This window comes from Pelecanus crispus, chromosome Z, assembly GCF_030463565.1.
Source record: "Pelecanus crispus isolate bPelCri1 chromosome Z, bPelCri1.pri, whole genome shotgun sequence".
NCBI lineage: Eukaryota > Metazoa > Chordata > Aves > Pelecaniformes > Pelecanidae > Pelecanus > Pelecanus crispus.
In genome coordinates, this window is record NC_134676.1 from 43997201 (window position 1) to 44266696 (window position 269496).

At 39.0% G+C, this 269496-nt stretch overlaps 3 protein-coding genes across 6 annotated transcripts; 1 reads left to right on the plus strand and 2 right to left on the minus strand.

Annotated features, from left to right (window-relative positions):
* Positions 1-67946: 67946 nt before the first annotated feature.
* Positions 67947-210160, minus strand: FRMD3 (FERM domain containing 3). The gene is made up of 14 exons (XM_075726209.1): positions 210062-210160; positions 144938-145042; positions 132210-132252; positions 122961-123039; positions 110782-110879; positions 110216-110339; positions 97364-97451; positions 95509-95597; positions 93793-93856; positions 92684-92772; positions 89263-89337; positions 88613-88681; positions 85301-85422; positions 67947-68542 (listed from the first exon to the last, which is right to left on the minus strand). The coding sequence occupies exons 1-14, from the start codon at positions 210158-210160 to the stop codon at positions 67947-67949; spliced, it is 1740 nt and encodes a 579-aa protein (XP_075582324.1).
* Positions 210161-225790: 15630 nt separating this feature from the next.
* IDNK (IDNK gluconokinase) lies at positions 225791-230680 on the plus strand. The gene is made up of 5 exons (XM_075726974.1): positions 225791-225831; positions 226023-226053; positions 226423-226509; positions 228103-228146; positions 230320-230680. The coding sequence occupies exons 1-5, from the start codon at positions 225791-225793 to the stop codon at positions 230678-230680; spliced, it is 564 nt and encodes a 187-aa protein (XP_075583089.1).
* Positions 230681-236870: 6190 nt separating this feature from the next.
* UBQLN1 (ubiquilin 1) lies at positions 236871-264944 on the minus strand. Of its 4 annotated transcripts, none has more exons than XM_075726208.1 (11): positions 264771-264944; positions 252573-252724; positions 248018-248133; positions 246564-246826; positions 245598-245756; positions 244695-244938; positions 244067-244209; positions 243029-243112; positions 240330-240445; positions 239838-240006; positions 236871-238066 (listed from the first exon to the last, which is right to left on the minus strand). In XM_075726208.1, the coding sequence occupies exons 1-11, from the start codon at positions 264927-264929 to the stop codon at positions 237911-237913; spliced, it is 1761 nt and encodes a 586-aa protein (XP_075582323.1). In that variant the 5' UTR covers positions 264930-264944; the 3' UTR covers positions 236871-237910. The 4 variants fall into 4 exon arrangements, with proteins under 4 accessions (XP_075582323.1, XP_075582320.1, XP_075582321.1 ...); XM_075726205.1 differs by having other exon boundaries at positions 236871-238063; positions 264771-264935; XM_075726206.1 differs by having other exon boundaries at positions 238002-238085; positions 264771-264935.
* Positions 264945-269496: the final 4552 nt, after the last annotated feature.

Consider the following 269496-nt stretch of genomic DNA (forward strand, 5'->3'; position numbering starts at 1 on the left):
GGCATGGAAGGAACACTTCCTCAGAAACAAAGGGGCAAATGAGACTGTTTGACATGGAAAGATCCACAAGCATCCTCAGAAAACAGAGGCTTCTCTTCCCTTGCCTTTTCAGTCCCACTAGGCTCAAACAAAACGAAACTGCTAGATCCATTCTGTCATTACTTTCTTGCGGTAAAGCTGGATTGCTACAACAAGCAGTAATTACATTGCTCTGTGGAGAGAAAACCTGACCACTGCTTAATTTCTTTCTCCATAGCTGTAAAAGAAATGAATCTAAAGCATAATCCCGAGTCCATTCATGAAAAGAACAACAGTTATTCTGCGCACAGAGAAATAACATGTCAATGGAAAACTCATTTATTACATTAGATTATTACATGCTGCTCATTCTCAAGAGTTCAAATTTCACTGTGGACTAAATATTCCTTTGTGCACGGTCACAGATGGAGAAATCTTGAAATACTGATCAGCCTCCTAAGTTTCCTACAGAAGCCATGAAGAGAGTCACTGGTAGTGCTCTAATGGACAGAATAGTCTAAAGAGATAAGCAAAATAAGTTTTCTAGGTTAAGATAGTATCTTTTTTTAACTGAAAGATATACAAGCTCTCAGGTGTATAAGCCTTCCTTGTGTTTGAAAGTCTACATACCTTTTTCAACTCTAATAGTCAAAAACCAAATTACATCTACTGATGAACCTTTTCTGTTCTTGGAGAAAGTGGCATCTCAAAATGCAATTCCCCATGTGCAAATCTAGTTAACAATGAGCAATGCTGACAGCAGAAGATAGATATGTCCTTTTCAGGACAGAGATGAACAACGTTAGATGAAACAGACATACCTCCTTCCAGTTAGGATTAGCTTTGACCTTTTCCTGCAGAATGGTGTCAAAGCTCTTTCAAAAACACAGCAAGGTCCAGGTTTTCCTTGCAAACAGAAAGGTCACTCTTTCACCCTCTTCCTACCTCCCTTTTTTGCTCAACATGTTGGAACATTTCCCCAGAAGCAGAGGAACCAAGTTTAACTCACTGCCCTGCCTGAAGCAAATTAAAATTACCTTTCTTCTTCCTCAGTCATGTGTCCTAACCACAAAGCTATTGGGGACAGTGATGGAATTGAGAAGCATCCAGCTGCTCAAAGCCAATGCTCCAAGTATCTGTGTTTTACAGAGCCTTGTAACTAGATAAAAAAGTCATTGGAGCAGATGCTGGACGCCAGTTTTCCCTATGCCAGTGGATCACCGATCCATCCTTCACTTCTCTCTATCTGGCCAAAAAAAATCTTACATTATTTTCACATATTCTGGCTCATGGTACATATTCAATCACTTGAACAACTATAAGACAGCCTAAAGGACAGGGCTTCTTACATGGAGCAAGAAATACCTGAATCTTTTCAGACGGAGAGGAAGACTGAATCCATCTCCCAAGTTTGTGTGTAATGCTCTTACCTTCAGGCTGCTCTGTAAAGAAGATACATACAATCAGTACTTCTTTCTACTTTATCTACTTTATTTATGTGTATTGGTATCAGAGCAGACCCTTAAAGAATGAGGGAAGAATGTCCCATTTCTGGATCCCAAGAGGATTTTGGCTGTTGAGCTGCTCAGTGCCCACAGGGCTATTGGGCACCTCCACACCTTCAGGCTTCTGGTCAGTTTTCCTGGGGAAAACAGAACTGGTCAATACCCCATTGAAAGCAGTTTTGGATGGTGTCTCTCAGTCCCCTTGACTGCAACTAATAATTTCAAAAGTGTCAGATGTCAGGCAAAGGCACTGAAACTCAACAACTTACACTGTTAAATTGTTTAGAACAGTCCGCTGGCATTGGATGCAGGACAACTAGCATCTCCCAAATGTTTTCTTTGTCCTAATGAACACTGTTTGGGAGATAGGATAAGCCAGTTTTAATGTGGCCACCCTATTTTGGAAAGTCTAGTTTAATAATAATGAAGTGGACACTGCCATGCCCACTGGCCTCAGTGCCAGAGAACAGTTCTGATGTTTTTAATTTACTAGGGTAGAAAAATAGCTCGTGTAGGCCTTTTTATTTATAAAAGGTCAGAATAACATTTGAGATGATAATCCTATTATAATTTACTTCCTGAATATATAGTACTTTGAAAATAGTTCAAATTTAAGTGCTGAATATATGTGAACACAACCAATTTGACTTTTCTCCACCTAAGCAAGGTTAATTCTGTATCATGTGAGAAATAAAATAAGTACATTCAAAAACATTAAACAATTATTTATTACAATGTATGACCAAACAATATTTCAAGAAAAGAATGGAGGGCTGGACAAGAAGAAAGGTGTAGTAAAGCATCCTTCAAGGATGTTCTAAACAGGATAGTGTTAAAGGAAATTCATGGAGGTTTTAAAGGAAAGGAGATTAAAGGTTACATGACTCAGAGCTGAAAAGTAAAGCAAACAATAAAAGAATCACAAAGTTGTAAAGCAACACTAATTCATCTGGAATGTAAGAGAAAATACTGTGCTTGTTAATCTTGGAGTGAAACTTTATCTTAGCCTTAGACAAAAGACTTGAAAAAACATCTGCCAGAGTCTCTACCAATTTAACAGATCCTCTTTTCTCATTGTACAAATTACAGAAAAGACAATGCATCTCAGCTGAATAGTATAAGATCAGAAAGGAAAAAAAATAATTCTATTGCAATGTTTCCTCCTCTAAAAGGTCACTAAAACTAGGTTCCTTCTCATCTGCCTCCAAAGCATGAAGAAAAAACATTATATTCTTATGAGCCCAGATCCATTAAGAGACTTAATATACCCTCTAGACTCGTGTATGATCTTGCAGACCTCCAAGATTTACAGAACTCAAGAAGACTACAAAAATAACTGGTTCCAATGTGTTATTTTTCTACAGGTGAAACTTCTTCCACAAACTGTATTGTATCAACCTTTGCTCACAAATCTTTTACAAAGGGAGTATGCTGATGTTCATGGATTAGTAAACTTAAAGTAAATACTCAAGAACATCTATGGAAAGTTAATTCTGTGTACGTAAAATAAGTGCTTTCAGTGTCAGGCTGATCCTCTTCCTAAAGCACCTGACTTCTGAAACACAAAGGTAACAACTGCCGCTCACTCTGCTGCATTGTTAAGCTTTAGCTGTGATGAGGTCTAAGTGCTTTAGCTGACTACACCACAGCGCTAAAAGCTGCTGGTTGTATTCATATTGTATTTCACACCACTTTATAGCTATGTGACAGTTAACATAATGTGCTCTGCTGACTGCCGGGGGCGGGGCGGGGGGTGGTTAGCACAAATGGGCCATCACGTTCACCCATCTGATCGGGGAGGAAAAGCATATCATGTGACTTTGTCTTCAGCAGAAATGAGGACAGCTCTAGTTTCAACTAGTCATGATAAACATAACTTTCAGGCTAAAACTAAGGATGATCCAGTGGGTAATTTTGAACGCGTGGATTTGAGGAAAAAAAAAAAAAAAAAAAAAGAGAAATTGTTCACAGGCAATCCACAGCAAAATTTTGCTGTTAATTAACAAACTATTTGTTAAATAATTCCTTGCAACAGTGTCAAAGATGTGTATAATCATTCATACTTTCATTATAAACTTTTAAAAAAATATAGCATTTAAATAAAATACAATCTTTTGTAAACAATTTAACTCTTCATGAATTTCTGTACTGTTCAGTATTAAAGATACCACTTAAAATAGCTGCATCATAATGCTGTAAAATACTCTGTCCTTGAGAGCTGTAATTTTGAAAAAGTGATGTACAACCTATAAAAGTAAATACTTTAACAACAGACAGTATGAATTACTATAACATGATTATAATACACTATAGTGCAGACAAATTCCTGTAAGGGTAACATAAACTGGTTGCATTTTAAAAGTCAGCTGTGAATGGCTTTAAAAATATATTTTGCATTTAATGAGAATCATAATGCTTTCATATTTGCATTAAATTATCAGGATCTGACAGGAAATGCTGCAGCTGTAGCCAAAGACTGAAGGATATTTTTTCTCTGGAAAGCCAGACACTTACCTTTTGCAGTTAATATGGAGTTTTTAATTGCATTCAAAGTGGCATTTCTGCAGAAATTGAGCCTCACACATTCCACACTGACCTAGCAAAAACTGGCTGACAGGTACACCCTGAGACCTACAAACAAAACCCAAGTTAACCCTACATTCTTCCAGATATCTTTAAGAATACCTTCATGGGTTCTATAGGCACAGAGGCCTACACATCACATCATTGAAAGGGCTGAGTCAGATTTACTTTTGGAAAACCATAAATAAGTATTAAATGCAAAATCCTAGAAATGTTGATGAAGTTTGAATTTCATTTTCCATGCTTTAGAAAAATGGAAGAAAAGAAAGGGAAATGATGTGTAAGCTGCGAAGTGAAAAACCTCTGGAAATAATAGCAAGATTTTGTAAAAACTTTTAACTAAAGGTGCGTTTCAATGTATAACTTTCAAGGTTAGGAAGAGGCGCTTTGTCCACATGTCCAATTTAAATAGCCAGATCTCTTCTTCGGTGTGTCACTGCTACTTCCTAGACATTATAATTCAGCTGCCTCTGCTAGTAAGCTATTAGACCATTTATTGCCACAAATCAGTTCTAGCTAGCACTCTCTGAACAATTTCCAGGCAGCTAGAATGGTTCAGCAACTGTTCCCAAAATGGGGTGTGCATGCAAGTGAGACTGCACAGACACACACCGTGCCACATGGATTGGTTTCAGTACCCAGGAATACTCCCAGGCACACTCATTTATTTACTAGTACAGATTTAAGAGCTATTGCTTTTCTCACAGGACACTGGCGTGCCAATTAATTCTGAAGAAGATTGTCAAGTGGCATATTTCTGGAATGCGATCTCAAAATATATAAATATATCAATGACTAGGATAAAGAAAGGAAGTCCCTCTTTCTTTACAGTTCCCATTTCCTATAATGGCAAGCAGTGGTAAGTGTTTCTAACTGCTCTGTGGCAATTGTATGGGTTTGGTAACTGAACTTGAACCCATCCATATAAATGCAAGATGATTCAGAGGTCCAGCAAAAATCTTGCCGCTACTTCAGCAGGGCCAGGTTTCTGTCCAGACAGTTTAAGCAGCAAGAAATAAAAAACCCACACAGACCAAAATGAATTGATATAGAGAGGCATGTGTGATAATTCACTGGACTAGCTATTCTTCCAGATTTTATTTCAAACTGATGAAATGCAAAATGAACCAGCTATATCTGGTAAATTTAACAGTGAAATTTATTCCATTATATTTAAAGACAGAAATGGAACTGTAACATGATTTTGGTTTTTGAAAAAATTTGGATCTTACACAGTAATTAAAAAAGTAAGAGCAGTTACTGTAATTCAAAACATAGCATCTAAGAACTTAGGAAACACAACTGGCAACAACGAATTTACCAGTCTGTCTCAGGTGTAACCTGCAGCTGGGAATACAGTTATCGTTCTCATATGTGGGGAGGGGTGGTAATGGTGTAACTTTAATTGCTATTTTAACATGAATCTATACTATATTACAAAGCCTATGCGTCATGCAGTAAGCTGTAGGAGCTTGTTTTCAATTAAGATTTTTATAATTAGTGCAGATTTTCAAAATACATAATTATGTCTAAGTACTCAATTTTGTTCACTTATTGCAACTCAAGGAATAAGATTAGAAAGTGACAATATGTCAGTTAATAACACAATTATAAGAAAGCTTGTCTGTTTTTTAATAAAAATGGTATTGGAAAGTAATACTGTAAAGAATTCCATGGAAAACATAAATGTAAAATTGTAACAAATAACAACTGTGAAATTAAAAACAATCCTGATGGCTACAGTCATTTGAATTCTTTCAATTGACAGAATGTGACTACTAATTGGGTGAACTCTGATGTAAATATTCGTGTGAGTAAATTATGTCTGACAAAGGGTTAGTGACAGCAGCAGCACTTGATGAAGAAAAAATTATGGTTTCCAGATAAATAAGGACACCTATATGCTACATTTTCAAAATCCACTACTCTTACTTACTGACAAAATCCAAACAAGGTGGTTTGATTGGCTGATGAAGAAAGCAGCATGGGTAATATTTGGCTCTGGCTACAGGTTAGTTGCTGATAGCTCAAGGCTACATGTTCCTATTTGCACTTTCATTTGTGGAAAATAGGAAGATTTAAAAGTATATGTTTTTCAAAGAGACTGTGTGTATTCTTCTGTTGAGGGACATAAATCTTTGACTGTATTGGTTAGGCTGCAGAGAACTGGGGTACCTTCTACATCCTGCTATTTCATAAAAAAAGGGCAGAAAATTTGTTTGTTCTTTGTAGTCGCTGTTCTTTATGCCTAAAAATCTAAAATGAAAGAGGAAGCATGCAAAAGCATAAGGCAGTCCTTTGTGGTCAAAAAGCTACACATTTTCAAGTCTGCAGGGTTTCCACTTTTGTTATAACAGCACCGTAATTCAAGAGAATCATCCATGAAAATTAATACTAACAGGGGAAAATGCATGTCTCTGCCTTGTGGTTCCACTGTAGCTTTAAGAAAAAAAAAGCATGTATTCTATAGAGTTCACCATTATAAATGCTAACATCAGAACAAACTGTAACCATACAACTGGCAAGATGTAGCACTTAGTATTCCTTAGTGATTTGTTCTTTACATTCAGAGAGAATAAGAGTAATTTTCTAAATACTGACAGAAATCTTACCAAAAAGTGCAATGTATCTAAGAATCTGATTTACAGAAACAAATTCCAGCTACTTGTTCACAGCAATACTGAATGTACAACTGAGAACAAGAACAAATGACAGCAGACAGTGAGATACAGGTAAAATCTACAAACACAGAAACTAAGGTGAGGCCATGGAAAAAAAAAAAACAAAACCTTATAGTGCATGTGCTGAATAAGCTGGGCAACATAAAGCAGTTATAAAAAATGTAATTGAAAGATATTAAGGATAACCCCCAGGAACAATCCTAGGCCCAGCTGCAATAAAAACATTTTTAAATGTCTAAGTACTTGTCTAAGCAGTTTAAAGCTGAGAACTTCTGCTTTAGTGACTTCCACAGGAGACTAAGAGGGGTCTGGGGAAGGAGAAGGTGGAAGGGAAGGCCCGCTCCTCCACATGGATAAAGAAGAGAGTCGGCTTTCTCCAGTACCTGATGAAGTGATGGCACAAAAAGCTGAAACAGAGAGGAAAGCAAGGAGAAAGCTACAGCTTTCCAGTAGTTGAGCCCTTGTCAAACGCAATGCAGGTAGATTTCACCTTCCATTCTAGACATGTGGTTGTATCAAAATCCAGCTCCCAAAATTCTATTCTATCTGCATGAGAATATCACAGCTAAGCATCTCTTTTTTTTGAAATCTCTTCAATTATTATTGCTTATTAGAATTATTGCTTGATAAAATATAGGGAAATCACTTTTCTCCTATATTTAAAATAAATAATGAAATTTTCTTTCCTTTTCTTTAAATGTCAAATTAGAGCAGTCTATCCTTGCAAAACAAATTGGTGTAATTATTTTAGAGTTAGAGCATTCATGCAATCTAGCTAATTAATAAGTGATACAGCATAAACAGAAACACCTTTGGTCTGATTCTTTCAAATACATAAAGCCTTCTTTGGAGTGCAAAGTAGAAGGCAGTCACAGGCATGAAGGTCCTTTAAAATGATCCCAATAATTTATTATGCACAGCAAGCTAAGTATAATTACCAAAAAAAAAAAAAAAAAAACAAACCCCAAAACCACAACCAACCATGTAGTCAACACAAATCCACTTTAATTCGTTTTCATAACAGAAAAAAAAAAAAAAAACCAACTAGGTTCAGGATCAACTGAAAAGTTGATTACATTAAGTAAATATTGAAGTAAACAATTAAGTAAACATTAAGTAAACAATTGAAACATTAAGTTGCATATAACTAGACAACAACAAACATAAACAGAATGGCTATTCTTATAACACTGAACTGTATTAAAGAAACATAAAAGGTAACAAAAATGGATGTTACTATAGCTACCTATGAAACACAGTCTGGAATCTTAATACATTGTGATTCAGGATAGGAAACTGAAAATGTACTGAAAAGCACTTCGGTTCTTTTACCTATTTTGCTCTCTGTATTTTAATTAGCACGTGCTTAGCCTCTTAAAAGATGGAATAATGATGAAAACAGAGTATATTAATTATACCTGCCAGTAACTATTGTCTCAACATGAAGCTCTGAAACCTCTGACACACACCAACTCCATCAGAAAAGATGATCCTTTAAAAGGTAAATAATTCACTCATCAAAAATAGATTCAATTTGTTACAATCAGAATACTAAGATCCACAACTGTAAACAAGTGTATGGATAATAAGTGTATGGTACTCCCTTTTTCTCTTCAAATCTATAAACAAACAGAGTGGCTTTTTACTACTGCAAAACAGAAATCTAAAGTCCAGTATGAGGTACATGTTTTCAATTGTTAAAAAAAATAGAACTGCCTTGATAGTATAAAAAAATATATGCAAACAATTCTTTTTCTAGACTTTCTAAATCAGAATACAGTCGCAAGAAATTTAATCATAAGTCATGTGGGGAAAGACATTTGCGTCTTAATGACTGAGGGAGCTAGCTGTGGACCAGCCTGTGATGAAGTAATAGATAACATGAAACTACTGTTATGTAGGTGAAAAAAAATCCCTTGAAAAGCCATACCTGGAAAGTATTTTCCTAGGGTTCAAAGTCAAATTCGAGATCCAACATAGGTACATAACTATTGAGATTTTCACTAATAACCCTGCTGGAGTTAGGAATATTTCTATTAAACTTGTAGCTGAAACCTAGCTGAGAAGAGATACAAGCAAGTGAAATAGAATCATAGAATCATAAAATCGTAGAACCGTTTAGGTTGGAAGAGACCTTGAAGATCATCCAGTCCAACTATTAACCTAACACTACCAAGTCCACCACTAAACCAATTAAGGGTAGAGTAGCAATTTCATGTTTCCTGGCTTGGTGGCTGCATTATTTATAATGAAAGTAAAAACTAGGAATCATTAATATTGGAAAAGATCTCTAAGATCATCTGTCCAATCATCAACCCAACACCACCATGCCCACTAAACCATGTCCCAAAGTGCCACATCTACCCGTTTTTTGAACACTTCCAGGGATGGTGACTCCACCACCTCTCTGGGCAGCCTGTTCCAATGCTTGACCACCCTTTCCATGAAGAAATTTTTCCTAATATCCAAACTAAATCTCCCCTGGCACAGCTTGAGCGCATTCCTCTTGTCCCATCGCTAACTACTTGGGAGAAGAGACCAACACCCACCTCGCTACAACCTCCTTTCAGGCAGTTGTAGAGAGCGATAAGGTCTCCCCTCAGCCTCCTCTTCTCCAGGCTAAACAATCCCAGTTCCCTCAGCCGCTCCTCATAAGGCCTGTGCTCCAGACCCTTCACCAGCTTCGTTGCCCGCCTCTGAACACGCTCCAGCACCTCAATGTCTTTCTTGTATTGAGGGGCCCAAAACTGGACACAGTATTCCAGGTGTGGCCTCACCAGCGCCGAGTACAAGGGAACAATCACCTCCCTGCTCCTGCTGGCCACACTATTCCTGATAGAAGCCAGGATGCTGTTGGCCTTCTTGGCCACCTGGGCACACTGCTGGCTCATGTCCAGCTGGCTGTCTACCAACACCCCCAGGTCCTTTTTGGCCAGGCAATAGGCAAATAGTAGGCTTAGAGTTAAAAAACAGTTGGGCAAATTGCAGAAGAAACAGGATACAAATTAGCAAGGACAAAATCTTCATTAATTAGATAGCGCACTTAGGCAGGTATGATTAACTGCACCAACTGGTTGAGAAATAACTGGCTAGATAGTATTTTTCAGGAAAGCGTCTGGAGGTGTGTGAGTCATCATCTGGGCATCAATCAGCAAAAGAACAGACATCATATTGGGATCTATACAGAGGAGCACAGCCTCAGAGACACCTGATGTAAACTTCCACTGTGTTCAGCACTAATAAGGTCTCAGTGGGAGAATGATGCCCAGTTTTTGCTACGTGGGTTAGTTGGAGAGAATCCTGAGGACAATAACAAGGATCATAGCCTGGGAAACATGACTGTATTCCAAAGGTCTGAAAAACCTAAGGCTGTCAAGGAGAAGCAACACTGAGAAAAGATGTAACAATATTCAGTATAAGAGGCTATTGTAAGGATGTAGGGAATAACCTGTTGATCACAAGGAAAATCTTTCTTCCAGTAAGGAATATATTGCTGCTGGACATTAGACCATAACACAAGAAATTTGGAAGGGCTAGGTCAGGACCATCTACCCCAACATCCTACTCTGAGTGGCCAACAGCAGATGAGCAGGGAAGAGTGTAAGAACAGGTCATACACAGATGATGTTTCCCCCTTAATACTCTCCCAGTCTGCAAGCACTTTGAGCCCTAAGCATGCTTAGATGCCACCACTGAGCAGTTTTAAGAAGGGATTAAAAGACACATCCCTAAAGAATAATCTAGGTATGGTATTCTGCCTGGGGCAGAGGCCCTTTCAATACCTATTTTCTGTGATGCTACAAAAGGGAAAAAGAAAAGTACCAGCAACATGAAATCACAGAGAGGGGGGGTTTAAGTGGCTAAAGAATACCTGAAGTGGAAGGACATTACATACAGCATTTCAGGATAGAGCCCTATCTCTAAGTGCCTCAGGAAAAAAAGAAGGAAATAGTGCTTACAGGTTCATCTGGCATTGTGAGACCAAACTAAAGCATGCCTCTCAGACCCCAGCTCTAAAACCAGCAATTATAATCAGGATTTAAATTATGCTTAAACAGAGCTGTGTTGCAACTCTAGTATCTGTTCTGGAGCATGTCACAAAATTTTGCTTGTGTGCCTTCTCTGCAGAGGCTGAGCCAAAAATTAAATGGTGCTGCTAATCTGAAGAGATCTCATAAACAGAGCCATGTCAATGCTAGTGTGTTACAGCTCACACATGCTAGTCATCTAGAGCATGTAGATCTCCTTGGGTTTGCAGTCACCTGAATCTTCACATATATACAGACACAGACACAAACACATGCTGAAGATGGTATTTGTCCTAATTATAAATACTTCTGGTCAATCATGAAGTACAGCAACCACAATTAACATTTTTTTTTTCTGACAAATCTTTAAAATAACCATCTAGAGGGGTTTTTTTAATATAAAACCTGAAAAAAAAATCTCACATGAATTGTAAGATTCAAACCCAGCTCTGACAAAAAACTTCAAAAAGATTTCTGGTCCAGGAATTGATCCAATAAAATTTACCTTACTGTGTTTTGAGGCAGCCATCATCCAAAAGAGAAACTGAAGCAAGTAATCATCAAATAGTCTGTACCAAACACACTACAAGAATTCCCTGAAACCCATCTGTATTGGAACCACTTATTTTCATTCATTTCTATGTCAAACTTTGTGTATATGTGGCATTCATGTACACATACATACCCGCATATATACACATACATATACACATACATAAACATACAGAAAGGGCTCAGATGAGATCAGAGAAATTGCAACTCAGAATGAGAAAACACCTGCCTATATACTTTCCATAAAACTCTATCTTAATATTCATTGAAATTTGAACTAATGCGGTTCCAGTCATCACAGGTATGTGTAAATAATAAATTCTGAATGAAATCTGTGAACGTTGTACTTGAATGAGAATGCAGATTATGCTCCCATATCTGACTATTTGAAACGCCACCTACATTGAGGTAACACAAAACCAACATGTGCCTAGACTGTTGTTCTGAAACACAATTTTTAAAGGAAAATGATTACATGTGTTATGTGGATCATATGCTGGCTATTGTCTTCTGGTTTCGTATTCACTAGACAACTAAGATTCATCATTTTGTTCAAGAAGAAAATGCTAAGATGTTTGCTCTTTCAACACCTTTGAATATTTCTCTGAAATGAAAATTTGATTTAGAATGTCACTATTTAAAAAAAAAAAAAAATTCTTAATAGTTTTAATATGAAAATTAAAAAAGCACAAAATGCTTTTCAGATTTCCAGGAAGTACTTCAAAGAGACAAAAACATCTGTTTTCCTGTTAGTATACATACAGATCAGAGCAATAAGAAAAAGCATACTGGAATCATTGCCTGCAACCATTGGAAAAGAAATGACGTGGTTGCTGCATGTGTATAATGTTTGTTATTGATTCATACGTAAAGAAAAAAATCTACTCAATCAATGACCAGAGATTTCTGTGTGCTCTGCTTGAGTCCTCCAGGTAATCCAGTGGCCAGCCAGGGTTCATCCTTTCCTGTGAGCAAATGATTAGCAAGGACAAAACATTTCCTCTGTAATCATCTGTATTCTTAATAAGAAATTACTATCAGTCATTTTAACCAAAAGTAACAGTTTGTTTACACTGTAAGAAGTATTTCTCCCCCTTATAAGTAAAGTTTATTAGCCTCTGCTTTCATTTCTGGGATGAGATATTTGCACCTTATCACAGGCTATCAAAAATAAGTCACGGACATTTGCTAACACTCTTTACAAATACAGAAAACTTTTATATATCTAGATATATATGTTAAAATATATAACTAAGAATGATTATTGACATTTTTCCTATTTTTTGTTCTCTAACATGCATACATAAATATTAAAGCAATTTTCCTAAGAGGGATTACATACCTAGAGAAATGTTCCAAAATTACATTTGTGTTAAATTTCTACATAAAATAGTTAATCTGTCTTACAAAAAAAGCATAAAACATACAGATGAATAATAATGTATTTTGATTCAACTCCATACATTATAAACTAAGAAACATTTCATATATATGAAGATTTTACCAAGACAATATATGGCAGGTGGAGCATTAATTTTGATTTTTAAGTAGGATATAAATTAATGCAGTAATAACCATAAGGATAGTAATTGTAATAAACTTCAAACCATAAAACATATAAAATGTTTCTTCTTCAGTTGTACATCTTTACTAGAAGCAAGAAGATTTTTGTCAGGGGTGTGCATGCAGGACTTTCAAATTGAGAAGAATCTAGGTCACATGTAGGGAAGAAGTTAATGGTTACCCATAGGATAGCACAATGGGGACCCCCACATTACATCCAAGGATGGTGTGAGGGCGTGCCAGCTGGGACTGCGTAGGCAGGGGAGGATAGGAGGAAGAAGGCCACAAGAAAATCTGACTCACTGACAATTTTTCATTCAAAGAATGAGTCTGTGCATTTGAGGAATAAGGAATCTAATTCCTAAGGCAAAACCCCATGCATGCGTAGAGTTTTGCTATGCCAATGGTTTGTTCCAAAGTAATGTAGTGAGGAGAACGAAGCATTCAAATATCTGCAGATCCCTGTCCAGCAAGTGCCATTCCAACCTTCGTTATTTGCAACACTGTGATATAGTATTTGTCTTAGCAAAGGATTTCTGGCATAATTCTTACTTAGAGGAGGGTGCCAATCAGAGTGTGTGATTAGCATATATCTATTCTTTAGTGAAGCCAACTCTGTATAGTCTTTACTCTGAAGGTTATGCCACATAGGCCATGTTTGAATGTCCATAATTAGCAAGGAAAATTCTGTGAAAGAAACAAAATTGTAAAATATTTCTTACAGCAAAAATGATAGAAAATGAAAAAGAACACTAGTTACTTTCAGCATATTAAGCCTCAGACAAGTGCCCTACCCTCTTTTGCTTGTTGCTGTGGAGCTCAGAGCAAGATATTGAAGTCGGCGACTGCTGCCTGCCAAAGCCTGAATTCCTGTATCAGTCACCTTTCACAGCCACAAATATCAAGCTACCTATAGATATCGAAACAACTGATTACTTCCAAAGTATGTCTGTTGTGAGTACAATGTCATGAAATTAATAAACAGTCATGTTGTCAGGGTGATCTATAGCAATTTACCGTATGTTTTAAATAAATATACTAATAAGGCAATGACAGAAGTAGTTTAAGTTGATTACAATGTAAACACTCTACTAATATATATTAATTCTCACTTCTCCTGCTTATATTATGGCTTTAGTTTAAAAGAAATTTGTACAAAAAATGTTAATGAGAAGGATTTTCACTAGATCAACAAGATAATCTCTGTAGAAAATGAAGTTTCTTAATACTAAGACACCTCCTCCACCTTGTCCTCAGGCTTTTATATATACATGCTCACTTTTGACAAGGGTGTAATGATTCCCAGAATATAAATGAATTATATGCAACCAAGAGTTACAGTTAATGTTCTATAAACAAGTTGTTTCATTTGAATTCTAAATGTGAGATCCACTAGCTTTGCTTGCAGTTCTCACACCTAAGCAGGTCATGAACATCAATCTTATGGTATAAGACAAAAGCCCAGTGGTGTGTGTTCATTCATGAATTATCTCACCAAAGACGGGTAATAAACTTGGGAAGCTTACAACTATGTCAAAACAGTGCAGGATTTTAGAGTACTAATTGACCAATTAAGAGCTAAAACGGCAGAATAGCTACTAAGGTATGTCTTGCGTAAAAAAAAAAAATAAATCATATGCTAGAATAAATTTTATGCCAAATCACCATATCAAATAACACCATGAAATCCTATTATTCTGAAGAGACTGCAAGAACTTACTGCTGGAGTCTGCTATCCTGTTACCACTTGGAGGCTATAAACCTGAGCAGCATTTGTTTGCCCAAGAATTTCATGAGTGTGAGCATGCTAGAGGGCTGTTAGGAAAGTAATGCTGTTTTCTCCCTTTGACATCGATTTTCATGAGGAACTAGCAGGCTCAGCTAAAACATTGAACAACATGGTTAATGAGCATGAGGAAGGAGCACTTCAATTATTATCATCAGGCACCATCAAAATACACAAGAGAGGTGGACAGAAGCAGTCTCTGCTACCTCATCATTTTCTGTGATTCCAATTACATAGAACCACATAGAAGATTAGAAGGAATTACGAGAAGATACAGCTTCAATGAACTCAGGATTTTATAGTAGAAAAGGAAGGCTTAACTGAAGTAGATGCTGTCACAGTATCTCACTCCTTAAATAAATACTGTAACTGTTTTTTTCATTTACATACATTTAAAAGGTGAGAAAAAATAATATTCTAAGCAGTTAACTCCTTGTCAGTATTTATAGAGAAAATAATTAATTACTTCTCCAGCGATTTTGTAATTCAAAATGTTGTAGTCTTGCATAAAGTATCATGATTTCATCATGGAAATATCTTTACAGAGTAATAACATAACATTTTGATTGTTCATAGCAAGATAAATATTTCTACAGAGAATCATTATCTTAACCTACTGAGATACACTCTGAAGGAAAATTGATGTCTCCATCTTCCTCTAAATCAAAATTCATGAAAAAATTGGACATTTGCAGAAACGAAACCGGCTTCTGCCAAATAGGACATCATTCAAAACATCCTTGCTTTCAGGTACGAGAACCAGGAAGACTGACTATTGATTCAGGACTCGCATACCACTACAGTGACATCTCCAGTAAAGAAAACACAGTCTCTGCTTTTGGAATACCAGCAAGATCCACATGATTTTTTGAATGGTTGAAATATTCAAATTTAGAAGACTCACAAATGGACAAACATTTTCCTTTCATCATTCAAATTTGTACCTGATCATTTGTAAATAGGTGCTGAAGTCCACTGGCTTTTATCTGTCACTTGTGAAGAGGATCTGAAAACTAAATAATCCAGTTTAGAACACTGAGTCACAATAAAGTAGACAACATCTCTCACCCAAAATGCAGCACAAGAAAATATGAACATATTCTTTAGGTATGTGCCTAAACATACCTGCCTTAAATGTCCCTGCCAGAACATTGAATGGCAGCTGAAAACAATAAAACCCAATGGCCATTCATGCTTCCAGAACTTGTCTGTAGATAAACAGTAGACAGTTATCATTATACCCAACTTTATCATCAAAACATGCTTGGCACTGCAGCCCCTTAGGGTTACATGGTCCTTGCTCCTAGAAAAATTTGCATTTTTTCAAAAAACAGATGAGATGATAACAAAGTAAAATACATAGTAGTAACGGTTAGGATTGAAGTTTACAACACGTATTGATTCCATTAACACACATACATAACATGGCTGGATCCTCCCCTCACAAGCTTTGCCTGCTACAGTGTGGTCACCATCCTGACTCAAAGGGCAGATCTTCCCAAACCATGACATCCTCATTGACCAAAGACCTCTAACAACACATTCTATATTGCTAAATCAAGAGCCATCATTATTTCCTCACTAATTAGGCAAAATGCAGAACTATACCTTGATTTAAGCTACCAAAATAAATAAAGGAACCGATAGTTATTTACAAGAGACCTTATAGCAACAGTTAACAACTTAACAGCAAAAGTTCTTCCAATTACAATTTATTTTATTTTCTTTGTGTCTGTGTTTTGTTCATTATCACAGGAAGCATTCACATCCTCTCACTGAGAATAACTCTCCATGTTCTACCCCAATCATGTTTTTTTTAAAGCTGTATGTAAATGACTCTCACTGACATTCAATGAGACCTTGTAACTTCTGTCTTTTCTATACATGAAATTCAGTCTGCAGAAAACATTCTGCAACAAAGTGTAGTTTTTAGCACATGAATGTGGGACACCATCAAAAAATTTTTAGGGTTCTCTGTGTTGTAAAATATGTAGCAGACATTCTCATGCACTATATTATGCCATTTGTATAATACCATGCCCACAGGCCTACAGAGAAGTGCAGGCACTACTGTGAATCCTATGGATTACACAGAATGCTGCAAATGCATAGCAAATATCAACACATAACAGTACAAATATCAGCATGTGCATATCATGCAAATAATGTAGATGTAAATCAGACTGCATCTAGTTGTTTTAATACTAATTGAGGCAAGAGCAAGGAATCAAAACTTCCTTACCACATCGAGCCCAGTTACACTGAGTGCAGTTAGTTTTCTCAGATATTTCAAAATAGGTGATGAACATGCATGGATAATGTTCAGGACTCTGCCAATGTTCAGTATCTGCAGATCTGGACAGCCAGCAGCCATGGAGCTTATGCATTTGGCAGTTAGAGAATGACAGCCAAATAATTCTAGTTTTCTGATTCTGGGGAGAAAAGGATGAAATTACAGAAACATCAAATCCAAACATCATTAATGCAAAAAAGCAAAAAAATCCAAAACTTGTTTTAAATTGTTTCAATTTTCTTTTTCCTAACTAGACTGGACTTGACACATCAAAAAGTTTGCAAACACTGATAGAGAAGAACTGCTGACTTCCTATCATCCAGTTCTAGTATAATGTGGGAAGAAAAAAACAAAACAGAAACTTCTAGAACAACTGCAGGAAAAGAAGCAGGTAGTCAAATATTAGTCCCTGTATCTGAATTTCCTTCTCTGGGGATCAGGCTGACTGAAAACTCCTCAGGATATCTAATCATATACATTTCTCATCCCGATAGACCATAATACTAGACATATAAACTGAAGATTCTGGTGGATGAAAATGTGAATGTAAATCTCTCAGGATATCATGTTATTTCTTACATATCAATGCTCCCCCTCACTCTCTCTTGAACAGGACCTTTAGCCACAGTGTCCAGCACAACATAACTCAGAACCTGGAAAGACTCAGCCCCTCTTCCAGGACTTATGTTACAGCAACACACAATTCATTAGAAAAAAGGAATGAAGTAGGAGAAATGAAAAAGATATTAAAGAAAGTTACATGGTTAGCCTTGAAAGCAGTAACAGATGTTGACATATATGGTCATTTAAGGACTACATCATAGTCCATTAGCATACTAATACCACGTAAACATAAATCTATTTAATCAAATCTACTCAGTTTCCAAAATTAAACTTACAGAAGCTTTAAAATTTTAGACTTGAGCAGATGTGCAATTTTAATTCACCATCTTTCCTCAATGCCTTATAAGGTGCCTTTAGTGGTATGATAATATAGACATTAATCAGGGTTCAACACAGCTCAGAGTCAGAGAATGAGGAAACCTTCCTTCTCTGTCTCTGCATGATACTATTATAAAATAGCATTGCACTGAGCACTTTTCCCCTCCCTCCCCTTAGAGCCTTTGGAGCATCACATCAATAAAATATGTGAATCCTTTGAAATGCAACTTAAACTCTCTTTACAATTCCTCTGAAAGATAAGTAAATAATATCATCTTATAGTAGTTTACTTTTACTTAAGAAAAGGTGACTTGCCAAAGGTCAAAACAGAAGACAAAACACATTGCTTCAGTCTCAACTCTACTTACTTCTCTAGTGTTTTACTCTTAAAGCTATTGCTGTGCAACAGCAGCCACCAAAGACCTCACTTGCAGCTGAACTTGCAACTCAAGACTTGCAGGGATCAAACTGCCTTGAAAATATGGAGTATGGCTAGTGACTAACTAGAATTATTCACTGGACACCTTCTGTATTCTGCAACAAACCAGACTGCAGCTTAAAACTATTCTTCATGCATCCCAAAGGAGCTCCACAGGACAAGGTGGTAGATTTTATAGCTGCTTTCACATGGCAAATATATACTCAGACAAGAAAGTCCTGGTTTAAATTTCTCATCATAAGTTTGAACCTGCAATGTGCTGGAAACTTTATGATGTGCTCTTTTCTTGAATCTAGTAGGATACAAAAGTGAAGAGCATTCCTCCTGAGCAGAACTATATCTTACTTACACTTCTTATAGTATTTTAAAGTTTATTCTTTGTTCTTATTTTTTCCTTTGACATATTTCCTTCTCTCTGATATGTTAAAATCTGTTTTTAGAAACCCCTTTGTCCCATATGATCATGATTACTTTTTTTGCCTCTTCCAAATCTTTTCGTTCCATCTTAGGAAGAGAAGAGACAAAATCACTTATCTTGTATTCTCTGCCTCTGATGCCATTTCTACTATTTCTAAGCACAAGAGGAATTCCCCTCTCCATGTCCTGCATAACCTGTTCCATCTGTTTTCCCATTTTGCAGATCATTATGGTCACTCTTATCTTACAAAATGTGAGGGACACAGGTAAGAGGATATTAATATTTAATACAAGACCTAAATATAAGCAGAGGAACAGGTGTTCTTTTGAGAATGGTGAAAGAGAAGTTGGAGAATTATCAGGAACAGCGGTGAAACTTTAATTACAGGGTATGGATCCTGTCTGGCTTGTTTATAACTACACTTTTTGTTGCACTTGGCAACCACCTGTTGTCACTCTGTCATGCAGCCATACGTAGACATATAGGAAATGGAAGCAGAATTCAATAGTCAAGTATTCAGCATATGTCTGCCGGTGCTGCTGTGATGACAGCTTTTGCACCATGCCTCAACTAGTGCTGAATGAACCCTAGTGCATCACTGCAACACCATGGAGCATAACAGCGGTCACTATAAGCACCCACAGCAGCTAAATATATATTTGTGCAGTTAGTCTGAGCTGCATTTCTCTGTATGGTGACCCCAGTGCTTAGCCAAGCTAGTTTAAACCAGTACAGATATGCCTAAAGGACATGCTACCAGTCGTGATGAAGAGGTAACTGAGACTGAGTTATCCAGACCAGAAGAAGCAAGAGCTTCCCATGTGCCAGGCAGGCAGAGCTCTGCTCTGCAATGCTGCCTGCAGGGCCCCTGCTCTCACATTTCGAGCTAGCTGTAGGACTTCTACATGCACCTGCCAACACCAATGCAGAGATCTCCGAAACCAATTGTTTTGTTTTTTTTTTTTTAAACTGTGAAATCCAATTTGCCCTGTGAGATGTACAGTAGCTACACAGATTGTGTTCACCAGCTGTGAAAATCAGGCTAATGTTAAAGTGGTTCTGTAAATACTTAATTTTAGGTGTCTAACCTTGAAAGAGGAAACACAGACTAAAGACTGTGTCAAAATTACTACAGCAGATACTGTTGCCAGTATGTGAGTTAGAAAGGTCTTATTTTTAAAATAGCATTATTTCACAAATAACTGTGTTTCCTACTTTTGCAGCTATACTGAAGAGCTTGCTTTTGCTCCTGGATTGCATTTCTCTCTGACTTTTATAACAAAGAACATCCTTCCTCTGCCTGCCACAGAAGAAATGTAAAATCATACACAAAACCCAACCAGATCAACTCCTGAGAGGTGGTCTGGAGGGTTAGATGCTCCTGTAACATTAGTTAGTACCCTAGTGATTTCCCTCTACTCTAGCCAGGGATCTAGCCAATCACATACAATTCCAATTCACTGTGAGGAGCAGAGTCCTGTCCTAAGCTTTGATATACATTAATTTATGATAGTAGATGGTATTGCATGATATGAAATAGGAAGGACAGATGAGGGGTCAGCAGTTCATCATATAAAGACATTTTTATGTCATTCTAAATAAAAAATTCAGGCAGATGCTAAACTAACAGAAAACATTTAAGCATCCTCAGAGATTTGAAACATACATGATTTATTTGCTGAAGAAAATCAGACAGATGGGCAAGGTTTTGTTTCCACCATCCCAATTCTTTGCACAGAATGTTAAAGAACTGCTTTGAAGACAGTACAGCTGACTACTACTACTTTCCTTTCTTCTTGATAATGTAATTTTTTTGAATGAATGCACCATGCAACAAAATTCTTGAATTGTGGGGAAAAAAAAAATAATTTCTGGAAAAAGCAGCACAAGTGGTAATAGTTTTCGCTGAATGATATTACTACAATATCTGAAGTATGTCACCCTGACCAATTAATGATGCATAAGCTGAATTCTCAAGTATCAACAATTAATAATGTGTTTCAGACAGATGAAAAGTGACTCAAGAGTGCTCAACTTCTGACAATTTGTTTAACTGAAGACAACTGATATTACCATGAAAATTTCCATAATTTTTTTCAAAAAGCAACCTTCAGGAACTATGAAATTCCCCTAGGAAAGATCAGATATTTTCCCCTTTTTACACAGATACATGCTTTTCAAATTTATAAGACATATAAGACACCACCAAACTGTGTGTTTCAAAACATCAAGTCTTAAAATGGAGAAGGACATGATGTACTGCATAGGAGGGGACTACCACATGTAATCCACATGCACCATCTTCCCCCAACAGATCTTGTCTTCTCAGAAACTCTGCACAAATTGAAAAATAATTTGGTCATTTGTACAGGATTGCCACATTCATGGCAGCTTGATCAAAGCTACTGCTCTATATGGCTACCAGACATCTGGACATCTTAGGCTTCTGCAAATGTAGAGATGGCACACGTGGGGAGCCAGCACATCTTACACGCGCTGCACCCTTTGCATGTGTCATACTCCATCGGTACAGCTCACACAGTAGGTCCAAGCCTTTTTGCACTTACTACCCATGTGCTGACCACTATGGAATATCTATGCACACATATCTAGTATTTCTCAACTGAAATACAAGTGACTTACAATCTCACTCTATTAATTAACATACCTGAGTGAGTAAAATGTACTACTTATTGGCATTAGTTTAAAATAATTTTATGATGTGCTACCTTTTGCACTTAAGATAATGCAGATCTTTTAATGTGTATTAATTTATATGTGTATGTATATACTATCTATTTGTATATATTGAATACAAAAAATGTAATTTTACAGCTAAGCTTGACAGCAGTGGAACCATTCACAGAAATAGGCTGGCTTTCTCCTTCAGCTGGAAGAGTCAGTCTAAAGATGGAAGACTGATATACCCCATGCTCCTATACAGATCCCAAGCATGCAAAAGAAGCAGAAATGATCAGTTTAGACCATGCTCTGTTCAAAGGCTGCATTCAGGCAACTCACGAGACTGACTCTTGCCAGTATTTTCACCCATTGCCCAAACACTATCAGAGAACTTTCCTGTCCCCTGATGCTGAGTGGGTGCTGGAGTCAAGTCGGGATTTTGTGACCAAATTTTAGTTCATCCAAGCACCTCCTTGTACACCGAGGATGCTCTAAGGTAGCTGAACAAACTCCTTATTAGGAAGAAGGTTGGAGAGCAGCATTTCTGAAGTTCCTCCCAACAAATCATGGTAAGAAATTTGCTGCTGGACAAAAGTGATGAAGTGACTGTCTGAGTTATTAGATCATCTGCCTCCTCTCCAGACAAACAAGCTTTCTGCCTAAAAGTCAGCTCCACTACATTTCAGAAGAAACCTACATCAACATCGACATAACCCTTGACTTCATTCACAATTTTCTTTTTATCCCACGCCAACCCCAGCAAACATCTGAGGAAAAAACTGGCCACTGACCATAAACAAAAGAAAAATAGGTCTCATCTGGCTGAGGTTCTCCATCCCCTGCATCACACTTGTTAGCAATAACAAATGGAATGTCAGAAACACACACACACACAAAAACCCCTCTAACAGATTTACATGTTTTCTTATTCCATGTATTAGAAGGAAGTTCAATGACAAGCCAGTGAGACCATTTCAGAGTACTCCTTTGTCTGGGTAGTTAAAAAATGTCACAATTAATGCCCTTGATTTTTCTGTTTGTTTTTTTAGCTACCATACAGCCAAGATTTCCTTTTATCACAGGGTGATGCATGCATTCTTATACCTTACTGCCAAAATACCTTATGTAAAAAGTGTATTTTGTGTTTTAATTAGCAATATATGTATAACACACAGATGCACAGTATACTCTTTCTGTTTCCTAGACTTGTGTATTATAAATATATGTAAAGACCAAATTATTGCAAAAAATAACTAATCTCTCATTCTCGTGAATCTTGTTGCTTTATTTCCCCAAATAACATGTTAACATAGCTCTTACTGTTAACAAACTCTTTATGTTCCACAGGGTTTGACTTTTTTTCCAGCTAATCATTCAATTCTAATGCCTGTTATATACTCCCAAACACAAAATTCAGTTAGGTTGATACTGAAGTTTTTACACAGCATAGGAACCAATTGAAATTGTATAAAACCAGGAAACAAACTGCTCATAGATTCATTTCTACTCTTCCAGTTTTTATTAGGTCTGTTACAGCACACAATCCTCTTAGACAAAAATGTGTGCAGTCTTAAATCTGAACAGCTTGATGATGACATATCCAAGCAGAACTGATTCATGTTATGACTATGTTTGTGTAGTTTGAATGTGTAACTCATAAACATGGCTGGAACGAAACCTGGTTTCTCAGAAGTGGACATACGGACAGTGCAAGGAAGGTAAATGGACTACCAGAAACACCAGAGAGTAGGGAAATTAATGGATTTTTGCCTTATCTCTTGACTTATCTCAAATTCTAGGCCAAGTCATTTAGTCATAATCTCAAGGCTCGATCTACACTTAAAAGTTCTGGCATAGCTGTTGGTCTCTGGAGTGTGAAAAACACACCTCCAAACAGCTACAATGATTAATGCCTTCAGGTAGACACAACACTCCTGTCAAAACCACTAGGTTATAACGAGGTGTTACTCTGCATAGGATACTGCTTTATTGTTCTGCTAAGCAAGCACAGTGTTGCAGAAGCTCCCTCCCCATTTGGCGAACAGTTATGAAAACTTTTCCTTGGAAGGTATATTAATACCCACCTTCCAATGTGAACACAGTCTACATGTGCACCTTTATTGAGAGAGATCAACACAGATGATAAAACTTAGCTGCCATTAAGCCAAAAGAACCGCACTGTCACAATAAACTGACAGTAGCACTGTACAAGGTCGTTTGAATGTTCAAGTGAATTTACCATGGTTTTTCAACCAGGATATTTACAGCATCATCTGTAATCCAGCATCCATTAACAGAAATGTCCTGAAAACTGAAATGCAAAAAGTAATGACTGTTTCTCCAGTCTTGGAAGAAAAAAACAAAAACAAACAAAAAAACCTGCCACAAAACCCAAAGCTGGCAATTTCACTGGCTTCAGGGGACAGGACTAATTTACTCTAATTCCTTCCCACTACTTAGGAGGTATATAGGCCATGGGAACTGGACACAACCAACCAGAAAAGGCATTGAAAACTTTCAAATGGAGCAAATATTTGTGCTTCTTGCTTCCAGTCCTCTAAGCAGAAAGCCTGTAGTGGCACTATGCAAAAAGGACCTACAGAAGGGAGCTGCACCCCTGAAGTGAGAGCTACTCACAGAAAGCTCCTACCTTCAAGGGTGTACATGGTTTTTAAAGCTGGAAAATTAAGAGTGAAGATTTGTCCTCTCCCATCAAACTCTGCTTCCATGCACAATGAGCAGAGCTCTGGTACCGCTGAGAACAGAGAAGCAAGTGAATACAGCAGACTTTGGAAAACTTATGTTAGTGAACAAAACAAGTAAGATGTACATGTGGACTTCAATAGTGCATGATGGCATGACTTGATTTTCACTTTTTCCTAAAACATTTGACCTTAAAGAAGCTTCTGCTAAAGAAATTATTCCTAAATCAGTAGATCCTGCCCAGCTACTTGTCCACAGAGGTAAGCTGTTTACAAAAGACGCTTGCATGCAGCAGGATGGTGTCCCCTCTCAGCACGGGACTACTACAGCTTGTTACATTCAGTATCTAAAAGAACAAGCAGCCTTGTTGCTGAACAGTAATGAATGATTCTAAAGTAAGGCCTTGGCAAAGTTTACTTCACTAAACATGGACGTGGAAGAATTCTCAAAGTACAATTTTTATCCTGCTGCTATTCTTTAAGTACAACTTTTCACCCTCATTTTTATATCCACACAACTAAAAAATTATTTTATGACACTGAAGATTCTTATTTTTAATGGGATTCTAGTAGCATATTTTCAAAACATATATACACATATAAGCCTATGTACTTAGTGTACTACTTATTTTCCACATATAAAGTATACGCTTAGATGTGAAAAAATATCTGTGTTTGCACTACCTTATGTATGTTTAGGTACATGTTTTTATATGCTGCAAAACTAAATAAGTATTTTTGTAGGTGTGAATAGGGTGCACCTTAGCAAAACTTTAGCTGTTTATTGATGTGGTTAACTGTAGCTGAGTTTCACTTCCGTAGAAGTTGAAGTTGTTATACCTCAGTGTAATATTATAGCAATGTCTTTGTGTCTGCATTCAAGGTCAGAATAACTTGTTCATTAATTAAAGTCAACATAAATTGCTAACAAGAAGATAACGGACAGTAAAGATCACTTTGTTGTTGTTGTTGGTCTACTGTTACAAATAAAATGATAACTGAAGGAAGCTTGTGGATTCATATTTGGTTCTATCAATTTTAAGAGTTCAAAAATCTGGACGTAAGCTTAAAGCAGTTTTAATTCAACTTAAAATAAATTAATTTTAATTAATTCTATATTCCTTTTATTTGCCTCTCCTGAGCCTGCAGAGGTGCTCTTCTCAGGGGTGAAGGGTAGGTATTACGGTAGCTACAGGACATCGGTTTACAGACTGTAAATTGAACTGTGCAGCTTCCACACTGCTATCTCCTGATACCCAGGAGTTATCAGGTGTGAGCAGTGGGCTAACAACTGTGAGCAATTACTCTCTCAGTCCACTGGCAGTTTAACTTCTGTTAGTTCTTGCTGTGACAGCCCTCACCACACTCACTCTTTTGTACCAGTGTGTATCAACAGTGTGTGAAGATAGCCAGCACCTGGGTTTGAGTCCTCATTTGCCCCCCAGTCAGCCTGTTAAACCCCCCATCCCAACCGCCTTTGGTGCAGCGAAGCCTTTGGGACCTGAGCTCAGCTGTGTGCTCTGAACAGAAGGCAGGCTTGCAGCGGATAATCATATTACAAAGCTGCCCCTAATAGCTCCTCACAAAGCAATCTTAAGCCCTTTGTAGGTCCATTTTTTTTCACCTGGTTACAGCCCACTGAATGCCAGCATCTGAGAACTGCAGCCAGGTATTATGTGGCTGTCCCACTCAGATATCCCCTGTGGTTTTTCTCTACTTGACATTCTGTCCCCTTGGCAACTGATTTACCTCTATCCCCTCTCTGAAGACTATTCACTCCCATAGCACAAAAGCAATTGTAAATGCCAAGAACTTTATCATGTAGCCATAAATCATTCCTCTATAAGACAGAATATGAATATGAATTTCCAAAGAGAAGAAGAAAACATTTATTTTGGCAGAAAACTCCCATTGTGCTAATCAATAAAAGATTTATTGCTATTCTCCTATGGAAGAAGGCACTGAAATAGATTTCTATTGCATTTTGTATAATTTTAAAATCAATTACCAATTAATGGTTCACCTATGCAATCTTCAAATCACTAGGTACTACAATTGAAATATTTCTATTGAATTGGAACATTGAACACTAGTTAAATATTTTAGGCATCTTTCTCTTGCTTTCACATTTCAGGTGATAGATATATTAACAAGATCTAAAATTATATATAATTTTTAACTAACATTCTTCCTCTACCCATCTACCAAGATAATTCTGTATTTCTATGACCATGTTATCAGAACACCTGATGGGTAAGGAACATACTTCCCAGCAACCTCTGAGGGCAAAAGTGTCATTATCAGCCCCATTATCAGTTAATAAATAAAATCTGAACTGAGGAGATGAATATGGGAATTATTGATTCTTCACTTCTCCTTGAGAAGTTTCATGAAGATAGCACATGGAGTCTCTGATAGACGCAGGAGTTCCCGTATCACAGTTTCAGTGCCTTCACTGAAAAGTCCTGCCTTATGGCATTTCCTGTCATCTCCTGGTTAGTTTTAGCTGCAGTTCCTCTCCTCCCTTGGTAGTTTTGCCACTGAAAACAGACTAAAGGCATGCACAGTGGACTGAGTGTTGCTGATCAATACTTTCCTTATTCTTCCCTATATATTCTTGTTCTCTTTTCTTATTACTGCCCTCTAAGAAAATGAGAAGCCATTGAATACACAATGTTGAAAGAGCAATGTTGAAAGAAAGAGATCCAAATAGACCAGGCCTGGAGTCAGTCCAAAAGGGACCTCACAGCCAGGTCACTGTTTCTGCTGCACATGCAGGAACAAATTGCTACATGGATGTGCAACCAGTCAGATTTTTTCAGGTTTGCTGTAAAACGCTGGGAAGAAGACCACATATAAACTTAAGATGAACCTCAAAGTCCACGAATGAAGAGGAAAGGAGGAACCTGTCTCCCACAGAAACCACTAGGATCCTTTCTGTTGCTGGTAATGGAAGCTGTGTTTGGTCTGAAATACAGTTACACTAAATAGGCAATGAGGAGAAAAACCTGAAAGAGTATGTAGTCCAGATTTCATAAACCATCAATTTTCCAGCACTAGAGTTAAGCATTAATATTGCTACTGAATAAAAACCTACTAAATACTAGTAAATATATCCCATAACTGCTTTAGCAGAATAGATTTTTTTCAATTCACTGATCTGAAACTTACAGAAAAGGGCATATAATGAAATGGTTGTTGCACAAAAGATGAACTGCTACAGAAATTAATTGAATTATTCCTTCTAATCCTACATGTCTTAAACCAGTTTTACTATTCAACCCAATGTTCTCATTAGGGATTATTCAGCCACAGCTAATGTTATGAAGAAAACTAGTTAATTTATGTAACTGACAATCTATTTACAAGATACTTGCTTTTATCAGACAGTTTGTGTTGCTGCTAAAGGATGCGTTCACTTTACTTGGCTACCTAGGTATCTAGACTACCTATTTTGGGTATAATACATATACAAAGCATGTTAAATCATTTATCTTTACATGTGTATGCACACTGCGTATTTACACATTTGCATATGAAGTATCAAGTCTATAACACTACTTTTTGTCCTGTTTTTTGATACATCTTCAGCCACAATGATAAGCAGTAGCAGCTCTGAGATTTCAACAGTCAAGATGTCAGAAGCTATCTGGTTTCTTCACTCTTCACCTTTTGTGCAGCAGCATGACGCTGCTGATAACAAATCTGAGTACGTATCTAATCCTGACTGGCAAAGCCCTGGCACAGCCCCTCAGTTTGGTGTCAGCTGCAAATGTTAGGGAGCAAACTGCCTACAGCAGCACAAGGATTGAATCATCACTGAAAACTCCCAACAGCAGAGGGCAAAGAACAAAGACTGCAAAGAGCTCAAAACATTCTCTCTGTACTGAAAACAAATCACTTGCACCTACTCTTGAAACAGATTCCAGACATTTTTTCATTCATTTGCAGATACATGCACCTAGCATGTTTCCCTTGATCGCTTGTGAGAACAACACAGAGAGCAGTGCCCAAAGCCTATTTGTTACCTACTGTTCTTACTCTCTCTGTAAGGCTTGTTAGCGTATTGCAGAAAGGGTTTCGATTGTTTGGAAAAGGGTAGCTATTACCTTTTTCTTTTTATTCTTCACAATGAATAATGAAACTTGATTATTTATCTGAAAGTTTCTCCAGGAAGGGACATTATTCTTAGCACACTTTAATTCCTGGCTTCCTTCTTTTTCCTCCTTTCAAAGATAAGCACTTCTTAAGGGCTTTTAGAGTCTTCCAGTACTTCTTCCACCACAATGATAAATGCTTACGCATATGGCTCAGGTTTCATCTTCCTTCTTGTTAAGAGCAGTAGCCCAGGAGGAAGCACAGAAAGCCCATCAACTGCAAACATCCAAGTTACCCAAGTGTTATCTAACCTGCTTCTTCCCTACAAGATGCTGAGCACTTACCCATTTATAGCTGTTATCAATTATTTTATCCAATTGACTGTAGTTACTTTATGCAAAAATTGGTGTAAATTTCTCCCACATTGTCTGTCAATCACTTTTCTGGTCCACCTAATATAACATTTTTCCTTAATCTTCCTCTTATTACTGCTTATGTAGATTGACTTCTTGTAACTGTTGATAAAACTCTCTAGCTACATCTCCTCTGGAAATATGTGGCTATCTTGTTAATAAATACAGTGAAATTGCACAAAATATCTCCTGATAATATAAGTTTCAAAACACCAAATTCTCTGACATCTTCTAGTTCTGAGACAGTTCTTTGGGAAGCCATTAAAGATCTAAGCCCTCCCAGTTTTACATTAGCCTCACATTTATTTAATTTATTTCAATAAAGCAGCCACTGAAATGTATTTTCTTAGTAATATGGAGCTTTGGCAATGGTTTTCTTTACTTTTCTATATTTTTCTGTTGAAAAATCTTGACATACTGATGAGCACTGTATCAATTTCATCACAGTACTATGGACTTCAAGGAGTTTTTGTAATCAGTGATTGGTCAAAGCTATATGGTAGCTATGACCACCATGTTAATCTATGCTAATCCTTGAAAATTCTTAAATAATTAAAAAAAAAATCACCTGAAACGAAGGATTTTGTAGGTTCATGTGTGTTATCCTTAAGAGGCTGAGGATGAAATTCTGATCCTATTAAAGGTGATAGGAAAACTTGTGAATTCAGTAGAGACTGAGTCAAATGAGTTTCAGTACCTTCTTTGGCTCTGTTTCTATCCAAAATAAGAATCTTACCTGTTTAATCCTTCCCCAATATAAAGGTAACATTCAGAAACATACTGCATCAGATAACTTTGCACTAGGTCCTGTTGAACAGAAGTCCGAACACCTTTAACTAGTAAAGAAAAATGCTCATGTTTAACTCTTTGAACAATACAGGATCACCTGCCGAGTACATTAAAAAAGCCCGGGGTGACATGGGCTCCCCCTCGTGGTTATTTGTTATGAAATATTTTCATTTTCCACACAAAACCCTTAAATTTGCTAGGACTAATAACAGACAGAAATCCAAGCAAGGCAATGTTTTGAAAAGAAATGTGTTCTGTGTAAAAGCATGCCACCAGGTACACTAAGTCCTCAAACAAAGGACAAACTCAAACAACTTTATTTCACAAAACAGCCAAAACCCCACAACAGAAACCAATGAGGAACAGGGGTAAACCAAAATTAATTAACCCTCTGATAACATTTAACACGGAACAGGTTTGAGGTGTCAGTCGGGGCATTGTTACTACATGTCAATACACACAGAGGAACGATGACCTAAAGCACACACGCATGTCACTCACAAGGCGAAACTCTCTCACTCATGGGTACCCAGAAGATGTAATCGGGGGGGGCAAGAGGGAGGCAAGGGGGGGATGGACTGGGGACTGGAGTGTGCCTGTCACACAACATTTTTCTCAGTCATCTGTAAAAGATCAAAATCAAAGAGTTCTTGAATCATCATTTAATGCTGAGCAGAAGCAACCCAGAATCAAGTAATTCCACCTATAAATTTTGTACCTTGTAAGAATTTTATGCCAATATAGTTTGTGTACGCTGAATAAAAGTTGAAGGCAGCTTTGGAAAGGAACAGGTATAGTTTTAACTGTTGTTATGGTAAAGGAGTTTCTAATAAGATGTCAGAAGTGTGTGTTTGTGGAAATCTAATTCAAGTGCCTTGTATTATTACTAATAACTAATAAAATTGTATTATATTACTATCTTTTTCAACAGAAATTGCTTCACTTGGCATGGCAGTGTTTACCTCATGGGTAGCTGCAGAACAGTTTGTTTCATCTGAGCTGTTTAATTCCCAGTTCCACGTACCACCTACTGCCCACTATTCAAAGCCAGGTCTAACACCAGACCTTCACTACAGCAACGGAACATCTCACAAAGAGAAATTGTCCTCAACATACAGGACAGGTAACAGTTGATATTATTCCTATTTTATATATGAGAAACAGAGGCACAGAGAGGGTAAGAATTTATAGTCCGCAATTACAGCGTCACGCTGTTGAGTGACTTACTGAGTGAAGGTACTTTAGCAATCTAGTGCACTGCAAAGTTTCCTTGTAGGTGCAAATTTTCCTTGTCTCTATAGCTATGCCGTACGCACTCAAGCACACCACAAGTGTGTTCAAAGTTGTTCAACCAAGGCTGAAATCATGCACAAGGGCATCAGTTAAGGCAGCTAACTTACAGTGTGGATGCAAGGTCTCCTGCAGTTCACTCTCCATGTCCAGTATTCTGTTAATAACAGCAACAACCTCTGCATAGTAACCTGTCTTGCATCATCTCTTAGGTACAGACATATTTCTTTTAAAACATATGTGGATCTTCATATGTTTATATGGAGGGCTATAGTGTATTCATTCATTAGGCCTACATAAATTAGCAAGTGTAGTTACTGACAAAATAAAACTACAATGAGAAAGTGTGTATATTTTAATATGCCATTTTTAACCATGTAAGTTAAAAGGCATCATATATTGGCAAAATATTTAGATGCAAAGTACAAGACATTAACAGAAAAAATGTGTAATATAAGTCTTTACTTTTACTCACATATGCCTGACAAAGCTAGAGCTTCTTTACTTCAGTTTTCTCATTTTCTGTAAAATAGGGGTAGCAGTAATTGATTGCCATTAGGACACTACTTTGAAAAGGTAAACCTCTAGAGTTGTTCATTATCACTATACAACATACTTAAAATGAAATACATCCTTTTTCTATCCGAGTAACATTTATAACTATCATCAAGCATTTCATTGCATTGCAATGTCTATCAGTAATTCCTAGGATTTAACCATCAGTTTTTCAGATAATACACAAAATACAAAAGAACATGGCCACCACAAACAGCATAAATTTAAATACTGAGATGTAAGGCAACAATTAAATACAATAAATGGAGGAGTACAAGGAAACAAAGAGACAATTCTCACCACATACTATAGATGTATTTTTTAAACATATTAAAAATTTGGGTTAAAAAAAGAAGCAGACCTTTATGTGGAATAAATCTTTCCTGGAATGTACTTGTAGTAGAAAAATGGTACACTTTTAAAATCAAAAATATATCAGTGCATAAGCCATACTACACTTCTGAAAAAAAGGAGACTCTTGTCTCACAAAACTTTGCATTACCTCAAGAGACTCTTTGCAATGATGGAAGAACTAACCCCTTATGAGTAAGCTGCTGGTTTTCATCATGGCAAAGGTAAAGAGTGAAACTGAGGATGACAGAGCCCTAAACTGATTGGCCACTTGTTGTTCAAGTAATGGTAATCTGCAATCTGAATCTGCCTTCCTGCAAAAAGACACTCATGTTACCATGATACACAAAGAAGTACAAACACATATTTCTGTTCCATTGTTTGGATGACATAATAGGTTAAAAATAATTTATTCAAATACTTAATTTAAAGAATTAGAGCCAGAGTATATGTGCACAGTGTGTTTTTCTAATAAATCCATCATTAGAATACAGTATGAACTAAAGTTGAACTTTGATTACTTCATAAGCAAAGGCCAGTGCTGCCCAAACAAACAAGAAAATTCAGTCACATACATTTCCTGTGTGTCTTCTAGCAAAAATCCTTTAAAAGTTTTATTGCTATTTGGTATGGTATTATCACTTGACAAAAAACATTACTCCATAGTTATACAGTTCCATTAGGAAATAACCTTTATAAACTATTATTGATGAAAGAACATTGTTTGCCTCTGCATATTTATTCCATTATGATGTTCACTTTTCCCTATGACAACTCAAATAATTTATTTAGACCAGACATAATACTGCTATTGTCATACCCAAAAGTTTCAGACACTCATTCAAGCCAAAGTATAAACATTGTTTTACCTTAAAAATGTCACAACCCATTCACTGTGAATAAAAAAAGAAGAGCAGTTTCTGAGGACACCGATAGGTTTTACCTGCAGTTGAGAATGAAAATCAGAACATGTGAGTCAAAAGAGAACCCCAGTCTCCAGTCAGCTGTTTTTGGCATTGAAGACTTCACTCATTAGTGGTTGGACTGGATGATCTTAAAGGTCTTTTCCAACCTAAACGATTCTATTATTCTATGATTCTATCTCACAAGGTATAGGAACTGTGGTGACTTAGGTCAAGAAATACCCGATAGTTAGTGAAGATCAATAGTTCTGATCTAATTGTTGGCATACAACTGCAAGATCTATGCCTGCTGATTCCTCTAGCAGGACTGTTCATTTTCTTGTCTGACTGCATATGTAAATTGCTTTAATTTAGTCTAGGTTCTCAGTCTTTATTTCACTCCACTTAAAATGAAAGAATTTCTGATATGCCAAAACTAGCAACACAGGATATTAATACCAGCAAGCAATGCAAATCCTATTCAAATTCAGTATTAAATGTGCAGTGTTCTCCATATTGTCCTTTACAGAACTAATAATATGCATTATTTGGGGGGGAAAAAAAAAATCGTGTTAGTTCCAGATCAAACTGGACAACAAAATAACTCATTCTTCAAAAACTTTGTAATAGGTAAAAATTAAATTTGAGGACTTTGAGTAGATTTCAAATTAGGTCATCTACAGGACCTTTCGTACAATAAGCATCAACTCATCACATTTGTTAATATTATAGAAATTAATTGACTAAGGCAAAGGTGTTGCACAAAACAGTAAATACCTCTACTTTTTATCTCACTATAATGAATAAAAAAAAATTAATTTCTAGACTGGAAACTAGTGGTTGCTTAAAAAACAGTTGTTGTGACACACTTATATTCAATACGGGAATACAGAACACAGTCCCAACAATTAATTATACATAATTTGTTATTCATAAGGGCTAAATTTCCCAATGCAAAAAGTCATAAGAAAAATTACCGGGAAGAAAAATGCTCAGAGAAAACTATATAAATAAAACTAGAAGTTATAACGAGTTTTGCACTTGGCGGACTCCTTAATTCCAGTCATCTTTATCTAAAAAATGGAGAACTCCATTTAGAAACAACAATTAGAAATAACAAAAAAAAATTATTTAGTATTAAAAGGAAGAAATAGATGGTAATGAAATTGAAATTACAAAGTGTAGGAAAAGGATAAGGGAAGCTAAAGACTGCTGAAATAAATCTGTACTGTCAGACATAAGGCCAGCAAGACGAACATGTTTGACATAAATTAGCAACTAAAGAAATAATGCCAATGGTGTAGTCCCACTTTCAGACAGAGATGATAAACTATTAATATTGCATGAAAGGAAAAATTGCTCAATGCATATTTCTGTTCTGTATTTGAAAAGCATCCAGATGGTTTACTTGTACAACAGAAGATTTCTAGGTCATTAAGAACTGAGGATTAAATTTTAAAACATTCATTAGATATAACCCTTTTAAAATTACAACAATTACTACCTGGTACAACAGGTAGCCAGATACCAGTCCTAGTCAAAATAAAGGCAAATGTACCATGTTACTAAGTTAATAAAAGCTATAAAACTTGAAATCAAATCAGTATTGTTTTGTAGGAAGCACTGTGGATTTCATCTTGGGTTTTGCCACATAATTCCTGATTTACAGCACTACACTACACAGTGTACGCCAAACAAGTGGTATCATTTGAGTATATTTAGAGGTGATCCTTCCTCTCTACTCAGCACTGGTGAGACACACCTGGAGAGCTGGGTCCAGCTCTGGGCTCCCCGGTACGAGAGAGACACGGTCATACTGGATCAACTCTAGCAAGCAGCCAAGAAGGAGACTGATGTCCCATGATTAAGGGACTCAAGCATCTGGCACAGAAGAAAAGTCTGAGAGAGCTGGGAGAAGAGACTGTTCGGGAGATCGACAGAGCCAGACTTCCCTCAGTGGTATCCAGTGACAGGACAAGAGGCAATGGGCACAAATTGAAATGCAAGAAATTATGTTTAAGCATAGAAAAAACTTCTTGACTCTAAGGATTATCAAACACTGGAACATGTTGCCCATGTAGGCTGTGGAGTCTCCATCCTTTGGGATATTCAACATCTACCTGGAGACAGGCCTAAGCAACCTGCTCTAGCTGACCCACTTTGAGCTGGGGCATTGAACTAGCTAATTTCCAGAGGTCCCTCCTACCTCAGCCATTCTGTGACTCTGTGAAACAAAGAAACCCAAAGCTGTTGACAGGCTGTGTCTATTATGGCATCCCTTTCTAAAAACTCTCTCCTCTCTTCCTTTAAAGTTTAGTCTCAATGAATATGACTATAGTCTTTTACAAATCTATCTGTTTAGTGCAAGTCTTACTAATGCAGGATTGAAGAACAGCTGCAGCAAAAGCAACTTGGTTTACCTTAAGTGTCCAAGTGTTTCCAGCCTCATGTTAATGCTTATGGAAAATATTCAGAAATTATCCATTGTGCTAAGTCCTTTTGAGCACTTCTACACTAGGGAATGCAATACCATGCTAGGGAAACAGATGATCTAACTATTAATGAACTGGAACATCACATTACCATGCAACAATATTAGCTTAGGTTCCAGAAAGCTGTATAATTGCATCAGCACAATGCTGCATCCAGGTTAATTAGCTCTGCCAATCAGCCTAATTAGCACAGGGCAAAGCCATGCTGAGGTGGCTACACTGATTCTAGCTCCTGAACTACTAATCACAGCACTACACTACACAGTGTACACCAAACGAGCGGTATCATTTGAGTATATTTAGAGGTGAAAACTCCTGTAATTCTTTCCATTCTATAAGTATGTGCAAAACTTTTAGAAAAACATTTTTTCTTGCTTTTCAAAACAGGTGTTTTTAGTATGAGGCACATTTGAGGCTATACAAAAAATATTTCAAGGATTTTAAAAACGTGCATCTGCTGAATACTGGCTATTCTGCAAGATGATTAGCTGCTACAGCAAATTTTAACATCCTTTGGATTCTTGTCAGGTTATTTCTCTTACAAGGAAAATCTATGAAAAAAGAGAGTAATTTCACTGATGCAGTTTTGTTTCTTCACATAGGGTGTTCACAAAGCTCTGTTTCCTTTAGCACCATTGGAATAAAACCACCAGATACTTTTCTTGCTCAGCTGGTTTTATACTATCACTTTCTCAAAAGTGTTACTCCTAATTTTTAGCTGCATGAGAAAAAAAAAAATACTTTCTGCTGTTTGGTAAATTCCTTTATTTGTTTCAAAATGTTATGATAATCTTAGACTACCTTGTGCTTGCTAAAAACTGAAGGTACATTAGCAATTTCCTCTAGGATATATGTCAGGCTTTGCATAAAGAACAGCTCAACCTCAGTCATGCTCTGCTTACTTTCCAGAAAACGATCGTGTTGCTCAGGTAGTTCATGTCGACTTCATCCACTTCCAAATAAGCAAAGTCTTTGATGTCAGCTAATTAGTTCTGCACTGCTCGAGCCTGTTTAACAAGGCCCTGTGTATCTGGGCTAACGCAAAAAGAATAATAAAAGCTTTCAAGTAAACTCATGATCTAAAGCATGCTTCTCAGGTCATAGTTGAGAACGTATTCCAAATTCCAATTTTGTATTCTGAATTAGCCCCTCAACATGGTCTTAATCTGTCAAAGATTTTCATCTAGGCAGGGCCTTTCTTGGCTTGAAAAATCTTTTTTAAATCTTGGTCTTGAAAGGATCTTAACTCCCAGAGTTTTACTTTATTCCTTTCCAGCTGTGATTCTTTGCTTCAAGCTGCTCACTGTGTGAAAGCACACTACCCCAGCTGACTCCGCAGCTGACTGACTTACGACAAACGCATGGAACATCACCAAGGCAAAATCTGAGCAGAAAGGAACCTGAGTTAGTTCTAGTGTATATCTAAATAAAGTAACCAAAAGACTTGTAATACATGCTCAAATGCTAATGGTTTGTTATAGCAAGGGTTAGTTTGACTGTTGCACTGAAAAAAATCAGTCTTAAAGGTTCAACATTGCCCAAGTAACTGAAACTTACCTCTACAAAAGGGCCCCTGGAAAGTTCAGTCCTTGTCAGTGTTTGCAACACATTGTATACCAGTGCCCATAGCAACCTCATAATGAAACACTGCTCCAGGGCAAACTTTCACACAGCCCTCACTCAAAGCAGTGGGTGTGGCAAGACACTAATAAAGGTCACCCCAATTACCTCCCCTTCTTCTCTGTTGTAAATGTTATTACTTTGGTTGATCCAACAGCAGGATGTCCTCTATATAAATACCTGAAATATCCTATGAATTGGCTGCTTAATATCAAGAGATATGTACAATGCATAGCAAGAAGGAAAAGAGAACCAAATCTCCTGGACAGATAAATGAAGGATTAAATGATTGCACTTTGCCAGGCTCAGTGCAGAAGAGGATGCAGAAGAAACCCAATCCAGGATGCCAAGAAGAAGTCAATTTCAGTTGTGAAAGGGAAATTCTAATTGTAACTGCTCAGCAGTGGTAATTTGTGACAGAGGAATGATCTGGCAAGGAGGGCAAGAAGGCCCAACTGCAAGAAGGGGTTAAACTGGCTGGAAGCAGGAATGCCAGAGACCTAAGGACTCCTTGCAAGGGAGTGAAGTTTCCCTTGCTGATGAGATAAGAAACAGCCTCAGCATTGTCCTGTAGACCATCCTGGAATGGGAGCATTCAGAGGCCCAAGCTCAGGGGACACATTTGGGCTGGGGGATGGACCCACAGCCAGGCTAAGGTGACCCATGCAACTGCTCAAGCGAGTGGTGCTGGTGCAAGTGTATACAAGGAATCTGCTTGTGATGCATCTTCGCAGACTCCATGTAGAACCGTGTATTGCAGTGGGATTCTGCCCAATGCATTGTTCGTGAAATTTTTCTTTTATATTTTAAGCACAAATGTGTGTTTAATTCATCTCGAGGGGTACCACAAAAATTTCCTAACAGTTGAAAAATTATTTTAAAGAGGTTATGTAAATCTTCAATATACAATGGCTTCAGCTGGTGGGACTGCTCAGCTAATGTACACCAATCTATGTTCTGCATCCAAACTGAAGCAACACAGGATAATAGCTGTTAGGGTATTTCATAGGGCTTTTCATATCCTCATTATTGCATAGATCTCCAACATACAGCAGCCTGAGTTTACACTGTCATTCAAAAGTGTTCTACAGTCTGTTCTACCAATGGGAAATGTTTGAGGGCTCTGTTGAAACAGCTGGTTGCAGCCATTTATAAGTCCTCCATTTTCCCTTTTTTAAGCACCTACAGCTCAGGATTTCATAATGTCACTAAACTATATTATCAGTTTAATCTAAAACAAAGCTAAAATACTTTGCTTCCTTGTCCAAAGGGTACCGTGTGCACGTCAGGTGCTGTATAAATAGCTATGATCACAACAGCAATAACAAAATTAATTGACAAAAGATCTAGAATCTGCTGTTTCTCACCACGTGTGCTATCTTACTCTAAGTTAATCACCTTAGCATCTTTTTCTGTGTGCCAAAAGTCATGATAGGATTTGATAATAAAACAAAGCAATCACAGTACTTACCTCCGTTAACTTAAATTGCAGTTCCAAAATGAAGAAAGGAAAGTACAAAACAGATTCTGTGTTAAGTGACTTGACAAACCTTAGCTGTTTCAATACACGGATTTAATCTTTCTTCTCCTTTGTACACAATACACATCAGTTTGAACTGTACCTATAAAAGACCTAGTCATATATAGTACATTGTCAAGCTGGGGCTTCATTTGGAGATGATGGTAAACACTTCCAGGATGCATTCATTTCTACAGAAACTGATGGTACTCCAAGACAGGGCCTAGAGCACTTCAAAATGCAAGAAGAAAAAGGAATAATAATTAAATATTTACAAATGTAATGTTAATGATGAAAGATATCTTTATAGACAGAAAAATATGGATTGGTCTTTCTAAGCTTGTGGTGCGTATAACTTACTGTGGTAGACATGCTAACATCTACTGAAAGACTTAATTAACTGTGAGTTAATAAACTTAGGAAACACACAGCCCCTTTTATGTAAATAGTGTATACATTAAAAAGCACTTTATTCTCCAGAACTTGGAAATCAAAGATTTGTTTCTTTTAAAATCAATGCCTCTATGTCAGCTATATATAAAAATATATATATACGTATACACATCCCTCTATGGTTTGTATTCAGGAGAACTTCGTGTAAAACTTAAGAAACAATCTGTAACTTTGGTTAAGACCCATTTTCAGCTGTTTCCTCAAAGACAAGACAAGGAACAATATAGATGAGCCAAACAAGCCTCCTGTTTTAAACAGCCAAATATAATTCAGTTGCTCAGAGTAACACCATTTCCCAAAGAGAACTGCCTTATTACATAAGATTGCCCCATGCTCAGTCCCCAAATGCTTGCCTGACAATCACTCTGGAAAATTACATTCGCCATTACTACAGACCAATAAAAAAATTATCTAAATAACTGGTTGAGAACAGAAATTAAGAGTGTGAACTAAGCATTAGAAGCAGAACAAGAGTTGATTTTCAGGGACATAGACTCTAAACACCAAAAAGCAGAAATTACGGGGAGATGCCTCCCACTCCACTCTTGCTGTGTGACTATTGCACAACCGGCTGAGAGACTATCAATGAACCCAAAGTAGCTATCTGCACTTACAACTACAGTGGAGATAAATTATTTAATTATTTCTAATTGAGCCTGATGAGATAGTATAGTTGTCTGCTTATAGAATACACAGGATAAGCTGATATAGATCTGTATTTTTTCTTAAAAGTAAGATATTCTTAAATATAAAATACATGTTAGTAACCCTAATGGCTGGAATAACCTACAGCAGCTGGTTACAGGAGAAGCCCAGGATCTTCATACTTTAGTGTGTTCAGAATATGAGCTTTCCCATCCTGCCGTACTTTCTGTTCCAGCAACTGGAGGGCAGTTTTGTTAAGGTCACTGTTTATACCACTATGAATCTTTCTGTCAATACCAGCTGGGCACTAGCAGGCGGATTTTTAAAAAACTGCCTTTGAGTTGGCTTCACACTCGTATTTCCCTACTCTTAATTATACCAGTTAAGAAACTGGAATGGTTAAAGTGGAAAGTAGCTACAGTTATTGAACATACGAATACAGGAATTTATGAACATTTTGAAAGTACACATATGAAGTACATGATATTGACACAATTATGGGCTGAACATGACACTACGTTAGTCTGAAATATTAGGGCAAGTAAAGACAGACTAATCCTTAAAAAAGTGCCTTCAGCTCAGAAAAAAGCTAGGTTCAGTTGTTAGAGGCTTCATAACAGGCTAACGAAGACCAGCATTACCTTCATATTTGCAAACTTTGTGTGTTATTAGTAGCAGAATACTGATAGCATAGAAGTATATGTACAGAAGTATCTACTGTCAATCATAATAGTATGCCTTAATCAATCATGGAAAATTAATATATATGCTGCCTTTGGAAGTGCTACATGCCTATCCTCACTACGCAGAAGTTAACAGCCTTTGTCTTATTTAACTGACCATGTACAACTGAAAAAACCTCACTGAGTTTTGAAACTTTGGTGCTTCACAACATGCACAACAACCAAAGCAGAATAAAACAAAAACACCAAAGGAAAAATCCCAGACTCTGACTTGGGGTTTTTCCATCCCTACCTGATGAGTTTTGTTTACCTCATACATGATAGACTATGACACAGTGCAAAGATCCTGCACGGAGGCCTGCTGGCTTCCTCTGTCGCAAGCTCCTTAAAGGATACACCTGGGCTGAGCCAGGACTTGCGTGCCTGCCCACAGGGCTCCCTCCTGCCTGCTGCTGCTGCTGCTATGGCTGCTGCCACCGCCTCTGCGAAGGAACAGTACGCTTGGTTGCTAGAACATTTGTTCAGCACCATTGAAATGCAGCACCTGACGTTTGTTTGGGCAAGGTGTAAGTATTTGCTCAGGAATTCACTGTGAGAACGTGACATAAGCCATGACAGAGCTACCTACAGCAGGTGACCTATGGGTTTGTTTGCTTCCTTAGTCACAGCCTTGAGTTTCTTCTTTTTTTAGAAGCCACCTCCCTTGTTAACCATTCAGGTCATTCAGTGTACATATGTTTTCTTTTGCCTTGTTTCTGAACTGTTCCTCTTCAGCCTTTGGATAAAAGTTTGATGGTGCTTTTATTCGATTATATTTCAATTTAAATTCCTGAGAACAATGAAACAGAAATACTGTTTGACAATGGAGAATCTTCAATTTTCTTTTTATTTCTCTGTGGTAAGTTAAATTTTCCTGTGGGTGGAAGATTCTGGAAAACTGTACGAACAAACTGAAGAAACTTGGGTTCAGTGATTTACCCGTCATGAACAAAAATTTGTGGCAAAGATCTGAATCCAGGTGCCACTGATCACAAACCTACAACTTCCCTACCTACATATGCATGTGAGCCTCAGCAGTCAAAATCTCTGCTGGAGGAGGGGAGCAGTAAGACTTTTTCATTACAGAAAACTTGTTCAAGTAAAATCTGTCAAATTTAGTATTTGGATCAGACTTAACGAGATGACACATATTTATGTGTTCTTTTGTAACAATAAAAGCAATTTTTTTTTTTCATTCTTGGTTTACACTCAAGTATACATTTAGTTAGGTATTGAATGTAGGAGTACTTAGAGGACCTGGAGAAAATCCATGGCTACCGTGTCAAGGGAGAGGGCACCTTGAGAGGAAATAACTTACAAGAGATAAGTACACGAGAATTTTCCCTAATGGAAACACTTCATTTACTGAAGAAAGCCAGTTGAAGTAATTTATAAACCACATTTTATCAAGGATTATTAACTAGGATTTGCAATAGTCCCAAATTTATAATGGCCATGATTTTATGTAAGAATATTTAAAGAACTTAAATATAAATATGTTCAGGAAATTTTTATTTTTTTCTTTTTTTTTAATACATTACATGGAACAAAACAAGTATAGTAATATTTGTGGCTGTTCAATATAATGCAGTTACTTAACCATTACGTGTTATCATTGTCTTGATTTACAATATACGATAAAAATAAAACATTTCACAAGGCCTTTTCATAGTGCGAGTGGTTTAGTAAATTAAAACAGTCTTTCCATGTTCTGGGAAAAATGGAACAACATGGAACATTATCCTCCTTAATGCAGAAGCTGAACATATGAGCAAGCTTAGACTGAATTAAATTTCCAATAATATTGAGATTCACATACAAAGAAAAACAGGGCATATCTAAAAGATGGCATATCTATAAAGACTTAAATAACATACTGAAACAAAAGGGTGTACATTATATGTCACAATGCACATGACAAATTTCTGGTAAGACCATGAAACTTAAGTTCTTTTCCATCTCTCCTCCAGACAGACGTACATTTTTTTGTAACCATGATCTGCATAGATTATCAATACAGAGAAATTTGTTCCAAACATCATCTTTCCACCACATAACAATTTATGACTTCAGAAATGGGTTTAATAGCTTATAAAAGATTACATTTATTTGCTCCAAAACTGAGCAGATTCTTCCTCTTCAAAAATGTCCTAAAAATGAAAGTATTCACACCAGTTCTCAACAGTAACCTGTTATTTACAACAATGATCGCATAACATTAGAAGTAGTTATTGTTTAAGCAAATACAATATTCACAGATGTTTATTCTACAAAAATTTATAACTCAGTTAGAATTGGGCCTGTACTGCCAAGTTAAAATCTAGGTCTGAACATTTGTGAACACTAAGCTATTTAGATTCTAAAAATAACTACCTGATTGAAATATAAAAATGTTATTAGAAGTTTTCCATATTTATCAGTGGTTGCTAGGGTGTTTCTTAGAGTTTTCATTTGTTATTTCCCACCAGATGGGACTTCTTCCCCCTCTGCTTACTGATCTTAATCCAAATATTGAAAGGTACTTACAAAACAATTCATCCCTTGCAAGCCGGTGGAATCAGTGGCAGTCTTAAGCAACCTGCAAAAGTTGCTTATGGGACAGCAGTGTGAAGATGCATAGCAACATCTCATCAGGCAGAAGAAGCCACACTGAGAAGTCACTGTTTCCTCTATTAGTCTTAAAGTAGATTAAAGCTACATATAATTGCAAGGGATGACAAACAAGTACAGTACGGTTTCTGACAATCAATTCTTGTCCAAGCAAATAAGCATGCAAAGTCAGATACTGAAGAGAAGAGCATTTTCTTTTGTTCTTCAGGTTTATTTTAATGCTATCTGAATTTCCTGAATAAGAAACACGGCTAAAGCATGAAACAGAGACTCTTGGAAGTAAGATCACTAGTTCCTACTTTAACTGCTTACCACACCCTGGAAGACAGTTATTTTTTAAAAATAAGCTAGAAAACAGCTTTGCAAATAAGACCATGCTGTTATCATTTTCAAGTCAACTTTGATACTCACACCTGTGCAATCCCAAAGCAAGAATCTTTAGGATAGACACCCCCCCCCCAAAAAAAAAAATAAAATCTAAAGGGTGATTTGTGGCTTTGCAAAAATTAAGGACAAATGTAGTATTTTGAACACATAGCTAAGCATAGATGTACATATTTACCCAATACATTGTTTTCTCTGTAGTCTGAACTGTATTTTTGAAAGTCTGATTGTATTTAGAGTCAGATACTAGAAGAAAGAGAGATTAGTTCAAAATCCCAGAGTTAGGAAAAATTTTGGGTTTTTTTAATAAGGAAAGATACATAAAAAGCCAAAGTAATAAATACATAAGCAGTGGTCAAGCTGCATTGTCGTACCCTACCAGAACTTTAAATATATACATTGTCACCGCATGGCAAACAGGATCAATGTGAAATTTCTAAATTTTCCATGAGGAATTCAGCATTTCCATTTTAACCATTATACAACTGGTCAGACTGTAATTTCTAAGAACTTCCAATGCAAAATTCAAAAAGCCCTACAATGTTAGAGGATCTATTCTACATTTTAGTTCAGACTTTCAAAAGTCTATTGGGCCTCCAAATTACTGGCAGAGGCAACTGGAGGCAAAATTTTGTGCCAGGATCATTTGTGTTCATACTGACCTGGGCACAATTGCTGTCTTATAGATGTCTGAGCATGCAGAGGAACATTTTCTACAAAACCAGCCCTAACGACCTCTAAGACACTATGTTGTAGGGAATCATCCTAGAGTAAGATGCAAACAGATTACATTATTTTAAAATGTCTTTCCCATTTCTAAGAAATCAGACCTTACCAAATGAACCACATATTTGCCAGTCTTTCATTCAATTAGTATTTTATCTCAGTCACTAGTATTATGTGATTACACATTAATTTCTGTCACTGCAGTTGCTACCTGGTCAACAGTTAATAGCCAATGAATTACTCTAGCATGAAGCAAATTAGGTTTCTATACACTATTGTGAAATACTGACACTGCTTTCTAGACTGAACTCAACACTGCTCAAGTTCAGCAGCACCATGGACTGGAGAAGAACACTGGCTTACCATAGGTCTGACAAGTTCCATTCCATTGCTCCACTTATACATGAAGCTAAATAGCTGGGCAGAGTAGCGAATTGAGGGTCCAGTAATTTTGGACATAGTAAACTGGTACATAAAAGGCTGTGAACACAGCAAATGAGAACATGGAGGGCCATACTATCTGTCCTTCACTTCAACTTTTGTGGTTCAGCTGACAGCTGATGTGCTAACAGGATTACTATGCATGAAAATCATCCTACTACTTCTGTTGACGTGATTCTTTGCAGAATACCAGAAGTGCATTTCCAATAAAAACTCAATGACTCACAAACTTTAAAAAAAGAAAAAAATTCTGTTTAATGTGCTCAGTCTAAAGCACCTTTGATTATAGGGCAACCGTATTTTATCCAGATAGCTTTTGCACTAATGCAAAGCCACATGTGATCCTATGTGCATTCACAGAGTCTTTTCTGGGAAGCAAAATAGTTAGCATGCTGAGCTATCCATGCTAACATTATCATGTGACTACTGAATTAGAGTCACTGACTATCTTTGTGGATGGATGCAAACAATCATAAACTCAGATGGACTGTAATTGCTAGTATTCATTGCAAAACAATAGTAAAAGTGCAAAAGTCTACACTATTTCCAATCATAGACACAAGCTGTATAAGTAATTACAATTAACCAATACAGTAACAGATATATGTCTACACTATATAGACATATATCACTTTCATGCAGTTTGCAGATGCTAAAACTTAATACACTACTTATTGTCTGCACTACTTCATGTAAGATTCTAAGATAGAAAAGCTAGAGATTACTTGATTATCTCTTCAAAGAACTAGGCATATCGGTAATACCCCATTCAAATCTTAACAGTCCTGTTAATATCACTTCAGCCACTAATCCAAGAATAGCTTCAAACAGTCTTTAAGAGAGATTATTTGATGATACTTTTATGCCATCTCCTGTAAACTTCTTAAACTTGACTGTAAATGATGGAACAGCTTCAACTGCTCAATGTTCAACTGCTCAGCACATCACTGAATGAATTCGACACCAGATCTGAGCAAAAGTTAAAACAAGCAAGGGGACGCAGTGGATGTAGCAAGCACAGAGATTAGGTGATACTTATATAAAGATTTTTATTTATGTGCATTTACAGTCTTCTGAAGAGCTACTACTCCGTCTTCAGCAGGCAGTTTCTATTGTACTTTCTCAGACTCAGAAAATTTCCAGGAAGGAAGTGTTTTCTCTTGTCTGGAATTGACACAACTTATTGAAGAAAAGTATTCAAAACATAATAAAAGAAGATAATGACTCAATCAACAAATCATGATTTTTTTACTATTCTCACTTTCTCAGGATATGATAAGTAATGGAACATAGAACAAAATTATTTCAAAGGTTGGAAAGAATCCATGCCACAACTCAACTCAGTCTTTTTGCATAACCTATCTGTAGTAATCCAGTAGTTCTGTGGTGCTGAACTGTAATGATTCAGTCTTCACACCAGACCTCTTCACTCAGTCTTGAATTTACGTGGAAGATATTTTTTGGACCAAACATTCTATCCTAATGCTTTGGTTCCTAAGTTTTTGAACCTCTTTAAACACTGCAAACCCTATGTTAAGAATTTTAATCGTTTTAAACACGTCTCAGAAGTCATGGGCTGCTTCTCATAATATGTGGCTTGGGATCCATCAGCTTGATAAACTCAGAGATATAAACCAATAGGAAAAGAACAGAAGGGAAAAAAAAAGCAGCCAGCTATTTTTGTCTTCTTGCCTGAAGTTTTCAGTTATGCAGTCTTTGAATGTGTAACTAGATTAATGGCAAAAGAATAATTTGGATTCTAGTTGCATTGCTAGTGAACAAGGTTTGCTTTGTGTAACCATAATTGTTGAGTCATACAGTCAGAGTTAAATAAAATCATCTGTCACATGATTGCCGGTTTGGGGCCTTTTATCTTGGAATGACCCCTCATTATTTCCAGTAACAATGCATCTAGTATAAGCACACAAGTGTATTCAGCAATGGGATGTTAAGGTCTTTCCAGGATCTCTTGCAGTGTTCTGACACAGTGAACATGAGATCTGAAAGACTGAAATGCAATTTCTTCATTTATTATAAGAGTATATTTTCTGTATACTGTGGAATTGTTCATGCATGAAATTATTTACTGGAACTTGTCTGTTAGAAATTAGCTGACTTGTAGGACAAAAGACATACAAAAAAAAAGGACAAAAGCCAGTTCTGTAACCTCTAAAACTGAGAATTATTTGCCACTGAAAGATTTCATCTAATTGATCACACAGGAGATATAAACCAGCATGTCTTAGAATGCATGTAAAACTCTTTAAGACTGCTATACTATTTAAGAATTGTCAAAGAAGTAGCTATTGGCACAGTATGATAAAAATTCAGTTAAATAAATATTTTCCTGTTATAGAAAGTGTCTATAATATTGTCATTGTATGACTTGTGCAGAACACTAATGTAAAAGGGAAATGGAAGAAACACAGTAAACAGAAGAGTAAGCATGAACCAGAAGCTGAAAATACAGAACACAAAACCAAATCTGAATATTTTATATAAGAGTAATAGCTGCTTGCTTAGGCAGGCAATTCAGCACCGGCTCAGTAAAAATCAGTTACTCATCCTGTATGAAATATCAACAAAACTTTTTCTGGGACAGTGTTACACTGCATTTTACACAGCATACGTAATTAAATTATATACCACAACACTACACAAATAATCCTGATCTATCTGTTTGATAGTCCAGTTGGTTGTGCTGTCTTAGAAGGCTGGAGAAATGGGTAAATGGGAATCTCATGGAGTTCAACAAAGGGGAAGGCAAAGTCCTGCACCGGGGGACTAATAACCACATGCACGAGAACAAGCTGGGACCCAACCAGCTGGGACCCAACCAGCTGGGAAGTAGCTTGGCAGAAAAAGATTTGAGGGTCCTATGGACAACAAGTTCAACATGAACCAGCAGAAAGAAGGCCAGCAACCACCTGGGCTGCATTAGGAGGACCATTACTAACAGTCTGAGGGAGGTGATCCTTCCTCTCTACTGAGCACTGGTGAGACACACCTAAAAAACTGGGTCCAGCTCTGGGCTCCCCACTATAAGAGAGACATGGTCATACTGGACCAAATCTAGTAAACAGCCATGAAGGAGACTGACTGTGGAGTCTCTATCCTCGGATATATTCAATACCCAGCTGGAGATGGCCTTGAGCAATCTGCTCTAGCTGACCCTTCTTTGAGCAAGGACACTGCATGAGACAGTCTCCATATATCCTCCTACTTCAATGACTCCATGATTCTACATTCAGCCAGGGGACTATTTACTCTCCCAGTTTTTCAAAAAAATGGCTCTGATTTTCACTATTTATTAAGGCTTATCTCAGCAACATGTACAATAAAATGCTTACTCTAAGTAATCTTGTGATGGATGGAATGACACTACTTTGCATGTTTAAACTAAAAAGCAAAGCGCAACTCTTTGTGAAAGCCCTTCAGCAAGGGTATGTAGGTAGTAGAAGAATGCTTCTCCAAAAGGATGGAGAGTTAAAAAGTGGGAATGTGTGTAAGGAAAGAAGAAAACAAACTCATAGATGACATGTAGAAATCATGTACGTTTGAATTAATAACCTTCTGAATTACTTTTCAAAGGTGAGTCTCCTGCAATTGATGGTTCAGAGTCAAGCTTTCAGTAACTTTGTCTACCAGATGGCAGAGGTAATTTGTGATAAGGGAAGGGTAGTAAACAACACAGACCCTCAGGCTCCAGGTTCTGTGTGGCAGGAAAGAAACACAATGTGATTACCACCAAACTGTGGGATGTTACACGGGTCTTGTTGTGTATTCCTAGGCATATATGCAATCCAGTTCCACTTTCTGGGCTGATGAGAAGACAATGCTATGCTTCCTTTTCCCTGCTTCATAATATTTTTTTTTACTTGGAAGTGAGATTGCAGCTTTCAGAACATCACATTTAATGACAACAAAGTAAAACAGAAAGAAATAAACTGAAGAATATTGAGAGATTCCAGTACCTGATTTCCCCTCTCACCAAAAAGCCATGCTTTATTGCTGGTTTTAATTAAAATATGAAAAAATTTGAAAGCTATTTTCCTCCTTCTTAACAGTTACATGGCCATTTTAGACCATATGAAAATGCAGATTCTGAAACCTTGAGATTTATCTCACACTGATCAGCAGGCATTACAGGCTACCTAGGTGTTGATTGGAATTTGTATTTTATCTACAAATATGCAACAGCATATACATTTACTCTGGCACATTGCGAACAGGTATGCCCCATTGTCTTAGCCACACATTTAGCCTAAGGACTCTTGACATTTTAATGGATATTGATTCACGTACCTGAAGATTGACCATTTTGATATGTACCATTAAACATCATCTTGTTTGTAGCAGCTGAAACTAGTCTTTGGACATTGTGTGATCTGTATCAGGCAATGAAAAGATTCTCATTAAATTAGTTCTTTATTTTAATTTGCTCTTCATCAGGAGCTATTAGTATGCTAATTAGCATATTATGGATCATTAGCTATTATGGACTGCCAAATACAGTACTAAAATACACCAAAGACAAAAACATAACTGAAATCATACCAGTAGTATATTACTACATGTTCTAAGTATATTACATGCCTTAATAAATAGTTCCCTCTTTGCAGATACAGCATAATTTAGTAAGTTGCAGATCCATGTTAGGAATGTGGAACCACCCTTATAGCCATATGAAGAATTTCAGGAATTCATTATCATATTTATGAGCTTATTACCTCTTCAAAGAAAGTAATTAAAATTCTATTATGTAGCTTTCATGGGTTAACTATTTTGAAAAGTTGCGTACAGATTCCTCCCATTGAAACATAAATAAGTATCAGAAGATCCAAACTTTGGTACATTGCTTATGCTAATTTCATAATCAGACATTCATACGAACAGTCATCTATTAGATAACTGATATTAAGAGCGTCTTTGTGTTCATTTTATCATCATGCAACAAATGAAATCAAATGTTAATGCAAGTGTACCTGTCACCTAGGGATATGATCTCTGACAACAGTAGTTCTCATTATTTCTTCTTAATGAGGCACTCCAGAAAAAATGAATACATGGATAAGGATTTACACTGCAAGGGTTAAAGAAGCTTTAGCCTTGTATGGTTTTGTCGTTAATATGAATTATATCTGCTTGCCCTTACGAATGAACAAGAAAAAATGAGAGGCAAAGTACAGAGTAATTTCTAAGCAGTAAAGTTCATTCAAAAATCTTCTAGAAAATTACTGGGGTTTTGTACAGTATTTGCTACACTTTTTCATGCAACATTACACACAAATCTCATTCAAATTTGTTTGGGTTACATGCAAAAAAACCCTGACAGAATGAAGAAAAACAAGCAGCAAGTTAGCAGCAATTAGGACACTTTTAGAGGAATAATCCAAAGTCCTAACATTTTGTTTTATCACATTTAAATTCTTTGCTACTGATGCAAAGGAGTTGGCAGCAGAACCTAGGAGTGAAGGAGACTGCCCAGGTTGCTTAGTTCATTGCACCACATGACTAATACCACATCAAATATTCCTAGCCATGACTAAAATTCATTGCTGTTGAATCGTAAGAAGTTATACATTAATCAACACAAAAGAATAACAGGAAAGTGTTGAAAAGCATTAATAATGTGGGAGGAAGATCATCCAAAAACATCCAGCTTGGAGAGTTTCAGTTTGTAGTAAGGTCACACTATAACCAGAAATATGTGCTGTCAAAGAGAAAGAGAAGCAGAAAATAGTGTCAGCACACTGAAGAACCTTTCTTTTTCCTTCTTCTCTCTTCATGAAAGTCTCCAAGACAGTAGTTGAAAAAGATGCATGCATGCATATGTTTTAGCAACATATGCACATAATAGTTTGAGAACAATCTGAGTGCAGACACTGCAGAGATGATCTAAGTTCAGAAGAAGTAGCTAAAGTATTTTGGTGAAGGAGTTTTCCACTGGAAGCTGTTATTTAACCGCAAACATAAGCTTTTGCAGAAATACACAATTTTGACAAAACTTTCAATGTAAAAATTCTAAGTGTCTCAAAAATAAAATACATTTTATATAAAACTTATTTTTACATCACTTTTTTATTATAATTTTACTATATAATTTTACATTGAAACTTTTATTTTCAAAATATAATATTGTCATAAGGTTCTGACAATGACATGGAATTCTTCACTTCTATTTTGTGCAAAACAAGTTTTCAGCTAAATCTCAAGTAAAACTAGAATAAAAGATGTGATAAGATTCTGAAGAAAAATAAAGGTGGCATGTCTTGCCCATGGCAAGAAACTGGGACAGTAGCCCCTGCAAATCAGTGAATGGGACAGATTTCCCACTAAGATCAAATACTGCTTGAGAATAAAAAGGACTATTTGCAGTACTTCAGTCATCCACCGCGTTGATATTCCCAGTTTCAGGCTGGAGATTTACCAAGTATGCAGATGAACAACTGGAATGGGAGAGTACAGGGAAACCCACTACGTCCGGAGTTCTGCTGCCTTTGTGGGACTCCATGGGCAATATTTTGGCAAGGATGCTGACAAGCACATCACAATGACAGGACAGGAAAAGACCTACTCAGACAATTCCTGTGCACTCTGAAAACAGGAACATTCAAAACACACAAGCCCAGAAGGGCTCACCTAGTTTACCGGCACTCACAGAACTTCCTGGTGCTGTAAGTGACCTTAGAAGAAGGTGTATAATGAAGGCGGAAATAGAAAAATATGTACTTGTTATGTAAATGGCTTTTCAATGCCCTTTTCCTCACCTATTTTCCAAGTACTTTTTTTTTCCCACTGCTTTCCTCCAGGGGGCCTGATTTTCATTCATCACTAGATCAGCTACTTCAAATTTTTTCTCATTTTAAACTCATTTTTACACTAGATATTAAATGCTAATCTGATCCATGCTAAACAATCTCTTCTATTTAAGGATACAAGCTTTCTATTTTGAATAGTTATTTTTTTCTATTCCCTGTCTTAAATATTCAGCTATCTACCAAACAAAAGTAATGACGTTCTAGGACCTTCAAATAAAAATTTATAACAGACATTATGGAGGCCTTACAGGATATTAACAACACAGGACCTATCTTCTCTTATTTATGGATGTGCTTCAAACAGATAGAAACACTGACTAAAAGAATGTATTCATTGTAGTCTACCACCTCACTGGAGAGTGTATTAAAACAAAGCTCTGACAACTGTAATTTGATTTCTTTGAGTTACATTAAATCACTCTCTGGACAATTATAACCTTAAGGCAATACACTAAAAATTGAGAAAAATATTAAAGCTGACAATAGGGATTAAGGACACTGCAGTGTTAAAAATCAGTATTAAAGCCCTCACTGGAATATTCACTAAAGATAAGAAATATAAACTAAAAAAAAGTAAGCAAACCTTGGCTTCAACTGCCCATGTATGTAAGATGACTATGCAAGGCTGGACTTCTCCCAGTGCTTCTTTGGACCAGGCACTTCCGTTGTAAGGATTTCTGTTCCAGACACACTCTTATCTAAATTATGTGACAACAGTAAATGTTACCAGACACATTTATTTAACACAAAACATGATGGGTGTTGCTTTTAATAAGGAGAGAGCAAAACTCCTCCTCCACTGTAAGACAGCTGTGTTGTTCAAGCACAGTTTCATGGTTCTCCACTATATTGCGTTGCATTAAAACAAGTTTTTGGCGTCATCTCTTGTGAACACCCAAGAACAGCTTTATTTGGGATGTTTTATGTACAACCAGGCTATGGAAAAGTGCTAACATTAGCAGTTAATTATACAAGCAACTTTTGGTTGTTATGTGACAACATTTTTCTAATGCAGAAATTGACCATGCTGGAATAGATCAATCTCTTATGTATTTCAATGAGTAAGGGTACTACTTTTCAGCGTAATACAATTATTCCTACTACTATATTAAAGACAGTACAAAGTGTATTTATAACAAAATTAATTACAGTCATATCAAAATGTGACTTGTATTTAACAGTCATTAACAATTATTATTTACACAATTAAAATCAATAGCTAAACATATGTTAGAAATTCTTTACCTATCTGAACTTGACATTTGTTCTGCTTTATTTTATTACTTGACTCAGGACTATCCAAAAGCTTTGAAAAAACACATTCTACAGAAGATTCTGCTTAAGAGGTCTCATCTTCAAGAGGTATGGTCTTTTGTTCCACATCAGCAATCTTTCAATTACTAATCAAAATGAGTCTGGATGATCTATAAGCACTGCTAGTTTCTTCCAGCTTGTCTTGTTCAACCACTTTTTTTCAAGATGTCTGGCAAATGTATTCTCTTCAGAGAATACATTTTCTCTTTGGAGAAAAGATGGTTCATTTCTTTCTTTGGGCTGAAGACTTCTCATCTTAACATTCTCAAAGAGAAATAATATTTACTCAAAGCACTCATTTTGTGATCTATGCTTAAGGGTTCATCATCCCAACACAACACTTTTCTTACTTTGGGAGCCTCGTCTAAGTTGCTTTTCAAAACTTATGTAGATGTGCTTATCTGATTGGATGCACTCTCTGCTCATCAGTATGCTGTTCCACATGATATATCCCAGAGTTTATTGATATACTGAACAGAGTATAGCCACATTCATTGCATGAATTTGTGTTAGGAGAGTTAAGACTTTTATAATTGGAAAAAACTTTAAAGGACAGGCAGCTTCCTTAAGGACTGTCTCCTGAGTTCAGCATCAAACCACTTCTTTCCAAGGCAGAACCTGCTGCAGGTGACTGTAGCACTATTTTACTACCAAAAATTTTGTCAGTACTTGATTCAGTAAGGGCACTATCCATTTGTTTTGTGCTAATCTGCTTTCTTACTTCTGACATTTTGTCTTCCTCTTCTGTATCTTCAAACCTTTCTTTGTTTTTATCACCTGTCTGTACTTTCAAAACTTCAAAATTTAAGATCAAATCCTCCAGATCATCCACTTTTTCCTTTGCCTCAGGAAAGAAAGCCTGCCCCTTGATGCTATCTGTAATATTTTTGCAAACACAGAAAATGTCAGTCTTTATGGGAAAAGTGGAATTTTTCATCTCGTCATCTTTATTATCTAGTATATGCATTTCTCCCATGCTGCATTTTCCATTTCTTTTTTTTTTTTTTTTTTTCTGAAGAAAACACTGTCTTCCAACCAAGTAGAACAAAAATGTTTTGTATTTTCTCTTTTGAATGAAGAGACCTTCTTTGGAGACTTGTGTGGCATCATCTCCCTATAAGATCTACTTTTAATCTCTGTCAGAGCAATTCTTTCTGCACAGTTCTCATCAGAACTATGAACTAGGGGAGCTCAAAAATAGTTACTAGTATTTTCATGCTGCATCTGTAACTGTGTTTGAATAATCATCCTCATTACACACAGAAGGTTGAGGTTGGGTTTGATGTATGTCTGCCCATATGTTTCTCCCTCATCCAAGCTTTCAAAATACTTTTCCTTGAGGTTTTGTGGTTGGTCAGCAGCAGGATGTTGGCCCAAAGTATCTTTGAAGATCTCAGGATCCTTTCCTTCCCATTTAGCCATAATTACTGTTCTTTGTTGATTAGTATCAGACTGAATCTTACAGAAACGCTTGTTTTGAGAAGGTAGTGAATTCTCTCTTAAGAAATTAATAGGAATGGATTCTTTTGTGCATTCCGTGCTGATAGACTAAATGGTACAAAGTCTAGAGCTCTTTCACATAGCAGCATGTAAACTGCCCACAAAAAGTAAAAGCTGCCTGAGCTTTCAGTTTTCTCCCTCTTGCTAAATGGTTCTTTCTCACTTCCATCGTCTTGAGAAAAGATACGTTCATGATACAACAGGGAATTTCTTGATAGATGATTGCCCTCTTAAGTTTTACTGTGAGTCTGTCCTATACATTTTCTAGATAATTCTGAACCTAAAATTGTTATCTGATATATCCTGAATGTGATATTCCAGGTCATTTTTCACTGTCTCATTGGATGTCTGAATGCTGTTTGACATAGAAAATTTATTTCCATCTTCTTCTGCCTTCATTATGGAATGCAAAATTTTTCCCCTTGAAACTGCTAATTCTGGTTTGTTGTCAGCATTAGGATGGGTAACCTTTCCTTTTTCATAGCAAGCTAAGCACTTGGCCCACATGAACTTGAGATCTCCAGCATGGGGTGTGTTTGTTTCACTAGGGATTTTAGCATTGTCCTGGTTTCGGCTGGGATAGAGTTAATTTTCTTCCTAGTAGCAGGCATAGTGCTGTGTTTCAGATTTAGGATGAGAAGAATGTTGATAACACACTGAGGTTTTACTTGTTGCTAAGTACTGCTTATGCTAGTCAAAGACTTTTCAGCTTCCCGTGCTCTGCCAGGTGCACAAGAAACTGGGAGGGGGCACAGCCAGAATACTTGATCCAAACTGACCAAAGGGCTATTCCATACCATAGGGCATCATGCTCAGTATAGAAACTGGGGGGGGTGGGGGTTGACCGGGGAGCAGCGATTGCTGCTCAGGAACTGTCTGGGTATCGGTCGGCAGGTGGTGAGCAATTGCATTGTGCATCACTTGCTTTGTATATTATTATTATAATTATCATTATTATATTGTTATTATTATCATTACTATTTTACTTTATTTCCATTATTAAACTGTTCTTATCTCAACCCAGGAGTGTTTCTCACTCTTACTCCTCCAATTCTCTCCCCCATCCCATCGGGGTAGGAGGAATGAGCAAGTGGCTGCGTGGTACTTAGTTGCTGGCTGGGGCTAAACCACGACAAGCATGCAGCTGTTCAGTTGCTTTTTCAGAAAAGTGTTCCATCTGAAAGGAAAAGAAAGCATGCTAACATAAACTAACATCTTCCTTTAAAATATTCAAAGCTGCATTATTTTATTGGCAGAAAGCAATAAGATAGTGGGGTAAAAATCCATTTGAACATGCAAACATGTAAATCCATTTGAAATTACTTATGCCTAAATAAAGATACTGTTGTATTTTACTATTTAGTAATAATAATGACAATAGATTTGATCATGCCCCCAATAAAGGAAATTCTTTACTGACAACAAAGACGACCTTCAAGGTGAAGAGATCAGTGGATGCCAAATCAAGACATTAGAGCAGTATTCCTTTATTGAAGTTCTAATATCTGCCTAACATGAAATAGGTGAGAAGATTAAGGTTTTTTCAATGACAATCTTCATGTGATTAGAACTGGGCATATGCACAATGGGGATCTTCCCACTACCTTTATAAAAATTCTCAAAGTTTGAAGTATTCATAGCAAGTAAGACAGCTCTTTGAAGTTTTCCTTTATTTCCTTAAACATCTGGAACAATTTTTATTTATTTACTTTTAATCCAGATAACCAGGTTCTGGATGTATGAGTGTATGAAAATTAAAAACTAGGTCATATTTAATTTAACTGGTTAAAAGGTAACAGGCCTTTTACAGAGTATTCTGTTGCTACTTTGATATGGTACAAATCAAACCACAACTATGTTCACAGTTACCTTTAAGCTAGATACAACGATATGCAAAACTCCAGCTTACTATCAAATGCGTACATTTTCTACTTGGCAAACAGGGTTATACTGTTTGATTTGAAAATCAATCAGAAATGTAAATGGTACACCAGAAACAAAACTATGAAACCCACTATTTCCAAAATAACATTCTGAAATAGACACATAATATAGGGTATTAAATAAAAATGATATTTAGCTAGCAAAGCAACAGTGAAGCTTAATAAAAACCATAAAAACCTAAATTTAGAATAAAATCCTAAATCACAGCTCACTATTCCAAGTGTAGGACAAGTAAGGTTCTCTATCATCAAGAATTACAGGAAGTAAGTTTTTTTATGCTGTCAAATACTCAACAAGCTCATAGATATATGCATATATGCCTCTGCAAAAAATCTTTTTAATGTGTGATCTGCTAAAGCCACATGAAACCCCAACAACCTTGAAGGTGAAATCCTCACTTCATTGAGATCAGTGAAAATATTTCCATTGATATCAATGTGAAGTCCACAGTTTTGGTTTTTTCCAAGGTCCAGCTGAGTCTTGAAGGCTCAGAAAAATTAAACTAGCTCAGATTTGGGGAACACAAGCAAACTCCCTTGAATGAACACTGCAGTGCCAAAAAATATCTTCAATTAATTTGAAATATACAGTTCCATTTAGGATGAAATTTAGCAATCAAGATGTTATACAAAAAAAGATTGTAATATATTTGAATTTGATTTTTGCTTTTAAACTCAAAAGCTACAATAGGGTTGCTGTTACTTTTTTTTTTTTTCCTTGTTAATCTAGATCTCTATGGATTTTACTGGAGGAAAAGAAGCAGTAACGTAAATAGCAGGAAATCTGCTCCATCCATTTTCACTTGTCTACAGATATAGACCTTAATCTTACAAGAAACCTTTTACATGCTTAGTTTCAAGCATATAGGTATCCTAGGTTACATAAAAAGTTGTCATCTTCTCTCTTTTACAACGTAACACCAACATTTGTCTTCCAGAGTGACCATGCAGTCAAACAAGGAAATGTTGATAACATGATCCTGCATGTGACTGAATATATTAATAAGACCTGGGTAAGGCTTACTCTCAATAGGATTTTGCAGGGGTCACCTCTGTAATCACGATTTTCCCTTAATATGAAGGAACTTTAGCAATGTCTCTTTCAGGCTGAAGTACTCATTTGAAAGTAGAGGATCATTATTTTTAAGTATCTTCCTTGAGTATTTGAGCCCTCAGATTCATATTGCTACTTTTTTATTTTAGGAAACAAGGCAATAAAATACATGACAAGCTAATCAATCACAATTTTAATGATAAGTAAAAAGGGAGCAGTGAAGCAATTGAATTGACAGCACAGCTGAGACTGGCTTTGTGTTTCCAAAGATCAATTCTCCAAGTTAATATAATCAACAAAACAAATTCATTCAGAGGCTGCTCTTAGTACAAATTCTTCCAAGGCAAAACTGACAGCAGATACCATCAAGGCAAGCCAGATTACTTAAAATCTGAAGCTTCCTCTAGGCTTACAGCCACTAAGGTGAACTGATAGAGATGAACAAGAATTTCGGTAAAACACTGCGTATGCTTGGACTTCTGTTCCCACCCTGATCTTAGACCCTTGCCCAAATAACTCACTGAAACAGGCTGACTCATATTAAGCAAATAACAAATAAGTCAGAACTCACAAGATGTATTAATATCATTCCTCAGGTTCAAGATAGGTTAGACTGACCTTACTACTCACACAGATCTTACACCTCCTCCCCCTTTGGCTACTCTGCTCATGGAGCAGAGGACACATGGGCTCAGGTGTCAAAGTGATCAAGAAAAAAAATATTATTCCATTCAGTCTCTGCTCTAACAAAGGGTTCTTGCATACCTGCTGGCCTCAGGAGCAATGTCCACACCAGCAAAGCAACTGGAGTGAATCCAAGCAGTCTGCACAGCCCATCTGATTCCAGCAGAACAGGCAGAATGAGGCACCACAAGACTGTCAGGGGGACAGTCAAATCAGAATGGCACCCATCAGTTAAACATGGGAAAATTCCTCTAATATTTTTAGGGAGTGAATGACATCTGTAACAAGATAGGCACCAAATGAAATGCTTGGTAAATTAAACATCATTACATGATTTTGTAAAATACAGCAGAGTTGATGATTGATACCTACAGCCTAAGTAAGCTATGTAAGATACAGCAGGAGATAAGAGATGGAAGACAGGGGAGACAGTGCAGAAAAACAGGTCGTCTTGTTTGAAAACTTACTTGAAGTTCCATCCAAGAAAATACTTTTTCACTATTTCACAGGCTAAGTTTCCTTCCTACATAGTTCTTTTAAGACCCAAAAACTTGACATTCACTGTACATATCAAGGGCTTTTTCCTAACTATTTTTATTTCTAAATTCTTAACTGCTCTCTATTCTCCACTTCTAATTTAGACCACAGAAGTAATAATAACTTTGTGCATTTCTACCTTTTAAACATTACCTTTGGGGCTGATAAACATTTTCTCAGTTGCTAGAGGTAAGGAAAACAACAGCTAAGCAGTTGACTCAACAACTTAACTGGCACAGCAAGAAATGCAACCCAGACTCTTGCAGGTTTGATAAAAAGCAAAATAAAACAAATAACTAGCATTCACAAATAATTTACAAATAATATGGGCACAGCAACAACACCCAAGAACATGGAAACTAACTTCATCTTGCAAACACTGTCTGAATGGGCAAGAAAATGATACTATGCTTTTTTGTAACAACTGTTCTCAGAAACCTGGTTTTCAGGTTATCAGCCCACAATAATTTTCAAAGCAAGTCTCTCCCATATGTGTTTGCTTGCCTGCCTTCTCTAAGGGTAATTCTCAAATATTCTTTGTTTTCCTCCTAAAATCAAGTCTAAAAACAAAGTGCTCTGGCTCAGATCAAACTCTCTTAGTTTTTACCAGTATATGCTGTTCTTCTCCACTAAGACAAAAAGGACAAAATCAAAAGTATGATCTACATAGGTTATGAGGGAAAAGAAGATTTCATAATAATAGAGTGCTTTTAGACTTGGAGACCATCTGGAGCTCAAAACAGTGCGTTGTGTGTTAGTGCACGTGTACAGGTTTTATGGACCACTACCCTTGATTGTTCCTGGGCAAGGTTCTCACAGTAATCTGCTCTTGTGTGCCCTTTGGGCAACTTCCTCTCAGTGAACTGTTTCTTTTGTATCACCTCAAGGCTTTTTCAGGGAGTTACAGGACACCAAGACAATTTTATCAATTATAGTTTTCCTATAAAATTCAAGAGAGCAGCCACATAATTAAGGCAGCTGATAATTTTCAGTTTTGACCATTTGGTGAAATGCACGAGAGACACTTGTGCTGTACATGTGAAGATCAACCAGGCTGACAGGAACTTTTCATACAAAACAGTGGAAAACACTGCTCCACCAGAGTACTGCAAGACCTTGCTCTCTTTTAAGTAATTGACTGTTCAGGAAAAAAAATATCCCTTATAAATTAAGTATTTCGGCTTGGCACTACACTCCTCGTCAACTACACAACTGTATTGTCTTCATTTCTGTTCCCTCTTTTTACATGTCTACTCTCTGGCACCATCTTAACCTACAGCCAAATTTTCCAACTTGATATCAAACACTCGAGGTCTCCTTTCCAAACTACATGCTGCTCAGGAGCAACAGCCTATACAGGAGTGCAACACTGTGTGTCATTAGGACCTTTCAGAGCAATCAAGGAGGTGAATGCACAGCAGATGCCATCAATCCTGGATGAGCAGATTTCCCTTCTGTGATGCTGTACAACACCACCAACATCTCCATTAACTTCTGGGACACCTGAGCTACAGCAGTGCTGTGGTAAATTAAAAATCACATGTGATTGCTTTATGTTTGGTTCCAAGTAAGTTCAAAAGCAAAGCACAGGCAGGAGAGAAAGTGACTAAAGATCTTCCATTTGACTAGACTGGAAACATGTAAGCTGTGCTTAGCCGCATTTATCCATGATCTTATCAGCCAAACATGACCATATAATAAATGCTTGCCATTTCCAAGTGGGGTTGAGAGACATGACCAGAGGTGAGCCTGGCATGCAGAGGGATGCACAGTGCCAATGAGAGGGTCATTACAACCACACGAGCCCAGCCCAGGACTTAAACACAGCTTGCTTTGTTTAACAAACACAGACACAACGCTATGGGCATACTATGTATATAATACATTTATAAGGAGATAATGTGATATATATAATAAATTGATAAGGAGATACATAAGTACCTGCACTCACCACTCCACCAACACCAGGACCACCCAGCCCTGTCCCCTCGGGGTGGTGAGAAGAGGTGCAACTGGGGACGTTTGGCATTGTGTTTTCCTGAACCCAGTGTAAAAGCTTATTCCTGGATCAACAAAACTTGAAAGACTTAGGCCTAAAACTATAAATGCAAACCTGCTTACACATATTTCTTTAGTATCATTTAAAACAAACAAACAAACAAACCCCCACAAAACCAACCAAACAAACAAAAAACCCAAAAAACCAACCAAACAAAAAAACCCCAATTCCAGAATCCAAATCTTTAAAAAGTGCTTCTGCGCAAGACAACTTCTGATGGATTATTCCGTAGTGCCACAAGAGGACACTCTTAAACCACTTTTTTAAATGCGGACTGGCGCTTTACAAATTTTGTATTCAGTGGTAAATAAAGATTTCTGCTCCACAGCAACACAGAAGGTAAGGACAGTTCTTCATATTCACCAAATCTTGCTTAAGCTCAGAATTCAGGTAGTAAATCATTAATAGAATTTGTTATTACTTACGCTTTAAAAATTTTAGCTCAACTGAGAGCTGTAGCCCTTTATACAAACTGTATAAGCTTTGGTTCTCACAGCTTTCTCTAATACTGTGCTTATACCTTTTCTCTGAACACATGTAATATATTTTACACTTTAGTTACAACTTTGTTAGAAACTTGCTATTTCTGTACCTGTAAAGGTGTGGTATCAATACTTATGCACCTTGTCTTTAATTGTTCAAAGTAACTAGGCATGTATACTTTTTTTAAAAAAAAGTACTGGGGAATTACATTTCTAGAAACATAGAACTAGGTTCATAAAATTAGCCGTAGTATTAAAAGTACTGAAATAAATACAATGTCATTGCCTTATTATTTTAGAGACAATGGGTGCAAGTTTTCTAGATAGACCCAAGCAAGTAATTAGAATATGTGAATTATACATTAAAAACACTGGAGTTGATGTAACCCAGTCATCAGTTTGGAACAAAAGGAACACAAATACATAAAATGCCTTTCTTCTTTATAATAAATGCTGGTGGAACAAGTGTTTACAACAAGCAGATGTAGAAACTTCCTCCATTTTGCTTATTATATGACTTGCAGTAAGTTCTGTGGCCTGAATGAGAACAAAACAAACAAACAAACAAGTTAAATGATTAGTTAGTTTCTTTATACATACAACTTAACAATAAACTGATTAGGAACAATAGGGTTTAAGATAGCTGGTGATGCTGGTTACATTTAGGATAAACATGTTTCGTACGTAACTTCATTTTAAAGTTGCCATAGAGTTGAATGATACTATTAACCAAGTTGAGTAGGACTTTAACACCTTTATTATAATGGTTAGTTGTTTTGGGGGAAGGAGAGGAACCTTAAAATGTTATTCAAAGCCTCAAAATTACACTTGTAACTTTGGCTTTCATCATAGCAGCAATTAAGTGGATGCAGGAGACCACAATTACCATTGTCTTGACCAATGTGGCCAGCTCTGGGATATTCTGCTAAGTCTTACTTAGGCCCATCACATCTGTTTGCTGGTTTTTGTTCAGTCTGATGTGGTACTACCAAAACAGCTTTTCCCACATCAACAGTTCCTGTCTGATCCACTACAGCATTTCCAACAGGCCAAATCTACCACATTGTCACTGTATCCAGAAGGATTTGGATCAAGAAAACATGAGGAAACTCATAATAAAACAAGCAGAGGTGCTTACACTTCTGAACTGTACCCAGTTTATAGCTGATAATACTATGCACTACTGTGGTTTTCCCCTTTTCTTTTTTTTTTTTATAATCTATGTGGGAGCTGAACACTTAGGTAAATGCAACTGCGAAGAGGATTACACTCCGTGCTTTGTATATCTTTGAAGAGAGTCAAGCCCCCATAATTAACAAGGCTTTCTGGTATACTAGAGGTGAGGTCTGCTTTATTAATGCTCAGTAATAATTACATAATTTCAAATTGGCTGTATTTCTTTTTCTAAGTTGTTATTTTGTGATTAATAGATCCAGCCTTTGGCAGGGGAATAACTTGTGATTTCAGAACTCTGCTGATTGCTTTTTGCTAAATGCCCTTCTCGGTGTCCTGCCAAGGGAGTCCTGATAACTCCAGAAGTCAATATGCAAAGTACAACCATAAATTCAGAGGTGTTATTCACAGGCAGGAGAGTAGAGACACCCACAGAGCCAAAGTCTTTGAAACAGATGCTATCGTACTTTATAAAGGTCCTGAGAGTGCTGGATAATAGTATAATTTGGTATAATTTTAGATTTTTAGCAAATATGTAAGGACAGTGAGTGCTGCAATGCAAGTTGCAAAAAAACCCTGTTCATAACACAATATACAGGAATCAGTTGTACATGTTTTACAGCTCAGGAGAATTATGAGTCAACGCAGTACTGAATTAAAAAGGATGGGAAAGAAACTGAGAACTGTCTCTCACTTTAATGTTACCAGAATGCATTCAGAAACAGCCCTTTCAGTGTAAAAGCCGCACTTTTTGTAAATAACCAGAAGAATTAAAAGGAAATACCCTTTTTAATACATTACCAAAGATTTAGCCTGCCCTGTTATTGCCAAACACTGCTGCAGCGGCACTTCCCTATAAGCCAGGATGGCCAAAACGCGGTTCACAAGCAGCTTAAAGCTGGCCGTTGCAGTCCCAGGTGCACGCAGCCGATGCGTGGGGCTGGAGGGTGAGGCTGTAGCCATGGGCTCACGTGCCTGGCAAGCCCCAGCTGCCGCCCTGGCCCTAGCACATCTCTGCAGCCCCCATGGCGCATCAGCAGAAAGGGTCTGCGTGTGCATTTTACGAAGCGCAGCCATCGCTGTGGAGGCAGATCAGGCTCCGCCTGATCTCAAAGTGTTTCTGGTGCTGGGTGTTCAGGGGGCTGCAAAGGCCTTTGCTGGGGTAAGAGAAGCAGCAGGGAGCTGGCGATGGAGAATGTGCTGGGGACAGAGAGTGTATACAGAGCTGTGGGCTATGCTGAAGTTCAGTGCAATGTTTCGGAGGCCCAGGGTCTGTATTAAATTTGCACATGAGAGATGGAAGAGGAAGAGGGGATTAGGAAATGTCTACAGCTCTTTCCAGTAATACATGCCTTATTCTATCAATATAGTTAATTATTCTCCAATCAAAGAAATGTAACCTATTTCACCTCAATTTCTAGTCCATTTAAACCAATTATGTTCTCTTCATCTTTTGTGACTAGCAAAGAGTAGGTGGTATTTTTTTATCAGAGCTCTGATGAAGATTCTAGGGGCCACTTTGCTTCTCTGAAGTATCTGCCATACGTGAGCTCACCAAACATATCTGCATTGAAATTAAAAGCAAGCTAACATGGGAAAAGTCAGAATGAAATAAAAAGAGATGGTAACTTTTCATGCTCATGTTTCATTTTTATTTTTTGTAACCATTTTTGTACTACATGATTGTGAAGTAGAAATTAAGTAGAAATTAATGTCTTATATTCTTCATTGTAATGGAGAAGCACTGAGCTGTTGTCGGTTATAGCAGGAAAGCTTTCATGATAAAAGTTATGCCACTGCTTTAAATTCCCACTACATCATTAAGCATCACTTCATAGGCACAGATAGTGCCCAAGTTTTCTAGGAGTGAGCTACAAGACACCTAAAGGGCAAGCTGTCAACCTTTCTAACAGTGTAAGATGGAATTCCTGCAGGGAGTTCATCTGGCTGAGATGAACAGCAATAACCTGCCTTAAAAGAAAGCAACTGCAAGCAAGACAGCTTCAAAACGTTAGAGCAGCTCCTACAGATTTCTGATGATAAGGCTGATGAAGAATTCACCTTTGTAGAGGGGCAGAATGAAAGACATAAGACTATGGGATCAAAGTCTTGTGGCATGGCATTTAACAGCTGTAATGGTAGAGATCTTCACAAGGTGTCTCAGAGACCATTTTCCACATTGCTGTAAAAAACCTGAAAACCCACAGCGAATCCATAAAAACAGAAGAGACAATTACTTCCTTTGGGATTTAAACAAAAACCAACAAAACAAAACAAAAAGCTGAGAAACATACCTTGACTTCCAGATTAAGTTTCTTGCATTCCAGTGCTTGTGATCTCCAGTTTGGCCAACCCGGCCAGTTACCTACAGCAACCATTAGCACCAATTAATGCAGCCTGATTTCTTCAAATGCATATTTGGCATGACATTTCAGTGAGTTGTAATCTTAGAGAAATTTTGTGTGTCATTATTCAGAAAGAATTTATGATAAATGCTGAATTTCTACCCAAAGTACGCATACTATTTTCATAAATTGTGGTAAGTACTTAGAATACGAACAATGTGGAGGAGGATATGCTGTATTTTTATGTTAAGGAAGGAATGCAACCTCTTTTGAAGGCAGTATTATAACCTACATTGCTTTAACTGAATGAATAGGTCTACCTGTACTATATAGTCCTGGCCCTTTACATTTCAAACCGCCAGAGCCCATTTAGATTTTGGCACTTTCTATACAGTACAGACAAGTCTGCATCTAAATGTTTTATATGCTGTAGAAGAACCCTTGGTTTCTCTGACTTAGCTCCCCAAAATGATGTTCAATTGCCTCTTTGCAGAATGTATGTTACTTATCAGATGCTTTTGCACTGTCTGAGCTCCAAACCAACTTAATGTTAAACAAGCTCCATCCAAAAGCTGCACAGCTTTGCTTGCATAACACTTTAGCCAGATCTGCCTACGAAAAGGTTGCAGCTATATGTCTACACTCAGGGCCTGACTTTAAAACTAGACTTCTCAATTTGTATTCTGTGTGTAGGAACTTTATTTCAGGGCAAATTCAAGACTGTGACTAACTCTTACATGGTAACTGGGCAAACGATTAGGCCCCTGGTTAGTGCATCTGAAGCCATGTTAATAACATCTGATTTTAAAGCAATTTCTTAGTGTGCCTCCAGCTGATGAATAAAAAAAAGTATGTAAAAAAAATTGTAAGAGTCCTAAGAAATATGTACTATATCAGGTACTGACAAATTCTCAACAAAAACTATTATTTACAAAACATCTTTCACCATAAGAACTGTCATAACTGCAGCAAGCTTTTCTCCAGTGTATTTTTATTAGGGATTCCTGCCATCATATCAACATACAAAACAATCAGGATGTTGACATATAGAAATGTGAATTCACTGTACAAAGATAAGGCTCGAGTTACAGGTATATTTTCCCCTTAGTCTCCATGAAATAAAACCATTTTTAATTCTTCCCAGAGTTGTGTTTATAAATGTTAAGACAAACCACAAAATAGATTTCAAGTACATAACATTTTACAATATAATCCAAGCACAGACAGAAATACACAATACTGTACCTATAGATGCTCCATAATCCAAGTCTGTCATCCTCACCAATAAAATACTACACTGCTACTCCCTCTGAATATGCCCAACCATATCCTTCTGTGTGTATTACGTGGTCCTGGCCTTTAAGTTATAGGACTCTCAAGACTTCCAGTTAAATTACTTTGATACATCAGAGATTATCAGGAAAGAAGGGAAGAATTTTAAAAGGCCAGGCCTGAATGTATGCACATGGTTAGTAAAGGCAGGCACATGTGCACACACACACTTGCATTTAACCCTACATAAAACCTCACTGCACTGCACGTTTTCTGAGATTATGATCTCATGTGACTCAGCTATTTTCTGATAGAGTTAAATCAAGCATAACAATACTCCTACTTCTGGAGTGCTGTAATTTACAGGGACAAAACTATATTTTTGAGCATAGGATCTAACTTTTTTTTTAAAAATAATTATCAGACTTATATAGGAGCCTGTATGGAACCATGTCTTCATAGTCCAGCAGGATGCCAGCTCTCACAGCCTTCACCACTCGAAACACCTTTTCCAACACCTTTGTTTAGCAACAATACAAGTGAATAATTTCCCATTAAGGTCAAATATCTACTTTAGTTCACTCTCCATTTCTATTAGGCTGAATGATTATTACCTCATGGGAAAGGATCATGTAGCTGCAAGTAGCACAAGAAGAAATACACATCAAGTAACTAATCAATAATGATTCTTCTGGGGAACAGATTGGCAAGGATAAACAAAGACAAGAGAAAAAAGGCCATTGTTTAATTTAGCCTTTGTTGGTTGGGAAATTAATAGCAATCAAAAACCTTTGAACTGAGAAAAGGAACTCCTAAGCCCTGTAACTGTTTTGCCCTTTAAAAACTTAGGAAGATTAGAAGGAAGGAGAAATCCTCTAAGGAAACTGCCATTTTCAAACTAGACATTTGCAAAGGCTTCCATGACAAAACCAAGCAAAACTGATTCTCTGATATCAAAACTGAAGGCATTTATTCAGTAGAAATTAGAGATGTGGTTATAATGTGTTAAATGCACATCTAATAAACCATCCTTAAATATGTCTCCAGTTCATAAATCTCTATGCAGGAGAAAGACTTTGAGGCCAAAATCAGAGTTCCCTAGTTTCAATACGAAATATGTCTGCACTAAGATCAGGGGGCAGGGGGAGAATAAAAACTTTCTCCTCTTAATTACAAGCTCTGTGGTACATTTGAGGGCTTTCAAATGTTCTCAGCATTGACAAGATTTTACTTAAGTATATTCTTTAAGCTATATTGGAATACCTTTAGATACACAAATCCATGTTACATGAAACAGCATTAGGTCATGTAACTGGGCTTGTAATAACAGGGAAAGAGTGTAAATATGCTGCTATATGTGAAAGGAAGCATATTAATACACACAGAAAATATGTCTTAGAGATTAGTAATAATGGGCATCAAGGATGAAGATGGATCTCTTAAAGTGTTTAAGCCTTTAACTGTGAGTCCATAGAATACCTTTATATCAACTGTACAGCCTAATGCTTTGCTTTTAAAAAGGAATACATTTTTCTTTATAATTTTTCAAAGTAGGTCACTCACCTACTGATTTATTTAGGGTTTTGGGGGGGTTTTTTGTTGGGTTTTTTTTTTTTTTTTTGCTACTTACTATTATCTCTATTATCTTCTTCCATGTTATGTACAATAATCTACATTTAGACTGAAGAATCACTGTCTTCCAAAACATACTTGGACTATCTTGTAGAGACTTCCTACAGCACTGATAAGGTGTAAGAAAACCTGACAGGTAAGAGGACGGATCATTACTTTCAGGTCTGCTCACTTCCCCAAGCTTTCCAACTGTGCCTTTCAGAAATTCATTTGCGTATTTGGTGTCCTTTCGCCTTCCCCAGGCAGCCCCTACTGAACTTGAGTGAACTTTCTATATATTTCCCAAACCACAGTCCCTCTGTATAGAGCTATATTAAAGTCATTCATTCTCCAGCCAGTAGTTTAAAAACAAATCATTGCTAAAACACTAAAAACACCCTACATGCCCTTGTGCATTACTCTTACCAATTTGTACATTTAAATAACATCAGAAGTTGTCTTTTGCTAAAAATTTACCAAAATATTTTAAACACATAAAAATGTAGAAAACCAAACAAACAGAAAAACAAACCAAAAACAAAAACCCAGCATAAACATTGCTTGTATAGGCATTGGTTAGAAGAGATTGCTGCACTAAGGAGTATATTCAAGAGTTTTTCTTTCAGTTTCATTGGATTTAGTGTCATGGATTGAAAAGTTAAGGACAATGAAACTTATTGTGACCCCATCTCTTATGATGAAATAGATGAGCAGGACATCTGAAATGCAATTAAAATAAAGCTTCTTTTTGATTACAGTAAGGTGACTGTATAAGTCTGTAACTAAAGGGGCAATTTAAGTATGTGAAGGGGACTTAAGAATCTGAAGAGTCTGTAATGAACTGGGTATGAAGACAGCTACCAACTGATGACCCCAGGGGCATTATGGAAAGCTGGCACTAACTGAAATTTTGAATATAGCCCTTAGTTGTATCATATTTATTTAAAATTTAAAAGCTGCCCAGCATGTCACGAATGAAGTTTATTTTGCAAGCCACCCACTGCCTAAGAGGGCAGTAATATTCAATATGAAACTGCTGAAACTCCGGCGTCTGACGGATTTCATGGAGAAAAGAGATTTGCAGGTCCGACTCCAAGAGAACAAGGAGAAGAGGGAACACAAACAGCAACAGTCCAAGGCCCACAAGTAGAAGTCTGGAGAAACTCTTCACAAAGGCATTCACCTCTATGTTGCCCATTAGAAAGTCATAGCTCCACCTAAGTGCTCTCCGAGCTTCTTTCAGTTCTTCCTCCTCTGCAATCAAAAATGCATTTTCATCTGCTTCCAGTTCCTCAAATGAATCTGTATCATCTTTCTCATTCTCTACTCTTGGACAGGTATCAAAGAGCATGTCAATCTCATCATCAACAGGGGTGGGCAGCAAGCTGGCACTAGGATTGTATACCAGTTCTGAGATGGTTAAAGGTTCCTCTTTCATCTTCTCTTCCTGTTCAATGGCAAGATCAGCATTCTCCCCACTGTCCTTAACTGGGGAGCTTGAAGTCACAGGTACTGAAATCTCATCTTCCTTTGGCAGTTGGACACCTGGAAAAAGGAGATGAAAATAGTGATCCTAAATTTCTGCCTTCCCGGTGGCAAAACTCAGCCTCCCAATAGTATCTAATAGAGGTTGGAAAGAAGATTCTGCAATCTTTTTGCATATTGAAACCAGACCATACACAATTAGCAAAAACTGGAAAAGCTTTTTCAAAAGCTCCAATGGAGAGCAACATATTTTACAACACTGCAGCACACTGGATCTGCTTCACTTTGTCTGATGCAGCTACAACTAACAATGGTGTAATGCAAAACAGAAAACAGAACACCTCATTTTTTACTGGCATCAGACTTCTGATATACATGAATACCCACTACATATGCGAACTGGTGCTATTTGGTGTCTAATAATAATAACAATAATAATAATAATTAATAACAACAACCACCACAACAACAACCACCCACCTTTATTTTTTTGAGATGAATAAGGAGAAAGTGGTAAGATAATGGCTGAGGTTGGGAATTTTTAATAGAGCATGACATTAAAAAGACACAATAGATTATCATGATAAATTAATATTAACAGTAGAGATGATAAAAGGTGATGAAGGTTGACACACAGTATGAGAATTAGCTATCATTGAAATGGAATGAAAATGCCTCACCTCTTTAAAAAGCTCCCTCTCCTCATGTCTCATTTTTCTTCGACTCATCTTTCTACTCTTCATACTCACAGCCTCTTTTCTCCCTCTCCTTTAAATTTCTCTCTCCCCCTTACAGAGGAGTCTTTATTAGCATTACTGGTATGCTTGTTTCTTATGACCCCACTCTCTGCCCAGGCTCTCTCCTCTCAAAACTTACTATCCTTTTTCCAGTCTAACAGTAACAGCAATAAGTCTGCAAAAAAGTCTAGGTGTTTTGCAGCTACATCAACACTACAGTGACTGTTGTCATTTGCAGGAGTGGAAGGGAGGAGCTGGGCACAGAGCTCAGACAAGTGATGGGAAAACAGTTTTAAATTTGTCCCACGTCCAACACTCATTACCATCACCAGATGCCATCTATGTGCAAAAGAAACAGACCATACACAGTGTCATGTGCAACAGTAATATATAACACTTAGTATTTCTCATTTTGTGATGTTAAGCATCTTTCCATTCTTTACTAATGCCTAATCCAAATGCAACACATAGAGAAGGATATAGCAGGTAAAACCAGTAAGACGTTACATGACTTGTCCAACACATAACTCAGGAAATTAATGTCAAAGTACTGTCTATAATTCAAATTAGCCCAATTCTTTGATTTCAGCTAAAGATCTCTGTAAAAGATACTGAACTAACATTATCAAAGATCCATTCCGGTTTTAGTGCAGTAAAGATTAAGGTTCAGAAACTTTAAAACAATGTGGTATAAAAAAAAAATGTATTATTACAGAAAAACAAGTAATCAGAAAAGCAGTACATCTCCAGCGCTAATTACTCTAGACATATAATGGTTTCCGTGTGAAGCAAAAGGGTCTCAGCAAGCTCTATTAAAGTTTTCTATTAAAGGATGGCAAACATACATAAAAATAAGCTAAAAAAAGGCTTATTATGGTCATTTTAAGATAAGGGAAATAAAGTATGACCTGAACCATGCTGTAAGGAAGAGATGCATCACAGCTCTGTAAACATATGATACAGGACAAAAATGGAAAAACAAAAATCCCTATCATTAAGACATCTACAATATAGGAAGATACACAGCTTAGACACATTTTGGATCACAATTCTAAGCTACAATTTTAAATAGTAACTCAACCATAATTGACAAAAATTCTGCAAAAAATGTCACTTTGAGATCAGAAGCCTTTTCATGTTTTTTCTTGAAAATGTCACTGATTTTTTTTTTTTTTACAGTATTAGTCCTAAGGACTGTAGATACCATTCAGTGTACTGAAATTACTAACTTTGTTTCTGAAACCTACTTTGCCTGTATTTGACTAGACAGCAAAAGAATATTCTTACGCCATTGGCGTAAGATCATTAAACTAGCAGTAGGCGTAACTACATTTCAGCAACGTTGTTGATACTTACCTTAACCTAGACTTTCTCACCATTACAGATTTAGCATTTCTTGAATGACAAGATCTTACAATCTCTATTTTCAATTTCTCCCCCCCTCCCCCCCCCTCCCCCACCTTTTGTATCTACCATGACTACCATGCTCAGGTCAGGACATATCCATGAAAATCTCAGTTTCACAACTGATACCAGATTTGTGCACTACCAGATCACTCAGCAGTAGACCTGCCCTGAGCCAGACACAGGCAAATGACCACATTTCTGCCAGACCCTGAAACAGTATTTGCAAAAAAATATGCCGATACAGAGTTAACATGTTGAAACTTTGTAAATGAAATTAAACAAGCAGATTAATACTTGTAAGACGGGGCTGCTGCACTAGGAATCTTAAAGTTTGTTAAGACACGTCCTCACGGAAATATCTGCCATATTACCCTGCCATATGCCAGAGTACCTGACGGTTACCACAAAATCCTCCATGCAACCTCTACAGCTCTGTTAGTGTGTTCTTCAGACAATCAAAAAGGTAAGTAAGGCACTTGCTAAGTTACCCCAGTTCATAGATTTCCCAAAAACTGGGTGAGCGATGGCTTGTTAATATCTGGGAACTGTAAAATTATACCAAACTTAATACCAGTTGGGATGAAATGCCAATAAATGCAATGTAACATATACAACATATTACAAATATTTCTAATAGACATAAGAAATGACAGAAAAACTGCACTTTAAACCTATTTATATTAAATCACTCCTTGAACAAGCCAGTTCACTGCTTACCTGAGAAGACAACTTTCTGGATCCCCTTCTTGGTGCATGCTTTTATGTGTCATGTTATATTCATTACAGAAAACCTCTTCATTACAGAACACCATCCTCAGGAAGCATCCCCCCTTCAGTAGAGCACATTAGCTATTAAAATTCATTTCCCTTTTTAAGTCTTCAAAATGGCCCAGACAGACCTTTCCCCCTGCAATTTGTTATCTTTCCCTGCTCTCTAGGAGATAAACTGGCTATGCCTCCAGGTGAGGTTTCACATTCTGGCTAAATCAACCAAAAAGACCATTTCTGCCTCCTCTCATTTCATCCCTGAGTGAGCCAGGTTGTAAAGCTAACCTAGGAAAATAGCTTTCTCTTCCTGCGTTAGTTCTCTGATGGCTTTTCTTCCTGAACTGGTTTGTCAGAGGTTCTCACAAGCGCTTTACATTAGCAGGGACGGAGAGAGAGCAGGAGCACTCCTTTCACCAGCACCTAGCCAGCAGATCTGCATAGCTGAAATGAAATCTTGTCCTTAATAATGAAAATGCAGATGTCACCTCACTAGCTTAATTTGACTGCCTAGATAATAATTCCTTGCCTCAACTACTCCATCCTCTCCTATCACAGCCATTTTAGAAATTCATCACATTTCAGCATGAAACATGTTTTGTGCTGGAAATTATTGTCTACGCCAGTCTTTGCATTAACAAATACACATGCTACAGTCAGGAGGAGGATACGAACTGATTGAAACTAGACACAACAGTATATGAACGCCAAGAGATGAGACCAGATTTGGGGGGATCTTTCTCCTAAGCATGCTTTAACAACAGGTAATCAAACAGGATCATCAAACCATACTCTGAGTCATTTGAGAGTGCACTCATGATATCTTAAAATACAAAAGCCAAAATTTTTAAACTCTGGAGCCTAATCTTAAGCATTTGCACATATCTTTAGATACAGAAGTACTACAATTTGATTTTCAAATGTGCTTTTCAATTTCTCTTAATAGGAGTAAAAGGTAAGTTGAGCCACTTACTTTGGCACTTCAGTACGGATTAAAGGACCTAATTTTAACCTCCCAAATTTGAGAATCCTGGCCATCAGCCCCTCTATACCTGCTTAGATGCAAGGTCAGTAATATATCTTCATCATGTTTCTCATCATAGAGAGGACAGCTGCAGCTAGTGCAAAGAAAGGTCACCCCAATTAATGATTCTTGAGCCTTCTCTCCTTCCCCAGAGTAAATTCCAGCATGCATAACATACATAGTGAACATAAACAAGAAAGATCGTATTAACTTCCCTTAAAACTGTATTTTTCTCAAATAACTGGCAAACTTCTCACTTTGTGATTAACCTGTAGACAGAAGGCAGCACAGGAACCTTTTCAGATCAGTGTCTTCTGAAGGGGTTGTATTAAAATTGGAAGGGGTTGCAGTTCTGAAGTGTACAGCAACTTCACAGTCCACTATTTAGTTTGAGTGGATAACTTAAAAGCAACACAATCAGAGGAAGGCACACATTAAACTAAAACAATTACTACTTCCAAACCATCTTACCCATACTCTTTTCCTAATATGGTAGTAAAACAATTACATTCTATTCCATAGCATCAAAGCACAAAAAACAAAATTTAAAAAAATAAAAAAGAATTTTCAGCTGGTTTACATGTTGTTAAAACGTATTACAAAGTAACTGAATTTTACATCAGCGAAATACAAGTGTAAATAAATATTTTAATACAAAACCCTGAAAATTTGCAATGGGCATTAACTGCTGCTGTTGCAAGCTCATTAGATATTTAAAAAATTAAATATATAAAGCTGTTCTTTTTGTTCCTTCATATTCCCTATAACACCACAACATTTCTTCAGTCAAGGATTGAGGAAACAATTAGCTATTAACCATGGTCAATGTAAGCCTGCAGCAAAGTTCCAGTCATGTTGCAATACACAGATAAGTGTGTTGGGCCACTCAGATTTTGAAGGTGTCAAAAGACATAAGTGTAGTGTCATTGTGGCAGATATCATTTACAATGCTTGTGCATGCATAAGAATATCACATTAAAGCACTGAAATTCAAAATCATTCTACAGTACAATAAATATTCCAGTGACACAAATTTAAGAAAGGAGCAAGTTTTTCAGATTATTTACTTTTTGGATAGAGTTCAAGGAAGTCAGTTATCTGAAGTAATAAAACCAGGTTAAAAGAAAAAAAAAATCCTCAAAGTCTTCCAATGGAAAAAGAGAATATAAAAGCTAAAGCAAGGCTGAAGCCCATATCCTTTAATTACAACACTGCTGCAAATCCTTTGCCTCTATTCATAAATAACAATTATTTTGCTGCTACACTTATAAGGCTATAATTCTGTATAATTTTGGGGCTAGTTTTTGAAAAGTCTACTATTTCTTTAGTTAAAATTTATATTGTGTTTAGATTTAAAGGACTATGACTTGAGTATTAAATTATATTTGAGAAGACTTCTTCCTTCCAGTCTTCATTTTATATTTTTACTGGCAATTTACGTTCCATAGATCAGAATCTTTTAATGCTTATTACTGGAATATCAAGTAAACATAAGCACAATTTTATTTCTTACATATCTATAGCAAAAATTTGCTACACTTTTCTGGCAACTGGACAAATTTTACAGAGTCAGACTAGCCAAAACTACGCTAGCCAAAACTCAGTACTTCCTTTCCACCAAATACTGGGATTGCTCCAAACCTCTAACTTGCTACAGCAGATAGGAACATGAACAGCTGAATAAAACACAAGTTTACAGTGGTCATCTGTTGCAAACATGAACGTGCAAGACGTCTGACATAAATGTTGTCAGCGGCTAGTGTTTCAAAAGGGGCCAAAACCAGCAGCTGAGGATTAGCAGGATGAAGGGCAGCCCCAGCTCCACCGTTCTTAAGAAGCTGCAGTTGTTGGAAATACAGCACCCCAGAAAACTGTATCCTCTGCGTATTAAAAAATTCAGTTCATACATTGTCTGGTGGACGGATGTACTGCACACAGCTTTACTTACCAGACATGCAAACACAATTACACATTTGTAAAGGCTTTGTATGAAAGGAACAAGTGTGAAGGTTTCCTTCTTTTAAACAGAGAACTGAAAAATTAGATATGGTCCAGAAAGAGCAGTGCTGGGAATACTTCATATAGATGTGTAAACAAGTAAGATCAGCCTGGCTAAAATTAGGATAGTTCCTTCCTACCCTTTTTACTACTTCCTCTAGAAATATTATGTATTCCTTTGCTTATTTTCAATGTGGACAGAATTTCTTTGTACTATGAATAGAATGACCTTTTAGAGGAAAGGAGAGGGTGACTTTCTCACATGAGCAAACTTCATGGATGTCACCAAGAAAATGTAGGAAAGGGAAGCAGAATCTAGAATTGGACTAAACTCAACTATTCCCCTACACAGGATCTATATCAAAGCAGCATCTGCATCATGGCCAGATGTCCCGCCCTCAGAAGCAGAGGGCCATAGATCCCTACCTTACCCACATCCCATGCCCATGCAAGACACCTGTTCTAGCTTTGCAAGGAGAGTAAATCAATGACAGTTTATAGTAACTCCTTTTTAGGCAGTGACCATGACCTGGCTTTCCTGCTGGTTGTTCCCATTTGTTTTAGTCTTATGGCAACTTCTAGAAGGGAGCAAAGCCTTGTCACAGTTGCCAACTCACATTAGTTGCAAGCACTGTGACTCTGCAGCATTATGACTGGCCTCCCAGCTGTGTTGTGTGACATGGTTTTCAACCAATGTCACAGCTAGTGCAGCCACCAGAGACTGCCGCTCTGCTTTTCACGCCCACAAAGGGCACCTAAAGCGCAGAGGTATAAGCAAAACAGAGCATGCAGCACAGTGGGCGTTCTGGGTTGCTTGTCTCTAACCTCCCTCTGGCCTGGAAGGAGCTCATCCCAGCATTGCTGATCCCCTCCAGAACCAGGATTAAGCAGCGAAAAGGCTGAGGGGAGTAGCAGGGAGAGAGAACTGTGCCACATGGGAGCTGGAATAAGAAGGAAGGATACAACTGCCAGCAGCTCAGAGAAAGGGCAGGAGCAGGTGAAGGGACTGCAGCGACTGGGTCTAGCACCAAGCCAAAGAGAGCAAGGCTGAAAAGTGCTGGGCACTGATGTGAAAGCTTAGCACCCGAGAAACGGACAAGTGGGACATTTCAGCACCCCCACCCAGGAACTGGGTTCTCCCAAGGAGTTACGCCCCCTGCCATGAGCTTATTGCATATTGCACAAGCTAACTCCAGTCCTTAGGTTTCATATGCTGATGTACAGGTTTTATATGCTGATATACAGGTTTTATGCAAGGGTACACCAGAAGGAATAACATCCTATAAACAGTACTGCAAAATCAAGGTTTTTAAGAACCAATGTAGCCCCAATGCACAAATCTGTTACTAGACTGGTGCAATATTAAACCAACAAGATGGCGAGTATCTATTTGGAGCCAGCATTTAACTTCTGAGGTGTAAGACTATAAAATACATGTAAATACTAACACCTTTTCAATTTCACTACTAATTTTTGAATCAAGGGAGTTAGGTGCATTTTCATAGACATTATAGTTCCCCTGAGTGGTGAATTTATGAAGCAAAGGCAGCCAGGAGCTGTTGCTACTCAGAGATAAATCACCGCAAGAAGCAGGTTCTCCCATATCTGCTGCACTTACTGCTTTCTGATTTTCGCATGCCAAAAGTGTGAGAATATTCTCTTCATTAAGGAAACAGAGCCACATAGATTGATAGAGGTGCCAATCTATCTTTCGCAAAGGGATTTGGTACAAAAACAAGAAAAAAAACCCAAACCCTTTTCTTTTGGTTGCTATGCAAAGCAATATTGAATATTTTTTGTTCCTTGGGTTGCACTCCTGATATTTGTAGTGAAGAAGGGATCTGAATTAGACCCCTTTCCCTATCCACCCTCCTCCCAGTACTATTATTCAGTATATTAAATTATTCAGTATCTAGAAAAATAAACCCAACAAAGTTATGATCTGGCAACCCAACCCACTCAGTTGCAGTAATACGCTAAACTGTATCCACTACTGCATTCAGCTGATGTTCAAAATCTGCTACCAACCTATCTGCTAAGTTAAGAACTATCTAGTTTTGTCAGAAATTATCACAGCTTCAAGGTATTTCTCCCCCTCCAAGAAAACCACTAGGGCAAAATTCCAGTCACTCATTTGTTAGCAATTAACAAATATATCTACAATTTACATAAGATATTACAACAAATTTAATTTAAGTTTCATCTCATTCATTCGCCATTTGCTGTTCTGCTTCTGTCAGTAATTTGTCCTTATTCTCTGCTGTACTTGATCTAATATTGTCATTCACAGTACAGTTCCTTTCCAAGAGACCACTATTAGCATAATAAACTGGGGGTGGGGGGTGAAGGTTTGAGTAAAATAAATGTAAATTTACCATCCCTCCTGGCTGTGATCTTGGAGCCATGCCGCAGTAATCGAATGCACACTTCCTTGTTGCAGTGGTTAACCATCCGCAAATGAATGCTTCTCTTGGTTTGGATTTTTACAAGACATTTCACCATTTTGATGACTGATTCCTCTTCTCAAAGTCTTATAAAGGCTCTACCCATACCAGCTTTGACCTTTTATTCAGTTCCCACTGAGTTTTAAGAGACTAACACAAGTCACTCGCAATGAATCAAATGACAAGCTTCTAACATGGCCAACAAAAATATCCCAGTAGGGAACAGAATGAGAAGTTATTTTTAAACATTTCCAAATGCCTCATAACCTACAATACAAACTTCCACAGCATCCATCTCAGTTAGCAGTTGCTAGCATAACAGCTGAACCACACACACAAGCATAAAAATATCCAAGGCATCAAAACACAGCACAGTGAAACAAAAGGCCAGCATTTAGGGTCTGCTTTTCACAGAAAAAAAATGACATTGTGGCCATTATTTTTCTAAAGAACTTCAATTTGACCACTGATGTCAGTTCCCCACCACTGCCTGGAAAGTATTTGCAGATAATGTATAGATACAAAAGGAAAAATCCTATGCTGTGCTTACGAACCTTAATCAATGAGATGAGATGAATCTCTTAAACAATGAGATGAAAATGCTTTCATTTCAAGCCTAGAATCAAAGTTGACCTGCCTGTGTATAAACATGAAGAGAAAATTCCTAAGTTTGGGAAAAATGTCTTTCTTTGTATATTTGCTCCAGTTCCCACTTGAGGATGTCTATTGGACACATTTGTATCCACCAGAAAGAAGTGTTGCTTTAGAAGGCTCGGCACTTCCCCGTCCCCATCCAGCAGAAATATGCAGGCTCCTAAAAAAGGTATGACGCATATATGCTGGCTGCTAATAACTTGCTCCAGCTGGAAGCTGGAATGCAACCGCGTGCACAGCACCACACTCTCCTAGTGGGAAAGGAGCTCTCGCTGGCTCCACTGAAACCACAGAGAGGAGATAAACTGGAAGGAGTGTACTGGGAGGGGGGAAAGCAGTATCTCACTTCCCAGAATACTTACCTTTAATGTTTACAACATGTCATGCCATCCAAGTCTTCTTCATCTGCTGTCCTTGCTCCCTCTGCACCATAAAATCAATGATGTGCATGCAAATATGTGGGAAAAAAGGGCGCAGAGGAGAGAGTCCTGCAAATATGTATTTTACACCATGTGCTTTCTCTCATGAAAGACATCTGCTTCAGTGGAGCTTTTGGAAAGCATCTTTATGGTGGCTCCTTTCCCCTGCCTGGGCCATATAGTATTAATATCCACCAGTGCTCCTTTTTACTCTGTCCTCCTGCACGGCAAACACTCCTCTCTTCTTTCTCTTCAAGCACTTCCGTGTGGGTCTGAGGAAAGATCAAGTGCCCCTTTGCTTTCTGTCTCCATTTGGTCACCACTTCAAAAGTAAGATTTTGTCTGCTTTTCTTATTTTTATTCTCATAACTGTTGTAGCAACCAGAAGAGGATCATTAAAGTTTCACTAAAAAGGGTAGAATCTTCTCTGTGTACACAGCTACAAAAAAACTGGAAAGCACCAATTTTTACACTAACCACCAACATGTCCAATACGCAAAGGAAAGTCTAATCAATGGACACAAGTGTCACCTGGACAAGGCTGTGAATTATTTCCAACAGGAGAACATTCTTGTTGATGAATAAATGTGTATCATTTATGTTTCATGTGACAATGCTCATGCAAAAGAGGAATGACTCTGAGATTTCAAGTCACTGCCCACAGACCATGTATACAAAACTAAGGGAGATTTGTGTTGAAATCTTGCAGCTGAGTCAGCAACTCTGTCTCTACTACTAACTCCTCAACAAGTAAGGAACAGGCTCTGACTCATGAGAGAAAGAAGACTTTGCATGACCTGACATTGGCAGTGCATCCTGTGTAATGGTTGGAAGGCGTTTTTCAGCAAAGATTTTCCAGACAAGGAGCCCACTTCTCTCCTGCAGAGCTGACTCTGGGTGCAGAAGAGAGCCAGCAAGGTGACAGGTCCACTCTCAGTAACTAGCTGGTTTTGCAGCTCTTGTCACTCTCCTCCTTCCTAAATTGCTACTCAAGATATTACATAGCTGAAAGGCTAACGACTGGTGGGAACTGTGGCAGAGAGACATTTAGCATTCATGCCCCATTACAGAGCAGGCAGAAAGCAGTGGATGGTTATATAACTTATCTTAAAATCAGAAAGTATGGTTTACAAAAGCAAAAACAATCCCCTCCCAAACCCAGAAAACAAACTAATAAAGCACTCTTCAAAACTAGTGTCCTTCCCTAGCTAGCGAAAATAGTGAACAGGAAACATCTGTTCAAGTGTAACAATTTTAATGTATTTGTGAAAAGGAAGTATATCAGCTGTCTTCAGATTTTAGAGGTACCTTATTATGGTGATGGGGGCAATGTTGTTTTGTTTGTAACAAAAGTAGCAATCTTATTTTGTAGACACATGGCATGGTAAACACTTGGATATCTGAGGATTTGTAAGTTACAAAGGAAAGCTGGCAGAGCTAATTCTTGTTATCATTAGGTACTGTTACCTTGAAGCAAAAGGTTTGCTTGTATAAAAGTTGTTTTCAGTCCTTGTAGGGCTCAATTACATGGTTAGAGGTAAATGCAACTTAGTTTGTTGAACACAGACACAATGATGCACACGAGTGATGTTAAGGTCTCCTGAGGCCAGAACACTCTTTGCGAGACTCCCAGAAAATTGCAAGACAAAGTGTGCAATAGCAGGAGAAACGTAAGATGACCAGACTTTATTCCATAAATGAGAGAAAGATCTCAACATTAAAAAAATACCAAAAAACTAGCAGAAAATTCCATTACATACAACCTGACCTAAGGATGCTCACTTTGGCCTCTACTAAGTTTAATGAAATATTAGAAGACATTAATTACCTCTGCAGACCACAGGAATCTAAAAATAGAACCATTATTTTATTTAGAAAAGCCACTAAGAAATCTAATGAACTCCTATATTTTACAATTTTTGTTATATACACACAAACACACCAGGCACAATCAGCTAACAGGAGTATTGGTTCTGCTAATTTCATGGAGAAAAGCTGTTTGATGCTACATAATACAAGATATTTCATGATTATCTGATGTATTAAGATAAATTGTGTCTTGTATACAGCAGGTATGATTTTAAAAATATGAATGTTGACAAGCTGTGTATTAGTTCTACCCAGAGAAACAGTTAGTGCTAAACCAGTAATTTTTTTTCAATAAAAATTAAATGTAACAACACTGAGTTGTGCCCAGAGAAAAAAATGGACTAGATTACCTGGTATAGTGGTCTTGCTGTACAAACATAACATGTGAACAGATACTTAACATTATTTCCTATTTTACTAGCATATTTTTAATATTTATTCATACTGTTATTTGTAAGTGGCCAATTTTTCATGTGATGTTGCCCAGCTTGTACCCACAAATCTCCATATGCCTCTGCTCTACAACCAAAGCTTACATAGATGAGAACTCACACACACAGACAGACAACTAGACTGGTAGTAGCTGCTCTGTGCTCATTCCCATACATGCTTGTAAGATGCAACAAAGACTCCACATTATAAAGTAAAGATATCATTCATGCCAATTAATTGCCATTAATGCAATATTTCTTATACTTGAGTAACACACAAAAATGAGTTTGCTAAAGGATAAGAGCTCTCTGTACATGCACAGGCATATAATTTCATAATAAAAATAATTCTTAAAAGATAACAAGAACATCTAAAAAGTGTGTAACTCTCTGGGGAACTAAACATTAAGGAACGTGGATTTTAAACAGGAGTAATTTAGAATGAGTCTGTGCCATCAACTTTCTCCTTTCTAAAATACAGTACAAGGTAGATCCATCAACAGAATGACTGAAGGACGCTACTTTCACTTTGGTTGCTCCAAAGGCAAAAGTCAACATCACCAAGAAAATAATTCACACATGAAAACTGAGCACATGAGTATCAAGTGGCTTAAAAGGAGTTTTCATCACTTCATCAAAACCACATTAATATCCTGTGACTCAGAGGTGTGGTTTTGCCTTTTTTTTTTTTTTTTAATTAAATTGGACTACTCATATATGTGCAGCCCTGACAGCATCTGGAGCTGGGAAATCCAAAGACACCTGCAAAATGACTGCCAAATGATCAGGACAGGCGATAATCTGTCTCACCAAATCAGATGGTGAAAGAGGGCAGCCACACAATTCCTATAGCAATGCCAAAAGAAATATAAAGTAGAAGCATGGAGTAGAATCATAGAATGGTTTGGGTTGGAAGGGACCTTAAAGATCACCTAGTTCCAACAGCCCTGCCACGGGCAGGGACACCTTCCACTAGACCAGGTTGCTCAAAGCCCCATCCAGCCTGGCCTTGAACACCTCCAGGGATGGGGCATCCACAACTTCTCTGGGCAATCTCTTCCAGTGCCTCACTACCCTCATAGTGAAGAATTTCTTCCTTATATCTAATCTAAATCTACCTTCTTTCAGTTTAAAGCCATTAACCCTTGTCCTAGCACTACATGCCCTTGTAAAAAGTCCCTCTCCAGCTTTCTTGTAGGCCCCTGTCAGGTACTGGAAGGCTGCTAGAAGGCCTACCCAGAGCCTTGTCTTCTCCAGGCTGAACAACCCCAGCTCTCTCAGCCTATCTTCATATGAGATGTGCTCCAGCCCTCTAATCATCTTCATGGTCCTCCTCCGGACTTGCTCCAACAGATCCATGTCCTTCTTATGTTGGGGGCCCCAGAGCTGGACGCAGCACTCCAGCTGGGGTCTCACGAGAGCAGAGTAGAGGGGGAGAATCACCTCCCTTGACCCGCTGGTTATACTTCTTTTGATGCAACCCAGGATACGGTTGGCTTTCTGGGCTGCAAGCACACATTGCTGGGTCACGTTGAGCTTCTACTCATCAGCCAACACCCCCAAGTCCTTCTCCTCAGGGCTGCTCTCCATCCATTCTCTGCCCGGCCTGTATTTGTGCTTGGGATTGCCCCGACCCATGTGCATGACCATGATCAACTGCACATGAAACAAGGACCATGGAAAGGACCTAATAGGACCATTCAGAAGGACCTAATTTGGTCATCTGTGATGAAGATGAATTTTGCAATCACACTTCTGGATATACTTAAAATTTTTGTAGCTAGGTAACTTTTGAAGAATGTTTTAGGTTCAAAAGGTGAACCTTATGATTTCGCCAAGCATATCTGACACTCATACATATAACATCTAATTCCATGTGATAACTTCTATGCACAAGAGTCATTTTATGGTTGCATCTTTACACTACCATGCCTCTTTCCTCCTTCTGAGACAGAAAGGACATTAGTGCAAAACAAGAGTCAGTAACAAGGAATATGAAAGCCTGAAGAATCTTAAAGCAGTAGCAACAAAGCACTAAGAGATGACCTGCAAAACCTAAGGCACAAAGACTTGAGATTAGTTTTTTAATTTGATAAAATATGTATTGGCTGATGGCCAATCTCTTAGGTAACTCACTAAACTATAGTTTAAAACAGGAATAAAAGCACATTTAAGTAAGAATACCAATTCAAATCTGGGTCCTTAAATTAGTAATTGGACACCTGTATATGGCCTCTAAGCGCAGACTGAAGAATTGGCTCTTGAAGAATGAGACACCAATAGACAAACTCAGGATATTTTTTCCTGCCATTCTAATAAAAAATAAAATGCCATTACTTGTTTTCAAATCCTCTTGCATATATGTCAACTGCTAAATTATTACAGAGATATAATGGGCATCCAGTATCTTTCTTCCCACTAACAGTGGTCATTTCTGACCATGTTTAATCAGCGTACTCTTTCTTACATGTCTGCAAAACCACTGGACAATTTGGGCTTTTTTGGAGGATAGCTTCACTTCAGCATGATAGCCAGAGTAGATTTGTAAGATGGAATTTCATATGGAAGAATGGCTGGTCTTTAGTTGTTTTTCAATATTTGGTTGCATCGTGTTTATTTTCCATCTGAAAGAATTATCCTAAGGACAACAAGGCAGGCTGAAGCTGCTCAAAATCCCTTGCAGACTCTGCTATCACCACCTCCAATGGCTTTGTCCCCTAGCAGCTGTCAAGTAATTGGCACAAAATCTTCTCTCTCACCTGGCAGTTTCTGTTAGTTTAGTTTCATACTAACTCAGAGTTCATCTCTCCAGAAGTTTCAGGAAGCAGGGGTATTTACTCAAGACACTGAGGCCACCATATTTTTGGCCATCTGTTTTGCTCATAATAGGTAAAGCCAATTTAAAATTAAGAACAAGTTAAGTTTTGCTCAGTTAAAAGACAAAGCTGTGCACTCTCCTGAGTCTGCCCAAGGAATGCACAGCTGACAGTGCCATTATAGGCAGCTCTGCTAACAAGTTTCTTGGGCCCATCTACACAGCACAGTGCAGCACCATGTGAAGGCCTTGGCTGTCAGCAGCTGGAACATCCATACGCATACAGCAGCACCTTGCAGAAATACGAGAGTGGCTCCTGAAAGCTGCATTAGCCAACCCATGCATCATGGCGACATCTGACCTAGGCAGGGCTGCACTGTGCTCTCAACAGCATCTGTAGGCCCTGGGTGTCCACCCCCACATCAGGCCCGGACATTTAGAGAGATGCCAAGGCTGTTTCACATGTGTAGCACACTGTAAGCAGTTTCCCAATGCGGTTGAGTCGGTCCCAGGGCTTCCCTCTCCCTACCTTCTGCCCCTGCCCTTGCCCTTGCACAGGACCTTGCCCGACCCTCTCTGATGAGCCACTTAAAGGTTAAGCCAGCCACTGTACAGTCAGGGGTTTGTTGGTAGGGGGTTGTTGGTTGTTTTGGGATTTTTAGGTTTTTTTTTTAACTCCTTCTGCCAGTTCACTGTGGGGTGGTTAGTGCTGGTGCAAGGGAGAAGACTGGAATCCACAGAAGTGGACTGAGTGCATGTGGGGAAGAAAGCCAGCATCAGTGTCAGAGATCACACTCTGTTCAAGCTGAAATTTGACAATATAGCCAAGTTCGCTGCAGGAAAATACTGTAAAATAGCTAAGTACTGTTAACTTAGCAGCTGGTGGTATTTAACTATGCATAACATATTCTGCAGGAAACCCACCAACAAATATTTCTATTAAATCGTAGTATAACAACAATCTGTCTGACTAAAAGGAAACATGACTTTCAAACTTATGTAATACATGCATTTGAAACCAGCACTCTCTGGTGAGTGTATAGCAATGATGTCAGCAGTTTCCAAAAATGGATTTCATTGCTTAGAGTTTTAAGTGTGGCACAGCAGTCTTACAAGCAGCAAGCTGTTGTTACTCTGCAGTGGTGGCAACTGCCTAGCAGGAACACAGTGCTTGGTACTTGGCTGCCAGAAAGTGATTTCTCAGATGTAGGTATTTCACAGCAGTAACTGTTAAAATTAACTACATGTCATGCAGCTACTAATACTCATTATAATAAGCTAAGTACGCAGACAATCTAATTCACCCTGTTCTTACTACATTCAGTGTTGAAACACCGAAGAACGAACAAAATATGTTCATATGACTCCTATAAAATGAAATTAGGATGTACTCCCATGAAAATTAACATACTTGCTCAGCTGTTTTCTGTTTCCCATTAATTGACCACAACAAAGCAACAGCAGAGGTGGTATTTCCCAACTTCTGAAACAATTAGCTCACAACACCTCAAGTAAGAACGACTGTTAGGCTTTGTTTGGTTGGCTTCCTTTTTTATTAGGAAGAATGCAGTTATCCTCATTTAAACTGGCTAAGATGTTCATACCATTCTTTGTAATGATGGCATCTCAAAAAGATAGGTGTTGAATGTGATTTTTAAAATATCAAAGAATAAACAAATACATGGAAAACCTTGTTGTACAAAATGCATTCAAACTGATCTTCCAATAACATCCCTTTCTGCCACTGGGATTAAATTATGAGAGACTCTTTCCTAGCTGGCCTACAAATAATATCCCTTTTTGTCATTGGAATTATACTAGCAGATAGTTTTTCTTAACATTAGAACAGAAAGAAAGAAGTATAAAAGTAAAGGGAAGCAAGAAAAACAACATACTTAGCAGTAAACTGACAGTTTTCACTCCTGAGTAACTGCAGTTACTGTTTAGTGAAATGGTGCTATGTTGAATTATTTATTTCCTGTTAAGTTCCTTTCACCTGACAACCTAAAAAAAAGATTTTTGAAACAGAAGGCTTAACAGCAGTAACTTTCCTTACAATGTATCTCACATGAGTCTTGTGCACAGTTCCTTGAGCTAATGATCATTTCTTAGTATGACAGGCAGCGGCCTAATGGTGTACTCCTAATGGAAATAATTAGATTTTTTCCACATCCATGCGTCAGTAACACACCTTCTTCCGTATATTTTATAATAAATATTGGTAGTGTTTGGCAGGAATTGGGTAAGTGGCTCACCTTCATCTAAAGGAACTTCTTCCTCCTCGCAGGGAGAAGGAAGGAGGGGCTGCAGAGGTTCCATGTTGATTATGAGTTGCTTGTTCAACGAGGGAGAGCTGCGACTCTGGGTAATGCTGGTTCTAAAAGAATGGGGAAAACAGGGTCAGTTTATTCACAAGGAAACAACTACAGTCCAATATGTCTCATCTCACAATTGTTTTGCATAAATTACAATAGGCCATGAGCTATTATAACAATCTCTGCACACTGAACACTGCTTTCAGCCATGTTACATTGCACCCTCAGCAGACATAAACCTTTCAACATCTGAAGTGTAAGAGAAGGTTTTGTGCTGGTTTACTTCCTTTTGCACAGCCTGACTCCTCCTCATCCCACACAGGATTTCAGTGTGTTGCTCCTCTCCACACTGCACAGCAGACATGAGTATTTGGCTTCAAGGAAGGGGAACGTAGAGAGGATACAAGTCATTCTCCTGATGTTGTTCCATTGCCTCCCAGACCGGGTAAAGAATTTGTTATGGTTTGAGCACTGCAGACTAAAGAATAAAGCAGGACCAACTATATCCCTTCAGTTAATAGATACACAGTGCTCTCATTCTCACGCATCCCAGACACTGCCTCTACACCATGCCTCCAGGTTGCTCAGGCTGGTTTTCTTTCTTGTCTTACTTGGCTTTAACAGACTTTCCTGGTAGCAGGTGTTGAGCTTTCTCAGGAAAGTTTGAGGAATGTTGTTGATTCACTTCAGTCATGAGGCTCATTAGCCTAAAATCATATTAATGAGAAAATAAAATGGCTCTTTAGAATGTTATCTAGCACTTAGATGATACAGGCTGGAAGCAAGAATCCTGCAATAAATCTGAACCATTAAATTATAAAATATTTACTTTTGACAAAAGCAAAGATGAAAGAGAAGAGGATTCTACTTGACTTCAAATGCTACATAGGTACAGTGCTGAAGTTTCACAAAATGCATTTCAAGTTTGCACAGACTCAACTTACAATCCCACATAGATAAACAAACTGAACAAAGCACCTATTGCAAGTGAAAAGAAGGGAGTGTGTGCTGCTGAGGTAAACCTGGGACACAGATGTCCTACTCTAAGTCACATTACATGTCATTAAATATTCTGTGGGAATAAACAGTATTTCTTGCACAGTTGCCATGATTCCTTGCTCATTAATGTATGCCCAAAGGTACTTGTGCCCTCATTTGCATTCTGTGGGCAGTCTCTAATTACTATTTAGTTTAAATTTTCACTGTCTAAAGAAGTTTTTCATTCAGATTACCATAACTACAATCACTCCAACCCAACGGTACCTCCACAGATTTGTTATGGATTCCCTGGATCTTTGTGCTTGCTCTAAAGAGCTATCAAGCAACTCTCGAAAGAGGAGCTGTGCCTGGGAGCACCCATAAGGCTCCTACTCCATAATTATTTAGAAAAGTCCCTCCTTCAGGCACACCCTGGAAGCAAAATATTAAATCATTCATGGTGTATTTGCCAGAAGAACTTGCCAGTGCATTAATGCTGCATGACTTACACACTCCAACAGATTTTCAGTCTGTAGTGGTTTAAGTGTGATATCCAAACACAAAGGTATTGAACAGTAACCTCCTCACAACTGCATGTTTCTTTCTTAATGCAGCCATGGTACCACTGAATTGACTTTAAGGGAGGGGGTGCAGGGAGAGAAAATTTTATATATAAATAAAAAAATACATATTTGCCATCAATCATATAACTTCCTCTAAATGTTTTGCATCTAAAAACCTACCATTTCCTGTCCCCAAATCCTTTTTCAAAGAGTAACTTGTTTCTAAAGCTTGCTTTTTTTGGAGCTGAAAATTTTCTATGCTTTTTGCCTACTTGTGCTATTAGGACAAGGTATCTACCAGTGTCTCCCATGTCAAAACCTGCATTATAAAACCACTTGAGATCCTTACACTTTTTTCTTAGTCTTTCTAAGAAACTGAACTTGGAGCTACCATAATATTATAAATGTAAGCATTTTAAGAACGTTAATCATAAAAAATATAATTACTATTTATGGGCGTTATATCCATATGACATTGCTCTATAAACTTATTTGCCCTCTGATCTGTTTCTTTACGTACACTAAAAGTTTTAAACAATATGTTTAAAAGACTTCAAATACTGAAAGCAAAGAAAAGTAAAATACAAGATAAAAAGTAATTTTATGTGAAAATCTTTTCTTATCCTATGGAAGAAAGAAACCATACGGAAAGTAGGCACTAAGCTATTTCCTTACGTGAATAACCATCTTCATTTAAAATGCATTTGTGTGCCCAAATAATCTACCATGCCTCAATGATGGACCTATATTCTGCCTTCTGTCTTCTCAGTTAACACTTTCTAGACTGTCACTTAGACCATTTTTAAATGTAATCTGCAGAAGCATGTTCAAAAGCATCCCTGCATGGCCTTGCTATTAATTACATAGTAGGGCCGGACAACATATTTACTAATATTTTCTGCAAATATATTCCTACCCTTTAGTAAAGACAATCCACTTTTCTCTCAAATATAGATGGAATAGCCATAGTCAGTTAAAAAACCAAACTCAAACATCCTGCCTCTGAAAAAAATCACAATAAAAATAGGCATATGGCTGTATAATGTCCAGAAAGTTAAGTAACCTTTTAAAAAAGTTTTTAAATAGCTTTTTCCTGCTGGCCTCTTTCTTCTCTTCAGAAGGCCTTTAGTTAGGTTCTTATCAATTTTCACTGTCACTACAATGAGTGGTAAGGACCTGAAAGTGTTAGTTTGCTTCCAAAGGACAGCTGCCTATTTCTAACAAGCCAAATCTTTTTTCTCTGAAAAAAAAATTTTTTTCTCTTTACTGAATGAAATTCTTGCTTTTTAATCTGACTGCGTTATGGAAAAACTGTCAAGTATAAATTTAGATATACCCATATGCATACACAAAGAAGATTCTTTCAAAACTGGGCAAGAACTAGGAATGAAGCATGAATGTATTTTTCTGTCAGATTCATGTAATAACAGTCAATGTCATAACACAGAAAACAATACAAGCTACTTATCTGACTGATTGATTAAACCCAGCTTCGAAGCAGCACAGATTAAGTTTCCTTGTGTAGAAGACAATATGCTATTGTCAGAATTTTGTAACACTAGCAACACCTATTTCCCAAGGCTTGCATGCCTCATTGTGGAAGCTCAGAATGACAGCCATTATATCTCACAGTAAAGGAAAGAGAATTTCTCTGTAGAGAAAAAAAATCCTCCTTAGACCTTAAACTTTAATATTGAATGTCAAGACATACCTGTGAACTTCAGGAGGTTCCCTCTGGATTTTAGAGCTTGCCTCCACAACCTCTTTGGCTACTTTTCCACTGCATTAAAACATGAAATAAATATTCAAGCAAATACTAAGATGAGCTCATTACGTGCCAAGCACTATATATCTACATGAACAATTAAGTTACATTTAAAAGAAGAACAGGAAAAGGTGAAAAAAAAAAAAATCCCATGTAGACAATATATAATGTTCTGGATTAAAAATTCTGCTGACCATATGTCTGCAAAGCTACTGAAGAGAAAAAGCAACCTTTTGTAGTAGAACACTAGGAGTGTGACTGGACTGTCCACTAATGCACCCCTCGTCCAGAGCTGCCCACTTACAGGGGTCATACAATCTCTACACTAGCCACGCATCCTTGTTTTTACAGAAACTACACCAAAAGTGGAGCCCTGTTCTGATGAACTACTCTTTGACAGAAATCTGCATGGAGCCTCCAGTTCATTTTATAAGCGACACTAAAGTGAAAACAGAAAGTCTTTCAAATCCTGACCTGGATTAGGTGTGAACAGGTCCTCAAGAAGGAAGAACCCTCAGTTTGCCGTGAGTAATTACTGATGTTTTCTCTTACTTTCTGAAACAGTTTACCATGAAAAACAAACAGCAAACACCCACCTATATCGAAATCTACTGCCTTTAAAAAATATCTTGCTGCTGGACATGGTCTTGATCTGACTGGATTTCGCATACCTTGAAGAAAAAGAACAGAGGCTATCACATTTTCAGCACAGAGGGAACCTGATAAGAAAAAATGAAGGCGGCAAACTACAAGATTTGTTATTTTTATTCCACAAAGTAATATCCAGCAATTGGGCTTTCCAACTTTTTTTAAGGCCTTTATACAAATGATAATATAAAGTGTACATAAAACAATTCAGACAGCACAGAATGACTGAACATAAAACAAGTGATTACCTGGACAGGAAAGCAAGAAAATGAAATGCTGACACTTGCTGCATCTCTAGGGACTTTCATTTACAGGGTGAAGGAAATGCCACAGTACACCAAAAGCCCCTAGGACAAGTCTGCCCTAACACTACCGTGTTTGTGGGAAGATATGGCTGTTTCCACTTTCCCACTAGTAAAGCAAAGAAATAATAAAGCAGTGGTAATGCTTGTCTCCAAAAGTAGTTGTATTTCCGATGTCTCTATACAATCAACTTCTTAGTAGCCTACATCATATCCTACTGCTTCTCTCTAATCACGAAGTACACAGCAACATTTTATCACAGTCTTTAATCACAAAGATCATGGAAGAGTACCTCAGACACACCATCTCCTTCATGTTCTCTGCCTTCAAAATGGCAAACTGATTTCATATCGAGTCTCTCATTCCCAGACCCTAGTAGACAATCTTCTATGATTTATATCTACTTGAAAATAACCACAACAGTCAACCTTGAGCCTGGATCGAGACAGGACTAAAGTTCTTTTTTTCAAGACATGCCAAGAGATCACCACCTTATCTTAAATTCCAAGTCTCAAGTTCTTCTAAGCAGAGGAGAGGACCGAATCTAATTAAGGCAAAGTATCATATTACTTACACAACCTGGCTACATCTGTTCTAAACTAATTAGAATACCTTGTTGGTATCATACAGAACATAAACAGACAGCATTTATCTAATACTGTTAAGTAACTAACAGTCCACACTGTACAGCTCAGTTTCTCTGAAATGTATGAAAACTTTTGCTGTTTCAAAAACTACTATCCTAAGCCTTTATTTACAGATTGCTTTGGCTTCAGTTTCATGGTTGGAGGATCATTTTTATTCTTCTGCACTCCATGCTCCATGTATTAACCATTACTATTTTCCAATCTATCAGCGAGGTTCCTCCCCATTGAATATCACTACCAATCTTCATTTTATTAAAGTAGCCCTCTTTTAAGACCCACCAAAACTGAAACAGGCAAGCATAATTTTAAGCAACAATGCTAAAGAAATAACCCCACAGCAGTGCTCTGAAGACATTTGGAAAGTAGAAAAAAAACATGAGAGAAGCAGCCCTGCAGACACCAAGGTCAGAGAAGAAAGAGGGGGAGGAGGTGCGCCAGGTGCCAGAGCAGAGATTCCCCTACAGCCCATGGAGAAGACCACGGTGGAGCAGGCTGTCCCCCTGTAGCCTATGGAAGACAGTGCCAGAGCAGATATCTACACTGCAGCCTGTGGAAGACCCTGCACTACAGCAGGTGGATATGCCCTGAGGGAAGCTGCAGCCCCTGGAGACCCCAGACAGGAGCTGGCTCCTGGTGGGAGTTGTGGCTGATGGAGAGGAACTCATGCTGCAGCAGGTTTATCCTGAAGGACTGCAGCCCATGGGAAGGACCCATGCAGGAGCAGTTCGTGGACACTGGAGCAGAGGAAAAGTGTGAGGAGGAAGGAGCAGCAGAGAGAAACTGCTATGAACTGACTGCAACCCCCATTCCCCATCTCCCTGTGCTGCTCAGGGCAAGGAGGATAGGAGGAGTCAGGAATAGAGGGGTCAGGAATGAAGGAGTGAAGTGAGCTTGGGAAGAAACAGGGGAGGGTTGTTTTAGTTTTGTCTTTATCACCATTTAAAAATAGAACAAGAAGGTGAGAAACAAATTAAATTCACCTTCCCCAAGTCAAGCCTGTTTTGCCTGTGACGGTAATTGGTAAGCAATCTTCCTGTCTTTATCCCAACCCATGAGCTTTTTTGTCTTATTTTCTCTCCTTGACCTTTTGAGGAAAGGGAGTGAGACAGCAGCTGGGTGGGCATCTGGCACCTAGTCAAGGTCAAACGCACCACAACCATGTATTTGTGACCAAAACCCAAACAGTAATTACAACCATTTAACAATAAGAGCAGAGAGATATTCCTATGAGTCTCTCTCAGACATCTTTACTCTGATCACTAATTTCTTTCCTTTGGGTGGGAATTGTTTCCTATTCCCTATATTTACTTCTACTAACAGAAAATAAAGCCACTCAGACACCATGCATTGTTTTCCTACTTACATGTGCTTCCAATGGAAAACACTTCCTGATAATCTTTTTATTAATTCAGACTCAAACACAGTAGATGTTAACATAGAGAATTAACAGCTGTATTGTGCTAGCTCATATTTCCTGTTTCTTCATCAAATATATCAGTTGAATAGATTATATTGATATATTATTCTATCAGTGTTGAAACGAAAGAAGGAATCTTCTCCAAAATAAAGCAGGTCATTAACATCTATGTTAGAAGACACATTCTTCCTACTTAGTTATTATTTACCCTTATAGCAGCCCCCTGGTGTTGCTATGCTCCAACATGGAAACGATATTTTTTAGCAAATATGCAAGATGCTGTAAGGAGAGATTAAGCACCAAGAATAAAAGCTACATGCCTAAAGGGAAGCGTCAATGAACAGATCTAAAAAAGTCAATGGAGGGCAGAAAGAACACATCAGAGCTTTTTAATAAGGAATTAGTTTCACATTCTCTTTTTAGAGAATAGGGAGGAAGATGCTTCTTTTTTCTTGTCAATTTACAGGCTTTTTTTTTTTTTAAACAAGATGGCTGGCATCTTTCAAAATGTATCTAAGAACATTTTCATTTTTTTTTTTCAATCATTGCAGAGAATTTTTTTTCTTTTTTCAAACAACTCTTACTAAACCTTGGGTTTCAAGTGGGAGAACATTACCTACCAGAAGAAAAGCCCAGATAATCAAGCATAACAGAATGTTTCCTCCACTATCAAGGTATTCAACAGCAGGGCTAAGATTAACAACTATGTTCCCAGACAATAAGTGCAGTACTGTGTCCATCCAACATCACACTACGGAGCAGCAAAACCAGCGTGCTGGAAAAACTGTAATTATTCACTGCCAAAACCCTCCTGCCTCATTCAGATTTTAAACAATTTATAATACTGGCTTGTAATGAAATAATATTCCCCATTAACTTGCATATTTTCTGTTTGCATTTTGAATTCTGTTAATGAAATGGAACATTTCACACTGAACACTCTTCTGCTCACATGAACGTTTTTTTATGTTTAGCATAGATAACAACTTCAGGTTTACATACTTGTAAAAAGCCTGGTTCTCCACCCCACATTTCCAAAGATGCTTGCAGGCTGCTGGTGTAGAGGTATGGAATGACAGCACAGCCTTTTTCTGAGTGCAAGGAAAAGAAGGCAAATAAAAGCAATGAAAATGCTGAATTTTCAAAGATCGGAGTAGCTGTACCTGACAGCATCACCATGAACTGGATACACTGAAGACCAAGTTTTCCTGTGTAGACTCAATCTGTTCACCCACAGAAGTACAATCCATATGTAGCTGATATTTAAACCACCTAAGCAATTGTTTCAGAAATAAAAGGGGATTCTTGGAGGGCGCAGAGCAGAGCAATGTACAAGTGGCTTGTAGAATAAATCTGTACCAACTGCCTTCAGGCCAAAATCAAAGGGGGAAAGTCTCTATGTCTGATATTCCACATTGCACTGTTGCTGCACTACTTACCATCCATTTCTCCCTGTTCCCTATGTCCTGCTGTCACAACCTCCTTGCAACCACACGAAGTGCCTGATACCTCTGGCATTATTTCCTTCCTCCATTTTCTGTTCCTCACCTAGACTGCATCCAAAGCCATAATCTTGGGCTATATCACTCTGCTGTACAGGAAGAACTGATTATAGCATGCTGTAGGCAAAAATCTCTATGAATTCAATGGCAAGAGCTCAATGATAGGACTCCTAACTACCTAGGCCAGACTCCAGCCTATTCAGATGACCAAGACATGAGGGGGTGATCATAATTAGCCAAAAATGCTTCACATTGATCCAGGTGTCAATGCCCACCTGAATTTTTAATCATATACAGATGTCGCTCATGCTTTAGAGCGGGTGGGTACAGCTTTAGAGCTTTAAAATCCATTAAAATTTGACTACACAGATGACCAAAATCATGAGCAATCACCACAGCATTGCGTGAATGTTAGTGAGAAAAGCCTTAACCCTTTGCAAATTAGGCATTCTTTTGACAACAGCAACATTCACATTCACTCATATTCTATATCTTAGTTACAATATGAAGTACAATTACTGATTTAGAAGTTTGTTTAGTTAAAAAATGATATGTTTTAGTTGATTCTAAATCAAATAAAGAAGTTCTGTAAAAAATATCAAAACTGACCTCTTTCTGAGCTCCAAACACATAAAAAGTCTTCCCTTCAAATTTCAGTTTATAGACATCACACCTAGAAAGAGAAAAATCATTTAAGTATAGGAAAAATAGATAGATATACAGGTAAAAAAAGGAACCTGCATGCAAGTTTCCCTGATCCCCAAAGTCAAGCAGGCTGTCAAATGACAGAGCCTCAACGGAAGTCTTACAACATTTAGCATAAAAGTATTTAATATTCTAATTTTCTTTAGAGTAGAAAACATAATCCCAGAGTATTTGTTTTACATCCTTATGCACCTTCAAAGAATTAGGTCTGGCTGCTGGAAAATGAAGAGGAAATTAAAAGTAAGCAGAAGCTTGTTTACATTCTATTTATTACACAGTTTGTAATTCCTCTTAAATCTTAAAATCTTGGAATTTCTAATGTAATTAAATTGAAGGAAAGACAACACTCTTAGCCTGCATATGTTGTATCTGGTTTACACACCAATGGACTAAATGAATACACCAAGATGTCCGAAGGGACATGTTATCCTTCAGTAACGTGAAAAGCTAAGTGTGCTGTGAAACTCATTTCCCACAATATGATGGATACATGCTCAGCAAAGTACTATTCTCTCCTCCCTGCACTGTAGACTGACATTATTGTTACACTGTCCTTACGCCAAAAGCACAACCCGCAGAAGCACTGTGGCTAGGGGTACCTGAAATTAACCCTAGGGAAACTACAGAACAAATCCAGGATCACAAATGGATGGTATTTGATAGACACATCCCCAGAGCTCCACATGGAACTGAATCATACAGACAGGACTACACTGACTTTATACCTCTGAGGATTCAGGTTAGTCAGCTCTTGGGGAGGTTTCTGTTGATATGCAGCAAAGAGTCCAGCTCTACACAAAAAACCACTTCAACACTTCTTCACCTCCTGCCCATGTTCTTCCCACAAGACAGGCTGGGAGCGCCGAAGTGGAGCAGCCACATCTAAGTAACTGCTGTTGGCATCTGTTTAGCAGCAGGGCTAAAATGAGATTTGTCGATGTCCGAGAATGACTGTGCTCACTCTGCACCACATGGCTGAGGGCATGGCCAGCTGCTGTTACACCACCTGAGGGAGCTCAGTTTTACCTCTCCCTCAAATGTGGCTGAGGCTGTCCAATTAAGTCAAGTGTTTTACAGGAGCAGAAAAGAAAAGCAAAGCCAGACAAACCAAGGACAATTGTATAAGTGTCCAGTTCTTAAAAAAAAGAGGCTAAAAAATAAAAATTCAAAGACATTCTCACCTCCTCCTCTGCTTACCAAGTAAGTTTTTTTTATAGTTTTCAAACTGAGATTAAATGAGGAAATAACAATATTTCAAAGAGTCACAAATAAAGAGGCAGGTGGACTCTTGTAAACTCTTTCAGACATCTCTGCCAATAAGCCTCACTGGTGATTTACAGCATAGTTGAAAAATCAACTTCCTCAATTTTAGCATTTGTGCATTATGTTGACTAACGCACCCTGTGGAATAATTTTCACTGGAGGAAGAACAAGACCAAATTATTATTATTATACTTCTCATCTAAGATCCTTTAAAACAGAAACATGATGGGGCAAGAGAAGAAATATTCACGTGGTTCACCTTAAAGACAACAAATGCAGGTGAAGGTAGTCAGAACAAGGGAAGACACAGGAGAAAAGACTCTTGCATATTAATCTGCTCTTACTTCACATGCTTACCATTTTAACAAATGAATTCTTTTATTCCCCTGGAAAACTACAAATCCTGCAGCTGTGAATCCTAAAAATGTAGTCATCCCCGTTGAGTCCTTGAAAGAGAAAAAAAAAGGTATCATTTTCCCCTCATCCAGTGAGGTATTCCTTACTTGTAGCATGAATTGTTACTCCACTATAGATTACCTCTATTTTGTTTTCCTTCTCAAAATAAATTTTGCCTTCAAATTGTACACTTCTAAAGAACAAAGACTGCTCCTGGCAATACAGGTCTCTACGCATTTAACTGAGTAACAGCATCTTATGCTTTGTTTCCGACTTCCTGTAGCTGATGAGAATGGGGAATCCTAGGTACACATACTAATTTTGTTGAAAACATTTTTCTGTGTATATCCCGTTCTTAACATGCTGACTAACTACAAACCAGGGATTCATATCTGCTTCAACACTGATATTTTTTAAGATTTCACAATACCTTGTTCCTCTACGAGATGTTGGTTTGGAAGTAGTGCTTACAGACAGCATTTACAAAAATAAGCAAGTACTCTTGAGTACAAACCAGAACATATGGTGATACTTGCCTTTCAAATAGGAAAGACCATTTTTTAAATTTTTAATTCCACAATAAAAGTTCTGGCTCATAGTTTTTGAGCAATGATTCAGGTTAGTTTTGTATTAACTGGATTTCCTGTCCATCCCAAGTTCCAGACCCTTACCTTGCTAAAGTTAGTCAACTTCATGTGCCTTACGTTCCACCAATAAAATAAGGGGGAACAGAAACAGTGATGCTTCTGGAGTAGCAGCCACAGCACTGGAAGCAGCATATCGTAAGGACTCAGGGGAGCGCCCTGTTTTGCAGTTCACTTCCAGAACCCCACACTACAAGCCCTGCCACACAGGTAAAGAGGAAATTCTGAGCCAGTTTTGACGCTGTCCTAAGTGCCAACATAAGTCTCTGGGATGCCCTCTGAAAATCTGCAGTATAGTTTTGAACTAAAGGTTACTAAGTCACTGACTTCACTGAGCTCTGAACCAGACCCTGTATTTCATGCAGGACCACCATTCCTAGCAAAGTATATATGAAATACAGTGCAGCTCTATGTTAGAGATGACTGTTTAAGGGCGCTCACCACCAGAACAGCTAACTGGAGAGCACTGCTATTCCACCAAATGAGATGGCATACAAGCCAAAGTAAAAGCAGCAGTTAAAATACGAAGCAAGTAACACTAAAAACAAACACTGCAGATTATGCAGATAAAACCACGTAATTAAAAATGCAGGTGTAAGGCATAATCAGAACAGGTAACTAAAATCACCTTCTTACAGAGAACCACAAAACAGCAAAGCGGAGGAATGTGCAAATGGATATCTGGTTCTCGCCTCTGTACATTTGGTTTGCTGTTCTTCATAAGATTTGTATATTTTGATGGTGTTTGAAAAACTAGTCTGCCAAGGACTAACGATTTGTTGCATCTTCTGGACAAGAATAATACTGAATCCTGAAAAACTTGGCAAACATAAAATATTTCACACCTGGAGTATTTAGAGGAACCTTTGCATTGAATGCAAAGAAATTATAAAGTGTAATCAACACTTTTGTCATGACACTCTACTACTTTCTCCTATGATGTTCTGCTTCTTCTGGAGAGACCTTTCCTTTGACTGATGCAGAAATGTCAACCAGTCAATGTTCTTCCAAGACTTAAAAGTAATACATAGTTCCAGGGCAAGTTCTTTCATAAATTACTCCCTATATGTGCCTGGATAAAAAAACAGAGCTAGATCAATTCAATTAATGGCTTTTTACTAAATGTTAGTAAAAAGAACATTTTATTAAACGTTAGTAAAAAGAACTGTTACCTTGCAAGGATGAGGATCAACACCGTAAGTTTCCAAAGAATATGCTTTCAGGAGCAAGTTAAATTCAGCAACAGCAGGGCTCTGACCTCTGAAATTACAGAAGAAACAGTTGTTTGACAGCAAAAAGAAAACAGGATAAAAAGACTTTTTGACTGGAGAGTCTAAATGCCTAAGAAAGGAGGAAATAAAAGTTCTTACTGAAATACAAACTATTTCAACCATGTTCTGTTTATAATAGGTGGAAAAATTTTCTTGTTTTCTCCTGCTGAATTTTACAGTGCTTGATGTTTTCAAGTAAATTCTAATTTTTTTTCCCCAATCTTGAGATAACAACATATTATGCAGTTAACCAGAGTTATCCAATATCCTGCAAGTATTTGTTGTCTTTTGATCTACATGCACGTCAGCCTGAATATGAAATAAACCGCAGCACCTTTTTTCCACAAACTCTTGTTCCCCAACTCATTTAAAAGGATTGTGCAGATTAACAAACATTCCTTCCAGCACAGGCTATAAACACAGCAATCATATTACACTGTCTACTCAGATGCATGCCTAATTATAGCAGTGCCTGTTACCATCATGATAGTTCAGAATCTGTCAGCATTTCCATTATATGCTCCTATTTTTAGGGTGTCTATAATCAACCATGAATATACACTAAAGCCTGAAACATGGCATGCAGGACTTGAGTTCTAGAGTAAGTTTTATTATTTTATTTTTGCTCTTCTAACTCCTGCCATTACAATGAGCTCTAACACAGTTTTACAATGCCTGTTTGTCAGTGAACTGTTCTGAGTATTATTTTATTCATGTATTTGCATGACTAGAGTACGTGATTCTGATAGATAATACGGTTTTGTGACAATGAGCAGTGCTTAGGAACTTTAGAAAGCCAGGCCTCATAAATGATTCTCATGCAAATTATCCAAAAAAATGAGCCATTGATAAATCTTCAAGGAACACAGCAATAGTCGTACTTCACCTTACCCCTGCATTTTGGGGTCCAGTCTCACAGTGTGACCAATGGCACTCGGGAATTGGCATTTAAAAACTGCTCTGTGCACTGGTGTAGAATAATTTCCCTGTAAGTCTGTTATTCCCCAGTAGCTAGAAACGAACTAGCATTGATGTACAAGATTCAGTATCTAGCCCAAAGTTCAGTTTAACAATTAGGACAATGTCTAGCATGCTTGTGGATGTCAAATCCCATTTTGAACCTACCAAGCTGATGCCCTGTGGCAATGTGAGTGTCAATAACCTTTTCTGTTACAAGGTTCTAATTCATGCTCATTTGTACTTCACTGCTCATCGTCTCCCAGTCAATCCCATGATACTTCTTCAGCTTCTTCCATATGTCTTCTGGGCGTCCTTGGTACTACACTACTTGAACTTTATTTCAGATCACATTTTCATTGAAGTTTAGCTTTTAAAGAATAAAAACTACATGAGATTAGAGAAGAAGGAAGAGAGAACCTTCCTTTTTTGGTCTCTTTCTCACCACTTTCCAATGGAGAAGAATGTGTATCAAGTGAAACACCAAAACTTACAAATGTGCATTTACACAACTATATATTTAAAGGGAAGACAGCATGAAAGCAGAAAACAAACCAAAAATGCTTATTTTGCCCAATCAACTTTCTGATGGCTCTACTAAACTGTTTTTCTCCCTTTTCAATACTAATAAATCACAACTTTAAGTGCAATCACAACTGCAAGACCATAAATGATCTTTAAAAAGGCAACAAGTTTGTTTCATGTACCAACCAACTGCGCAGAACAGAAGTAATTAACTACCTTGACCTAAATTACTCAGAACGCTTATGTTGCATAGTGAAAAGCCAAACAAATAGATAGTTTGATTGCTTATTTGAAATAGGGCCTTACAGAAAAATAAGATCATAAAATGAATCTTTTTCCCACCTCTCTTTGCTGGTACAAGGGGAAGTAGTCAGTCCTCTGGTTTTAAAGGACCAGAAAGTGACAAACAATTTGGAACAAAGTGATTTGGGGGTTTTTGGCATTTCCAAAAAGGAAAAATTATTGTATTGCAATTATTACTAAAGAGACATGTTAAAGAAGTATTAGCATGCTCTCCTCACCTATAGGCTCTGAAACTATGCTGTCTTTGTGCACATCAAGTGGAACAAGCTGTGGTACTTGGAAAAAAAAGCAGAAGACATGGACAAATTTGATCTTATCGGATTACAGGCTAATCAAACTGCTACTGTGCAAAGCCTTAAAAGAACATCACAAGGCAGAAGAGTCAAGGGCAATATATTAATATTCAAGCCTTGATAATATGCTCTTCATCTGTAACTTAGCAATGAAATTTTCCTTACTAAATAAAAATGTAACTATAGCAAATCCTATCAGCAAAGAAAAGTCAACATTTTTTTTTCCAATCACTGATTTAACATTAGATATGCCTTTGATTGGCTTTGTTAAAAAACCTTTAAGCTTTCCACATGCAACACAACACGTATAGAGTTTACACAAAAATGTATAAAGTTTCCTCACTTATGCAAGTGTTTCAATTAATGCCTCTTACAGTGGAAAACCAAGGATTATTTAGACAGCGCATCTTTGCTGTTTTGTAACTCAGTTCTCTCAAGAAAGTCAGGTCTCTGTCTCAGTGCATTCACTCCTTTTGACCTTATATGACTTCCCAAATTTTTCAGTAGTATTCAGCATTAAATGGAAGATGTATTCCCTTTCTGACCATTGCAGCCACTACAGCACCCAGCTGCAGTATGCCAAAGGTTTTGAACAGGACTAGTAGAAGAAACCATTACACAGAAAAGTTTCTGTATACCATATGAATAATAAAATGTGGATTACTTGTGAAATCAGAGCTCCACAGTTATTAGCTACAAATTAATGATTCAACCTAGGAATCAATCAATCTCAAAGTTCCTAATAAAATTTTAATGAAACAAAGACTTTAATAGAAGACTGAGAAGTCTGCAGCACATTCTGTTTTTTCCTTTAGGCTCATGCGAAGTTTATTCCCCACAGGGTCCCCAACTCTGCAGCACTTCAAAGGCCAGGAAGCTCAACAGGGAATACTTCCAGGGTGTGCCACAGCAATGATCTACTTGTTTTGCTGGCTGCCCACACCAGTTCACTCTAGAATTTTCTCCCCTTCATGCTTTTCTTTTGAGGTATGTATCTGTTACAAACTGACGTACTGAAACTTAGTGAAAGTCAAGAATGAGATACCACAGAACTGAGCATTAATTCCTTTTAACAAACAGGGAAGAAAAACATTTTCAGTGCTATTCTCGGTTTCTTGCTTCCTGAGTGACCTTAGTGAAGTCATTTCATCTATCTTCTCTGATTCTCTCACTGCCTTATGAAGTGCTGTGAGATCTTACTATTAACATACTACGACTAATAATAAAAGGCATAATTATTGTCCATCCTTTTGCCTCATCTCTACATCAAAGTTACTTGCTGTAGAATACAATAGCAATACTGTACTTGAGCATGCCCCATATATGATCAATTTCTGAGTATTTATGGTCTGTAGGGTGTTTCAATGTAATTACTTCAAAGAACAAATAAGTATGTACATAATGATCTGGCCTCTAGAAACATTAACGTATTCACCTCCATGCAAACCAGGGAAAAGTACCAGCCATAAAGCTTTAAATACATATGCCCAGTGTCCATAAAAGACCCTTTGCCCTACCCTGCAACTGTGGACATTCTGCACTGCAGTCTCAGGAGAGACCACGGTGACTAATTCAAGAAGAGTCTCCATCTATGAAATACTCTCCTTGTTATATCCCAGATCTTGTACAGGATGTCGCTCAGCAGAACAAGGTTACCCAGGCTTCCTTTTAACTCCCAAAACAGCCAGAATTCTGCATAAAGCATCAACATGTTTAGCTACACCATATACTGATCACAGAACTGCTTACCACATGGCTGAGGTTTTGCTGTTGTATCTTTAAATCTTTTTACAGGTGGCTGAGACTCTAATTGCTATACAATTTTAGTGCTAAAGGTCTTGAGTAGTTTTTGCTTTTCCTTTAAGCTCAGGAGGTTTTGGCAGACAGTGGAGATGTTTTTAAACAGTCTGTCTGCTAGTATTTTTAGTCAGGATGAAGGTGCGAGGACTATGTGGTATTGAAACACAAATCTGCTACAGTTGTGTTTCAGTTGTACTGAAGACAATAGCACAACTACAGTGATAATTTCAAAGAAAAGCACTAAATGAAGATATTGGTAAATGAAATTGTGTTGTAGGCTGTGGCTCAGTTTGTCAGAATAGTAAGGCCAGGCTTTCTACATTGCCCAAGCAGCAGCACTTCTCCCCTGAGAACTGCTGGGGCCACTGGCAGTGGGGAAGGGAAAAGCCTTTAAATGGGTCTGCATATGAAAAGAGACCTTATCACCCGGCAAAGTAGCTGAATTGTTGAAATGTTACTGGAACATATAAAACTTAGAGAACTGCAGAACACTGAAATATCAATTTTAACTTGTACTGCAAAATTGTTTTTTCTCTCAGACAGAATTCTATGATGAGAAAAACCTGAATAATCACTTTAAAACAATAGTCAAACTATTTACTGACTCTATTAAATGCTTATGGGTTTAATTTTACACTATGCATACTGTAATGACATGTGCCACTTACATAATGCCTTCTACCAGAACATTTCAAATTACTTGTGTGCTTCAGACATCAGGCCGAGACTATATCTCTGAAATCTGTGTTTGGGTATTTGTATTACAACTTTACTTCATAAATTCATGCAGTAACACAGACAGCTTTAAGCCTATTCAACAAAAATAATACCTTTACAGAACAGATGCAGTTTTAATTTACCTATTACTAATTTAAAATCTATTCCCATGATACAGAGACCTCTACTGAGCTATCTGTTTTCCATACCACGTAGATTCACCCTCCTGGTCCAGACATGCCTGGCCCATAAAGCCTTCTCCCAAATAAAGAAGAGGTGTGGAAGGAGGAGAGGGGCAGAGGAAAAAGGTCCCTTCGGCTGATGAAGAAATCCCTACATTGTAGAAATTCACAGAGTCATCTGAATTCAGCAATGCAGAACCTGAATCCAGACATCACCATGAGCCAGGCAACAACTAGCTCAGTAAAGAAAACAACCATATTTGTGGATCATGATTATGATCACTCTTCCTGCGGGTGGGGTGAGCACATACACACACACAAAATAAATCTTTCCTAAAGCCAAAATATTATCAATGTTACAATAAAAACAGCTACCTTTTCCAATTCAAGTAGATTATCCTTTTTACTGAATGCTTCTTGGAATTCCCATTAAAAGAAAAATTGCACATACTGATCTGTCTTTTCAGTTCATTGTATCAGATAGACCTTTGGGAAAAGAGGAGTGAAAAGACACCTGTTTTGTCTGTGAAGTTCCTTTCTTTAGATTACTGCTACAACTGCATCTTCCACTAAAATCATGCTCAGATGAAGCTGCTCCTCACCATTAAGCTTCAGGAAATACTGTCTGTGCCATGCAAACACCAATCCAACAAAACAGCATCTCACTCTCACCATTTTCTAGTAAGTGCATCCAGAATTACAAGTATGGTTCCTTAATTTTAATTTGTTTTAAGCACACGTCTGTAAGAAAAAAGTGGTTCAGAAGAACAAAACTTTGAGGAAAGCAACACACACATCATTCTTCAGGGAAAGGACTAGGCGACCGGGAGAACCTGTTATTTCAAACTTCTAACCAACATACCTTCCAGCCAGCTCTCTAATTCAGTCAAATCACAACTGGTAAGAATTATGTAGTGAAAGAATACACCAGAAAAATATAGTAGAATAGAAACAAACAAATTATTCACCTATTACAATAAACACAATGGCATTTTAATACCAGATTGCTAAATTAGAGAGAATTAGATAATTTTGAAGTTGCAGTGACATGTGCCAACATACAGTCTGATGGATAAATCTAAATGCCTACACTGGGAAACTGTAAATGAGCCAGCATGGGCTATCAAGGCTGAAAAAGACATTCATTGCAGCCCAGGGGTGTAATGTAGGTGAGGGCCCGAGCAGCTGTCACCACTGTCTGCCTGTGAACTCCCACTACACATCATCATTCTCCTCAGCTCTCCAAAGTCCTTGGTATACTGTGTATAGCTGAGAACTACAAAGACTTTGGCTCCTTAGGCCTGGAAGTCAGCTATCCCTGCTGTAGCCCAAATCCTGCTCTTTTCCAAACTCCCCCCTCCCGTCCATGTAAACCGCAACAGATCCTCAGTCCCCAGCAAAGCATCTTCTGTCTCCTGTCATGTGACTTGCAAGTTTTGGAGCACACCATGTGTCCTTCTGATCAGATTCCCTTTGTGTATACGAGGCCATCAGACACCAATGTGATTAGGGTAGTAAAAGAAGCTAAGTATAAAGTATACATGAGTGTGCTGCCAGCATTAAATGAATAAAAGCAGATAATACATAGTTTTAACTGCAAGAAGCTCTTAAATGAAATACAAGATCCAACTCATTCTGGATTTGCTAAATGGGAATTTAGTTTTAGAACTTTTTAATATATTCAACAGCATGCAAGAAGTTGCTTTAATCTTGGATCAAACGATATTAACACCCACACAGAGAAGCATTTTCTAGCAACCCTTGCCAAGTCTTCCAGGACAGCCTCCCAGAACATACACTGATAGTAACATTTGTAGTTATGCTTGCCAGTGGCTCCACTGTCAGCTCCATGTCTGCACGAGAGCTGGAGAGCCAAATCAGCAGAGACCAAGAAATCCTGTACTCCTGCTGTTGCCAGAGTCTAGGCATCCATGGTAACTGATGGTATGGTAAAAGCAATACAGTAAGAGTTAGAGCAGCGGAGGAAAGTTAAAAGTGCTTAAATCCCCACCGAGTAGTTACAGTGTAGATGATGCAGCGAAGGATGAAAATGTTGTATGCCTTTCAAATCAAATTTAAACAACACTTCTCATTTAGCTTGGATCAAAGACAAACATTAATTTGCTACTCTGGTTTTCAAGAAAATACTACCCTTTAGCTTAAAAGTTTAAATTGCTTTTGAGATAGTTAACAGCAGAACATGGCAGTGATTTCACGCCCTCAGAGGAAACTTTTTCTTCTCCCATAAGATGTTCTCCCACTTATGACTTGTGCAAAAGCTGGAGTATTTGATACATACAATGGAGATGACAGCCAATTCAGTAGCACCCAACCTCTTGAGCCTGTATCCATGCCAGCCATCCCAAGCAATAATAAGTAACTTCCATCTACCTATATGAGGTCAGTCTGGGAAACAGGCATTTGAACAGGTCATGTAACTCTATAATTTACTGGGCGAAGTTAATGTTTGTGCAGGGCTTTCAGATAAATTAATGGCTGTTTACATAACACTTTCATATAAATTACATGGCATAATATTTCATATCAGAATTAAGTAAAAACTGTTCATTAGTTTTCAGGTGGGGTAAAAAAAAAAAAAATCTTTATTTTCAACCACTGAGTCCTTTCAAAAAAGAAAAAGGGAAAAATTCCACAATTCCTACAAATATAAATTCCCTTGATAGGGATTTATGTAGATCTTCCCTTTGGAAATCTCTGTATTTTCAGGTGTTTGTCCTGAGGGAGCTCTGGCTGACAGTATCTTTCAAAAGCCAGGGAATATTATCAGAGTAACAAATGTTTTGCTAAAGATTATAAGATTTGATATAAATTCATAGGAAGGAATTTTTGTCTTGGAAAAGGGAGAAAGGAATGTGACTGCACTAAAAACATCTTATGTTTTATGTGGTCATCTGAAGCAAATCCCACAGTTCTAACAACATAGAAGTCGATTTGGAACTAGTACTGACACAGATGTGTGCATACGTACAAAGTCCATTCTTTTGTAAGAACCATAGAATCATCGAATGCTTTGGGTTGGAAGGGACCTTTAGAGGTCATCTAGCCCAACCCCCCTGCAGTGAGCAGGGACAGCTTTAACTCAGCCAGGTTGCTCAGAGCCCCATCCAACCTGACCTTGAAGGTTTCTAGGGATGGGGCCTCCCCTACCTCTCTGGGCAACCTGTTCCAGTGCTTCACCACCCTCATCGTAAAAAATTTCTTCTTTATCTCCAGTCTAAACCTATCCTCCTTTAGTTTAAAACCATTACTCTTTGTCCTGTCACAACAGGCCTTGCTAAAAAGATTGTCCCCATCTTTTCTATAGGCCCCCTTTAAGTACTGAAAGGCCGCAATAAGGTCTTCCCGCAGCCTTCTCTTCTCCAGGCTGAACAACCCCAAGTCTCTCAGCCTGTCCTCGTAGGAGAGGTGCTCCAGCCCTTGGATCATTTTTTGTGTCCCTCCTCTGTACCCGCTCTAACAGGTCCATGTCCTTCTTGTGCTGACGGCTCTGGAGCTGGATGCAGTACGCCAGGTGAGGTCTCACCAGAGCAGAGTAGAGCAGCAGAATCACCTCCCTCTTTTTGTCTTTACAACAGCATTAGCACCAGCAAGCACCCTCTTTTCCATGCCCTGTTTTTTTTCATAAAAAATAAATAAGCTTATAAAATAGCTTATGTCCTGCTTTTCTGATCCCAAACATCATGTCTGAAGTCCACTCTACATGCCATATTGTACAAGTTGCCACAAAATCTATCCCTCTATTGCTCTATCCCTTTTGCCCCATATATCTGAAAGCTTCATAACTGCTCCTTCGGAGAGCTGATGAGGAGCCCACAAAATCCAATAGCAATAGATAGAAGCAAGACTGGGTCAGCTACTAATGCAGGTTGCCCAAATAAACAAACAGTATTAATTCTGCCATAGAAAAAGTACAAGTGTTTTGGGAACATCTGAAAGGAGCAAACTTCTGATAGGTTAAAAAAACCCATAACAAAACAAAACCTCAAATCCCAAAGAGATTGTTAAGATTACCCGAGTGATCTTTCTCATAAAAACCCAGTAATCCTAGTAATCCCTGCTGTTACGCTTGAAGAACTAACCTTTCGCTCAGCTTTCGTCTCCCCTACCTAGAAGATTTCATGACTCTGCTTAGCCTCATTTGATGCCTTAGTTTCATTTTGGTTTTCCCCAATTCTATACAGAATTCTTCACTATATTTTTGTTAAGCTGGGGGCTTCACCAGAAATAAATAGGAACTATGGCTTTATACACTGAGCACAGCGCAGTGTATTAAATATCTTTAATACTGCCAAAATAGGTGAGAACTGAACATACAGTTCCATGTACTTTTGCATGGAAGTCAAGTAAAAGAAAATAAGTTCTTTTTAACCTGGATCATTTCACTGACGTGATTTACAATGCAACCTTACAAACACTTGCACACATCTCAAAAGGGTAAGGGACATGCAAATGAGCAACGTGGGGAGGGACCTTAGCATTCACTTCACTTGAAGAAGGTATACCAGAATACACTCACAGAATATCTAGATTTTTATGGCCCACATTTTTTCCAATCTGTTAAGAGTGGCAGGGAAAAAGACATGCAAGTAGCTATTACTTCAGTAGCTATGCTCTCTTGTAACCACATCCAAGAACATATCATTTAAATTAATTCTGAATTCTTTTAAGAACAAGTCTCCAAGTTTCATCAGTTCCTAGTACATCCTCACATATTCTAAGATTTTAAGTTGTAAGAGTATTATCTCTTTGCCTCCCAGCAGTATACCATGTTTCAAAAGAGGACTTACTTGGAATTACAGGAAAATGAGAATAAGTATTGTGATGAAATCAAGGCAGGTGTTTGCCCCACCACTGGCAAGGTTCAGTGGAATTATTCCTGTACCTCTACCTCTCTTAGTGACGGAAGAATAATTAATTAAAATTCACAAGACAATTAATCACAGCTCAATAAAGCTGACATGCATTTCTGTCTCTCATGTTTATATTTTTGCAATTAGGTGTAATAGAAGGTCACGTAAAAGGTCACATTTTGCTAAAATCCAGTGATGTTCTCACAGCCACAAAGGATAAGAAATAGGGGCACCATGTCATACATCTGGTTTAATTAATAAGAACAAGGCTTTTAAATGGCACAAGATGAGTCACTAAGTCACTGGCAGCTGCCACAGTACCCTATCGCTGCTTCCCCAGACATTCCCCTCACTGTCTTCATGTGCCTCTCAAAAGGTAAATTCTTCCATCTGCTGTAGGACAGAAGAAAAGGTGTGCCCAGTGGACAGGCCTTGAGGATGCCGAGACAGGATTCAGTGAAGAACTGGCCCCTTCCAAGTCACAGGGCTTTGGTTATATGGGAGCCTGCGGCAGGAGAGAGATGCCATGATCTTTCTTTATTTACACATGTGAAGAAAACAAAGAACAAGACTTACTTGCAGTGCTGAAACTCAGAAGTAATTATTTTGAAGGTAGCGGAATGGCAGCTGGAGTAAAACGGCCCTTAGTGTCTTCTGCTCTCCTCACATGTCAGCTCTCGGCTAACATGTCACTCAAGCATCTTGTTACAAAAAGGCCATAGAGGAACCTATGCAGCATTTTTAAAACTACTCATTGAGCAGCAACATACTACTTCTTATCAGAAAATTCAGCTTGCTGCATGCAATGAAACAGATGTGCTGATCAATACCAGACAGAAGCCTGTAAGCTCAGTGTTTTTTCTAATCATCCTCTTCCAGCTAGATATGGAAATCTGATCATCTAGCACTAGACCTCTCTATATATAGTTAATTGTATGACAGATATGTTTTATTAATTTATACTCCTAGAATAGAGATCCATGGAATTAAATATCAGGAAAAAGGTAAAACTTCTATGTGACTAGTGAATGTCTGATGTAAAAAATGTAATAGGATGATCAATTTGGGGAAGACAGATCTACAGTGGAAAATTGTCAGATAGTAGCTATCCAGACAGCTCTGAAACTGTCTTTGTAATCAGACAAGTAGGTAAGGCACACCAGATGCTGATATAAGTGAAAGAAAACAGAGAAGAAACGAAACTGTTCCTCAGGGCTGCAAAGAGCTATAAGCCACCCATAGCATACGAATTGCAACTCACCTTACAAAATGTAACAAACAAACAAAAACATACAAAGAGAATTAAGGAACATATACATTTAAGTGGGATACATGAGGAGAGTTCTGCTATAAATTATAGTTATGCCTAAACACCTCCTGGAATTCTTTGCAGGAATCAGCAGATCCACAGGCAAAAGAAGTCATTTTGATACCACCTGATTTCCAAAAGGCGATAATGAATACTGTCCCTCACCAAGACTACTGAAGAAATTCAGGGGACATCCTCATATGCTGAGCAGCCATTGACGGGAGGAATCTATGACTAGGAGAATCCCAGAGGGACCTCTGTCAAGGCCTGTAACATCCTGTCACAGTATCAGGAACATTACACTAACAGGAAAGGGGATTTTAAAAATGAGCTGAAATACGTGCCTGGTTATTCATAATAGAGGAACTAGCAGATTAAATTCACAATGGATAGGCAGAATTATGCACAAGGGAAAAACACAGAAAAATACATCTCTCCTACAGCTATGAAATACAAAAACCACCAGGTTTGGCTCATGACCCTTCTTCTAACAAGCTTGTTCTTGAAAGACTCAATTGATCAAAATCTTTTCAATTGCACCTTGGCTTAATTGATGAAAGATCTTGGTTTTTAAAGGTTGAATTTATCTTTTGGAAATCTGCAGCCACTGTATGGAAGAATACTAAAAGTAAGAGAAATTCTGTTTTCTTGTTTAAAAGGCTGTTTCTATGGGTCTGTGTAAAGTGCAGCCTGGACTGCGCTAAAATATTAGATGAAGCTGTGTCATTTAAAACATCATTTCACTGAAAGAAATATAAACAAAGTGCATAGGTTTCACAAAGGAATAATCTCCTTTTTGTATAAATAGTATTAATATACTTATTGTATAAATAGTATTCATATACTTAAGCAAAGCATTTACATATATCTCAATATGAAAAGAAAACATAGGGGTTTTAAGCAAGTGCAAAGAGCCTTGTAATCTTTGAATAAAAGTTGTCCTTGTAATCTTTGAATAAAAATTGTGCTACTTTGTGTAATTAACCGTTTCCCTCTCATTTGGTTTTCTTCACATCCTACTCCTCTCCAAGTTTGCCAAGGACTATCCTCAGCTGCATGAAGTGCCTAGGGTGTCATGCAAGCTACCCTCACAACTGCTCTGTGTGCCATTCGCTGACAATCCTGAAGAGGGTACAGTTGCACAATGCACTGCTGCTTCTCTCCTGAAACACCGTACTTTGGGGACACGTTCAACATTGAAACCAAAAGATTGATTAATCCATCTTTCTCCATTCCCCTTTTGTCACACTATTAAAAGTTTAGACCAGTAAAAGAGCATGCAGAGTTCTGAATCTCACCTCCTTAGTCTTCCAAAGCAGTTATTTAAATACATTTCTGTGCAATTCAGCACTAAGTTAACAACCTACAGACAAAATAACTTAATTACAGTTTAATTCAGGTCAATATCTATCAAGAATTTTATAATTGCACTACATACAGAAATTTCACAGTAAAAGACATAAGTGTGATCCCTAAATGAAAGATGTTATTCCACTAATCAACCAGAGCAGCACTCATGATGTGAGCCACTCCCTCTAACCAGACCTACATTTCAAGCAAATGCAGTCTAAATTACCAGCACATATGCAGGAATCAGCTATCATTAATGAAGGTTAACAGGAAAAGAAAACCCACTAAGCTGAAACCACATTTTCAAACAGAGCATATTAGACAGTATATTGGTAGAGCATCTATTATAATCCAAGGAACAAACCCTCCTAAGTTAACACACACTATTTGGAAAGAGATAAAAGTATTTCTTAGGTGTCTCTTTACCAAAGAGCATTCTAAATTACCTGAATTCATTTTTATGCATTTCAGCTATTTTCTTCTCAAGCTTTTGTGACTGCTTGGGAAAAATCTTAAAGTCACCGATGTAATTCTCTGGGTGTTCATCAGGATCATAATCACCAAGCTCAGCTAAATAGATCCAAAATACAAAACAAAACAGAAAAATTCAGTTGCAGTATTAGTTAATAAGGAAAGAAGTCAGTAAATACAGTGTAATTCAAGACACTTCTATGATAGGTAAGAATCCAGCATCTCTCAAGAAATGCTACTTTGAAGAACTGATAGTTAACTGAAACAACAAAATCCTCATAACTGCCATTTCAATCAATGAGTTTCAAGTGAAGTTCGTGGTTTATTAACTGTAGCAGTAATTAGCAATTTTTTGTGACAGAAACATGCTCTGTAAAACAGAGGCATAGGTAATGCTCCCCCTTTGAATACCTGTCACGATGGTACCAGGCAGAACTAAAACCATTATTGCTAGCTATATTCCCACAACAATTTTGTTTCTTTTTCGACTTGAGCATACCTGTGAGCTAAGTGTTTAAAAAAGCCTGCTGCTTGTACTTACCTTGGACAATACAGGCACCCAGGTAGGCAGCATCAGAAAAAGAACACAGCAAACGGCCATGGAAAATGTCCCTTTTTATTTGCAGATATAAGAGGTATCTGAAATATGATTTAAAAAAATAGGAAATAATGTGTCATTTTTTTATAACAGATTTAACTTATCACTGTGAAACCAGTTGTGCAACTATTCTGGATATCTCTCTTGCTACCTTAAATGGCAGAAAAAAGAGGCAAAGCACAACAACAGGAAAAAGTAGATGCAAGACAAGAGATTTTTCTCCATACGATGAAATAATGACAGCAGAAGTAACAAAAACCCACTAAAAGATAGCATGGAGAGTACTTTATTTAAAATGTACAGCAGTTACGATGCTTATTAGTAATCTGAAATAAATACAGTTTGTAAGTCTGCTTCAGCACACCCCCCCTCATTAAAAACAAGTTTACACAATGAAATCTCTCTCTATCGCTGTAGACAAAACAGCACATTGACCACAGTGGAGAGGACTTCTTTCCTTTTTTTAATCTGCGAAGAATCCTAGATGAAGTTTTGAGGCAGAAGCAACTCCCTGAGGCCCAGGGGGGTGCCAGGCACAGGGGACCTGCCTGCAGGGAACCTCTCCCATTCCTTTCAGAGCTGCTCTTCCTCCAGAACTGGGGAGACAAAAAGAAAAGGCTTCTTCTACCTGCCCTCCACGTCCTACCATGGAGAAACATTCTTTCTACTAGCAAGGGGAGAGGCACAGCCGTGAGGCCATTACTTTCTCTTTTGCTTTCTCCCCTAGAGAGCAGCATCCCCAGAGATGGACCAACTCAGCCCAGTGACTCACTCGCAGCTCCCTTCCCATCCACCTAGCTGGTTACAGCTGCACCATTCAGCAGCTTCACCCCTCTGGGAAAAGAAACCATTTAAGCACTGCTTTAGCCAGATAAAGTCAACTATTAGATAGTGTTATGAGACACAGTGGCTCCTGCAGACCTTCAGGACATTTCTTGATGCTGCCAGTCCTCTCCAACCTTGAGGCTGGAGTACAGTGTAGCCGATAAAAATGTGCTTTATGAATACTACTGATGTCAGACATATTTTCCCCAAGTTACTTGGTTCTGTGCGTGCCATGAGCTCTACCAACTATCTTATCTGAAGCTTACAGTGAGTTCTAGATTCAAGCAAGACTTGAAGTATCTGAAGGGCAAAAGAAATTTTCCTCCCTTCCTTGGATTGTTACTAAATGCTACATAAATATGAGACAGTTAGCACTGAAAAAAAAAATTTGTTCTCTTTGTGAACACATCCCTTCACTGCATTACAGTGTTACAAGTTTCTACAGGAACCTTGCACTTCAAGGCCTGTTTTTATTTTGCAGCCCCTTTTTTTCCCTGTAATTAGCATCCAGTAACAGCTTACTAATTCAATTCCATAATTTGGTACTGCTACAGTACAGGTAGTTCTCAAGGAGAACTGCATCAGGGCTAACCAAAGGCCTCAGTGAGATGCAGTAAAAATTCTTAATCTGCAACGACAGCCTACAGGAAAAGGTTCAGTATATTGGTGTAGATACCACACGTAACTTGGGCAAATGAGCAGTCCCCACCCTAAAACTTTTTGGTAAGCCTTGCTAGGGTGAAAAATTGGGTTGTGGTTGTCCAGAGTGACCATTAGCTTGAGGCCAAACTGAGTTCACCTTTTAAGAAGTGCCAAAAAAAGCCACCTATGAAAGGTCATCCCAAGATTTCACAGCATGGCTTCTTAGCTGAGCTGTAAGTCCAACAGGTCTCCAGTGACACTGCACATTGGTGGTTTCTGAGTTTGAAAATTACTATAATGAGATATGAAAGTAAATAGGCTTCTGGAAAAGCATATTAACCTGCGGCTCCTTACCTATATTTGCAGACAAGATGCTGAGATGAGAACTAAGAATCTGAAGTCTCAGGACTGTGCTAGGTCTGACTCTCCAACTGTACGGATGGAAGCAAATGCTATGGACAGTTACTTTTCTATCAATATTTTGGTATTTACAAGAAGAAAAATTAGGTTTTCAGAAAATTCTTTCCCATGTAACAGGATTAGGCACCAATGCTGTGGACCTTGACCTGCTATTACAAGCCATTATCTTCAGAGCCCACAGAGAATGGAAAATCTTCAAGAATTGACTCAAAGCACCTATTCAAGAGTCAGGCAGCCTCTGTCTTTCTCTCTGTCAAATGCTATGCAATAAATCACAAATTAGATACCTGAAGTGAGATGGCAGGGAGTGTGGTCCTCCCCCCAATATACGGTTATTTTATGACAACAAACATGAGAACAAACAGACATCAATTCAGCAGAATTCAAAAACATTTTTTTTAATACAGGGGGACAGCCATAAATACAGCAATTTGTGATGGGTCACTAAGGTACTACATCAGCACTTAGGATCAAAGACAACAGCAGCATCAGAAACCCCTCAGAATGAGGGCAAAAACTCATTTCTATGCATTCCACTAAAATTCTATAGAGATGAACAAGGGAATTTGGGTGGGAGTGTGCATACTTGTGGCATTTCTAAGCAAATAGTTTGTTGCTGGCCAAGATCAAAGATCCTCAATGTTGTTATTAAATTTCTGCATCCATAATAGTCTCAGTTACCTGAGCTAATCTTAAACAAGAAATACATGGTTTTATCTTCCCCAGAAAGAAATCAAACAGGAATAAATATAGATATTATAGTAGTTTCTTGCTTAACCCTGTTTGAAACCACCCAAATTTGTCAAAAAAAAATGCCCCCAAGTTAGCTTTATTACAATAAAAAAAAATATATACTCTTTCATACTAGATTGTCAATAGATGCATTTTTGTCAATTACATGAAGCAAATAAAAGTATAGTATTATCTGTTTCCTCCAGCTAGATCACTGGCTCTGCAAGTTGTTCAGAACTAAAAAAAAAAATCAGAATTAAAAAATTGCAGAAAATTTCTACTGTAATTTTTCCATCACTTCAGTGTAACACATTTTTCATTGTCTTGTCTCCTTAACATACCAGGGAATATTTTCTTTCTGTAACAATTGGTAAAACACAAACACATATTCAATTTTTTCTGAGAGGTACGTTAACAGAAAATAAATAAAAGTAAGCAGGGAATATATAACCAAAACAGCACATAAGATATAATTTCAGGGAAAAGAACATTTGTGTCCCAGAGCTGATTTCTTCCCAGTAATCATCCTGGGATGACAGACCTGAACACAAGCTATCATGTAGGCTAGCTTCTGTCACAAATGTGGGCCATAGATGTTATTCATCTGTCTTTAAAATATATAATCCCTAGCACTTGCAAGTCTGAGGAACAAGCTCTGTTTTTCCTCCCTTATATGAAAGGGGGTTTGTTATTGCAATGTTTCATTGTCTGTTTGAGGGGTAAGAGGGTGTCCCTTAAATTGTTTATATACCTTTCTACTACACTAATAATATTTTAAATAAAAATACTGAAGTTTATTTTTTCTGTCACTAAGGTTCTGTGCTACTGAGTTGCTGCATGCATTTCACCATTGAAATCCTTAATTAAATGGTTCGAAATTGCACTGTCAAAGAATTATTCTACTTCTGAGGAAAAAAAAAAGAAAAAAAAATCTCTAAAACAGAATGCAGCAGCCAAGAGGGGAAAAGAGGCACAGAGTACAGTTCACAGTAAGAGACTGGAGAAATTGTTGGCTGGGACACAACGGAAGTACTTGCACTTATAAGAAGGGCAGGGGAATACCTATGCAGAGCAGAATCAGAGAGTCTGAATGCATTTTTCAGAGACCACCCACACAGCAAGCTGCATGGGATACTGTTCACCTTCAAAGCAAGAAGGGCAGTCTGGAAGAAGACTAAGACATTAAGGAGTTCTTTCAAATGAAGGAGATATATGCACTTTGGACTGAAAGCCAATGTTGTAAGCTTTGCTAAAGGTTGGCTCAACCACAGACACTTCCTATAATCCTGATAAAGTAATTTATGTCCCAGGTCAGCAAAGACCTATGAATGCGTACCCGAGTCCTGAATTCAGTAATGTTTATGCATATACTTAAAATTGCCTACACTTACAGAAATAACTTGCAAAATCAGATCTGATTTTGCTGCTTCTTATGTCCTTCTACCACAGCTGTTCTTTCCAAACCCTGGCACAACTTTATAGCCTGATTTACAGCCCTAAGTACTCAGGCTTACTAGCAAGCTAGTAAGCGTATGCTTTAGTGCTTACACTCACAAATGTCTATCATTGGAATAACCTCATTTCCATCTAATACAGATGACTCAACTTCGCCAGCCAAGCCCTTCCCGCAACTGCAGATGAAGGGATATCAGCAATATGTATTCTTGTTTTCAAGCAGGCTTCCTGACCCCCAAAGACCATGTTGCTAACTGCTTAACAGTCAATCTATTTATTTTAAGATGTTTAACGAGGCAAGAAAGCTTTCCCACAGCCAAACTCTGTGGTTTGTCCACGTAGTGGTTTTTTTCTTGTATTCAAGTCACTTCACTCTTTCTATTCTAGTAACAAGCATTTCTCCCAGTGTTGTCACAGCCTTTCCAGCTGACAGACACGGTCACCTTCAGAGATCCAACAATGTTTCAAAAATTGGTATCTCAGCGTGGTGTCTAACTTTGACTGCACTGCTCTTTCCCATGCTACTGTGCACACTCAGGTGCAGAGTAGCAGAGGGCAAATGCATATGTTCACAATATTCCTGGATTGGATGCCCTCCTCCCCCAGCAGAATTTATGAGTTCTTTATGTATACTATTCTGGACACTAAATTCAGATTCTGTCTTCTACAGCAGATATCATCAAGTACACTGCAGGACCACTAGTTTCCTGCCAAAGTCTATGAATCTAACCTAAACACTAACTACTACAGACTAGTATGTAATACCACAACTAAGAGAACATCTTTTCTATGCTTCACAGTGCCACCTAGACAACAAGGCTAATAGTGAAAATAATTCTATTCTCTAAAAAATATATTGCTTGTCTACTTACTAATATTTGAGAAGTATCTTGAAGTATCTTATAAACTAAAGAAAAGCCATCGGTCTATTAGCTACCAATAAAGCACAGAGTTGACAGACAGATCTGGGAATCATCATAGACTGGTCTCTGAAATCATCAACTCAGGGTGCAGCAGCAGCCAAAAAAGCCACCAAAACATTGGGCATCATCAGGAAAGGTATTGTGAACAAGACAGGGTGGCATTTTGCCACTATTTAAAGCCTTGGTGTAATCACATCTTGAATGTTTTATGTAGCTCTAGCCTCTGCATCCTAAGTAGGACATAGTTGAGCTTGACAGAGAGAAGAACAACTAAAATAAGTGAGAGGTTAGAGCCTCCCTTACAAGGAGAGACAATGATTGAGGAGGAATAAGACTGAGTCTTATGAAATCTTGAGGGTAGCGGGAAAGGCAAATGCAGAACTGCTGTTCACTGAATCCTATGATACTAGAGCTAGGGGGAAGTCAGTGAAATCAGGAAATTGCTTAAAGCAGATGAAAGAAATTACCTTACACAGCAGGTAGTGAACTAACTGCCTTAGGAGGCTGTGAAGAAAAACAATATTAGTAAGTCCAAAAAAAGACTGATAAGACAAATTCATGAGCAACAGATCCAGAAGATAATACTAAAATGAACAGGCAGGAATGTAACTGTTAAAACTCCTAATATAATAATTCAAGAAACCTTTTAGTGAATTTGGGTGAGCAGGAGATCATCTATTTGTTTTCTTGTTTTTCTGGAACAATGTGAAAGTTTTGTTCACACTATCATGGCTTAAACCCATCACAGCATTTGTAGAACAGATACACGTGGCAATAAGCATGCCATGGTGATGTTAGTACAGCAGTTGCCCTTTCAATCCACCTAATCAGCCCATAAGCCAAATTATAGCAGAGCAAATAGAAACTAGGGGCATAGCCATCATGACTTCAAAACATAATCTTCATTTAAACACAGACAAAAAGAAAAATCTTTTTCTCTTAAAATATCTAACACCAAAAGTAGTAGGAACTATCTTCTTAACTTATTTGGGAAACTGCATGACTGTCTTTTGTGTTAACAGGCACCTGTATGAAGAGCCACCCTGTTTGTTCAATGCTTTCTGGAAAGAAGTACTAATGCTAAAGGTTCAAACACAATGAAAGTAGCAGCACCACATAACTCCATCCTGAACCTATGTTCCTCCTAGATCACCAAAATCATCAGAGAAGCTCTGGGTCCATAGTATTTAAAAAAAAAAAAACCAAAACAAAACCAAAAAAAGCCCAACAACAAAAAAAACCCAAACCACCAAAACTAGTCCCTCAGAAAGAAATTTTCCATCTTCTGCCCTGGGATTGGGTGGGAAGGTCACTTGAATAACAGCTTTCCAGTTATCTCAGATCTCTCATTTCTGTGGTAAGGATGATGACTGCCACTTGATCTAGCAGTACATGGGCTTGTTCTCCTGGTGTCGGAGCTGGCTAGTGCCTGCACTACAGTGTATGGTCTTTCCTTAGGAAAAGTGTGAAAAATTACCATGCCAGCCAGCTGCTTGACAACACTGGCTACAGGGGAAAAAAAAAGCTTTATTGCTATACAAGAATTAATTTCATCGATGAATAAAGAAGATGAAGGAGTGGTAAAAGACAAGCTGGTTTTGGATACTGGGTACCTAAAAGCCCCAGCACAGCACAGGAGTAGATTCTCCTCTGCAAGCTTCCACAACTGAACTGCATCTTCTCAGCCCTCCTGCCTTCCCCGCAGAGGACCACAAGAGGACCTCTGAATATGTAATGTCTCCTTCTCCTATAGGCACAAGCTCCACCAAAAAATCCAGGACTCTCCTGGATAAATTTTTTCTGTGCCCCGAATGCTATCTGCAAGCCTGCCAGCACCAAGTGCTCTTACTAACAACTCTCATTCATTTTTAAGACCTATGTTATTCAATCTGATTGTGAGTCCAATACTATTAGAACTATAAACTCACTTGTCAACTGCCAATATGGCCTCAAGAAAGCCAAAACAGACAAGTGGACTTGCAGAGGCATCAAAACATAGCTACCATTGCACATCTCAAGAAAAGCAGGACAGGGTACCCAGAGAGGCAGAGGTATTCCTAAATGATGCCTGGAACAGGGTTTAGCAGCACAGGCCCACCTCATACCGGCTCACCCTTGGAAGGGTGAACATATTGCAAGACTTTTCAGCTTGCAAATAAATGGTTTGATATTCAAGCATTAACAATGAGCTGGAGCATTGTCAGCCTCAACTGGCCTTCCACTTCTGGAGGCAAAAGCACCAGGCTCTTCCAGCACAAGGCAATATCAAGTACAGCTGTTTGAGATAGGACTAGTCAAGCATTGCATGCATGCAGCTGTACTGTTCTTCATCGCCCAAGCTAGCTCACTCAAGGCTCTTGAATTTGCCATGTTTACATATCCTAAGTCTTTGTCATTTTATATGACTTCCAGTTGAACATTTTTTTATCTGCTTTTCTTGTATCAAAGTACTCATTACACTGTTTTATGACAGCCTAGTGATTGAAGAACTGCTTCTTGGATTAGGAAATATGGATTATGAAAAAAGGGCATGATGAAAGCTAGTTGAAATAATCCATCTTTTGTTAATTCTGCCAGCTACTCACCCATGCCCTCTTCTAGGTCTGTTTTTTCTAAAATAATCATGGATTACTACTGATACAGTATTATCTGTAGCATTTTAGATCATTCCTTTGGGACCTCAAATGACTTTATAGTCTCTCATTTTAATTATACATTCACAGTATAATGTAGGGATTTGGAGATAAGAAGGCATGAGGCCTTGGGCTGCTTTCTTACATAAGAAAGAACAAACACTGATTTATTTATTACCTCAACAAGAACATTGGAAAGAATTAACATAGTGAAAAACTGTGCCCATGTGTGACCAGTCTTTGGATCCATCTGTACACATTCCCATGACTGTTCCCATTCTGTTCATGCACAGCATCTCAGACTTTCCCACCTGTAGACCCTCCCAGGGTTCTGACCTGTCATAAAAGAACAGTGAAAAGAGGCACAGAGCAAAAATACCTGTGCTTTCCAGAGAGTGTAGTTACAACCTCCTTCATGGAAATTTTATATCTTTGCATGCCATGCCAGCAGAATAATTTTGACTGTCATAGTAAACTCTGGAATACCCTTTTTTCTGTATGTGGTTCTGTGCACATAGCTAAAGAAAACCCCCTCTCACCATCAAGCCTATCATGCTCTCTGGAAGAACAACGGGAATGCACCAAAAAGATGAAAAAAAAGAAAATTAGGAGAAAAGGAAATTAGTAGTAATACTGAAAATGTACATATTCAAGGCCTCAACTCAAATCCTGTGTAGTGTCACCCAGAAAACAGGCTGCACAGCAGATGCTGATTTAACAAGAAAGGAAACCAAAATTATTTTTTACAGGTATACATGGCAGGGAACAAAGGAGATGTGAGGACCTGCTTGTCATGTTGCTAATTAAAAACTAGTAGTTATTATTCTCATTAGGGATGCTCAGTGAAGCCAGTTAAATGCTGTTTTCTGAAACTGAAGTACTTTGTTCTGACTTCACATCACCTGTAAGTGCTAGACAATCAGATCTAGAAAGCAACAGATGTACCATTCAGAAGAGCCTGATGTCCTCCAGATACACATGAAGCAGAAGCCAAACCCTCAGAGATAGCCACAGCATAGAGGAACATCACTCTTCTACTAAGGTTAAACACCTTTCTCTGTTTAAAAGATGACACAAACTGTTCAATAATCTATAGTCACTGTTTGTGTTGCAATCTGCTGAGCCTCCAGTGCACCTGAAATAAATTCAGAGGCCAAATCATTTGAGCAAAATTAATTAAATCCTTGCCACTTTCTCACCACAATTTTTTAAAAGGCATTGGAAAAACTGCCTCATTAACTATTAAAAAGTGTGTCTTTAGTCTTTTTCAAACACATTTCAAACATGCATGGCCTCACTGCCCCACTGAGGAAGCAAAATTTCCAAAAATAAGGACAGATCTTCTAAATCTGTGTTGACACAAGTTAAGGAGAGGAGTTAAGAAGGTTAAGCATTGAAGTGCATTAAGATTTGAACTTTGTTGACAAGTTGGGTTTCACGTAGTCTGTTATTACAGAAACAAAGAGAGCTCAAGCTGACAAGCCCCATGGCCAGCGAAGTTAACTTGTGAATTGCAATTCTAACGCCAGCTGACTCTAGAGAAAACAGTGATCAAGGACCAGAAAGAACTTCCTTCTGCAATGAGAGGCAGAAATTTTGTCCTGAATTCACAGAATTCATTATTTAGCAGTAATGTCTGAGAGTCCCTTAACATCCAGAAGCAGGCACTGATTTTATTTCAAAAGCATAGCTATGGAAGCAATCGTTAATTAAAACAAGGGAAGATGAAAGTAAGCAGCTGGGATGGTACGGTGTGACTGACAATATTCACAGGCATCCTTAGCAGTGGAACGAAATGCAGTGACAGGCAAGCACGTGGCTTGATCTTTTGCTCAAGGCACTCCTGGCCTCTGAACATGTGGTGTGCACATTTTCAGGCTGTTACAGGTTTTTTTCTATAATATCATGGACAGAAGGACTACTTCAGCTAGGTCATTCTCCATCTTAATTTCCTGAAAATAGTTCCACCTGTAAAACCACAGATTAACTCAAGGATTACAGTCCAGCCCAGCCTACCAAAGGTAGGACAGAAATGAAGCAGCAGGAGTCTGAGGCACCAAATTATTCCTGCAAGTGATGCCTAAATCCTGAATAGTATTTCTATCCATGTTATACTATTTTCACAGAAATCAAACAATTTACCGCATACACACACAGCTTCATATACTGAATAGATGATAATTTAACATCAGATATTGCCATGGAAGGGCAGGAAAAACAGCTTTTTTTAACACCTGTATGTTTCTGATGTCTCTAAGGTACTTCATTAAAGATTTATTCCTATAAAGCTTTTGCAAAGACTGCATTGACAATAATCCACATGCGGGATTTAGACAGGGTTAATTAATATTCTGAACCAAAGAAGAGTATGACAGCGTGACAGGATGAATCCTACTGTATCTTAATTTCATTATCTAAATGGGGACTACAGACACCCATCAGACTTCCACCCAGTTGAAGAAGCAAGAGAGCAGTTCTGTTACACGCTTAGGCATGGAGAGTAGCAGAAATGTAAAGTGCTATGACTCTGACTCAGCTGACTGTACATACAGCTATGAAATACAGATGGTTTTTAAGTCAAAGGGAGACAATATTATTAATTATTTTCAAATTCTTAAGCACATACTGCAAAAAATGTAATTGTCCACTGAACAGAGCAGAGGTTAAAAAAAAAAAACAACCCCTACCAAAAAGCCAACTAGCTATCAAGGTTTCATGACTGCCCTGTGTCAAATACTAATGGACTTTTTTCTTCTTGAATTTCACCACTTATTGCAATTCATGAAAAAAATTTAACTCGAGCCAATTACAGCATCACCTTGAATATGACCCTCTGCTTTAGACAATGAAGTAAATTCTCAGAGGCGAGTTGCATGACTACACTCCACTTGCTCATTTCAGGAGCATTTCCTATACTTTATTATTGTGTAAGAGACCTGGCCATAGACAAAGCAAAGCTTCCCAAATAGCAATGTTGGAAAACTATAAAGCTGATCAGATACAAAAACATGTCATGTGCACAAGGTGGATCTATGAAAAGAGAAATTATTTCTCCTTTTTAAGGTCTTAATAGTATTAGTTTGAAAAAAAAGACTGTAAAACATTTTTCATACAGCAGCTTGACTTTAAAAATTAATTGAATTGTTCCAGCAAGCCCAAAACATACTGACAGCACAATACACTTCAGTGAGCTAATTCTAGGTGCTTTGCATTTCAATAAAACTTCTCCTGGGCGGGTATCCAAGCAGTTAAATGAAAAAAAAAAAAAAAATCAATTAATTAAGGCTTTTGAATGAGGAAGGTCTATACAAAGCTGATACTCTGTCTTATAAACATTAAAACGTTCCTCCCAGGACAAACACTAACAAATAATTAAAATCCCTTGATTTCCTGGTTTACAACCTGTTCATTCGGCTAAACAGTTTCAGTATTTCACCCAAGATAAACAGCTGTCATATGAACTGTATGTTCACTCTGCTCCGTAGAAACGCTGAACTTAGCATTCAGCAGAATGCAAGCTGTTCCTGAAACTTTCAGGATGAGACCAGGGATAATGGGATCACTCTTATTCATGAAGTGACTCATGGGCATAAGAATTTGCAGGGCTTGGGGAAAGCATTAATGAAGAATTCAGCGCAACAAGTGCTCAGGCACTCCGCGCTTCTGCAACATGCAACTGTAAGTCAGGGGTGTGACCTGCTGACTAACAACACAGTAAGGTGTACATACAGTCCTGCACAGCTGGTGCAGATGTCAAAAGAGCTGTTACTTTCCTACATTTTTCCCCCAAGTACATATCTTAGAAAATACCCAGAGCAACAGAATATTTACAATGGCTAGTAGGAAGGACAAAACTTCCATTTGTTCAGTACGACAGATCTGTTGCATAGGTGTTTTTCACAGCAAGGCTGGAAAATGCCAATGTAAGCAACAAGACTTCCGAACCTCCAGAGCAGCTGTACTTCAAAAATATAAAATATATTGCGCCTCTACATCAGTTTGCTAAGGGTCTATCAGTACTTTAAAAATACTATTTTGTTTGTGGTCCTAAAGACACACACAAAAGAAAATTCAGTGAGGCTATTCATGTTCTGGTTGAAAAAGTTAGGGGCATTACCGAATTAAACTTCACAGCTTTGTGTATTTCACACACAAAAAACACCCCTAAGACACAAAAAAAACTTACTCAAGACCACAATCCTTGCCAAAGGAAGAGTCAGGATAATCCTTGCCCAGTCATTTGACCATTACCTCTCTTTCTGGAAGTTCTTCAACAGCATCACTATTTCCTTGTATGTTATAGAAAAGTCCCCTTAAACTGCGTTTAAAAATCCATAGGTATCACGATAAATAAAAAAGCTATCAGTAGTGCAAATGTCTGTGAACTCTAGTATTTTAGCATAGTGAGAACCCTATCCTACACACAAACTGTCTTATTTTGAACTCGTTAACAATGTACATTAAATGAACAAACAAACAAACAAACAAATACCTGGTGAGCTCTTCTTTAATCTTCAAGGGTTCATGTGGATAGAATTTCACTCTAAAGCACATGGTATATGGTGGATGAGCTGAAACATTATAAAGAAAAAGCATGAGAACAGTAGCAAACAAACATTGCCTCAACCACTCTGAAGGAGTGGCTTCCAAGAGTCTTACAAAGTAGCCTGTGTGATGGTTAGCTCTGAAGCATCAGGCAGGGAGTCAAACAAAACCAATAAATATTATATATACATATGAAAAGAATAGAACATACGACAAAGAAGGCCAAAGCACATGCAAAATACAGCTAAATCAATTTATAAATGGTTTTGCACCTCACGACACTTATTGCTTGATCCAAGAAGTACAAAACACATTTGGGCTGCTTTTTTTTTTTTTTTTTTTTTCCCAATTGATAAAGAGGAAAAAATTGCATCTTGTCACAATGAGATACAAAGGTATTACGTATATTTGTTATTCCTGATAATGATAATGCCTAGATGACAAAATGGAAGAAACTGTTAATTATATTTGGTTAATGAAGCTAGAGACAACAGAAGTGTTTCTGTTTCCAGTATTTGATAAGACTACATTACCTACTCCTGAGCTACAGTATCAATACCAGGCCTTAAGTACAATACTTTCAAAGACAGACAGACAGACAGAAAAGACAGACAGACAGAAAAGACAGACAGACAGAAAGAAAAAGTCACAGTAACAGGAATTATTTCAATTCTGCAATCAGTGTCTCTCAGTTTTACATTAATGAACACAGCTTTATATCCCACTGTTATATCTTTGATAGCATTCAAGATATTATCTAATCCTAGGCCAGTGATCTTTCAGTGATTACAGGAGGGACAGAAAGCAAATCAAAGACTATTATTCTAATCAAAGACGCACATTGTGATAATCATGTTAGGATAAAAGACATGTGAAAACCAAGTAGAAGGCTTAAAAATATCACATCAGGCACAACATGCAGGTAGGCAGAGCCCTCAGCTATCTGTAGCCAGGTAATGTCATCTTTTAAATTCCAGTTTGAAATGAGAAGGAAAATACCTCATCTTCAAAATGTAAATGGTGTGGGGAAAAAACCACCTATATTACAAAGGCCATGGTACCTGGCAGGCCTGCTGGTAACACTGAGAGAGGGCGCGGGGATGGAGCAAACACCAAGGCAGAACTGCTGTCCAAAGCAGCAAGGGCCTCAGCACAGTAAGCAGTGCAAGGGTCCTCTTTACCAAAATGTTTACTAGCACAGCCATTTTTAGGCGGACAGAAATAGAGGAAAACCTGAGGCTTCAAACAAAATGGGAACATGTGACCACTGTGCTCATTTGGGAGTGTCCTACAGACCTGAGTGCAGAATTATAATCCTTTTATTAAAATATTTAACTATGAAATTAGCATTCTGCATAAATGTCTGCAATATTTACAGATGCTTACTTTTAACAAGTTGGGCTTTGGGGCTTTTGGGCTTTTTTGTTTTTTTTTTTTTTTTAAAGAAAAGCATTCATGCAATTTTAATTCATAGTAAAGTGCAGATCTATAATATTCTAGTTAGTTTTAAAAGTCTCTTAGTCTTAATGTATACTCAAGGCACAGAGTCAATCTAACCTTCCCAAATCTTGAAGAGATGATGCTTTTACAGGAGGAAAAGAAGGGAAGGCAGAAGAAAAGGCCAAAGAACATTACAGGGAAAATGGAGGAAGAGAACAGGCGAAATAAAGAATTACATTTTAGTTATTGTAGTCTATAACAGTAACCACTAAGCTATCAGAACGTTTTACTGTACCATCTCCTCAAGCTTACTAGCTCACTGGCTTCTATAAACTGCATGTGGAAATTAGTTCAAAAATCATGATATTCCTGAAGCTACTTTGACTGCAGTATTTACCTGAATGCTGCAGTTTTCCAGAAACACATCTCTGGACATCACATAGTTCCATGTGATTTACAAAAGCAACAGAAAATAAAAATTCATTACATCTTTTGTTATGGTTGGTATCTTTTGGAGGGTTCAACTCCTTTTGAAGATGAAGGAATATTTTCCCCTTTCAAGACCTCATGTTGCACTTTTTTTAAGTATGGTCAGCCTCAACAAAAACTGCTGATTTCACATTTTTTACTTGTTTAAATAACTACTCATTGAGGACACAAGGAGGAACGTCAGAAAAGATGGGGATGGAGAGATGAAAAATACAGAAAAAAAAGAAAGCAAGGAAACAATAACAAATAGACACAAACAAGAGGAAATGGAGAAAAGAAAACAAGCCTTAAGTGTTCCTTAGGGATGGTTTGAACATTCAAGCTAATCAAATCTGGACAAGCCCTCTGAAGGCAAGAGAAACAGACTGCTTTCTCTGGGCTTTGGCATCTGAGATGCAACCGCAGCATTGTCTTACAGTGACTGGAAATAGGCTGCAAAACAGAGGACACTTACATCCTCCCTGCCCTATAATGGCAAACTAGAAGGTAAAATGAACTCAATGTCCCAGAAAGGAAAACGGCTATCCAGAAATGCACTAAGGAGTCATGTTGCCTGGGCAAATCAAAAGATAATCTAAGTCATCATAAATGGTTCTGTCTCTTCTCAATAGCCTTCTTAAAACTACTTTAAGGGAGAAAAACTTGCACTTTCAGAATAAGGTTCCACTTAAAAAATGTGACAGAAGAGCCAACCTGTATTAAATGAGCAAAAGCTCTTTCTCAGCAGAAAAGGACTTTTAAATGTCCTGGCAGATTTAGAAGTAGTTTGTGCTTGAAATAGGGATGCAGAAATAAGAACAGCTAGTGCATGGCTCTGCAGGGCTCTAGCTAGTACAAGCCTACTGCAAGACCCTAAAAATGTACTGAATTTTAGCCAAATTTTTGGGTGTCAATGAAACAATTGAAACTTTGGCTGTGGTAAAAAGAAAGAATAAAAAAAATATGTAAAAGTTACAGTAGAAAAACCACACTCTGGCAGTATGTGGTAATCACAGAAAAACAACAGTTGGCCCAAATGCAAAAAAGTATCATAGTGAGGAAAGGAGAGCATACGCGGCACAAAAATAGTCCACATTCAGTTAATAGCAAAGGTTATAATAGGAAATGTTTTCCTTGTAGCAGAAGGACTGTACGTGACAGAAGTATACACCAATGCACAGAATATGCAGGAGATTTGGCAAGGTAGTTTGAAGGCTACTTTGTAAACCTTTTCCTAGACTCAGGCTTCTGTAACAATATTCCTCCTCAGCAGGGCAGCAAGCAATACAAAGCAAAGCTGCTGGAGCCTGCTAAACAGAGGTCTTTTCTCAGCAACACCTGCGAGAATGGCACAATCCTGACCTGTAATTTGAAATGTTAAAAAGACTATGATCCCCTCCCTCCAATTCATCTCTGGAGATGAGCTAAGAAGGTACCCTGCAATTACAGAAGGAAATAGGATCCTCTATTTCTGTTCCTCTTTCCCAGTTAGAAAACCAGCCACAAACTATGAACCCTTGAAAGGGGAAGGGGGGAACCCCCACAGCTATCCACCTTCCTCTCCATCTTAATTTTAAAATGGGTCATAAGCCTAATATTCCTCCAAAAATGCATTTGATGATATGTAAACATTTAGTAAGGCCTTTGTCTTACAGATTTTACAGCACTGGAGAAACACACATGAGAACCTCATATTCTCTCATTCACTATATTCTTGTTGTGAAAAGTAAGACCGGCAGGCAATTGTATCAGCTCAAGAGATGAGACTGTCAAGACAGACAATTCCTCAATTCCTTGAAAGCAAAATTACTTTATACCACTTACTCACACATTAAAGTGGAAACATTAACAACAAACCTTCCCAAAACAGAGCTCAAGTTTGCAGAGGAACATTTCTTCAGCACAAAACTAGCCTGAATATAATCAGTTTTATAATAGCTATAAGTCTTTTCTTTCGAGTGGTCCTTTATCTGCCAGATAAGGAGCAGCTGGTATACTGAAATGCCCAAGGCTTTGTCAGAATTTCCTACCATCACAGGCTTTGCTTTCTCACTAAAAAAGATTCACAATTACAATAATTTCAAAGGACTTTACCGTGGAGAATAGCACTGACTGCGAATTCCGTTGCAATAGGGCTATTAATTTGCCAGTTTATGTGCTAACAGCACATACAAGATGAAGGCAAAAGAACAAATAAATCCATTTAAATGTTATCAAATGCTGAAACCAGTCATGATCTAGACCCTCATGAAGGCACTACTCACCGAGCATGGAAGGCTTCCAGGCAACTGATTGTATGATTTTAAGGTTTATTTCAGTTGCATTTAACTAAAACAAACTATCCAATGTACATGAAACAGTAAGGAACTCCCAACTAAAAACCAACCTGTAACACCCTGACCAGGACAAAGAGGGATATGGGAGCTGCACCCCTTGGCACAGATGCCGATGTTTAAGGGACTGAGTCTCACGTGCAATTTGTTCATTTTTAAGCAAAGCCCACTGAATCATTTGTCTTCTGTGTAGATGAAAAGCTTATAGGGAATCATAAGCCTAAGAAAAACTACACATTCATATTACCATTTTCTTCATAGAAAGACAATCTGAAACAACAAGGAAAAAATATTTATATAAGAGAAAAATTGTTTTTAAAAGCTGGTGAAAACCTTGATTAAAGTTTTAGAAGTATGAACCAAAGACGGAGAAGGACAGAAGGTTCTCAGCTGCCACTTTTAGGAAGGTTTCCTGTTTGTTTTTAACAACCTGCTTTTCATCCAGCACAAATACTAGCTTCTGTAATGAGCTGTACTGGCAGTGTTGTTTTTTTGATTAAACATGGAGTACAGGTGAATATTGAAAGCCAAAAGCAGATGTTGAAGTTATCTTCATAGCCCAGAGAATGCAACATTGCAGAAAACTTCCTTCATCTGTCCTTGATGTTACATATCCTCTGAACTACACTACCCTACCAAAAGTTAGTGCTCATCTAAAAAAAAAAAAAAAAAAAACCCAAACAAAAAAAACATTATGCTCAAATAGTCTTCATGTTCACTGATGCTGCAGAAGGATCTCTGAGGAACCCAAAGACATATGCTGTTGTTTCCATATGTCTCTTCCCTTACCAAATGAATCAGCTGTTTATCCATACCACTTGCTGAGCATATTTAAGACAGACAGAACACTACTCAGCGTTTTTATTTTATGCATAAAAGATACCTGATCTATCATAAACCTCAAATTGTGGGGTCTTCCTTATTGCACTCAAGTAGTTATGGGACAACACAGGGCAAGGTGGATTTTCGTCAACCAGTTATGACGCTTTAAAGCGTGTTATTAAATTTTCATGAGGATCATAGGTAAAGTATATAAACATTTGGATTAGTGCTTGAAGAGTCACACAAAACCTCCTGTTTTCACTGTGCATGGATTTATGAACCTCATATTTGATTAAACTATTTTTCAGATTTGTACTGAGACATGAAAATTGATAACAAGTTTGTTGAGATTTAAGAATCTTTAGAAAGTTTTGCACGACACATCTCTGCATCTGGGTACTTGTTTCCCCTGGTTCATTCTATCTCCTTTCACATTTTATGACAGCATTAGAGATTAAGGAAATTAACTTAACAAATTCCAATGGCCTGACACAGGAAAACACACCCTTTTCGCATTACCCTCTTGGATCATCTGAGATGCAAGGCAGGAAGAAAAACCTGTAAATTTTGAACTCCTGCACATGAGAGCAACAGAATTAATTCTGTTCCACTGTCATCAAGAACAAAACCCATATAGTTGGATATTTCCCACAAAGCAGGTTACAGAATAGCTGCATACTTATTAAACAGAATAACCTTTAAAATTAATGAAAAAAGAGGGAAAGTACATGGGAAAACTCTGTTCTTTACATTACTGCTGATGTGACAGTAGGATTTACACCAAGACATTCCTAGACAGAAAATACGTAAAAAAAAGTAAGATGGGCAAATAGAGAGGAACTTTACTGTCAGCATCTGGGAGAGAATAGTAGTGTACAAAAAAACAGGCAAAAGAACAGAAAAACTGGTTTTGAAAGGTCTTTATCTAGAACCACAAAGATGCAGCTACCTTAGGCAACCTTCCAGAGAGATTTTCAACAAACTACTGGAAGCATGGTGCTCACAGCTACTGATCACTGGCTACAAACTGGTTTCAACCAGTACAAACAAGACTGGCAGTGGTTGGGGTCATTTCTCAGAGACTAAAATTTCCCCTTTTGGGCAAAAATAGTTGTAAAAATGGCTGAGGCACAGACCTAGACTTTATGCACCATGTTATGACACAAACAGTTCAGTGAAGATGGAAAATGCAAAGGCTGATGCCGAGACAAAAAAGATGCCATGCCTTCATTCTTCTTGTGTTGCACCAGGGCCAGGACACATTTAAATATGGTTTCATATGTGATAAGACAAAATATAAAATATTTTGGAAGATTCCTTCTGTCGTATCCCAGTATTACTAAATACGAACTTAAAGCAATCTTCGCTAAAGCTAAAGAAATTAAAACGGTAGCACATCACACAAGAACCTATGCAGACTTCAGAGCTTCAAACATACAATCATCTATCCCACCGACAGAAACGTATAGCTGCCAAATTGTGCTTTCAATTGTTGTGTGTACAACTTGACTGTATAAAGGGATTATGCCTGAACGATTCAGGTACTACTGGGGCCCATGAAACCTACTACCTACTGAAATTTGAATTAGAACACTACTCCCAGTCATTCATTTTCTGCTCTGACTATCTGTCAATATCAAGCTGCATGAAAAACTTGTTACTGTGCTGGGGGAAAATGAAGTTCCCCACAAATGGTAGCTGAGATAAAGCATGCAGCATTTTTCAAATTTTGCTGCATGTATGCAAGTGCTCTGTAATCATATGTAAATCTGAGCATTCAACTGAATTTAGAGTATTTTGAATCATTAGTATTAATACAACCTACTGTTGCATCAGAGGAAATGAAAGTCCATTTTTACAAATCAGATCATTTCACTGTTTTCTGAATTCCTTAATGACAAAGAAAGAAAAGGAAACCTCTAATACAGTCACTGTGAATAGCTTTCTGCCACCATTTCTCCCAGAAGTCATATACATAATGCATGTTCTATTAACCAGTCACTTCATTGCTTCAGTTTTTACACTTTCCACCTGCTACTAATTTCAGTCGTTACTTGTGTCACCTGAGACTGCAATGCTTTTCAAATGAATATTGGTAATTTCTTCTTCCGAGTCTAAATCTTTTCATAGCAAACTGAATATTTTTAGATAAAATAGGAATTAACCTTGTGTGCCTTCAGAAATTGTTTAGTGTTCTACATTAATATATTGTATTTTTAGAAAAATAAATCAAGAGGTTCCTGATGTGAAATCCTTACAAAAATGTCCTTGAGACCTGTGGGAGCAAAAGATATATTTATGTATAATCTACACAGATTCTACACATGCAAATAAAACACATATCGTCTTGGTTTGTTTTCTTAAAGCGTTATTGCAGCAACAATAGTCCTTCATCTGTGATGAAAGATGAAGTTAAGTTACACTAGTATTAAACTGAAGTTGCTGAGGAAAAGCCAATCTCATAGTTAATTCTACTTCTGTGTCCTATATCTATGGCTGATAACAAAACACCTTTGTTAGCATCTCATTCTCTTTTGCTGTTTTTGTTGAGACCTTTTCACTGTGATAAATAACCTCACATTAGCTGCATTTTATTTTGCTTTTTTCTATGCATTCATTTTTCAGTCTTCAGTGTTTTGATTAAGATTCCACCCCAAAGCCACACAAGTCTTCTGATGAGACCATCACATCACTACATGTATGGAATTTATGGAGTACCATCGATCACATCTAGGAAACATCTATACACAGATAGAGTTGTTTTGAATAAATCAAAACACTCTGTGTGTTGGCAGACTTCCTGGATATGTTGCTACGCAAAGTGCAACAAGAAGCATAAGCCCTTACACTTTGCTGGGTGAAAGCAGTGATACAAATGCAGATTAGAGGATACTTTGAGGAAACTCTGTTGTACTTTTGATAACACATTGGAACGAAGAATGAGATAAAGATAATTTGTAATTATTACAATCCCTCTTTTCTGCCTTCACTAACATTGCAGAGGAGCACAACTTAGTTTTAGCTTGGCATTCTTGAACTTATTTTTTACTGGATAACACTCCAGCTACCTAAACACTAGATATACACAGCTCACCCTGAATATGCTAGGTATATGTGTGCATGCTTATATACACATGTATGCACATGTTGCAATACATACTATTCCTGCATTAATGGAAGAATTTCTTGAAGTATTCCATATAGTCTAGCCAACACCCAGGATTAACTGTTTTTACATATTAGACAATCTCTTAAGCCTCATCACATTTTAAAACAAATGCATTATCTCCCACACAAAAGATACCTTATACTTATGCTTAAAACAGAAAACAACTGCATACAAAGGGAATGTGAGTAAAATTCTCTTTCATTTCATAGCCTAAGTAGGAGATAGACAACAGCTTTTATTAAACAAGACACAACTCCCAATGACCTAAATCAAGTCTCCAGAACTGCCAAATAAACACTCTCTTCTGCTGCTGGATACAAACTTCTGAGTACCAAAGTAGCTCTGTTTCCTGAAGAAGTCTTCGCACTTGGCCCATTTAATGGAAACGATGAGCCAGACTGTAACATTTCAAAAAGATTATTAAAATAATGCATTCCTATTTTGAGGAGTCTTTTTTTAAACAACGATTGTAATTTTCCACTTGCCTGTGGCAGGAACTCACCACCTAACCCATAGCACTTGGGTTTGCTGGACCGTAACAATGACCTCAAACCAGTGCTCTTCATTGTCAGGAAGCAGAGGGCAGTGGCAAGAAAGCAAACCAGAAAGTCCTAGAAGCAGATTGCCATACTACATATTTTATTGTCATCTTGCAGTGCCTGATTGCATCTGACTGAAAATGAGAGCCAGAACATACAGGTCTTCCCACCAGATCTGCCACCCCACACACATCAGCTGGCCTCTGGCTCTAGCCTTGAGCAGTAAGGGAAAGCTCTTGATGTGCAGAGCACTGTGAGACAGTGAAATGAGGGTAGCATGGAGTTTTTAGGAGTCCAGATAGGACATGAAGGGCCTATTTGAACCAGGAAACAAATGAAGCATATTTTAAATTACTGCATGGAAGTACAGGAAAACCTTTGGGCATTTCAAAAGCAGTTTAAAAACATGAGCTCTCAACACTTACATTTCATTTGCTTGAAGATGGACTTGTTGGGCTCAAGCCAGTGCTGGAAAGGCAAAGCAGAGAGCAGAGGTTAATACAGATCACAGCGGACAACAACATCCTTGTAGATGTATATGGTACCAAAAATAGGAAGTAAGATTTTTTTTTCATTGAGACATACACAAACTGGAAAAAGCAACTCCATACTGTTATACTGGAATTGCACTGTATAAGCATACTTGATGTTACCACTGCTTATAAGATGTAGTTGAGACAAAAGTAAGACAAACATTTCAAAGACAAATTTAAAGGAGACAGGTTCTAGTGATAGTTTGCAGCTGACATTTCAGTCTTACACTTTCAGCCTTTTTTTTCCAGAAGAATGATAATTTTGGACAGTAGGGCAGACTATTCAGAAACATTAACATTGTCTGTTCATTAATGTTGCCTTTTACAGTTCTTATAACTAAAGCATGTGTAAATACTGTATTCTCAGTCAGCACCCTCAGAACACAAGCTATTGTTCTTTTCTAGCAAGAACTAAAAATCTGAAGGGAAAGAGTGTACTTTTCCATGAAATGTTTACTCTATGGACAGTCAACACACAATAGAGAGGTATGGATGCCTACTAGTTGGTATATAACTTTCCAGGGAAAGACTGCAATGGCAGGAAAACTTTCATTTTTTTATTCTCCTGGAAAATAAACTCAGATGCTTCTGTGACAAAAAGCTAGGGTCAGATTTTAGTTAAGAGCCTTAGCACATCCTCTGGTAACACTAGCTGAACTGTTCAGGAGGATGTTTTGATTGACAAAAGAACATGCTGATATTCGAGTGCCACTTCTGACCACAGCCAACAGCATTTGTACCAGGATTTTTCCTGTAAGCAAAAAATCTCCACACTAAAATGAGATTTGTGCTGCAGAAGCAGCTGGTCAAAAAGCATAGTATTCAGCTTTAATAAGCATAATCAACACTGAAGGCCTTGCACTAAGAGGTTTTGTTTTTAACCCTTTTCATTCTAGCTCTAAAACCCTATGGTCTACTGCAAAAAGAAAACATAGCATTTTTTAAACTATATGTAATACTTAATATATCCTACATCAGCTACTGTTTTTCCTCATAACTTACAGTAATTCTACTACAGAGAAAGGCCAGGGGAAGATATTTTGTAGGAACTGTTAATAGGTGACCGAAAATTATTTGAAAAATCAAGACATCTCAAGAATTCAGTCAAAATCAGAGGTAACTGTAAATAAGTTTTCTGGAACAGAACTTCTGACAAAACTAAGACCTTGGAAAGAATATTTTCAAATATCTGCAGCTTATATACTATGGCTACTCAGAAACTCCTGCATATAGTTTACAGCAATATTGGAGATAAGCATTACTATGTATTTCTGTTTGAAGCTCACTTATCACTGAGACACTGATATGGAACCCTGGTACTCAAAAAACACACAAAACAAAAAAACCAACAACCCCAGACTTCAAACAACAACAACAAAAAAGAAATCCCACACCATTTCTTCACTTCTTTTTCCTTAGTACCTCTCTTTTTTGGGGGAAAGAAAGAAACTGAATTGAGAAAGCAATGACTGTTTCACCAACCTACCAGAAATATCTAGCTCCTTTCATTCTTTTTTAGATCACACAGATACATTATTTATACATTTTGCTCTGAATAATGGGGGGTGCAGGCTGTTCATAAAAAGGTAAGGCAATTTAAGAAATTTTATACAGTCTGCAGTATTGTATAGATACATAATCCAGAATGAATTCACAGATAGGAAAGCAGTCAAGACACACAGGTACGCAAGTTTATGTTCCTTAACCTCTTCACACAACCGCCCCCTCCCCGCAACCTCCACCAGGATCTAGACAGTCCTAGCTGAAGATTCAGAGAGCAAAGAGGGACTTGGACAGTGACCAGTGCTGTACTGTTCCCAGGGAACTGAGGGTTAAGAGGTATCTCACTTTTTTCATCTAGCAGGAGCACAACAGAATTTGTTTGATATTTCTTTTTGAAAGGCCAGGTGGAAATATTAGCACAGACCAGGTCAGCATTTACTGCTGTTTGAAAAAGTCAATTACCTATTCTAACAAACAGTCAGAGGTAAAAAAAGCCAATTTACAAATACGAAACCCTCATAATTCACCATATGAATAATGAAAAAGGGGAAGCATGGATGAAATCCCTCATGCAGTGCACCAAACCCCCAGAAACACAGATTTAGCTAACATGTCCAAAAGCAAACATGTTTCACTAAGACCTGACTTTCATGGGTTAAAAATGGATTGAAAAGACACTGAGCAATTAAGCAGTCTAGACTTTCACTTGGAGGTCAAGGAACTGACAGACAGTTTTTAGAAGCTCAGATTTCTGTGGTGACCTTCTGTTGGTAGAAGATTGCAACCATGTAGCCAATTCAGCTGAATCTTCCAGAAAACTGAGCAGTTACTTTATAATTTGTGGAGATTTTCAAAGACACAGCAATTAGCTTAATGCTCTCTGAGTGTCAGGGGAAGATAAACACCTAGCCATTGCTAATACTTCTGAAAATAGCCACCCCTATATTTGTTTGTGTATTTCAATTTGATTTTTAGGAAAGATTTTCCCCTGAGTACTTATCTTCCAGCCTTACAGCACTGACTATTAATAATTAATAACTGTACCTCATCTCTACTATAGAGTACTCATGCTATATTTATTCCAAGATTAATTAGCTATTATAGCTAGGACCAGATTAAGGTTCCTATAAATTCATCAAAGACTTTCTGCAGGAATTTTCAATTGAAAAGCATCTGGCTTTGCAAAATGCTTTTTCCATGTATCAATCTTTTATTTAACAATTTTGCTGAAAAGAAAAAAAAATCCTCAGATAAAAGGAAAATATAACATTTTGAGTTAGCTTGTCAGGCCAAATTTTAAAAGCATTTTAAATCTCCATCTGCACAAAATTTTCATTACTACTGTATGCCTCACTGCCCTGCAGGAACAGACCATAGGTGTTTCCAATTGTTTCTTGTAAGGATAACACCTCGTAAGACAAATAAAACAGACAAAGAAAAAAAGTGAGAAGTAAACTTGGAACCAGAGACGAGAATCTTTAATTTCTCTCCTTGCAGTAAAATGTGTGAACTAGGGGGAGAAAAAAAAAAAAAAACCAACAATCTCACACAGTTTCATTTTTGCCTCATGTATTTCACACTGTTGTCCATAAAGGTTGCTTTAATTGGATGATGGCCTACACCCTCAAACCAGCTTGGCTTTATATGTGATAGTACTTAACTATCACCAGAAATCATTCCTGCAGAGGCTGAGCCTCCCATTTCCTTGATGGCATGCTAGCACCATGGTTGTTGCCTAATGGAGAAGACAAGACTTTGATCCCAATCCAGCTAACACCTACTACCAAGGATCCTGTGAGAAGATTCACATTTAGCACTGCCAATTTCTAATCTCTTCTGCTGAAAGAGGTTTGGATAGCAGCTGGGTATCTAGATGGTCAGGCAGACATCCTCACAGAAGCAGAAGGCACAGAGAAAGATATTTAGAGATCTTGAAGGTCAGTCATGGGATAGCTACCAAGTCTTGGTGCTTCAAGTGCCAATGCTGAGCAAGCATACTATTATGGATATCACTTTTGGTCCTGGGATCCTAAAATATGCTGAGAATTGCCTTCTGACTAAGGTTTCATTGTGACTGCATACTATGTTTCAGACTAGTGCAATTTTTACTTTGTAAATACAGCCCTCACCTCTGACCAGCCTTTAAGTGGCACTGAGTAGTCATCAGCGAGGCCAGGTGTGATCTTGCTTACCCACAAATGCTGAGCAGCTGATGTGCTACCAGCTTCCACAGCAAAAGCTCAGAATGAGCAAGGATACCATGCAAGGGTAAAAGCACCATTCTAGAAAGTCAATTTAACTCCACAAACACTGGTGTGCTTTTAGTAAAGACACTTCAGCCAACAACCAGTTTCGAACAAAGTGATTTCACTGAGAAGCTCAGACAGGACTAAGCTTGGTCTCAGTATAGAACAGGGTTAAGGGTTTTTGAATACGAAGCAGGGAGGAAAGAGGACACAATGTCCCATATCTATTCTTACAACCTTCGTAAGGGGTCAGGTGTCATTAAAATCCCCGCACTGTTCTTCCTCTTCATTGCAACAGCCGCTCTACAGTGCAAAGATGTGTGCTCCAGTATCCTCTTCCTAGGTACTCCTGCATAAGACTGGCATAAACCAAAGCCCAACTCCTAAAAAACAACCAAGCCAAAAGCAGGTGCTTATGACCTTGACCAATCAGAAGTCCAAATAAAAAAAGAGTCACTCCCCTCATCCAACACAAAGAGGCTTTTGATTTAGTCCCTGTGTTTGCAAGAGAAGCAGTAATGAAGGTGCAATGAAAATTGTCCAAATGCTGTGAACAAATCCCCTCAGCAAGCAATACTCAAGTCAAGTGCTCAGATGTGCATACAGTAAAACAGAATCAGAACCACCTGCAGATGTCACAAGAATATTCTAGCCAGGCAAGGACTGTATTTGAAGACTTTGTTTAATGGACAGAAGAGAGAAGGAGAATGGAGATACGCACTGAAACACTACTAGAAAAGTAATAAAATTAATTTTATTTAAACCTCAACCCTATATTAATCCTGAAAATTAATATCTAACCTTTTCCTTGAATGAAAAGCAAAATCAAAATCAATCTGCTTTAGCTTCAAGGCAGTGACTTGCATGAGGTCACCACCTGCCAAAAGTCAGACTCAAAAAAATAGTAATAGTATCCAAAGCTAATGGAAGCTCAGACAGGGGAATCAGCCGAGTGCCTGCTCTATATGAGCACAACAGATGCCAAATGACCCAGGGCACCCTGCTTGTGTCCTTCTTCGTGCCCTGAAGCTGACACCATTTTTTCATGCCTCCGAGAACTTCTATACCAAGAATATCAATGCTGTTTTATTGCAGCAAAGGAGCTGTTCCTCTGTAGTGTTCCCAAAATCAGGGCATCGGCTCTGGTTAGTAGTGTGATAAGAAGGAATAAACAACGTACATCACTATCACAAAAATTAATCTGGTCCAGAAATAGTACCATACACTGGCATAGAATCGCTGTTTGTATGATTCTGAGCTGGAATTTATTAAACAAATTTCCAAATTCTCACTCTGTTATTCCTGTTACACTAAAATATTCAGAGAAACTCCAATGCTCTAAGTTGGAGTAGATCAACCAATCCATAACCTCTACATCAGTTGAACATCTGGTCATAGCATCTGCATATACTGATGTATGGAGGAGCTACCAGAGGCTTACAAGCCAACAGGTTCACATTTGATGGAAAAACCATCTTTATTTTCACTAAAATAGCCTGCAGAATTATTTGGTTTACAAGGTTCCTGATCTTCACATGAGGTATTTCAGTAAGTAGCATTACTGCTGAATTAAGTGTATATGTATATTCACACTACTATTCATTTATGCCAAGATTTTGTTTAGTATATAAATGCACTGGTAAAAGCAAGTATCCATTTAACTCAGCACTTTGTCCCTGAAAATGGCCTGGAGCAAATACTTAGAAAAAGAACAAGAGTAGCAGCTCCCATTGTGTTCAGTGGGCTTTTTCTACCAGCCTCCATTACAATTTGTTTGTAAGTCTTTATAAATCTCTTTATAAAAAAACGAATTTGTCTAAACACTTTTTAAAACATTTTTGGCAGCTACAACAAAGAATTTTATGACTATGTATGGTATTTTTAAAACTATTTCTCAATACAAATTGCTTTATAATTCCCTTAAGTGAGTTTTAGTTCTGTTATAAGAATTACAGGGCAATCTTTCCCTGATCACCACCTCCACGCCATTTTGCATCATATTGTTCTCTCTCATTCTTTCTTACTTATTCTCTTTCTCTCGCTCTCACTCATTCTCTCTCTCTCACCTCTTTTGCTAGCCAAATTATTCTAGTCTAATTCATTTCTCTTCATATGAAATCCATTCCTACTTGATATCATTCTCAGGGTCTTCTGCATTCCTTTTCTAGTTCTACTATATTTTTTTGAAACAGGATGACCTGAACTGCACACACCAAGCAGGGTCACAGCAAGACTTCATACAAAAGCGCGTAATAACTGTGATAACCCTGTCCAGGAGGAGAGATTCATATGCATGGAGAAGCATTAAAATTTTAATTAACCTATGGCTCAGTCACTCTGTTGTTCAGCCTATAATACTTCTGCTCTACCCCTCCAAAGAGACTGGAGAGCTCCCAGGTAGCTCTCTTTACATAGCCATATGGAGCCTTACAAGCCATTACACAAAGACACAGCTTTGTTAAACTGAGGTTGTAAATTATCTGTTGTCTCTTTCTGGCAACCTTCACTGCCCTCATCTGAGACTAAGTGCACTTTTTTAAGAACATGTATTAAATAGCTGTTGTTGCTAAAGCAGAGATCAGCTGCACCCAAGACTTGCTAACCCTTTCAAAAGGTTTCTCTGATGAGGCACTGCTGTACATTTTGTGCACATGTCCCATTAAAACCATAACTGCTACTTCATGATCGAGAAGTTCATTACTCACAGACAACAGGCTCCAATTTCCTTCACTAGTAAATACTGGGATAATGCTGAACAACTTAGGTTATAGGATTAAACAAATACTCTGTTCAGGTCCAGTAGAAGTGACGTACTCTAAAATACAAATGGGATTCCCCAGACACCTTACTAGTGAAATAAACATGTGATCTGCCAAAAAAAAACCCCATGTGTGGAGGGGTGCCTACCAGTTTTCAGTGCATGTAAGCTTGAAAGCAAAACAAGAATTGTATTTGTGATATTTCTCTCAGGGGAGAGTGGCAGGAGTACCAACAAATCCGTAACACACAATGCTGTCTTTCTAACCATGCAGAGCCAGACTCTGTGCTCTGGGGAAGTCAGAAAATCCCAGTATACTCACAGCCACCATTCAAGATCAGCTGCATAGTGGGAGTGTATTCATACAGTAGTTTCACTAATTTGAAAGCTTTGTTTTCATACTGAGGCATGAACAGAGCTAAAGCCACTGCACTGCTGTGCTGCTCCCAGACAACCCTGCAGCACATCCAAATGACAAAGCGCCTTAATGCTTCAGGGCAATTACAGTCTCAAACATTTCTAATGTGGCTGGTGAGACTTCACAGTTGCTTCAGGGTCCTACAAAGCCTTTTCATAACACTTAACTTTTCCAACTTTCCCCATGGGTAGCTCCAAGGTATTTCTGCCTAACTACCACCTCATACTTTAACATTCAAAAACATAATGACAAGCACGTGCTCAAATCCACCCAGTGGGGGGGGAAAAAAGGAAACTTAAGTATTTCCAACTGTAAATCACTGCTTAGATGCCCTCCTGAAAGGACTTAAAAGAATAAATTTCAGCACACTACCATCTTCTTTCCATTGCCCTCAATACCAGGGCCTCTCTCAACAAGGGATCCTCTCTAGCGAGAGATGCTGAACAGTGGCTGCATTATTTCATCCTATTCCCATCTCCTACCAGCCCAAAAAAACACAAAAAGGGTGCTCAGTCAAGCAAAGGTATCTGACACAGATTTAGCCATGCTGCATTTCCTTAAGGGTGAGAGTATGATAACTGGCCTCAATATAATACCTAGCATGTGAAAATGTACCAATAAGTAGTTCCTTGAGTAGTAGAATCAGTAACACTTGCTCCAGGCTTATCTCCTGTTTGAAACTATCTATTTCTAAAATATACAAGCTCCATATTATGGTTTCTGGCTTCTTACAGTGCCTCTCCATCAGCCTTTTCTAGATTCCCTATGGAGTGGGTTTGCCCTACAGCATTTCCCTCCGTGAGAAGAATAATAGGGTTTTACCCACCAATGTGACAGCTTATCTTCATGAAACCTTACAGGTGCTTGAGACCTATATCCACAGCAAAATTTGATCAAAACCGGCTTCAAAAGTTACTACAGTTGACTGTTGGGGAGAAAGGCAATGTGATCCATATACCTAGCTTTCTTCAGAAATCCAGGTGAAATATTCAACAGTTAATATATGAACACTAGGAACTCATTTGTTCCCAGCATAGTACCATTAGACATAAAATGGCATACTGCAATTTACTGCATACTTTTAGTACAATCCTGGCTTTTCTGAAGCTGCCCTAAGGCACAGTTTCCCCAAAGGAACATCCAAATGTGATGCTAGAAGATAAAACAGCAGATATGTTGTAGAACCTAGAGTCTTTAACTGCTAGTTCAATCTGAGGTCATTGGCATTGTTACTCTCCTGTACACCCAAAGATATAAAAAAAGCTACCATACTGCCTTCTGCTAAGACTGTCTTACAGAGCTTCTTTTTTGGTCTGGAATAGAAAATGGAAAACTATAGACATTTTACAAAGTTTAAGTATGCCTAAAATATCCACACACATTTACTTATGCAGAAGGAAAGGATTATTATAAAAGGGGTGCTGAGGGGAGGAAGGAGTATACAGTATAACTTACTTGAAAAATAGCCTATAAAAACAACAGCTGTTTCCCACCACAGTTTTCCCACATTTCAAAATTTTGTTCCAACCTACAACAATTAGCTCAATTATCTACATTTTTCACATAGTCAGGAGTTCTGAATGTTCTAAACACAAATATTGAAACATTTCATTTGAAACATCTGAAATATTGAAACATTTCATTTTTAAAATTCTTAAACTCAGTCAAGTGTTTCAACACTCCTAAGTCAAAATGCTACATTTTGGTAGCATACTCTGAAAGAAGACATTTAGGATGAATTAAGCTGGTATTTTTGCCTGCTGGAGCTCCCTGAATAGATTACAAAACAAAAGGACTGCAAATTAGCTTTTGCAGCAACTCTGCAACTTTTGCACAAAAAATTACATACAAGTAAAAGGGAGGCAAGCATCACTGTAGACTAAATGGTAGCAGGAGTAATTCTGCCTAATATTTATACATATATGTGTGTGTGTGTACACTATGTAATAATATACTATTATGTCATATAGCTTAACTATTCAAAGAGCCAATCAAGAATAATTCACTAAAAGCCAGAATTAAATGCATGATTTTGGCAGTTTCATTTGGAATCACAGATATAGCCCTTTCTGTGCAAAGACAGAGACTACGCAGTGGAATATAAAAACTACAACAGAGGCATTCAACACTTCCAAGGAAATGGGCAAAGCAACATGAATTGTACACTACCTGCACCAGAATCAATAATAACTCTCCTAAAAAACTGTTATGCTTTCTTGTTTCAGCTCTCATTACATATTCTTTGAAAGAAACTTCAGAAGACAGTGCCTAGTCTCTACCTCTTTCAATGTTTAATATAACCCCCTTCCATAAAATTATAGAGGTGTCTCTTAAAATTCTTCACAAATCTAGTTAAAAATTTTGCCCCATTGCCTCCATGGTAGCTGTTCCAGAAACTGCAGCTCTCATTGGCTTAACTAAGAAACCACCCCTCTTGCTTAAACTTTCTTTTTCTTTCTACTTCACGCTCTGATGCATGTATAACCATATCCTCTTATCCCTTGTTTTGCTGCACTAAATGGGTCATGCCCTTCTTAATATTGTCTCAAAAACAAGCTCTCCATTCTCTTTATCATTCTAATACTCCTTCTCCCAATTCAGTTAATTTGATCTTTCTTAAATGCAGACATCTAGATCAGAATAACTGAGGTCTCATTAGGGTGTAATGACATTAATACTTTCCTGAAAATACAATCCTAGGAAGAGACAAACAAAGTGTTGTCTTTTATCATAGCCACATCATGCTGGTGGCTTATTGCCAAAACCAGACCAGGCAACATTCATTTTATTCATTCTCCCATGTGTCTTTATTTGCTTATGGGGCACTGAAGTACATTGTCACACACATTGTTGAACTGTTTTAGGATGAGTTATCACTTCCCTTCAAAGCAATTGGTCTCAGTCAAATCACCAGATTTAACTTTAGAAAGAAGTTCTTGGTGAATTCCACCTACAGACCTTCACTGAGCTACTGTTTCTGCTTTGTAATACATCTAACCAACCCATAAGAACGTACTGCAGGAAATGTCTCTCCCTTTTTCCTTGGTGGGACCTGGAAGAATTCAACAGAGCTTTGGAAATCTCTTCTACGGAACTCTAAGTACTCTTTCCTGCAAGGTGGCCATCGTGATGTGACATTTCTCCTGTAACCCCACTACATCTTATGCTTGCTACAACTTATCTCTCTAACCACATACCTAAACAGCTACTCCTCTGTAATCTCAGGAGTTTTTGTGAACGTGACTTTCAGGCAGCTAAGCTCAGCTGCTAAAATACAAAACTGTGGGAAGAGCCATCACCTACCTCATCATTTCAAAATCATGATTTCCTCTAGTTTTCTACTGACCTATTTACTGATGAACTTGTATCTAGTTACAATGCCTGGGCCCCAGCATAATTATTACTCAAGTCCCATGCTTGTTATTATACTACTAGGAGATTGTTGGTTAGTATGTTTCTTTAAGATCAGAAAAAGGTCAGAACAGTCTTCTGCTGACGGAAGAAGAATTGTAATCATAGTTTCACAGTCTTCCTGCATCTGACTGGGAGATATTCATGCATCCGTGTCTGATACAGAGGTAAGACTCAGGTAAATGAACCTCAACAAGATCAGAGATTCAAAAGAGCCAGATGACATAAAAACAGTATTCCTTTATTATAACATTTGTCTGCAGTTTAGTCCTTAGGACAGGGTTTGTTGCAGAGGAAATATCCACTCTGAAGGAAAGCATTTTATGTATAAATATTTAGAAGTGCAATCTTTTTTTTAAAAAAAAAAAAGAAAAAAACACAGCAGAACAGGACAAAGGGACACCAGAAGATACTGCATGTAAAAATAGTTTATTCTGATGAATTGTAATAAACCTAAGAGAAAAATGTATGTTGCTTTCAGCTCATCATCCAGAGTATTTAGGTCTGTATAAGCAAATGTCCCTTATAATTCATGTCCTAATTCATGAGAGAGTTTAAAATCAAGAACTAATACCCAATTAGAGAAGTTATCCATATGCTTAAAAAGGTGAGAGTAATTACAAATCAGCATTTAAAAATGCATGTATGGAAAATGTAAGCTTGAAAAGTTTGCTTAACAAAATCCAACTGAAGAGTGGGCCAGTTGATATAAGCCATCCTACTACACAGAGTGGCCACAGTATTCTTAGTTATTGGATGTAAAGGGAAATTAATACCTAAGATTTTTTAGGTAAGAACATAAATATTTTCTCAGATTGTCTTTTACTACTAACCAAGAGAAAACTTAAGCTTCAGCATAAACTATAATCTTCCATATACTTAACACAGAATTGGCTATACCACAAGATGTAAAAGAACAACTGTATAGCCAACAAGAATAAGCTACTGCAGCAAATTTCTCAGTATAGTTAACAGCTCTGTGAAACATCAGAACCACATAAGGTATGATATTACAGGCATGACAATGGGAGTAATTTTTTAGACGTTTTTTCTGAAGCACTACTTTTTTAATGTATACTGCCAAAAACTTAGTGACTGTCAGAAAAATGCCCAACAAAAGTAAGTATTCATTAAGTTGTACCTAGTCTACCTACTTCTCCTATCAATTCCAACCAGGTGAACACCTCTATAATTTTAATGATTGTAAAGAATTAAGTACACTGGTCAGAATAACTGCTAATTATTCCGCTAATTCCTCTAATATAAGAAGAAGCATGCAATGGAAATGACCCATTGCAGCTTTGCAAAGCTATTGCAATTCTGTAAGGTTGAGCAGAGGGTGATTCCCTAATTCCAGTGATTTTTGACAAAACGAATTAGGGTATATCAAGAGATACCCACCAAAATGTTTTTCTCCTCCTGAATCATAGCAGATTCAACTGGTGATCACTTCCAGAGATTAAATGTTAGTATATGCCCCCATGATATTTAAAGTCATATCTAAGTCTTAATCCTGAGACCAGCAGGACCACACAGTGAGGAAGCAGTTCTGAATTTCACTGTCTGAGGACTACTGTTTCCTGTGTTGACCATCCTTTCCTATTTTCAAACAGTAACAATCATCTGAAACCAAACAGGGAGTAGCAGTAGCAATCACCTACATAATAAAACCTGCAGGACGACCTTCCACCTAAGAAAGATGACTAATCACTGTCCACACAAATGCCTAGAGGCATTTACAGGCCTGTAAATTTCATTGCACAAATGTTAAAGATGCTTATCGGGAGAACTAACCTGAAGAACCCCCCACAACCTGACAAATCATATCTTTTTGGTGTATGACAGATATCTAAGCCCAAGTGCCCTGTGAAAAGGGGAACAGAATGACTGCTTTTAGCTGTTAAACTCAATAGGATTCCTGCCTAGAGCTCCCAAGAAGCTCACTCTACAGAAAAATAGAAACACCAAATTCCAGTGCACTGCCAGAGCCTAGAGCTACCCTGTGCTACATCTGAGTCACGTCTATAGATCTTTTCTATCTTCAGTGCCCAGGAGAACTACACAAATCAGAATATATCAACTTACCCGAAACTAAATACATGAACTGAGGGGAAAATTAATGTAATAATGCCACTTTAGGAAACTCTGTGGATTATGGCCAGAGTATAAACCTCAGGGATACATAACTTTGCATTAGAACTTGCCTGCTTGTTTAAAAAAAAAAAAAAAAAAAATCAATTTAGCATTACTTAAAAGCAAATGTAGTCAGAGTTCATATACATACCCTCTGCTTCTCAGGGTCAACATATCGAATGCCAAAATAGTCTTTTTCCAGCAAGCTGTAATAGTTGCAGATGTGATCTATGAGAAACTGACCTTTAGTTTCCCTCTGTAAAAAGAGAAAGAATTGATATATTATTCTGAGTATTCTGAACTTGCTGTCTATAAATATTAAAAAAATCTAATCAAAGTGTCAAGGAAAATGGCACATGAAATTTGTTGTTATTCAGATGAGGACAAGGATGAGCATTCATCTCCTTTAAAAGATGCAGGAGATTAGTCATCAATATACTCCCTGCACATTCACAAATTGATTAGTTAAGAAAATATCATCACTATTCCTGCACAGGAAAACTCATGCTACTCTAAGAGCTGCACATTTATAACATTAAATATATTACTAGTAACCATGTTTCCACCTGATGGTATAATTGCGTAACACATACCATTTACACATGGAATTTCAAAGCAGTGTGTGGTTTGTATCCCCCAAGTTTGCAAGCAGTTTTGGCAGTGAGTACCTTAGTGGATCTTTACACAATGCCCACAGCAAGAGAGACCTGATTCTTAATTCCCAGACAGCACTACAGTACAAGAAAGACATGCCCAAATGTCTGAAAGAGATGTTTTCATCTTTGCATTGCGACTGGGTAACTATAGCCTTAAGGAAACTTACTGTATACGTGATGTTTAGTTAACAATGTCATTCTTTATTTCTGCTTTCCTCAATCTCAATACTGTTTTTCATTTATCCTTAATCTACTGCCTGATATGGAGAACCTACATGAATTTTCGATTTTCTTCTGATCCACCTAATGTGATTTTTTTTTTTCTGAATTGTAATGTGTGGGAGTATTAACACTGGGCTAAAGCTGTTCTCCTAAAACAGTCCACTCTAAGCAGACAAAGGTCCTTCACTATGTTGCAGTGTCAGGCCTCTGTATTTCTTTCCCTCTATCTGTCTACCCCGGTCCTGCACTGAGATGCCTCTGCTGTGGACCAGGTAGCTAGTTTGCAAGACCCTACCCTTTGCTCATATGAAACAACTTGAACTTAGCTATTTAATGTATACAAAGTAGCAACTATACAGGATATGCAATCACATTGTATAAAAAAAAATTACTTAATTTTTCTTCCAAATGACTCCCTGAAAACTTTAATGCTATGCCTTATTCAACCTGTCTTTAAGAAGCTAACAGGCAATTTAACCATAAACAGCATGGCCAGGCAAAAATGAACAGATAGCTCCTGCATTTCTCAATGTACTTTACAAAATTGGACAGTTATCATCTGCATTTCACATAGGAGCAGCTGAAGCAAAAACAGCGCCATGACCTGTCCAAGGTCATAGTCTATAAGGCAGAGGAAGCAATGGCCTCAGGACCACCACTGTCCAGCGAGACTACTGCTTCCCACAGAAAGAATGAGACATGCTTCAAGACTGGAGTGTTTGAAAAGAATACAGTCCATGAACTACTGCTCTATTTTCTTATCTTTACAATTAATAAGGAATTCTGATGTGGGTACAGTGGCTCATCCTTTCGCTCCCATCACTGAACAAATAGACTAACTAAATTCAGGCACCTCCATTAAGGCACCAACAGAGAGCTACACAGCCCTTCCCTGCACCAGGACTCCGGCGGCCATCCCCTTCCCTGCCACATGGACCTTCTTTCCTCCCAAATTCACTTCCAGCCACAAGGGAATTGCTAATTTCTCTACAGATTTCTTTTTCCTAAATGCAGGGGGGTTCTGCTTCTCTTCCTACTGTGTAAGCCATGTGTAAGCTACTCCTTTCTTCCTCCACCTTCTATCCCCTGTGTATCTACCCCTCACTATGTGTCCTTTACTCTTCCATATGCTGCTGCTTGCCTGGAGGATATCACTGCCTTGGCTGCACCATGGTATTCTTGTACTTTGTTTTCCTATTTTTAAACAGTCACTGTTAACCCAATTTGTCTGTTTTCTGTACACACTCACTCAACCTCCCTGCACTGCTACCTTTTTCCCTGTAACATAGCTGCAACAGATTTCCTTCTGTAATTGTTTCTTTCCAGCCTCAGGACATTTAAAAGCTGACTTGTTTGCTGTTAAGAGTGGTTAACACGTACACTGACATTTTTTTATGCTGTACCCAGTTACAAGTACGGGCATGCCAGTGACAGCGTAGAGAAAACTTTCTTCAAAAGGCAAAGCTGGTATCAAAGATTGAAAAGTACAAAAAGAAAACTGCCACTCTCCCTGTGACTGACAAATAAAAAAGGTCTACACTTATACAGTCATATCTCAATGAAGTATTTTCTAGCTTAAAATCTTAGAAGCATCTGCAAACTTTTGTGACTATGCAATAAGCAAGACAGTCACAATATTAAGACAAAACTGCACAGTGACATTTCAATACAAAGGCAGTAGGAAAAAAATTGAACACAGACATGAAATTCAAGTTGCACACAGTTTTAAGATGAATCTACAATGAACTAAATAGAACTGCGGAATAACACCTATTAAGTGAACCAGGTACAGTCAAACATGAAAATAGGTTTTACTGACAACACTACCAAAAAAATCCAATTTTTAAAACACTGGAAATGAGGAAACCACACTAGTCATAATTTCATCTGACATTAGTGTTACTGGAAGAACAGTCAGTAAATCTGCTTACTTTTATAGGCTCACATTCTAATCCATTCATTTAACAAGTCTTGCTTCACCCATCTAAATAATCACAAAAGTTTTTTGAGTTCTTCAGGAATCTGATAAAAGTCCAGGGAACATACAGTGGTTTTCAATCCAGTAACAAAGCTCCCTTTCTAAAATGAATTGATGCCCTAGTTTTCTTGCTTGAAAGATAGATGATAGAAATGAACCAAACAAAAAAGAGCAAACGAGCAAAAGCCTCCCAAGATAAATTCATGCTCTAGGAATCCTTAAGCCCTCCACAGATGAATAAACGGGACTAGTTAATAACCCCATCCTTGGTTAGCATACACTTCAGTTAATAGTGCTACTCAGTCAGGCTTCAAGTTCCATGTGATTCACTACCAGATATTAAAAAACATTCAAGATGGATAAAAGTGTCTAAATAGGCACATACATAATGTAATGAGTGTTCTCATAGAAATACTGTTCTAAATGCTCCACTATTACGCTTTCTAAATACCTGAAATTTGTAAAAATTCAGATCATAATTGATACACAGAGGAAAATACTTGATGCGGTACAGAGCACCTGAAGTCTGAATTCATAATAGACAGTGGGGCAAGAAGGATGGGCAATGGTTGTTCATTTTGTTTTCTGCAAACAGCATCCATAAACATTTTCTACATTTCTAACAATGCTCTGAATTCTCCTGAGCTTTAGAATCTGATGATCTTTCTTGTTTCCTGTGTTCTTTGATATACTTATTACATATTATAGTACAAAAGAATATATTAAATCCAAAGCTTATGCTCATTTGTGAAAGAATATGGATAAATTAAATTAGGAACTGCCAGTCATCCACAACAGAGCACAAGAATGGATTTGGGTCACAGAATAATGAATATAAAACGTTGCCTGAAATTTCAGACAGTTGCCATATAGCTGTCCAATTAAATAATCCTTTAAAAAAAACAAAAACAAACCCAAAAAACAAACAAAACCCAACCAAACAAAAACAAACCACAAACACTGCTATACCAATAAAGCACTCTGCAGCAATTCAGAAAAATATTTTTATGTTACACTTCAGCATGTTTGTCAGAACATGAAAAAAATGGCATTATAAAAAAGGCCATTATTTGAAACACTACTGAAAAATGTCAGCAACCGACCACAGGAGTCTGAGAACAAAAGTCAAGTCAGATCTTTAAAAGCTTCACAGCTGAAATCTTTGATAATTATACCATCGTTCACCCAGAAGTCATCAACTGTTCTCAAGTACAGAAGACCAAGCCAAGCAGAAACAAGAGTCACAAAAGTGTGTAAGCAAGAGAACCAAAATGTCCTGGATTGTAATCAATACACTGTTTTCAATGAAAGAATATCAAGTTGAACAAGACTTTTTTTCTAAGTCCATTAATTCAAATACAACATCTGGCTATCTCAACTGAGACGTATTTTCTTTCAGATTTCTGTAACCCACCCTCTATGTTTTTTAGAATGGCCTTAAGCAAAGTCCCATAATATAGCCATTCCACACACTCACACAAAAATAGGCTTTTGGAGATTCCTATAAATAATTTGAGGAATGACTCTCTGATTTGCTTAGATAAATAAGCACAGACAAGATGGGTATGTTTTTCCTAAGGCTGCATTTGAGTATCTGACCTTAATACCACTAAAATCCCACAACAAACCCCAAAACACATGCAAGGGATATACTGCCATGTAAATGACAGAATCCTTGAACACAGAAGGTCAACTTGCATATAACTGTTAAACTCTGTTTTTTAAGCTGGATCAGAAGTTTTCCTTTTATATTGAAACAGGTATGTATCAAATTAAGCTAGCAGCCGTTGCAAAAGAATTAAGCAAAACAAGGGACATTCTCCACTCCAACAAAACATGAAAACAGTCATACAGAGTCCTCCGTTGATGGACTCACAGGACAACCTGAGTTTCTTCCTCAGCTCTAGGAACTGAGTAAGACACAGCAGATATGCTTCATTTTCACTGCCAGACACTATTATTACAGCTTCCATTTATGCAACTGTGCAAATTTATGACTGAGTAACCCAATTCCTTGGTAACTCCTCTGTTATGCATAAACTAATCCAAACAAAGACTTCCATTGCTCTTGAGCAGTTTCAGTCTAACACAATATCCCAATCTCATGCTTGCTCTGGGGATTTCTTCTTCTATTCCTAGTTTCTTTGTGCAAGTTAAAAAGCAAGGGAGAGTGTATCTTGTTCTGCCAATTTAACCCTTCTCCAATGACGTAAAATGGGGCCACAAAACATTTGTGACTGTTTCACAGTTCTGAAAGTGAGAGGAAAACAATTTAGAGCAGTTTAAGACCTTGCATTCTGTGAAATGCCTTCCCTATTTGCATCTGCTTCACTGCGGAGTTCTGTGTCTATTTATCTAAATGTCGTCACAAGGAAGAGCAAGAGTCACAAGCAGATTAAACACAATGCTTCTGCTCTGTTATCTAACCACTGAAGTCCTGCCAGCTGTGCTTATCTCTGTCAGGAAGCCACTGACATTAGTAAGAAGCAGTGCAGAGCCTTAAACACAGTGTTTATTTGTACCGAGGATTTCAATCCTCATCCCACAAGTGTCTTTACTTGTGCGAACAGTTCCCAACAGTGACCTTCTGTGTAAAGCTGCTCCCATACTTAAGTGCTTGCAAGGCTAATGTAAATCCACTCAAAAAAAAAAAAAAAAAAGTAAATTAAAAGCACAATTAAACCAGTATTTCTGTTTAAATAAATGGAAAGTCCAGGCTCTCAGGCAAGGCAAGAATAATGTCTGATTTTGTATGTTTGTTTTCTTTAGTGTGTAACATATCGTGAACTTCTGTGGATGTAAAGAAATTAAATAAATGAATTCAAGAATAATCATAATACCACCATAGAATGAAAGAATGAAACTAACCCAGTCAGAAAAATCGACAAAACCAAGAAGTTCCTCTAAGGCAAAAACATAATTCAAAAAGCAGCTTTACCCATTGAAAATTGAAATAGTTTGGGACAGCTGTCACCACATTTCCATGCGTTTCCAGTGGCACAGCAAAAAAGTTCTCTAAGCATCACCATTGGGCTGGGGCACATGCAATAGGAATGGGACTGATTTAATATCAACCCTTTGGAGCTGAACAGGGAGGAAGGCTGAGGGCACAGAGCAGGAAGGCAACCTGGCATGCCCGAATTTCGCAGTATCTTCTAGATGAATTTTTAATCCCGCCCAAATAGGAACATCAAGAACAGAATCCTCATTCTGCAGCGACTAAAGGCAGTGAGGTGGAACAGGCTGAGCTCCAAGTTGGCAACGTTGGGCCAGCCCTAACCGTGACAACCTCCAGCACCCTGGGCAAATTTCTTATGGCTCTTTGGATTTATGGACTCACTGAGATTACGCATGACAGTAACTACTCACAAGACGGATACACAGACACCCTCTTTGCCTTTTTTGCTCCATCTTTGGAAACAAAAATAGGAATATCCTTCTGTAGATGTTTCACAAGAACTGGACATTGCATAATGCCTTCAAAATATAAAGAATAATTAAAAACATGCCTGTTTCATTCCTCAACTAAAATGCTATAACCCTTTAAAAGGATTTCCTTCCTGCTTGAAACCAGCACCCTCGGGTATTTTAAACTACTTCAAAATACACTGGAAGTCTATTACACTACATTTAACTGGAAAATTTTCTCATTTGTAAGAAGGGCCAGCTGTAATGTACTTTTTTGTTGTTGTTAAAGTTTCAAAATAAAAAAGACAACAAAGACAACATTTGCTGATAAAAATCCAACTTGGAACTGGCAGATTTTATTTTAGAAGCAAAGTATTTATCACATAATTTTCTTTTCTTTACAGTGAGGAATTACTTGTATTTCTACAAACCTGAAACAAAAGGAAAAAATCAGTGCTAATAATTCTAAATGAAAAACACAAAAACTGACATTCCAATAAAGCAGCTGGCAGTTACTTAATTACAAGAGTCCTCTTCCATACATTATTTTGTATGAATTATCTCTTGCAAATTATGTACTTCATTCTGAATAGTCAATTACCTAACCATAATTTGTATCAAAATTTTCTAATTCTAGAACTTAGGGGAGGATGGATTTTTAAATCTGTGTCTCTCAGTACATTTTCTTATGTATAAATTCACTCATTTCACTACACAATATTATGAAATTAGCTTTTGTAAAAAGGCTTTACCTGCATATGTCCAGATCTTTCTAAGTAACTCCATCACTCATCCAATCCAGCAGAAATTAATCAAAGAATGTGCTCTCAATAGCAGAGTTTTCATTACCTTTGTTTAACTGAAGGGAAAAAGTGGCACTCTACTACATTGTTGGAAATCCAGCCCCAACACCATCAATTTACAAATGCCATCCAGGTGGAGCTCACTGACAAGTCACAGGCTGAAGAAATGGGAGGAATGGAGGGATGTACAGGAAAATCCTCCTCTAGGGAGCAGAGTGACAACCCAACATGGTAACTCACAAAGCAGAAGCACACCTTATGATAAGAAAAATGTACTGGGGAAAGAACTATACTTGCTCTTATTTATCTGCTCACTTGCTGAATAAAACTCATGGAAGAATTGGTTTAGTGGTGGACTTGGCAGTGTTAGGTTAATGGTTGGACTGGATGATCTTAAAGGTCTTTTCCAACCTAAATGATTCTATGATTCTATAAGAAGCATCTCTTCCTAATAAGCCCCCTAATAAGACAAGCAACCAGAATACATTCCCCTTAGTTGCAAAAATTTCAGCACAGAGCTTCCCAGATGCATATAGTGTAGAAATGCACAGTGACACACCACCAACAACTCACTTGAAACTAACAGAAGTAAAATTTCAGATTTGAATTATCATTTTATTTTACCCTCATTTGAAGCAGGAAAGACTTTCAGAGGAAAAAAAAGAGATGTGAATACATGAGTGAAAGCATTAGAGAGTTAATGCCCATTTTAGGAGCCACCAGTGATAATCTTTGTCCACAAGAACACTTCATGCCTGAGACACAAACTACCAGTACCCCTCTGGTTTTAGAACTCATTTAGTAACCTGGAATCCACCTGGAATGGGTCTTGAAGAACATAATTTTTACACAGACATCAGTATTTAAACTCAAATTTCTGAGCTCTTAATTACCAGTTGAGCCCCAAGTGCTATATGTTACTTAATATAACTAAATTAAAAAAAAAAAAAAATCACAAACCTCTTCCTCATGTCTCATTTGGGCAACAAATATACAAATACATCTCAAAGATAAAGGAGAAAGAAAATTAAAAAGAGAAAAGAGTCTATGCTGAGAAGAAAAGAAATAAGTGGAGAGCAATTTCAAGGCTGTATGTGTGAATGCAGCTGTGGACGCTCTATTAATCTTAAAAGAAACTGCACGGCTAAACGTACACAACATTGAAAATTTACCCAGAAATATCTGCTGTACTGAGGTCAGAAATATATTCGTCAAAGATGATTCCTCTTGTGTGCTACCTCAGTTAGGAAATGAAGAAGGTTATTTGAGGTTACTTATTTTTCTTTAGTTTTCACTATTCATTTGCAACAGATGGACAGCTTTGTCCATACAACAGCATATTTTTGCCCTCTGTCAAATTAGAGGTTATTGTAGGATGATATTGGTCAAATAATAAAAGATGAATGGGAAAAACAAACAATTACACCATAGAAAAATTACACAATGCCAGTCCCATGCAATGTAAACGATCATAAATACAAAATCATATGGAAAATGAAAACTGTATTCTACTACATGGTAAAACCTGGATGGCAGGAGTGAACACAGATAACAGCTTTCACACAATCAGCTCTTGACCTCAGTGCTATTCTGCAAGTAAATTACTCTGACCCAGGAGTAAATTACAAATGACAAAAAGAAATATTTATAGTTCACATACTGCAGTTCTCAAAAGTCACCACCAGCCAGCCAGGCAGGCACTGAAGAAACCACAAATGCAATATTCATTTACAGGCCTCATCATCGTTTGCTGTCCCTCAGCACAGGGGCAACACTTGGCCATTTAGGTTTTATGTCCCTGAAGTGACAGCCTCACAGAAGGCTCGCAGCATTAACTGCTCATTTCTGGTAACAGCTTCCATTAGCGCAGCATTCGTGATGCTATCTGAGGCACTATTGATTTCTTAAAAGGAACTGAGTGCTTCTGTCAACAAATCTATCATTTATTCCATATCCAGCATTGTTCAGAAAAGCTAAGTCTGCTTTCTCTCTTGCATCCTTGACATCAAAACTAACTTGGAAGATACAGCTAGGACACACCATCATACCACATCTAGCAAAGCAGGTGAGAGATTTCAAGAATGAGTTCTCAGCCCTCACCTACAAAGCAACCTAAGAGCTGAATCAGGATTTTGACAAAATTACCTAATGTCCCCCAGTACGGGTGATAGCCAACAATCCTCCCTTGGCCCTGTGCATTACTGAAGCATCTCGGTGGGTTCAGAAGACCCAGAAAACGAAGCCTCCCACATATTCCACTCAAAGTACAGTTCTGTAACTATACCTTTTCTAATAGATACACAGCAGTGTGCCCTTTTTATACAAAAAGAAGTGTATTAAAAAAGAAGAACAACCAAAAATACTTCTAGCCAAACAAGATGCTTCTCCAAGCACAGGCAGAAGAGAGAATCAGCATGGTGTGACACAGCTTAGTTAAGCTGCTCACAGAAAAACAACCGTCTGGTGAGGGGCAAGAATGCCTCTTCACAGCTATGTTTCAAGGTTCAGCTGATTGTATGGAACCCTGTCCTGGTTTCGGCTGGGATAGAGTTAATTTTCTTCCTAGCAGCAGGCATAGTGCTGTGTTTTGGATTTAGTAGGAGAAGAATGTTGATAACATGCTGATGTTTTTAGTTGTTGCTGAGTACTGCTTATGCTAGTCAAGGACTTTTTCAGCTTCCCATGCCCTGCCAGGCGCACAAGAAACTGGGAGGGGGCACAGCCAGAATAGTTGATCCAAACTGACCAAAGGGCTATTCCATACCATATGACGTCATGCTCAGTATAGAAACTGGGGGGGGGGTGGCCAGGGAGCAGCGATCGCTGCTCGGGAACTGTCTGGGTATCGGTCGGCGGGTGGTGAGCAATTGCATTGTGCATCACTTGCTTCGTGTATCATTATTATTATTATCATTATTATACTGTTACTATTAGCATTACTATTTTACTTTATTTCAATTATTAAACTGTTCTTATCTCAACTCAGGAGTGTTTCTCGCTCTTACTCCTCCGATTCTCTCCCCCATCCCATCGGGGTAGGGGGAGTGAGCGAGCGGCTGCGTGGTGCTTAGTTGCTGGCTGGGGCTAAACCATGACAAACCCCAACCATGGTAAGGATCATGCAGGAACAGCCACACCGTTATTTCCACACCAAATGAGAAAGTACGACCACAGCAGCAAAGGGTCAGTTGGAAGAAGAGATGAGGAGAGCAGGGGAGCTGCTGTTGCCATAGGGCAATTGTTGCCCATGTAAGCACTGGTAATGTCACTACATCTGGTCTCCCTCACCCCCCCAGCTTGAGGTCACCCCGCCATGTTCCCCTCCTCTCACAGGGAAATACAGCACAAACGATTGCAAGCATGAGATGGGATGAGCGTGCACTGGGTGGGAGGGAAGGAGAGATAAAAAGGAAGATCATGGAACATAATCCCTAGAGGGGGAGATTTCCTAAGTACTGAATTAATGCCCATTTGAAAGGCAATTAGAGTGATGTGTGAGGCTAAGAGCTTACATGAAGAACAGAATATACGACTAGATATTATGGGAATTTGATCCGTCATTATGGGGATTACTCCAGAATCACAAGCCCAGCTGTGTAGTCAGTGGTCTGGCAGTATCATCTCTGAAGCACACCAAATCTCTACATGTGCTGCAAATCACAGATAATGTCTCCTGACAGACAAGACCCTCAACTACAGTGATGAAGTTAACAGCTCCCAGTGAACGAGCTGAAAGTGTAACTCATACAGTAATCTGATGTGATAAAGGCCTAGATAAAGACTTTTGGCTAACTGAGGAATCCTCACCATACTAAGCACTTGAACTGTCCAGTAGTCATACCATATAATCATATTATTAATGCCTCACAGGACACCTGTCATAATACCTTCTGAGGATATCCAAAAACGTCTTTAGGGATTGGAAAAGGGTGAGGCTGCACAAAAAGCTCTCCCACCTTTTACTAATTTAGAATCAATCGACACACTTTTTCTTTCAAATACTTATCTTGCTCACCTGTCCAAGGTAATTAACTCCTTTCTGAGAAAATTATTTGGTCTTTATTAATATTGCACTATGCTCTCTCACTTTCCCCATGTGTTTTGACTGCAGAAATTTTGTAACTTGAAGGATCATGTCGGGTCATTTCCCAGTTGCCAAAGTGTTTTATGCCTTTACTCTCTTTGAGCAAACTGAAAGAAAACTTTTACCATTAAAAACTATTTCCAAACTGTTCAACTAGCTCAGCTAGACACGCATGCATTAAATACATTCTTCTGTCAGAAATATTTACACAGAAAAGAACCTTTCATCAATACTTCCGACCCCACCTGGCAATAATCCCAGCTGTTAAATGCTTGTTGTGAGGGAAAACAAACAACATGGCATTTGTGAGATTAGACATCCAATCTTCAGAAAAGCAAATATATGGTAGATTGAAAACACTGGAGAAAGAAGTCGTCCAGAAGCATTCCTTGAACATAGTGCCTACACCAATGCATCCCAATGGTATTTAATAAAACCCAGCTATTGGCACCAGAGGATGAACTCACTCTCTGTGTCATACAAGCTTCTGTTTGTACGCCAAAAAAAAGTTCCCAGTTCACATTTTTTTTGTAGTAGGGGGAGCTGGATTAATTTTTTCCTTCTTTTTCTCTTTCTGGAGGTCATTCAGTCCTTGAAAGCCACACAAACTGCCTCATTACCACCACCTAAAATAAGACCTCCGTTTGAGGTCAGAACTCCCCTTGCATTTGTAATCATCACCTCACAAATTGTCAACTATGCTAAGTATTTTTTTCTATTCTTTTAAGAAGTATTAGATATAATCCAGATTTAAAACAAAAATTCTTTCTGAATTTCTTTTAAATATCACCATAAAAGACAAAACACATTTTAAACAATGGTTAGCAAAAATCCAAATAGGACAGTTCTACAGTCTTGTTCCATTAATCACAGCTGCAAAAAAAAAGATAACAAAGTAATACATTTTATAGGTCCTATAACAAATGAATTGTTTCTCCCTTACTAGATTCCGCTTTTGTTCCTTACTCTGTCAGATTCATCTTCATCTTTCTGTCCTGTGCCCAGAATTCCTGTTCCCACACACTCAGCAGAGATCAAAGGCAAAATGACCTAGCTTTTTACTGTTGCAGTAATTGGTCTGTTTTCTACATCTCTGAGTCATGATATTTATCAACACACTAGTAAAATGCATCCTTTTTGACTAAGTTGGGAACTCATCACACTTGATGATTCTCAGCAGTAGTTATTCTTGTACCTCTTTTAAGATCCCCACCCTGGAAATAAATCCTAGGAACCGCAAACATTTCTTACACCTAGTAACTGGAAAGCAAAGCCCTGAATTGCATATCAAATGACAACTCACTTTTCCCAGTGCAAACCCTGACCTCCAGGGTCATGTATATGTCTATTCAGGACACAATTTGCTGTCTTTGGTATTTATAACATTTTAGCTCTCTGCTAAAACTAAAGGAAAAAAAAAAAGATTTCAGAATACATTTTTAAACGTTGGTAGTTATCTGCCATGTTCCACAGTTGCTGGCATTTAAGAAAAGCATTGTAAAGTCACTCAGTTTATTGCACATGATGCGGAGGATGTTTATGCAGACTGACCAGTTTCCCTCAGCTATCCACATTGCCTATTGCAATTGAACACATGTGGAGGAAAATTAATTAAAACAAGAAAAAGACCAGAGGAAGATACTGCACGGGATCACCTGTATTCGTTTTACTATATGTAGTAGTGGATAAGAAAGCCATACAGTGAAAACTACATTCTATAGGCAATTGAGCAGTACATGGTTCTCCTAAGCAAGTCTCTTCAGAGAAGTCAAATTCTAACACAGAAAATTACAAAAAAAAAAAAAAAGTTAAAGTGTCTTGTTTATGTGTACCAAAGAAAATTTTTGGAAATAAAGTCCTGTTCTCATACACATGGTTAAGGGGTGGGGGGAGACCTGTCAAAAATTATAACATACAGTAACATCTATAAATATATTGTACAGCTGGTTTCTAGGTCACCAGTTGCATCAGAAAGGTCTCTGTTTACATTCCTGTCACATTTAGAGCAAAAGCAGAGCTGCAGCAAACATCAGGACGAAAACTGAGCAACTTGACAAAGGAGTGAACAGCTTTGAATATTATCGCAAGATAAGAAGTTAAGTAAGGTTTCTTTTTGTCCCCTCCAAGTGTTGAAAGATCTGTGCTGAACCTCTCGTAATTTGGGAGCAGATTAAGGCTACATTTTCCCTTCTCTTCACCCAGATCATCTATCGCTGCTACAGGCTTATGTGAAGAAAAAAAATCTCTTAAAAAGTCTCTTAAGAAAGAGCTAGAGCCAGCACAAGGCTGACATACAGATTCTAACAAGCAAAACTCTGACAGCTTCATACCTGCTGTGCCAAAACCAACTGCAAAACCTCAGGAAGCAATTATTTTATAATGATGCTCTTTTTCAAAACTGGAGAAGTTACATAAATGAGCAGATGACACCAAAGAAGAAAAGGTACCTTTGTCTTACAGCACAGGCAACTTTTTGGATTTCTCTTTCTGCCTGACACAGTGAAGCAAAAAGGACTTTTGGGAAATAAAGTGAGAAACAAGCCAGCATGGGAATGGGCAAGAGAGCAAGCAGACATTTCAGTGCTCTTGCACCCTGCAGGTGCAGATGCAGCAACCATCCTTAGCCATGTGCCCTAAGTACAAGCATCAGCAGCAAGCAGAAGGAAGGCAGAAAAGCAAGGGAAGACTTCGCCACCAAGTGCACTTCTGTCAGTAACCCAAACCCACCCATCTTCACGTGTTCTCCAAAGAGGCTTAGGGAAAGGACTGGACTCCCAAATCAGATAAGAAAGTACCAGATTTAAGCATAACCATATCAAAGACACGTGAGACCCAGTAAACCAGGATGTATTTTTCTAGGTAAGGTGGAAGATCTCCTTTTTTCCAAGATGTTTAATCCTTAGTGCAGAAGTGACACCCCACTCTTATGCTGCCCTGTCCCACCACCTGCTCTTCTCTAAGCCTTACCAGTCCTGCCCATCTTCCTCTTTGCCGTGCAATATCACGCAGCCAGCCTCAGTCCGCATGATTGAAGAGCACATGGAGACACCCAACAGCCAATATGCTCTGCAGCTTTGTCTTTGCCACCTTCTCTCAACAGAAACCAGAAACCCAAAGATAAACATCAGCTTGCAAGCTCTGAGTATTTGACTGTAAGGTATACTGAGTTACTGGCAAGGCATGAAAACAGGCATAAGTGGTTAGCAGTGCACAACTGTCAGAAAGAAATGAACTGCTGAAGGACACAGCTTCACAGTGTGGTTGAAAGGCGTTTCAATGATTAAATTTATTTCTACATATGACTACCTATTTAAGCAGTGACGCCACTGAGTCCCTCTAGTACATACTCATACATAGCTGTCTTGGAGAGCAGCAGATATTAGTCTTGAAATACTAATTTTGATATCCTATAATAGCAATGGCTGACAGATCAAAAACGCTGACCATCATTATATATTTAGCTCATAAAAGGCACTTTCTTTTCTAGCTTATAATGTATCTTTGATACCTCTTACACATACCATACTTTTTTATGCATATGTGTATACACACACACACTTTATATATAAGTATAGAAGAGATGTCAAGAAAAAGGACTAAAGGATTCTGAAATTAGAGAAGGCCATTAGATCATTTGGCTGTCTGTATAATTTGAATATAAAATTTTATCCAATTTATGTCTCATACTAGCCAGCTTTATCTTCTGTCAAGCTTAATAATTGCATTTTTTTCTACAGCATGTCTTCAGCTGAGGCAGTCAATCTTGAGTTAAAGCTTTAAAAAAAAGAGGTTGAAAATCTGCAGATTCTGTTGTTGGTTTATTCTACTGTATTACAAGCTTTACAAAACAAAGTTGGAAAAAATCATGCTTCACTTAAACTGTCAGCATAGCACCATGGAGCACCATAATTCCCTAAGAACATTTTTACTAAAATAAGAATACTGAAAAAAAGGCTATCTATCTAGAACAATCTCCTTTGATCAAATGGATTTAATGAAGGACCACGATCTCTTTGACAGCATTCAAAAACTGTTATTTTTAAAAATATATATGCTGTCATATTTAATAACATCCACTTTCTCACAAACCAGAACACATTCCAAAGTTTCAAGCACAGCTTTTCCCACAAAGTTTTAAAATACAGTATCATCCTTCTTTTACTGAGTCCCTAAAACATCTATGAGCAGCCAACTTGAAGCACCATATCGAGTGAAACTTTTTACAGACAACCAAACTACACTCTTACAATATACATACACAAGAGTCTATTTCAAATCTCTACCTTGAAAAAACTTGTTTTTCAGCATCATCCTTTAAAATTATGCAAAATTTCACCATCCCAACAGCTTCTGATATTTTGAACAGTTGTGAAGTTTTGATATCCTTTCTCCAAAAAGTATTAAAGGAACAACAAAGCATTCAAACATTAGGAAAATCCTATATGATAATCAGTGCAGCTCCCTAATTTATGCCGAAAGCAGTTAACTTGCTCTGTATGTCATTTTAGGTGAGAGTTACAGGCTTGCAGTTTCTTATAATAATGGGACAACGCCATTATTTGATCTGAGAAAAGCTGTGCCGAGTCCAGTGAGTTTTCAGCCCCCTGCTCACCTACAGACCTTGTCCCCATGTATTTCGGGCACTCTCCCCACCCCCAAAAGCATGCCTGCACTGCCTCGTGCAGACAGCACACATGCCACGGACCTCAAGCAACAATACACACAGTTGCACTAAAGCTGCCAAAGCAAAGCCGTCTTCCTGCACTGCCTACTGCCCTGCCCTCCAATGGCTGATGCAGAGCTAGCACCAAGGAAAGATTAAGGGGTATGGATATCCCTTTTCTACTGGCACTGGGAACACCCATTTCCAATAGGTTCGTGACAGATTAGTGAAACAGAAAGCAGGCAGGCAGCTTGCCCTGGGACAAAATTGTGCACTTCTGCCCCCGAAATCACAGGGGACAAGGTGTCAGCCCTGGCTGTGTGACGGTCACGGTTCCCATCTCACTGTGGCATGACAACTTTCTAATGTTACCCTACACCGGGGGAAAAATATGGACAGCTCCTCCCTCCTGGCAGAAACAAGGGAAATCCTCTGAGCTATGCACTGAACACTTGAGCTGAATTTTATGTTTGTGAAGTTCCCTAAAAAAGCTCAGCTAAGAAGGAAAAAGACATAGAAAACAGATCCTGCCTACAGTTTGTGGCAATTCCACCCAGTTTAGACCCTGTTTGGCCATTTCAGACTTTCCTCTGTTTTAATTAGAACATTTCCTAGTTTACTTCACCCTCCCTCATCTGCTACTCTGAACTATGGACTCTGCCAGAGAGCTTTGAAATTACCAGAAAGTTAAAACATAAAGATTCTTCTACTTGCAAAAAGATTATCAGATAACTACATTGTGCGCATGAAAGTCTCTCACAGATTAACTTAAAAATTCACACACTTTTTTCAGTTTCTTTCTCTGATCACCAAAAGAAAAATCACAATACTCCAAAACAAGTGGTACAACACAAGCAGGTCTCAATCTCTCAGCTGTACAGGGAGGTAGCAGCCATCCTACCCTTCTCTATGACAACATCTATCACCTGGTCTTAGGGTGATACTAGTGGACTGACGATGACAGCTCCCATTATTGCATTAAAATTGTTGTGATATTTGATCTACTCCTGAAAGCTTCAGCTGCCATAAAAATGGACAAGAATCTCTGGCTGAACTTAAAAAAAAGTAACATGAAAAACATGTGCCCCAATCTAAGGAAAACCCACCCACCCCCCTCAAAACACCAGAAAGTGAAAAAAGAGGCAAACTGCATTGTGTAAATACAGTTGCTTTTCTTATAAGCCAATTTTGCAATTTTAGGGGTGATTTTCATATGCTTGCTCTTGGCAGTATTGGAAAAGAATAGCAAGTATGCTGTATGATGCACAGCAAATGAACAAATGCAATCAAAACAGTATCAATAAACAATCAGCCTTCAACACCATCCTGTCAGGACTACACAAATTAGACTCAACTCAGCTTTTCTCCTGAGCACAGAGATACTAATCCGTGTCAAGGACAAAGATTCAGCTTTCCTAATGTAATACTCTTCTGCCTAGACTGTGAAAAAGCAAACATCTAAAGGTCATTTGCATCAAAGATTTCAAATTTTAAATGAAAAAATGAATACATTTATTACAGCATTATACCTGATCTAGGAATGAGTATGCCACAATTTACTGAGATGGCTTAATGGGTTCAAACAATAAAATATAAACACCCAAAAAACTGTTTTGCTGCGAATTATCAACATTGCTTTCAACTACAGCAGCAAGACAATACAGAAAAATATTTCCTGTCTGAATGCTACACCAAGTGTGGCCTTTATTCTGATAATCTATGATAAACACCTGATAATCTTCTTCATTTTATAAATTTTAGTGCTTGGTATAAAAAAGTTTAGTGACAAATTGCCTAGATTGAATGAATTATGTTTTGACAGTCTTGTGCCTTACCGCTTGCTTTCCTATCAATTTCTTTCTTCATGTGCAAAACAAGCTGTATTCCAGTTCCTTATGTTTTGATGCCTATTTTGGTATAGTGAGGAACAATGGACTTCCAAACCCTTTTCTGTCATGTTCTTCTAGCACTGAACACCCTAAAATGCAGCAGCAAAAACATCTGGGGGCTTAGTTGTACTATGCAGCTTGATAATCTAATCATCCACCCATTCCATCCACTTAACACCAGTCAAGAACAGAGTCTTGCTCCTGACTAGCCCAAACAATGAATCAGCCCCTCTGCAGAGAACCAGACGGTAAATTCTTATTAACTTTTAATCGTAATAAGGGGTGTTATGATTGTCTCCTGGCAATGCAAAAAACCATAGGTATTATATAACCTAACCCCCCCGGAAAGGAGCTGCATCACGGATGAACCAGGAAATTTGTCTGCTTACAAGAACATCTCACAGTTGCCTAGTACATTCATGGAAAACATGTAAGTAACAAAGTTACATATTTATTTCCTTTCAGGAGCAAATTTCTTCACTCATAAAGAGAATAAAATGGCCAAGAGCAGCAGCACTGAATGCCAGAGCACGTCTCCCCCCAGAAATGTAACTATGGAAGTACACTAGCTCTTTCCGACATGTCCCAAGCTAAGAAAAACCCTAGCCCCACCCCTGCCCAAAGCACCACAGAGCTAATAGAAAGGCAAACTACAAACTTTCTCACCTACACTGGCTTCTCAGAGAAGATCACAGAAAATTCAAGGTCTTATTCTGACCATTAGTCACAGTCCAACGTACCCTAAAGAGCACATAAAGGAAATATGGACAACATTTGTAACCCCCAGCCAGTCATTTGGGTTACAGCCCAGGACAGGCAGATGACTCCAGTGCTGGCACACTGCTATGCAGGGCAGAGGAAAGCAGAACCATCTCAGGTAACAAAGGAGGGAAAGATTACAGGGCACTATGGAATCCATACAGCAATGGACTCAACTGTGTCCTGACAGTTTACTGAGTGTGGCTTTACACCAGCTTTACCAGTGAGATGGCGGAAAGCAAGGATAACATTCAAACATTCAATACTAACTCACTTCAGGGTGTTCCATGTCTAAAGCACGTAACAGTGGGAGTGGCAGCCAACAGCATAAAACAACATACTGCTACCACCTCAGCAACGCCAGCTCCTGGGCTAGCAACACAGACTTTCAGGCTACCATAACAAATTTTTCATTGCTTTCAAAAATTCATGTATGAGAAGAATTTGAGAAGTTTATTAAACCATTCTGATTAAATACTACCGTTCAATATACATTCAAATTGCATTTTTAAAATATAACTCAAAGGCTGATTTTAGGGGATCCCTCCTGCAAAAGACCATAGTTAAAAGTAGTTATTATGCATCCTGGACCCCACTATGCAAATCTTATTGGTTTTATTTTTAAAAATTCAGAGCTTAATTCTGCAAGGGTCAAATGCCCCACTAACTTCACTTTTGATGGAGGCTGAATAATTTAACAGCTGGGGGGGTAGGAGGAAGAAAAAGAAGCACGCACCATACAGCATTTTACAGTCTCAGGCTAGCATCTCAGCCTACAATGCAATCTCCTATTTGTACATCACAAAAGGACCTCTTTGTGCTAACTTATGGAGCCCAAACTTGTACACAGCTCCTAAAGTGGAATAAAGAGTTCAGTGCTTGAGCTCCCTTGTCCTGGTCTCAATAAAATTCAAGGTATATGTAACATGAGCAAGACACAGTCACCCTTTCCTGTGTTTCTCTTTGTATTAACACGCTTACCTATTTTCTTTACTCTCAAATTAATTTTTTTCTGTTTTCAATGTGTTAACATTGTGAGATGCAGCACTGCACATTGTGCAGACTTCTGAAGGTCTGAAATACATGCATGTATCATGGTAATATGACATGCGTACCTCATGTGTTCTCAGGAAAAAGTAGGAGGGCCAGCCACAGATTTACAGAGAGGAAGATGTGGGCGCAGATTATCCTGTCCACTTGCAAGTCTTCTATGCAGGGCCAGGCAAACCAGAAAAAGTGTCAGTAGTCACAAGACTCAGCAATAGCCCAGAAGCATCCACTTGAAAGAGACAGGGCAAATGCATATAGTTTTTTTACCAGCAGCTAATTGGCAGCTAAGAGGAGTGTTACAATGCACAAGCCTGAGGTGCAGCACCTCTAGCATTCCAAGATACACATGAGAAACACCAAGGATGAAACAGCTACTGACTCAAGATTGCTGGATCCCTTCAACCTACTTGGAGCAGGAGCCTTTGAAAAGTTTACTGTTTTCCCAAAGGGAAGCCAGGATAAGTAGGTTTGTTCCCAGTATCAATTGGTGAAGTCATGGGAAATTACATGAGAGCGTTGTTCAGTGAAGGTATGAACTTGAACCAGCAGAACAAGAGGAATGACATCTTCAAAGCAAATGGATTGAGTAAATTATGTAATGAAATAGAAAATTGTAGCCTCAGTTCTTCACCCTCCTTTCATGTAAACCAAAGACATCTGTGTATTAATTTAATTATGATTAAGTTTAATTTTAAAGTTTTCTAGAGATTAAAAAGCTAATTAATTAGTTCTGCTTTTATGTTCATTAGTTCAAAAGTAAGCTGACCAATAAATTGCATAAATATTAAATATATTAAAAGTAGCGGGGCTTGTAATTTTCTTTGAAATTCCCTAGGAAACTGAGTAACAGAACTGATCTCTATTTTCCACAATCCTTATACTCTTGGATCTTTCTTTCCAGGAAATGCTACTTGTCATGGTTTAACCCCAGCCGGCAACTAAGGCCCACACAGCCACTCACTCACTCCCCCCGCATGGGATGGGAGAGAGAATCGGAAGAGTAAAAGTGAGCAAACTCGTGGGCTGAGATAAGGACAGGTTAATAGGTAAAGCAAAAACCGCACATGCAAGCAAAGCAAAACAAGGAATACCCTACTTCCCATCGGCAGGCAGGTGTTCAGCCATCTCCAGGAAAGCAGGGCGCCATCACACGTAACAGTTACTTGGGAACACAAGTGCCATCACTCTGAACATCCCCCCCTTCCTCCTTCTTCCCCCAGCTTTATATGCTGAGCATGACGTCATATTGCATGGGATATCCCTTTGGTCAGTTGGGGTCAGCTGTCCCAGCTGTGTCCCCTCCCAACTTTTTGTGCACCCCCAGCCTACTCACTGGTGGGGTGGGGTGAGGAGCAGAAAAGGCCTGGACTCTGTGTAAGCACTGCTCAGCTGTAACAAAAACTTCCCTGTGTTATCAATGCTGTTTCCAGCACAAGTCCAAAACAGAGCCCCACACGAGCTACTATGAAGAAAATTAACTCTACCCCAGCCAAAACCAACACACCAGTGTACCAGAGGTATGCTCTAGCATACCTAATGCTACTAAAGACACTTCAAATGAGAAAGTGTACATTGTAAAACATTCAACCTACAGGAACTTGATATTGATTTTCTTTATTTTAAAACAGTTTAAAAGGGTAAAAAGCTCTTTGCAGTTAGCACTTTAATAAATTTAACTAATATATCACTGCATATTTATTGAACAATTGTTGCTTAAAGCCAAAAAATAGTCATTTAAATGAAATAGCAGAAACAGAAAATCCAGCATTTAGAATTATCTAACAGAAAATCCAGCATTTAGAGTCATGTTTTCCTCTGGTACACAAAGATGAAGCAAATGGTTTTGTATGTATGTATGTATGTAAAGTAAATGTATGATTTATGGAGTAAACAAGGAAATGAAATGCTTTCCCAGTTCAAAGCACCATTACGGCCACTACTGTAGCCATGACTCCTGTGCACTGCCTCTTAACAGGAATTGCCCCATGACTTCACACAGTTCAGCGATCCACTTACCACCATTTCTTCCTCAATTCTCCTCCGCATGTCACTGCACAAATAGATAACATGGAACAACACATGCTCCACAGCTCATGGCAATTATTGACCTCTCTCTGATCTCAAGAGCAGATCCCCATTTCTTTCACGGGGACTTAGCACTTGTTAATACCTTTAAAAAACAAACAACAAAACAAAACAAAACAAAACAACCCCCCCAAAAAATTGCATCTTGATATGAAAAAGATGCCAGGAAAATTAAAAATAAAACAAATCACCAATCAAATAAAAAAAACCACACAAGTGTACAGTGGATACTAGAACTTTACTTGTATCATGATCTACTTTAAAAAAATCTCTTTTTGTAGCAGAAGTGACCATTATAGACAGGCGAGAGAATTGAGCCTGCTACTAACATCAAGCACATTCTTCCCATGTTTGCTGAACTGTAACATTAAGATTTTCTTCTCTGCTGTTTCAGGTAAAACTCGTAATGGACAGCATTGCTGCCAGCAAGACCCCTTTCTGCATTTTCGTGCTCTATTGTTACTGAACACTGGCAGTGAACACTGATGCCTTGACAGCACTTATACTTACAGAACACAAAGAAATTTAATTACAATATATATTTACAAGAGCAGATGGGAAATTCTTGTTCCTTTCATATGTACTGACAGTTCTGACCATTTTTATAGATCACATCAGTACTGAGGGGAAGCTATCAATGAAAATTATGTAAATAAGGTCTAAATAATATGATGCTAAACTATACATGCAAAATTAATCATAGGTATTTTTCAAATTTCAAAAACCTCATATTGAATACATATCAAAAGTGAACATAAAAAAGCAAAATGCATTACTGGGGGTAGTAGAAAGGAAGTTCATCGTGACCCTTCCTTTAAATCATTCAGTCGTCATAGTGATCAACCTTTTCAGTGCAGGGCTTTTTCTTACCTTCTCAAAGAAAGGGCAATTTTCTTTCTCAGAGAAAGGAGCAATTTTCTTTAGAGCAATAAAAAATACTTTCTTCTTGATTAAACATTTATCTCTTCTTTTCCACCCCCATCCAGAGAAGGGTTAAATTAAACCCAGCATTCAATCTAGACCACACCACTAGGTCCTGAATTTCCAAAGGTACCTTGAGGAATAAATGTTGAAGCCAACAGGAGATGTTACTGGCTTCAGAAGGGCTCTACACAATATAAATATGCATTCCTGAAGAATCTGCTTGGGAATCCCGCAGGCAATAGGCCCTTCAGTGATCATCAGTTTTAAATAAAAAATCTGACCTTTTCTACATAATACACTAGAGGCATATGGGAGGTTTAGAATGATTTCTCAAAGTGTTCAATCCAACTGCATTTTAAGTCAGTTGGAAATTATTTCAGTAAGAAATGGATTAGAGCCAAAAAAATTATTATTAGCACTGAAAAGTGCTGACAAGTGTGATCACCCTTCATGCCCCATGCTTTTCTCTATATTTTGGTTTTGTATTTACCTAAACAAATCCCCTCTTAGCTTTTAAGCCTGGCTGCTTTTCTGTCTCATGTGGTGATGCCTAAATCCTGATGCTTTCTCTTGGTCAGCAGGTGCCTAAAGCTGAATAAAAAATGGGCTCTGACACCTAGGAAAGCAGCAAGATGGAGAAATCAGAGGGAAAGCAGGAGAAATATTAAACATTCTCCCTCCTACCCCATATTTCTCCTTTAACAGGTACAAGAGTGATAAAGCTTGACCTAAAGGAGGCCTACAACAACAAGCTACTGTGCCTCAGTCTCTCCTCCCAGGGATCAGCAGAGCCTTGCCCAGGTGCAAGAGAAGGCTCAGCTCCCTACTGCAAGCCAGGAGCCACTCCACAGCCTCTGTCCCTGCACCGCGCTGGTGGGTTAGCACCATAAAAGCCCCACACTGAGATCTGGACAGGGGCTGCTGTCTAGAATGAAGATCAAAAACGTGCTTCTGCAGTGCAAAATAAATGCGTAAAATAAATAAGTAGATCACCTTCTGCCCATGACTTCAAGCAGTCACCTGTTCTGCACTCCATGGCCATTCAGCACTGCAGGCACAGCATGGATCATGGCTGCCTAAGGTCTCCCATTACAAAAATGCAGGTTTCTGCCTCAAGATCTAACAAAGCTACCTTTATCTGAAAGCAAGACACATCCATTACTAGCTATAAACCATTACTTGCACAGATGTCCATACACATGTTCATACACTGGTTAGTTTTGATTTATTTATACTGCTACAACTAAATACACTGCCAAGTTTCTTACCACTCTCTTCCTTTTGGTTCTGGCTAAGACATAAGGGCTACAACAAGCCTATACATTAGCTGATATCATCAATTTATTTTCCACCTTCTTGTAAAGTAAAATATTGTCTTCTGAAAATACCTACAAAAACTAGGCTCACAAACAGCCAGCATTTTAAAATGCTCTGACCATGAAACATCTAAACAGTTTGGAAGATTCGAGTTGCAACTTAAATCTTCACTACTTCATCTGAAGTAAATTTCTTTTACTGTCTAGAAAAAGGTTACCGACTTCTAAAAACTCAAGACTTGTGCAACGTTATAGGCATGTAAGCAAATATTTCACACAACAAGAGGGGAGAACTACATCTTACCAAGTTGATTCGTTTGCTTAACCTAGCCATAAAAGAACTGTCTCTTGGGTATACATGTAATTCTTCTCCAGTCGGTTTATCTCTACTTCAGGCTTTTTAGCACTGTGGTAATCACCGCACCAGTGGCAATACTGTGGTACAGCACATGATGAAAATACCATCATGGCTTACTGTGCTCTGGGCCAGTTCTCAAAAAATTGCAGTCACCATGGGAATGGAGTGAAAGCCTAAAGCAACATAAAATGAAAGTCGAAAAAGTCCTCAGTGCCTGCTCCCTTAAGGAAGTAATATGAACAAGAGGAAAAAAAAACTGAATTAAACACCCTTCTGGTTCATCAGAGAAACTCAAAGGTTGTCTCAGCAGGAGTATTCCTCCCTCCCTATGTTCCCTCCTCCTCTCTATTTGTATATTCACCATACTAAGCTCTTCTGTCCAGAAAGATTGTTTTGTATTTTCTGCAACAAAAAATAAAAATAAAGGGGTTCGTAATCTTCCTACTTACAAGTCATGCACTAGATTCCCATCAATCTGTCCTACAGCTCACAGATTTACAGAAAAGGAGGTGAAGTCATTGCTGCTGCTGCTGTGTCTAGTAAAAACATAACTAGAAATGAAACATTGCAGAAAACAGGTTTGCCTTTTTTAAAAAATAATTACTTAATACATGGAGATATAAAATGAATGGACAAGTACTAAAAAATTGCACACTGAGAACCCTGAACTTTGTAGGTAAAAGCAATCCATACAACAGCATCCCTTTGCAGGATCTGTATGCATCAGAGCTGCAGAAGCCAGGTTAATCAATGTCTCCACTTTGCTACCAAATAGACCATATATCACAACATTGCAAAAATGTATGCAGAAAGTTCTGCAGTCCCTCATTTTAGAGCATAATACAAGCCCCCATCATTGTCACGTAACAGTTCCAATAAATATTAATAGATTAATCTCTCTTGTGGCATCTTTGTGATGGAAATTAGCACCATGCTTCCTATTTCACCCAGGAAACCAAGACACTTTGAGGCTGGTTTGAGAAGCTGAGATTGAGAATTTCACTTGCTCCTGGTGAAGGCAAGTACAGTGCATTGCCTGCAACTCACTCCTGTGCATTTATACCCTGAAGATTTGGGGCTCTCCAGTGCTGAAAACCATAGACACCGTATTTTGGGGTTTGGGGTTTATTCCCCTCTGAGGTGCTTTCCTAAACTTAATGTAAGTGAATTAGCAGAAATCCTGTTTCCTCACAAATCCTCCCTTCTCCTCTTCTGTCTCCATTACAAACCAGTTCCCAGTGAACTACACAAACATTTCCAACAGGATGCCAACACAGGCAGGTATCTGTTACTTGGCAGTGGAGGTTTATATTTGCTGCTCACTTCCTCAGTCTCATCCTTCTCCATACCAATTTTGGACCCTACCAGCTCAGAGCCCCAAGGCTGTTCAGACTGTTTAAAACAAGCCCCAACAGAATAACACTTTGCAGAAATGCCAGTCTGTGTCCCTGGCTGACAATCCTGCTTGTTTCCCCACCAGTCTGGCTAGCAGATATATGATGTAGCATCAGCCTACGACTTGCATTCATCTGCATGTCATTTTTCTTCAGAAACATGCATGAACAAGGAATCTACTCCCTGTTAAAAATACCACAGAGGTTGCATTTAACAGGAATACAACAGAAGCCACTGTTCTTTAACAGGACAACAGAGGCATGTGTCCCTTTGCTCTTATACAAGCTCTGCCAAACTGTTTTGGGGAGAAGGGATAAAAGCCTCCCACCACTCATTCAACTTCCCACTTGCATACCAATTTTCATGTGTAAGCACAAGAAGTTAACCTCTGGACCCTGTACTACAGTGATGCCATTCAAATTCATGGGAGATAAACAACTTTGTTCCAGACAAATGCAAATTTCACAACTGCTTCAAGTTTTGCAGGTTCTTTTAAAACAAAAGGTAACTTCTTGTAACTAAATATTCTAAATACTGTAACATAGGACCTTAGCACAAAGAAAATTTGTATAAATGTTGATATAAAAATGAAAACTAGCTGCATTCCTAAAATTTATCTTAAATAAACCTGTAGGAAACAAATATTGGTGCCTAATGAAGGTAAATTCAGTGATATAATTATGGCATCAGTATATCAGAACTCAGAGAGTGCTCTACAGATTTTAAAATATCTAGCTTCTTTCACCCCACACAAATAGTCTTTTTTCAAAGAACACTGGCATGGAATTTAAAGGCTCCTTTTGAAAGTAGGATTACTGTACGTTTTGCAAAAGTGCACACTTTTAAAATTACTCCAGTGGGAGTCAATGTGAAGCATGGGGTAGAATCACGGTGTGCATGTGAGGAAGAACACAGGGGGCATGCAAGGAATCCAACTTCCTTTCCCCTGGCAGCAGCCAGAAGCTTCATTTTGAGAAGTAAATATTTCTCAAAATATCAAAAACCCAGACATGCTACTTTGCATGTTGTGATTATATTTTACAGATCGAAAGTTCACCAGAATAATTGCATTTAAAACTTAATGTAACCATTCCAGAGGCTTCATAGTCTCCTAAAAATGGAAGACTCCCTGATACTCAAATTATTGTGTAAGCAGACACTGCTGCAGGACACCACTTACAAATCTGTGTCACTGTGGATAGGATCTGCATACTCATGTTACCAATTTAAGAAAAAGGTACACATACACAGATAGTGAGTGCTGCTGAAGTTATTTATTCATTTTCACTTCACTTGCAAGTAGACCTGTGTAAACCTTACCAAAAGCTGCACCAGAACTGTTAATGGCTATTCGAGACTTCGAACCGTATGGGTCTCTCTCAGCATATGGGAATACAGGGGTCTGAGCTTCCCACTACCAAAGAAAGCTTCTGTAGTTCTACATTTACCCTGCTTGTGTGCATCTGGGCAAATCCCTGAACATCTGAGTCTTTGCTGTCCTGTAAAAAGGGTCTAAACTACCTGCCTTTCTCTCAGAAAAAAATCATATCTGTTAGGGTCTACAAATAGCTCCTTAAAATTTTTACATTTATTTGCAAATCTATTGTTCTAGCCATCAAAATTTCTAAAGGGAGATAAGAAGCTTAGCCCTTTCAAATCTGTAAGATGGTTACCACAGAGGAGCAGCCACATCAATTTTTACAACAGATGGGTAGAAACAAGTGTAAAACAGAAACAAAGACAAGGTGGCATGGCCCCAACTTTGGCTTTTGCTACTTGCTGTTGTCCTTTTGGTCAGCTGCTGGAGAAAGTGCACATCATTTATGCTTTCATGCAAAACTGGAGGGGCAAAGATATTCACCTACAGGTGCCTAAGTTCTGAGCAGGGCATTGGTAAGCTTTAAAGTCAGGCAACTGCTTAAAGGGTTATTGGAAGTGTCTCTCGGGTTCTTTCTTTAGCTGTAGACCCATTGCTGTCAGCCTCTTCATACTTACTTACCTGCCTCCAACACCAAATTGTGAATACAGTTGAAAGTACATCTATTTGTGACACACACAAGTAAGAAAAGAGAGAAATGCACGTGGGAGTGAAGTACACAAGATTAACACTGAACTCTCTCAGTCAGCAGTACTGTGATGGATTGCATCAGTAACTATCTATTAAAAAGATACCCTACCTCTTGTTCCCCCTAAACCATGGTCTATACACTCTAGAGAAGCTAAGTGGTTATATGCAGACTTTTATAGGAAGTAAAGTGCAAGTTCAAAAATGCATAGTGAATAGCTACTGTGAAAACATAAGCTTGCTACTGTGAAGGTTTCAATAAAGGAATTATTTCCTTGTTGATTTCCTCTTCCCTTCCTTGAAAACGCAATGTAATATTTTTGCCAGGTAAACTATGTATAATGTCATAAGGGACAAAGAAGCTGTGAAGTACCAGCTTTACATTTTGATGATTCCTTGCAACCAGATGACTTCTTACTGTTTTGGTTTTTTTTAAAAAAAAAAAGAAAAAAAGGAAGAAAAAGGCTGTAAGATACGTGGAAACACTAGTAAGAAATCAGCAGCAGAGGCAGATAAAACCTGAGCTCTTCCAGGCCTCTGCTGTAGCTTCCCTCTTCACTCACTGCACTTTCCCAACTTCTGTGGCCTTTACGAGAAAAGAAATGCATTTAAATCAGAACACAGGCTAAAAAGAACAACTTCAGGAACAGAAGTTTGTCCAAAATGTTATCCAAAGAAGAGTCTGAACTAAATTGTTCACAGTTTTCAGGAACCCCTATGCAAAAGGTTTACCATAGATGTTGCTTTAACTCTGCAAGGAAGGCAGACTTCCCCATCCCAGCCATCAGAGGATGACAGTGTGCACTAATTCCAGCACATAGAATCATAGATTCATAGAATGGTTTAGGCTGGAAAAGACCTTTAAGATCATCCGGTCCAACCATTAACCTAACATTACCAAGTCCACACTAAACCAATTAAGGGTAGAGTAGCAACCCCACTCCTCCTGGCTTTGTGGCTGGATCATTTATAATGAAAGTGAAAACTAGGAAACATTAAGATTGGAAAGCATCTCTAAGATCATCATTTCACATTTTAGATGTTATGTAGGTAGCAACACTTACAGAAAAGCAGAAGAAAACACAAGAGTAATAGTGAAATGGTAGACAGTTAATCCAATCATATAACCAGTTAATAAATTAGAGGTGTATAAGTAATACCATACATAGTAACAATCACAATCTTGCTGCCAGAAAATCCTCCACATTAAATACATCCCTGTTAACTAGTCTGAAGCTTAACTATCACTAAACTAGTAAGACCCCAGATGCTGCCCTCCATTTAATTTCCAATTTCTACTGTATCCTTTCAGCGTTTTGGTTTAAAAGCTACTCCAGGCTCTACAGCAACAAATTTATAGCTCATTTTCAAAGTACTATATTTGGCAAACAAGAATTCTTAAACAAGCAACTAAACCCCTAGTTTCAATTTAAGGCACAGTTGTGTTTTATAAGACGGTATTTTATGTTTAGTTGCTTTCTTTGCCTATATTGGTCAGTACATCTCACTCTAACTCAGAAGTTTAACATATCTGAACCAACTCCTGTGCATCAGCAGCAACTCACTGCAACCAGCCATTCAACTTCTGAGTTAACCTGTGAAATATCTTTGAAGACATATACTGCATCAAAACCACTAATCTACATCAACCAATAACAAGATTAAAAATACATCAAAACAAAAACTGAAAATATAATTAGGCTGAAGAGGCATATCTTCTCCCCCCACCCTCCCACTTATATTCTCAGGAGCTGTCACAAATGACTATATGAAAAAAAGGTCTTTGTAAGCATGGATGCAGGAAATATTTATCCCTTGCAAACACATGATGCAGCCCACAGGTATACAAACCCTAAGGCATAAACAAATCCTCTGAGAAGCATGGTCACATCAGAGTTCCCCTGACTTGCACATTTAACAACTGACAGAGGCAAGAGGATGAATGATTGTAGTACACTCTTCCTACAAAGGCTAAAAATAGTTTTGAAAATACTGGAGGAGGTCTAGCCATGAAAAGAGAAAAATGAGTATCTATTTAAAGACAGAACTTTGCTTCTGTCAATGGTGATTTCCGAAAAAAAAATTAGCATGAAGCAGAATAGCTTCTTAAATTTTGAGACACTGTTTTTGGTTAAAACAAGGTACATCCAAAACATGTGCTAATTTTGATCACAGGATAAATGATATCTACCATGTTAAGAGAACTTCATATGCAGCACCTCCAGCAACTATTATTAAATATCACCACTAATATGATTATAGAAAAACAGAATATGCAGTACACTAAATATTCCTTCTGTACTGCACTTTCTAGGACAAGCAATATATGATGGTATCACTACACCCATTTTCACAATCAACCACAATTATGTTTGTTTTTCTTCTTCCCTCTTCCCCCTCCCCTTTTCCTTTTCAACGGAAGCAACTGGAAGTTAAATATTTCACTTGCTTTCGTAAGAACAGCAGTTACAGGATACACAACAAAGGTAACAGAAAAATCTTAGCAGCTCCATTCATTATCACCGTGGTATCAGTATTAACGGACATCACAGCGTCCTCAAATCATTATACAGAGGGATCTTATCCTTGGAAATTGAGATCCTTAGGGTAAAATATACAGAGTCAGAACCACTCAATGTCAAACAGTTGAATATATACTTAAAACACAGGGGAAATACAACTGCTCACAGTTCAGCTTCAGTTTCTTTGTTGCATTCATATTTCTACATTTAAAGTCTTTAGAAGCCTTCCCTACTTGGCCCTCAAAAGCATTTACCTGAGAAAAATAAGTATCACCAGTTCAGGTAAAGATTCTTGCTTCAATAAAATAATACCACAAAGAGAGCTTTGTTCTTAGTACTATTTAAGCCTCCTAGCAGCTTAAAGTAGTTGGGTCTTTGCAGCAAAGGGAAACAGGGAATATTTTATTTGTCTTGCACATAGCATGACCAGAAAAGCTCAAAAGAGGGTTGACTTTCTGTTTACTAATAGTGAAGAGATCCACTGCATTGCTTCTGCAAAGACTATTATGCAGAATATTGTCCTCAGCAAACTGCTTAGAAGAGTTACAGATAGCCAAGTAACAAGTGGAGAAGGCTAAAATTAATTATGAGATAGTAATGACAATATCTGAACATACAAAATAGGTGACATTTCCTTTTCATTCGTGCAGTTACAGTAACCTATAAATGTCCTCACCTTCTCTGAAGAGATCTTCAGCAATCCAGGACTCTTGTTTACTGTAACACCCCAACTATTTGCAAAGCCATCTACCACAGGAATGCAGTGACCTCCTCTGAGGATGCTTCTGAGGGATACAATATGTGTTACAGACAAAAATTCCACTAAGACACACAGAGACTGCACCTAGCCACTTCACTAAACCATCATTATTAGGTCACTCCACTGCAGAGTTGAGATTTGTAGAAAAAATTCACAACACACCTTACCAAAGTGCCTTGTTAAGGTATTTTTCAGAACAGGACCTCAGCTCCATACTTGCTTAAACTACAACCAGATCAAAGCCAAGAGGTTTGGATGGCTCTGCACATCTCCTTCACCTGACCTTTTAGGATTAAAAGCAATGTAGAGACCACAGCTTCACAAGGCAGGTCTGAGAGACACCCACAGAAGGCATATGTAGGTATGCATTCAAGTTTCCACAAGTCATTGTAAGAGATGTTTATCTATGTTTATTAAGTATAGAGGCTGGTACTTAAAGGCTCAACAGTTGTATTGGGTTTGCATGGCAAGGTTGGGGCGAGGTGGGGAGCTATAGGGGTGGCTTCTATGAGAAGCTGCTAGAAGCTTCCCCTGTGTCCGACAGAGCCAATGCCAGCCAGCTTCAAGAAGGACCCGCTGTTGGCCAAGGCCGAGCCCATCAGTGATGGTAGTAGTGCCTCTGTGATAACGTATTTAATAAGGGGGAAAAAAACCTGTGGCACAAGAACAGCAGCCAGAGAGCGGAGTAAGAATATGTGAGAGAAGCAGTCCTGCAGACACCAAGGTCAGTGAAGAAGGAGGGGGAGGAGGTGCTCCAGGCACGGGAGCAGAGATTCCCCTGCAGCCCGTGGTGAAGACCATGGTGAGGCAGGCTGTGCCCCTGCAGCCCATGGAGGTCCACGGTGGAGCAGATATGCACCTGCAGCCCATGGAGGACCCCACACCAGAGCAGGTGGATGTGCCCAAAGGAGGCTGTGACCGTGTGGGAAACCTGCGCTGGAGCAGGCTGCTGGCAGGACCTGTGGACCCGTGGAGAGAAAGGAGCCCATGCTGGAGCAGGTTTGCTGGCAGGACTTGGGACCTCTTTGAGGACTCACACTGGAGCAGTCTGTTTCTGAAGGACTGCACCCCGTGGAAGGGACCCACGCTGGAGCAGTTCGTGAAGAACTGCAGCCTATGGGAAGGACCCACATTGGAGAAGATCATGGAAGACTGTCTCCTGTGGGTAGGAACGCATGCTAGAGCAGGGGAAGAGTGTGAGGAGGAAGAAGCAGCAGAGACAACGTGTGATGAACTGACTGCAACCCCCATTCCTCATCCCCCTGTACCACTTGGGGGGAGGAGGTAGAGAAAGTTGGGAGTGAAGTTGAGCCCGTGAGGAAGGGAGGGGTGGGGAGAAGGTATTTTACGATTTGGTTTTATTTCTCATTACCCTACTCTGATTTTGATTGGCAATGAATTACATTAATTTCCCCAAGTCAAGTCTGCTTTGTCCATGACAGTAATTGCTGAGTGATCTCCATGTCCTTATCTCAACCCACGAGCCTTTTGTCATATTTTTTTTCTTCCCCTGTCCAGCTGAGGATGGGGAGTGATAGAGCGGCTTTGGTGGGTGCTTGGCATCCAGCCAGGGTCAACCCACCACAACAGCCCACTTGAGTTCAGGCAGGACAAGGGCAACAAATTCATACACATTTTCATATTACAGTGTGAGCTACTGAATTTTACAAATCTGATCCTAGCAGCTAACGCTTATTATTTGAAACTTATTATCCTGGATAGACTTGGATTAGAATTCCACTTTTAGAGTCTCTTTCAATATCTATAATTAGGTCTAGGAACATGCTGATATCATACAACACTATCACTTGGTCTGGACTGTTGTTATTCCTCTTTCCCTTTTTTACCCCACCCTAGCATTGTCCACTACAAAAAATATTTCTGCAAGTTTTTTTAATGAGACTCTACTTCTTGCTAGAGAATGCTTTTCTTAGTGGGCTAAGAACAGACAAATGTCTTGCTCCCTGTTAGACCCCATGGTAGACGATCTTCAGGGGAACCCTCAAGTTGTGATGGCCAACTGCAGCTACGAGAACATCGCTTGTTCCTGCAGAATTTTCTGCTTGTGCATGATCTGCATGTCAGCTTGTCATCTGGCTGTGCAGGGATCATAACTGCTCCCAGAAATGGAGATTGTGCCTGCTTGCAAAAGCAGCTCCTCAGGAGGCATGCTTTCACTGCACCACCAGTGCTGCCAGTGCACTCATTGAATGCCCTTGAACAGAATTCCTGAACGCCTTCAGATGAGATGGTCTGACATGCACTTGCCTTAGGACAGCTTCTCCTCATAGGGCTGAACCATCAGAATCTCGAAGAAATCAGACAGACCAGGACCTCAATCCAGCTGCTACGGTATAAATTTTACTTTAGTAGAGAATAAGTCTTCTTCCAAGGCTCAGTTGTTAGTATTGCTTCTTCAACTAGCTATGACCTTTCTTCGATGTCAACAGAGATGCCTGTGTGGAAACTGTTTTCAGCTTTAAAACTGTATCTGCTCCTCCTCCCTCCACACACACATATACACACACGCACCTTCTCTTGTTCATCTTGAGCCCTCTTTGGTGTGTTACTAAATACAGCAGAGCAATCAAAGAAAATGGAAAACAGTTTGAAATACAAGACTAACAGCATTATACAAATTTGAGTGTAATGTGTTAGAGTTACAAAGAAGAAAAATTCCCTAGCAGCAACAGTATTTTAGAGTCCAATAATCTTTAGAGTAAATGATAGCTTTATAAAAGACTTTTGGACAATGACCCCACTCGGCACACAAAATCATCTTTACTTGTGTTTCTTCCACAGAAAAGCAGCAAATTGACCATTCTCAAGATGACCTGCAAGATTAGGAAACCCTGACACAGGGCATTCAGAAATCTTAGCTGTCCTGCAATTCTCTCTCTCAGGAATCAAGCATGATCTCCTGGAAAAGCAAATCTCTCTTTTGCTCTTATATTGGCATAAAGACCTAATATGTCATGATAGTTGATTTTACCTTGCAACCCTACCCTCCCTAATACATTTTTCTCTGATAATCTCTAAAAAATGCTCAGCTGGTTGGAGCCCTGGTAAGCACCAGTGTGATGACCACTTCTAGGGGAAGGATTAGAGGTAAAGCTCTAACTGAAGTTACTGTGAGTGTGGCCTATAAACTGACTAAACAAAATCCAAATTAAGAATGTAAGGTTTCCTATCTAGGACTGTTTTAAAAGGTGCTGGACTGTTTGGTGTCAGCATTTTTATCTTTAGCATGGACTTGAGGATTCTAAGTACAGAAATCAACCCGGAACCCCTATAATTACTAAAAATTTTAATAGTTTCCTGGAATTGTAAATTGACAATTAGTCTTAGCGATATCTGCTAGCCAACTGAGTTTACAACAGAATATTTATTTTCAGTTCCATCTTCTTTTCCTCCTACCCTCACACTATTTCATGAAGCTGTTCTTGCAGAATTGATGGAAGTAAAGCAAATGCGCATTCCACCTGGAAACTTATAATCACAGTTTTCAGATGAACATGTAGTCTTAATCTCCACTCACTCTAGACACAGATGATAGAGTCAGCTAGAAGTATGTTCAAATCACATAGAAGTATGTTCAAATCATAATGGTGAAAACATGAGGTAGTAATCATACTGACCAATTTTGAAATAAGAGCATTTTCCAGTGTGTTCATAATTGATTTTCTGATATTTTGATTATTGAATTCTTCTCACAGATCTTCTCAGGTGCTTTTAGGAACTCTGGAAGTCACATGTGCAATGCCATTTCTCAGAAAATATGCAATAGCTACTGGAGCCCATGATACTTTATCAGCAACATTTCCTGTTTCTCCAGTCTAGAGGAGGTATAAAAGGAAATTACTGGAGCTAAGAAGGAAGATAATGAAGTTTGGTTTTTGCATCTCCTGTTAGCAGCTGCACCTTCTCCTTCTCTTAGATGCAGAGAAGGGAAAGCACATACTACATTAGCAGTAGCAGCAAGGGACTCAACATTTGGCATGCATTAAAACAGCACAATGCAGTACCAGGTAAAGACAGCCCAGAAACTCTGAACAGGACTCTTCTGGCAGAAATCAAAGGACTGCTTGGATCAAATCCAAGTTGCTACCACTGGCTTAAAATTAGCTATACCACTCATCTGTCTAAGAAGATTCAAGTACTAGCAAATACTGAACAAAACAGGGTGCCATTTTTGGAGTATACAAACTTTCAGTGTAAGGTGGAGTTTGCAACTGGAAAAGCTAAACACACTTCATCTTGTCATTTTAGTTTTGACCAGATTTCTTTGTCTTTATAACACAGCCTTAACTCACAATCAATATTCAAATTATTTTCTTCCCCTTATCACTTTTTACAATAAATCACTCAACCGATTCCATTTTCTTTGGGGTTACAGTACTTCATTTAAAATGCCCTCAATAGTGAGTTTATGCACCATTGTGTTACAACTCCAGAGTTAACCTGTACCATCTTCTCCACAGATTTAACTGGTCACCACACCAAGGCCTTTCAGTCAATCCTATCAGTACATATCTTGCCTAGCAAACAGTATTAATCACACCTATTGAGCTACACAAAAGGAGAAAATTATCCCATGAGAAATCATGATTCAATGAGATTAGTGTTGTCCTTTGACAAGAATTACACAGCAGATGCTGCCTTCGCTAACACGCAACTTGGCCACAGTTCAGCTGGTCATGTCTCTGATTCCCCATATGTTGTATTTTATTTTATGTTTTTGTTAAAGAGGGAGGCTAATGAATACAGAGACTTGACCTGCACAACAGCAGATCTGACCCTTCCAGTGGCTCTTTCCATCATCCCTTGCTCCCCACTGTGACAAAGAGAGGCCCCATTCACATAAGAGAGAGGAGTCAAGTCAACCCTGGGAAAACGAGCTTCTTAAAAATGGCCCTGAAGGTAGCAGCTGAATCCCAGCCAGGCATTTTCACAGATCACCCCACTTGCAGGTGCAACTTTTACTCATGTACTACTGTAGTAGATAGGATCACACAGAGAGGAACAGGTACGCAGGAAGCTAAGTGAATTACTTCTTCAAAAAAAGCTGAGGACTCACATATCACAAAACCATTGACCTTCCTCCCATGCTTATACCACACATTTCAACTCAAGAGACTACACAAGAAAACAGTGCGATAAATTGCAGCAATTGTATTCTACCCTTCCATGAAACCACTTACAGAAAACAAGAGATAACACACTATTTTGTAAGAACTCATCCTAAAAGGTGGTGGAAGTTGCATGCACCAAGCACGTCAGGGTGAGCTGGTAGTCTCACTTTCAAGCTCCCCCTTGTTCAGATGGATGACTTGTCTATAAGGCCACAGCCCATTCAAAAAATTAACAACAATTATAAGACTTTCTAGCTCTGCCCACAAAGCAGCAATAGTATTTTCCCAACTGTGTATGATCCCAGGCAGGTATACACTGTCTTACAACTTGTATAGATTCAAAAGCCTTTGAAGCACGTCAACAAATACTTCAGCGCTAACTGGTCACACTGTAGTACATTTTGGCACCTACAGTAACAACAGCTAATTGAAACTGAACAGGTGAAGCAAGAAAAATCCATCCCAAGGAGAATGCAGCTCTTGCAAATTAGCAAATGAGCATCAATGTGTCCTTTCTGAATTCCACACTTGATGGGTTGAGGTGGCACACAGAGAAACACTGCCAATAGAGAACTAATTAAAAGGAGCAGTAGGAGATGATGCCAGAAAGATAGATTTTTTTTTTCTTATTGAGAACAGGAAACAAGAAACTTTCTTACAAGTCATCCAACCAACACTAAAACATTGAATGCAGAAAATGCCAGTAACTGTTCATACAATAAAATTCATGGTATACAAAGTATCTAGTATCCAACAGGGGAAGTGAAAACCTCAACAGTCCAGCTATTAAAAAAAAAAAATACAAACTCACTAGGATAATTTCCATTATATCTATCTATACTTTTATGAACAAGTCACATGAATTTAGGAAACTGGTTAAATGTAAAATTCTGTTGTAAAAAAAGCGAGTCCGTTTCTTTCTTAACTGCACAGACAAAATAAGTTGTATAGACAGAGTTTTCATAAAAAATGTCAATTCATCAAATATGAAGCTTTGAGGAAAGGGTTACTGACACCAGCTCTCTGTCAAAAACAGAGACGAAATCCTGACATCTCATCACATCAGGACATTCACTGAGAACACACAAAACCTAGGGGAAGTCCACATTTACCTGAATCAGAATTTCCCACGAAAGGAAGACCCTAATTCACACTTTACTTGCTCATCTAGGATACGTCTGATTATGAAGATGAGATTTATGTCACCTCTGCTGAAGTTGTACCTAGTTTTTTAAATAAATTCATACATGCATGTGTGTGCATGAATGTGTGCAAGTGACAGAAATGAAAGGTAACAAAAGCAATAGTATTAATATATCTATGTATGTCAATATATCCAAATTTATGACAAACAGTTAGGAAATGGGAAGAGACCTCATTTGAGTTTGGGAGTGTGGGAAATTCAACCTAACCCCAAACCCAGTCCTGGTCAGAGCATCAGGAAAACGTATGGGTGCTATTCAGCCCAAGGCTGAAATATGCTTTCCTCCACGCTTCTGGGGAAAAAAAACAAAACCAAACAAAAACCCCAGTTAATTCACTAAGGTTTACCATACAATTTGCATATTTGTAAAACACAGGCTTAATTATGACCCTTTGAAAAGATTCTGAATAAGTTGACAGAAGTTAAAGGGGAACACAATAAAAAGTTGCAACTGACCATCTGCTGTGCTTCTTTAAAGCTTTAAAAGTGGTTAATTTTTTTTTAAATCCAGTGTCTGACCACAGCATTATATTCTCCATTCTCCTTTATTTCTTACTTTTCTTGCTTTATCTCAGTCATCTTCCCCTTTTCTTCTTTCCATCTTCTCCAAATCAGATTTATCAGTAAGCATCACTACAAATTGCTAAACAGGGCACTACAAAGGAAGCAGAAAAAATATAGGAACAAAAAGAGAAGTGAAGGTCACCGGCAGTAAGAGTAGACTGTAGTTTATTTTTTAACTATAATGCTGTGATATGTTGTAAAATGACAGCAGTATCTGCCAAGCAGTGCAAACACAAATCTGAACCTGCTACATGCACAAGATCCTACATACATTTTGAGGTTTTTTCAAATTAATTCTTCAGTGTTTGAAAGCAGTGGCTGATGTTGAACAATTCTATTTGCTTACTAGCTGCTACTGCTTATGGGTTTCCTTACATGTTAAACCAAGCATACAATGATTTTAAACAGCAGATTCTGGTCCACAGCCAGCTCTGTACTTTGTCAAGGCTCCACCAATGGCCCAGATATGCAACACCTCTTACATTCTGGCAGGCAATCCTTCCCCTGCTCTCCCAGGGCTGTGGGAAGTAGCTGCAACATGCTGCTCCAGTTCCCAATTGCTTAGAAAACGTGCAGTGCCTTTTGGCATTGCAGAGCTAGTCAGCACACAGCAACTACTCCCTGATGCCCAACCTTGTGGACAGTGAATTAATCAAGGCCTACTTTCAGTAGACTCAAATTAATTATGTAGTCCTTTGTTAACTATGATATTCACAGAGTAAACATCTCAGTGACCAAGACAGTGTAATATATAAAATGATTATAGATCATCAAAAGGACACAAAATATTCACCAAAAGCCTGTGAATGGAGCTTGTTTGAGAGGATGGTCCTTGTAAGCAATTCAGGTGCTGCATCCAGCCCTCATGAAAGAAACTTCTGTAATCTCTCTACAAATCTCCTATTGGGAGAACTTGCATCAAAATAAATAATCTGTTTTCCTTTTTTTAGGGAGGTACATCTAAGCTTTACAAATTAGTTTGTATGCAGGGAGGAGGAGAGATGGGTTGGAGGAAGAGCAAGATTGGGACAGATTAAAAAAGCTCAACTACCGACAGCTTGTACAATCAGTGGCCCCAACTTGAAAAGCCAACAATAACATGCTGAATAAGGCAGCAGCAACTGAAAGAAGACATATTTGCAATTGCAAAAAGCAAAGTCAGGATTAGCCCAGGCTCTGAAACTGAGCCAGACATGTCATTAGTTCCCGCAACTGAATCAGGTATTATGTCACCCTGTGCAATGCCTTTGAAAAGCAGGTGCTGTGGAGAGGGGTGCACTGAAGGGCAATGCAGAATATGAGAAACACAAATTTAAGTGAAAATTCTCACTGCCTGCACCTTTTAGCAGACGTGGTAAGGAAGGAATAAAGTAGCACAGGTTAAAGAACTGTCTGTGGGGGATTCTCAGTAGACTAGGTAATATTTACATTTCATATAGAACCAGGATTATGTAAGCATGGGCCACTTTATTTAAATCAGATAAACAAGAAGGAAAAAACAAGTAACATTACCATTAGACACTCTGACGTAAGCTTCACAAGCTGTGCACAATGCATAGCACACTTCAAACTTAGCACCCAATAGCTCCACATTTTTACTTAACCTGGTCCATGTATCTGGAACCCATCCTAGTATACATAAATCAATAATCGTAAAAATAAACCAACACTATACACACACACACATGTAATAATAAACTAATAGTATAGTATTCAATATAGAAAGGCCTTCACTATCATGCAGCAGTTGCAACTTAGTATTTTGACATAGCTGTATCACAGAAGAAAATATATTCAAAAGCAAGTTTTCCCACTTCAAAAATCCAAAGACTGAAGAGTTTCTGTAAGCATGTATATAAACCCAGTAAATTGAAAGAACTGAGGAATATCAGCTACCAATGGAAAAACCTGTTACAGAATAAACTAACTCTACCAAAAATTAACACTTGTGATGGTTAAGTATAAACCACCATTCAGCCTTTTGTCCAGACATACTTTTTCCTCTTAGCAAATGTATACCTGGAGTTCTGATCATTCCTCTCTGACCCAGCTCACAGAAAAGAGGGGGGCTCTGGTTAAATTTTAAATAAAAGCAAATATACAAATATTTAAATTAGATTTTTTTAAAAAAATAAAAAACATTAGTCATAACAGAGCACTACTCCTGACCTTCAAAAATAGCACAGCTTCAAGCACAGCAAAATCAGCATTTTGATCATTTATTCAAATTCTATCTTAATTAACAAAACTGCATGCTACAAATAAAATGCTCTCACAGAAGAATGAAACAAGCTTTTGAGCTTGGTTCTAGAGAAGCAGTTAAATATATCATTCACCCACAGCTGGGCCAACAGAAAAAAGCCACTGTAGCTTCCCGTTGGTCTCTCAATATGCTATAACGATGAATACTGAAGATCCCTTCAATTTCTGATGGCAAACAGTAAAAATCTATTAAGGAAAGAGACCACAACAGATTTTCTCAGTCCTTTATGTTATACTGTGGAATACTATTTTCCTATTCATTTGCTGATTTTCAGAAACATAGAAGCTAGACTATTAGGCTCTATCACGTTTAAGGTTACAAAAGTATGCAAAGTCCCCATGGCACTCTGAAACTAAATCACAGGCAAACGGAAAAAAAACAAACCCTTTTGTGAAGATATATTCAGCACGTAATTAAAAAAAAGACCAACAATTGAGAGTATCCAACAAATGGAAAAGCCTAGAAGCAAATGCCTCTGGATTACTAAATGATACAAGTTAGGAATAAACAAGAGAACTGAGATTAATATAACAAGAGTCCGTAAGATCTGGCCCAAGAATTATCCATAAACCAAAGAGGTAAAGGCCCCATTCAGACTTCCTGAATTTCATTTGTACCGTGTTACTCCATTTCGAGCATTCAGTATGGCTTAAATCAATGGGCCTGTCCCATTCCTAAAGACCCATTAATCCTCTAAGTATATCCCCCAGACCCAAAACTGATACTGGAGTGGAAAAACTTTCAAGATATACTGTTTAACTGATATGAGAAGAATAATATGACTCTCACATTGAAAAAAATGTTCTATGGATAATTTTTTTGGCTGAACTTGCTCCCTGCTGTACAATAAAAATGTAAACAGCTCTTAAGCTATGACTATACCTTGAGACATGCTATTGTGACTGGAATGGAAATAGATCAAGTTTTTACTTTGTAACTGGACTGCTGCCAGCCTGAAATGTTAGAAATGGCATAATGGTTGGACTGGATGATCTTAAAGGTCTTTTCCAACCTAAATGATTCTATGATTCTATAAATAGGACTAAAACCTTTATGCACAGCATTTTGTAGTCCCAAAGAAGGAATATCCATACAATGAAGCTGATAAGGAAACACATAAAGAGGAAGGAGTCAGACACAGCTCAAAGGTTTCTACACTAAAAAATTTCATCTTGTCCTTGTCCCCCACACGTGCAGCAGCAACAAAGCAAGTCCTTGGGGTCCCTGCTGCTCCCCCCATGGCCCTATACACAGCAAGATATGGGAGAACCAACCACACACAAACCTCTCCCCAAGGACACCCCCATTGCCTACTGGAGGTGTGCGGCCAATTATCCCTATCCCATGTAACCCCATAAGCACCATTCCTAATCAACCCCGTCCTTCTCCAAGCTACGGAGAAAGCACTCTCCCCTGCCTCAAGGCAAGAAAGCAGCCGTAGCAGAGGCCACCCTGTGGTGGGCTGTACTCCTGGTGACACAGTCACAGGCCACCACTGTCTCCCCTCCAGTAGAAGATGCTACTCCTCATCCTCTTTTCACTTGCATCAGCAGAAGGCTGTGCAAGGAGAAGAGTCCCCACTAGTTGCCTACTTGCTGATTGTCCAAACAGCAGCATCTCCCAATAGCAGCTCTGAGAAATGCTGCTGTGCTGGGGCACAAAGGGACTTGCGTAAGAGAGAGGATATGCAAAGCACTTGCAGCAATGCCAAGTCTCCTATTCTTAAGACGACACCACTAAAAACTTAGCCAGGGCAGAAGCTGGGTCCTGCCTCCCATCCTGGCAGGCAAGGTATCCGTATAAAGAGTGGGTGTGGGGGTGTGTGTAAAGAGAGCAAAAATCTTCCTGAAACACTGCTCAACAATACCACAGATAGATAGAATCGTAACGCTTTAGTCACACGTCAAAAGATAATGGGCAGGAAAGGTTTCCTTTTTAAATTGCCAGCTGGTTCTAAAGTCAAATAATTGAGCTGAAAATTTCTGATGATGATGATAGCAGCTTCTAGCCTCCAGAGATTTTCAGGACAATCTGAATATATTACCCCTAAATTAAAAAAAAAGATAAAAGCATGGTCTTTAAAAAAAAAAAGCTTAAAGATTAAAAAAAAATACAGTAAAATACAGGTCCTTCCCACATATGGCCAAGGCAGACCTCAGCGCAGAACACCATATGCCTAGGATGTGGGTAATGCTGTGTAACACCACTTGCTGATGGATTTCTTCCCCAAAGGAAGGTGAGCTCCATTAAAAATAAAAAATTCTCCACAAGTGATGCAGATGCTGCTTCTGCTTTTCTCCCCTCAGGCACATATGGCTTCTTTAAAATAAATATGTATTTAAAAATAAATAAATGCACAAATAAATGAATAAATGTTTTTACAGCTAAGTCATAAAATGCAGTCATTCCCATTTACCTGAAAACCTTTGCTGACACAAGGACATCCTCTGTGACCAGTAATTCAATCTTTAGTATCATTATGTAGCATTCAGTGAAACACTCAGCAGGAATCACAAAAACCTTCATAATAATCCCTTCTATAAATTATGTTTCATGACAGATTGTATGCCCCCAAATTTCCCTCTCTTCAGTTCTAATATGTGTATTTACAGTCTCTCACTTAAATGATACACTTTACTTAGCTGTTTTATACAGGATAAATCAGGCTTATATGACTGAAAATGGCAGAAGCTAGGTATCTGCTCTTAAAATAATTACAAAAATTCATATCGTTAATGGGCTTGATTCTTTCCAGCTAGTTCATAAGCAGAGTGAGACTTTTATGTCCAGAAACACTGATGGCCTATTCTCAGAACATTATTTATTTTTAAAAGGAATTTCCAACCTAGTGCTGTCTCTTTCCTTCAAAATGCTTTCAAGCATCACTTTGTTGTGATAAAAAGAAAATAATACAAAGTTAGGACTGTCACACTTTTGTGATCCTTCTGCAAAGAAAAATTACCTATACTGAAAAATCTATTTCAGTAAATGTGAATACTTGAGACCTATGTATTTGTCCCCTCCTAGGCACAACAATTTTAAAAAACAACACACAGCCTTGTAAATTCCCTTTAAATTGATAATTCATTCTGTTTACAGACCAGTGGTGGGACTGTCCTGGAAGAGAAAGCAACACAGCAGCACAGTCAGTACACAAGCCCAGAAGTTTGCAGCCCTGACTTACTCTGCGCTGTGCTCAGTGACAACCAGAAGTTCACATTTAGAGGCAGAATTTAGCCCACAATATATACTGCAAACGTGAAAACATTTACAAAAATCCCTCATCAGGCACACTTTACAGTAGCATGGAAGGATCTTCAGCTCTATGTTGGGACTTTTCCTTGCTTGTTTTTGCCTATAATTCTGAAGCCAAACTGTGCATTAAAAACTGCTGCACAAGTGTGCCGGATTTACAATAGCAACCAGAAAAATGACATGCAAAATAAACAATTCCATTTTAATATTTGCACTTTTTTTCTTTAAATTAATGGTCTTTAGTTGATAATCCTTGAAAATGCAACATAACCATGCCATTGCATTGTGTATACATACATAATTATTTAAGCAATTAAGTATCACCAAGCTGAGTTCAATATTCCATTTCCATTTGTGTTCTGTTCTAATGGGATGGGCAGTAGAATTGAACTGAAAAGTGAACAAAATAAATGTCTACTAATTAAGACTAAACTATGGATTGGAAGGGAATCCAGCAAGCTACTTAAATGTTATAGATGTAAAAACAACTTACCAAAAAAAGGAAAGCAATATGTACAGTTGGAGATAGGGACTGTTTACGGTACTACTTTCATGTATGTTTCTGAACTTGTATCTTTTTGTTATCATCTCATTCACTGTGCTAAAGAGGAAAAAAGCCGCCTTTCTTAGAATCATAGAATCATAGAATCGTTTAGGTTGGAAAAGGCCTTTAAGATCATCCAGTCCAACCATTAACCTACACTACCAAGTCTACTCTAAGCCAATCAAGGGTAGACTAGACTAAACCATGTCCCGAAGTGCCACACCTACCCGTTTTTTGAACACTTCCAGGGATGGTGACTCCACCACCTCTCTGGGCAGCCTGTTCCAATTCTTGACCACCCTTTCCATAAAGAAATTTTTCCTAATTTCCAACCTAAACCTCCCCTGGCGCAGCTTAAACTGAGCTTCTTCAGTTCTCCTCATCAGTTTCTGAAGTTAGTACAAGCCATTGAGGTGAACAATCTATATGACTGTTCAAGGAAAAGCTATTGTTGTAAATAAATAATGGATAAAGAAATGCTATTACGAAGTAGCCAACTTTTATAAGGTTTGTCATTTTGGAACTTTTTTTTTTAATTTGGTACCATTAAACATGTAAAATTTTAGATTCACTGTGTATTACATTATCTAATCCTTAATATATTGTGCAGAGAAAATGAAGCAAAACATGGACTGTGGCTTCTTATGACAATGGGATGGTTTGTAACTTTCCCTTTTTCCTTGATTGCAACTCAAAAATCATGGGTAGACCTAGCAACATCACCACAGGAAACTCCAGTTCATTATCTGTTTGCACCAGGCATAAAATCAGCTTTATTATAGTACATGAAGCAAACAGCCTCAGCGTTCTGACTGCTTGCAAAGACTGCCTTCGTGAGAACTATGTAGCCTCATACAAATTATTTATTTGGTCTGACAAGACCTCAGAGTTGTTACATAAAATTAACTTTCAAAGCTGATTGTGATGCTCATGTGATTTTGGTAGTGTGTCCTCAGTCTCTTGGAAGAACAGTAGTGAAGGTAACAGCTGTAACATTTAAGCCAGCAGCTACTGTTCTTGCCCAAAATCCAAGAATCCAAGACTCTCAGCACATCTACACCAGCAGAGCAAGATACAATATTCCAAACCTCTCCTCTGTTAACTTCAAAAGAGCAAGTTGGGAAACTTCTTACAGTATATTTAAAAAACAAGATGAAGTCACACCTGCAAGAAAATGGCCCTGGTCAGTGTAAGCATAACAAAATTATAAGAAAGCACATGTATTTGAGAGCAAATACTTTTATGTACTGTGCATGTGCAGTTCCAGATCCCAAGCACGATTAAGGAAATAAAGGTGGCTCACGTATATCCCATGTACCTTACATATATCCTCAACCATATTGATTCCACAGACTACATTGGGACCCCTCAGTTGGTTCCACTCATCTTAAAGCACTTTGGAAGATTTCTTGAAAAAGAGCTACCCCTTTCTCCAAACTAAAATTTCTGTATATAAACTTCTGTCTTTGTTTCCCACCCTGAGCTTTTGAAGTGCTTTACACCTGAAAACTGATCCATTTCCTGTAGGATGTTTTGCATCAAAGATTTGTTTCTAACTGATGTCACTAACTGGTTAAACAAATAAGAGTTGTACACACCTTAATCTAAATTTAAAAAAACTGTGTAAGCTTTGTATATGGTACAGTTTTGCCTAAAGCTGATGTAAATTATAACCCTATTCCCACAGTAACATAGATTAGCTGTAAAGCAGTAGATGTAACTTCTAACTTCCCTCCAAATCCACTCCGCCACGAGTTAAACAAGCATGGATCCATCTAAGTAGTTACATGCTAACGTAACTGGCACCAATGCATTTTAAAGTACCTGAACTTCTGTCCCTTCATATTCAAAGGCATTGGTTCAATGTATATTTTGCATTTAACAAACATTTAATCTGCCATATAGCCTAGTTATAACTGATGAAAAAAACATTTTAAGTACTCTAAAATGTAGATGTAATGAAAGGTATGTGTATTTGCATATCCCACTCCTACATCTCTGGCATCAGCAGCAAGGAGAGCACTATGTACACTTGCATTCACTTCTGATTTTCCAATAAAGTTAAGGGGAAATCCATTGCAAATAAGAAAGCCACTTGCATAATTCAGGCATGCCACATTAAACCTTACATATAATATCTCTGAGTAGTTCATGAATAATGGAGTAAGCATGCAACCAGTTTTCCTTCACATTTTTGGTCAGGAATTGAGAACAGTCAGAGTCTGTTGGCATTCTTCACCACACAACCCTTAATCACATTAAACAATCCTTTAAAAGCCAACTGTGAAATGTTCATTAAAAAGTATTTAAGTTCTTTAACTTATTAATTTTCTAACAGACCTTCCCTATATTGCAGTCTTTCAGCACTAACATTTAAGCTGGTTGCCTCATGCCAAAAGTCTGTTATCTAGTCTAATTTTAACTATTCCAGTTTAGTAAACTAATCTAGTCTAATTCAACATAATCTAGTCAAATACCTGATATAAATCAACAGAAACATTTACATTATTTTTTCTAAATGGATTTTTTCATTTTCCCTAGTGACTCAACTTTTTTCTCCAAAGCAGCAAACTACACTGGAAGACAATAAGCATCTCACCAGCACTTTTACCCTACTGCAAGATTCCCTTACACCTTGTTAAAATCTCTGAGTTTTTCACACTAAAACTTCCATGTTGGAGATGCATTTTTTATTGTTAAAGAGTGTAATATTTTTTTAAGCATTAAAACTGCTTATCATATTGAAAATTGTACCATTCAAGGTCAGAGTGCACATAATTTGTTGAATAAAAGTACAGCAATTTTGTAGAATTTGAAGAGCTCAATAGAGTTGAGACTCACCCTTCAAGTATGTAGATAACATTATGGACAATCCCAAAACAAGGCAAGTCTAAATCTAGATTATATCATCCAGAATACTGTGACCCTGCCAGCACACAACTAGTGCTGGCTGGCATGTCATTCAGGATTCTCCATGCCAAATTCAAAACAAAGAGGTATTAAAATCATTTATTAATTGAAAATGGTGTTCTACTGCTAAGTGTCTGGAGATTTATTATCTTCTTGGAGGCACACCTAGTACATAGTACAATCAGTTTCACAGCCCATGCATCCTTGGCCTGTCAAAAAAGGCTTTTAAAAAGCTCTTACTTGCTCAATTAATTTTGAAGTATGACAAAGCTGATGTTCTCCTAACGCACAACTACTTTGTTTCCTAAAATCATATTCTTATTACAAATAATCATTACTCCTTCTAACCCCTAAGGAGACAAGGGTATATAAAACAAGACATTCTTTCATTACCACCATGTTGTGCCTAGATTATCCCAATATCATATCCTCTTGGCTGCCAAATGCCATTTTGCTCCACTAGTGTCTTTCCAAATAAAGATGCAAAGATCTTTTCCGTAGTCTACTGCTTCAGCGTATCCCTTTGTGCGTCCCTCCCGTGATTTCGTCATTTCTACCAGCTACTCTTCATACACCTGTTCCCAGTTATAATTCACCCCTGCCTATCAGGACCCTCTCACTTTATGCCTCCTTGTCTCCTTCATGCAGAGTGAGAGACAACAGCAATCATCTACCCTTCTCAGCTCCCACAGTCCACTTCTTAAACTTCCAAAAAGTCAGAAAGGAGGGACCACAAAATACACTCACATTATAATCTTCTAAACGCCTCTTTTCTTGGCAAAGATGACAATGTGCAGAGACCACTACATCACGCTGCCTAGTGTTGTTTCTCTGTCTGCCTGTGCCCACCTAGGCAACAGTCTTATTTTAAGAATGTGAGCACAGAATATCTCAGCTGCATTTGAAGATTTAACGGATTATTGCCTGCCTTGGTGAACATCGTCCAACTGCAATATATTAAAATGTATTGGCAAAAAGGCTTCAGACTACTATGTTTTCACTCCTGATTGCCATGAACCAAGAGCACATGCAGATTCAACTACGACTTCTCATCTAAATGACAGCAAGCTGCTTTATTTATATAACATACTATTCCACTGGGTGTCTGTGTCCTCAGACATGACCAGGAAGTGTATCTTACTTTGTGTTTGCATAACAAAATTGGGACTGCTATCACCACCCATGGAAATGCACTTCACATGCTTCATTCCCTGTGTCAAGCTGCCATTTGCATGTTGGCTCTAAGCTTCTTGCGTTCATTAGATATACTAAGACAACTGAAGCATGTGAGTTTTGGTTGTTTGGTGTGGTTTTTTTTTTTAAATTACAGAAATGAAATAGCAGACATTCTTAATGAAAGTCACCCAAACTTGTAAGATACACATTTATCACTTAAAAATGGCAAATCCTGCAAAAATAAAATGGTAATATGGCAGAGAAAAACAAATTACTAGCAAGGAGGAAAATTATTATCAGTCCCTTTTGCAAGAAAGCAGAAAAGGGTACACTGAAAATCTGTGACAATACTAGCAGTGAGGATCAATGGGCTCTGAAAGAAACATGATTCTGCCTTCACCAAATTACAAGCATCTGAAAGGCATATGGTGTAATTTTTGGAAATTCTGAATGCTTCCTGTGCTGTGCTCTCTATTTGTACTCCTGAATGGTCGTCCTGTGAATAATGCAGAAAATCATAATGCTTCAGATGACCTGGAATACCTGAGGTCTGGCAGCAATACCACCGTGTACAGGGTTATAGCTCTGCTTGTGAGACTCACAAGACACGGGAAAGCTTAATAGAATCATAGAATCATAGAATAGTTTAGGTTGGAAAAGACATTTAAGATAGAGTCCAACCATTAACCTAGCACTGCCAAGCCCACCACTAAACCATGTCCTCAAGCTGCTTAACATCCCTCTGTGACACAATGTCTATACAACCCAGCAGAAAAGAACATTTATCAATTAATCCCCTCCAGTTCTGGAATAGCAACAAGGTAGAGACAGCCTGGATGGCTACTTCTCTCCTGAGCACTTTGGAGGGACACAATGACCCTGCAAACCCAGGAAGAATGTTACAGCTATGCTGTGATCAATGCAAGCTCCATCTCCTCTCTCTGCAAAGCAGGAAGGGTTCAGGAGGCAGACAATAAATATTAATGATAATTGGTTTTCCACACTACATGTAGCAAAGCACATTCTCATTGATGCAGCAGACAAGTTCCAGTTCAGTGCAGGACACTCCATCCAACATGGTCACCTTAGGAACTAAATGTTTCTTATGAATCTCAGGGAAGATGTTCCCACTTAAATGTATCTACATGTACAGAGCATTGGTGTTTCTATCGCAGATTTAGTAAGTTTGTAGTTATTCTTGCAGAACTCATACAGTGCTCCAAATTAAACAGGTTCCATTACAGCCTCTCTCCCAACAGCAGCTTTTATCCTTAAAATCCAGATATACACCTCTCAGCGTGCCCCATAGAAACACTGTAAACAGACATTTGGGGATTAATAGTTCCACTACAACCACAAAAAGTCATGGAAAGCATCTTTTATTTCTCTGAGGGGCTGGACCACATCAGCCCGCCCATTTCCCAGGAGCAGCCCTGACTATGGCCGTGGGTCATTGCAGCCCCACTTCGGGCATTTTCAATCCCATATTGTAAACCAGTAAGCCTGAACTCCACTACTGCTCAAGTCTGGCTAAACATTCATATCACCCCCATTTAATTTTTTACCAACTACTGCTGTGCTCTAACTGCCAAACCCTTCCACAAAACCCCAAACCACACAGACCAAGATGGATGGAAGGCAACAGGCATTTGTACCTCCATGTACTCTCATACCCTCTTGCACAAAGGCAGTCGCTCAACATACAACTTAACCATTATATCTTGCAACTTTTTATTAATTGCCTCACTGTCAGGGAACTGTTCCAGAATTTGCTTAATAAAATTTCTCACACCAACTAAGCCATGGGGTGTGCCCAGTGCACAAAAATCAGAGTTCTAAACTTTTTTCATTCAATTAACAGAAAGCATGTCACATGCCAAATTTGTAGTCATAGTTCACATCATTATATGCAGTCTTCATGATTTGTGGTCTCCCTACATAAAGAACAAAATTAGACTACCAGCATATGTTATGTTACATTTGGGCCATTAACAAGGTGAAGGATGCCATCAATATTACAGCAGATTTGGCACCAGTTAAAGTGAATCTGCATAGATGAAGGAGCAAACATTAAGGCTTTACAGACTCACTTTCCTTCAGAGTGTCAAAAATCCTCTCCAGATGCCCTCAAGTGCTGGAGTTCAGTTTTGATCTCTGATTTAGCTGAAAGATGTGTAAAAGCAGGCACAACATTATCCATTGACTAAGTGCCTGAGACAGTGCTGTGTGCTGCTTATTCCAGTGAGTGCATAAAATATCTTGCGGTCATGAAACGTGTCAGAGTGATGTTTACTTTGAACAGAAATATACAATTATCTTGTTCAGAAAGCAGAAACTTCTCTCTCGGCAAGAAAACTCAACTCATGATATTTCTGCAAAGAAATGCTGCTACAGGAATCCCAGTGCACCTTTGGGAGGACAGTACTTTGCCTTTTATTTCCCTCCTTTTTTAAGCATATATTGAGCTGTTCTATTTCAGGAATGCATGGGAAAGGCTACATAGTTCAAAATGAGAAAAACAATATTCTGTAGAAGCAGATCCAATTTTAATTACAAAGTAATATCAAATCTGTGTGGACACAGTAAGAAAACAGAATTCATTAAACTGGCTTCCCCCTGCATTCATAACCTTTTTTTATCATTCAGCCTGAGGATAAACATTCAGAATCCTCCTCCAGCAAACATTTTGGTTTCTGCGTAAGCAGTGAATCCTCCAGAGAGAGAGGAGGCAGAGTGAGGTTAGAAAATGCAATTCCTTCTGTGTATCTCAGAGAAGTGCCAAACATTATGTAGGGCACAAACCAGCTCTGCAGGTTCACCATGAACATAGCTCTTCTTGTCTTCTCTGAGTACTGTCAAATCAGCAAACTAAGAATTTCAAAAAGGATTTACATGTCACCATGCCTACCTGACTGTAGAAAGAAACTAGGAGAGGGTTAAAAAAAAAAAAACCACTTTGATGCAGTGAACAGAAAAAAGAAGTTCTCTCCTCAGCAGATTACCTGTGTGGCCAAGACTGAAATGAAAGAGGTTTGCTTCGTAGAGAAGAAGGGTAATACAAATAATACTAGTAATACTGAGACAGGCAACAGTAAGAGAACCACAGAGGTCAGTTTTGGGCAGGAGAGGAGCGAGGACATCTCAGGCATAACTAGCAACCTGCCTGGACATCAAGAAGAACACATTGCCTCTTGGGCCATACCTGCCAACACCTGGTAGAGTTTTCATCTTTCTTGGAGTACGATCAAAGCACAGCTTGGCTAAGCAGAAAGAGGGCACCAAAATTGCTATTAGAAATCAGTGCCCTCAGAATGACCAAAAGCTCCACCTGTGGATGGTGGGGAGAAGAAGAAAGAAGGGGAAGGCACCTAAATCCACATCTGCATCTTCCCTTTTATTTTCTAATCAATAAAAGATACAGCTAGCCAGAGCTCTTAAAAGCAAGTTAATGGAAGCACATCAAATGCAACAGAAGTTCTTCCATCTCAGAATACTGGTCATATATGGAAAACTGAAAAGGAAATACAACTCTCTGGTGGGTTTTGGATTACAATGACGGCTCTGATCACAAAGCAACAACAGCATAAATATTCACAGAGTAAAAAGGAACTGTAAAAAGACAAATGTTGGAGATATGAATACAAAAACATTGAGTTTGCATCTATTTTTTCAGGACATGAGATATCCACTGAACTATTTATCACCTCATGACAAAAAAACCCTATGTATCATTTCCTGTAAACAAGATAGGATTTCTAAATAAATTCTGGCATGACAAAAAAAAAAAATTAAAAGATGTGAATATTCATACAGAAGAGTATGTTAGCAGTGCTAAGAGTTTTAACAGGAAATTTATCTAGGGAGGAAGGGAGGTTTAGTTTTAAAACATTATTTTTTTCCTCATGCTATATGAAAACCCCCGTAGGACATAGAAACATTTCCATTATTCCTGAACCACCCCAGTAACATTCAGGATTTCCCATAACAATGTGAATGTAAAGAATGGGCAAAAATCTGTACTACAAAGACTGAAAGTGCTGGATCTCAATTTAAAAATATGTAAATTCCATTAAGGCTTTGGGAAAGACACAAAAAATTGTAACATGAGTTGAGAGGGGACAGCCTAGCAGATCATGAAAATAAAGATTTTTCTGATTTTAAAATAGATTAAAAGAAATTAAATTGGTAAAAATAAATTAGTTAATGAGCAAGAAGGTGAAGAAACTGAAGTTTCTAAGGTATGACCTGGCTGTTATAAAACCTGATTGTTATAAATTGCAGTTAGCAAAGCAAAGACAAACAAACAATTAGGATACTGTAAAAGTCTTACAACTATACAGACCATTTCAGGTAAGTTACAGGATGTATATACAAACACACAGATGCACACATTACCCTGTGCAGAGAGTATGTTACCAAGAGCAACAACATGGTAACAAGTGAGTCAAGATAATTGACTGAGTGAGTAAACTACAAAAGATTACAAAAAAAAAAAAAAAAAAGGAAACATAACATAACATGAAACTTCAAAAACCAGTACTTCTGGTAATCACTGTTCAAAGACTAACCCCAGATCATCACCAAAATGATGATCCAAAAAAGCACCTTGGGGGAGAAAAATGGTCAATGACACAAAAGTAAACTATGATTAGTACGGATCTGTAACAATTCTTTGAACATTCTCTGTGAAATAACTACAGGAATCAGTAAACCAGGGAATGAAATTTATCAACAGATCTAGGTTTCTGTTGTGTATCCAACAGAGTGTATCGTCCCACTTCCAAAAAAAAAAAGTAGAAATCATAACTGAGAAGTGTCATGGATACAAGGACTGTGAAAAGGACTGAAAACTGTCTGGAGGACTGAAGAAAAAGGTAATGAAAAAGAGACACAACTGGTGAGTTAGACGATGGCCTCAGAAGGGTATTGCAGGAGTCTGGATCTAGGGATGGCATTGATATGTTCATCCACGATGGAGAAGGCAGCAAGCTTAGAGTTGCTGAAAGGCAGGAGTAGAAATCAACACCAATGAGTCTGCAGGGCAGAATTACAACTCCTATTTCCCCTCCTGCCCCAACCCCACCCAACCCCCTGTGGTTCTTGCTACATTCACAAGCTGCACGAGCCTCTAACAGAGCAGAGAGTTGGCAAGTTATTTACACAAACCCAACTGAAAGAGAGCTCACCTCTTGACACCTTAAAGCAAATGTGAAGTAAAAAATAAGGAGGGAAACAGATTGCAGTAGTAAAAATTACCTTAGCAGTTGGGTTCATAGATATATGAACTATGCGTTCTTTCACTGAAAAGAGTTTTTAAACAACAGAGTAAGACAAAAAACAGGTGCAAACACTGGAAGGGTGTGGTCAATACTGCCATCTTCTCTGCAATGTACCACGTAACTGCTGAAATGTCTACACAGGTGGAGTCTTGCTCTCTTCCCCACACATACCAGCACCCAGCTCCTGGATTTTCTTCTTCTACAGTAGTATTTCCCTCCCCTTTACTTGAGTTAAAATTCAGGCCAACTACATGAATTACTTTGTGCGGTCTCATCACCACACATGAATTAAGCGTTCTCTTACTGTGTTTTCCCTGAAATTACACCATAAAAAAGATACAAACCAGCCTCTGACTCTCAAAAAGCTACAGGATTAAAATTACTACTTATTTGGTGCATGTAATCCATGCACAAAAACTAACCAGAATTGTCCTGAACACATTGTCCTGAAACTGTGTAGATCATTGTTCATTTTTCACTTATATGTGCCACTCTTTTTGCTTTAATGCACCCGAGCCAGCAGCATCATTTGGTTTGGGGACTGACGAGTCCTGCTCAAGTCTTCTCTGTTCTGGTGGCTGTAAAGTACCAACTGCCAGACCCTATGAGAAAACTAATCCGGAAATCCTGGCAACATGAGTGGATTCTCCAGTCAAAACAGAGAAGCCTCCCTGGATCTGCACCTAGCAACTGGCAGGGGCACCGCGAGCTGCTGGAGTGATTTCATGCAAACAGCTGAGTCTGCGTGCTGAATCACTCACGGCACTGTCTGTAAAAGCCTCTGCCGTTTCCTTCCTTTTCCCCCAATGGAGCTAAACAAAATTCACATAGGGCAGGAGCAAGCAGCGTCAGTGTGTTTGGTGCACTCCACCTATTGGCACACTGAGCATCTCAAGATAAATCTTTGAAGTCACCTAAGTACAGGCTGGCACTGCACAGCTTCAGAGTTCAGTTCGCACCCTATGTAGCTGTCCTATCTAACACAGGAGATAACCATCACTCTCTGACTGTGAAGTATTTATCTTTGTTACCCAATTTTAAAGTAACAGAGTGAAAGTGAAGGATCGGCTGTATTTTACTCTGAAAAAACTAAAGAAATAGGATTAAAAGTACACTCTGTAGCATCTCTGTAGCATGCATAGCACTCTATAAAGCATTTCATCTGCATTTTTGCAATTACTGTTCAAAGAAATAACCACGTCTCATTTCTCACTCCACTAAAGAGCTTAGAATTTGTGTCTGTAAAAATAAAAACAAAACAAAAAAACCACCACCAACTGACATCCTGATCCTGCAGAGTACTTTTGTACTAGACTCTGTTGCTAAGAGCATTAAAAAAAGAAAAAAAAAAGAATGTCATCCCAGAAGAGATTACAGGTTCAAATCCAAGATTACAGCCACAGATCCTAAACACAGCTATTTTGTAAGCACCTACTAAAACTAGTGCTACTGCTAGTTTAACTACCACCATTTAAGATGCTCCACACAATACTTCAGATTTTCCACTAAGAAGGACAGTGGTATGAGCACAGTTACCATTTCACATGTTTTAGTACCAGAACTGTAAAATACATCTTTAGTCATTCACAAAATCTTTTTAATTTTTTTCTCTTTCTTTTTGAAAACAGAGATTGCATCTATGCTAAAACTACTAAAACCCTCCAAGCATTTTTGGGGTGTTGAAATCCACCACCCATGCTAGCAAACTGTTAGGGCATTCCCTGACAAAAATCCGGTCTCTGCCAATTAACATTCTTGCTGACCAGTTCCCAGGCATCACCTGGCAGATAGAAGGGTCCAGGAACCATTCCCAAAAGGCAGCTCACACGCAGACACTCTGTTTTGGAGACAAAACCATTTGACTAGCCTCTCTGCCTGGAAACAATACAAATACACTATTACAGTCTGAACTTCATGCATCAATTTCCACCATTAACTTGAAATTGTTTGTGGCTGCTTTTTGGTCTCTAATAAATTATTAAGTCCTGTTGTAAATTCTCCTGATACTGTCTGGGTTTGGGGGGATGAAGGGATTGCTTGCTTGCTTGCTTGCTTTTTTTAAATTTTGCAATCACTTTTCTTTTTTGCTTCTGCTGCAGTTATGTGGAAGACTAAAAAGAGTGAGCATACAGACTGACTGTATGAAAAAGGTTTTACACAGTATTGTCAGAAATACCCAAAGTTATCTTTGCAACATGTGCCCTTTTATAATAAGTTTACATATTACAACATCAGGACAAAATATGGCCAGGTGCAAATCTTGATTTTTGGGTTTTTGGGGGTTTTTTTAAAGCACAATTCTCTTCCAAGGAGAGTTGCTATGGGGAAAATATCATTGTGAGATAATATGTTTGCAAGAAGCAAAGCATGTCTTCAGTCCAGATTGTTTACTTCTTCCTGGGGCTTAAGTAAACAAGGGAAAAATAACAAGTGTTTTTAATGAAGATGTTGACTCATTTAACATTTTACTAAAGGAAGCATTTAAAGAGCAATCATTTTGCAGCCACTTAATACTTATGTTTCTTACTGTAACTATCTTGAATGGCCAGATTTCCAATTATTGCAGGAGTTGTTTCTGTTTGCAAACCCTCCTGCTGAAAAAGAACTAATGGTATTTTGCTGGTTTTGGCTGAGGTATGAGTTAGTTTTCCTCATAGTAGCTAGTATGAGGCTAGGTTTTGGATTCGTGCTGAAGGCAGTGTTGATGGTACAGATATGTTTTCATTATTGCTGAGCAGTGCTTACAGAGAGTCGAGGCCTCTTCTGCTTCTCACACCATCCTGCCAGTGAGTAGGTTGGGGGTGCACAAAAAGTTGGGAGGGAACACAGCCAGGACAGCTGACCTCAACTGACAAAAGGGACATCCCACACCATATGACGTCATGCTCAGCATATAAAGCTGAGGGAAGAAGAAAGAAGGGGGAGACATTCGGAGTGATGGCATTTGTCTTGCCAAGTAACTGTTACGTGTGATGGAGCCCTGCTTTCCTGGAGATGGCTGAACACCTGCCTGCCGATGGGAAGTAGGGAATGAATTCCTTGTTTTGCTTCGCTTGCATGTGCAGCTTTTGCTTTACTTAATAGCCTTTATCTCTTTATCTTATCTCTTTATCTCAACCCACAAGTTTTATCACTTTTACTCTTCCAATTCTCCCCCCAGCCCACCAGGGGAGAGTGGGCGAGCAGCTGTGTAGTAGGTAGTTGCTGGCTGGGGTTAAACCACAACAGTCATATAGCCCATACCTGCTCATTTCCAGCTGTGAGCAACCTTGAGAAATTTTATATATATACTTAACCTTACAAAGATTGGTAAGATCCATTTTATCTCAAGTTTCCAGCATGACTTTCAGTCAGGGGAAACTTCTCCTCTAAATGTAACAGTACCAGAGCATCAATGTTCATTCTTCATCCCTGGATCCTCCTTAATCGAGTTTCTCAGCAACTCCCATGAACAGCAATCATGAATAGGATGGCGAATAGGAAGGCAACTATTCACACTTGGCCTACTACTGCCATAATTAACCATGAGCTGGAGAACAGCATCTATCTTGACAGCACACTTAAATGGTAAAAGCTGATTACCAACACACCTCCATCAAAAACAACGTATCAAACCCTTAAAAGAGGAAAATAGGAATGCTTTTATGAACTGAGTGCCTGTAGCTGGAAAGGATAAAATAAACTGACAGTGGAGGAGTGAAGGAAGAAGGAGTGTTTGGGGCCTTTTTTCTTTAGTTTTATGCCAAAAAAGAAAAAGATTTAGTATTAATTTAATTACTGCTGAATTATTAGAATTGTGTTTTCACTATCAGACAAGGAATTAAAACAGTGAGAACAAGGTAATCCAACGGGAACAAAAAGATGATTTGTAAGGTCTAGAAAGGGTCCCCGAGAAAGCAAGGCTAGGGAGAAAAATGAGGCTGTATTTAAGCAAACAAAGAATGAAGGAATAGACAGGCAGCCTCAGCTGAAGGAAGAACTATGAGGAGATGAGATTTCCATATGCAGCAGGGAAAGACACAGCAGAAGTCATCTGGTGACAGCTTGACTTTAAGAGGAAAAGGAGAGAAAGATTATTTGGATGTTATGAACCTTGCCAACAAGTTGGTATTATCCACACTGGGGAGCAGAGCAGGAATGCAAAAAGAGAGAGAATAAGAAGAATCTGAAGAGAACCATTTTCAGTATGTTTGATTTAATAAGCCAAAATACCCAGGATAGAGACCTGTGCTAGAGAAAACAAGCGTTTTATCACAGAAAGAATTACTCTCCAGTCTTCCCAACCCACTTGTTTTTTTTTGAGGTAGAAGAGAAAAATCATCTGCCATTTCTCCCATTCTTTAACCTAAGTGTTTAAACCTTGAGTTTTTAATATACTCTCTGTTCCAGGGGACCAGCAACAACCATACAGGCAAAATCCAGACTCCCTATTTCACCTTCCCATAGAAAAGGTACTAACCTCAGGAGAATTTGTATAAATTACTAAATCATTCCTGACCTATACAGAAACCTCAATCTAGGCAAATACAACCAAAAAGTGAAAATACAGTACTTCCTCACCGATGATTCATTTTGACTCTAATCTTAGGCCAATGAATTCTGCCAAATGATTGCTTCTCAGCAGCCTCCTATATTAGATCTGTATTGGTGCATTGAAGATGCCTAGACAGGCAAGAGCATCAAGGTGCAAGAAGACTAAGCCTCATGAGGTGCCTAAAGATGTTTCAAGATGAAAGGGTGCATGAAGCTCCTGCAGGCAGAAGGCACCCGTACCTCACAGGAGCTACTTTCCACCTCACGGGATCAAACCCATGATTTGCAGTTTCAAGATCTAAGCTGTGCTGCATTGTATTATTGATTTTCCAGTTGCCTTTTATTATTACTACAGCTCCACCCCTACTGTTCAGCCAGTGTCCAAACCTGCATGACAATAAAGAAGGTAAAAATTTTTATGCAAAGCTGTAAGAAAAATGAAAGGTGGGTAAAAGTGGAGAGGTCATACTTAAATTTTAAATCAGAAACTATCCTTTTAGCTTGTCCCTGTTAACTAGCTAACTTTGTCTAAGGATACCTGCATTTTTCGTATTTTTTTTCCTCCACAGTGCAGCACCAGGCCTCACCAATATATTGAAATACTTATCATCTACACCGTTTGTATTTACTGAAATGTATGTTTATCTTCATCCCTGGATCTGGCAAGTCCTTAAGCACAAATGTAAGTTCTGCCTTTGCTTACTAGCAATCAAAACATGAATTACAATGCCAATTGCAATACACAGGAAAGACACAGTTAAAATGAAAGCCAAGAGTGTAATTTTTAGAATAGAGAATTTTCAGATTTTGTTCATTAATCAGACAACATGGAGTGTGGAAAAAACCTAAGTCAACATCATTAATAAGCTTTATCCAACACAAAAGCAGTTCAGCTGCAGTTAGTATATATTGGATAAAATCCTGCATGAGCCAACTTTGTAAGTATTTTCATTTAAGAATAACAAGAAAGAGCAACACAGTTTGTGAATTGGTAGCGACACAGAAGTATTACACATAGATATGTGTCTTTCCCCTACCAGAGATATAGAAACCAATGTTAAGCAAATCATAGGATCATAGAATGGTTTGGGCTGGAAGGGATCTTAAAGACCATCTCGTTCCAACCCCCATGCCATGGGCAGGGACACCTTCCAGTAGACCAGGTTGCTCAAAGCCCCATCCAGCCTGGCCTTGAACACTTCCAAGGATGGAGCATACTGAGCTTCACAAACACGTAACCAAAATCCACCAAGATAATTAATTTCTTAATTTGTAAATGAGAACTCCCAACACCCTAGTAACTTTCCAGTAGCACTTTCTACTCCTTGTTTCCTTTTCAGCCCTGGAAGGAGCTAAGAGCACATCCTAAGTGCTATTAAAAAGAAAACATGTTACCGCGAATTTAATCAAACACATGAAATGACAACGGTGTAGCTTTAACCCATAGGCTTAGTTTAATTAGAGAGGCTTCTCATCTGCAACTCTCACCAAGAGTACCTGTTGTAACTGTACAATTAGAGGCTTAAGCATGAAGTTAGGAATACAAGCCCTACTATGCGGTTTCTAAAATGTGTCAACAGAATACAGCACAGAATCCATCCTAACTTGCATCCCCTTCCTTATCTCGTCTTACTATTTTGAACCGTTACAGCAACATCCCAGCAGCTCAAGGCGCTTGCTGGTTACGGTTCTGACATTGCTTACAGGATAAATATAAATTCACTAAATCTCCTGCCTGCTGTCTACATAATCCTTTAACCTTTCCCTTTCCGCAGCTATGGTTCTCTGCCGCCTTCTCATCTCTGGCCTCTCTGCTCTTTTAATTTCTCATGCTGCCTTCCCTTCCCCACTTATTTTTCCAAACTGTCCACGTTCAGCTTATCTTCACAGTGAGATTCATGGACACTGCTCTTTTACCTCGCAGCCTGTTTCAGCATGTTGTTTTGGTTTTTACACGTTATTGAGGGATGGGAATTTTAAAGGGAGTTCTTTGGTTAACAGGTTTCTATTAAATTAAGCATTTGCCTGCAAGACACAGACCAAGCAGAAAATATTAAGCAAGAAGGCAAGTTTTCAGTCATTAGTGTGCTACAAAAAGAACTAGACAGGACAGTGTTTGTCACATTTAAAAGGGAACAAGAAAAAAAAAAAAGTCAACCTAGAAAGTTACTAGCCAAACTACAGGCAGCAGTATTCAAACTCCACAGAAACTGCTTCTGAATGAAGATTAAAAAGACACAAGGCCATCTTACACTATTGGACCATCAGCAGCAAAAAGAAATGAGCCTTCTGAGATTTTGTCACCCTCATTTTTATGTATGCAAAAGAAGGTAAAAGGTCTAAGAACAGACCACAAGTAAACCAAAGCTTTGCTCTGCTTGTTTTCTTCCTGATTTCTAAACCAGTTTTTAAAAATTATGTCTTCTCCTTGCTCAAAAAGCTGGACACACACAGAAATTAAAGTTTGTTCTTTTAAATGACAATCAAATAATCATTTAGATACAAAAAAAATCAGTAGTGTAGCCAGGTGATATTTTGGGGAATATCTGTACTTATTTTTGTTTGGGAAAGCTCATACAAAGCAAAAAGGCCCCATTACCACACAATTTTACTTATGGGCTGAGGCACAAAAAGATCCAGTCATACAGTATTTCTACAAATAAACACACAGACAGCAAAGTTCACTACCACTGGCAATAATAAGCTCCAGCTGAAAGAAAAGCCTCGTTCATGCCAACCTTATCTCCAGTTTTGCACAGCTGGACATGAACAGCTCAAGGAGTAAAGTAAAACTTTTATTAATTTAAAAATTAAGTAATACATCAAATGTAGCATTTTTCTAGAGTGAGATTATAATTGTGGATTAACCTCATAAACAGAAATAAATTCAGAGTTATAATGGTTACTAATACACACTTACTCATATTTTTAAAAAACTAAAAGAACAGTAGCGTGATCCAGTCACTCCAGTTAAACAAGGTATACTGAAGCCCATGCCTTATTTAAAGCATGCCAGTGGAACCACAGAACCCGAGGTGCATTTACATACTTAATAACACACAGTCTACCCTAACAGGACCTTGAGGGTTAACTTTACTCACAGCTGAAATAAACACAAGTAATCTTACAGAATAAGCCAGGAGAAAAAAAAAAAAAAAAATCCTTACTATTTAAGATGTTTAGGCTATTGTTACTAAAAGGTTAATTAGATGCTTGAAGTTTTTGCATGAAGCCTGCAAAAATGTTGTGTCAATGACTCAGAAAATAAGTATCTCATTAGTACCTCCAGAAAGGAGGTCTTCCTGCTGCTTCAGACACATTTCCAATAGTTTTGAAGACCTACTTCCCCCACTGCCCTCTTTCAAGCCTTGGTTCTGTGCTTTATCAGGCAGCCTGCACAAGCAGGTCACCTCTCTGTCTTGCACATGGAAATAGACAGTGGCCACTGGCCCTTCAGGCTGTTTTCCAGAACCTCTCCATTTTCACTGTGCCACTACATCTTCACCCCACTGCTGCTGTAAGATTGCCCAATATACAGATCCCAGAGAGGCTTCACAAACAAACAAAAAACACGGGAAAATAAATGTCATCACAAGAATTAGTTAAGCATCCCTCGGGCCCCAGCCCTTTCCTGTGTCTGTCACCACTTCAGCTAATTTGCAGTCACCAAATCTCTCAGATGAGGAGGACAACACGCTGAATCCCGACCTTTGAGCTGCAAACCTAGCCTTGAGCAACTTGGTGACCTACATGGCATCTGCACAGCTCGATAACTAGTTGGCTGGAGTCTGCAAATGCATGATTCATCTCTGATTCTCCCCACACTACCCCATATGCTGTCACTGGACTGTTTGCTATAAAATTTAATTTCCAAAAGCAGGCTCTATTAGCCTGTTGCTTGCTGAAACACTGCTTTGAAAGAACTTTAATAGTAAAAAGAAATTTTTATTTTATTTTCCTACCTCAACACTATGAAATTTGCACAGGGAGAAAAAAAATACGCATATATATGCAGCACCTAAATATATCTGTTCCCGCTTACTTTTCCTAACATTACATCCCAATGTTTTAGCTGAGTAACGTACAATTCTGGTTGCAGATTTTGAACGGCCAAAGATCTACAGTGCATGCGCAAAGATTTTAATTAGCAGACGTCTCTGCACTGAAATGGTGCTGGGATCCTCTGGTACTAGCCCATATGTGCAAGTCAACTGCTGGAAAGATATACTTGAAAAAGTAGGGTTTGGCAAACCCTATGCACTAAAATGCAGCAAATCATCAGCTACATACATCATCATCCAGACTAGCGGCATATCTCCCCTCCTTTCCCCCTGAAAAGGCACAGATAGAATTTCAGTTGTCACCATTCCTTACTGCATCCCATGTCCTTAAGAGACTCTGTTGGCATTTCTCTGTGTTGTAGAACTAGGCTTTCTTATCCTCTTAATGACCAAAACACAGCTGTCCAACATATTCCAGCCAGCACAACCCTGGCGTCTCTGCTGTTAACCCAGCAGCACATCATCTGGGCTATTTTGTCCCACTGAATATGCATCAATATGCATATATACAACTAACTTGGAACTTTTTTTTTCCATTCAAAAATAAAATTGTGGCATTGTGAAAGCTCCTAGCAAATTTTGTCCACATTACAAAGTTCAAATACAGATCAGATTGGGAGCCTAAAGACAAAAAGTTGAGTGGTTTGGGTTTTGTTAGTCTAGTGTCTTAACAGCTATGCACATACAAGAGGATAAATAAATTATACAGCTAAATTATATCTCCTCTGTGTATACAGTGATAGGTAAGGGGTAGCTATATATAGATAGCATTAAGCAGTTTGAAGCGTGTAGTACAGGAAAGAGTGAAAGGTGTATCAGAACTATGAAATGTCATCATTAATTGCATGTTTCTGCTGAAGTGACCAAAAGTGAAGTAATTCCTCAAACTAGTATCTGCATTTACATGCTTAGAATTTCAGCACCTAAAAATCCTAGGGAAAAGGAACAGGAGCCATTGCCTCCTTTTAAATATTTTTGGTCAGCGTGCAGACTCAGGAAAACAAGTTCTAGGCAAGTTTATAATAGAATTCAATTTTCAGGGTTAGCCTTAGAACTCTAATAGTTAAAACATTTTCCACTCTGGCATAAAACACTTTTCCCCTGCATGCGTTACATGTGGAATGAGCCACAACGATGCAATACGACTCAACTGGTTCTGAGCTCATTACCTCACATTGCACAATGTAACACCTAAAGCAATGACTCTTTTTTTCTACCCTGTGGGCATTGAAAGGCATACTCTTAGTACGTGTGAATCTGTTGAGCCCTATAAATCTACAGAACTGCAATGACACCATCTCAGATTCTGACTTTAAATTCACCATTGTTTAAAAAGACTCATTTTTAAAGATGCCAAATAGGTATGCAAAGCTTGCATTAAGCTTCAAGAAAAGACTCTGAAGGCCATTCTGCTTCTTACCCGTTACAGCTATGATCTCATAACCACGCTATTCATTAATAAGAGCACTACAATGATACAGGTACAAGATGTTTCAGTAATTTCCAGTTACTTCTGGGCCACATGCTGGTTGAGTGTAACTAGTACACAAGTATAAATTGGGAGAGGAGTGGCTGGAGAGCAGCCCTGCAGAAAGGGATCTGGGGGTGCTGGCTGGCAGCAGGCTCAGTGTGAGTCAGCAGTGTGCCCTGGCAGCCAGGAGGGCAAAACCCATCCCGGGGTGCATCAGACACAGCACAGCCAGCCGGTCAGGAGAGGCGATTATCCCGCTGTATTTGGCATTGGTGCGGCCTCACCTTGAGTACTGTGTGCAGTTCTGGGCCCCACAAATTAAGAAGGATGTGGCGGTCCCTGAATGCATCCAGAGGAGGGGAACAAAGCTGGTGGAAGGGCTGGAAGGCCTGTCCTGTGAGGAGCAGCTGAGGACGCTGGGTTTGTCTGGTTTGGAGAGAAGGAGGCTGAGGGGTGACCTCATTGCTCCCTACAGCTTCCTGAGGAGGGGACGTGGAGAGGCAGGTGCTGATCTCTTCTCCCTGGGATCCAGTGACAGGATGCACGGGAATGGCTCAAAGCTGTGACAGGGGAGGTTCAGACTGGACTTTAGGAAGCATTTCTTTACTGAGAGGGTGGTCAGACACTGCAACAGCCTTCCTGTTGCAGGTGGTCACTGCCCCATGCCTGCCAGTGCCTTAAAAAGAGGTCTTCATAATATTCTTTAACTTTTGGTCAGCCCTGAAGCGGTCAGGCACTTGGACTAGATGATTGTTGTAGGTCCCTTCCAACTGGAACTATTCTATGCTGTTCTAGTATTAAATGGCTCCTTTGGGACATACAAAAACCAGAATTTGGCCCAAGCAAAAATGTAGCTTGCATCTCATGGCACTTGATTTTTTCAGCCATAGCTGGTCTTCGTACAAGGCCAGCAACTTGATTTAAAGCTATGGATATTTCATGCTACCAGAGAGACAGAAAGACCAACCGTGAGTGACAAACGACTTCCTAAAAGACCACTCACATCTTCCGATCTGGATGCCAAGCTCATCTCAGCAATTCTATGAATACCATGGAAATATCAGACAGAGTAACTTGGTTTCTAACGCTCGCAGTTTAAGAATCTACAAGACTTCCACAAGGCATCAGAGTTTGGGTCTTGTTAGGACACCTAAAACACCGCTGCTTGCACACACTACCAACATTGCTGCTCCACCAGAAATTCACAGTCTCCTGACTGTTCGCTTCCTTATCCTTATGACTCGAAGGAATCAAAAGGGACTAAGTCATTAGGAAGAGGGACGACAGCAAAGTTGCTTTCTGTCCGACTGCACAACTGCTGCCACTGAAAATCCTTCTGTAAGTTGCCTTTTGCCCTAAATTAAGAGGAAGGGGGAGCAGTCTCAGTGACAGCGCCTCCCGGCAGGGCACGCCGCGGGCCTGGCTCCCACGGCAGGGCTTTCCCGGCTCCGGAGACCCGCTCCTCCCTGCGCGACACCGCCGCAGCCAGAAGCGCCCGCCGGGGCGCTCCGCGGCCGCGCCGCGGGACGGGGAAGGGGTCTCCCTCCCCGCCCGGGCCGCCGCTCCCGGGGCGCGCCGCAGCCCGGCGGGCTCCCCCTGCCCGCGGGGCGCGGCGCCGCGCCGGGGGTGCCGGAGCACGGCGGACCCCGCGGCTCCCGCCGCGGCCGGGCGGGCTCGCTGCCGTGCAGCGCCGTGGCGCAGCGGCGGGAGGCGGCGGGGGGCCGCGCCGCAGGTGCGCGGAGCCCCGCGCAGGGGAGCGGGGCGTGCGGGGAGCCGCCGCCGCGGCCCCGCCGAGCCGCCGCCGCCGCCGCCGCCCGGGCCCTGCCACCGGCTCCGCGGCGGGGAGCCGCCGCCCGAGCCCCGGCCCGGCTCTGCGCCCCCGGGCCGGGCTGCCGCCTCCCGGCCGAGCCGCCCCGCCGCCGCCGCCCCTCTCCCCCCGCCGGCACCTGGATGTGGCAGGAGATCTCGGAGTCGTCCAGCAGCCGCACGGTGCATTTCATCTCCGGGCTCAGCGACCTGATGCTGGAGCTCCGGAACCGGATCATCCCGGCAGCCCGCCCGCCGCCGCCGCCGCCGCCCCGCAGGCAGCCGCAGGGGGCCAGCCTGCAGCGGCGCCCGGCCGACCGCGGCACGGCACGGCACGGCACGGCACGGCACGGCGCGGCGCGGCACAGCGCGGCACAGCACGGCGCGGCAGCGGCGCCGCCCCTCAGCCCCGCGGCGCCCCGCCGCCGCCGCCGCCGCCCGCCATCCGCCCGCCCGCCGCGGCTGGGGCCGCCGCTGCGTCAGGCTGCGCTCCGCTCGCCGGCCTCAGCATCCTCCTGCGCCCGCCCCCGCCACGGCCCGGCCCGCGGGGGCACCTCCCCGCCCACACCTGCTCCCCCCGCCCCGCTCCTCCGCCCCACCGGCCCGGCGGGGCTCCCGGCGCGGCTCCGCGCCGTCGGGCTGATAGGGGGGGGAAAAAGGCATCCCGAGAGGGAAGCGGGCAGCGCGTTTGTTCGCCTTGCCCCGCCACGGGCGTGCTGCGCCCGGTTTTGAGTGCACATGGGCGACTGGTACTCGCGTGGGAGTGCCCGGTGCCCCGCAAAGGGGGACATCCCGTCGGCTGCCGGCGGGGAGAAGTCCCCACGCTGCCTGCTCGCCCATAGCGTGGGTCTCCGGGGTATCCCAACGCAGCCCGACGCAGGAGGAGCGCTCTGTGAAACATATATATATATATAGTTGTTGTTGTTCTATATATAACAAAATTCACCAGACAGGTGCGCTGTAAGGAAACAGAAGAAAACAGAACGCAACTTCATGTAAGACTGCAAGCCAGGGAAACTTCTTTCCTCAGGGACAAAGAATGGCCCATTAGAGAGGAGCAGTCTCATCCCATTTGTTGTGTAAGTGGGAAAGAAAATGCAGCATCTGGTGGCTTCACTGTTACGTTCTCCACCACAAAAGGCTATATACCTCTGTGCAAAACCTTGCAGGAAGCAAGCACTAAAGTTGACCAGCCTTGAAACAGGGATCAGTGTTGTGCTGAAAAAGAGCTTCCTTTTTCAGGGTGAAATGAAAAACAGCCAGCATGAAATGGGATGTGACTGGAAGTCTGCAAAGGAGAAAAAAAAAAATACAGACAGCCACGCACAAGGTGTATTTCAGTTATTTTGCCTATTTGTCCTTGATCACCTGTAAACTTCCATATATTGAAAATGGTTCTGTGGGAATGTAATGTTCTTTTGAAAATCCAGTGGAAAAGCTGAAGCGCCACTATTCCTGTAAACTCTTCATCTGGCTTTCTGCTGGGCTGCTAACAGCAGGAAATACAGACAACCACAAACAAATGAAAAGTATGTAACGCTCACTCTCGTCAGCTAATAAATATGCAAAGCCCTTTAATGTGGAACATAAAAGAAAAACTGTAAGTATATGCTTCTCATAAATGATAAATGCTTCCAATTGCATAGAGAATAGTGAAGCAAACCAGTGAGTACTTAAAACAGATTATTCACCTTAATAGCCACAGTCGGCCCATAAAGTATGGAAGAAGGTCCTTATCAGCTGAGACACCAGTTGTGGATACCCACTCACTTTTATAATAAAATAACACTTTTTGTCCTACAGCTCTACAGCATGGAAGCTCAGCAGAGGCAGGATGTCAGCTCGCATGTGGATTGACTCTCAGGCGACACAGATTTTCCTGCCTACAGTAGAGAAGGAATCTTTTCTTTCTAAGCCGGATATTTTAGCTTTCCCTTCAGTCTCTGCAGCATGCCTTTCTCCATCCAAAAGGGGAACTAGAAGAGGGAGCTGAGCCAATTATGAAGGTTTAGGGTGCAGGTCAAAGCCTACCACTGTCAGAGGGTTTTTTGCTTTACTCTCAGGACCACGTGGAGAGGGATGAGCTTCCCAGGAGTTCCCAGAGTTACAGACACAGTGATGACTGCAGTGTGAAATTAACATCTCCAAACTGACTGTTATGCAGCAAGTGTGAACTGGTGTGTACCAACAGCAGCACAGCTGCAGGAGCACAGAGCTCAGCAGAATTTTACTTGCCTGGTTTAAAGACAAGTCACTCATGTCTTATTGACAGTTTATTTGCTTCTGTGATACCCTATACCTTGTACAGAATCATAGAATCATTTAGGTTGGAAAAGACATTTAAGATCATCAAGTCTAACCGTTAACCTAGCACTGCCAAGTCCACCACTAAACCATGTCCCAAAGTGCCACATCTACGCATCTTTTAAATACCTCCCGGGGTGGGGACTCGACCACTTCCCTGCACAGCCTGTTCCAATGCTTAACAAATCTTTTGGTAAAGAAATTTTTCCTAATACCCAATCTAAACCTCCCCTGGTGCAATTTGAGGCTGTTTCCTCTTGTCCCATCACTTGTTACTTGGGAGGAGAGACTGACACCTACCTCACTGCAACCTCCTTTCAGGTAGTTGTAGAGAGCGATAAGGTCTCCCCTCAGACTCCCCTTCTCCAGACTAAACAATCCCAGTTCCCTCAGCCGCTCCTCATAAGGCCTGTGCTCTAGACCCTTCACCAGCCTTGTTGCCCTTCTCTGGACACGCTCCAGCACCTCAATGTCTTTCTTGTACTGAGGGGCCCAAAACTGGACACAGTATTCCAGGTGCGGCCTCACCAGCGCCGAGTACAGGGGCACAATCACCTCCCTGCTCCTGCTGGCCACATTATTCCTGGCACAAGCCAGGATGCTGTTGGCCTTCTTGGCCACCTGGGCACACTGCTGGCTCATGTTCAGCCAGCTGTCCACAAACACCCCCAGGTCCTTTTCAGCCAGGCAGCTTTCCAGCCACTCTTCCCCAAGCCTGTAGCTTTACATGGGGTTGTAGACTTACAGGGCCTGAGATCTCTGTGAGTCAAGCAACAGATTTCTATGTTTCAGTTACCACAGAAGTACAGTCACTACTAGCACAGAATATGGCAGCCATCAGGAAGTCACCAAATGAATGAAATAATAATAATTAAAAAAATACTCCAACCCATAGGGAAAAAAACCCCAGACAATGAAAGCAAACACTCTGCCCAGTCGGAATTGCAGGATGTAAATCCATCAGATGGATTTGGCATCAGAGGTTAGGACTGCCACCCTTTCCTTATTCAAAAAGTATTACAGGCCTTTTTTTTTTTTTTCCTACAAATAGGAGGCTCTTAAATGTCTCATACCATTACAAATTATACAGAAAACACCACAAAAATATTTCAACAGCCATGCTTGACTAAGTGCACTCCTTTTTGCCATATCTTGGACACCAAACAACCTTTATGCAGCCAGCATTTGGAAAGATCTCCTGAAAAGTCAGGTACTTCAGGAACTAGTATTAAATAGTACAGCAAATAACACAAAGCAATGTATAGATAAATTCAATTCAGTTGTCAGTAAATGCTGAGCTGAAGGAGTATAAAAAAAGATAGACTGCTTGTACACCTATCCACTTCTGACTCAGTGGAAGGTTATCAGCCACTGCTATTGCTGCCAAGACCACGGCATGTTGTAGAGAGGTCTGTCCAAGCACTCACCTGGCTTCACACTGCAGAGCTTGGGAGATCTGGTGGGAAGTGTCAATACCAGGTAATCATGGCTGCAAGAACAAATGCTGGTGGCTAGGCACATGCTTGAAATGCATTTGAGATTCATCAATCTCAGGACTGTCACCACTCAGCGCAATAGCCGTATTCTCATTCTTTGTTCATCTAACTTGTCACTGAATGAATTTGCTTTGGGCTGAGTACATCTGGATGGAGTAAGGCACAGTAGCCTATACTTCCTATTTACCTAGGAATTGCAGCCAGATACGAAGTTAGATTCAGGCATAGCAGGCAGCACTAATGAGCTTGAGTAGTACTTTGATTTCTGGATGACTCTGCATGGAGCTAAGTTACGGAATATAATAGTTAAGGGTTTTCCCTTCAGTGACTGATAATCACAGCAACTTTACCTCTTTAATTTAATGTTTATAATTTAAACAAGTGTACACACACACACACACACACACACACACATATTTCCAAATACTCAAAGATTAATCCATAAATGCAACTGCTGCAGCTGTAAACATGCCTGCCTTGCGTCAGTCCTTGGGTTGAACCACAGGTCAAGCAGATACACGATCCATGGTCCCCGCAGGGGTGTCCTGCACGACACACTAACCTCCTTCCCCTAGGCCCACACCCACAGATTGCCTTGGGCTTGGGCCTCTCGCGAGGTTCTCACAGCCAGGCCATACAGCACATACAGCAATTAGCTGTGACTAAGGCTCTCGGAGATCATGGTGCCATAAGCAAACAACAGTAACTTAAATAAAATTAAGGAAGTCTAGCACAGTTTAGATTTTACTCAGTTCCCTTCTACAATAGGGTTAGGATCTCCAACTCTAAAATGTTTCAACTAAAGACAGAATGATCTGGATATTAGACTTCTCCGTAACATATCCTAAAGAGTGGAGAGTGGAGGTTGAGCTAGCAATGAACCAGTATTGCAGGGAGCAGTTTGCTATAGCCAGGGAAGTGTGAGTTTCACTCTCAAAGTCAGAAGGTCTGCAGGAAAGCCAGCTTCCTAGGTGTCCTAGAGGTCCCCTTACACAGAAGAAGGTTTGGATGACTTCTGAAGGACCCAGTTCACCGGCAAACAACTTGTTCGTATGAAGGCCTCAAATTTTTGTGCATATACTTTGTTTTCTTCAACGGAATTGCCTTTGAGACACACACTGTATTTGTCTAAAATGTATCCAGGAAGTTGAAATTAGCAATGAGCTAACTGAATAGAGCTGGGCATACGAGGCAGCACTCAAAATACGAAATCAAACAAGCTCATCAAATGTTATGTATGCGGGATACTTTTGTTTCAATCTTAAGTAAGCACTTGGAAGGGAAAAAATCAATTTCACTTTCCAGCAAAAAACAATTGTAAGGAAAAAGGGGGGGGGGGGGGTGTTGCATCTTGAAATAAAAGGTCTCTCACATCTGAATATTACATCAGTAATTTGAAAACTGTATATAAAATATTAATGCATATTTCTATAATGCCTATTACTGTACCAACACACCCTAAGAGTATTTAAAGATACATAATTTACAAAGAAAAAATGTTTAAATAGCAAAAATTCTACTGACTGCAATGAGGGCAGAGTTGAGCCAGAAGCTGAAACTTTAATTCATACTTTCTTTTACATTATAAAAACATTACAAAACCATCACATATTTGTTGCATGAATGAGAAGGCAACCAGATCTGTAAAATATGACATTATTTGACAGCAGTACCAAGGTACTTGGGATTTTCATGTTTGCACTTCAAAGGGAATTTCTATTGTGAGCTAAACATGCCCTCACTCCAAACCCGCTATAAAATGCAGAGCTACCAGTGATATATTTGGCCACAATTACCCCAGCAAAAAGATATAAAGTCCTGTTGAAATCTGTAGGCATGTACCACAGCTTGCATGGCACTGGTGGTCCTGCTGGCCTCCAAATCCCTTGGGTGCAGTTGCGAGGGCAGTCACAACTATGGCTGATAGGGGGAGCAGGGGCGAGTCAGAAGTATGCATTTTGATGAAGTTTAGCAATCTCTGAAAAGATTCAGAAATAAGTATGGAAAGAACGTAACAATACTGCCTTCCAGCAGAGAATGATGGGTTGAATTTGCTGTGCAAACTTCTTAGCAAACTTCCTGCACATGTCACCTGGAAGCTCAAATACCAATCAGCATTTGTCTGAGTTAAACTGTATTGCACAATACCGCACTTGAAAGTTGTTTACTGGAGCAAACTTTACACTGATTTTAATCCACACAAGACAACTACCATGAAGGCAAATGTCAGCTCCCAGCCTTTGGTTCAGAGCGTACAAAGTCAGTGAGACGACTATCATGGTTCACTGGGTCCTAGGACTTGCCAAGATATTTTTATCAGTAGGAATTGAAACATTTCTTTGGTACACTCTTGTCTTTCCAGGGAACATATAGCCAGTCCTGTTTTTCTAATACCTTTGTGAGGAAAACTACAGCATGCAGTGTAATCTCTCAGAGTTTCCTGTGCTGCCTCTCCAAGGAGTCTCTCTCCTCTGAGGACCATGTTTGCTGCCAAATACTCCTTTCACTACTGGTTCTCTCCAGTTGCTTTCACACAATCCGTGCAGTAAGCTTCCAGGCTTGTTAACAGCCCCAGAGAAACCCTGCAGCTCACACTGCTGAAAGACATAACAGGTTTTGCATGTGACACAACTGGTGGTTTCAGATATCTACAGTTAATTCAGTACCTACAGGAACATGATTGTCTCTTGCTGAATGCAGGGTGGCTGCCATATCCATATGTCTGCCCAGTCTATGATAACAATTAAAAAAACATTCCCGCACCAGTGACTTAGTAATCCAAATAAAGGTACTCTGCATCTCCTGATCAAGCTGAAAATCAGAGCTCTGTTATCCTGACTGTATTTGTGGATAGACAAAGAATATAGCAATGTACATCTGCCCATTAGAAAAGTTCATTTTTTAGGTAGGTAGAGGTATATTTTCAGACAGTGTTGGCAGGTGGAGAAAAGAGGTATTGCCTACCTATAGCTTGAACAGATCCCTTTTTTTAATAGTGTTTCTCTAAATGAATGTTTAGTAAGGCTCCAATTCAAAATACAGTCTAATGTTACACGTCACATTTTTTCAACTGTATCATTGCAAGGAGGATAAAAACAAAAGTTGATCCTTACTGTAACACTAACACTAGTCATAAAATGTACAAAAACTACATTAGCTTCAGTTACCAGGTGGCCAGTCCAGCAAACTCTTCAGAACCAGGTTTTGAAGAGCTCTCAGCATCCCAAAAGCCTTTGTTACTGAGTGCACAGAGAAATAAACCCCACTGCACACCTATCTGGTGTGTTCTTCTCTGCTGTTCTTGTTACCAGGTGGAAGTTGGACACTGATGGGCGGAACTCACTTGCAGTAATGTCCTTTTTCCATGGCTGCTGCACATGTATTTTGAAACAGCTGAAAGTGCTTAGACCAGTTTTGGCTGTTTTGATAGTTCCTTTTCTTCTTTTGGGGTTATTCTGATTTTCAGTAATTCCATCATACAATTTGAATTTTATATTTTTTGTCTACACTGGTAGCTGTCTTACTTCAAAAGTGTTTAAAGCACTTTTCCAACCAGGAATGATCCTCAAAGGTGGGGTCTGTATGAGGAATCAGATTTTACACTGCATCTAATTTGCATAAATCAAGATGAAGTCCAGCAAATAAAACTTCTGCTTTGCACACAAGGTAAGTCAGGTTTCTAGTACATTTTGTGAACAAATTCAGTAGTACAGGAAAAACGTGTATCATATACAACAGGTATTTCAAGTTTGTTAATCTTGCCAGCATCTTATCTCTATCCAAAGTCTGTTATTGAGGTAATTAGCACTGTGATTTTTAAATAATAGTATGCAACAATATTCAGTTTCTGATACAGCTCTCTTTATAGCTTCTGATTAATTCCTTTCCAAATTACTGTAAGGACTATTGCTCTTTATTGATCTTGCTCTTTTAATTATCTGAAAGCTAATAAGGACAGGATTTGAAGCTGCAATTACCTTTGTTGCTGAACTTCCTTGCACATGAGAGGCTCTGTGGCTTAAGAGCTAAGTATGCTTGTAAGTGATTGCAGAATGAAGGCTTGGCTATCCAGGGAAGAGATGTGGACTAAACAAATGCAAAAACATCAGAGACACTGAGAAAGCACACTTCAAAAGTATTCATTAGTAACTGCTCAGTAATAGCAATCTTATGACTTGTAGGAGCAGCATTTTAAGATACAAAAAGTATCTTTTTGTACTCCCAAAGCCAGCAGGTGGCCACATCGTACTAACACTCTGAGTGCTTTCGAAACTAATGGTTCTGCATCAGTGCATACTGTTGCAATTGGAAGTAATGTTGAAATATAGAGTACATAACTTTTACACCCTGGCTGTTAGGAGACAAATACAAGATGAGAAGATAAAATAATACATCTGTCACAGAACTTGTACTTCCAACAGAGGCCAGAAGCTTCCGAAGTGACAAAGTAATACTGGAGAAGCTACTTTTAGTCTCACTTAGACTGGAATAGAAACAGCACAGCTCTCCTGATGCCATCTTTAGCTATGCCTGGTTTCTTTCTGAAGAGTCTAAAGAAAAGAAAATTGACTTCCCCTAACTCTGTGGTCGTCTTTATTTCCAGTCTGCCCCTGCAGTAACACTGAAATTACCCCAGACTGCACATGACTGTGGCCTGCAAGCAGTAGCTGTACACTCCCTGTGAGTGCTACATATGCTGGCAGCCTTCCACACCCAAGCAGGAAGATCCATATATTTTCCTGACTCTGCTCCAAGCATCACATATAACCCCTTGATTTTCACAGTCACTTTTGAATCACACTGATGCAGCTCTAGCTGTTATTCTGGACTGAAACTGCTGTAATTCTACCATTTTTTTACACTCCCAGCATGGTAGATAAATAAACTACTATTTTACGACCTCAAGTTTTCTGATAGGTTTTGATTTGCTGAGCACTTCTCAGGAGTCTTTATGTTAATGCATTGGTTTTGGTCACATCACGTGGAGAAATTTTTATGTGGGAAAATCGACTTTGATTTCTTATACACAAATTTGGTAAGATTCTTGTGCAAACCTGGAGTTGGTATTGAAAGATTTACTCCTGATTATACTGATAAAGTAGAGACCACAAACCGAAAATGTTTTCAAAACCTAAGGAACAACCATGTAAAAAGACAACTAATCTTCCACTGCTTATGTACATTAATTTTCCTGAAAGTGAGTCAACCAGCCATTACACAAGCATATAATAGTATTTCCTTTGTTGTTGCTAAAAAATTAAAAATGAACTAACAATAGCTTCTGTGTTTAGAATTATGTGTATTTAACTTTTAGATCAATGTTTTCTTAGGCTTCTCTACAGAGAAATTAGTGAGCGAGAACATGTACAGGTTATAATATGGTATGAAGTATTGCATTCTTCTTTTACCTATAGCTAGGTGCAGTTAATTTTATCATTCCTTCAGCTTTGTAATCAAGCTGAGAACATACTTATGTCCCTTAGAAACAACGCAGTAAAGTCACTCCCATTCCTTCTTACCTGGGTTTTCCGCAAACTGGAAAAATAAGAAGAGTTAGGTACAATTCTCATCTTTTATTTCATGAACATTGTATCCTAAAGCTCTCCCCTTCATCATGAAGAAATGGGATGAGGTAGCATGTACGAATACTTAATGTGATTTTGAAAACCTATAATAGCTTTAGTTTGATTTACTGATCCCAAATGTCTGAAAGCTTGACAGATTCATCAAACTGACAATTTTTTTGCCAGAACTGGGAAATCCTGTTGGGTGCTGAGAGCCACTTTCTACTACATTCGCCTCAAGCCCCCAAATATCCACTGTTCCATCAAAAGGAAAGGATTTCAGACTGTGTATTGACTGACTTTGCATTGCATAGAACAAATTCGGAAAATAGTTGTGTTGTGGTTTAACCCCAGCCAGCAACTATGCACTACACAGCTGCTCGCTCACTGCCCCACAGTGGGATGGGGGAGAGAATTGGAAGCATAAAAGTGAGAAAACTCGTGGGTTGAAATAAAGACAGGTTAATAAGCAAAGCAAAAGCTGTGCACACAAGCAAAGCAAAACAAGGAATTTGTTCACTACTTCCCATTGGCAGGCAGGTGTTCAGCTATCTCCAGGAAAGCAGGGCACCATCACGTGTAACAGTTACTTGGGAAAACAAAACACCATCATGCTGAACATCGCCCCTTCCTTCTTCTTCTCCCAGCTTTATATGCTGAGCATGACGTCATGGTGGGGGATATCCCTCTGGTCAGTTGGGGTCAGCTGTCCCAGCTGTGTCCTCTCCCAACTTCTTGTGCACCCCCAGGCTACTCGCTGGTGGAGGGAGAGGCAGAAAAGGCCTTGACTCTGTGTAAGCACTGCTCAGCAATAATAAAAACATCCCTGTGTTATCAACACCATTTTCAGTGCAAATCCAAAACATATGAGCTACCATAGAAGAAATTAACTCTATCCCAGTCAAAACCAGCACATGTTGGTAAAGTTTTGATTAACACAGCAATAACTTGAAGCTGATTTACTACATAAGGAGGGCTAACTGTGACTAACAGAACACCACAGTATGGGCTATTTCAGCAACTCTCCTCGCAGTGAACACATCTTATTAACACTCTTTAACTTGTACTTACTGCCAATACATATGCAGGACTGAGTTTGAACCCCTAAAGATCTACATGAATTCGGGCCTTAGCTGCTTGAAAGACACTCTTTCGCACCTTTAAGAGTCAGGAAATTGAGATCACCCAATGTATCTGAGCCCTCACTTTTACAAGAAACAGATGTCCATGATGCTGGATGTTGCTGGCAAGCTTTAAGAGGTCTGTGCACTTTTACAGTAGTTCACCATTATGCTGTGATAAGTTTTAATTAGGAATTAGGGTGAAAATGTTTTTTTCTACTTTGAATTTGGCAATATTCTGAATACAACAGACCTTTCCTAGTATCTTTGGGAAGGAGGCAGATAGAGTAAAGGCAAATAGAAATAACTCCAGGTTAGTAAAATTCTTTTGTTTATATTTTGTGTTACCCTTCTCTGAAATTAGGCAGCTAATTTAAGCAGAAGATAAAGCTTTACTGAATTCCACAAATTCAGCATCAGACAATTAGTCAAAAAAGAGAGGCTCAGAAAGACACTGAAAATGCTCCAAACACCCGTAAAATATACTAAATTCCATTACAAAAGGTATTTGAAAACACAGTATCCGGAAAATTCCTTAGGGGCTAAAAGCACATGATGGCTTTTCTGGTAGGTATTCTTGAGGTTTTTTTTCCTTTTAATTCTTGACTGTTCATCCTTCACCATTATATTTTAATTTCACCTGTTATTAAATATAATAAATTAAACATTGGAAGACATTTACATTCCATTGTCTCCTATTTCAGCTATGTGAATGCACTCTGGAATTCATGAAATCATACAGGGTTTTTATATAACTTCTTCAGAGCCTCAGAATCAAGTTATATATTCTGCCAACACTGGAAATAACAAGAATTTTAAATCCTAGAGAGAAGGCACCCATGCCAGTTATGGCAAATGGTCTTCAATGGAATGACAGCATCAGAATAAATTTCCTAAGATGTTCATCAATCTTTAAATGACAAAGACGAAGCTCCTCCATGTTATTAAGAAATAATAAGTGGAAAAAATATTTATTTTGCCAGTGACTAGGGCAGACAGGAAGCGAAATCCTCATTCAACTCAAACCAAAAGGATCCACGTATCTTACTGGATTTACAACTTAATTAGAATCATAGAATAGAATTATAGAATCATTTAGGTTGGAAAAGACCTTTAAGATCAGCCAGTCCAACCATTAACCTAACACTACCAAGTCCACCACTAAACCAATTAAGGGTAGAGTAATAATTTCATGTTTCCTGGCTTGGTGGCTGCGTTATTTTTTCATAAAAGTAAAAACTAGGAATCATTAAGGTTGGAAAGGATCTCTTAAGATCATCAGTCCAACCACCAACCCAACACCACCATGCCCACTAAACCATGTCCCAAAGTGTCACATCTACATGTCTTTTAAATACCTCCTGGGGTGGGGACTCAACCACTTCCCTGCACAGCCTGTTCCAATGCTTGACAAATCTTTCGGTAAAGAAATTTTTCCTAATATCCAATCAGGTTGGTCAAGCAGGACCTGCCTTTCATGAACCCATGCTGGCTGGGCCTGATCCCCTGGTTGACCTGCACATGCCTGTTGAGCGTACTCAAGATGAACTGCTCCATAATCTTTCCCGTCACCGAGGTCAGGCTGACAGGCCTGTAATTCCCTGGATCCTCCTTCCGGCCCTTCTTGTAGATGGGCGTCACATTGGCAAGCCTCCAGTCATCAGGGACCTCCCTTATTAACCAGGACTGCTTATAGATGATGGAGCGTGGCTTGGTAAGCTCCTCTGCCAGCTTCCTCAGTACTCTTGGGTGGATCCCCTCTTAAACACCTCTTAAGTGTATACTGAAGTGTATGCAATGTGATCCTGTTAAGTCAACCATTTGGCTGAGTTTTATCCAGTCATCTCTCCAGGTGACTACTAACATGAATTATATCTGCACAAATCAAATGAACCACACCAGCAGGAAGTCTGAATATAATCACTGCCTTCACATTGCCTATAGGCTCCTGTGTTTGTACAATTCGATTAGTTTTCTCTCCTTTTCCCCTCCCTGCAACAGCATCTGCAGAGCGCGCTGCTGCCTATACAGCTCTGTCAATGCATGCTCATGGTTTGTTAGCCTAGGCTTGAGTAAAAGAGAACTCCTTGCAAGACTTCCTGCAAATACACTGATATAAAATAGCTGTTAGAGGACATCACACCAGCCTGGCATGGAGCTTTTTATAAAATGCAAAGTTATGCATTATAAAAAAAAAGCTGTCAAATAGAGAAACAGATGTTTTCTCTGCTTTGTAGTAATCAAGCTGGATAAAATTGTGATAATCGGGTTACAAAAGCAGTTGGGTGTGCACTGTAGGTGGAGTAATCAGTTGCTCTTGATGTTAACAAAATGTCAAGGACTCTTGTGACAGAGCAATTAAGGTTTTAATTCCGGGAATGGGAATAGCAATTGTGATAATGCTTCCAGGGTCAAAGCGACCACAGATATTTTCGTGTTTGTTCATTTGGATCTCCCAAGAACTCACATCTGAATGAAACATTTCCCCCCACCTCACAATTAATCAGCCAAGAAATTGAAAAGATGCAGGCAAATTCAATTAGTTTAGCACAATCATAGTACTATTACAGCATAATTTGTATTCAGTCACTGGGAGCCTTAAAGGAATCATTGTGGTCTGTTAGCAATTTGAGGACTGGGCTGTTTGGGTAGTGGCCTAATAACTTGGAAGGTTCTGGTCTTTGTTAAGAAACTTTTAATAGGTAGGTGAAATACAGGCAGTTCCAACCTCAATTAAATGGTCAGAGACAGATAACAGTAAAAAAAATGCAAGGCATCCATCATTCATAATGTTATTTGAAGTGCCCTGCAAAGGAAATGAAATTTCAGGCAGACTGGGAGACTTAGTATACTTTCTGAGAATTTATTCCAAGGTTTGATTCATATAAGGTCACATTACCCCTTTTAGCTTCAGAAACTAGGATTAACTCAATCTTCTTCATTTTGGAGAAGCACTTCTATTTGAGAAGCTAGTGATATATAGTAAGATAAGTAAGATGTACTTAGCTGATACACATTTAATGTTTATTTCTTTGAAGGAGGAGCTAACTTAAAATACTAGTAAAGAAGAAACAAATTTCATTTCTTTCATTAAGAATCACCCTCACTATCTGATCTCTTATCTAAATAAAGTTTTGCATTTGGTGGGTTGTTTTGGGTTTTTTTTTCTGTCCAGTGTAATGAACTTAATTGTTTTGCAATCACCTAGATAGCCTTTCCTTACAGGAAAAAAACAAAGAAGAAATCCAATGTATATAATGAAAACTGGGAAATATCTTCCCATAAAATCAAATTTTCAAATTTCAATGCATGTCTTCTGTTATGGCAGTGCCCATTAAACTTTTTTTTTTTAATTAAAGAAAAATAAAAACATTCTTCTATATATCCCCAGACCAGAAGGTGAATTGTAGAAGAGTTAAAACTAACTGGATGGGTCAGTATCGTAATAACATGTTCGTTTAAGACCTCTTCTATTGTTTCAAACCACAGTTTCACACGCAGAAGCATGAAGCCCTGGAAAAGTAAGCAAGGTGCACCATTTCAAAATCCATATGACAGCGTATTTGAGAAGAGACTATGAAACTACCATGATTTTTTAAATCCTTTTTTTTTTAAACATGGATAAATCTATCATATTATGTCAATTAATCATGACTGCACAAGAAACATTACATCAATATATTTAGAATTAGCATTACTGCCTATTCTGGAACAACTCAGTGCCTGTAACCTAAAGAACATAGCCACTACACTCTGCTCCACATTGGTAACTGCGGCCTCTAAGGCATTAGCAGCTGACTCCCACAGCTACAGCAAAACATTAAATCTGATATAATCATCCTTGTTCTCCAACCAGCGTTGTGATTTTTTCATGGATACTTCTTCCCTTCCCAACACCCTAGCGTCAGGCCATCTGCTCTAGGTACCTGCTAGCCCTCCCCTCTGGTAGGATTACGAGACATCCGAGCTCAGTTGACCATCACCTTGTTCTCCACCTGCAAATTGTTCAAGTAGAATATATAGACCTCAGACGGGAATTTCCAGACATTTGGTTGTTTAGTTGAAATGCCAATTCAGACCAATCTGGCAGAGTCCATAAATCGGTGCCATGCCCAGCGTACACGGGGAAAGCAACTTCGCCACCCATGTGTGGCATACATGGTCTGTGCAAAAGTAACAAACACAGTGCCTACGTAACTTGCTGTGCACACACAGGCCACATCAGTCAGGATTCTGAGCTGCAGGTCTGGGACAACCCACACCCATCAGGTGTGCCTGTTCCCTTGCCTCTCTCTACTTCATCTCTCTCAAGGAGCGTTGTTCCCTCCACACCTCCACCCGAGACACAGACAGAAAGGAAAAAAAAAAAAAAACCCGCATTGCTCCACTTGCACATTCTTGTCATCCTTATTCTCTGCAACCTTGACCATGAAGCGACTGTCACCCAAGACTTTTGTACGTGCAGGGATTTCTGTTACTCCCAGCTACTGCTGTGCTGCATCCCTCTTCGCAGCATTAGCTGCAGGCAGCAGTTTCTCCACCTAGGATACAATGTCATCCTGCAAAGATGAATTTTAAGAGAGGAAGCTGAAAACAGACGAAACACACAACGCGAACACCATGGATTTTCTCGGTTATATTTCAAAACAAACGCCTACAGACAGCAGCAGTCTTTTCCTTGCCGGACGCGAAAGCGGGGCACACACCATGCTCTCCCGATGCCACTGGGGAGAGTAGCTCCCACCGGCACTGCAAATGCTGCTCCCCAACACAGAAAAACTCCATCAGCTCTGGTCGGCAGAACGATGGCATTTGATCCTTACAGAGCAAAAACTGTGTTGCTAGGTCAGACATACACACGTGGTAATTGCAAGAGTACCTGGTGCCTCAGACCATTTCCACAATTTAAAAATACGACTTGATTAATCCCTGGAAAAATACTAACAGAGAGGTAGCCACGGCCTGGCTAATGGGTTAATTGCATTTTGAAGGAGTCAGACCTTTATGCCCAAAGGGTAAAACGGTGTCCAACCGGCGTTGAAGCACGCTTCAACACGCGTGGCAGAAATCACCATTTCTACTAATTCGCCCGTTGTTACGGAGGCTGCGAACAGCGAAAACACCGCGCTGGGCCTCACCGGGCGAGAAACGCCCGGGCGGGCAGAAGGGCTACCAGACAGCAAGGGCTGGGGGGAAGCCCCGGTGGCGCCAGCGCAAGGGGCGACCGCGGGGAGGAGAGCGGGGGGCCACGGCACGCGCGTAGCGGGCTGCCCCCGGGGGCGGGGCGGGGCGGGGCGGCCGCGGGTGGGCCGGGGCGGGGGCGGGGGGAGGGGAGGAACGCGGGGCGGAGCGGAGAGGAGCGGAGCGGAGCAGCCGGGCTCGCCATGGTGCTGGTTGTGGTGATGGGCGTGAGCGGCTCAGGGAAGTAGGTACCGGGCGGGCGGCGGGGCTCCGGAGGGTGCTGGAGCCCGTCCGTGGGAGGGGGCTCGGCCCCTCGCCCGGGGGTGGGGGGCTGCAGCCGGCTCGTTGCGCCTCCCTGCCCCGCCGGGGCTCCGGAGGGGGCTGGAGCCCGTCCGGGGCGGGGGGCTGTGACCGACTCGTTGTGCTTCCCTGCAGGACCACGGTGGGGTCGCGGCTGGCAGCGAAGGTACGGCTCGTCTTGCGCTGCGGGGCGAGCGGTAGCCGGCGGCCGGGCCCCGCAGGCGGCTCCGGGCCCGGGGCGGAGCGGGGCGGAGCGGGGCGGCCCCGTCCCCCCGCCGGGTTCGGGTCCCTGTGCCCTGCGCGGCGCCGCCCGCCCCGGCTTCGGCTCCCTTCCGCCGTGCGCCAGCGCTTGGTGCTTCTAAGCTGACTTTGTCGGTTTTTTGCTAATCATCCCGACGTAAATGGTGATTCATACTGTGGTGTAAGAGGCCTGTCATTTCTTCGGTGTCGGCTTTGTAGGTTGCGGGATCCTTATGAGCTCACCTGGCTTGGCTGAATGATCCACGGGTTTGCTTTTTTTTTTTTTTTTCCTTAGCTGGGATGGAAGTTCTACGATGCAGACGATTATCATCCTCCAGAGAATAAAAAGAAGATGTCTGAAGGCATACCACTGAGTGATGAGGTACCTTGTGTAAACCCTGAAAGAACAGTCGTCGACGCGTTCATCTTTGTAACCTCGTGTTAAAGTAGGGTGCGCTTTATGTAGACTAGGCTTACTTAAGCATAGGCTGAATTATAGGTCTGCAGTTGGTAAGAGGGGGAGGCTTTTTGTGTTACAAAGGATTCTGCATTAAAAACAAGTTTATCAAAGTGTGCTTGCTAGCTCACAAGTTTTGCAAGCTACCATCAGGTTTGACGCGGATTCAGGATTTGTCGGAAATCTCTCCCTCTACATCAATCTACAGAATTGCAGCTTTAAATTACATGCTGCTTCTTCGAGTTAAATACATGAAGACAGACAAATGTTTCTACTGAAGTACATCTCATCACTTTCAGTTACTGCAGTGATTACTCCACAGTCTTGTTTTATACACTCCTACTTAAAATGTGCTTCCTTCCCTTCAGCCTGTTCTTCAGCCTAAACAGATAAAAATGATCACGTTTAGTTTTACAATACTTATGAATTCAGAGACTTGAGTAAATTAGAAAAGTTACAAGATGACATCTCTTGAAAATCTCTAGATTTCGTGACACCTCTGGGAAATCTCTAGAAGCATAAAGCTGAACTAGGGAGTTCTTCAAAGCACTCTCTATAGACTGAAAAAAATATTCTAGATCCTTGTTAAAAACTTTAATCTTTTGCCAGTGGTTGGAAGTTCATATACGCCAGTATGTCATCTAAAGCAGCACTGTACAATTGAATGACTAAACAATTGGTGTATGGTGCCCAGCAAGAGGGAAGCATCTCTTCTGAAACAGCAGAGATACAAAATTGTGAGGGTGTTCTTGAGTGCAAGTGGGACGTTATTCTGTAATGACAATAACAAAAAAAAGTTGCATTTATTTGTTCATGTTATCATTTGTTGTGCTCACCCAGCAATAACGGCACTGAAAGATGAAATGGGAGCAATTGTTTAGCGCTCAACAGGTATGACAAAAGTTTGTGGGAGCTTAACATTTAAAATAAGATTATAATGAGAGGCTGATCAATCACTCTCGTGTTTGCCTAACTACTGAGCAAAGGTGTTGCAAAATTGTGGCTATGATTGCATTTATTTGTGATTGCTACTGACATAAAAATGACATAATTAAGTTATTGCAGATAACTACATTTAGATCTGCCTGTTCCTGAAAACCTCAACTTTGATCCAAAGCATTGTGCGTGTATGCCAAGGTATAAGGAAAACGAAATAACAGTTCAGGCTGTACATTTGGATTGTGTAATAGAAGCAAGAGAGAAGCTGACTGTCCTTCAAAGGTTTATGAGGTGCATGTGACACATGAATACATATTACTTCCATCAGATACTTGTAGGTATCTGTAATATAAAAAGTACTATTCCACTAAATACAGCTTATTGATAATATACCTAGCACTTGTCATTAGCCTTCAGGCAGTGGTAGCAGACCTACATTAGGAAGAAGGAGAATCAAAACTGAACTTGCTATACGGTTTAATGCTAATTTTCATCTCTAGTCAAATGCTTTAGATGTTAGAAGCAATTATTTCAAATCAGTTTCATAAACAATTTTGAACTAACTTGTTCTCCTTCTAGGACAGGATTCCCTGGCTTTGTGCATTGCATGATATACTAAGGAGGTAAGATAACATCTAGCTTTAAGGAATTTGGGCTAAAGACAAAAAAAGTACCAAAAGTATTTTCTCCATTGCATTCCAAAGCAGAAATGTATGTAGTAAAGCCATTCTATTTTCACTAATCTAAGCTGTCATAATAACTGCTGAGGGTGAGAGAATCCCTGAACAATAGTGTTGGGAAAATTGTTACCAATGATAGTTGTTTTTCTACTGTCTGTGGTAAAAATAATTTCAAGGATCCAGTTCACTAATAAACCTGACATGAGCTACTTACAAAGGACATAACCACAAAATACCCAATAGGATAAAATTTTGTAAAATGTTGTTAGTTGGAGTAAGATACGGTGTCAAGTTTCCTTGACACTATCTGCCATAGGCTCTTCATAGAGAAGCTGATGGAAGTATGAGCTGGATGAGCAGACAGCGAGGTGGATTGAAAACTGGACTGAAAACAGCCCGGCGCAGAGCGTGATCAGTGGCACAAAGTGTAGCTGGAGGCTAGTAACTAGCGGTGTGCCCCAGGGGTCAATACTGGGTCCAGTCCTGTTTAAGGTCTTCATTAATGATCCGGATGATGGGGCAGTGCGTTCCCTCAGCAGGTTTGCAGATGACACCAAACTGGGAGGAGTGGCTGATCGAGAGGGATCTTGACAGGCTGTAGAAATGGGCCGACAGGAACCTCATGAAGTTCAGCAAGAAGTGCAAAGTCCTACACCCGGGGAGGAACAACCCCAGGCACCAGTACAGGCACTGGGGGGGCACCCAGTTGGAAAGCAGCTTTGCAGAAAAGGACCTGGGGTGGCCTTGGTTGACACCCAAGTTGAACATGAGCCAGCAGTGTGCTCTTCTGGTAAAGCAGGCCAGCGATATCCTGGGCTACGTTAGAGAAAGGATGGCCAGCAGGTCAAGGGGGGCACTCCTTCCCCTCTCCTCAGCACAGGAGAGGCTGCACCTGGAGTACTGTGTCCAGCTCTGGGCTCCCCATTACGAGAGAAATATAGACGTACTGGAGAGCATCCAACGAAGGACCGTGTAGATGATGAAGGGACTGGAGCACCTCCCAAATGAGGAAAGGGTGGGAGAGCGGGGACTGGTTAGCCTGGCTTTACACAGTGGCTGTTGCTTGCTTGCGCATGAGGTGAGCGTACCTCATTGGAGCATGGGTTAATTCACTGAGAAATTGATCTATCTGGATTGTTGTGTTGGATCCATTGCTTTACGTTACATGCTAGCTACAGGCCACTGCTCAGCTCCAGAAAATTTGCAAAATCAAGTACACCTTCAAAGAGCCTATGACAATATTTTATTACGAGTACTTACAAGTACTTGAGGCTGGCATTGGCTTACCTAGGTGATAACACTAGGTAATAAGTTCTTATTTTCCTGTGAACTAAAATCCGATGAACACAGCATGATTTCTAAATAGGTTTATACCTAATTTTAATTTGATTGGAGACTGTATTTTCTTAGGCAGACATTTCGGTCACTCTTCATAGAGATGACTAATTCTGGATTTGCTTTTTGGTGGAACAGACACACCCACGGTTTAATGCTTGCTTTATTTTAAGAAGTGTTGCCAGTAAAAAATACATGTGCGAGGCATTAATTTGTCTGCATCCAATCCCTTGTTTAACTTGAAGTGGGCATGTATGCAGTGCTGCCAGTGAGTACGGTTACAAGAAACGTAAAATTTTAACATTACAGTTAAATCTGAGACAGTGAAAACAGGTGTTGGAAGTATACCTGCATATGTATTTATGAACAGAGCTCTGTGCTGTTCAGCAGCCACTTACTCTCTAGACAGATTAGTATAGTAATTTTGCAGATAATGGATGGGAGTTTGTATGAATATTCAGTTGCTGCTGTTCTCAGCAATTAAGGAAATGATCATGACACTTCCTTGTGCTAGAACTGAATTTAATTTAGGAAAGAATGGTGGCTAACAAGGTCCCCAAGATTGACATTTTACCAGGAGGCTGGGTAGCCTGACCTCACTTTCAAATCACATCTTTATCTGCATTGGAAATTTGGTTTCAAAACGATGAAAAAATGCCACTATTCCCAAGGCTGTCCTCTGCAAGGATCCAGGGCTTGTCTCCCTTGTTCAGCAGAATTAAGGAGCCATTTTATTATATACCACATGGGATTTTTTTTTTTTTTTTTTCCTTTTTGATAGAGAAGATTCATCTCGACAAGATGCAATTCTGGCCTGTTCTGCACTGAAGAAGATGTACAGGCGTGTATTAATTAGTGGAACATCTGCAATTGAAAGCAACCAGCCGGAGCAACCAGGAGAAAACACAGCACTGAAGATCCTCTTTGTTCATTTGGATGGGCCTATAGACATCATTGCTAGCCGCCTGGAGAAGAGGAGAGGACATTTTATGCCACCCGAACTTCTCAAGTCTCAGTTTGATACTCTGGAGCCTCCTAGTGCACCAGAAAACTTTATTACTGTCAGTCTAGAAAAATCTCTCCCTGAAATAGTGCGGGAGATTGAATGCGCCATTTTTCAGGGTGAGGCTTTTCTGGAGTAAGTTTCTGAATTGCACATACAGAAATTCCCTTAAGGATATCAAGGATGCGAAACAGCATTTTAATTATTAAATTGATTATTAAATCAAAACAACTTATTTTTCCTGACAATTAAATGGATTGCAATGTTAAAAGCTGGTTTACTAGTGTTGGTATTTTTATCATGGTTCTATAAAAGACATACAAGATGAAATTTTCAAAAACTGTCAACTTTTTAAACCCTTCACCACATGAAGTTAACCCCCCCATTTTAGGAAGATCCTGCTTTTGAAAATCCTGCCAAGGGTCACACACAGTAGTTTAATTTCTTCATTTTAATTTTTACTCTGTCAAACATGTAGATGCACACATCTGCTATTAAGTGATGAAATAATTTACAGCTTCATTAGAAACAATATCTTTATTTTTCCAGAAGTCTTAAGAGGCAGGAACATGCGTGATGAAGTTCCATGCCTGACACTACCACTGTCTCACTGCCAGATTTGAACAAGTTGTAGCTTCTGTGTTTGTGTCCTTGCTAACCTCACCAGGGCACTGTGAGTTCACAAGAGCTTCTGTGAACTCTCATTGTATGCATTGAACACCAAGCTGAAAAATGTGAGAAAAAAGGTAGCAGTGGTGAGACAATATACAAAATATAGTTGTATGGAAAGCTTTGGAAATAAAGTGTAAGTGGCACGTATTGGCTCTGAACTCACATCTTTCATGTACAAAGTGTACCCATTGGAGTGCAGTGGAGACTGAGTGAACCAGTGATCCAAGATACTGAATATAATATTGATAGATGTTTCCTTCTTTTTGGTAAAACTAACTTACTTTCTCACAGTTGGACCTTCTCCTTCACTTCCCTTTTCTGGTGTGCTTTAGTCTTCCACCTCAGCCAGTGTCCAGTCCAATGTATGCTTATGGATAGGTGTTCATACAACTGCTTTAAAGCTTAAGATCAAACTTTCTAATACACATTTTCCACATCTTTTTTTGTGATCAGAAAATTCCAAATAGCCAATCAGTTACCTAACTCACAGAATTTAAGGTTAAAATCCTTTTTTTAATCGCCAAAGTGTTTTTTTAAAAAAGGTCTTTATGCCTTGTTACTCCAGAGGTGCCTTTTTGGCTTAACTTAATGAAAACTGCAGGTAGTTTCTGTAAGAAAGATTCGAGCCCCATCTGAATGGAGTCATCCCCAGGTACTGTTGTATATGGATTATTTGTAGTGTGTCATGCAACGTTTTTGTTTGTAGGATGATGGAGGAACTCCTTTAGAAGGAAAACTCATGTTTCAAAGCATCTTTGGTGTAATTTTTACCTGGATAACTAGTTGGAAAACATTTGTCTTGGTTCTCATGTTTAGTAGACAAACTACTGTGCCTAGATCAGTGCAATAAATGGGCATTATCTGACTGCAAGCAGGCATTTTTAGATAGAGATTTGGAATTGTAGACATTAACACACACACACACAGACTTTTCCTGTTTATTCGTGACGTGGAGGGAGAATACCAGGCAGTTACTAGTTTTAGTCTGCTGCTGTACACAACAGCAGCACTAGAAAAAACGCTTGCTCTCAATTCAGAGCCTGTTTATTCTCAGAGCCAAGGTGTAAGCTTAAGACTTGGAGGCAGAGTTAAGTGCAAGAGACAGGCATGTCCGGCTGATTCTTAACACCCTCAAATGTCAGAGACTAGGTACCTCTTCAGACTAAGTGACTCATCAGAATTGTAAAATTTTTAGTAGCCATGAAAATCAAAGAAATGGCACCCTCTTGTGGTACCTCTGCTTTTAATGAAGTCTTCATATTTTCCCAATACACCATTTCATAAACAGCTTTTCTGCTATACACATTTTTAAGTAGAGATTTATGCTCACTTTTTTTCAGACACAATAAAACTAGATTAGGTCACTGTACAGTGATGGAAATGTAGCTGCATCCTGTCACAAACAGATGATCAGACCTTCAATAAAAAAAAAAAAATACTGGGCAACATTTTCAGGTGTGAGTACCAAAACCGCTAGACTCTAATTTTCAGATCTGCTTGTCAGCATTTATAACATGCTTACAGAGTGGCTAGCACTAACAGAAAATTGTACTCAACACTTAAAAACCATTCTGTCTTAAGGAAGTCTATGTAAGCACCTTGGGTTTTAGAAGTCTTCTTTAAACAAAATCATAGAATCATATAGTATGTTCTTACTTACAGGCAGTTCATGCTTCTTCAAATTAAGTCCTGGCATTTCTCACTCTTTGCTCCAGTGACAGGAATATTTCCTTCCCTTAACCTTTTAATGTATTTGCCTTTTGCTTTTATTTAAAACAAAACATTTCCACAGTTGAAATGATGCTGAAAGGACAACAAAGCAACCATGTAAATTAACATGCTATTAATCTTGTGAATGACAGGTACAGTTTTCACTACTGGAGTTCAGTACTTCAGTCTGTTACATCCTAATTAGCTGTGCTTGAAGGTTTTAATTCCTACTTACACCCTTCCACTAAAGACTACACCTCTGTACCTTCACTATTCTAGCCTCCACACTAACCAGAAATTGCCAGCACCTAAAGCTAGTCGTATTTTGCAGACCTAGTGTTCATGAGAACCTCCTGTTTCCATGAATGGGCAGCTGGCAGTACGTGGATGAACACAGCAAGATGTTAAACATACACCTTTTTTTTTTTTTCCCCCCCCGGAATGCTGATCTGAAGAAAATGCTGAGTATCTGCATTTCTCTCACAAAATCTCAGAAGAGGAGGGAGTTTGCCTCTACCTTGCTCCATCTCAGGGGGACAGATACTGCCAAAAAAACTGCAGAACCTGACCCTCAACAAACAAGTAGAAACCAAGAAACCATTACTTTCACTGAAAAGTGCGGGTGAAATCTTCAGGAACACAACTTCTTACAGATGTTTTCCCTGTAAACTCTTCCTGCTTGCTTTTTATTTAGAAAAGGAACATTGCAAGACTCCTGAGAAACTTTTCATTAGTTCCCTCTGATGTTTGATTTATTTTCCCCAACACAGAACCAGGCTTGTGTACTTAGCTTGACAGAACTGTTGCAATTTACTATTTCTTAAACTTTTGCTACAGTGCCACATCTCTGCACTTCACAATGCTAAGCCCACAGGACTTGCAGGAGCGGTTGGCTTTTTCCCCTCTACAGGGAAAGCCTGCTTGGTTTCTGCCAGCCTGTTCACATGCAGCTGCAGGAATGCCCAAATTGCTTAAAAAGAATACTGAACTTGCATTTCACAGGGCTACCTGTGGACGCCAGCTTCAGAATTGCAAACAATTCTAGATACTGTATAGAATGTTGTTGTCAACTTAAGCAGTTGTCTGTTACGTGCTGCTCTGAAAGAAAACAAAGCATTACTTCTGTTTAGTTATATCCTGTGCATCACAAATTAATGTCAGTCATCCAAATGCTAACCACATACAGCCACTCTCTGATGTTAATGATGCTGTGCATGTGTACAGTGGAAGGAAAAGATTTCAGAACAGTCCCTGTACATTGTTTCATTTACGTGCCCAAACACAATCCTACAACGTTTCATTTACTTTTTTTTTTTTTTTTTTTTAAATGAACTTAACACTGTATTAGGGATGTTGTGTTCAGGGTAGTTGCAATTCAGGTTTGTTGGGCAGGTTATTTATATTTAGCTCAAGTTATCTGCATGCAAGTTTTCTGTCCACATTTTGAAATACATTTAGCAAAGGCAGCAAAAGTGAAGGAGGAAACATCTGGAGTCAGAAATTGCTTTCCCTGTCTCTGCCACAAGCACAAGTTATCTATGGAAGGTACATGCACTGTACCTCCTCAAGAATGACTGCTAAGCATAGTTTATAACATGCTGTGTAAATACTGTACCTACAAAGCATAAGCTATAATCAGGAAATAAAAACAAAATGTTAGATCCCAATAGCAATAACCATTCATACATTAAACACAGGAAGCATAGAGTCTTCTTAAACTGCAGAGGTTATACAGGCAAAGGAACTGCCTGCCAACTCAGCTCTAAATTCAGGTAGTTATTTCATCATGCAGGCACCGAACCAACAAGAGAATGAGACAGACCGCATCCTTTACAAAACTAGCCATCTTACTGTCACATTCCCACTAGTACTGCAACCGTGTTTGATTTGAATGTATGCATTTTAAATCTTTTAAATGACATGTCAGTTCACACTACCATGGACTTACAGTTTTTTCTTTTTGCAGCAGTTACTTTCTCTAGCAGTAGTTTGATGATCAGGCAAGGGAGTTTTGTAGACAATCCCATCAGATCATTTGGTCCAATGTAGGGGAAAAGAAGAAAGTAAGAAAATAGAGACAAGCTTCAGGCACACACACCCTTCTTCTGGTCCAAGATGCAAGCCACAGTTTTCAAATGCAAGTTATCAAAGTGTTCAGAGTTAACTATAAGATTGCTTCTGAAAGAAGAGGTGATGGTACTTCTGAAGAATGAATTTTAAAGAGGGAAGGGAAAAGGGGCAAGGAGTATGGGGATGGGGTGTATGAACAGAACATTGCAATACGCTATTTAACCACCAAGTATGATCTTTCTTTTATTGTTAAAGATGTAAGAAAAAGTCTACCCTACCTATAAACCTTGTCCTACTTACTGTGTTTTCTGACAAAACTAAAGTTCCTCCTATGCAAAAGATGGCTCAGTGTTTTACCACTACTTAGAAGAAAGTAACTGTTGTTACTAGTTGACAGTAGTTACTGATAAATATCAATTGCCCTTCAAGAAGGAAACTTAGCTCAAGGGCTTACTGTAAAATTTAGGTCAAACTTCATCTGTTGTTGATTTGCAATAAAATTTGACTCCAAATGTAGTGTCTCCTGGTTTGTACTGTGCAACTGGAATACTTACATAGGTGAACTGAATGTTGTCTCAAGATAGGCGTTCATGCTTGTTAGATCCATTGTTTTAGTGTCTTGGTAAAGCTTGATAATTACTCCCTTCCCCACCTCACCCTCACCCTTCCATTTGACAGTAGCCTTTTTGGATGTTATGGATAGTATTCTAAAAAGGACCTGCCTTCTCAATGACAAGGGGTCTTACTTTTTTAAAGCAAGGTCCCAGTAAGGCACACTATAAAGTCAAGTCAATTAGTTACTCCAAAGATCCTAATAAATAGTCATTGTGAAAATAGCTGTAAAAAGGTAGTGATTATTCTACAGAAACTACTAGCCATCTATCACTTCCCTATCACAGCGTTGTACTCAGGGCAATGAAAGCTACCCACCCAACAGAAGTCACTGTGAAGGTATGATGATGGGCCTGATCACTGGCTAGGAAATAAAAGTAGTAATAATTTTGTACCCAAACTGTTAAGTATTTTAAAAGGTTTTGATTATGTTAAATTAATCCTACCAATGGATTCTATTTTATTTCTGTTTATTTAACACTCTGTGCTGCTGCATCTATGAGACTTTGATCCAAAGGCCAACCAAGAGATTTTCTTGAACTTTTCCCAGTACCATGCATCAGCAGTATTTGATCAATTTACTTACTGGCTGTTGTGGTTTAACCCCCTAGGCAGGAAGAAAATTAACTCTATCCCAGCCAAACCCAGGATACTGGCAAAGTAACAGACAAGATTACTGGACAGTGAGTGAAACTTCTCTTCTGTGATAAGAATACAATGCAGTTACTGCCAACAAAACTGCGTACATGGCTTTGCCAAAAGTTTTCAAAATTTCACTGAAGCATGCTCAACTTTGTCCTTTATATCGCATTATAATTTTGCTTCATCACACTGATTAACAACTTTGAGCTAAAATGAGTAATTTTACACTGTTTGCAAGCAATGATTTTTAGAGCAGACTGAATTTATACTTGTACCATCAAAACAAAAAGACTGTTCAAACCAAGTGTTTAAAAGCAATACAGGAATTCAGTGAGCATGTTCACAACTACACTGACACTGAAGACCAGTAAAAAGCAGATGCTATTCAGTAACACACAGAGTAGCATCTTTTATTCTGCTACCCCCACTTTATTTAAGCTAGTAGTCTTCAACATTATATGCCTTTTAGCCTCTTCCCTCCACCTCACACTCCAAGAGTTGTCTACTATCCTAGCCCAGAGCTGGTGAATATTCCCAGAGCTTGCACTCAAATGCCAACTCTTAAGCTCGTCGGTCATCTCGAATTCTAGGTAATTATCAACTGCAAACACATTGAGACAAGATGCTTAAAGATTTTTTAATTTATTTATTACCTGTGCACAAGAGAAGTACTACCAATAAAAACTCAAAAGATATACAGTATTTTTTACATGGTGGTTAAAAGTAATTAGAATATCACATGACTGTGAATGAAAGTAATGTTTCCAATTACAAATCAGAATACGTGTTAGAATCTCAATGGAACAAGCCAAAAGCCTTAGAAGCAGTTCCAGAGCACAAGGCAGCGCCCTTTTAATTTGCACAATGATAAAGGTAATTTACAGATCATCTTTGTGAATACTGAGACAATATTACAATGCAAGTTTCTGTACAGTTAGATGTAAAGAGATAACCAGAATGGTAATTCTAGTGTATTTTAACTGAACTTGCTTAAGCATTTTTTCTGAGATGGTTACCAAAGATGCTGGAAGATTCCACACCAAAAACATGTCTTAACGGCTTTTTTTTTTTCCCCCTTGGCTTTTTTGTGTTACTTATAATCTCATTCTAATGCAATGTGTAAATCTCTAGAAACGAGCTGTCTCCATTGTATATATTGTGTTTATACTTTATACAAATTAAAGCAAAAAATGGTAGATTATTCAAGTGGTATAAATCTTACAGCATTTTGCTAGCAAAAAAAAATACATGCCAAAATCACAATAAGCAGTATTGGTACCCACAAATTGTAGCTTTAATTAATTTGTTTCCTTTTGAATTTGTATTCTACATAAATTACTACTGAAGGCTAATGTTTAAGTAGTAAATAAATTGGACATTTGTAGGTCAGACAAAACCTGTGCACCCAACTGTGAAAGTTGATACTGTTTCAAAAAAATCACAAATAATGCAGAACAAAAGAAGTGTGATCCATGCAACAGAGTGAAAATGCATTGATTCCCACTGTTTGAAGAAAACTACTGCACTCCACCTTAAAATGCATCAGACCAATTTTAGTTACAAAGACAATCCCAAGAGTCAGAATGAAATAAAGCAAATATTTTAAAGATTTAAGAGCTGTTATCAAAAATAAATTACATTTTTTCAAGTTAAAGAAACACTGCTATGAAGGCTGAGAGCCAAGCAGCCTTTCAATAGCTGCATTGATGTCTCCTCCTGTTGCTATTAGCGCCTGTAAGTTTGCTTCACGGTTCAGAAAGCCCATTGCACTCAGCTGCTCCAGTTGTTGCTGAAATCTAACTTCTGGATTTTGTAACTGCTAAGAACAAAATTTCAAGCTATAAAAGTGTAACACACATTTAGCAAAGTACAGCATTTAAACATAGTTGGTTCTGCACCACTCCCTGTCTTTACTCATTTCTGACTGCATCTTTTTCAAGATCCTAAAACTATACAACATAAATTCAATTCACAACGGAATTATGTTTTAACAAGTCAGAGCATCTTCAAATTTTAAGAGTATCTACACTTACATGACATTCTCGAACTATGAGAAAACCTGCTTGTTCGATAAAAAAGGATTAAATTGGGTAAATTTATGTCCCATGAACAGTTTCTTAAAGATATGCATATAGGCATTTTTTTTAAAATGAAACAGAGTTCAACCTAGTAATGTGGAACAGCAAGGATTATGATGATGTCACTGTCAGCAATGGTGAATGTCACACTTTTTTTTTTTTCCTTCACATAAAAATTGCTTCTTTTTTAATGCTCCAAATATTTGTTGACTAAAATTACCAAAATTCAAATTGTTAGAGAGCTTCAGTCTAAGGCCAAATGACAGCTGTTCTTTATGGCATGATCCTGCTCACACAAACTCATGGCAAAATTCTGCATGTTTTCAGTGGTATGGTCTTCAGTTCAGAGGCATTTTTGAATCAGCACAATTATAGGAAAATAATATGCTGGAGTAATGTTGAGAATTCACTTTTTGAAATCAATGAGTCGATTTAGATACCAACACAAAACTTGTGCAGCTACTGCTGATTTTCCTTTTGTTCCAATTCAACAGTTTCATACATCAAGAAATTACTACCAGCATTTAAAGTCTGCCCATGGATCCAAACCAATACAATGTAAAGATGTAACCTGGAATTTAAGAACTGTCCCCTCCCTGCTTCCTCCAAGCAAAACTAAGTGGAATGTTGACGCAGTGGTGTAAGATTTGACAGCATAGTAAGTGAAAATATGTAAGAATATGGTTTCCTACAGCGACACTCACCAACACTTTCTTGTGGTTAGACAACAAGAGAAAAAAGTCTATCAGATCAGCAAGCTGAACTAACTCACCCTGTGGCAACAGAGGGGGAAAAAAGCAGGACTGCCCCCTCCACCAGCAGTCTGCCATTACACTGGGTACATACCACAGTGTAAGGGTGCTGTTTCACACAGCACTCTTGAGTGTTAACAGCACGTCTCCTTTAAAGCCAGTCTTGTTCACCACCCTACAACTACTGGCAAAACTGCTCTTTGCTTGCCTTCTGGAGCTCTCTGGAAACCTTTAATCCCACTCAGTATGTTAACAAAATGCACTGCAGTCTGGACCTGCAGGATGTCAGTGAAGCCATACAACAAACTTAGGCTCCAAATAACCAGAGTCTGACTATTCCGAAGTGTGGGACAGAGGCTTAGTCACAGCTAGAGAGAAGCAGCCAGCAATACAGACAAAAAACACAGAGGTAATGGTGTTGTATGCTTAAGCTCTTCTCTTGCCTGAGCCCACACTTCACTTGCCAGTGAACCTTAAAAACCTCAATGTGCCTCAATCTTTCCAAGCATTTCAGAAATTCAAGGGTATGAAGAGAAGTATATAAAAATCAACTGTTCAGAGGACACTTTTACTCAAATTTGATGTTTTTCCAGCATTTACTTGCACAGCTGCAAAAACACTTTTGAACCTCCTCTGCTCTCCTTTGACCAGAGGCATCCAGAGAACTCTCCCCTCAACTACTAGCCTCCTTTCTAGTGGTTTATAATGAAAAAATAAAGTAAGAATTAAAAAAAGTCTAGAATATAGTGATGTACTTTACCTGAGCATTTGCACCAGCAAGTGCCTGCAACATTTGCTGGACGAACTGCTGGTGACTAGGTTCAGCAGTTCCTGATGCTGGACTTGTATTTTCACTGGGAACAGAGCTAGGTACAGTGGACCCTGCAGGAGTTCCAGTGCTTCCCAATCCACTTAAACCAGGATTAAATCTGCATAAATGACAGAAAAAGAAATACACCACTTGAATAATAAATACTAGCTGTCTCCTCTTATTTATTTAATTACTGAGTAAAAATCCTGTCGAAGAGGGGGTGACAATTTAAGTAAAGTACTAAAACAAGGACCAGAGTCAGCACTGTTTAGAAGTGCACGGTAGGCAAAAACGTGGCAAATTCTAAAACAAGTTTAGTTAAACTAAAAAAGGCGGGAGAAGGAGTTTTTAATAAAAACTGGGTAAATCTCTACATGTGAAAAGAATGAACAACATAACACAAGAGAAGTTCTTGTCTAAATTTCTAAGACTGATTCTTACCCTGGTATAAGCCCTGGTGCTTCTGTTGCTAGCGTCTGCAAGCCCTGCTGAATCTGTAGCAAAGCCTGCATTGCTCTAGGGTTTGACATAGCTGATAACGTGTCAGGATTCTGCATCTGAGAAAACAAGAGAAACTCTTAATCATATGCGCAGATGTTCAAAGTTAATCTTTATCACTAGATGTTTTATAGAGTCCGACAATTTCAGAACTTGTTTTTCAACTTTGTATTTGAATATGTACATGAAATCCTTCAGGTATCTTTTCTTTATTGAGAAAACTTTCATAGGAGGTGATCAATGAACTCTCTAGATGTGGACAAAGCCTTTCAAATGAGAAGTACACAAGGAAAAGTATTTGTCATTACCTCTTTGAGCAGACTTTGCAATCTTTCAAAGCCATAGGACTGTAGTAGTCCAACATCATCCTAGAATTAGTCTCCTATATCATGCTAGTGTTAAGCAACAACACTGATCACAACAAAACTTGACCTATAGATATCTAAGAAAAAGTTACACCATATTTCTTTTTCCTAGCTAAATTCAGACCACAGCAGTTTGATCAGTACTATTTGTGCATGTCTTCATATCTGGAGTGCCCTCACAGCCTAGAGAAATGCAAACAAATACACTGCAAAACATACTAGCAAGGAGATGTATAATATTTAAGGGCTCTCAGTCTAGTGTGACTTCAATTAAAAACTGGCTTTCACATCCACAGATAATTTAAAAGGCAAATCCTTTTTATTTCTGAAATTAAATGTCCAGAAAACTGACTATTTTAGATAGTCAAAACCAAAACTAATGGCTTATGCTCACCTCTACTTAGAGATGCCACAGGTAAGTGAAAAGTAATGTGTTTCAGTCACAAGTGACACAGTCTTGGTAGCCAGACCTACTTCAAATAGTGGACAGGCTCATTAATCTTAGCAGCCTTCACTTGGCAACTAGACCGAATTCCTTCTGCTGCAAAAATGTTTTTGACTCACATAGAAATGCACAGATTAAGGTCAAACCTCCTCTGGTGCAGAGCAGAATTGCAGACTAGAACATGAAGAACTCTGGTCTGGAATATGGGTGCATAACAAGACTTAAAACACAGCAAGTTGTTAATATATTAATATAAGATTTTTATCTTTCTGATAGTTTAAAGTCAGGGAATAACTAAATATATAGCTGGCAAAATTTACCCAAATTTTAAAGAGGAAAACATTTTGGGTTCTCCAAAGAAAGCTACTGAAATTACTTTAAGAAAGTATTTAAATCATGACTTACTGTCTGATATTTGGAGATGTTTTACAGAAATGGTGGCCCAACAATTCTCAGAGCACTCAGGTGACCTGGAGCTTGTCACTATTAATGTTATTAATTCCAGCTGTTAAGTAGCAGCAATTCTTATTAAGACTTGTATAACAGCTGCAGATGGAGTAGCTTACAGATAAGTTTTCCTAGTTCTGCTGGGCAAGTGCCCTTTATTGCAAAAGATGCCTTCCATTATGTAGAAGAACATTCCATGGTTTCTGTCACCCAATCCCACAATATAAATGCCAGTATATGCAGCAAGGAAATACGAGCTGCAGTATTGTCAACGTTCTGAGAATACGCAGGTATTTCTCAACTTTACTTTACCCTGCTAATGCTGCTGATCATTTGACCTTACATAGTGAATGCAACAGAGAACTAGCTGTGCAGATAAACTCCAAGGTAATAGTGACAGAAGGAGATACCCAAAGGAAACCGAAATGATTCCTGCTGTGCCTTCATTAATTCCCATTTATTCACAGATTTCAGAACATACATGTGGTACCAGCTCTTCAGATACTACTGAGTCATCACAAAGCAGGGGCATTATGAAACACTACAGCAGTTCATGTGGTTGAAACAGTTTAAACAGTTTCTTCTGAACACTGAACTTGCTACTGTAATTCATGTATGTGTTAATTAGTTTATTCATAAAACTGCCTGTGTGCAATCAGATCTTGGCAATGCACACTTACTCTTATTTGCAAGGACTGCCTAATGATGGAACTCATGCACTGGATTAAGTCTTCAATTCCCAAAAATTAAAAAAAAAAAAATCTTGCTTGCTCCTATTTAGGGAACAGAGTACTACTACACACTGTAACAGCTAATATCAAGCATATACCTGGGCTACAAGCACAATGTTATTAAGAGGGAAAGATTGTGGTAGGGTAACCTTTACAGGCAAAAAACTTCAGAATCCAATTCTTCTGAATTACCTAATGACTCGGGTCTCTCAAGGCATGCTGTAAGACCTCTTTACCCAAATACTTAAGGCAGGTTTGAAGAAGTACGAGGAAAGCATAGTGAAACTTTATTCTAGTAGTGGTAAAAGCACTAATCTTTTTAATTTGTGAAACAAATCACATCGCAAACCAATATTCTCTGGCTCGTGCACAGTAAGAACAGTTATTCCTTCCAAGGAAAGAAGCAAGAGCAAATCTAAGCGGTTGTGCTAGCCACAGACAAAAATATCCACTAAAAGTCAGGTTTAACTTATGAAAGGGACGAAGACATTAAGCAAGAATTAATTTCCAAGAGACAATCTAAGTTGGTGTCTAAGGCTAATGAGAATATATTACAGAATCTAGCTTTTAGCCAAATCAAAGACAGACACCAGTTTATTGAAAATATTGCTCATTGACTGCAGGCATTTATCAACAGCTAGTATCTCATCTTACTTGCTGAAGGAAAGTAGGAAGTTGCTGTCTCATTTGTTCCTGAAGTTGAGGATTTCCAGCAAATAAAGGATTATTCAACATCATCTATGGGACAAAAATATTTCACTTCAAAGATCAAGCAGTAAAAACCACAGGGCGTTTTAAGACAACTACTTACACAGTAATAGTCTATGAAAATAACCTCACAGAATAATCATCATCTACTACTCCTTTGGCCAAAATGTGTTATGAACCACCAGCTTTAACACATTGCAGGGTTTTTTTGGTTTTGTTTTTTGCAGTTTTTTTGTTGTTGTTGTTTTGGTTTGGTATTTGGTTGGTTTTTTTAAGTGATTGAACTGCCAGATACTTGCCAAGACAACCTCATTTGTGTTACAAGAAAATCCTTTTCTGCTCAGCCTCCGCTACCAATTTAAGTGATAGTTTCCCTGTAAACATCACCTGAAGTCAGGGATATTTTACAATGAGTATTTAATACAGAAAAGATAACATTTTTTTAATCTCAGTTCAGGATCTGGCTTGGGATATTACTGCTTTAAGTAAAATTTGAAAGCATGCCTATAATACCATTCATAAAACAGCATCTGCACTTCTACAGTGAGCACAGGTCACAAAAGAGAGTAACACCTAGATATGGCACCAACTCCCCTCCCTTCACTTCTCTCCTCCCAAGCTACTGGGGGTATTTATTTACTGGCAGATCTACCTTAATATACAACCAATTTTGTCTAACTGGTTCTCATGCTGGGTCACAAGTTTTGTGCTGTACAAAACATACACAAACTTAAAAGTTATTTTACAAGCATGTGTACAGCATGATGTCCAAATACAAATTGAAGAAGCTCACTGCAACAAATTGTTAACTGTAGGTATGTAATAATTCCAGCGAGTTAGGCATTAACATTAAAAACTGGGCCATTCACTATAGACAATTGTTGAGATTTTGGCACAAGTGAAAATTTAACTGTATCATAGTTTCAACTCTTTTTTTTTTTTTTTACTTCAATGCACACAATACACTACACCAAATGCATTTACCTGCACTGCAAGATCAGGATTCTGGCTTAATGACTGCATCATGCTTCTCATATAGGGTGCAGACAACATATTCTGCATAAGTTGTGGGTTTTCTGTTATCTGCTGTAATAAGCTCTGCATTCCTGGTGTGTTGAACATACCAGCTTAAAAAAAGTAAAAGGCCACTTTAGTAAATGTCCTGACTATCACCACACAAATTAGATTACCTAAAACCAGGATATAACCATTTGGTTTCTAAGAGTTTTGGTCCCCAAAATACACGTCAATGCGGTTCTGCTTACACAGATGCATCTACCCGAGCAGTTAAGACAGAGGCTGTATCCAACAAGCAGTCCCACTAAGTATCTACATTATTAGCTGTTTTCACATTTGCCTCCAAACAGGAAAAATACTATCATTCTATAGATTCCCTACCTTTGTTATTTTAAGGCAATATACAAGTACTATTACCACCCTTAGTTCACTTTTCATGTTTGTTTTTCTACAGAGGACTTTCATACTAGTCAAATGTTCTATGAAAGTAAATAGCAATAAAAACTCTGAATCAAAAACTCTCTTTCTAATGAAAGTATCATTTCAGCAAACTCCCAAGCATGTGCAAATATATACAATTGCAATACAAACACACCTCCTAGTCCAGGTCCCAAATTTGGTACAGTTGAGCTCTGTCCCGTACTGCCAGAGGTGCTATTTCCAGCACTACTACTGCCACCACTCTCACCACTGGTGCTGGTACTTGTTGTGGAAGTCTGCGAGCTGGACTGAGGAGCCCAGGGATTTGGTAGAGGATCTCTATTTTCTGTACGAGATGGCTGACTGTCCCCTCCTGTTGATGCATTGCTTACTAAAGAAGCAAATGGGTTACCTCCAAACTACAAAGGAAGGAAAGCAAACACGTATCATCTACTAAAGCCAACTAGTTTTAAGTCTGCCAGAAACAGCAAGTTACCTTTCCAGAATTACACATGAAGATAAATGTTGACGGCTCTTGATCAGTTATACTCCCCATCCTAAAGTAATTCATTATAAATATTCTGGAAAGATGCTAACATTGAGAGGTACTAGCATCTCCAAAAACATTAAATCACTTTTTTTTTTTTTTTTTTTTGAAAGCAGTGTTGCTACTACACTGGTATTTTGATCACAGTAAGATTATACCTTGTGTACTGGTTTCCAACTTCAGAGCCTTTTTTTCTTCCCATCTTAGGTTCCAAGTTACTAAACACACCCTTAAAAAAATTTCCTGGACCTCAGAATTTTAAGGCAAAGAATTAAAAGAATACAAATTTAAGTAATACAGAAATTCATTAACTTTAAAATAGCTTCTCAAACACACAAAGTGATATCTGTACTTCTTCAAGATTAGAAGAGCACAGAACTCTTAAAGATCTTTCAAGAGTAAGAGGCCACACAGTGACTTCAAGCTTCAAGAAGTGTTTTGGCAAGTACACATCTGGAAAATTTACATTACTTGTATGCTTTTATTTTTTAAAAGCATTTCTTTTCGGTGGTATTTGCAATCTTCTCTCACCTGTTCCTGCGCTGCATTCAACATTGGCTCCTGAATATCTGTGTACATACGTCGCAAGGCATTGTATCCACCTGGTATACTTTCCAGGTTGCTCAAGGCTCGGTCTTGGTTTCGCATCATTTCCTGCATCATTGCAGGGTTTCTAGCAAGTTCTAGTGTCTAGGGAAGTGGAACGTTTAATCTGTATTAATAAGAAATCCATTCTAAAGTGAAAACGTCAGCATTTGGCAATACCTCAGTTACCACTGTCTACCCCAGTTTGAAATTATGGTTCAAGCCAAATCAAGATGTCAGTTTAGTGGGAGTCAACTAAATTAGGTATTTAGCCAGCATTCTACCACAACTGTCACTATGATGGTTGGGTCAGAAAGCAGTAGCTAAACAGAAGAAAAACCTTGAATGAACTATTATTTTCTGTCTTCATCTTTTCAACACAATATACTGCTACTTTTTCTGACATCGTTACAGCAGGCAGCCTATCAGATGAACTTTAAAAATAAATACCTACATTTTCAAAAGTATCCATGTGGTTTTTGATACCTTCTGCCATACAGCATATCTTACATACCATCTAATTTTAAAAGTGCTCAGAAGTACCCACAGGTAGATAAAATGGAAGTGTGTAGTATTTTGGAGAATGACTACTTTTGGTAAACTCATTGTTGGCTAGACAACAGAAGGTTTCAAGTGCACACAGGGACATCCAACTCTAACCTCAGAAGACACAGTCTTCCATGTCTTTCAAAACTATGCTGCAGATTTTCTGAATTATCAGTCTATTTTGGACATCAACAACTAGAAATATAAACATGAGTTGCCTACAGGAACCTTTTATGGATTTTTCTAACAAGCCTAAATACTTCAAGAACATCTGAGCACTCAGCTAAGCATGTCCAATTCCTGCTCTGTTGTTCACAGTTATAGTATAATCAAAGGTCATGAACTTACAGAGATCCTTCTACATACCTGTCTCATTATATCTGGATTATTCAGCATGTGACTGATTTCTGGATTTCTCTGTATCAGTTGCTGCATTTGAGGGTTAGCCATAATTAACTGCCTCATCAGGTCAGGATTTGAAAGCATGCTCTGAACAAATGGATTCTCCATTATCTGAACCATCATTTCTGGGTTGGACATAAGTTGCCGTTGCATCTGACTTTGCAACTCTGAAAAGTTTGATGTATTTAAGCCCAGGCTACTCAGACCTGCCAAACCTCCAAGGCCACCTTTAAGAGGATGAAAAAAATATAATTGAACTTTCAGCTTCTAGTACACTTCCAAACACATCCAGGTTCTTTCTAAATACAAAATACTTGAACATATCCCACACTTCAAAATAATGAAAACAAATGGAAAGTCCATTTTTACAAGGCTGTTCATCCTTAGTTATCCACTAAGAGTTTGCTTCTTTAAATAATGAGACACATAACTAAAAATCCAACAAACTGCATCTGAAATGTAATTTGTTACAATTCTAACAGCTTTTCTTCTCATTTTCCATAGCTAAGCTACAAGGGATGTTTGAGTTTTGGGGCCTTAGGCTCCCTGCCCCACCCACCCGCAACACTTTCCAATGCATTTACAATAATAATTTATCTTTCTCTTCTTGGTTAGACTATAACGACAGATCTCCCAATATGACTCATATTCCCTATTCTAATTAATATTAGAATCTTCTTCTTACTAATGCATCAAGAACTAATTATGCTTTGAATCCCACTGCTTTGCTGAGTCCAAAGAAAAAATTTCAGAAGGTACCAGTTGGTCTGAAGAACTGTTTACACCTATGAAAGCAACTGCTTACTGTGGTTAGCTTTTCCAATTCTACACCTTCCCCACCCCCTGAAAGCAAATGAGATGAAAAAGAATGAACCAAAAACCCCACTGTGGTTATGGAAATAGATAGTATTTTTAAGTCAATAGACTGCAGCTTCTTTATTCATTACAGAGAAGACTGATAATGCTATCAGACTTGGAACCTGAGAAATGCTGAATTGTAAGGTTAGCAGCAATTTTGTTATTTCTGTTCTGGATCCTGGCTTCATGTTACAGGTCCAGGTTCATCAATACTCTCCTCACAGGAATTCAGATGCACTTTTAAGGAGCACAAGGACACTGGAAGGAGTTTCATTACCCGTAATGCCAGAATACAACATCAGTGGCACCTTCCTACTGAAGGTGAAACAGCACAAGTCTAAAGTTCTGCATACCAAATTAAGGGAACAACCTTCCTCTGACAACTCACTGATCAGAAACCTTCTACAACCAATACCATAGATATTTGTAATCAGGTTTTTTGGGTGGTATGTTTGTTTGGGTTTTTTTTAAAGTTCTGTCTACATTAGAATAAAGCTTCAGGGACAATCACCTGAATCCAAGAGAAGATAACCCCCACGCTACCAAACAAATATTCTTACCCAAGCCAAAAGGGTTACTAGTTGTTGAAGATGGTGTTGAGGTACTACTGCTTGATGTTGATGTGGTAGCAGTACTCCCAGTGGTGTTTGCTTGTTGAGCTGGGTGGTCTTGTGATCTAAAAAAGCAAGTTTAAAAGTTGCAAGTTTAACAAGTTAATTTAAATAATGCCATGACATTACAGGAATAGTATCATATTTGAGAATCTTAATTTACATTTTGACTCTTTCTCAAAAAAAAAACCCCAAACCAACAAAACCCAAACCCAAAACCCACTATTATCTCTAGGTGGCTTCCTGTTACAGGTGTCTGAGAAAGATTTCTTAGGTCATCAGTTTTTCAGAACAATAGTTTGAAACATTAAGAAAATGTATGGACACCACTGCAGCCATTACCACCTTTTCACCCTATCCTCAGGATGCCTGCCAATGAATTGTTTCCTCTGTCCTTACCTTGCTTTAAGGATCCTTGCCTTACTCCACTATACTCAAATACTACTGATTACATGCCTTGGGCTTAAAGAAATAAAGCTAGCAAGATTTAATGTTGGATTTCTTTCATGCCACACCTTTAATAGGATGCCTTACTGAATGTGAAATTCGGTTAACTTATTTCATTAGAAGACAAACATCAGAATCTCAATAACCTTTAAGACTTCAAGAACAGGGTAAAAACATAGTTACACAAAGTTAAAGCCAGCACAATTTGGCACAGGCACTAAAAGCTGCCCGAGTCATGCACTCACCACACCTTTCTACTGCAGAGGCATAAACATGGGTGCTGCCATGTAGTAAAAGAGATCAAGGAACTGAGCTTGTGTAAAGCTAAACTGGTCTCTGTTCAAAAGAGGCTGGTTTGAAACCCAAACCAGTTCTCCAGTCTGCTTCAACAATCTCATAAATGCCTGCATCTGCAGAACTACAGCATAAAATAACTTGTAGAAACTATGAATTCAGACCTCAGGCAAAAGATTTGAGGATTTGACAGTACACTACACTTCCTATCTCAGTTCATCTCAGAGTAACCTTTCTGCTACAATAAAATTCTGTGCTTCTTTCACTAAAGCAAAGACCAGGGGGTGGGGAGGGGAACCCAAACACCACCCAAACAAATAAACCAAAAAAACCCCCCCCAAGCCTGAGAAATGTCTAAGGTCCAGAGGCTTCCCTGAGGTTTCTAAGAGTCCTCTGACTCCAGGCTAAACATCAGCCACCAAAACCATAGACAGAAACCAAAGGAACAATGAAATACTTTGCACAGTTGGCAATTTCTTTCACCAAATCATCAACACTAGCTTATAAGTAGCCCATCTGTTGGTATACCCTGATTTGACCAGTGTTCTTGTAAACAGGTAAATAAAACATGGCATGCCAAGTTATGAAGGTATAGGATGCCACGGGACCAGATCACCTCATTCAAGTTCTTAATGATGTTCTGGATGTGAAGGAGGAGAAATGAATTTCAGTCCCCAAGATCTAACAGTTCCTTTAAAACTTAAGTCCATAGTGACTCCTATGAATTTGGTTTTGCATATTTTAATTTGTATTGCTTTCTTGTTTACTTTCAGGTCTATCAAAACACACAAATTCTGTTGCATAAGAACAGAATGTTACTTCTGTTCTAGAAGAAACCTTCCAAACAGACCACGAAAACAATCCAGGAAAGGGAATACCTGGATACTTGGCTTTGACATAAGCTGCCCTGACATAAGGCATTGGGTGAAACTCTGGACTCCTGAGAACAAGCAGCATTAATACTCTCTAACATTAACAGCAACTGCAAACTTTGAACATGAGATGACTACTGTTAGGCCAAGCAGCTGTAACTTCAATAAGAAAGATTATAGACTGTATACTGACTGTGGATCTTCTCCTAGAGATACTTGGTTTCCTTTGCTGTAGAAAAACTCATAAATCTTTCCTCCATAAGCAAAAGGAAAATAGTAAGCATAAAACCCTATTTGTTTTTTCAACTCAGAAACTATTTTGAGAAGCAACTGTCCCTTTTCATCTAACAGACAAGAAAGGTTCTCAAAGCAGGACAGAAAACTAGACGAGACTGAAAACTTGCAGTTCATAGTGCTTCTATGGAAATTAGGGGTATATATCCTCAAGACAATGGTTTGAGTGTCAAGTCTGCCAGCCTCCAGTCTTTGAATGAAATTCCTGTAAAGTGCACGTCATCTTTTATATCCACTTTGCCACTACGTTTCCTCCTGTTGCTTGTGAACAAATTATAGGTGTTTACTTGGAATCTTCAGAAATTCAATGCTTCTTCACTGCCCACGAGTAATCACTCACTGCTACTCTGACACTGTATAGGCCAGGTTACAAGATTATACCGGAAGTCTGTATCATTCTGGAAATTGTAGCACTGTAATAAAATTATCTTTTTTCAACATGGATTGGTGGGGATATATGAGGATTCCTATTTGAAAGTCACACATCTAACATTGTTTAGAAGTGAAAAGATCACCTTCAGAACTGGTTTTGTGTAAGAACTTCTGTTTATTCAGATATACAGCAGCAACAGTCAACAGAAAAATAAACAGCATAGTGTAAAGTAGTTGGGAACAATCCAATCTTGATACTCATGGCTGAAAATCAGCACTTGACAGGCCACACCGGCAGGGTCTGAGTCTTGTCTTTTGGGTCAAGCATAAAATCCAGGTATTTTAGTAAGAATATTGAGATGGTTCAGGACAATGCTACACTTCCTCAAATGTGATTTCCATTGTGCTGGCAATTCTCTTTAGCAGGACTTAGGAGCTATTTTTAGTTTATTTGAGCAAAGCTAGTGGCTGAAAACATCACTGCCTCCCTTGAAGATAGGGTGGACACATGCAAAAGGTCTCAGACAAGGAAGTACAAACAAAAAACTGCAGGCATGTAAAACATTCTGGACGTAATGGTAATACAGTCTTTATTTATTCAAAAGAAGTGGGAGAGAAGGGAGACATGGATTGCCATGCTGACAGGACCGATGCAGGGACACCAAAAATTCCCCAAAAGCCATAAATGTGGCATTGCACATGGGTGCTCTTTTGCCCAGAGGCAAAATGCAAGAAGGTACGAGAGACTGGCACTGGTATTTCAGTACATATAGTTATTATACGTCCAACCTATGAATGCTCTGAGCACTGTGCATGTGTCCTTGTTTCGGCCGGGATAGAGTTAATTTTCTTCCTAGTAGCTGGCATAGTGCTGTGTTTTGGATTTAGTAGGAGAAGAATGCTGTTTATCAGAATAAAACTGATGTTTTAGTTGTTGTTAAGTACCACTGATGCTAGTCAATGATGTTTCAGCTTCTCATGCTCTGCTAGGTGCACAAGAAACTGGGAGGGGGCACAGACAGAATAGTTGATCCAAACTGACCAAAGGGCTATTCCATACCATAGGGCGTCACGCTCAGTATAGAAACTGGGGGGAGATGGCCAAGGGGCAGTGATCACTGCTCGACAACTGTCTGGGTATCGGTCAGCAGGTGGTGAGCAATTGCATTGTGCATCACTTGCTTTGTGTATTATTATTATCATTACTATTTTACTTTATTTCAATTACTAAACTGTTCTTATCTCAACCCAGGAGTGTTTCTCACTCTTACTCCTCCAATTCTCTCCCCCATCCCACCCGGCATGGGGAGTGAGCGAGCGGCTGCGTGATGCTTAGTTGCTGGCTGGGGCTAAACCACGACAGCAAGTCAAAAGCATCCTGCTATCTCTAGTCATGAAGCCTCTCTGCCACACTCAAGACTGCAAGGAAAAAAAAGAAGACATGACATCAGCAGAATACTAGTTTAGATGCATGAAGCACAAAATTGCAGTATCAGGCCTAAATTTCAGGAGCACAGAATTGAAGACATCAATTGCAACAGGTGCCTATGTTTAATGCTAATGCTACTAATTTCAACAGGTGCCTAAATTTAATGCTAATGTTACTAATAGGCCTTTGTGGCTTGGTGAGGCCTGGAAAGGGAAAGCATATTTCTTTTCTCTCTTAAGGTCCATGCTCTTTCCCTCATCATCTGACGTTTTCCCATAGGAGGAGCTCCTTACCACAAACAAGAAAGACTTAAGTAGAAAAGGAGCAAGAACACTTTCAGTCTAGAACAACGAAGATGTTATTGATTAAGCAAGCTAGATTCAAATGAGGGATACATTACCCTACTTGCTGAAAGAATTTTTTAGTTGAGCCTTTTCCTTCTGGGTACTTCACAGGAAGTAATGTGCAGATGAGATAGTGCAACTGATGCAACTTTCTCATCATCATTTCAAAGTCACCTCACCAAAACAAACAAACAAAAATCTTAAAATTCAAGTCCTTCTGTTCAGCCAGATAAATTAGTTGCACTAAAGCAGTTCTCTCAAAAATTTTCTTTCCTTGTTTTACTGAAATAGTGAGTAAGGATTCACTGCAAGTTTTCATGTGTGAAAAGAAAAGCTGCACATATCTTTATGGACGGTAAGAGCTGATATCTAAGAACTATGAAGCCAAAATGCAGCCAGCACTCAGCACTACAACCAAAAAGTTACATAAGATCACTCATCAGTAAGGTTACCTGTTTTGCGTTTTGATAACCAGGTGAACAGTGAGTCCATCGTGAATTCCATGCTGAGTCAAGGTGTCTTGATCTTTTAAAATTTTCCCAGCAAATATCAACACAAGCTGATCAGTGTGCGACTTGAAACGCTTAGAGATTTCTTCCTTGAACTAAACAAAAAAGTTAATATTATACATTTATGTAATCAAACACTGAACTGTAATTTTTTAATGATATAAGGACAAGCTATTTTGTTCACATTTAATGTATTACCCCACTTGCACTGCACATTGTGATTTACACAATCTAGAAATACTTTATGAAGTTTCCTCAACTTTTTTTGTCCATAGGACAAGGGGAAATAGTTATTTCTTTTTCATACAATAAAAATCAAGAGTTTCACATCTATATCACTAATTATATAACTAGCAATAACAAAAATCTGATTCCACTTAAAGACTACTGTGGCTTCAGTCAGGCATGCATCCATGACAATAAATAAATACTAGTATATATACTACTTACATATGCACATATACACACACTGTGAAGTATGTATATAATTTTATACTAGTAAGCATGCACTAATCTGTATATACACATACACACAGGCGTGCACACCACCGAAGGCACCCATTGCTGAAAGACTAAGGATGCAATGTCACAAGTATGATAAATCTGTCTACACTTTTGCTGGAACTGAACAGAGAAGGATCCTCTGCTGCCTTCCACGTGTCAAAACTAGCAATCCTCTCCACACAGGCAAAAGCCACCTCTCAGCTGGCTCTGCTTTCTCATTCAACATATGACATAGCTACATGAAATGCAGTTGCAGCCCAGGGCATGGTGAACAGCCACATTCTTCAGCTGACCAGGAAATTATACCTTCATTAAAACAACTGAACATGGAAGCCCACTGTATACCTTCTTGCCTTCCTAGCAATAAGAACCAGGTTATGCTTTGCCAAGTTCTGACCGAGATTTATTATTCTCTAGAAAAATGCTCTCACCAAAAGCAAAAAATTCACAAATCTTAAAAAGGAAGATATCCAAGAAAAACGCTAAGGAATGACTTGATTATAAGAAAGCCAGATAAATCTATGCAACAAGACTAGTCAGTAGGCTAAGTATTTTTCAAACGATCCCAGGCAGTTAGGAAGTCCTTCAGAAGTTCACCCTATTTAACATTTTTAAAATTAAGTTGACCGTACTACTTTAAAAACATCCCAAACATCCTAGGGAATTCTCACTCCATATAGGAAAATAAAATATTAATCTTGCAATTAGTTATTAATAATTACATTTTATAACACTCAGGACTAAGAAAGTAAAATCCTACTGTATTATGCTTTGAAGGTGAGTCTCTAATTGAAAGGGTTGGGGGCGGGGGGAGGGGAAACACACACGGATGGGACCAGAGAGAGCAACAGTGTCAGTCTGAGAGACAACAGAGGTAAAAAGTCTCTGTGTTTGGGGAGGAGGTTGCCCTCAGTTAGTTAAAAGTCTACTGACACAGAGTTACTTCCAGTTCTTGGGGAAACAAATTTTAAGTCAGCCTTTATACTGGCAAAACTCAGACTTGGATGTATTCCAGAAAGTCACTCAGGCAATTCCCTCCCAAAGTGGGTTACTTACCTGAATGATTCCTGACATGTTTATCTAGTCTGTTCTTTGAGGCCCCAAGTTACTTTTTTCCAAGAAACCTATTCCAGTGTTTCACTACCCTATTTCTTCGTTGCCCTGCCCACAATGGACAACATGAACAGATTGTTCCTCTCCTTAGAATAAGGGGTTGCAGTAAGGCTAATCTTTCCTTGAGGGTTGTTTTCTAATCCAATCATTCCCACCACTCTTTGGTTTTCAAATCCATTTACGCCATTTTGTAAGTGTGGGGCCCAAAACTGGCCCAAATGTTCCACACCAGTTCTTATCTATACTTAGTGGAACAACAGGATAAACCCCACATCCTGCAAGCTGTATTCCTATTTAAAAGAAAAAGTGAGAAATCCATGTGGGAAAATATTCGTGTAACATTGCTGACTTATTTAGCAGATATAGACTCTAGACCCTTTTCTGCAGAGCAACTGTTCAAGCAGTTGCTTCCAATTCTGCATTCTTCTGGTTAATTATTCTTAATACGCACTCCAAAGTAACATAAAAATGGCAGAAATATGATTTGGTACAAGGCTAATACATAAGAATAAAGGACTACCATACTGTGCCAAACCAAAGAGTAATGTAATTTACCCAATCTCATTTACTATCCTATTTTCCACAATATGTTGTGACAGTGAGATCCGAAACTTAATTCTCATCAGAAGGCTGATGCTGTAGTATAAACAATACTCATAGAATCATAGAATAAGTCAGTTGGAAAGGACCCATATGGATCACCGAGTCCAACTCCCTGCTCATTGCAGGGCTACCTAAAACTAAATCATATGACTAAGAGCACTGTCCAGATGCTCCTTGAACTCTGACAGGCTTGGTGCCGTGACCACTTCCCTGGGGAGCCTGTTCCAGTGACTGACCACCCTCTCAGTGAAAAACATTTTCCTAACGTCCAATCTGAACTTCCCATGACACAGCCTCATTCCACTTCCTTGTGTCCTATTGCAGGTCACCCGAAACAGATCTGCACCTCCCTCTCCACTGCCCCCCTTGAGGAAGTTGCAATGAGGTCACCCCTCGGCCCTCTCCAAGCTGAAGAAACCAAGTGACCTCAGCCACCCTCAGAAGTCTGGCCCTCAAGGCCTTTCGCCATCTTGGTCACCCTCCTCTGGACACTCTCTAATAGTTTGATGTCCTTCTTCAAATTACTTTATCTTAAACCAAGCCCCATCACAGATGTCTAGAAGCTGCTATTTACCCATAAGGTCAAGGAAAAAAACCACCACTTACAGAACGTAACCAAACAGTATCTAATATCACTAGTATATAGGCATCAAAGGCTATGCACCTCCTTTTCCCTACTTGCTTGTAAACGTATTTAGGTGATCTGCAAAAACAACACTACAGTAAGACATGAATGCAACAGCCAGTGTACCAGGACCACCAAAACAACCTCTACAGCAACATACATGCGTGATCCAAACGCACAACAGATCTCTTTCCAGCCACAATAATGAAACTCTCAAGAATACCGAGCCAATTTTGGCTAATTGAGGTTAAAAGCCTAACCAAGATGCAAAAAAAGAGTTGGGTCTCTTCACTGATTTCACTTGCGTTCAGCACAACTTTGAGACTTCTGAAATGAAAAGATATAAGCAGGACTAAGCCCTCTGACACTTCATTCACAGAAGACTACCACATAAAACCTCGGTTACCATGCAAGATATTTTACAAATTAGTCTGATTAGTGTTAACAGTCAAAGATACCATCAATAACAGATTAGGTCTGCACACTGTATATTTTTGCTGAGGCAGAGGGAAGAGAATCATCTACACATTTGTAAAACAGAATCCCCAGAACATTTTCAATATGTGTGGGGTTTTGGGGTTTTTGGTTTTTTTTTTTATTGTCCACATCCAATCTATTGCTTCAGGGGAAAAAAAAAAGAACTAAAAATCAAAAGATGAATAAGTCTTCAGCATTACTTGATCTCTGCCAATACTGGAAGATGATTAGCCTTAGGTCAGAGTTTGGCACAAGTCACTACTGTTTGCCCCGTGAAATAAAGTCAAGGAGGGTGGAAGAGAAGACTCTACCACCCTCTGCGGGCAAACACCTATCTTCAGTATTCTCAGTCTCTCACTGTTAATGGTAACTGAACTGTAACACCATTCCCCCACAGTAAATGAGGAAATCCAGAAGTTTCCTTAAATTCAGACAGAGAAGAGACAAGAGAAGTGACTGGCAATTGCTAGGACTCCCCACCGCTCTTACTAGCAACAAATAATTTGGGGGATAAGGTGCTACAGTGCCACGGAATGAAAGCCAGCATAAACAGTGAAGACAACTATCTCAATCTTTTCCCTAACAGAACCATAAACATCAATCTAGTATTTATTGCTTCAGAGCCTCAAATTAAACATATGCAATCAACAGCAAAAGGAATAAAGGAAATGAGATATAATGATGGGCATTAATACATATTTAGGCAGTTGTAAGAAACTAAACTTTGGTATTGTTTAGTGCAACTGACCTAAATAACACTCACAGTAAATTACTGTTAAAATACTTTGTCACCTGGGAAAACGAAAAGCAGAAGTTCAAAGTGTCACTGGCTGGAAATTATGAACATTTCTGTCCAATTCTCCTACTGCACTGACTCTTCCTTTTTACTAACATGTAACACTCCAAGCAATGGCTTCAGATGATCTGCATACAAGTTTCACTTCATTGTAATAATACTAGGCATTGTGATATTACAAAGGTGTTCATTTATATCTGAAGCACAGATAAGTACCTGAAGATGTAAAAATGAAGAATGTTTCACCACACCTAACACCTACCATATTCAGGGAAATTAGTTCACTGTACTGTAACTGAATACAATAAAAATACTGCAAAATTATGTCAATTTTAGACATGATTATTAGACAAATCAGTGGAGAGAAACACAATGGTAATCAGACTGAAACACAAGACTAACATCTACACAGAGGCTTGGTTTCCCTAGGGAGAAAAGGAGAAAGCATTTTTAACTGGACTGAACTAATTCAAGGTCACAGCTTCCTCAAAGCACAGCAACTTGTAGATTTGACATGAATTAGAACAAATCTAAAGCTAGCCTTGTTGAAGCACCTTGCCCACATCACCATTGTACCTCAAGTTAAACTGTTTCTATGAACCTTTTTTTTAAGGACAGAAAGAGTGTAATTTTTCACACTGAGAACAGTCACATTTTTTCAGCAGCATGCCAGCACTTCTTGTTTACACTCTCAGTTTCCATGCCAAATACCCTCATATTCAGACAACTTTAAAAAACTCAGCCCAATACTCCACTAACAAAACTTGGCTTTTTTGTTCCATGTTAACATAAAAAAAGGCTCCACAAAGCCAGTTAGGACTTCTACTACACCTGCGTGAGAGCCTCTGAAGGTTTTTGCAAGGAATGGGTGGACACCACAATGTTGATGCCCAGTGCTGAACAAATGCATACTCATACCTCAACTAGTTAAACACTCTGTCACTGAACAAAGCAAATGTCTGAAGACACATGAAGTAGAACAGCTGACTAAAACAGAGACTCTTTTGCACTGTCACTTTGCAGTGATCCATACTTTAAACATTAACCTATTAACATCTGACAAGTTGGCCTATGAAGGGCCTGGTAAAAAATTATTCCAGGCAAAGTAAAAATCTTAACATGCAAACTGTCCTTTGATATGTTATCACCATATAATGGTTCAAAAGCTTTTGCTGACTTACTCTATGACATCAAAACCAGCAACTGTAGTAACACTGCTGTCCAGTCACATGATAAAGTGCTGTGAAAAAGGAATAAAAAGAGGAAAACAAATAACCTAAAAATACTCCCCCAATTCCTCTCAAACTTGGCTTAATAAGACATATTTAAAAATTAAATTACAGTAATTGCCTGAAAGAGGCCTCAGGGAATTAACATCCAATTCCCACTGAAAAGTAAGAGAAAACAGGCTCCTAAAAACTGCAACTGCTTGGAAAATACTAAGCTACAACTTTATCTAGACGACAATAAAAAAGCAAAGCTGCTGACTCTTCCCACACCAAACTGTTTTGAACACAGTAGTGGATAACATGGAAGCAAAGGTTTGTATCTCGAGAGCTGAACTGCAGTTTACATTCCCAGCAGTCCCTCAAACAGTTCCACTACAAAGAAACATTTTCAAATCCCATTACCTTGTTCATCACTGCTGTTTCAAAACAAAGCCACGATCACTTTCAACTGACATTCCTATTAACACACACAGTTAAGATTATTAGCTGGACTCTATACTCTCTCTTACACCTATGCCCAGCAGTTTAAACAAAGGCTAACTTAGATGAGCTCCAGCTTTCTTTCACACAATAGAATTAATAGCTACAGGTCTTCTCGACCCAAGAAGTAAGGAACCAAACACGCTCATAGCATTACAACCGCTCATAGCTGTGGTGTCATTTCATGGTGAATCACACCTGGTGATCTTATGACTATGAATTAAAATGAGTCAGCAAAAACAGGGTTTCATTGCACAATTCTTGGACACTCTACAGGAAGGGGGACAAAAATTTGTGGTTTCAAGCAGGAGAGCACTTTTGGCCCACAGCCCACTGTCTGCAGCGGATAAAGCACAGCTAGAAAGCACACCCAAAAGTGGTCCTCTATATAAGCCTATTCTGTCTTTCATGACTTGATGGAGTTACTATCTTCCCATGCCCTCGCCAATGACCCATGCTAGTTTAACAACCAAATTATTTCCTCAAATCTCTACAACGAAACCAAACTCACAAAAAAACCTCATGTCAAGAAACAAATTCAGATTATTGATGAGCTTACAAGGCTAACAGCCCATAACAGAAACCTGCAGCAGTGCAACCTAAGTGGAAAGGGATCTGGACTCATGTTCTAGCCAGTTCTATCCCTTCCAGGCATCCTTCAGGAAGCCACTCCACTCCTCCATGCTTTGACTTAGGAGAAATGGTTAGCAGTATTTCCCTTCTCTATAAAAGCACTTTGCAATCTACCGGTGGAAACTGTTGGACTTGCTACAGAACTAACCTGTTCTCTAGCAAGTCACTGAGACTGGAAAAGGGCATAAAAGGATTATGTGTAAAATAGGATTCTTGCAGTAGAGCTCCTTTTTTGAGAATCTACCCTATACTTTCTTTTCCACGAGACAGCATAAGATGTTTTATCCTTCAGCTTAACTGGGAGGAGCTTGGGCGACATCCATTTTTCCTGAGGAAACACTGAGATCGGAGTTACTGCCAACAGAAGAACTCCTTCTCATCTGACCTTCTAGGTAAGCATCTTTAAATTGTTTGACTTTAGCAAGTTTTAAATTTAAGGTAATACAGACTATAATCATGAGTGGACCGCAGACGTAATGGCTAACACTCTTTGTAGCCTGTCAGTGGTAGGGAACAATTAACCCCATCAACAGCAAGAAGTCTGAACAAAAGCATTTTTCTCCTGTCACCATGTAGTCCCCAATTCTTCAGATTTTGACCTAACCTTACTCCCAGGCAGATGACCCTCCTTATATAGCCAAGGTTTGCAGTCACTAGGTTGAGAAGTTGACTGGGCTTTAAAAAAAAAAAAAAAAAAAAAAGTAGAACATCTTACTGTGACACCTCTACCACAGCTGTTCATTTATTCAGGCTTTCTCTGCTGTTGGGAATTTTAAACAGTACACAGGACGATCTCTAAAAATTGTGTGACACCCCTGACCCATGACTGAGGGTGAGGGATGCGAGCAAAACAAACCCACAGGAAGTCACAGGAGGAAGGCAGGCCGTACTTGACATGTATGAAGTTTAAAAAGGATAAAAGAATTGAACTATCAAAATGAACCTGTTACTCTGCAGAAAGTATCTGCACACAAGACACTTCATGATGTCATTTAAATAGGTATTCTTATTTTACTGTATCTGCCAGTCATTTATCAGAAAACACTTGCTAAGTACCATGGTTAGATAACTGGTACTTCTGAGGTACACCTAATTAAGCTAATTGTCAGGAAAGTCATACACCTTCTAAAGGATTTTATTCTATCAAATAGCCATCTACCGTTGCTCTAAAATAATTTTAATCAAGTTTCCAAAATGAGGAAAAAAAAAAAATAGCTTAACAAACATGAATAATCAGAGCATATTGCAAGGCAGACTCCACAAAGAGTCACACAGATGTGTTTCAATGCACTGAGGCACCAGACAATGGAAAACCTAATGCTAAACAACTCATATACTCAAGTGCCTGGGGTGCCAACAGAAAGCTAAATCATAATCCTGGAAAAGAAGAACAAACTGGACTCCATTATATAGTTTCAGCCTCTTTTGGTTGTACCCTTCAGTAAACCCTGGACTACAGAAAAACACAGAGACAGAATTGGATTAAGTTAAAAGAATTTAAATTAAACTGTTCTTAGGAAGTAAAACATTACATAAATTATTAAAAGCATACACAAGTCAGGAACGATGCTCCACTACCAAATCACCCAATGTAGCCCTTAACATTTACACCTGTGTGATCTTTATAAGCAGAACATTGCCAATTTGGGATCATGAAAACCAGGCACAAATCTGAAACCCTGGATTTATGGATTTAAAGTTTCAACCATAAACTGTACTCAAGTGGTAATCAGAGAATACAACTTTATGACATCTCCACTTGACAAAAAGCAGAGTCTCAACACAATGTATACATTTATACATATAATTCAGTAGGTGAGTTTTTTTATCTATAATTTAGTGTAGTACAGAAAGCACAATTATGTATGTTCACTTAGTTTTAAACACATACTACAAGCTGTTAAATATGCTATTACTGAAAACACTGAAGAGAAATTCCACTAAAAGGTTGAAGTTAAATAAAAATGGAAAAAACCCACAAAAGAACCAAATCTGTTTTCTGTGGAACTAAACTCAATTTCATCAACTTTTCCAGATGGACATTACTCTCAAATTTTCAGATAATCACAGGATTGGCAATAATTCTCTGCAAGAACTGCAAGCTTCTGAAATTAGCAGTGCAGGTTTGCTACATCCACTCTTTGTTGGCCTTACCAGTTAAAAATATACAGCAAGACATGTATTCAGTTTCAGAGCTGTAATGTTCACAGAATGCACAACTTGGTATCTTGCAGTCTCTGCATACACACTGGTGGACAGTAACTCTGAACCAGTTAGAATAAAGTCCTGAACACCACAAATTTCAACACTGGGCATTATAAGAAGCACACCATGAAGTCTCAGCAAGCTTTAACTCTTCCAGAATTCCCTTATGGTGTAAACAACCTAAATGATGAAAGTAAAACTGTTTTTCCGTGTAACTGGTTCCAACACCTCATCACGCAAACAAGTGAAGTCATTCATTAACACATTAAGACGTGAGTTGTCCATAACATGAGCGCACTTTCTCTTTTTATACAGGCTTTACGAAAACACATTGTCAAATCAAGTCCGCTAAGCAAGGAATTGCAAAGATCCTATTGCCATGAACTCAGAAAATAAACCAAAGGAAAAACAAAAGAAAACAAAAAAGACAAAAGACAAACAGTTTTACTAAGCTAAAGTGTCAGCACCGTCAGGGTCAGCTGAAGTCAGCAGGCTTATATTCATCCTTACCCACCACTTATTCATGAATTCTTTGCATGGAGCAAGACCAGTACCATACCCAAGTCAAGAAAGCAAATATTTGGTCCTTGCCATAATACTGAGCCAAACTGTGCTCAGCACAATCAAATAGGTTCCACAGAAAAAAAAAAAAAAGACAGATGGGTGGCACTTGCAATCAACTGACCTCTCAGAGTGGCTTTGTACTTGAAGGTTATTTTCCATTCCAACCTGCATACTTGCTGTTCTAGCTGCACAACACAGATCAGCAATAACAAATCCTGTGTTGCCGAAGTCTTCCAGCATAGGGAAAAATCTTCCTTGACTTAGGACGGTGGCAAACCTGATTTACATTAATGGAGAAACATAAAATATGCTTTGTGTAGCCCTAAATTTGGCCCTGATGACCCAAAAAATTTACCTAAAAATCTACATTTTTGTTCTGGCTGGATTCTGAAATGACTGCAAACTAAACAAGTCAACTCACTAAATCATAATATTAGCTACAGAAATATACAGCTGAATGGGTTTTATTTTGCTGAATTAGTTTAGGGTTGTTTGGTTTTTTCCAACCTGCAAATACGGCAGGCATTGATGGCCCACCTATGTCAACAGAACAAATCACTTGCTGATCCCAGATGCATTTGAACAGATGTTCAACCTGTTATGTATTTGAGATTAACCTATTTTCAAGGCTGGCTCTAGAAACATCACATCTACTGTGGATGCTTGTTATTAACAACAGCTCATTTTTACAGGTTAAGAGAAACAGCCAACACTAGTCACACTAAAGGGACAGTGAGTTTTTTAATGCCAGCTGCAACACTGTCTGGGAATCCAAGCAAATGGTCAACCCACAGGGGCAATGTTACTTCACAGGAATCAAGATACAACTGCAGATCTAATCTGTTACCAGCAGCTCCAAGAGAGAAAACATTCAGAGTTTAAGACATCTGTGGACAATAAAGACATTTTAAGCAGTGTATTCTATTAATTACCTAAACTTGCATGGCTGCTTTCAGTAAAAATTCATGCTCTTGCTGGGTTGTATAACCTTTTCAGGTTTTGTGGGTTTTTTTAAGATAATTGCTTATTTGAAAACCTGGCAGCCCCACTGGCATTCACATTTGAAACAACCTTGTTAAAGTCAAATAGATTACAAAATTCGTATCTTGGGTAAATCTGTTTATAATTCCTGAAGTACCCAAACTAACTGCACACTGCTTTTTAGGACAAATGCAATCCTCAGGTTAGATCTAGCATATGAATCTCTCTTTTAAAAAAAAGAAAAAAAATCCAAAAACCTGCAAAGACTTTCAAAAAAAACCTACACTGATGCTCCTCACAAATCTATGGAGAACAGAGAGGTGAAAAGCACCCCTTTCTGACTGAGATTGCTGGGAAAGCAGTGGACAACATTAAAAAGCAAACACGGTCATGTTACTGTTGGGAGAAATGTCTAGATCAAGCTTGCAGAGAGTAGCTGATAGCATACAATACTGCACCTGCCAAAAGACCAGTGAAGACAACAGAGCAGTCTCATCCCTCTGGCAGCTGAAGAGACAACCTCAATGAAATCTGTGTCTGGGATACTTATAAGCCAAATGCTGACATAAAACCCCTTAATCTAAAACAGACCCAAGGGTAAAAACTTGAAAGAAGTATCAGCATTTTGTCTCTTCACAGCAACTAGGTGGAGCAAGAGTCTCATATTCTAGCCAAGGTGCTGGCACTACATTTTACACTTGGGAGCCTTTACTTCATCTTTTGTATTCTCTGATACCATGCAGTGTCTTTCAGGCCATCCATAAGGAATGAATTCAAGCTCTGTACCTAGACACCAGCAGTACTCTCACACATGTACTCTTTTTTTGGTGAGGTTTGCAGTTACCAACAATACCAAAAAAAAAAAGTGAAGTCGAACTGAGTTGCCTCATTCAGAGGCGTTTCAGTGAGAAATTCAGAGAAATTTTATGGGAAATGAAGTAAGCTCTGAATCTCCTTCAGGGAACTTCATTTTCTGGAGTATTTTAGCATAGCAATGTCTACAGCCATCACAAGCAGGAGACTCAGGCTTTATAGAGCCTCTGCCTTACACTTTGATTACACCTTTTCTATGATTTGAGGCTTTCTAATCTAAATAAATGAAGTTCCAGTCAATACGTGCATGAAAAACCTCCAAGAAAAACAGAAGAGTTGCAGGAAATAGTGTTGATGATTCAGTAGGCGTCACTGCTTCTGTTGTGCCAAAGGCACTATGGGGCACAGACTTTCACAGGAACGTAAAAAAGACCCTAATTCAGGGTTATCTGACAGTACCACCATGCTAAGTACCATATCAACAACCAGCACATTTAAGTACAGGAGAAGGTGCGGTTTATTTGTACTGCAGATTCTACAAACGCAGTCTAAAGACGTGACTTCCCTAAATAGAAGACATCTTTGCATAACTTACTCGCTGTTTTTAAAGACAGTTTTAGACCAAGAAAACCAGCGGCAGTACAGCGCTGCGATGCAGGTTATTGCATCCATTTTCTATAGTCACGCTAATTAGCTAGCCAGCCTTCTACTTGCAAACTGAGTCAGCTCGACAGGACAACTCAGGTAGAAAACCAGCTATATCCACCTCCCGGGCCGGCTTTCAGCATTGCAGCAGGGAGGAGAGAAGCTGGGGAGGAGGAGATGAAGCAGGAGGTTTCTTCACTACCCCCGCTAGCCTCAGATGGCAGCAGTCCTCTCCTGGGCCGGGATCGGCCCTGGTACTCGCCCAACAGCGCCCAGAGCAGCCCGGGCGAGCAGGAGCTGCTTTGTCACCGGGAAGGGCCCTCGCCCTGGAGCGCTGGAGGCGGGAACCGCGGGCCTGGGCTCTTCTCCCGGGCCGCGCTCCAGCCGGCCCCCGGCCCTAACCCTGGCTTGGCCACTCCCGCCAAGCCCCCCGCTGCCCGCCCGGCCTTTCAGCCAGCCCCGCTGCCCCTCACCTGCCGGATGCTGCTCGTTTCGGACACGGCGAACTCCTCCTTCTCTTTGGGAGTCTTCACCGTGACTTTGATGATCCGCGGCTCGGCGCTGGCAGAACCCCGGCTGGGGGAGTCCGTGGGGCTACGACCCCCAGCGGGACCCTCCGAGCTCTCCGACATGGCGGCGGCAGGAAAGACCTGGCCGGCTGCGGGCGCACGGCTCCCAGTGGCTCCAGGTGAACCCTCCGCGCCGGGCAGCAACGGCGAAAACCGCTCCCGCAACGGCGGGCGGAAACGGCCCGGCTCAGCCGCGGCGCGCAATGATGACGTTGCGCATCAGGGAAGTTACTAGAAAGGGGCGTTGTCTGCCCGGGCGTGGGCTCGCCCGCCCCGCTCCTCCAGCGCGCATGCGCGGGCCGCGCCCCAATGGGCGCGGCCCGCGCATGCGCGCTGGAGGAGCGCGGCGGTGGCGCGGAGCCCGCGCATGCGCCCTTCCCCTCAGGGACTTCGCGCCACCTAAAAGCGACGCCGTCCTTTGCTCTAACAGCTTTCAGGGCAGCTTCAAATTTATTTTCAGCTGCAAGGGAGTTCTGTGCTTTGACGTGTCGGGTAAGGGAGCGGGGCTGCCCCGCGGGCAGCTGGGGTTTGGAGGAGCTCTTAATCCCTCAGGGCCTGCGAGGTTTTTGTGTTGGAAGAAGCAAGAAAGCTGAAGCCGGTACAGCGCGTGCACCTACATCGAGGAAATAAGTCACGTCTCTTGCCTTAAGTTGCTTACTCAGCACCAGCTAAAGGGTGGGCATACTGGGAATCAGATTTTCCTCAAACTTAGACCCAAAAAACCCGCGTGATCGCTAATTGAACCTAGTATCACCAAATTAGGCACGCTCCCAAAATACGAGTGATTATCCTGTCCTTCAGATAGGAAATTGAAGATGCCTGTTGCAGTTGTGGTGTAAAATGTATGTGTGGCTTGGAATTCTAGAGTCAAATGCCCTTTCTTCCTTATCCTTAAACGAATCAGTGTTTCCCACAGTAGCCTGACATAGAATCATAGAATCGTTTAGGTTAGAAAAGACCTTTAAGATCATCCAAGTCCAACCATTAACCTAACGTTACCAAGTCCACCACTAAACCAGTTAAGGGTAGAGTAGCAATTTCATGTTTCCTGGCTTGGTGGCTGCATTATTTATAATGAAAGTAAAAACTAGGAATCATTAAGATTGGAAAGGACCTCTAAGATCATCAGTCCAACCATCAACCCAACACCACCATGCCCATTAAACCATGTCCCAAAGTGTCATGTCTACCTGTTTTTTGAACACCTCCAGGGATGGTGACTCCACCACCTCTCTGGGCAGCCTGTTCCAATGCTTGACTACCCTTTCCATGAAGAATTTTTTCCTAATATCCAATCTAAATCTCCCCTGGCGCAGCTTGAGCCCATTTCCTCTCATCCTATCACTAGCTACTTGGGAGAAGAGACCAACACCCACCTTGCTACAACCTCCTCTCAGGTAGTTGTAGAGAGCAATAAGGTCTCCCCTCAGCCTCCTCTTCTCCAGACTAAACAATCCCAGTTCCCTCAGCTGCTCCTCATAAGATCTGTGCTCCAGACCCTTCACCAGCTTCATTGTCCTTCTCTGGACACACTCCAGCACCTCAGTGTCTTTCTTGTATTGAGGGGCCCAAAACTGGACACAGTATTCCAGGTGCAGCCTCACCAGCGCTGAGTACAGGGGGACAATCACCTCCCTGCTCCTGCTGGCCACACTATTCCTGATACAAGCCAGGATGCTGTTGGCCTTCTTGGCCACCTGGGCACACTGCTGGCTCATGTTCAGCCGGCTGTCTACCAACACCCCCAGGTCCTTTTCAGCCAGGCAGCTTTCCAGCCACGCTTCCCCAAGCCTGTAGCGTTGCATGGGGTTGTTGTGACCCAAGTGCAGGACCCGGCACTTGGCCTTGTTAAACCTCATACAGCTGGCCTCAGCCCATCGGTCCAGCCTGTCCAGGTCCCTCTGCAGGGCCATCCTACCCTCCAGCAGATCAACACTCCCACCCAGTTTGGTGTCATCTGCAAACTTACTGAGGGTGCACTCAATCCCCTCATCCAGATCATTGATAAAGATGTTAAAGAAGACTGGCCCCAAATCAGAGCCCTGGGGAACACCGCTCGTGACCGGCCGCCCACTGGACTTAACTCCGTTCAGCACAACTCTCTGGGCTCGGCTACCCAACCAGTTTTTTACCCAGTGAAGACTACGCCCATCCAAGCCATAAGCCATGAGCTTCCTAAGGAGAATGCTATGGGAGGCGGTGTCAAAGGCTTTGCTGAAGTCCAGGTAGATGACATTCACAGCCTTTCCTTCATCCACCAGGCGGGTCACCAGGTCATAAAAGGAGATTAGGTTGGTCAAGCAGGACCTGCCTTTCATGAACCCATGCTGGCTGGGCCTGATCCCCTGGTTGGCCTCTACATGCCTGTTGAGCGCACTCAAGATGAAACGCTCTATAATCTTTCTGGCACCGAGGTCAGGCTGACAGGCCTGTAGTTCCCCAGATCCTCCTTCCTGCCCTTCTTGTAGATGGGCATCACACTGGCAAGCCTCCAGTCATCAGGGACCTCCCCTGTTAACCAGCACTGCTGATAGATGATGGAAGGTGGCTTGGGACGCTCCTCTGCCAGCTCCCTCAGTACTCTCGGGTGGATCCCATCTGGCCCCATAGACTTGGGAGCATCCAGGTGGCATAGCAGGTCATTAACTGCTTCCTCCTGGACTATGAGGGCTCCATTCTGCTCCCCGTCCCTGTCTTCCAGCTCAGGGGGCTGAGTACCCTGGGGATGACCGGTCTGGCTATTAAAGACAGAGGCAAAGAAGGCATTAAGTACCTCAGCCTTTTCCTCATCCTTGGTGACAATGTTCCCCCCCACATCCAGCAAAGGATGAAGATTCTCCTTGGCTCTCTTTTTTTTGCTGATGTACTTATAAAAACATTTTTTTATTATCTCTTACAACAGTGGCCAGACTGAGTTCTAGCTGGGGTTTTGCTTTTCTAATTTCCTCCCTGCGTGACCTAACAAGATCCCTGTACTCTTCCTGAGTTGCCTGCCCCTTCTTCCAAAGGCGGTAGACATTCCTTTTTTCCCTTAGTCCCAGCAAAAGCTCCCTATTCAGCCAGGCTGGTCGTCTTCCCTGCCAGTTGGTCTTATGGCACATGGGGACAGCCCGCTCCTGCGCCCTTAAGACTTCCTTCTTGAAGAAGGCCCAGCCTTCCTGGACCCCTTTGCCCTTCAGGACTGCCTCCCAAGGGATTTTCCCAACCAGCATCCTGAACAGGCCAAAGATGATTCGCTGGCTTGGTCTGCTGTTGGTATAATCTCTCAGGAACTCTGTGTAAATTGGTTCAGCTGATACTAAATAAAGTGTGATACAACATGGTAGGTTTCAACCCTCTAAAATTTTTACTAAAGGAATTTAAAACCTACTAAGAGGTTTTAAAATAGGAATACCAAAGACTGGCTGAAGGTGATTCCAGGTTTTGCCTGTCCTAGAGCTTTTATGTGTTGCAGATAAAAAGAATTTCAGACATATTTAACCACTAAGCCTTTCCTTGGTCATGCTCATTCCTTTTCCACATCAGTCATGACCCTACAACGGGTTCAATTCTGCTGCAGCCAAGCACTTCGATACATGCCAGTGCTACATTGTCCTTATGACTGGCAGAGTGAGGGACAGTTTTGCACTGCAATCAAGCAGTAATTTCAAGCAGAAATCAATCAGATCTAAGTGCAAGGAGATGTTCCTCATCCCAGGCTGTTCTTAGTTCGTAGCTATAGCTCATGCTGATTGTATGAGTATGTATTACTTGAGTAGAGTTTGTACTGGAGTAGCACAACTTCTACTTGGTTATGCTTAGCAGAAATTTACAAGTTAGAGAAATAATCATTAGTGTTATTTATTGATGTGTATTTATTTACTGAGGTATATTATAAGGGACAAGGATACAAAAAATTTGTAGAAAATATCTTGGAAGCTGTTGAACATTCTTAATTAAGCAAAGAGGAAATTTTAGCAAAGAATGGTTGTTTCTTCATCTTAGTTTTGGTACAGACAGCAGGGATATAGGAGCTCATTTGCCCCTGTTGGAAGCATCCAGATGGAAAATACCCTAAAACAGGACAACATGTGTTCACAGTTAGACAGTTGAGAACACACCTTATACACAATGCATGGAAAATGAAAATGACACAGCAAAGAATTTTGAGTTCTTAATCCTCCTTAGGCTGATGGGTTTTTAAACACTTCTTTCTTTCCTCCTGCTTTTTCTTTTCTTTCTCACTTCCTTCCACCTGTGCTTTTATTTTCCCTAACTATCTGTGCCACTTTTCTTCATCAACTTCTGTTCCTAAAGAATATAATTCAGAATGTTTATTAGAGAGAGCAGCTTAATTTTTATGCCACTCCATTTTCCTCACCCATGGTTACAGTATTTATTGCAGAAGTTCAGCTTAATTCCCAACTCTGAGTAGACATCTTCAATTTGGTATCTTTTCCATAGGTAGTTGATTTAAACCAATGCAAAGTCATTTAAATTGGCTTGAAGCAAGCAAGCAAACAAACTGAAAATGAATGTGTGGTGACCAGAGAGTATTTTGCATCAAAATGAAAATACTGGCTCAGGTCAAGTTGAACCAAATTAAGAATATCGGTAAAAGGTTTTGAGCCAGTTTGGCTAAACTCAGTTT

Excerpts from the sequence above, each read along its gene's own strand:
- FRMD3 (XM_075726209.1), bottom strand. The coding sequence starts at position 210,160 with ATGATCCGGTTCCGGAGCTCCAGCATCAGGTCGCTGAGCCCGGAGATG. Across the intron at positions 95,598-97,363 it reads TTGATCCTCATCCTTGCAAG|GACTCAACGGGGATGACTAC; the intron begins GTAACAGTTCTT and ends TTCTCTTTCAAG. Across the intron at positions 88,682-89,262 it reads GGCAGTAGATTTCGATATAG|TGGAAAAGTAGCCAAAGAGG; the intron begins GTGGGTGTTTGC and ends GTTTTAATGCAG.
- IDNK (XM_075726974.1), top strand. The coding sequence starts at position 225,791 with ATGGTGCTGGTTGTGGTGATGGGCGTGAGCGGCTCAGGGAA. Across the intron at positions 225,832-226,022 it reads GGCGTGAGCGGCTCAGGGAA|GACCACGGTGGGGTCGCGGC; the intron begins GTAGGTACCGGG and ends GCTTCCCTGCAG. Across the intron at positions 228,147-230,319 it reads TTGCATGATATACTAAGGAG|AGAAGATTCATCTCGACAAG; the intron begins GTAAGATAACAT and ends CCTTTTTGATAG.
- UBQLN1 (XM_075726208.1), bottom strand. The coding sequence starts at position 264,929 with ATGTCGGAGAGCTCGGAGGGTCCCGCTGGGGGTCGTAGCCCCACGGAC. Across the intron at positions 246,827-248,017 it reads TAGTAACCCTTTTGGCTTGG|GTGGCCTTGGAGGTTTGGCA; the intron begins GTAAGAATATTT and ends ATCCTCTTAAAG. Across the intron at positions 240,007-240,329 it reads GCACCAGGGCTTATACCAGG|ATTTAATCCTGGTTTAAGTG; the intron begins GTAAGAATCAGT and ends TCATTTATGCAG.